General features: G+C 39.6%; 1 protein-coding gene and 1 non-coding gene across 4 annotated transcripts; one reads left to right on the forward strand and one right to left on the reverse strand.

Moving 5' to 3' along the window:
• The first annotated feature begins 98,157 nt into the window (after positions 1 to 98,157).
• Positions 98,158 to 98,289, forward strand: LOC125687438 (small nucleolar RNA SNORA13). The gene has a single exon (XR_007374068.1). It is a non-coding gene; the product is annotated as a small nucleolar RNA SNORA13 (small nucleolar RNA).
• Positions 98,290 to 103,770: 5,481 nt separating this feature from the next.
• Positions 103,771 to 238,737, reverse strand: EPB41L4A (erythrocyte membrane protein band 4.1 like 4A). 3 transcript variants are annotated; one of them, XM_048931382.1, is made up of 23 exons: positions 238,366 to 238,737; positions 192,716 to 192,820; positions 183,400 to 183,451; positions 182,209 to 182,287; positions 167,673 to 167,770; positions 166,445 to 166,565; positions 160,543 to 160,630; positions 159,102 to 159,190; positions 158,668 to 158,731; positions 149,318 to 149,409; positions 148,327 to 148,404; positions 143,952 to 144,064; positions 134,116 to 134,197; positions 130,215 to 130,298; positions 128,336 to 128,428; positions 126,632 to 126,679; positions 122,602 to 122,679; positions 117,219 to 117,338; positions 112,681 to 112,728; positions 111,984 to 112,052; positions 110,996 to 111,106; positions 110,128 to 110,209; positions 103,771 to 107,786 (listed from the first exon to the last, which is right to left on the reverse strand). In XM_048931382.1, the coding sequence occupies exons 1-23, from the start codon at positions 238,462 to 238,464 to the stop codon at positions 107,661 to 107,663; spliced, it is 2,019 nt and encodes a 672-aa protein (XP_048787339.1). In that variant the 5' UTR covers positions 238,465 to 238,737; the 3' UTR covers positions 103,771 to 107,660. The 3 variants fall into 3 exon arrangements, with proteins under 3 accessions (XP_048787339.1, XP_048787338.1, XP_048787340.1); XM_048931381.1 differs by having other exon boundaries at positions 128,336 to 128,449; positions 238,366 to 238,735; XM_048931383.1 differs by lacking the exons at positions 158,668 to 158,731; positions 159,102 to 159,190 and having other exon boundaries at positions 128,336 to 128,449; positions 238,366 to 238,736.
• Positions 238,738 to 288,358: the final 49,621 nt, after the last annotated feature.

The following is a 288,358-nucleotide window of genomic DNA, read 5'->3' on the forward strand; positions in this document are numbered from 1 at the left end:
ACAGCACTTAGCATTACTGTTGGAAGTACTTTGTGAAGCACAGTTTCCAGGCAGAGTTGTCTGCAGGACTAAACACCTGAATTTTAACCATTATCTATTTGCTAGGGTTTTTAAAAATATTTAACCCACTAACTGTATGCTTATAGTAAGATAAAGAGAGTAGCACACTACATACAAATCAGCCCAACATATGAATTTTTCATTGCAGCAACAATTAATGAGTATGTCCTCAGACAAAGAATGCTACCACTTCACTGGGAGAAAAATTGTGATGCATACTGGCAGACACCAGCCTTCCAGTCAGCTCTGTCTCAGGACAGCCCTGGGTTCTCATGCTGGAGAGGCAAACGAGGTACTGTTCGCTGGTGCAGAACAAAAGGTACTTATTCTAGGTGCTTGTCACCTTTTATACCCACACAACACAACAGTTTTCCCGTGCAACAAAGACTGGTTTCACTTAAGGGTTAGGCCCTTGTAGGTCTGTACATCTGGCTCAAGTTATTGTTGAGCTTTACCACTCACTAGCACTACAACGACCTTCTTTATCCCACAGGTTCTAGGTGATACAGAACTACAGGAGCATCCAAAATCAATTCAGGGCTGATGCCTGCTGACAAGCATGCTTATCACAGGAATGGCCAGAGATGGGTGCTGCAGCTACCTGCCATGCCAACCCACTGCTACTCTTCTGTGGGGATGACTGTACAAGAAGAGTCAAAAAACAAAGCATTTCTGAAGAGAAGGCACTCTTGGTAGACTGTTGGTAGGGATATGTATTCAGCACATTCCCAATCCCATCTCATATAGACAGACCTCTGCTCTATCCATGAGAAAAGACTCATGGTGGAAGCACTAACATGTAGCTCCAAACACTGAGCCCTCCTTATTTGATGTGCTGTCTGTAAAGGATGCAGTTTGCACCTTCTGGAACACATTGAGTAGGTTGAGAATGAAAAACGAAGGGGCCAATTTTTCATAAATATGGCAGTAGATGATAACATTTGGTTAAATGATCTGTTGCTTGGTACACAGCAACTTATCCATTTGCACCTTTTTACAGCTATCCCAAACTCATGCTCACAAGACTGCATCATGATGTTCATATGCTACATGCCAACAACACACTGGAACATTCACAGAATTATGTTATACTCTTTCATGTGTTTAGCTTAGCATTGTTTACATTGAAGAACATGATCATTCCATAGAGGAGAATTCTTGCAACACATTCGTTCATTCCATGAATGGTAAATGGTAAATAAAACATTTTATAGTTTGAAAATTTCTCTTCCTAAATATACTTTTTTGAAAAACAAGTACTGTCTACTCAAATTCATAACACCATGTACCATGTGTGTGATTTCTGCAGGTGTGTATAATTACATGGACTTTCACTTCCCAAACACTCTCCATTTGTTTTACATCACAAAAACAACATGGCAGCCTAGGTGTTGCTACCTGCTGGATGTAAACCATGAATCTGACTTCTGTCAGATAATCCTTTGTCATATTATCCTCATGAACCTAATGAACTGGAATTAGAACAAACTCTGATCTACTTAATGTTCTTCCAAACCTTCGAAATAACTGTGTATACATGGTAGAATTCACTCCACTGCTGGCAAGTTAATTACCTGTAGCTGTTTGGAAAAGCTTGAATGCTGAACCTTAGGATATAAGCAAACAATGCTACTTTGCTTTGAGGGTGCAATTAAATCAATGACAAGCTTAATAAGAGCAGTAGCATAAATTGGGGTATATTGCTAGGTGTCTGTAGGTAGGGTGCTATCAACTTAGTCCTACCAGTTACCACCGATACCTTCTCCTTAAACTTCCCAAGCTTCTTTGTTTAAACACTTTGGGGAGAACAAAATGACTTTTTGAGATGACAAGAGCCTAAGCTAAAGCATTAGCTATAAGAGCTTAATATTCTACTTAATTAAGCCAGACTGCTGATGAATGCCAGTAACTGGTGCAGTGTAGAAGGGACTGTAAACAAGTAGGGATTTAATCTCAGTGTTAATATTGTCTCTTGGAATATTAACATCTGTGTTTAATAAAAGATGCAGCTCACTCATGGAACACGATTATTATTTTTTTGTGATAAAATCTTGTGTTTACTCCCCAGCATTACCTTCATTCCTGAGGCAAAATGAACTTTCAGGATACTTTCAAATCCCACCAAGAATACAAAACCAAGAAGAATGATGTCTGTTATACATACAGATGCTCCAGAAAAATGTATTGTTGTCTACTCAGAAATAATGTTCAAATGTCTAGAGGTGACTTCTAACCTACTGTAAGCAATTTTTCTTTGCACTCCAGTAGACTCCAACATAAGAGCTGCCTGCATGTGATATTGCCTATGCTCTGACACTGATACTTCTATGCACTAGAAGTGATGGGAATGCACAGGATTTAAGCATTCCCTTTAAAATATCGGGAGCATGTAACGTTGAACTGGAATGATAAAGCAGCATTGGATAGTGTTTTCCATTCTATAGTAATAGGTTTTTAACTTCATAGAATATGAAATGTAAATTTAAATACATGCTGTTCTTCATGGATAGAACCACTACGGTACCATGCATTTTATTTCACACTAAGATAAATACAACAGCAATCACTGCATTCATTATTAAAAACACTATATTTACTGCAAAAAAGTACAAGTAGAAAATAATTCACAGAGTATAACAGGAGAAACAAATTCCTATCAGAAATTTCAACTTAGAAATCTCAGAAATCAGAAACAGTAAAAATTTCTATAGCAACAAATAGCATATTTTTTTCATTAGGTTAGCTGTTCTAATTGTCAAGGAACTCAATGTCCTCAAAACTTTACAGCTTACCTTGCAACATTAAAACAAATAAGCAAACAAGCACATAAGGACATACTTTAACTCTTCTGTCTAGAAAAAAAAGTGATTAATTTCTATTTTTGTACTATCATATTCCTCTCATGATTCTCCCTTGAGTGGACAAAGTTTTGTAACTGCAAAGACTTTTCAAAACAGCACCTTCACTAGTTCTGCAGCTCTTCTGGTGTAATGTTTTTATTCTTCATAGTACGCTCACTAGAGGTTGTGGATGCCCCATCCTTGGAGGCATTCAAGGCCAAGCTGGATGTGGCTCTGGGCAGCCTGGTCTGGTGGTTGGCAACCCTGCACATAGCAGGGGGGTTGAAATTAGATGATCATTACGGTCTTTTTCAACCCAGGCCATTCTATGATTCTATGATTATGATTCACTACGCTTTTGTCTTGCCAAAACCTGTCTAAAAAGAACTGCTAAAACAGCAGCTGGGCTAAGTGGCTGAACAGGAGGGAAAAGAGAGCTCTAAATGCCTTGAAAAATTATCTGGTAAGAAAAATTATCTGGTATACATTTCTATCAAGTAAATATTGACAAAATTGTCCTGACAGTAGGCACTAGCAACACAAAATTTTAGAAGACTCCTGGGAATTACCATCAGTGGGACATGGATTTGGTCCATCTGTATGTTTTTACTGAGGACTTTGAGCATACACACAAAAGTAGTTTTTAGAGGAAACACCTTACTCGTGTTAATTTTTTACAGGTTCCTTTCCATGCCTCCATTGTTCTTCACTTGGAAAAACAGTTCTCAGTTAGAAACTCAGTTAGAAGTTTCAGTTAGAAACCAAAGTGGTAAAACAGTACTTGGATAGATGCTCCTTGATTATGAAGAAGTAGTAACAGAAGATTCCAGATTATCTATTTTTGCTCTACACAGCTGCAGATCTTCCATAGTGCAGATCTCAAGGTCAGATTCCTGTTCCAGGTGCAGCTTGACAAATCCTGGAAAAGAAAGGAGGTGCTGTGCAAAAGTAATTGAAAGCAGAAACAAGTTTTTGCTCAGTATTTAGCTATAGCTGTCACTGTAATAGTTTATAGGTTTGCATGGTGAACTTTTTCTTACAGATACAAAACACAAGAGATGCCAAGGGCTGTGTCTAACATGCTTCCAGGCTGTGCTAAAATGCTACAGACTTATCATGCCAGAACTGGAATGAGTGCTGTTGTTACCTGTGAGCCAAATGCTGATTCAGCCCTAATTATATTAAATAAGATACATGAAACACACATACAGAATAAAATCTGTTCTGTTTAGACCAATTTAGAGATAAACCATCTGTAGTCTTGTACCTCCAAAGACTCCAGGAAAAGCCAATACGACATTTTGTATTGTCTTATGTTCTTCTGCTATCTTCTCTGGAGAAGAAGGTGATGAAGTTTAAAAACCCCTCCAGCAACAGAGCCTGCAGGCAGGACAGCCTCATGGTAACTTCTCATGGTCGACTGAGCACATGTGGTAGAATTTGTTTTTTATGCTTCTATTTTAGTTTCAGCAGCAAACATTAATTTAGGAGCTTGAGGTTACAGCTAAAATGTAGTATTTGCTCATTGCATACTGGAATTATTACAGGAAAATCTTATTTAAAAAAACAAAATCATACTTGAAATTTACTGTGATGGATGTCTTTGTAATTGTGCATGTTTGTCTCTGCAGCTTCAAACAGGAAAGAAGAGGAAAATGCCAAAAGAAAGAAGTCCTGACTTCTGAGTACAGATAGAGAAAAAAACCTGGAGTAATGGCTGCTGGATCTCACCTGTTTTCTAGATGGGAACTGTACACCTCGTTTCTGCTCTCTCAGCCCTGTTACAGGTAGCATTTTAGTTTCTATGCTCACTGAGAAACTGAAGACAACTCGTAAGAAAAATAAAGACTGAGGTCCTGAATCACTGAGCTCATTTTCCCATGGATAAAACTATATAGTCTTTAAAAAAAAAATGAAAGTATATTCCTGAAGAGTAGGATCTAATCAGCAGAGTTACTGCAGACCATCAACTAATTAACTCAAAACTGGCTTTATTTTTTGCATAGAAATATATAACTCATTAGCCTTTTTGGCTAGAGAGGTAGTGCCTTTGTTGAATTAGAACTGAGCTTCCTTAACCAATGACCATAGAACATTATATATCAAAATTCAGACAGATTTATCACTTTGAGAACACCCAAAACATGCCAATAGGAAGGAATTAAGATAATAGAGCCCTTCTTTCTCCACTATATTAACAGAACTTACCAGAAATTGAGACAGCAGGATCTCAGTGTTCTCAAAACGATTAACACCAAAAGAATGAAACAAGCGTCAGATTTACATGAAAAAAAGAAGTGCGAAGTAAGTAATTTACCCAAGGACAATGCAGACAGAATTCTAACAATTAAAATACACTTTTTAAAATTAAGCTTCCCGGAGGACACAGTAAATGCAGTTTACCCATTATCTTCACTCATGTGCTATTGTCACATTACTAAGAGAAATGCTGCTCTATAGCACACCACCACCCTGCACTGTTAATTACACTGCTCCATCAACATTCAGGTCTGACTGCATTTTTTTCTATAGCAGTGAAAGCCACTGATATGAAGGTTGTAATTAAACATACAGGAATGTGGGTGAAGGAGGTAAGGGGGGAGCTGAACATGTATGCATACAGACTGGGGGAGAACGGAAAAGCTTGGAAATGGAGTCATCTTCTGTAAGAGATTATTTTTCTACATCATTGTCTCAGAGCTTGCTGGGGACACAGATGAACAAGTCCAAGCAAGTCCTGGGCAAGGGTTGAAAAGTCCTTTGTCTGAGGGACACTGATGGACAAGGCCGGGGCAATGAGAGAGAGGTAAGCTGCAGCTTACTTACTTTCTCTTACTTACACGAAGCAGTCTTTTGTGCGGACTAATCTCAAGGAAGATGGCCATCTCAGAGGGTGCTGCACATGACTCTTACCCAAGCGTCCAGGGATGTCACATAGGCAGGAGAAAATGTAGGATAAAAGAAGAATCAAAAACCATGATGTTTAAGATTTTCTGGCAACAGATTCTTCATGAAGAAGAAGAGGTTTCTGCCATGAGAAGCCTCATGACCTGCTTCTCTCCCTCCTGTACTTGCTCTGCGTTCTACCACAATGCTGAAGAAAAACAAAGATGTCTGCCATCAGATTCCTCACACTATGGAATTCCTGCATGCTGACGGACTCTCCTGGTCCGGCTACCTGAGTCCTGCTGCTTCCACCCGGATTGGTTCTGCAACTTCTTCCTGCTACCTGCTTGCTGCCCAAGGCCGGCCATGCTGCTGCTGTCCTCCCCTGCTGCTTCTGCCTTGGACCTTTGAAATGTCATGCAACAGGACCGCTGCTGGATCCTGGTGGTGACCATCCCTGCTTTATGTGATTCTTGCTTCTTTCCTATCTTTTCTATCGCCCTCCTTCCCTTCCCCATCTCCCAGATTAGAATTTATAATAAACTGCTTGGACCAACATTTGGACTGTTGTTTCTTAATCTCATGCCAGGTATACAGATATTAAAAGAACCTCATCCCCTTCCTATAAATTGGAGCGAGACATGTTCATGCAAAAGAAACAACCAGACTCGCAACTCACTTTACACAAAGGTCAGGGAATTAAGTTTTGTAAGCAGGAAATTGTACTGGTTGCTGTGATGGGGGACCCTGCCTCTGCCTGGAAGCAGCACTCTGTCACCTCCCAGCAAAAACTACTAGTCCTGAAACTTCATGGACAAATTGCACAGCCTGAGGGAGCTATGCCTGGAGATGAGATTCTGTGGTCCTGCATGCCTTTTTCTGAAGAGCATTTGCAGTGCTTCCTGCGGCCAAATCTGTTATTGGAACGGTTTTGCTCGCATGAAACTTTAGCTCTGTGTTAATTCACTTGCTGGAAGACTGCCCTCTGAAGTCTAGTAGACAGGATCAAATTGCAGTGTCTGTCTCCCACTGACTTTTGGCAGAGTGGGGTGGCTGACAGGGAGTTAATAACTGCACCTTCAATCCCCTTCTCATCTGAGACCCACAGGAAACATTTCCAGCTGCTGTGTTATGAAATAAATCTCATTTTATCTGTCTGTTCCTTGCACTTACGGTTCAAGAGAGAAAAATCATAATGAATCTATAACATCTGGACCTGCTAGGCCTCTATCCAATACCGAAATTTGTCCAGGTAGTCAGCCCCCAACTTTACTGAAATTGTAGTAGGTCTGAGAAAACACAAAGAAAACTTTCATCCAACTGAAAGACATCTGGGCAATTTCTGGCATCCAAAACAATGAAACCAACTGCAAATTTTGGGCAGTGGGCTTTAACTATAAAATTACATTCTAATATTGATGGATGGCAGTAAGAAGGCTTTTCAAGTGACACAGAGAAAAATGCTTTTAATGTTGTTGGACATTGGCTAAGCCTAAATGCAAGACCTAAGCTACACCAGTCTCTTTGAATCTGCTGTTGTGTAGAGGTCATTTCTTTGAATGTGAGTCAAATATAAAACCTTTGCCACTGAATTTGCCTTATTGCAGATATAAACATTCCATTTACTATTCTGCACACTGCAATTGCTCTGCGGATTCTTCTTCTGGTGTTTTACCTAAGTACATTAGGAAGTTCTAGAGTTGTTTCTGCTCTTTCCCTTGTTTCATTACCATACGTGACTTCCCTGGATAAACAGATGGCAGGAGACCTAACTTACGAAGACCTGTTGAGAAGATGTAGTCAAATACCTACTCATGAAGCTTATTGTATGTGACACCATGAAGTCAGTCCAAGGAGTGCAACATGAATTATTTGCTTAAGCAGTTCCAGTGAGGTTGGCTGGATTTTTTTCGCAGTTATATCTCAGGAGAAAGGGAGCAGTGGTCTGTAAAATGTAATGCCAGTTTGTGCTCTTATCTGCAGTATGAACCTGGTACTTCCTGATCCAGTATTCAGTGGAAAACAATTTCTCTGCAAAGAGTTTTAGATTGCAGTGGGATTGCTGCCAGAGCAGAATGCAGCATAGGCAACAGAGCCTTGAATCCAGCATTCCTCTTGTTGGAGGAAGCTCCATTAGGCTGTGGATTTTGAAGTACTGCAGAACTGTCAACTCTTATATACCCTCAGTGAGAGTCAGTCATTCATTACTTTGTATGTTGCACTTCTTTGATAATGGGCCTCAGTAAAAAGTATACGAGCAATCACACACATCCGTAGGAAAGTCCCTCACATTCTGCTCTTGAAACTAGTTTTATAATGCTGTATAAAATAAACTGGAAAAGAGATGTTTCATAAAGCAGTGGATCATTTCATTATTACTGGGTATACAGTAGAAATAGTCAAGGGAAGAAGAGCCCATCTGGACTATATTTTTGCCAGTCTTCCATCATATGGTGGCATACGATTACTGATATCTACATTCATGTTTAAAATTCTGAAATTTCTTATTTTCTTTATCTACATTAAATTAAATTCCAAGGAAGAATCAATGTCTGAAATTCTGTGGAATGTTTGTGTTTAACATAAGCTTGTGATTGCACAAGAGCTGTTTTTTCCCCTTTTTCCCCTTAAAAGAGACAACGTAGCTTTCAGGAGCGCAAGACTAGTGAGAAATAGGGAAGGTAGGAATGCTTAACAATGGTCTTACTAAACAAAAACCATGTTTTCTCTTCCAGACTAGATCAGAAATGTAGATTGGGACCACAGCCTTTGGCTGTCCCCACAGAAGGAGCTGTGTACCTCTCATTTCCCAGACAGAACCACAGCAGCTTCCATATCAACACACTCCAATTCTGATTTAGCACAACCATTCCCAGGTGTTTGGTTTTCATTACATTACTCATGATATTGCCAAAAAGACTCCGTTGCCAAATCTTTGTTTAGTATCGAGACTGAATGGTCCAAAAGGAGACCACTGTTCCTAGGGAGAGCCTAGGTGTGACAGGATACAGCCCTAGTGAACAATTTTTGTTCAGCCATAGAAGGAGAATAGCTGAATTCAGGGAACTCAGATGCAGCTAGAAAGTCTTGTGTTGAGTCCTTCCCAAACACAGATGTCCAAGAATACAACAGCTGCAAATTATAAATGACAGTAATTTCCACAGATACCCGTGTGATTTTTTTTCCTCTCAGATTTGTTATGCAGAGCTCAGGATCAAAGTTGAGAAACTTACACAGAAAGTGAAGAACATGGAAAAAAAGCATGTTCTGAAGGTCCAGCAATTCAAAGGCCGTTATGCAAGACTGCACTATCATGTGAATCATTGCAGCTGCTTACTGGGAATAAAGAATTTGTATGCTATGCCTTTATGCTTTCATCTCTGAGATAATATCCCCATTCTCGAATTAATGTACGATGTGATCACTGTGCTCTATCTCACTGGTTCCCTACACATGCTTAAAAGATAGGAAGTGTCAGATAAAGATAAAATCTTAGCATAAAATTCATGGTTCCAGTAGGATCAAAGATAGACATTTCTCAAGGACTTAAAGCAAGAACTGTTAGGGTATAGCTTTAGAAATAACTCTGTCAGTACAGGAATCATATGCTTCAGAAAAAAAACAGTTTCTCCTGAGAGATCTAGAGAAGTGTATGAAAGGAAATTACAACAAACAGAGCTAACAGAACAGCACCTGGGTCTAGAATTTCTGTAACTTTTCACTGTAATGTTAATGCTCTGGGATACCAAGGAGCCCTGAAAATGTTTAGCTTCATTCAGTTTTTCACAGAATTATTACCTGTGGAACAAACAGTAATAACACTTAAACTTGCTCCCCTCTTATTCACAAGAGAAGACAGTGAAGGAAGAGTCTGAAAATTATTTTGCTGCATGGAAAACTAACTGCAACTCTGGAAATCATGCATTTTCCTGGGAGACAGCTCCAGGAAATGAGGGATCCCATAAGAGGATGAACTAGCATCTTGGGCCTCCTGTCTTCGTATGGATCTTATTCTGGTCGTAACTGTTAATATTCACAACAGAGGAATACAACTGAAACTCTCAGTTCACTTCTGCTTCTTTTTTAGCTTTTCAAAATTTATATTGTTATCTTTTATACAATATTAAATGCAACAAAAATGTGATTGCAGTAAAGCTTTTGTTGTTGTGGTACCTCATGCTACCGTCCATAAAATGAAAGATTCATCACAAAAAGTTTACATGCAATCCTAACTCTTCCATTATGTATATCTATTATAAGAAGCCAGGCTTTTCAGGAGAGATAGTACTTTTAGTTTGCTGATACAGTTAAGAAAGGCATGTAAGCTCACACTGTACCTTCATCAAGACAGACAGAAACAAGAAGTTCCATATCAAAGAGATGCTGGAAATTATGCTAAGGTGCATCAATTTTTCTATCCCAACACAGGCAGTAGTAAGTCTTGCACTGGATTTTAACTTGCTCCAAACAAAGAAACGTGGTATTTGTGCCACAGTAACTTGTTGGAATAAAGCAGCAGAGAAGTCAGCATTAAGCATTCTTTACTATCTTGCAATCTCCTTCCATGTGGGAAATGCACTAGTTGTTGGTTCATGGTTCATCATGTCAGTATACACATCAAAGAGAAGGAGTTATTTAACTGAAAAAATAATGGTATCTTCATGCTAACATGAATGATATATCCAATAGCCACAGAGGAAAATTCAGCACTTCACACTTCATTTTTTTTCTGGGAAGGAAGGAAAGACCCTTTCTCAAAATTGAATTGAAATTATATAAACACTTTTCTAAATAAAATTATCCTTAAATTCCATATTAGAAAAAAAAATCATGAGAACACTGAAAACTTCTACCTATTTTTTTAGGTGCTACCAAATTATGCAAGAGAAATGCTACACAGCCTATCATTTCTAAAACAGTTTTTCAGTACGGATCAGGTCTTCATGCACCTCAATCCCACTGATCGATTCATCAGGTGAAGTGCCTACACTCCCCCTCCATTCTTACTGAGGGTGCAGACAGAAAGGAAATATCGAAGGAGACATGAGAGAAAAGGGATGATGTTCTAACTATCATTACCTTGCATTCAGCATGCACTATCTCGTCTGATGGGGAAGAGGCTCTTGGAGAAGTTTTTCACCATTAACCACCTATAAACAGATGTTCTGTGCCTAAAGCAAGTGGTTGTTCCTCATCCTGTTGTAACTTGTGTGAACTCTCCTGCAGAGCTCATTAAGACACCTGGTTCAGGTGTTAAATTCAAAGAAACCTTTTATTGGATATCATGATTGTAAACCTGCAATTAAGCACTTGGAGGGATTATAGAAAATCATCCAGTTGCTTGAAAAACATATTAGTCCATTAGGAAGGGCTACAAAAATTGCTAATTCAAATAGATTTCCTCCATAACTCATGAACACTGCTTCATTCAATTCAAAACACTTCAACCAGACTTCTGAGCAAATGGAATTTTGCCCAAACTTGGACTAAATAATGTCTTCTGCAGTTAACCCCAGCAGTTTGGCACTTGGGGATTAGTTTTCATAAGAGTGCAACCTATTTCCATTGAAATCAACAAGATGGAAACCCACTGAGAATACACATTTTTGTAGTTTGTCCCGTGAGGATTTATTTTGCCTGGGAATTCACTGGCTGCTTAATTACAGGGCAGTTCACTGGTAAAGTTTGTGCTTGCCCTTTGCCCCTAATTAGAATTTGTGCATCATTATTTTCCATCACTTGTTTTCTAGGTAAGGATACAAATAAAATGTCTTTTTGGTAACTGTCAACATTTTTACATACAATGTTTTTTCCTAAATCCAGAACACTATTGACAATAACTGTGCTCTCTTTAAACTTCTTTTTATGGATCCCTTAGATGCGTCTTCTAAGAGTTTCTGGAGCAGGAAGCTGAAAACCCTTTTTATCTTAAATTGTTTGCTTTTAAGTGTTGATGCTGTTGACACATGCAGGCAACAGGGTAAGTCGCTTTTTAAAATTCAACAACCACAAGGAGGATTCTGATGTACTTGCTTGACCACTGACAGGGAGATTTCCTTTGGATCTACTCTTGCCATGAAGTTCTGAAGATACACAAGAGTATTATCATGCCTCGAATTACAAGTCTTCCTTACTAACACTATGTGTGCTATACAAATATCAACTGTATTGTCTTGGTGCAATACAAGACCTTAAAAGTGCCCTGACCTGTATTTTACTGCTACTGTCAATTCCCATCATTATGGGAAATGAACTACACAGATAGTGTTTATCCTCTGTCGGAGTTACCGCACTATGTGTTATTGTTATGTCTAATGCCACCATCTGCTAAGGGCAGAGCCAGACAAAAATAAAGAATTTGAATGAGATTAACCTAATACACTCCAGTTTCACAGGCCCATTGGAGAGATAGAAGTAGAAAATGATGAAACTATATCTAAGTGAGATGGATGAAGAAAATTCAGCTTAATGCTTTCAGAGAACACACCTCCTATTTCACTCATGTCTTGGTCAGATTCCAATTCAGATAATTGAATGAAGTCCAATTACTGCTTAGGACATGACCAAACAAATACTACTTAGATGACCTAATATCTTTGCAATGTGAATAATGCGAAATCCTCAGTGACCTCTCTGATACCTGAAATAATGTGTCTGAATTATGAGGGTGGGATCCATGAAGTTAGATTTCCTGTGCATTTTGAAGGAGTCAGGATAATTTCTGCATATATGCAGTGTTGTTGAAAACAGAAGAAGTGTGCTATGTGTCAGTTAAAACATAGTCACACCGTTTTCTTTCAGCAACACTTTAATTGAAGTGCAAATATTTCAAAATAGAGGGTCTAAAATTATTCTTAGCAACCCAAACAAGTGGCTTGATTTTCAAATGAGAAAGTTGAAAAGTTCTCTTTTAGCTGTTGCTATTAAGCATGCTAGAAAATCAAGCTGCTGATTTGCTTACAATTATGCATACAATACCTAGGCAAACATGTTTGTGTCATATCATCGTTATTCTTTTTCCTGTCTTCACTCATAAAAGAATTGTGTCAGAGAAGGTCCAAGGGAAAGTATGGCTTCAATGAAAGGTAGTATGAGAAGGATCATAGTGTATATTTCCACATAACACAGATAGAAGTCTGAATCCCTGGATATTCAGTACATTTTTAGTTTCATGGGCAATAAAGTACTAAGTGTATTCTGTTGCTCCTAAAAACTCCTATTTGCTCATTCCCATGGATCTTGCGCTTACTGCCTATTTCCTCTGTTTGCAATGAGTTTGAAAAATTCAGCTAGAAGTTGATTTTACTTTATGACTTTTCTAAACACACAGCTAACATCCAACCAATAAACAGAGTGGGATTCATATACCTAAATTTAAACTTCATCTATGCAGGTGCATACCTAGCTTGCCAGTAGGTGCCTGTCAATGAAGTCATACTCAACTTAGTCAGTAGACTGAAGCAAAACATCAGGCTGACCTCATACAGTTTCTTTGGTGTAAGACCAGTTCTTACTCTCTGTTGACTAAACAGATAAATGCAGCATAGGTGATCTAAAATGAAAGAAGAAGTATATCACTTGCAAAGTTTCCCTACTTGATTTCACTCTCATCCTCATTCAGTTGCCACAAATATTTGTGAAAGTCAGCCATGTTCTTCTAGAAATCTAATTTTTCCGTGACTTTTGGACTTATTCCTCTCCAGTTTCTCTTTGTGACTCTCTAACATGCTTGCATTTTAACTTTCTTGCCTGAACTTTCAGGTTTCTCACATTGCATTGTTCCATTGCCTTTTCCTTAGTTTGCTTTATTTCTTAGTAGTTTTGCTTGCCTAGGATTTATGTGGGGCTGCAGAAAAGTCATAATTTTGCCCTTTTACCCTAGAACTGTCTCATTCTATCTAAAGAGATAGTTGAGCAAATTTTCTGCAGTGAACTTCTTCAGTTCAAGCTGACTCCAGGTCACATTCATCATATATCCTGATAAATGTTGGGGATATTATTTGTAGAGCACAGAGTACAGCTGGACCTTAACAGCACTTCTCACTACATATGGTAAAGAGCAGTGAGAATTCAGTCTTGATCTCCATTTCTTAATCTAAAGGATAGGTCCATAGAGATAACCAAGAGCCAAATTTACTTACTATTTCCTTGCCAAGAAAGAACTTCTGTATGCAGAAGTGTTTTGTTTCAGAGTTATTACTGTTCCACAGAAGAATTACACAGGCTGCAAAATAATGCATACAAAAGTACTGCTGTGCAACGCACTTTTTCTTAAAAACTAGTTCTTGTATACAGAATTCACCCTCATTTTAATATGTGGTATGCTTCTGGTTTTCTTGTATCCACAATCCTTCAGAAGATATCATTTTTCACATTCTTTCTCGGGGGCTTTAGAAAGAATGAATTCATCCACAACAGATCTGAATATATTCTCCCTTGGAGCTCTCTCCTTCTTAAGTCCAGCATGTTTTCAAGGACGCTTTAGGACAAAGCCAGACTGCTTTGCAACTTTGGCTGAGGAAAAGGCTTCATTTGGAATGTCATGTGTCCTTAGCTCTTAATTCTATTTTCTCTTTAATATTCTCCTTCTAAAGCCTGTTCTCATCAATAATGTTGCTATTAGAATGGCTACAAGCCAAAAGGGAAAAAGTACATTTTTCTCTATCTCTTCTCCTTTCCTAACTGCCATTATAGTAATGTTCTTTGTATAAATACATAGGCCTAATTAATGGTGGATGGGAAGAGGAACAGTAGGGTATGTTGGGCACCATTAAACATATGAATCCTGCTGGAAGTACTCCTGCTAATACTGCAGCAGCAGGAGTAGCCGTGTTATAACAGTAGATATATTGTCAAAACTACATGATTTTTCTCCTGTGGTGTGATACAGTGCTCTAAATGTACTTTTTTTTTTTTTTTTTGTGAATCTTGCTGCAAGTCTCAAGTTGCTACACTCTTCTTTATAAAATGCCCCTCTGTATATTACTGCTCATCTGAAATGTTACTGGAATCCTGCTAACTTGATGATTCATGTGAGTTCTCCCAAATGTTCTCATTAATGCATCATGTTAATACACGCGACATGGGACATGTCACCCCCACATTCTGCAAGGCTTCCCTGTAGCCCCAGGAGGACTGTCTGTCTTTGTTGCCTAATGGTTGTCAGGCAGATCATTTTCTCTTAACAAAATTGAAAACCAAACCATTGACGGAATAATTGTCTAAGGAAAATAGCTGATATGAGTTTAAATTTTGATGTTTCTATACTAATGACATCTCATGTTTTCAGTATATTCTGAGTGCCCATTTTGCATACACAATGTCTTAATCTTTGTGTTAGTACTTTAGTTCATAGCTGTACAGCATTACTGTAAATTACTTATGTAGGAAAACTGCAAACATTTATTTTGCCTTATACCTATTTTCACTTAAGAAGTGTTAAATAAAAAAAAACTGAGTCATAGCGCTTACTTTAAATATCAAATGAGGTTAATAAGTGTAAAGTTTGGTTCTAGGGCTGTTTTTGTATAAATATATTAGTAAATATGAAGATGTGGGCAAAATTACTTCCTTATTTCAATATTTCTGAGGAAAAAACACACACTTAAGACAGACTCGAAAGCAGTGAAATTGTAGACATGGAAGAATGGGGCCTTCCACGATACTTAGTGATTGATTAACCAATGATATAATCAAACTGTGTCTTCACACCAGTCCTGACCACCAGGAAAGGATAATTGCTGGCAGCACTACCTAGCAACACAACCAGGCCACATCTGCTTATGCTCTTAAGATGGAGGACGATTGCTATGAGGTATCACATCTGCTGGGCCTTGATACAACATATAGTGCCATAACATCAGCACTTTTCCATACAGATCTGCAAGTAGTGCTCCTGCACGAGCTCTCTGTTCAGAAAGGCGTTGGATAGGCTATAACAGGATAGTGTCATGGTTTGCTCCTCCCTGCATCAGTCTGTGCCTTGCAAAGCCAAGCATCATTCTACAAAGTAAGCATGCAGCTGGACATCTCCCAGTTCTTAGCCAGACATGCTAGTGTGTATACCATGTGTAATGGGATCAATTGTATCCTATGTTGGGATTAACCTGTATTGCCTGCTTTTGGACAACTGAAAATATCATAGATTGACCTGCAAAGTAAGTGCCTATTGGCACCTTTTGGCCTCTCCATCCATGGCCTCTCCATCCTGTTACCAGCCCCTTCATATCAGTGTGAGACATAGGAGTGGCATGAAAGTACACAGAAAGGCAAGTGGCATGGAGATAAATCTGGAGAAAATATGTATGAAAGGGGAGTGGAAAATTAGCAGAAAGTAAACATTGATTTAATGCCTATATCAACATAGAGCTATCTTTTCTTTTCAAAATGCCATGGGACAGATAAGCATGTTTGAAACACATCTTCCCAGCAGTGTGGTTGAAGGTTCTGTCCTGGTGTCACTCAAACCCCATCATTATTAATCATCAGCAGAGATAAAAAGGCTAACAGAGGAGAAACAGAGCAACAGAGCTCAGCCCATAAACAGCATCTGTTTCCAAGAACCACCTAATGACTGCATCTTATAAATCAGGCAGAGGCTGTCCAAATCCATTAAGGCACTTAGCATACACATGTGTAACAGACCTGTCATATTGGGTGAGGGAGGAGAGAGAACAATAATTCTCAAACACAGGGAAAATACATAAAATTACAGTTTCATCTTTTCTAAACAGTTCATGCCGTCTCAGCTTCTCCATTTAACCCTCATTTTAAAGGTGTGATTGTTCAACAGATAAATTAGCTAATGGTTAAGTCTTAGCACATTAGTTAAGACTTTTTGGCCAAGCAAGTAATATTTATTTCATTATTCCTTTCTTTGAATTTTGAAACTATTATGAAACCATTTTAAATTTAAGAGGCTACCTGCTTCACAGTAATATCATACGGATTAACAAAATCAGAATGTGGGTAGCAATACAAAGATCTAGAGCTCTGAAGCTGTGTTAAATGCAAATAGCCATTTAGATGGACTCTGCAGCTTAACAGCCAAAATAAATTTTGTTATATTGACAGGGATAATAATGAAGACAATAAACAGGTGAGTGTAGATTAAAAATATCAGTTATAAACAAGGAAGAAGGGCTTGATTTATTTTTCCTGCATATTAACACACAAAGGCAATTGATTTTTAAGTGTAGCTTTTCAGAAAATGCCGGAGGTTTGTCAGGAGTTAATTCAGCCATTATGCTGCTAGTCTTGTTCAGATAAACTGTTGCGCATCTTGGTCTATCTTGGGTATTTGGGAAGGAGTGGAAACTTGGAAAGAGGTCACTGACTTTTGCCGTGGATCTCTGAAAAACTTCTAAGTATTCTTTTTTCAGATTGTTGAGCTGGGAATGGGGTATTTTACGTTGTGAATATAAACAAAAATGTGCAGTAACTCCTTTGCATGTTCTTCTGAAAATGTTCTCTTTAAGTTATCAAATTGCAATGGGTAATTTACCCTAGTACAGGTTTCACTCTCTCCCAGGTAAGCAGTGATGAAGTGTTGCTGATATGCAGTCACCATTTTGCAGCCAGTGTCATATGCAGGACCAAAAGGCAGACTAAAATGAAATAGCTGTGAAAATAAATTCCCCATGAAGAACGACGGGTATGGGTTACAGGAGCCCTGAATGACACAGAAACTACAAGTACTGGTTCCTGAACGCCTTATCCTGCAAATCCAGACTGTACCTCCAAGGCTTTCACCTTGCTTACTTCCAAAGATCCATTTTAAAGAATAGTTTAGGTTTGTGAGGATTATATTTGGACATGCACAAACACTCCAAGTTCTGCGTGGATCTCACTCAGGGCTGCAGGTGAATGCTGTTCCTGGTGTTGTTTCCACATGCAATATAAAACCACAGGTATCTCCAAAAGAACTTATGAAGAAGCAGTGGCAGATAAATAGTCCTTATATTCCTATCAACAATTTCTGGAAAACAGAAGTGAAACATATTATGTGGTACTTTTGCTGACATGCTCAACTTAAATGAAAAGCAACGGGACCTTTTATGTAATAACACAAAAAGCTCTTAGTTTAGGGAATGCATGCTCTTAAAGAAGGTTCTGTAAATATTTTCTTTACATAATGCCTGATATGAAAGACTCAGGTTTGGCACATTTTCATAGCAAAAAGTAAATGTTGTGCTTGAATATATACCATTAAAGCTGTTAGTAGAAAACCACAGCAACTAATCATTCCCTATGTTTTCCTTTTTAAGGGCTTGTTAGAGTTGCTATTAATTCAATGTTGTTCATTTCTCACTTTTCAAATGCTTTTCCATAAGTAACTCATGAGGGAGTCTCTCCTAGTGAATACCTCTCCCTTCTCTCTCTTGTTTCTCAGTCACAACAAAGTCTCTTGTTTAGGTAAATTGATTTTCTTAGATTTCTGTCAGAACCACTGGAAGTTTTTCCTTTATACGGAGAAAAGACTGGGCCATGTCTCGTGCACCTTGACAGTAGCTGCCCATTAGTTAATGGAATGTTAAGATATTCAGAGAATTTTTCATTCCTGAGTGATTTTCTTTGCATTCATTTGGAGCTTTTTGCTGTCCACAAAGTGGGTCTGGAGGGTGAGTGTGGCTACATCTGCTCAGGGCAGCAAGTATCTCCACAATAGATTCAGAGCTGTACTTTATCTGCATCTTGATGGACAAGGTCAAAGGAGCAGGCAGACAGCTCTGAATATCAACTTTCTTTTTTGTTTTAAGTTCTGCTAGAAATCCTATATAGAATAATTTCCCCAAAATTAAATTGCCAGTATTTTTGTTTGCTTATGGCTGTGCTCTGTGAACTCTGTAGAAGCAGAAAGCTCATTCTCACAGAGAAAAATTGTCATTATACACCATACCCTGGCACTGAGAAATGTCAACCAATGAAAGAACAGTTATGTGCTCCAGAAGGAACTCCACAAATGGTCTGTATTCTGCTGGTTTGAGTTGCCAAAAGAAAAGTAGTTTCTCAGCACTTCCTTCCCATCTGCGTCTTAGAGATCTCAAGCATTGCTTCTCTTTGTGCTTGTTTGTGATAGAAGAGTGACAAAAAGCGAAGTCACTCAGAATTTTTTCCTTTTTTTTTTCCTTTTTTTTTTTTTTTTTCCTGTGATGTATCATCCAGCAGTCATATCGTGAGAGAACCAAGCACACCAAATCAGAGGGCAGCTGAGGCATTCGTTATCTCTTTTCATCACAGAGTTGGCTAAAGTGACTCTTGAAATACAGCAACAACCAAAGTTTTGGACAGTAGAACTGTCCTTTTCCCTTAGATAAGAATAAGTCATATTTCTGCCTAAATTTGGCAGTGTTTCCATGCTGTTCTGGATGTTTGCACTGAAATATTTACAGCAGGTAACAATTCCAAGACAAAAGCTCATTATGGTATGACACATTCTGGCATATTATGATTTCACATGCAGGAAATCAAATTCTTTAAATCCATAAAATCACAACAATCACTCTTTTAACTGCTATCTTGGGTAAAATTGTACCACATTATTTTTTCCTGTCCTTTTTACTCAGTTCCTAGAACTCTACATATCTATCAGCCTCTTTGAGGGGACTTGGTACAAAATTCAGCAATTTCATATTTGTAGTGAAAAAAAGAGTGAAATCTCAGTTCTTGTACTGAAAAATAAATAAGTAAATAGATAGATAGATAGATAGATAGATAGATAGATAAATTCAGCCACATAGACTCTTTCTAATATGTATTTAGTCAAACAGAAGTACCTACTTTACTCTGGTAAGTTACATCAAAGCGTCATCCCCTGAGCATTTCCTAACATGGTGCTCCATACCAGGAATACAGTATTAGACCAAAATAACATCAGTAATATTAACAGTTTCTTTATAGCAGATCCATTCAGAGTTGTCATCTCAGTATTATACTGACTGCATGTGCACATCAAACAGATGCCTCGGGCTTTAGTTAAGCAGGCCAGAACTGATGCTGGCATGAAGAGTGAAAGTGTCCCTGAACTATCCAGGAAAATGAACTTTCCCTTTATCTAATGTATGTGCCAATTGGGAGCATGCATTTATAGGTTAACTACTGCGCATGAACACGTCAACAGCAACAGTGGAAGGAAATGCCTCCTTGCATCTTTAAGCCAAAAATCCTGCGTCATTTCCTCTTGGAACAGAGCCCTGGTGCTGTGATTTATGCTCTGCCCTATTTAGTTACTGCAGTCCCTCTGTATCTTGAGTTGTACAGATACAGAACAGAAGGCTAAAGTACAAAAAGTATTTACTAGGACTTTGACTGCAAGACAAGAGTGAGACTTACCCTGATATACCGAAACCATAATTTCAAGTAGATCTTGGCAACAGTCTAGTCAGTTTTTTTTTTTGGTGGACATTCTGGTAGAAGTATGGAAAAAGTCAGAAAACAGTCTTCTATTGTCATTCCACAGTGGATGAACATGTTTAATATTACCCTCATATTTATATCCACTGTCTAGATATTCCAGTGAGGAAAGTGTAGGCAGACAAAAGAGAGAAATCTGTTATCTCATGCAGTTTGCATTGCTTGTGCAGTCTCTATAGATTTTAAGATGCTTTTTTTTTTCTTTTTTCTTTTTTGCTCATAAACAACAAATTCAGTTAAGAAATAGCATTTTGGATTCTGCTCTCTTTGACTCATCTAGTAGATCTGAGTCCAGATGAGTCTCCCTCCAGCTGGAGAAATCTGAATTTTATGAGCTCTGTGAATCACTACAAGCTCTCCTCATTTGACTCTAGAGTCACCCAATTTCAATTCTCTGGACATGAACCAATTCAGCAACAGCATGAAGTAAGGGGTGGGGGCTTTCTCTGTTGCAGTGCCTGGATATTATTCATCTAGAGACTGACAAAAGACTTCACAAGAAAGCTGAAATTAAGAAATAAGATTGAGTGCTAGTTTTTTCTAATTATTCAAAGAAGAACACTGAACATACAACCAATACTTTCCTGAAACAGAATATTCTGAAAACAAGCAATGTTTTCCAGCCAAACTGATCTCATTTGCTATCATTTTCTTGCAGTATTATTGACATCCACATTTTGAATAAGATCAGATTGTGAACTGAGAAACATAAAGCATTCATTTTAGCATGAGTTTCTAGAATGACTGTTACCATGGTTCCTTTGGCACAGTGTGTGTTTTACCTCTAACATTTTTTTTAATCAGGATTCTCTGTCTTCAGTGATTGAGACCAGTCAATGATATACAGTCACTGGAGAAACACAAGCAAATCACACTGTTGAAGTGCATATGATTCTTCACTAACTGTATGGAAAATCAAGATAGAGAGCTCTTCTGTCTTAAACCCATCAGCTACATGAGATTGCACTAGATTCTATTTCTCAACTTGCTAATAAGCATGAAAATTTTTGTTTTCTTTAGTGCCACATCTTCTAGAAGAACTGAATTTTATAACAGGGTTTCTTGGACTCTCACCCAATGTCCCATTTTCAAAAAGCTGATCCTGAAACCAAGTTAAAGTCACTTGCTCTAGCACTGCAGAGCTCATAAATCATGCCTGGGGACCAAGGCAGTACTAACAAAGATACCCATAGCTTTTATATCATCCTTCATGAAGAAGATCAATCTTCTTTAAGCAGGGAAGCATTGAACTTCTTCTGTTTTGCTCTATTTCTTCTTCGTGTTCTTAGTAATATGGATGGGCTTGTTAGGGAAGTGAAGGTCAGGGGCAGCTTGGAATGTAGTGATCATGAGATGGTAGAGTTCGAAATCCAAAAAATAGGATTGTTACTCTGGACTTTAGGAGAGCCAACTTTGATCTCTTCCAGGACCTACTTGGAGCTAAGCTGTGGACTAGGGTGTTAGAGAGTAAGGGGGCCTGTGAGAGCTGGTCAGCATTTAAACAGCGCTTCCTCTAAGCTCAGAATCAGTGTATCCCAATGAGTAAAAAATCAGGGAAGGGTGGCAGAAGACCTGCACGGATGAGTAAGGAGCTTATGGATAAGATCAAAGGGAAGAAGGTCTATGAAATATGGAAAAAAACCTTTCCTCTTGGGAGGAGTATAGGAATGTTGTCAGGGCCTGCAGGAATGTGATGAGAAAAGCTAAAGCCAACCTGGAATTGAATCTGACAAAGGAGATAAAGGATAGTAAGAAAGATATTTTTAAAGAATGTCAACAGTGAAAGGAAGACTAGAAAAAATGTGGGTACCCTACTAAATGAGGGGAGTGTTCTTGTAATCGAGGATGCCGAGAAGGCAGAGATACTGAACAGTGCCTTTGCTTCTGCCTTTGCTGCAAAGAGTCCCCCTCAGGAATCTTAGACTGTGGAGGTAAATGAAGGAATCTGAGGAATGGAAGGCTCCCCTTTGATGAGGAAGGAGATGATTCAAGAGCATCTAGACAACATCAGTGTGCATTAATCCAGGAGCCCCAAGGAGATGCATCCATGTGTGCTGAGGGAGCTTGCAGAGGTGATTGCTGAACCGCTTTCTATTATCTTTGACAGGTCTTGGAGAAGAGGAGAGGTGTCCAAAGACTAAAATAGCCAGTGTCAACTCAAGTCTTCAAAAAGAGAAAGAAGGAGGATCCAGGAAACTACAGGCCAGAAAGTCTCACCTGCATCCCTGGAAAGGCAATGTTCAAGCTTGTTCTTGATGCCATCTCCAGGCAACTGGAAGAGAGGAAGGTTATAAGGAGTAGTTAGCATGGATTCATGAGGGGGAGGTCATGCTCAACCAACCTCAAAGCCTTTTAGATGTCATCACTGCCTAGGTGGATAGGGGGAGAGTAGTGAATGTAGTCTACCTCAGATTCAGTAAGGCTTTGTTATACTGTCTCCCACAGCATCCCTATAACAAAGCTGAGGAAGTGTGGGATGATGAGTGGACAGAAGTGGGCAGAGAACTGGCTGACTGGCTGAACTCAGAGGGTTGTGAGTGGCAGTGCAGAGTCCAGAGGCCTGTATGTAGCAGTGTTTCTCAGGGGTCAAGCTGAATCTGGTCTTGTTCAGCATCTCCATCAATGACATTGATGAGGGTATATAGTGTCCACCCTCAGGAAACTGGGAAGATGGCTGACACACCAAAACTGTGTGCTACCATTCAACAAGACCTGAACAGACTGGAGAGTTGGGCGGAAGGAACCAGATGAGGTTTAACAAAAGCAAGTGTAGAGTCTTGCACCTAGAGAGGAATAATTGCATGCACTGGTACAAGTTTGGGGATGACCTGCTGGAGAGAAGTTCTGGAGAGAGGGACCTGGGGGTCCTGGTGGATGGCAGGTCGGCCATGAGCCAGCAGTGTGTCCTGGTGGTCAAAAAGGCCAATGGCATCCTGGGGTGTATTAAAAGGAGCATGGCCAGCAGGTCAAGAGAGGTGATCCTCTCCTTCTACTCTGCCCTGGTCAAGCCTCACCTGGAGTACTGTGTCCACTTCTGAGCTCCCCTGTGAAAAAAAGACAGAGATCTCCTGGAGAGAGGCCAGCAGAGGGCCACAAATATAGTGAAGGGCCTGGAGCATCCCCCCTATGAGGAAAGGCTGAGTGACCTGGGTCTGTTCAGCCTTTTGAAAAGAAGACTGAGAGGAGATCTGATAAATATCTATAAATATCTAAGTTGCAGGAGGCAAAGAGATGAGGCCAGAATCTTTTCAGAGGTGCATGGAGATAGGACAAGGGGAAATGGCCAGAAACTGGAGCATAGGAAGTTCTGCACAAATGTGTGCAAGAATTCTTCATGGTGAGGGTGATGGAGCACTGGAACAGGCTTCCTATGGAAGTTGTGGAGTCTCCTTCTCTTGAGATATACAAGACATGCCTGAATATGTACCTGTGGAACCTGCTCTAGAAAGCCTGCTTTGGGAGGGGAATTAGACTAGCTGATCTTTAGAGGTCCCTTCCAGCCCCTACAATTCTGTGATTCTGTGAATCTGTGATTCTTGTCTTTTTCTCCACTAACCTGAATCCTGAATTTCATTGTACTTTTTTCCCTGTTCATACTGGAAATCAAATAGTGGGAACAGCATCTACAAAGAACAGAAGTAGTCAGGAAAGCCTATGGGAATGGAAAATCCTGTTGAAACCTCTCTGTTGCTATGGTGAATCTTTCATACTTGAAGATAAGTGCGTTCTAGGGACTAGGAACAAGCCAGGCAGTATGATTTTAAGATGACTATCCACACTATACACAGTAAGTAGTGTACTTCAGGCAATTGTTAGTACACAAGTTTATTTATTTGCTGTTTACTATACTGATACTGAGATGTCCTTCAGCCTGAGTAGCTTTTATGTCCATACTTTCCCTTATTTTGTCTCTCCAAGTTGCAAGGCAAGGAAACCCAAGTAGTTGTCCAGGCAGGAGCCTTTGAGGGTATTTTCTTCATCATTGTTCACCTTACCAAACAGCCACTTCCTAGATAGTCAGTTTTCATCTGTCTGAACGTTGTTTCAGAGCAGTCTTCATTGGTGTGTAACACTTTGACTGAAACATTTGGCATCCATCCTGTGCTGTTTCACCACTAGTCAATTCATCTACCAGCTCTGTTGAATAGGGCACAATATTGCTTTTCTGTCTGATGAAGGTCTAAATTTCTCCGTGCTGTAATAGGTTGGGAAGCAGAGAGCTCTCCTCATCTTTGATAGGAATTTATTTTATTGATGGTGAAAAAATTCTATAAATCTAAATATAAAATTAATATTTAGAGACACTCTTATGATTCAAGGAGAGGTAACCAGCTTTTAACAGACTGTAGAACTGTGTGCATTGTAGATCTTCCCAGAATGTGATCTCTAAAAAAGGAGGCATGCATGCAAATTTTCTGAAATTATTAAATCTTCTTTATTAGTGCTCTCATTCCAAAATTCAGAAAATTAGAATATATCTCTACTTGTATCTGCAAAGATATTTATAGTTCTTTCTCCTTTTTCCTCTCCTTTTCTCTTTGCTCAAAAGATCCTTAAAAGCAGAGCTAGTCAATAATATCCATGAAATGATTGTGGGAGAGGATTGAGAGAATAGTTGGTACAAATGTTTTAATTTTGTCAGCATTTTCTTTGAAATGCTTTGAATTCCAGCAAGACCATGGGAATTTGTTTTGCTCAAGTTTTGTCTTTTGAAAACTGGCTCTGTTTATTTTGGTGGGGTTTCTTTATTATTATTAATATTTTTAATTTAAAACACCAAAATTTCAGCAGAAATATTTTGAAAACAGAAAAAAAAAATAAAAATTCAAATATCATCTTAGCTTGCGAAAAGCCCATTTCTGAAAAAGAACAATGACACATTTTCCAGGCCACTCTTAGTGTTGATCTTTGCCTGCCAGTGTGGAACATGTTGTCAGTGAATTATTTCAAAGAACAAAATTACTCTTTTTGCTCACGCTAGTAGTCACTAGCCCAGCTTCTCTCAAAGAATATGATGGACACCAATTATTTTAGACTCAAACTGATTTAGTCCATAGCAAGGCTGATGAATATACTGTTGACAGTAGAAACAGTGAAACTGAGCTCCAAAAATAAAGTCTTACATGTGTGAAGGAAATTCCAGTCTACTACTGTTTGAAATGAAGCCTTTATTTGAAGTTCTGCAGTGTGCAGCATGGAAATGTTGGACATTCAAACCTGAGTAAGTTGAGTGAACAGAGCTATGTTTATCCATTAAAAAATTGAAGCTATGGTTTACAATGGAAAGGAATTACTGTTTGTTAAAACTCATTTTATCTTTTCATGTCTTGGCAAGGTCAGGTCACAGCTTTAGGTCTTTTCATTCAAATTAATATTTTGCCACAGTCCATTAGCAGTGTTATTGCTTCATTAATCACATGCACCTAGGTTCTAGCCAGCTGATACATGTAATTAAATAATTAGATATAATTGGACTATTTGCAAAAAAAAAAAAAACAAGAATTGCATTTAAAGTCCCGAATAAGTGCAGTCCAGATTAGGGGAGCTATACAGAAATGTGCATTGTATTCATACAACTTTTTTGACCCATGAGAGTGGTTGTGTACGGACAAAGAAAAGCCTTGGCTCTGTTTCCTCAGCCTACTGAGCAGTGCAGTTGAACAGGAACAGTTGGTGTTATTCTGCTGATTTTCAGAAAATTTAATCTTGCAAGATAGCAGAACAAAGGGATTCACACCAGCTTCATAATGATCATTGGGTGCTTTGGGGTGATAGACATATTAGAACATAGTTTATTTTGAACATACAAGATAGCTAAAGGAAGCACATGTATACCACAATGTATACCACTTCCTATGGACTAAAATAACAGCCTCCTCATATTATGCAACCATCTTGGGCTTTGAGTATTATCTGAGCATACGAGTTTCACTTAGAGATATATCTAACATGAATGAATGTGCCCAAGCTTGAAGTAAGACAAAGCATCTTCCCTGTCATAATCAGTTAATTCTTTTGTTATTCTAAGCTTTGTCTCTGGTGGCTCAGTGCAGAATAAAACTATGCATTTGAGGTCTATTTGTCCTCCAGTAACCTGCAGTTTAATTATATTGATCTGCTGTTAGCACTGTTAACACCCTTTAAAAAGATCTAAATTCATGAGAATAGGATAAGATGGAACTCGATGAAGGTACAGCTGTGAAGGTTCATAGTGTAGGAAGCCATGGAAAGTAAACATGTTTGTGTTTGACAGCAAAAATAGCCTAAGCCTTCCAGGAAAATATAGTAATTTAGGCTCAATACATAGCATTTATACTGAGAAAGAAAAAAAAAAAAAGAAAAATATTCAACAAAAACAGTCAGTGGCTTGACAAGGAGTCATTCAACATTTAAAGCATGTTCTGGAAAGAAAAGAAGTAGTAATCGCTAATGGACAGCAAGTGGATCATTGGCTGCCTGGCCCTATCTTAGAAAACAGCCATGACTACTTTTTTTCTGCAAACACAGCTGCTGTTTGATTTTCTGACCCACTTGGCTGGAACTACTTGCCAAGAAGACTGTCCCACAGGCCATCATCTGTATCCTGTGATTTAGCCAAATCACGGATTTTGCTGGAATCAAGACTCTTCAAAGCTGCAGTGGTGGACTGCACAGGAGTCTGGGATGGTGCTGAGATTAATTTGCAAGATAAGATGAGAACACCTATGGCCCGCCTGAAGCAGAACTAGTAACAACCCTACTTTCTCCTGCCCGCTATCCTAGGAGGCAAGTTGCTATAACACCGTAATTATTATACAAGTCTAGAACAAGAGTATTAGGCGGCATCTCAAGAGTACCAGAATGCTGAATCTAGCATACATCCACCTCACACTGCACTGCTTGCTGCCACCACACACATGGATGTGAGGAATGACAGAAGAGAATATGAACCCAAGTGAGTTCTGACCTCCTCACAGCAATGGAATAGTGGATTGAATTTTATTTACTACATATTTATATTTGCCCTAGGCAAATCTTACAAATCTGTAGATTTGTAAGTCCAATCTAAAAATAAAATCAGAATGTTGACTGAAATTACAAAGAACTGCACTGCTGAAAAAAGGGTGACAGAATGATCCATTTTTCCCACTGAGATTTTCACTCCATTCCTAACTCTGTCTATTTTTCCCTCTGAAATGCTTTAATTACTTAAGAAGTAGAGCACAATTTGAAGGAGAAACTGAAAAATTTCATGTGTTTCCTAAAATCTCAAATTGTACTTTCCGTATCTGGGTAGCGTCCTTAGTATCTGGCCATGGAATCAGCACAGCCTCAGGACAAAGATCCTTTACAGAATTAATACCTAGTTTTTGGTCTTGTTACGTTTGTTGTTTTTTTGTCTCATTTTCACAGAAGCTCTTTCTTATTCCAAAAATAATGTTGTAATTATACTATTTTCATTCAGTATTGCAGTATTTTCAATTAAAATACATATATATATATTAGGAAGCAAAGCACACTCTATCAGACTATCAAAACAAACAGACTTTAAAAAAGCAAAAAGGGTATGAAACTAAAAATTAATCAACGGTTTCTTGAGAGTTCCAAAGCAACTAAAAGATGTATTGTGTATAATTATTCTGGTGTACAGTTCAGAACTTCTACTGCATTTGAAGATGTGTCTTTACATGTCTACATCTATGGCAGTGTGCTAGAGTAGGTGGGGGGCTGTTAGAAAGTACTTGTTTTATTTATGAATTTGCTATGGTTTTATGATTTTTGTTATCTGTATTCTACATCATAACATCATGTAGAGCACTGGGAGTTAAAGAGTTAATGCTGCAGTTCTGTGGATTGTTGATAGTTTCAGGTGTACTTGTCTCAGAAGAGAAGAAGACCTACATACCCCAGAGGACTTTGTCTTTCTATTTTCTGTTCAGAGGGAAAAATAAAACTGTTCACAGGTCACAAAATGTCCCCTTTTTTCCTTTCTGCTCATCTCTGCAGTGTGTGTGCTCCCTAGCCGCATTGCCTTCAACATTAGAGTAAGGCCTTCTGGACAATCTCTCTCTCATTTTATTTGATTTATTAGCCTCAATTCCAATTGTATTGTATTATATTGTGTTATTTTGCATTCCAGCATCTTATTTAGTAAATTAGCTTTCGTCAGATTGTCACTGCTGTTTCATTTTTAGGCCCATCTCCCTACCCTTTCTCCTCTTCCCCTTTCCTCTTTTCCCAGGCATGGGTCCATGAGACCTCCCACCCCATTAGTCATGGATCTGGATTAAACTGGCCCATAAACCACTGACAGAATTAAACACCCGCTTGTTTTGATTTCTACTGAAACCTCTGTAAGCATGTATAAGTCAGTGGCTGCAATCATATGTCTTTGAGATGTTTTCTTTTTCTTGACTTTGCAGGACTGGACTACTTGAAATGAAAACTTTTCATTTGTTAAGAATTTGATGAATCTCGTTTAGTTTTTCCCTAAAAATAGACTCTCCAGAGCTGAGTCATGGAACATATCCTGATGTAAACAGGGAACAAGAAGCACAGGCCAGCACAGAGTATTGCAACAGAAGCAGATGTTTCAGCATTACGGCTTGGAAAAGATGTTCAGAACTTCCACAAGTAGCAAAACTTTCAGCATTTATCTCTTATCTGGCTTCCAACACAACAGTCATAATACTGGCATCCCCAGTCACTCCTTACAAGAGCCTGCATCAGCTTAGCACAATTATATGCTAACAACCCATGGGCTTTCCTGCAGTCTGAACAAATGAAAAATTTCGTTGTCATCAATGACCTGAGAATACCTCCAAAAATCAGTCTCAGCCAAGAAAATGTGGTGGCTGTTTTTTTTTTTTTTTGCTAATCCTCAACATGGGAAACTTGAAGATGAATGACTTACTGTTTTATATCTGTCACCCAAGTCATCTCAGTTTGGAATTCAAAGTCAGATGCATTAGTCACTGATTACATCAGTCAACCTTTTCTTCAAAAGGGCAACCTGTCAGCTTTGTCTGAACGTATGACTGTACTGCAGACGGGCCTCATCTGGACTCCCACACGGGCTGGCCACCAGCTGCCCATTCAAATGTAGGGGCTGCCGGCATGCTAGGCTGGCCATGATGTACCTTAAAGGCTGCTTCCTTGGTGCACTGTGCAGCCACATCCTCACTTCAGGATGACTGAATGAACGACAGGATGATGCATTAAGATAACTCATGTAACCAGTTCTTCGGAAGCAGACCGAAATATCATAACGTCTAAAGATCTGCATCTATGAACATCCAATGCCAAATTACACTCAAAAAATTCACCCTAGTCTTTCACTGCTAGGATGCTTAAGTGGAAGATAACAGTCCTTCAGACAATTTGTTATTGCTTTCCAGAGCTGGGCAACACTAAAGGGGTACACGTCCATGGCTCTTCACTTTGCTTTTGGAAATTCAGCTCTGAGTTTAAGTTGTGGTAGACATCAGGCCATCAGTTTTTGGTGGGGTTTACTCAATTATAGCTTGCATTAATAACATAGCTGAGATGAAAATTGGTTTTCTTAGCTGCTTTGAATCAGCAGATGTGCCTATATTCTCCCAGTCACAAGAAACATGTAAGCGACAAAGTTTTGCTGATCTCTGTTCCAGATTCACCATATGGAAGGTACCTCAAGAGGCAGAGATCTTCCATTCCTTTCTTTAGACATAGTTCTCATTTACTTCACATACCACAGGTATGACTGTGATATCTGTCCTCTCCTGTATACTAGAAAACCCCACGCACCTTCTCACAACACCCAAATTTGTACCAATAATAAAGATTACCCAGCAAGTGGCTGGTTGACTTAGAAGGTGGCATTTGGCAGAAGGCTAGACCACTCCTGTAGTATTAGTGCCTGTGTCCCCTAAGTGCAGTGTGACAAAAGCAGGGTGACACAGCTGCACATCTTCTGCAGGAGATGATGCAAAAATAGTTTGAAGAAATCTCTAGAAATGGTGGTATTTTATAGCTAATAAGAGAAAAACTGATGACAGTTTCTTTTTCTACTGTGCCTGTAAGTTGCCCTGGAAAGGCTGTTTCAAAAATATGCCACTTTCTGATTTTTCCATCATTCTGATTAATGCCTGAATTGACATGTAAGTCAAACCAAACAACGGTAGTTATAAAATAATCAAGATTATAAAAAATAGTTCTTGTATACCAGCTGCCTCTATTCAAGTAATCTTTACAATTGTAAAAAGAGCAAACACATGTCAAATTATACCGTGGGCCATAGGGCAAGTTTAAGAATCAGCTGAGGAAGTTTTGCAGTCAGAGCAGCAGAAGTTCCGAAGAGTGCATCCTCTTTCAGAGCAACTTTTGTCCTAGATCTACAACACGAGACTTAATAGCACTCTCACTGGGTCACTTGTTCCAATCCAGCAAGGTACGTAACAGCATTACACTTCTTTTATTCAGCGCTGTCACTAAGGAAATGCAAACACACTGGCTAATTAGCACATGTTGTGTTGATATGCTAGATTCTAAATGTAATCCAAATGAATCTAAATGTAATCTTCTCAAGCAATAGATTAAATGAAATGATTAAAATTTGGATAAGACTGGTTAACTAGTTATTTATTTGTGAACTGTTGTTCACAAAATTAGATTCTACATTTTGAAGGAGCTAAATATGGCTATAAATAAGAGGTATGCTTTTTCTCCCACTGTGAATTGCTTTTTGCAGAATTTACATCAAAGTTACTCATTACAGCATTGTATCCTAATATAGATGAATTTGGAAATCTGCAATGGCAAGTATACAATCAGATACAGAAAACACATTCACAGAGAGATATGCACAAGGTCTTTCTGAAGTTATGAGAAAAAAATATACTGAACGTTGCAACTGACTTCGTGTTATGAGCACTTAGTCATATATGCATGTATAGGCCTAATGACATGTGGCTATGAGTGCATAAGACAGCATTTGCATTGATATCACTAGTTAAGGAAATCAAGTCCACAATTAGGACAAAAATAGATTTTCATTACAAGTGAAGATTATATAAGTGAATATAATCAGAACCTTTTTAGCAAAAACCTGAATGCTTATTCATGAAACGGCAGAGAGCTACATCAACATCTGGTTCAATAAGAGAATAGAATATTCCTTCTACTTTTTAAGTACCTGATAACACAAAAAGGCAAGGGAAGTGAATCATATGTGAGTACACTGTAGACTTCATTTCTGAAAAGCATACCAGCACATCACTGACTGATGCATTAATGTTTTAAGTAAGGTTCTGACGAACACTGAGTAAAGCAGTAAGTGAATGAATTTAGTCTCTTGTCTCTAATATACTGCTGGTGATACTCTAGTAAGAAAAAAAATGTCATTTCTCTGAAAAACTGCAGACAGCACAAAGATGAAGACCACTTTTTTATAAACAACACACAAGGTGTCCTTTAGCCAAACTGTTCCCTTTTTTCTCTGTATTTGGTATCTTTAATAGCAAGGTATATTGGAATTCTTGTGCCTCTGCTTTTTAAGCCTCTGTTTGGGAATGTGCCAACTTTGTGGGGAAAAAAAGGGCCCTGTTACATGATCCAGCCCATAATTACTGTGATGGTTCAATTACAAGGCAAAATTCTAATTGTATGCAGTTCATGCAGGTAAATTCACATGATTTTTACTATGAAAGAAAGGAGCACATCTAATTAAAATAAAAAGTAACACTTTGGATGTGATATCTCCATTGCAGAGATATCAGTTGGTAATACTCCCCGAAGGATGATGCCTCAGAAGTACTTGATTAATATCTCATGAGAGGAACAAAGAAATTATAAAATGAAATAAAATTGCTACTTACATATCTTTCTATGGTAAAAATAATATAACATCTGTTTGGACTATGTGTGTGAATGAAAAATGGACGGGAGATCTAGGAAGTAAGGTCTAGGAAGGTAAATTGTCTTTGGAACTTAGTTTCATCACAAGAACTCCAGAGCAAGGGAGTTTTCCAGTTCCTCTATGTTTATGCTTTCTAATTATCTCCTCACATATAAATATTAAAATTTCACTCTGAAATAATTTAAAAGAAAAGCTGTGTCTCAGTTTTGACTTGCAAGTTGAAGACACCAATTCACTCAAAAAATCAGCATTCTGTCCACAGAATGACTGTTTTCAGACTGTAAGTAGATTACAGATAATTTGTAAATCTCATGTATATAGCTTTTTCAGGAACCTTCTGTATCTGAGTCCTTGAAAAAAATATTACACTGACCTCTACAATTTTTGCTGCAAAGAAAATATGAAGTATTGTAAGATTTGTGTTCAAACTGAGGAAGGAACACCCTCCTTCTGCAATATTACTGTTCTAAGCACTATTCTTTACCACAGTTCTACCTTGTTCCCTTTTTTGTTTCAGTCTCACTTCAATTAATTTCACTTACAAAGTCATCTGAGTGTTATGATGTAATATCTAAACAAACTTTCTGCCGGTTTTTATCTGTAATTCAAAGACTTCAGGTGTTCCTGTGGTTGATGCCATTTAAGTACAGCTAAAGATAATTCACAAGTTTCACAATTCATCAGTTTAACTCAGATAAGTTTAGGAGGGCATATAGATTCTCCCAAATCTCCAGTACTTCTACACACTGATTTTGTGATCAAAGAATCATAGAGTCACAGAGTCATAGAATCATGAAATGGTCTGTGTTGGAAGGGACATTTAATATTATCTAGTTCCAACCCCCCTGCTATAGGCAGGGACACCTCCCTCTAGACCAGATTGCTCAAAGCCCCATCCAGCCTGGCCTTGAATGCTTCCATAAAGGGAGCATCCACAGTCTCTCTGGTCAGCCTGGTCCCTGTGTCTCACCACACTCATAGTAATTAATTTCTCCCTAATATCTAGTCTAAATCTACTCTCTTCCAGTTTAAAGCCATTTCCCCCCATCTTGTCACTCCATGCCCTTATAAAAAGTCCCTTGCCAGCTTTCCTGTAGGCCCTCTGGAAGGCCCTCTGGAAAGCCTCTAGAAAGTCCTCAGAGCCTTCTCTTTTCCTCTTTGAAGAGCCCCATCTCCCTCAACCTCTCAGTCCTTGTTGGGGAAGTGCTCCAGCCCTCTGATCATCCTCGTGACCCTCCTCTGAATCCACTCTTTGTGTGATGGGGGCTTCAGAACTGTAGATAAATTAAGGCAAAACCATCTTAAGACTTCTCTGTGGTGTAGGTAAAACTGAATTTTGCAAACTCATTGTGCGATGTGAACTCACAGCTGCACTCCATACAGGGCCAAGATTATCTGTTGATGGGAATGGGGTGGGAGTGCCACACACTGTCCCATTGTTTTGACTTGCAAAGCCATGCTGGTAGTTGTTGCAAGGTCACCAGTCACCCGTGGACAGCCAGCTCTACCAAAGCTCTAACGCAGACATTGTAACAGGACCATGGGCCTTCTGTTTCCCCATGAATATGCTCTGTTTTTGCATATGCCTATAGGTGTCTCTGAAACAACATTTCCAATATAAATACAGCATACCCATAGTCACAGCAGCTTGTTGGATCAGCCAAAATAATTATATATCCAGAACCAATTCTAAGTCTCAGACAGAATTCACCCTATCATGGTCTTGTGTTTTTTTGGTTTTTGGTATTCCACATCATAACATCATGTGGTGCACTGGGAGTTTAAATGTTAACACTCCGATTCTGGGTAGCTAACCCTATACATTAAGGAAGTCACGCGATCTTCCTGGTTGGGCTTTCTCTTACTACCTGGCAGTGGGTGCTGGAGGGTGCTTTCCTAGCCGTTCCAAGCTTTTCAGGTTTGACTTGGCCTCAGGAACTCTCTCTCTCTCCTATTTGATTTGATTTATTAGTCTCAATTTCAATTAGGTTATATTACATTGTGTTACTTTGCATTCTGATATCATAGTTAGTAAAATAAGCTTTCCTCCATAGATCGTTGTCACTGGTTTCTTTTTCCTTCCTTGAGCCCTGTGTGCATATACCTAACAGCCCACCTTGCGACAACTGCATGATCAACTGCCGATTTCCCAGCAGGGAGGTATGTACTATGAACATGCTGTTGCCCCTAATGAACAAAACATAAATGCTCCTGACAACTAAGGCAAGCCCTTATGAATCGAACAGAAGTGCCCCAGGCGGCAGGAAATACTACCCTACACAACTGTTATTTTCAAAAGAAAGTGAATAGAAAAGACTGAACAGAAAATACAATGCCAGTATAAACTAATCACTGCTATCTGTGTTGCAAGGAAACAGGCTGGTGTATTTGCTTGCTGGAACTGTGTCAAAATCCAAAACTTTGTTACTTTGTACAGTGACTGACTGCCTTCTTCCTTACACCAGTTTTGCATCTAATGCCTTATGTTCACTGGAATATACTTCCAATTCATCATAGTCTGGAATGCAAGCCAGGGCAAATATGAAGCCATTACTAATGCCTTGGAAATAACTGTCTTGTGATCATAGGAGTTAGGTCTGCCATTGTGAGGGTGGAAGTAGGGTTTTGTTTTCATTTTTAATTATTTTCATTAAACAAATCAGAAAATATTATGACTAATAAAGCAGAAAGTTAATAGTGCCAGATGTTCAAAATGTTGTTCTGATGTTCCAGTCACCACTTTCCTAATTTTGCCTGAATCGAATGAAGAGTGTATTTTATCCTTGCTATAGCCATATTTTCTATTCCTATTTTCTATTTTCCATATTATTTTCTTACTTTGCCACAGCAGGTCTTCTATCAAATCTATAGTGGCTTCGATATCTGTGGTAGAGAAGACTGCATAAGTGAGGATTCAGCATTCAGAGTTGAAAGGAGATAGTGCATTTTACTATTTATTTTTGTCCCCACTTGAGTACACAGTCCTATGCTATGTTCCGTTGTCTGCTAGAAATAGGGAAAAAAATGAGAAACAGGACATATGAAGTATTAACACTTTTTTTTTTTTTTTTTTTTTTTTTTTACTACAAATAGAAAAGAAATCATCTAAAAGAGCAATTTCTTTGTCTTCTTCTGCTTTGAAATCTTGCTGCCAGGGATTCCAGAGGTAACCACTGAAGAAGCAGTGGCAGCCTGCTTTTCTTAGCTCTGTAGTAGTTTGCTTACAAAGGACAAAATGTCACTGCATCTCTTGCACTCATACTGTTCGTTACAGTATGAGTGCAAGAGATGCAATGACATTTCATGAGCAGGGAATTTCGAAGTCCTGCTGGGATGCTAAGCACTGTCTGCATAATGTGGAATGAAAAGCATTCAGTATCGACAAGTTCATCTGTTGCTATTCAGACTTTTGCTGTGTTGAGGCCTGCTTCTTGGAAGATGGTTGTTCTGCTGTTGAACTTAGAATTTGCTGATTGTGCCAGAGGTCAGCAGTGTTATTTTCACACTGAAAACAATCTCTTCCAGAGAGCTATGGAATACGTTTATGTCAGATCAATTTCTTATTTAGAGAGTTTGAAAAGAAGATGGAACAGCACTACTGAAGTTATAATCTCAGTTCAGTTCAAACTGCCTGCCTTAGCTCTATGGTAAAAGCCAAGTCAGATTAGACTTGTTTGCTAACAGTGCTCTTAACTGTTCTCAAAGATTTTTGTAACGATCTAGATGGTATGGTCATAATTTATTGTGATCACTTGTAACATCTCCACATCTTTATTTTTGAACAAGGTTTTACAAACCCACAAATGAATTCACATTTCTTATCAGGTAAGTAAGTGAACTTTGGCACCTTTTCAAGTCACTTAAATAAAGTTCCCTGGAAACATACAATCTTACAGCAAAACTTTTTTTTTTTTTTTTAATTTACAATGTTATTTCAGTAACAAACAAACAAAAAGAGTGTAGAACACTTCTGATTGCCCTCATAGCCAAAACGAAGATTCCTTTCCCCTAATGAATAAGCAGGAAACCCATGAGAATTTGTCTAAGGAAATTAGGAAAAGAAGCTGGAAACAAAATTGAGAGCCTGAATGTATCATAGCTGCTACATCACTGGCAGTGGTTCAGCATTATGATCAAGGAAAATTAGAACTCACCAGTACAAGTTTGTAGAATTATCTTAACAGTTCTGTAATGCATGAGCCAAAATAACAGCAGCAAGCCAGCTAAAGGGAGCTTAAGATGCAGCCTACTCTGAAAACATTAGAAGATACAGATTGAGTCAAAACTTAAGAAATTAATAATGGAATAGCTGGAACAGCTACAAAAGGGACTTCTCATCAATCACGAAGAAAGAACTGAGAAATTAAATATCTGTTTCAAAGGGATGAGTTGATTATCTTGAGCACAATTTGCAGGCCAGACCTCATCCCTCAAGGAAATTGTTTGGCAAAATCAAAAGAATTCTGGATGCATTTGTAAGATAACTAATCCTTGGAGAAATGAGGCCTGAGAAACAGGGACTAAAATAGAAGATTTAATGAAAATGCCACCATAGCAAAAGAACTCTTCCGGCAGTTATGAGACAGATACTCATGAAAGCTGTAATGAGTTTGATGAGTAACTTGCTTTTAATCATCCAGCTTTTGCATGATTACTTTTTAAAATATGCAATTTGGTAACAGCACGGGCAAAAAAAAAAAAATAGCAGCTGGAGAATATAGCAGGAAACCTGTAATGGAGACTTCAGAAATACTACTTGTTTGCATATTACTCAGTTATTAAATGTTTTTTTTCATACGTATCCTGATTAGACATTAACTGGTATGTTAAGTGCCAGATTTGCTCAGATCACCAAAGAAAGCTGATGAGCACCATTAATTTAGCATTTGCAATAAAATGTGTAAAAGTCTGCTAGGATCCAGTTTCCCCTGGGTCCAGTGCTATGAAACTCACAACACCACATGCCTTCTAATTCTGTTCCTGTTTTGCTACTAGAGACAGTGGCTTCAAAATGGACTTTCTAATGCAATCACTCCAACTTAAGGCATCTCCAAGAAATTTTTTTTATCAGTAAATGCAGTATCTCAGTCAAGAAGTGCCCATTTTTGACTATGTACAGAATGAATTTTCAAACGGCTGTAGTTAAAAACTACAACAGAACAGCTTTTGTGTATGTTATGGATGTTACTGGCTCCATTTAAGGCAATCAGGCTTGGACACTGTGCTATGAGGCATCCCTGAAGGATTAAGTGGATTGGGTCATCCAAAAATCCAAAACAGCTGCAGATACAAGCTGGACACCAAGTTCATCTGTACTGACAAATCCCATATTCCTACATACATATATAGAGGGAAACTGTTAGGCTCAAAGTAGCGGACTGCAATTGTTACAGCAGTTACAGACTAACAGAAGGGGGTCTACAGAACTACAGTTTTGGACTTGAGTGACTACATTTCCCTAGATGCATTACTATGACTTAATATTTTGCAGGATGTTTGGACTGAGGAACCATTAACGAAAAGCTTAGATTAACAAATCAACCAGATAGTCTTGCTATTGTCTCATGTGGCTTTCTAACAAAGAATATTTATAAAGTTGCTTTTCTGGTACAAAATGTTGAGACCCAAAAAGCTTTCAAGCCTTCTGAAAGACCAGATCTTGCCTGAACTCTCTCTCTTCCACTTCAGCTATTTTTCAGTAGCCTCCGGGAGTATTCTGCTTTCCTTTCTCTGCTCTTGATTTCTAGACTGGTTTTCCTATCCATCTAATTGGTGACATCTTAATGGGTCATCTTAAACTTAAAATCCAGACTTGAAAAATTATTATTTATATCACAAGCCAGTGTAAAGTTCTGTTGTCCTTCAATGGAAATCAGAGATTACTCAGGCTGAAAAGGCCTGAAGCTATCTCTTCTTAAGCACTGGATGGAAGAAATACCTTTGTTGATGGTTTCTCCTTCCTAAGGAGAAAAGCCACTAAGAAAGATGTAGTGACAAAAGGAGCATATTCTAGACATTCAGTATTTTAGAATTAACACATTGTCTACATCACAATTTATAATGGTGTATGCAAATCAGCACAGATGTGTATTAATCCCCCACAAGTTTATTAGCCAGATTGTATTTTCCTACACAACAAAATTTTGAGCAAGTCCTACCCCAGACTTTGTATTCTGCAATCTAATACAGTGATGTTGTCAGCAGTATATTCTTTTATTAAACTTCTTCACACAGAAACACTGATTTTTATAATCAGTGTTCCCTCTTTCACCTATCAGTAGTACCCCAATTCTTAGCTGCAACCCAGACCAAGACTAAGCCATATTGCAAGAGGTACAGAGGAGCAGGCTGTCTTTGGACAGAGATGCTTGCTTTGTACTTCAACCAGGTTGCAGGCAGGAAGAATTGAAAGGCAAGACATGAAATCTGTAAGTAAGATTGTGAAGTTGTAGAGACTCAGCCTATGTAATTAGTATTAGATGATGGCTTTCATGTTATTACTCTATATGAGGAGAAATGCACAGAAGGAGCACCAAGGAAAGTTTGCTTCAAAAAATCTGTAGTCTTTCATGGGAATCTTTGTGCCTGAGGAATGATTAATTCACTTATGCACTCTTCCTCAGGGCACAGTATTCAGCATCCCCCTCACAGAACTGACTAAACACGGGGCTAGGTCTCCCATGCTAAAGGTTACTGAGACACATGAGAAGAAAGGAATGATCAGTCTAAATTCTGGCTCCAAGGAGAATTCTCTCTTTTATTTATATATACATACATATATATATATATATGCACACACACATTCTCAAATATTCAGTTACTTCAGCAAAAGGAAGACTGCAATGTATGTTTGTGGAGTATGTGACAGATGAAAATAAACTGCAATACTTTTAAGTATTTGTAGTGGAAATGCTAAATCATGGCCTGTAACAGTGACTGAGAACCTACTAGGAAGGCAGGGCCAACTCAGGGGAGCTAGGTACAAGCAATGCACCTGAGTGACTGGAAGGGGTGCAGCCAGGATCCATCCCTTCCCAGACCTCATTTAAGGGTTAGCAATGGATGAAAGGGTAGCTCTTGCTGGAGATCCCTGCCTACATGAGGCTTTCAAAGGTAAACAACCCTTTTCCTTTCAGCTGCACTTGGGCTTGTTCTCAATTGCTGTAGCCAAACATTTTGCTACTCTGTTATTATCTTGGTACTTTCCATCCCATTATAGTATTACAGTAGTCAAGGGTGAATAGAGGTGAAAAGAATTTACCTGCTTTGAATTTCAGCAAGAACGGGTTTATCCAGTTCTCATACATACCAATATATATCTCAAATATTTTAAAAGATTCAAATTATTCCTTACATTTCAATTACTATGCACAACATTTTTGTATTTGTTAGACTCAGCTAGCTTAGTAGTAAGACATAATAAACCATGGTACATTGAATACTGAAACACAGCTAAATACAACTTTTTCCTGCAGAGGAGAGATCTTGTATTCATTTACCAACATGGTTCCAAATCCAGGAGTACATTCACAAAGCAAAAGTAAATCATATGTAAGAAAATATGATGTCTTGGATTTGGGGACATGGTAATCAATAGGTTGTGGTTTGTTTTTTTGTTTTTTTTTTTTGTTTGTTTGTTTTTTTCTTTCAGTGTTGTTGTAGCAATATGTATTCCTTGCTTTCAAAAGAATTGAAGAATACAAATATTTAAACAGAAATCAAACACAGTAAAATAAAATCATACACTTATGAGTTAGATGAAATACCATTGAGATATCCAAGAACAATAAGTGCAATTCCCTACATGCCATTTCTGCTGTGTGGCTCAACTACAGAAGATTTCTTTATGACATGACATACCAATCTCAGTTTTCAAGTCATGATCTTTGAAAGTGACTTTAATACTCACAGTAAGGAGACTAATAGATGTAACTTTATGACTGGCATTATAATTCTTGAGGCAGTGTAAGAAACTCCCATTCTGTATATCACAACTTTGGTATCTGGCAGCCTTTTTGCCTCTACTGAAGACAATCTTTGGATAAATGAACCTGTGTACACATTTTACAAATATGACACCACTACACACTATCAGATTTTTTTTTCAAAGAATAATAGTGCTGTTCGTTTTGCTTCATCTTGTCTAGGTAAAGAGTGCTTTTTTAATGCTTTTTGTTAAAACTTTGATTTTTATCAGTGTCAGAAGTAATGTCGTACAGTATGTCATATAGAAGAAGGCCATTAAAGAAAGAATTATTATATGGTAATTTCTGTTCAGAGAGTCTTTCATTTACATTAACAATTACTGAGAAAAGTAGTCATCCTCCTCTCATTATATATGAATTCATCATTTTGGGCCTTTCACAGTAATTCACAGTACATAATGGCAAAAAATACAGCCCTACATTTGATACTATTTGTTCATAGTATTTGAACATTTGTTGCTGTGGAAAGGAAGAGAAGTGCAAGCTGGGGTAGGGGTTCTATAAATAAACAGATTACAGTATCACAATGACTGGTGGAGACCTCTGAGTCCATCCAGCCCGGTTCCTACTCCAGTGGAGACACCCAAAGCAGGGTGCTCTGGGAGATCCCCAAGGAGGACATCCCACAACCTCTCTGGGCAGCCTGTGCCAGTGCTCCAACACCTGCACAACAAAGAGGTGCTTCCTGGTGCTCTAAGGGAACTTCCAGTGTTCCAGTTTGTGCCCACTGCCCCTTATCCTGACACAGGAAACCACTGGAAAGAGCCTCTCCAACCTCTTTGTACTCTTCCTTAAGATATACACATTGATGAGATCCCTTTTGAGCCTTCTATTCTCCAGGCTGAACAGTTCCTGCTTTCTCAGCCTTTCCTCACAGGAAGGAACTGCTGTTCCTCTGTCATCTTCTTGGTCCTTTGCTAGACTCAGTCTAATATGCCCTTTGCCTCTCTTCAACTATGAGGACCAGAACTGGAACCACTGCTCCAAGCGCAGCCTTGATAGTGCTCAGTAGAAAGGAACAGTCTCCTCTCTAGACCTGCTGGTGATAGTTTGCCTAATGCAGCCAAGAATAGCCTTCTTGGCAGCATGGGTGTATTATTGGCTCGTGTACAGCTTGGTGCCTACCAAGGTTCCTAGGTTTCAGATGCAGATGGGCAGCCAGTGGGAGATACCTTTGAGGAGTAAGATGTTTAGGAAAACATGAGACAGGAATGGAGATAACTAGGGGACAGTGACAAAGTTTAAAAGCTAGGTTTGTAGAACCAGGATTGGAAAATTATAGGAGTCCTTCTCCAGATGATACAAAAAATCATTTTGTTTTAATGGCTATCAAATGTCAGGTTCTTGAGGGGGCTGTATAGCGTGGAGTTAAAACTCCTTCCTATGCCCATCCACACTATTTTCCTTGTCTGTTCTTATCTCCTTTAATTTCCAGCTCAGACATCTTTCTGCTCATCTGTTTCACTTCTTCATCAGTGTATTTCTTCTCCCTTCTCTTGATCACCTTCCCCTGGCTTTTACTCGCCTTTCCCCCTTCATTCATTTCCTCATTTCCTCTCCTGCTATCCTAGTACCTTCTGTATGCCAGGGACATCCAGGTGCCCTGAGTCCTCCAGCAACATGGCTGCCTGCCTAAGGGTTCCTTGACACACTGCCTAGTTAGGCAGCTGCAGCAGCCTTGTTCTACTCACCTCACTTGGCCATGGCTGGGGCATAGCATCTTCCATGCTCAAAACAGCTGAGCTCTGACAAGTCTCCACTGCACTGATAAGACTTTTTTAGTTTTCCCATTTCTCTGAATTACTTTTTGTAGTGATGACACAAGGCACACTTTGGTTTTGAGCATGTATCCTCCCTGCCAAATTTTATGGCCTTGTTTGGGTGTGCAGATCTTCAAGAGAATGACTGTATTCCTCATATTTACATGGAGTAAGACACTCCTTTTTCCCCCACGTTTGCCCAAAATGCTTAAGCCTGAACCAAAAAAAAAAAAAAAATTAAATTATACTCTAATGAACAGGGTTATATGAGGCAACATGCCAAGAAAAACAAAGATAAGCTTCAAATACTTAATCAGTTTAAAACATTTTGATCTGATAGGGGGAAAGATAAAGAACTTAAATAAAAACTAGGAAGAAGTGTTCAGAAGAGACAAGCAAATGTAATGAAATAAAAGAAATGGAAAATCTATAACTAGAAAAAAAATCTTCCCAGAATTGAAATTTGATTAGCTGTAGAATATTGCTCCTTTGGGGATGGTGTAAGCCTGATGACTCATCACTTAGCCTATAAAAAAATATTAGAAACATATGTTCCTACCGAATAATATCCCTGTGCTCTCAGAATGATGAACCAGATGACTGCATGTGACTTTTCCATCTGTAATATCCATGAATCTAAGAGAATTTCTGCATTACTCTGCTATGGAATTTAAGACTCTGTCTGAATAAACCAAAGTCCTCACTGAAATATCTGGTTCTATCATGAATGTTCTTGACAGCTTCCACTTTGTTCCACAGCAGCTATCTCTCCCCTGAATTATCCTCAAAACTGCCTTGTAAGTGAAGAGGCTTTTGAAATAGAAGAAAATATTCGTGCAAATCTTCGTGTAGCTATGCAGAATGCATCTAAATTTCTTCTCTTAACAAACAGGTTAATTCTAGAAGAAGAAAGGAATGCTGCAGGACAGTAAGGAGCAAGAACACTGTCTGCTAGAATGGTCTGAAAATCATGGATATTCAAACAGTTTAGCACCTCAACCTGCAACACTGCAACTCTTCAAATAGCAGCACTACTGCCTCTGAGGCCTTACCATACTTCTTACACACTAGCAAATTTACACCCCCCTCTCCCAGCCCCCATCAATGAAGGAGGAAACTTTGGAAGCTGCTTTAACAATGGTTCAAGAAGCAGAACTAATTTGCAGTTTAAATGGTCACACGAAGTGCAGACCTCAGGAGCACTTCTAATTGGCATGAGAAAGGGAAGGAAGGAAGGAAGGAAGGAAGGAAGGAAGGAAGGAAGGAAGGAAGGAAGGAAGGAAGGAAGGAAGGAAGGAAGGAAGGAAGGAAGGAAGGAAGGAAGGAAGGAAGGAAGGAAGGAAGGAAGGAAGGAAGGAAGGAGGGAAGGAAGGAAGGAGGGAAGGAAGGAAGGAAGGAAGGAAGGAAGGAAGGAAGGAAGGAAGGAAGGAAGGAAGGAAGGAAGGAAGGAAGGAAGGAGGGAAGGAAGGAAGGAGGGAAGGAAGGAAGGAAGGAAGGAAGGAAGGAAGGAAGGAAGGAAGGAAGGAAGGAAGGAAGGAAGGAAGGAAGGAAGGAAGGAAGGAAGGAAGGAAGGAAGGAAGGAAGGAAGGAAGGAAGGAAGGAAGGAAGGAAGGAAGGAAGGAAGGAAGGAAGGAAGGAAGGAAGGAAGGAAGGAAGGAAGGAAGGAAGGAAGGAAGGAAGGAAGGAAGGAAGGAAGGAAGGAAGGAAGGAAGGAAGGAAGGAAGGAAGGAAGGAAGGAAGGAAGGAAGGAAGGAAGGAAGGAAGGAAGGAAGGAAGGAAGGAAGGAAGGAAGGAAGGAAGGAAGGAAGGAAGGAAGGAAGGGAGGGAGGGAGGGAGGGAGGGAGGGAGGGAGGGAGGGAGGGAGGGAGGGAGGGAGGGAGGGAGGGAGGGAGGGAGGGAGGGAGGGAGGGAGGGAGGGAGGGAGGGAGGGAGGGAGGGAGGGAGGGAGGGAGGGAGGGAGGGAGGGGTCAGATTAAAAGTTTCTACAAATTGCTCCTTGCAGCACTGGAAGCAGATTGCTAGCTCAAACAAAACAAAACAAACAAGTAAAATAACTTAAAATGGAGGATCATAAGAGTACTCCTGCTCAGTCATAGAAATGAAAACAATATATTTCCTATAAAACAGGCTATGTGTCTCACTGCAATAAATTCGAAATGAGAGAAATGTTCAAAGCAATAAATTCCCATTATGTTTCATAAAAGAAATGCAGAAGTTTGTATTAAAGGATAGACAGAATGCAGTATTACATGTTGTTTTTATTAAGAGCTTTAAGAATTAGCAGGTTCAGATGAATCATGCAGGAGAATTCCAATAAGAATTCCAATACATGATACAAAGAAAGAGATATTTCAGTTGCATTCTCAGAGTGACCTTTTTCTGATTATTTTGTTTAAAATTTAGAACCAGCATTACAGAGACTGACTCTAGCAATGATCATTTTGAGATTGTATTCAAACAACAGTGACTGTGAAACAGAACTTTGACTGTGACAGAACTTTGGTTTTCACTAAACCCAGTATAGATATATAAACTTGTAACAAGAGCATTCATCCCAGTGTTCCATTTTCAGAACTTCCATTTCTGTCTGGCCTGATATGCCACCTCTGTCATTTGGGCTCAGCAGGTCATAACAAGTGTCCTATGACTAGAAGCTATGTCTGGCTGTTTGATGCTGGGCATGGGCATCCATCTCTTACTTTGGCTCTTCTAAGACTAGTTAATTTAGGGGATATAGTTTACTGCATTTCATAGAATCACATTATAGTTTGGATTGGAAGGGACATTGAAACACATCCAATTCCAACTCCCCTGCTACGGGCAGCTCTGCAATTCAATGGATCAGGCTGCCCAGGGCTCCCTCCATCCTGGCCTTGAATGCATCCAGGATTGGGGCATTCACAGCTTCTCTGGACAGCCTGTGCTATGCCTCATCACCCCGTGGTAAAGGAATTTGACAGCATTCTTGTGTTCCTGATTCACTGCTGATAAAAATTGCTATTTCCCAAACATATCTTTCTAATTCTACTAGAAATATCATGAGCAGAGGTGAGTTTCCCTACAATGATCAGTACACTGATCAGTGTTTGCTAGCCAAGATTCCTCCTGAATCCAGACTTCCCTTTTCTGCCCCCATGGTATAACCTTGAATATTATACAAGTAACTGATATCTGTATACAATCCCATACATTTGCTTTAAATTTCACAAAAGTTTCCAACCAATTACATAGCTTGAGTCTCCATAATTAATTTTGCATTTAAAGCAGGAATTCAGTTAGTTTTGTCATGCATAAGGAAAGAAGTGCAGATTTTCTGATTATGATACTCATTCTCTAATTTATGAAATGTAGCCAGTAAAGTGAAGATCATGAAAGAAAGGTTGGGGGATTTGCTCATGTATTTCTTAGGGCCAGTGAAAAGGAAGCAGGTTGTAGTGATGAAACTCAGAAAGAGGAAAGTGTTGATGGTCACAGGGCTGCCAAGACAAAAACAAGGGGGTACAAAAGCAGTGAGATACCCACCATCCTTGCAGAGTCATCTGGTGCATACTGTTCCTGTGAATGGTATGACCCAACTAAAATTACAAACATCGAGAATCAAGACTTAAATGCTTCTGGAGAGAATAGGAGAGTTCAGTATTGATTTGTCATCACAAAGGAGTAGAAAACAGGTAAGTAACTCAGTACTGAAGGATATGTGCCAGAGAAAATGACTGGAAGAATACACTGATTTAGAAGATTTACCTCTGGAAGAATGTAGCCATAGAAGAGGAGAGGAAGAAAGCTACTAGAGGCATGAAGGAGGAGATTGACTGAACAAAGCAGAATTGGGTAGAAACAGAAAATGAGAAGTATGGAGCAGTTTGTCCTAAAAGAGAGAAGGAAAAATAAAAAGAATAGGCAAGGGATGAAACAGAAGGTGGTATAAAGTTGATATACAGAAAATCATGAAAAAGAGAGGGATTTTCATACAAATGGCATTCCTCAGGGATCAGTGTTGGGACTGGTGTTATTTAATATCTTTCTGGCGACAATTGGATGAAGTGCACCCTTAGCAAGTTTGCTGATGACACCAAACTGAGTAGTGCAGTTGACACAGTAGGGGGAAGGGATGCCATCCAGAGGGACCTGGACAGACTTGAGAGGTAGGCCCCTGCCAACCTTAAGAATCTCAACAAGGCCAGCAGGCTGGGTGGAGAATGGCTGGAGAACAGCCCTGAGGAGAAGGATTTAAGGATGTCAGTTGATGAAGGATTCATTATGAGCCAGCAATGTGCATTTGTGCAGCCCAGGTGGCCAACAATATCCTGGGTTGCATCAGGAGAAGAATAACAAGCAGGTCAAGGGAGGTGATTCTGCCGCTCTGCTTTCATAAGACTCAACCTGCAGTACTGCATCCAGTTCTGAAGACCCCAACACAAGAAGGACATGGAGCTGATGGAACAGGTCCAGAGGAGGTCCACAAAGATGATCAGAAGGCTGGAGCACCTCCTCTACAAGGACAGGCTGACAGAGATGGGGCTCTTCTATAAGGAGACCTCATAGTGGCCTTCCAGTATCTGAAGGGGACCTGTAGGAAAACTGGAGAGGGACTTTTTTAGGGCAGACAGTGACAGGATGAGAGGAAATGGCTTTAAACTGGAAGAGGGTAGATTTAGACTAGATATTAGGAAGAAATTCACTACTATGTGAGTGGTGAGACACAGAGACAGGCTGACCAAAGAGACTGTGGATGCTCCCTTCATGGAAGCATTCAAGGCCAGGATGGGACTGTGAGCAACCCAGTTTAGAGGGAGGTGTCTCTGCCTATAGCAGGGGGGTTGCAACTAGGTAATATTAAAGGTCCCTTCCAATCTATTATATGATTCTATGGTTAGCACTAAGGGCAAAAAGCAGGCTTACATGAAGCCTCAGGAAAAATTGATAAGCTTGTCCTCGGAGTACATTCAGAGAATAGAAGAGTGGGTTGTCTGCCAGGATCAAAAATGTGGGCAAGTGAGAGTGAATGAGAAACCACTGAGATGCATGACACTGAGTGACTCCCTCTGAAATGATTCAAGGACAGCTATACACAGCTGGAGAGGATGGAGTAAAAAATGGTAGGACTCCATCTTCAGTGGAGTTCTTCCAGTTTTAGAAGAGACAAAAAGTGGACATAAGATTTTAAAAAATGTACTAAAATATCTGCTGAGGAGGGAGAAAAATGCTGCTACTTCATGGAAGCTTTCTGGCTTCCTTCTGTTTCTGTATGTAGTTTTCCAAAGCTATACCTTCTGCTACTGGCAGTCCTTCTGATTCCACCCATCAGCAAAATATTTGGGTTGAGACAGTAACAACAAACTAATACTATCTATGGAGACTCCTCCAGAACAGCTTACTCCATATTAGTAGTTGCACTGATGAGAGCTGACATGAGTATAAGGAAAAAAAAAGGTTTTTCAGGACACTTTATGAAATTAGTTCTCCAAGCTGCAGTTTTAAGACAGTCATTCTTTGCATCCTGGAAGTTCTGGAAGGCTGGAGGACTGCATCAGACAAGAGGTGGCCCACACAGCAAGGGAGGTGATTACCCCCCCTAAGCTCTGCCTTCTCAAGACATTGTGTGGAGTATTGTGTCTAGGTCTGGAGCCCCCAGTGCAAGAATGTCATGGAGCTGTTGGAGTAGTGACCCACAGGAGGGCCACAAAGATGATCAGAGAGCTGGAGAACCTCTCCCATGAAGAAAGGTTGAGGGAGCTGGGCTTGTTCACCCTGGAGAAGAGAAGGCTCTAGGAAGACCTCTCTGCAGCCTTCCAGTAGTTAAAGAGACCTTACTAACAGGAGGGTAACCCACTTCTGCATGGTCTGACAGTGATAGAACAAGATGTAATTATTTTCAACTAAGAGAGAAGTGAATGCCCTGGAGGTTTTCAAGGCCAGGTTGGATGGGGCCCTGGGAAGCCTGATACACTGGTTGGCCACATTGCCTATGGTAGGGGTCTGGAACTGCATGGTCTTTAAAGTCCCTTCTCAAACCATTCTATGATTCCATGGTTTTGCTTAAGTATTTTAAATTCTTATGTTGTTTGAAGTAATACATCTATGATAATTTAAATATTTATTTTGCTAAAAGCAAGCAAGCAAACAAAAACAAATAAGACTCTGTGTGTGCTTTGGTGTTATGCTTCCAGGTTCTATTTCTATCTTTAGATAAAACAAGCTTTGTTCACAATTTTCAGAATAAATTGAAAAAATTAAGATCATGGGTCTGATTAATGTTCCTGATTAATTTCTACATTGGCAAGTGAGAAACTTCATCTTGTGATAAATTTGATCATACACCATTTTAATCACTCCTAAATGTCAGTACAAGGCAGCGGCATTAAAATATCCACTCAAAACTTGTCCTACCTGAGGGGCGGAGAAAGCTTGAGGGGAAACTCAATGCATTTGTGTCTGATCCTACACAAAATATGTTACATATGTCAGTGGAAGAAAAGGACTGCTTTTGGTGCTGATGATGAAGAAAGACAACTCATTTATAATACAAATGTATTGTGGGTCATTCAAATAGAAGACATCTTCTCAAATAATTTAATAATCAATACATTTTGAACTTTTGAAAGCTCTTTAAAAGAAAATATTCTTTCTGCAGTAGAACTAGAGCTGAAGCCGTTACAATATTAATGTATATAGCTTGCGGCATTCACTGCCAATGCTCCTGTTAGTCTACATAACATTTTGGAAAACCTAGGTTTTTACATAAAAAGGAAAAGCTTTAGATTTTCTATGTCCCCTTAATTTTAAAAAGTAATGTGTATGAACAACAAAATAAAAAGATAAAGAATGACTCTCCTGACAGTCAAACATATTCATAGCCCCTTATTATTCACTCCACTCAGGCACAAGATTATTTACACTGTCATTTTTACTAACTTTCACCTAAGTAAACCAGCAATTCACTGTAGGTGAAAACATTTCTCAGAATAATAAGTCTGTGTGTATTTTATATTATGCATGCATAGAGAGAAACACAGAGATTTAAATTCTGAAATGTTTAGAGATCCATAGATGGATGTCTGTTAGCATGATGTTTTAGCTCTTAGTAATTTAAAACAGAACAGTAACTTACATTTTCATGTAAAAATCACTTCAGACTTTCTCTTTTCAGCTGTTCCAGCCCATCTGCAGTTGCTGGTTACCAATATCCAAGGAGACAACTTGTCAAAGCACAGAACCACTGGGAAAGAATTATGATGTCTTATTAATCCAAGAATGTACTTCTCCTCAGAGACTTTATTTTGAAATCATATTATTTGCTGTTTATAAGTGTCAGTCAGGCTTTTAGACAACTTGAGTTCTCTGGAGTAAAGAATTAAGAATTTATAGAGAGGAATTCATATAGCGTAAGCCAAATCCAAATATTCACTTCAACTTTCAAACATTATCAGAATCACAAATACAATTAACAACATTTATAATTTCAGTGTGTTTCCCTTCAATTGCTTATGACCTCTGTGTACAGTAAAATGTCATCCTTTCTGAGCAGCATTTCTTGACTTTACTATTTTTTTTGAAATATTTCATTTACAAAGTAAAATGTAATTACATGAAAGCTTCCCTTGATATGCTCAGAATATGAAGCAAATCCTTTCCCATAGCAAGTACTGGCAAATCCAAGAATATTAGAAAAGTCTGCTATGTTCTGATATATTCTTCTCACCCCAGTAACAGTAGTATGTAGTGGAGATCTCTGGTGTCTGCTAGGAGTATGAGGAACTTGAAAACTCAAAAGAATTGAGTGTGTGGTTTACAGCCAATATTTTTCTCATCATCACTATTTACCTATCACTGCTGTAGGTTTCTGCAGGCTTGTTATATTCCTAACATCCCATGTGATTAAACAAGATGAAACTGTGCTATCTTTTGCTTTGTTTTCAGTAGAATCTAGAATCTACTGGGAAGACAGTGCCTTTGCTAATGGACTGTCAAGATCACTTTGTAGGAGTAGGATACTCAGTCCCTTTCTTTTCTCTCCTTTTCTTCCCTCCCCTTCTACCTTCCCCTCTCTGAGCAGTCTAAAATGACCTTCACAGTAGCATGAGACTTTGTCATAACCTCCCACAGTAAATACTGGATAAAGGAAATAAAAACACCAGGACACAGCGAAGAGTTGTGTGTTGAAAGATGAATGCAAAACTACATGAGGAAACCAGACTCCAATTTCTTTAAGTTCTAGAAATTGGAAACAGACAGTTTCTCCTTTCCAGCCTTACATTTTCCATAGGGAAACCATACAATATATTATGGAATATGAAGATTTTCAAATACTGTATTGGCTACCCACTCAATTTTGTAAGGAAACTTAAACAAAGAAGCTAATTCATAGGTTTGCACCCATTCGTTCCAAACTTTGTTGAGAGCCCCAACAATATGGAGAGAGAAACTGCAAAGAGCATAAAAGCACATAAAATAGGTGTTGAAGTAGTGACTTTTCTACAGTGCATTATCAGTTTCTTATATTATTCTTGTCACTTCAAATGTCTCACTAATGGAACAGTGAAATTGAATTTGCCTTAGAGAAATACTGAATAGATATATGTCACTGCAGTGACTTAAAATTAGGCTGTGTAAAATAGAGATAGCATGAGCTGTGTTCTTTTGAACTATGATTTTGTGATCCAGACAGTTGCAAAATCTGTAGAAAAACTGCAGCCAAGGTAAGCAAATATGTAGCTGGATCTGCATAATTGATAATTTGTATACTGGGATGAATTAAATGAGTTAGACCAGGGTAGCCAAGTTACCTCATAATAGATGGGATTATGAGGACAGAGTAATCTCAGATATGCAATGATGAGGTGAAAAGCAACCATCACAACATGCTGCAAAAGAATTTCAAACTGAGTGCAGGATGAAAATATGTAGGAGTGGTTGAACAGTAAGCACTGGCACATGTGCCTTAAGAAGATATGGAACCATCACCCCTGGAGAATTCCTGTCCTCAGCTTGGCCAGATCCTGAGCAACCTAGGTATGAATCTGTACTTGATTGTCACAAAAGGTCTTGTCCAAACTAAGTTTTTTCTATGAAACAAGCATTTTCTACACAAAGACACTCCAACCAGCTATAAGTTCACTTTTCTATGTTATTTAATTTTAATATACATCCTTACTAAAATTTTACCAAACAGTAAGCAAAACATGAAATTGTAGACAAGTTTGTTGGATCTAGGGCACACCATGCATTCTACAACTCCCAGCTTCTCCAAGGTATCAACAACAGTTATGTTTTTTTGGGGAGGTTGGGGTTTTTTTGTTTGTTTTTGTTTTATCAGATTAGACAAAATAAGTTTTGTTGCCTTTAGAATTTGCCAATTTAGAAACCATTATTTCTAAATTATTATTTTATTATTTTAATAGTTGGTTATGGTTATTTTAATAGTTTGCCCCATCCCATACATCTGGAATTCCCAAAGTTATTGGTGACACAAGCAATATGTAGGAGTCAGAATGTTATTGTAGTCTAGGAGGATTGTGGATGGGACTCATTTCCACTTCCCAAACTCCAGCAATACTGTAGGCTTGGAGTGTGGATTTAGATCATGTCAGAGGCAATGTTAGGCTTCCTTCTAGAAATGTGAGTTCAGAGCATGGGCAGCCATGCCTTATGGAGAGTAAGACAAGGATTTCTTCACACTGATCCAGTGTCCCCCATCCACATATTCTTGAGGTCTTCATGAAGTCTGCAGAAGAGCCATAAGCAGTCTAGTGCTGGAACGCACACATGAGGTATGGGCTGATATATACACTTGTAGAAGTGAAGATCCAGACTAGCAAGGTGAGGCTGTAAGGAATGGTGTTATGGTGTTTTCTAGTACTCCTGTGCAGAGAGCACTGACTATGAAGCCTATTGCAGGTACTTGCTATTTACATGTGGCAAGCAGGACACATCCTGGTTTTTGGACCTTGCAGAGCTCAGCACAGGAGTACTAGAATTGTAGAGCTGATTTTTTCACCCTCATCCTTGTCAAACTGGCATATATATGTGTTTAGCCCAAAACTTGTTCTGCCAGTGACAAATCACAGTTGCTCAGCAACTTACTGGCTTGTGCCACCAGTACATCTATTCAGACTCTCATTTACTGAACAAAAAGTGCTAACTCAAAATGCCACTTAGACCTACTTTGCCCAACTCTGCTGGCATAGCCATGCCAATTTTGTGTGCCATATGTCTGAGACAATCAGCAGCAGTGAATATAAGAAGTTTCCTCAAATGAAGTACTATGATTACTCCTCAGGATACAAAACTTTATTAACAATCACAGCTCTTAAAGTAAAAGAAGAAAAATAATTTTGCTTCTTTCTGTCCTAATTTAGTACTGATTATACCTATACTACTAAGTTGCGGCAGAGTTCTTCCTGCGACTTTGCTCTTCCCATCCCTTTTGAAAAAAAATATTCTCAGGCATACTGTGTGCTTGGAACAATTCCTGGACTATTTCTGAACTGCACTCAGAAATGGCCAAGGAAAGCCAGCATTTACCAAAAAGATTTCAAAAGCTGGCTTGCCTTGGATAAATCATTCATCAGAGTTTTGGTTATGTCATGCTCTGCAGAAATCTCTGCCTCTACTTCTACCAGCCTCCACTTCTACCAGCATACTTCAGAGGTTTGCCAAAGAGCTTGTTTTCAACTCCCAAGTAGATTTCTCCTTCCCTGTACCATTCACGGTGTAGAGTGGCACATAGGTAACATCACTTGAACCCCGTGGCTTAGTGAATGCTAGGGTCCATACTATCAGAAAATTGTTTAGCAATCAATTTGACAGCAAACAAATGAGCAATCGCATTGTATATATTAAATACTGCAGGCACCTCCTCTAGAAAATCTGGAATTAACTCAGTGAAGTTGTTAAGAAAATGAATTGGCTTGAATATAACACATCAGAAGGCAATTTGAGCCAAACAGTCATATCCAAAGATCAAGTCCTTTATTTGCTGGGAAACTAGGAGAAAGCACAATCCAAGGAGATATGACACTAGCAAATGGCCTCCAGATGCAGATATTAGATGTAAAACGCAGTATTCACATAGGTTTTCACTACAAGGAATTTTTTCAGGGAAAGTACAAAGGTCTAAGCCCCTCCCAACACAGTTATACTGAGAAAATATCTAACAAGAAGAACAACTTTTTTTTTTTTTTCCTGCAAAACAGGATTTTTCGCCTGTAGACTCGTGAGTGGGAAGCCACAGTGTCTTTGGTATATGCATAAAGAGCTATATTGCCTTTATAGCTCTAGTGCTAGTACACAACAGATATGTTTTTTCATTCCAGTAAAGATCTCCTTATTGCAGACACACAGGCTAAAGGTTAACATGCTCTTGTAAAATTCTCCAGTCTTCCATATCTTGAAAAGTAGCTTTCAGATAAAATCAAACAGTCTGTGTGCTTCTCCAAGGCTGCCTACAAACCAAATTCTTCTGCTATGGCAAGACGTGACCTATAGGAAAAAATATTGTAGAATAAGCATGTCTGTTTCATTCTCCTTCATGTGAGGGTATGATGTATATTATTTACTGCATAAGAAAATCTAATACATAAGCCACCTAAGCATGTGTCTTGTTCAGATTTGTAAGGTTTGGAATAAAAACTGATAAATTAAGATTGTAAGAAACCAATTGGCTGAGTTCTCTGATAGTTAACAGAACTGAGTTAGATTTCTTGGAAGAATCTGACAGTTGCCATATATCTGCATACAAAAATAGCCCTGCTCTTGGCAGTGTCTAACTGCTGGCTCAGCATTGTCTTCCTCTGGTACGCATTCTAGCCTATCTATACAAGCCTGCCACTTCAGCTAAGACAAATTACACCCTGGGTTCTTCTTCAGGGCATTTGACCATGCTTTTAAAGATGCAAGAATCATTTTTTTGCTGAAGCATCACATACATTCTATATAAAAGATTACATTTAACTAGAATAAAATTTACACTGACCAAGTTTTTTGGATTGGCATCATACAGAAGGCTGGGTAGCTATTGCCTTGTTTACTGAGAGGTGACCAAGTTTAGATTGCAGTTGCCTCCAATCTGCCAGACATGAAGCCAGGTAGAAATGTTTTCACTGTCTTGAAAAAAAAACACAACCCAGAGAGTAAAGGGTTGAATGAGACCTGCAATGAGGAAGCGATTAGGCAAAACTACAAGGCTATGCATTTCAGCCAGGCATATGTTCTTTTATTTACCTGTGTTCGTAGGTGAAGACTACGAGAGGATCCAAATTATAAAGAGCAAACTGTACATCTTTAGTACTTAAGTTCTACAAATATGTAATTCTGGATGTACTAGAAACACTGATCCCAGGCCAAGATGAGACAGTTAAGAAAGCTATAACGAAAAAGGAGAAGATCAGAAAGGAAATATAAATAGTTTATTTCCCAACTACAAGAATGCTATAGATCACCTCAAGCAACTGTGACTACATGGGCTTTTCATCCTAGGTTCCAATTTCTTCCACTACACTACTCACAGAACGGAAAAATACCTGCAGGATTTTAAATATCCTTCACAGAGAATATGATAGCTTTCAGTGAAATCCTACCTATCTATACATTTAAATAAAATACAACTGTGCAAAAAGCAGATCTTTCCTTATCTGTGGCAGAAGCCCTTCCCTTGCATCAACATGCACAAAGGCTACAGCTGTCTTGTTTGTGTAAAACGTGCAAGTTCACGACAAAATGCGTAATTGTATGGAACTGCTGAATCACAGACTGAAACCTCTGATTGATCACCTGAGGTGTGCAATGAGTCAGCCACAGGAGCACAATTGAAGGCAAACCTCTCCTAGACCCATTTAAGAGCACCAGTGGGGAAGGATCGCTTCTGGAGATCCACTTTGCTGGAGTTTTATAAGTGAGCCCAGGATATGGGTAAGCGCCCTATCTTTTCTGCTTTGGTGTAATAACTGTGTAGCCAAGCTCTCTGATACCTCTCATACCTATAACATCTGTACATTCATTGATTGTACAGTAGCTAATACAGAGAGAAATTACTACTCTAGGTGAAGCCAGAACACTTGATGAAGTATAGCATATGCCCAGGCACTTCCAAGTATACAACAGACCTGCCTGCGGACTGCTTGTACAAAGTCTGTGCAGCACTCATGGGAAGAGTTGTCAATCCTAGTGGGTTCTAGTCACAGTCTTATCTGAAGTCACTCACAAAGAATGACATAGAATAAGGTATAGCTTTCAAGAAACAAGTACTGCTGTTCCACTAAGTAAGATATTGAAGAGTAAGATGTAAAGTTTCATCACAAAACCAATTGTGAACAATGAACCAAGGAAGTAGATCTTCCAAATGTATACAGAAAGAAGCAATAGCTATAAGGATGAAAAGCCATTAGCTAGTGTTTATAGGAATGAAAATAAACACATGCGACACAGACATACGAGTCAGTGGGTGAAGAAATCCCTTTCTTTCTAACCACCTGAAAAGAGCCCTGTGAACTGTCTTCTACATGCTGAGAAACACTTCGATAAGGAGTTTTTCCTTTCCTTCCTGTGTCACATGATTTTTCTAAAATAAGGCAGATGTTCGAGCCTTAGCTGCAGCCCACTGGTTATGACCAAATCCTCCGGCAGTTCAAAGCAGTAGATGTTCTATGAACTTTAGGTGTATCTTCCAACGTATTTGCTTAATTAAGTTCTGCAGTATGATTTTTCCCATTAGCACTTGTTCAGAGACAGGATAAATAATATAACTTGGCTATTCGGTTTTCTTATCTGAAAAAAAGGTGTTAAGCAGCATAGGTTCCTATTCCTGATTCCTCACTAAGACCAGTGACTCATGAATGCCATGTTTCCATTTATGTAAACTTGTCAATAAATGCCGCCTCCTAAACAACAACAAAATAAAAGAACATCAGAATACAGTGTGAATCAGAAATCTCTGACTAATTTCTCTTGATTCCTTGTCTTAAATGTACAAAATTATTGCCTTTTGTTTAATTATTTCACTCATGGCATTTACTTCATCCTCAGATTCACTAGAAATAGACACCATCTATCCTTGTTTAACATGGGAGAGATGTTGATTTTAACTCACATTAGAAATTGAGTAATGCCAACTCTTGATATCTCTGTCCTTGTCAATTCCCATTCCCAGCTGGTGAAATTAATCTTTATGTGGAAAGAAAAGATAGTAGAGGATCAGCCCCAGACCTATGCATCATTTTGTCCCCTGGAATATTTTCTAACAGAACCTAGCATAATACTGTTGTTTTACCTTTCCAGTAAGAGGCTGACAATATACCTGCTAGTCTAATGCCATGACCCTGATAATGGCTGTCACCACAGTCACTCATTTCTATAAAAGACTCAGCAGTCTCCTGACAGCCTTTGTGTTACAGATCCAAGCCTATGACTCAAATGCTTTAGATCTCTGAAATGAGATATAAGCAGGACTTAAGTCAAAGCATAAAAGGCTCATGATCTGTATCTAAACCTACTGCAAAGTAAACCTTAGAGAAAACTAGGATTTGAGACAATGAGTTTACAGGATGTTTCTGGTTTAGCTCAGCATCTGTGTAGACATGACTTAGAACTGTCAGTGCTGTTTATACTCACTGCCTGGCTCCCTCCAGTGGTCCATCGGGGCCCGTGGTTGCTCCCTGCTTTGATCTCAAGATGCTGAGTTTAGCAAGCACACTGAAATGCTCTCGATGTGCTCCAGCATCATAAAACTCCACATCAAACACAAAAGCAATGACTGTGACTATGACTGTGTACAAGACCACAGTCAGCCAAGAGAAAGCTGGTGATTGCATGTTTATCTAACAGTGGTATACTGACTAAGTATCTACTGGCATTCTTTGTTGCCAGTTACCAGAAAGGGACACATAGCTCTTAAAGTCAATAATTCATAGTACTCCTTGGCAATATACTAAATTATTTCAGGTGATGTCAGAAGAGGCAAAGATATGCACAAATGTTTTCAGGACCAGACAATTTTGTCCTTCAATATTGAATTCTGAAAAGAAACACAAATTCAGTCTTCCAAATATTTAACTGGAGTTCTGAGTCAGGCAACTTACTTTCATATTAGAATAATAACAATAGATTGTATGGTAATATATATGGCATATATACTATATAGTTTACTATATACTATATACTAGAGAGAGAGAGTACATAAAGGATAGTGTGCATACACTATATATAGTAAATAGTACAGTATATGTGTATATATACTATATATATACACGTAGTATATATACTATATATATACACATATGTATAGTATGGTATTTATATAGTGTACATATAGTATATAGGGCATATATATAAGTAGTATATGCTATATACAGAGAGAAAGACTTGTGACTGGTCACCAGCCTGATATAACCCCATTTATTATAGATACACTATACTATATATACTGCCCTATATACACTATACGTATCCTACACTTTGAGCCCGACACATCAGGCAGTTGCTCACCCATCACATTATGTTTTTGCCTAATTGCATGTTGGACATTTTATCCAGAATGATATGTTGAGAAACAATATCAAAAGCCTTCCCAAAATCCAAAAAGATTGTATCAACTCGGGGGGGTATATCTGTCATAAAAGAAAATTTTATTTATTGAACATAATTTTTCCCCCATGAACATGTGCTAGCTGTGACAAATGACTGTGTTGCCTTCCAGGTGTTTGTCAGTGACTTCTAAATAATCTTCTCCATAGTTTTTCCTGGAACCGAAGTGAAACTGACAGGCCTACAATTACTTGAGTCTTCTTCTTCATACTTCTTGAAAACTGGGACAACATTTGCCGACTTCCAGTCAATTGAGAGCTCTCCAGACTACCAAAAAATTGAAAAATAATTGAGAAAGGTCTCCTGATTATATTAGACAGTACTTTGAATACCATACCCTGGGATGAATCCCATTGGGGCCATAGACTTATGTGCATCTAGCTGGAGCAGCAAATCCTGCAGAAATTCAGATTTGGATGAGACTTTATCATTACTGCAGTTAGAGTCCTTCAACTCAGGTCTCTGGGGATCCTGGAACCCATCATCAGTGTTGAAAGCAGATGCAAAGAAGGCCCCCAACGTCTCTACTTGGTCTACATCTGTATGTGTGTGTCACGGATTTGACCAGATCAATCTATGTCCGTGACAGGGGCGACAGGCCTCTGCCCTCCCCCCCCCACCCCAGTCCCACAAAAAATGGGAAGGAAGGAAGGGAGGAAAAGAACAGCGGCAACAATCTATGGAGGAAAACTTATTTTACTATAATATTGGAATACAAGGTAACACAATAGATACAATTTAATTGCAATTGAGATTAATAAATCAGATTAATAAATCAGACAAGATGAGAGAGAGAGTTCCCGGGACCGATTCAAACCTGAAAAGCTTGGAACGGCTAGGAAAGCACCCTCCAGCACCCACTGCCAGGCAGCAAGAGAGCGCCCCCCCCACCCGGAAGAGCCAGATCCCGTGACTTCTGTAATGTACAGGGATAGGTAGCTGGGATTGGGGCAGTGACACTTTAATGCCCCGTACACTACATGATGTTTTGATGTGGAATACTGAAACCCAAAAACAAAACAAAAACAAAACATGGAACCATGACATTCCACCCCTTATTCTACATCGTTACATCATGCTTAAAATATACATACATATATACAAACAAACAAAAAATGATTAAAATGCACACATGGCTATATACATATACATAGAATTAGTAACTGCACTCCCCCGGCATCAAGTTTCCTTGTGGTACACACTGGACATCCCCATTCTTCTGCATTACCCACCAAGTGGATCCTGGTCCCTGGGCAAAAACTGTACCACGGAGAGGTTGTTTGCCCTTTCCAGAAGCTGGAAGAACCCAAACTGCCTTTCCTAACATGTTCTTTACGTGTACAACAGGGACTTTATCTCCCTCTACGGTATGTAGGGAACTGGATTGATTAGGACCATCACGATTGATAGATCCTCTGGTATTGACTAACCAGGTGGCTTCTGCCAAATGCTTCTCCCAGTGCTTAAATGTTCCTCCACCCAGTGCTTTTAGCATCGTTTTTAACAATCCATTGTATCGTTCAATTTTACCAGAGGCAGGAGCATGATAGGGAATATGGTAAATCCACTCGATGCCATGATCTTTGGCCCAAGTATTTACAAGAGAATTTTTGAAATGAGTCCCATTATCTGACTCAATCCTTTCTGGGGTACCGTGTCGCCACAGGACTTGTTTCTCGAGACCCAGTATGGTGTTTCGGGCGGTAGCATGGGGTACTGCATATGTTTCAAGCCACCCAGTGGTTGCCTCCACCATAGTAAGCACATAATGCTTACCATTGCGAGATCGTGGCAAGGTGATATAATCAACCTGCCATGCCTCCCCATATTTGTACTTTTGCCATCGCCCTTCTTCCCACAGAGGTTTCATCCTCTTGGCTTGTTTGATGATGGCACATGTTTCACAGTTATGAATAACCTGTGCAATGGCATCCATAGTTAAGTCCACCCCTCGGTCTCTAGCCCATTTGTATGTTGCATCTCTCCCTTGATGACCTGAGGTCTCATGGGCCCACCGAGCCAGAAATAATTCACCCTTGTTCTGCCAGTCCAAGTCTATTTGAGCCACCTCAATTCTGGCAGCTCGGTCTACCTGATGGTTATTTTGCTGTTCTTCAGTAGCCCGACTCTTGGGCACATGAGCATCTACATGGCGCACCTTTACAACTATAGTCTTTGTTCGGGCAGCAATGTCTTTCCACAGTTCAGCAGCCCAAATGGGTTTACCCCTTCTTTGCCAGTTATTTTGCTCCCACTGCTGTAACCACCCCCATAAGGCATTTGCTACCATCCATGAGTCAGTGTAAAGATAGAGCATTGGCCACCTCTCCCGTTCAGCAACATCTAAGGCCAGTTGGACAGCCTTTACCTCTGCAAATTGGCTTGATTCGCCTTTCCCTTCAGTGGCCTCTGCAACTTGTCGTGTGGGGCTCCACACAGCAGATTTCCATCTGCGATGCTTTCCCACAATACGACACGATCCATCTGTGAACAGGGCATATTTCTTTTCATTCTCTGGTAGTTCATTGTATGGTGGGGCTTCTTTAGCGCGTGATACTTCTTCTGCTGGTGGTGTTCCAAACTTTTTACCTTCAGGCCAGTCCATGATGACTTCTAGGATTCCTGGACGGCTGAGGTTCCCCATCCGTGCTCGTTGTGTAATCAGTGCAATCCACTTACTCCAAGTGGCATCAGTAGCATGATGGGTGGAGGGAACCTTTCCTTTAAACATCCAGTTCAGCACTGGCAATCGAGGTGCCAGAAGGAGCTGTGTTTCAGTACCGACTACTTCGGAAGCAGCCCGAACCCCTTCATAAGCGGCTAAGATCTCCTTCTCAGTTGGAGTGTAGTGCTCTTCAGACCCTCTGTATGCTCGACTCCAGAATCCCAGGGGTCGGCCTCGGGTCTCTCCCGAGGCTCTTTGCCACAAACTCCAAGTGGGACCGTTCTCTCCAGCAGCAGTGTAGAGGATGTTCTTTATACCCTGTCCCGTCCGTACTGGCCCTAGGGCCACGGCACGGGCTATCTCCTGTTTAATCTGTTCAAAAGCCTGCTGCTGCTCAGGGCCCCATGTAAACTCATTTCTCATTCGCGTCACATAATAAAGGGGGCTTACAATGAGGCTGTAGTTTGGAACATGCATTCTCCAAAAGCCCACTGCACCCAGAAAAGATTGTGTCTCTCTTTTGGAAGTGGGTGGAGACATAGCAGTGATTTTGTCGATCACGTCTGTTGGGATGTGACGACGGCCATCTTGCCACTTTATACCTAGGAACTGAATCTCCTGGGCAGGTCCTTTCACTTTGCTTCGCTTAATAGCAAAACCAGCACTCAGAAGAATTTCGATCATTCTCTCTCCTTTTGTGAAGACTTCTTCTGCTGTATCGCCCCACACAATGATGTCATCAATGTACTGCAGGTGCTCAGGAGCACTGCCCTGTTCCAATACAGTTTGAATCAACCCATGGCAGATGGTCGGGCTGTGTTTCCACCCCTGGGGCAAACGGTTCCAGGTATACTGAATGCCCCTCCATGTGAAAGCAAACTGTGGCTTACATTCTTTGGCCAAAGGGATGGAAAAGAAGGCATTAGCAATGTCAATGGTGGCATACCATTTGGCCGCTTTTGACTCCAGTTCGTATTGAAGTTCTAACATGTCCGGCACAGCAGCACTCAGTGGGGGTGTGACTTCATTCAGGCCACGGTAGTCCACCGTCAGCCTCCATTCTCCACTGGCTTTACGCACTGGCCATATGGGGCTGTTAAAAGGCGAGTGAGTTTTGCTGATCACTCCCTGGCTCTCTAGTTGACGAATTAACTTATGAATGGGGAGCAAAGAATCCCTGTTGGTGCGGTACTGACGCCTGTGCACCATTTTTGTAGCAATCGGTACGTGTTGCTCTTTTACTCGCAGCAGCCCCACAACAGATGGATCTTCTGACAGGCCAGGCAAAACAGACAGCTGCTTAATGTTGTCTGTGTCCACAGCAGCTATTCCAAAGGCCCATCGATACCCCTTAGGATCCTTGAAATGCCCCCTTCTGAGATAATCAATACCTAGTATACATGGAGCCCCTGGGCCCGTCACAATAGGATGTTTTTGCCAGTCCTTACCAGTGAGGCTTATCTCGGCCTCCAACACAGTCAATTCTTGAGAGCCCCCGATCACTCCAGAAATATGGATTGATTCTGTCCCTTCATGACTCGAGGGCATCAGAGTGCACTGTGCACCAGTGTCCACCAGGGCCTTATATTTCAGTGGTTCTGATGTGCCAGGCCATCGAATCCACACAGTCCAATATACTCTATTATCCCTTTCCCCCCCCTGACTGAGGGCAGGGCCCCTCTATTCATTACCTGTGGTAACTGGGGCAACTGCACTGGTGGTAGATCTGCCTTGTAATTCTTTCACCCGGGCTCGTAGTACAGGAGTAGGTTGACCGTGCCACTTCCCCATGTCTTCTCCATGGTCACGTAGGTAATACCATAAGGCAATTCGCGGTGTATTACCCCTTACTTGAGCCGGAGAGCGCTTGCTTCTAACAGCTGAGATCTTTGATGGTGCACGTGAGAAGGAAGGTTCATCGTCTTTAGTTAGGTGGGCTCGCATCATCGCCTTCATCTCCTTGATCTCCTTCATTAGACTCTTTTGATTATCCTGATCTTCATCCAGCGTCTCTGATACTGCTACAGGTTTGTCACGGTTAATTAGTTGAGACACTTGCTCCGTCATTTTTGATATTGCAGCAACGGCAGAATGAATTGGGGACAGCAATTGTTCGTAGTTTTGGAGCGTAACAATTAATTCATAAATTAAGGGTGTTCTCTGTTGTTCCTGGTATCTGTCACACGCTGACGTTAGTGTAGCGGCATATTTGTCCGGCGCTGTTGTCACGATTTTCTGCCATATCTCAGGCGTTGTCCTCACTCTTTCAGGGTCGCGGTTTTGTTGTGGGTGGTTAGGAACAAAGTCAGGGTCATACAACATTTCCACCACGCCTATTTCCCTCAAATACTGGATACCCTTTTCAACTGTATCCCATTTTTTCATTGCAATCTTCAAGCTATTTTTGAAGGGATACTTTTCCTTCACAGCTGTTAACACTCGTTCCCAGAGGGAGGCAGCCTCATCCGAACATCGACTAATTCCTCTATCAATAGCTGGATCTCTGGCAATGGCACCTAGTTGGCGAGCTTCATTACCATCCAGAGACAAGCTATGGGCCCCACTGTCCCAACAGCGAACCAACCAGGAAACAATACTTTCATTCAGGCGCCGTGTGAACTCCTTTCTTGAACCTTGGATTTCAGTCATCTTTAGAGGCCGGCGAGTAGTAATAGAGACTTCCTCTTCATCACTCTCTTCTGCATGTCTCTTAGTTTTTGCTTTTGCCTTTCGCGATGGTGGTGGTTCTGAGGAGGGCCCCTCGCCTGGATCTTCCTCCTCCTCCTCCTCTTCTCTTTTTCGTTCAAGACGCGAAGACACTCGTTTCCATTTCTTGCCCTCCACAGGAGCAACTGGTATTGTTACTGGTGTCTCCTGTGATTGATTAGATTTGACTTGGGGATTTTCTCCTTTGGCTTGAACCTCAGCTCGGAAACTCTCTCTCTCCAGAATGGTATTATATAGGGCACGGTAAGCACAAGCCAAACCCCAAATAAGTTGTACCTCCTTAGATTTATGTAAGCCGCATAGTCCCTGACTCAAATACTGGCTTAGTTTCTCAGGATCCCACAGGTGTTCAAGAGTAAAATCCCACGACACTGCGGGTCCCCATGCTTCTAAGACCTTTCCTAAACCTCTCCATATTCCCTGCCAATCATCATTCTCTAGTTTCGGAAGAGACTCCTTTCCCTTATTACGAATGCTTAGGAATACATTCAGGAGAATTGATGACACGAACAACAACATGAGTATTAATTCAAGATTCGAAAAACGTTTCACCAACCGAAAAGAAAACCCGGAGACTGGTCTGAATATTGTGTTGTTTGTAAAATTAGCTATTCCATTTGGGATGTAGCTGTTTGTGAAATTAGCCATTCCTGCTGGGATGTAGTTGTTTGAGAAATTAGCCATTCCTTCTGGGATGTAGATGTCAAAGTTCAAATCATACCACATTGCAAATAGGTAAAACATAGGTGTCTCCATCAGTGTCATTAGGTACCTATATATGGTTGCAATTCCACAACACATAATTATGAGCTGGATTATTGGCCAGTAGGTTGTGACTAGCACCATTGCTTTTAATCCTTTACCCAGCACCCCCACGATAACGAGTGGGTTCATCGCTGGTGCTTGCTAAAAAAGGGTTAATGAATTGAAGCTAACAAGAGGAGGAAAAAAAAAAGGAAAAAAGGCACTACACAGACTAAGTAGTGCTCAAAGTTTACAAATATCCCAGAACACTGGCAGTACGCCTAATCTTTCAAGGTCAGGTTTTCCAGCACAGAAACCTGAACTACTGATAATGCTCCCTAACGAAGCTCTCTAAGAGCAGAGAGAAAAAGAGATTCGTTCAAAAAGCTAAAAAGCAGTCGAGCCCCACGTTGGGCGCCAAAAATCTGTCACGGATTTGACCAGATCAATCTATGTCCGTGACAGGGGCGACAGGCCTCTGCCCTCCCCCCCCCACCCCAGTCCCACAAAAAATGGGAAGGAAGGAAGGGAGGAAAAGAACAGCGGCAACAATCTATGGAGGAAAACTTATTTTACTATAATATTGGAATACAAGGTAACACAATAGATACAATTTAATTGCAATTGAGATTAATAAATCAGATTAATAAATCAGACAAGATGAGAGAGAGAGTTCCCGGGACCGATTCAAACCTGAAAAGCTTGGAACGGCTAGGAAAGCACCCTCCAGCACCCACTGCCAGGCAGCAAGAGAGCGCCCCCCCCACCCGGAAGAGCCAGATCCCGTGACTTCTGTAATGTACAGGGATAGGTAGCTGGGATTGGGGCAGTGACACTTTAATGCCCCGTACACTACATGATGTTTTGATGTGGAATACTGAAACCCAAAAACAAAACAAAAACAAAACATGGAACCATGACAGTGTGAGGCGACCAATCTCATCAGATAGCAAATTGCTGGTATCACAGGTCCTCCATTTGCTGTCAACATATTTTAAAAAACCCTTTTTGTTGTCACCCACACTACTCATCAACTTCAACTCTAATTGACTTTGGGCACAAGAATATTCTTCCTACTTTTGTGAAGGACATCTTCTTCTGTTCCACCCACCCTTGCTTCTTTTTCTGCCTAAGATCTCTGCTCAGCCTTGTTGACTTTCTGCCCTAATTGCATAACTTCTGACATTTTGGGATCACCTGCTCTTTGATCTTGAAAGGGGTACGAAGAAAGCGGTCAGTACTAACAAACCCCAGTACCTTCAAAAGAAATTTTACAGGGAACTTTACGAACTGTTTGAGCAGTGTGAAGACTGCTCTCTGCATATCCAGGGCTGAAGTTTTGGTGGCAGTATTCCTCCAGTCACTAAAGATTTTAAACTGAACTACTTCATGGTCGCAATGGCCAAAATAGCCACCAGTTGCCATTTCACCCACAAGGCCCTCTTTGTTTAAAAGCAACGAATCTATTAAGGCACCTTTACTAGCTGGTTTCCTTAGGAGCAAGAAGTTTTTGTGAAGGAATTTTAGGATACTTCTTAACCTGTTTGTGCCAGCTATTTGATCTTCCCAATTAGAGTCTGGCAAGTCATTCATTACTGTAAGGATAGATGATCTAGGATAAAGAATAATGTATCATCATTGTCATCCAGGCTGGTGGTCTATAGAAGACTCCCTCAGTTGTTTTTTTTTATCTGTACACTGCTTCTTAACAACATTCTCGCTAGATGGATCACTGTTCCAGTCTTTCCAATCTTTACCAGCCATCACAGATTTTTATGGTAAAGGGATGTCTTCCTCCTGACCTCATACAGAAGTTATACATATAAATTACAGAAGGAGAGTATGAGATGAGGAGTATTTCTGGTGATAAATCAAGAGCAGATATACACAGACAACTATCTCAAAGACACTGGGATAAAGACAATCCAAAAAAAAAAAAAGAATCCTGTATATCTAATAGCACACTCGGTACCTGCTTCAAGGCTAGCAAGGAATGAGATGTTATAATGTAGAGATTTCTAAAAATATTTTGCAGGTGTTTTATTTACATTAATTACACTTTTTTTCTACCTGGGATGTTACTTGCACATGCTAATAATACTGCCTGAACTTACAAGTGAATTAAATGAAATTATTATTCAATATGTTCAAGATTGCCTCTCAGTTAAGTATATGACATACACAAAATAAATAATGACGGGGTGTATAATACTGGCTACACTGACATATACAGTTATGATGCAATTTTATTAACCAAGTATTGAGGTCATTTCAGACAAGTTTGCAAGTTAATACAACTTTGTGTTGTACAATGCAATATCATCTATCATCGTCCAGCTTGCAGATGAATCTATTCATGTTTCATAGGAACAATGAACAAAACAATCAGCATTTCAGATGTCACAGGAATTATCATTGTAAATTTTCACTAAAGAAGGACTAGTACCATTATTCCTAACTAGTGTTCTACAGTGCTAATGAAAAGCACATCTGTATTTTCCTCAAGATTAAAGAATGAATTCAGGCACCAAGCTTTCACTCATACTAAAAATAGGAATGTAAAATCAGAAATTACAGGTCAGTTTCGTTCTTCATCATATCATCTAATTTAAGGAATTAGATAATTAAAATCAGGAATTGCATAATCATTATTCATAATATAATTTTATCCAAAGAATCAATTTAATTTTTTTTTTTTAATTGTTGTCCAGTTCATTCCTACACCGACTAGAAGATTAAAAGCCACGAGGTCATTTAACCTGTTGCTGTTAGAGGAACTCTTATATCTTCACACACCAACCTGAGATCCTCCACTTAGTCACTGATTTCTAATACAAGATTTATCTTTTTGCAACAGGATTTCCTTTCTTAGCTTCAGAAGCATATTTTGTCACATTAAGAGTCCACATTGTGGACAGCAGTGACAGCTTGAAATGTTATATAATATAGATTGAAGTTAAGTGTTGAATCTGGACTGCATTAAAAAAGGGGTGGCCAGCAGGGAGAAGGAGGTGATTGTCCCCCTCTACTCGGCTCTTGTGAGGCCCCATCTGCAGCACTGCGTCCAGGCCTGGGGCCCCCAGTACAGGAAGGACGTGGAGCTCTTGGAACAGGTCCAGAGGAGGCACTGAGATGAGCAAAGGGCTGGAGCACCTCTCCTAAGGAAAGGCTGAGGGGAACTGGGATTGTTCAGCTTGGAGAAGAGAAAGCTCCAAGGAGACCTCATTGTGGCCTCCCAGTACTTGAAAGGAGCATATAAACAGGAAGGAGAACAGCTGTTTACAAAGGTGGATAGTGACAGGACAAGGGAGAATGGTTTTAAACAGAGGTGGGGGAGGTTTAGGTTGGATATTAGGAGGAAGTTTTTCACTCAGAGGGTGGTGATGCAGAGGAACAGGTTGCCAAGGAGGCTGTGGATGCCCCATCCCTGGAGGCATTCAATGCCAGGCTGGATGTGGCTCTGGGCAGCCTGGTCTGGTGGTTGGCGACCCTGCACATAGCAGGGGGTTGGAATGAGATGACCGTTGTGGTCTTTTTCAACCCAGGCCATTCTGTGATTCTATGATCTACATTTACATTAACAGTTGCACAAAACTCTGAGCAGATGTGGTATGCTTCATATAATTCAAAGTGCTAACAAGTTTTAAAACCAGTAATCAACATGGAATTCTCCATGCCACTGTCATCCAAATGAAGGAGAGAGAGTAAGCAGTAGGCTCTTCCGCATCTACAAATTATTATATGGATATTTCTGATGTAGAAGTGCAAAGATCTCCAAGAGTCTTTTCTAGGCTCAAGTCTGTTCAACAGCAATTCAAAAGAAGCGTTTTGGATACATTGCAGCCATACAGGATGAGAACAAGGCAGTATTCCTCATAATTATTTCAGCATTCAAAAGTCATTCTGTCTCTGAAAAGTGTGCTATGAACTGTCAGCAAACATTCTCAAAGTTCATGGCTCCACTGAAGATTTTTCTGTGTGAATGAGGCCAGACTGGGAGGATAGGGAAAGTCTTTTTCAGTATGTTATTTTATTTTAAGGAGTTCCATATCCCCTTTTAATTCCATGCTCAATTATGAGCCAATTTGAAGAATTTAAATAAGGGACAGATTTTCAAAACATCTGTTTCTATAAGCGAGGTCATATTTTAAGAACAAAAGCCACATGTATCAAACACAGAGTTCTTGGAAGTCTACCCGTGAGCATCACAACTGGGAACTGCTGAGCAATGAACACTGCTTAAAAATAAAACAATATGGTCCTAAATTGGTTACTGCAGTAGGAATTGAGTGCACTTAGTATTGTATACTTTCCCCTTTGTCCAGAGTATCTGGCACACAGTACTCAGGAGTCCACATTTTCTATTTTGAGGTTCATAATCCTTCAACTCAACATTCTTCAGGTTGAAATTCAAGAATGGTGTAGAAATGAACTTGAATGAAGTTTCTATATGCAAGATGATGTCTGAATCACTTTCCCAAATCTGTGGCACTCATGAGCTGGTTAGTGTGGAGGAAAAGTGTTTTTCCAATCAAGTCTTTTTAAATATTTGCTTGATGTCAATATTCCATTCATTCCATAGTTGTTCAACTTAAATTCACAGATGCAGTTACATTCTAAATTATTAGCTGGCTTAAAAACTGTTCTTTAAAAATGTTATTTTAAAACTGTTTTTCCTGCAAAACCTTCCTGTGGTCTCTGGGAACTGTTATATACAGCACTGGCAAGCACTGAGTTCACAGCTGCTGGGAATTATTTATTTATTTAAACACCCTCTTACTTGACAAAATAAGTCTGATTTTCTTAAAGGCACAGTGAATTAAAATAAATCAGAATTCTCAAATGAGTTATTTACTACCATCATCTGTTAATATTCATGACTGAAAGTCACTGCTCAGACCCAAAAAATCAAAAGCCAGAGAGCTGCTTAGCTATCCTCTCTCAAGTGCACGTGGCTGGAAGGGTAATTATTTAAGGAGAGAAGCATCTCAGCTTCTGGGCCTACGTGTAGCTGACCAGAAAATCCTCAGAAATTTTAACACACTGGGGATATTTGGATCAGGAAGCATTTTCAGAAAAAAAGATTAACTTAACTTTCAATCTCCTATTTATCATTGCCAAACTGGCAGTCAATTGAGTACTAAGGGTAGATGTTACAGTGTAAAAACATACCTCTCACAAAGGGGCTGAAACTCAGTTTTCTTTAGATTGCTGTGTAGCTGTTGGATTCTGAGGACTAAGGTAGCTTCTGATCTTAAGTGCATTCCAAGCCTTAATTTCAAGCAAGTGAAGTCACACCACATTGATGGGCAGAATTCTGATGAGACAGTTATGGTATCTTTCTATGGCCAACATCTGGCTGATGCTACTTGAAACCTTTGATGCTACTTTGGAACCCCAGCAGTGTTCACCTATCCATGGGCTGATGGAACACATTACACTATCTGTCTGTGCTTTGCACCAGTCAGCTGTATAATGTCTGTATAAGAAGAAAATAAAAGAAGGAATGACAGAAGTTTGCAGCCTATTCTGATTGTACACATTGTCTCAGATTCTGAAGACTCTTGAGAAAATTACCTGGCAGATAGGAAGGATGAATTATGGAATATTGTCTTTTTTATTACTTTTTGTTGTCATTAGCAGTCCATGCTGTACCGCATACTGACTGGAATTCTTACCAGCTGCAATGGGAGTTTCACATTAAATGGGAAGACTCCTGTAAAAACTGTCTTGCCTATGAAATGGAAGGCTGTGGTGTTAATAATTTAAGTACCTACTACCAGCACTGCAGTGTCCCATTGAATAATTCAGAAGCATATTAGGTTCGTGTTATGATATTTCAAAATTAATATTTGTGTTTTACTGCCACCTTTTCTAATCAAGTTTCTATAAACATCCTAATTAAGTTAAATGAATGACTAATTTGATGTTTTGTGCCACTTAGAAAGTAAAACTAGACTGCAATCTAAACTAAAATTGGTCTTATGTCTAAACAACCACTGCATCAGTCCAATTTTCATTGGAATCAGCTGTTCAATATAAGCTCATTTTGCACTATCACTGAAAGCTAAGACATCTTTGAGAACAGACATGTGGGATCTCTATCCAAGCAAAGTACTAAGAAAGCTGCTCTAAGCAAGAAGATAAAGCTGTTTGCAACCTAGAGAACTTCAGTTTTTTTACCCACTTTTCACTCTCCATTTCTAACAGAGAGGCTTGGCAAAGAAGAGCAAGAGAGCACAGCTAACACTGCTATCTTTTACTGATACAGAACAGCAGAGCTGTCTGAAAAGAGCACCTACTACCAACCTATTCATCTGACACACTGGGATTTGCCAACACCAGAGAATCAGTAACAGCTTAAAGGTTCTCCCTTCTTCCTTGATTTTCTCCACATCAGGCAAGCCAGAATTCTGATCCTATCTGGGTCCGCACATAACTCACTCCTAACTTCAAAATCTGATCAGTTTAGTCCATATCCTCAGAAGTATTTTTATGCTCTGCCAATGCTCTGAGGCAAACTCTGTCCTGTACATAGAAGCACTGATGAAAGTCTTGCTAATAACTACCTTCTAGACAGACTCCCAGAGATAGCTAGCTATACAGCACCTACACAGCAGCTATACAGCTGCACAACCACAGCCAAGATAGTCTGGCTGTTTCTTTGCTCTGCATTGCTGTCTAAGCTTGGGCTCTGCAGCTAAGTGACTCATGTAGGAGCTGCATGCCCAGACAGACTGTTTTACCACCTGTTTTCAATAATTAACCCTCTGTACTATTGATTATTTCCTGGGTGATTCAGTGCTTATTTAGCATTGCTTCTGCACTATCTTACCGCACTTGTGGCATCGCAGCTCCCCATTCTAGCTTCTAAAATCGTACACATTTTTCTTCTGTACTTTTCTTTCTTCCTTCCCTTCTTACTTCTTTTCCACTTCATTGTTTTCTTTTTCAAACTGCTGTGTCTCTAGAATCTCTCCTGCTCTTATCTCTTCAAAGCAAGATTTTTCCACTTCCTCCTTGCCAACCTTAGCACTGTTCCCTACCTTCATTATCAGCTCTACTACTCCATGTTTTCCCATTCAAACCTCACTTTTACCTTAATGCTTATTTCCCTCCTGCTCCACAAAACGTTTCACCCATTTTCATTAATCATCATTGCCATCTACAGCATCTAGGTACTTTGGCAGGCCATAGAGCTCTGCAATTAGTAGTACTATGTTATTTTATGTCAGCTTTTCCTTCTCACTGTGTCCATTCATACTCCTATGAAGAAGCAGCTGGAGCATCAGGTTTCTCTGTTCCCCTTCACATCACTTCCACCTGCCCCTGACCTGTATATAATTGCTTCATCAACTCTGGCTTTTCTAAGCAAAAATTTTTAGTGCTGTGAATCTCTGAAACAGTTATTAAAACATTTCTTCTATTATGAATTTTCCCCATTCCCTCCCTTATTTCTAATTCCAGTTGGGTACGCTGTGATTACGCTATGAGGACAGGCTGAGGGAGTTGGGCTTGTTCAGCCTGGAGAAGAGAAGGCTGCGGGGTGACCTCATTGCAGCCTATCAATACCTGAAGGGAACCTACACCCAGGAGGGGAGTAAACTCTTCAAAAGGGCTGACAACAGCAGGACTAGGGGAAATGGTTTTAAGTTGAAGGAGGGAAGATTTAGGTTGGATGTTAGGGGGAAGTTCCTTACTAGGAGAGTGGTTAGGCCCTGGAACAGGCTGCCCAGGGAGGTTGTGGATGCCCCGTCCTTGGACGTGTTTAAGGCCAGGTTGGACGGGGTCCTGAGCAACCTGATCTAAATGTGTATGTTTGGTGGCCCTGCTAGGCAGGGGGGTTGGAACTACATGATCCTTGGGGTCCCTTCCAACCCGGGTGATTCTGTGATTCTGTGATTCTGTGATTAGATTTAATTCTATTGTAAAATCCTGGAGTATGTTCCTCACATGCTCTTGTTTTATTTACTGTCTTGTATGCTTAGCTTTTATTACTGCTTGGGTCTTACATGGACTTCCAAATGACAAAGAGTAAATCAACTAATAAGACAGAGTTACGTTGCAATCTGTAAGTATATTGCTAGTTCACCCAGTGCTTATTAGAAATTAAAAGACAAAGTTAATTGTGGATAGTCCACTACTACTCATTCTTGTGTTATAAATACCTTTGCCAAAAGCAAATCAGAGAAATAACAAAAGGAGAGTGTGATAGGAAAAATAGAAAAGGATGAGAAAAAAGAAAGAATAGGAAATGTCACTTGGTGGCCACTGGCAACATCTGCCATGATCAAAGATTTATGCTTCTTGTGTTACTTAACAAGGGTCCGGGATGTTCCTGAAACTTGAAGCAAACCCCGAGCCCTTTACAGCAACTTAAAACTGAAGGGTTAGAATGTTAACTGACTTCTGAAAATTTGTCCTCACCATCCAGTGGACTACATTTGGTAGGTGAGAATCACTCAGAGACAATTAGACTACTAGAAGCTTCTTTTTTAGTTTAACTAGAAAAAAACATGTAAGATTAAGTGTACATTCCCTGCCCTTCTCATGAAGCCTTGAAAAGATGAAATGAAACCTAAGGAATGTTTCTGGTTAGATTTTATGAATTAATTTTATGAGTCTTAATTTTTTCCCATTATATATTAATTGATCTAGGACAAGAAGTATCTTCTCACCAAAAACATTTTATTTGGAAAGAAGGGAAACTATACATTTTAAAAGAAATTATATAAATAAAAAATCAATGAAGTACTCGGAATTTTACTTTGACAGGATTTGCTAAAAGGTTTTGCTTCCTTCCCAGAACAACAGAATGGCTGAGGTTGATGGGAAGCTCTCGGTCTACCCAGCCCAGCCCCTGATCCAGCAGTGAGCCCAGAGCAGGGGCCAAGGACCACATCCAGAAAGCTTTTGGAAATCCCCAAGGAGACCTCACAACCTCTCAGGGCAGTTCTGTGCCAGTGTTCCAACACCTGCATAGCACAAAATTACTTCCTGGTGCACTAAGGGTTCCTCCTGTGTATCTGTTTTTTATCCATTGCCCCTTCACCTGGCACAAGAAACAGCTGGAAAGAGCCTGATTCCATCCTCTATACCATCCCTTCAGGTGGTACATTTTGATGAGATCTCCCTGAGCTTTCTCTTCTCCAATTGAACAGCCCCAGCTCTATCATCCTGTCTTCTCAGGAGAAATGCTCCTGCTCTTCATTGTATTTGTGGCCCTTCAATGTTTTCTCTCCAGTGTGTTCATGTCTCTCTTATACTGGGTGACCCACAACTGGACACAGTACTTCAAGTATGACCTCCCAAGACTAAGAGAAGGATCACCTCCCTCAACTGTTTGCTATACTTCACCTAAGCAGCCCTGGATAACTTTGGCATTCTAAGCAAGGGCACATGGCTGACTCATTTTTGACTTAATGCCCGCTAGGATCCCCACATCTCTCTCTGCCAAGCTGCTTTTCAGCATGTCCTGTTGCTCCTCTCCAGGTGCAGAACTTGGCACTTCGTTCACCCACATGAGGTTCATGTCAGCCCATTTCTTCAGCATGTTGAGGTCCCTCTGAATAAAAATGTATCAGAAATTCCCTACTCCCGTAGTTTTGTTTCATCTGCAGACTTAATGACCATTGTCCTGCTTATTAATGAAAATATTAAATAGGTCTTGATCCAGTACTGATCTGTGGGTACACTAGTAATTACTGGCCTCCAAATAGAATTTGCTCTACTGGCCCAGCCATTCAACCAGTTTTTGGTTCACCTCAATGTCTCCTTATTCAGCTTACACATCAACTGCTTTTCTATGCTGATCTTACAGGAAATCTACTAGAGGCCTTCCTGAAGTCCAAGCAGACAATAGTCACTGTTTTTCCCTCATCCACTAGGCCAGTCATTTCATCATAGTATTTTATCAACCTGGTCAAGCATTACTTCACCTTGATGAATCCACATGGACTATTTATAAAGATTTTTTTTTGCTGTTCTTATGGCTAGAAATAGTTTCCAGGATTAGCTGCTTTATCATTTTCCCAGGAATCAAATAGTAGATAAGCAGCCTGTAGATCCCTGGGTCCTCCTTCTTGTACTTCTTGAATATAAGAGTGACATTTGTTTTCCTCCAGTCTTTGGACACTTCTTTACAGTCACCATGACTGATCATGGATTATTGAAAGAGGTCTCGCAGTGACATCCGCAAAATTCTTAGCCCTGTACAATAATAATACACATCCTACCTCTGTACTTTTTTTTCCTAATTTGCAGTTCACCTTTGTTCTGAGACTACAGTAGGAGGTGGTGTTATGGTATGTGCTGGTTGTTTTTGTATCATATTGTACAAGGCCAAACTATAGCTGTCTAAGGTGACCTTTCTTGGTGATCAGCACTAAGGTAATCAGAGAACAAAATTCACTCTGGAGTGAAAATCAATGCTGTGGAGAGAGCATAGGAAGACCACTCCTACTTCTTACCATTGCACCCAGTATAAAATCAGTGGCTTCTACCTTGCCATTTGTGGTTTTGCTGATGTAGCCTAGACTGTCACAGGCTATTGCTACAACAAAGCAGTATTCTGAATCTTTAATCTACACTTGCATTACTCATTTGTTCTCACTGGACTACAGAAGTTTATTTCATGCATGTTTAAAGATGTGTCCAAACGTGCCTCTCCGTTACCACTGTAATATTGATCAGAAGGCATTTTAAGTGTCACTCAGCATGTACTCTACAAAGCTGGCAGCAACAAGACGTGCGTAAAGGACATAGACTGATTTCAACAGTCCTACTCTTGGCAACAGCTTTCCTAGTGAAGAATAAACATCTGCAGGCCTATTTGTGTACCTGTACTACTGTAATCCTGGTCACAGACAGGATCTGTCACTGTCCTTCTTATAGGTGTAGCCAGCAGTGACTACTGTTCATATCAAAATTGGTGAGACTTGGAAACATTAATGTTCTTAATTAAATTCCAATTCTTCTTCAACACATGGCATAGGGCCAAGGGAATGAGCATATGCTGTGAGCTCATCTTGGGGGAAGGGGAGTGAGTGGAAGGAAGCTGACTGCATTGAACAATGAGTCCCAATTGGATGAGTTTTCTCAGTCAGTCAGTGACTCTCAGTGGGTTAAGACCTGCTGCTGACTCCAGTGATTTCAACAAAGAGGACTTCATCAAAATGTTTGCACCTACACTCTGCTACTAGCTTTTTTTCACTCTTTTTAAAAAATTTTCTGCATTTAACTCTTCTGCAATTACACAGTGCTTTAAACATCATCCTTTAAACTACTGCCTTGCTGTGGCTATGACTTTGAGTTCTTTACCAACTAGAATATCTTAAAGTACTTCTGGGACATTTAAGTCTTAGTCCCCCTAAGCTTTTCTCCTGACATTCTTATCAATGCCTTTTGATCTCAAAAAACTTGTACCACTGCACCTCAGCACTCACTCTTCTGAGACAAGTGAGTGATCTGCTTATCTGTATCAGTCAGCTGCTTCGGTTTTTCTGGGAGTTGAAATTGAAGAAGTCTTTTCCATATGAAAATTTTTCTCCTTTCTTATTCCATCTTATTCAACAAATTCACCACTGACTGTATAGATAATCTCTAACATAAGTAATGTTATTTCAGTTTAAAGTGAATCCACCTCCCTTTAAAGACTTCACCTCCTTTTTTGTAATGTTCTGCAGAACATTGCACCATTACTTTCTTGTCCCAAGGCAATGGATTCTGACGGATTTGTTGAGGCAATTGCAGTCACTTTAATCTGTAAAGTTTGGCTTCTAAGTCCAGGTGACTAGTTCCTACCAACTTCCTGGGAGTCTTCAGTAAACATATTAGAGTTGGGACTATGGAAAAAGTGATGTGGTATTTGTTCTTGAGCTGAAAATACTTGTACACTGTGCTATAGACAAATTCTCACATTGTTACTTCAAGTTTGTTCTTGCTGCAATTTTTTTTGCTTTAATTTGCTGTAATTTTAGGACAGGGAAAGTTCTTGGCTTTATAAAGTTGACAATGCTTTCAGCTGAATTTACATTTTATCTGGTAAAATCCTTTCACTGATTTAGCTGGCATGCTTGCTGTTGGATCCTCATGTGAGACAGCTGTATGTGTCATCCTCCTTCTTTCATACTTGCACAGAACTATAATAATATGTAGTGCCAGGGCCTTAATTTCCTGAGACAAAAGAATTGGACTCATTCTAGAATGCTGAAGATAAATACTTTCATTCTCAAATGGCTACTCTTCTCTCTGAATCCTTGGGTTTAATCATGCCCTGCATATCCAGGACCTGAATTAAAAGGATGCCACATATCTTTGGAGCCATTCTTATTCCTAGCCTGAGACTGATTAGCATTACCGTTGACCAAAAATTATACCCAATTTCAATGGCCATTGCACAGTTTTCCAAGCAGCAATGAATTGCTGGAGTGCTACAGCCATATGCTTTTCCCACAGTGCGTCTTCCATTTTGAAACAATCAGGAGACAGGTCTCAGAGAAAATGTGCAAGAAAAAACTGAGTCATCACAAAGAGAACAGGTAATTGAAATATAATTTTTACTGGATCATTTACAAAGATGTCACCTCACTTCCCATTTAGGAAGACTTTTGGGTTAGACACTGTTCTGCTCTGTTATTTTATTTTATGCACCATTACTTTCTCTGATATATATATATATTTCAACAAGAATCCCCATGAGAAGTAGTAAAGAGCAAGACAGTATCAAACTGTGCTAGTGCAGATCCTGTCAACCTTGCAATCAAATCCCGAGAAGTGTGACACCCGCCTGCAGTACAGCATAGAAATACTTTATTTTCATTATTACTGATTATGTTTGTTCAATTAAATTAAGGCACACAATAGTTCTGTCTAATCAGAGCTTTCAGAATTGTTTGCACAAAGGGAAACCTCAACCCTTTCAGTACAATCTAGAACTACCTATTCAAGCAGAATGCCACAAAAGCAACCATTCCCAAAACAGAAACAAGAATTTAAAAATCTTTAAGTTTCAGTGCAAACTGTTTTGTGGAACCATCGTCCCTGCAGAATCTTCTTCAACAGAGTCTAGGCAGTACCTTTGACAGGCTTATCTTTTATTTATTGAAGACAAGAGGAGAGTAGGAAAGAGAGAGATGATCTGGTTGTCGCAGATCTCATTGTAAACCCACTCTTTTTTTTTTGTTTGTTTCTGTTTTGCTGACATCCGTGTGTTTTGTCCTTTTGCATCTATATCCTTCACCTTATGTTCTCTGGTCACACACATGGTCCTCATGGAATTAAATAGACAAAAATTCCAAATATTAGATATTCAGATTTCTCACTGTACACACATTTATTAGGTGTGTTTCCATCAACAGGATGGATGCAGGTTCTCACATACATTTCAGACCTCCCTTTCACAAATCATGGGAATGTGGGCATTTGGGTTAGTCTGTCTGTTTGAGCTTTTGTTGTCAGTCCCGCACAATGTTTATGCAAGCAGTGTCCATCCTGCACAATTCAGAAGCTTTCCAGATTTCCAGAGCCTTCTAAGCCCTATTGCTGGGAGCAAGGAGAAAGGAGGAACACTTCTGTGCACTGCAAGTGACCCTCTTTGTTCTGCAATAGGAGCAAGCTAAGGCCAGTTTATCTTCCTGAACCTTCCTGTTCTCCCTCATTCCTCCACTAACTGAGGTCTCACTCACCCGTAGAGAAAACATGAACAGCAACAACAACAAAGATCCACAGTGAGCAAGAGAAACAAATCTTGGTAAAACATCAGCAGCCCAGTTGTCCCACTGCCTTCTTCCCCTGGCAACCTCACAGCTGCTCTTACCCCAGACAGGAATAAATGGAGGAAAGGCAGAGATATTCATTCTTCTCACACTGAGGGCGCACTTCCCATTTTAACAGGGGTCTTTGGTTGTCCCATGAGAACTATTTAAAGTCTCCATAGCTTAAATGAGACAGGGGCTGGAGGCATCATGTACCCAGAATCTTGTCATTGGTTTGATTCCTAGACTAAAAAAAACACACCTCTGCTGTCGGCCCTGAATTCTAGCAGAAAAGTTATATTTTTGAAGTTGAAAGCAAGGAGATTCCAAGGGAAAAACAGGATGCCTGATTGTGCACCTCAGGGAAGGTCTGAGTAATGCCTGGTGGCAGCAAACCTCCGCTCACTGCTGTGAGAGACAACTGTGGACACAGGTGTAGGGTGGGAAAATGACTAGAAACACCAGAGAGACAGGTGGTATATATTACTAATATTGGTATTCTTTCATTGTATTCTGCACTAGAAGTTATTTTCCAATTGCCACATTCTCAGACATCAGAGAATCAGGAAATTCAACCTTCTCTCCCCTTTAACATGTTACACTTTGGCAGCTCACAGCAGTTCATTTGGCAGGCGTGTGTACCAAATGTTCATTTCAGTCTTGTAACAGATGGGGTATATTACACACAGGACTGCAAGCCTCATGTATAATACCTAATACCCCAGCTAGGAAAGGACATCCAGCAGATCCCACTGACCACAAAACTGCTTCTATATCACTAAAAGGAGGAGGTCTATAAAAGTGTTAGAAGTAAATATATGTCTATATGATAAATAAGTGGAAATGCCTGACTCCAGCAGGCTTAGTTTTCAAGCAAGCTGTTTATTCTTTCCTTCATATTTTATTTTGTGTATGTCCCACCTGAAATCTAAACCTAAATAATTAGACAGCCTTTGAACTGTCTGTATTTATGGAATAATTCTTATTTGAAAAATGATTGCATGATCACTTTGCTAGTTGTTTGACTTCAGTGGCCTTCTTCTCATATTGTATACATCGCATATAAAATGTTAGCCACGCAAAACTGTCAGGGACCATTGTCTTTTGGTTGAACTTATGATTTAAATGCTTTTCTCCTTTTGCAGACCAAATCTCAAGTTACTAGCAGCAGCAAATACAATTTACAGGATATTTCTGGAAATGTTTCTTGGATACTGCCAAGTACACACAACAGCTTCATTGCTGGAGCTGAAGACAGCACCTTCAAAATATGGCAGTTGCCAGGTCCATGTCTGCTGCTAACAAGGAAGGGACAAGAAGAGAGCAGAATGAGAAAAACAACAGAAGGAAAAATATTTAAAAATAACAATGATTGGCTTATTATCTATATATTTAGAAAGTGAAGACGAGTTTTACACAGCTGTGACTCATTCAGCAAGATAAAAACAACCCATGAGTTTTTAATATGTATTACACAAGATGTATAAATTGTGTGCAAAACTCATGATTAACTTCTAAGTTGCTATGTGGTTTTAGATGAGTTATTCATGCCTTCTTCAGTTTCAGAATCTAGCAGATGTTACAGATGTACAGCGTTACAGATTTTATCACTGAATCGCAGATAATGCTGTGAGTACTACAACAGCTGAAATACTGATGTGAGCCACAAACAGAAAATCAGCTTATTCACTGCAGATCTGCACTTAAGAAACAGACTGTGGGTCCACTTTTTGTTCTGTGAACAATATTTCCTCACATAGAACAGGTAGGACTGTAGTGACAAGGAAATTTACTGTGCCATGCAGTGTTAGATACTGTTGCACATGTCTCATCCAAGACTAGCCTCCCCTACCATGACGTATCTGGAGGAGAGTTAACTCCACATTTTTCTATACATAAATATAGTGTTTCTGCTTATATATAACTTGATATGAAAAACTTCTAGTATATAGCAAAAGAAAATTTCATTTCAAACCATGAGACACTGCTTGACCTGCTTGTCTCAAATTGTGTGATAAATAAGTGCATATACAATTAGACAGAAAATGTACATAAATGAATAGGCTTCTAGTACAGAGTTTTGTAAAAAATAGTTTTTTTTCTCTCAATCTACAAGTAAAATTCTAGATGAAAATACTTTTCTTCAAAAAATTCACTTCTTGCTGCCATAGAAACAATCTTTCACTGAGAGAAACAGAGGTAAAAAATTTTCTCACATTCCAGCAAGTTATCTCAGCCATGGAGACAAGATATTAGGAAGGGTAACTCCTAATTCCTGGAAAGAGCGAAAGAATTTACAAAGAGCAATACTTCTGTGTTCAGCCAAGAATTATCTCTTTGCTCCATGTTCAGATGAATTTTATTGCAGGGAAAAAACACTGCCAATAAAGTAAATAACACATTTCTGTAAGATACATAAAACGTTTTTTATAACAACGTTAGTATGTAGATATATTATTTCCATATGAATATATTACAAAGCATTTCAGGCATGAACTCAATCCTGCTTGAGAAATCAGCTGTATCTATAAAACAAGTTAAAACAGCAGGCAAAAAATTAATAGTGAGAAGCACATCCACATGAATTTTTCTTTTCCTGCACACACAGTCACATGCAAATCTCCTCAGTTCTGTTGTGCTGATGATGCTTGACAAGGAGCATATTGTAACCCCAATGTACACTGGAGAATCTTCAGGACAGGGTCTGCTAACTATTAGGCATTGGTAAAGAGCTTTTACAGTGGGGTTGTTACAGTGATAATGGTGACAACATCATCAAAGGTGCTGATGAGAGTGAACCTCTGACAAACATACAGAGCTATGTCACCAACAAAAGGTCTGCAGCAGGTGAATTGTCAAGCCTGAGCTGTCTAAGCACTGTGCTTTCACTGGCACATGTACTTGCACAATTACGTGCATAGGCTCTTTATCCACTTTTCTTGATTGACTGTATGTGCAAGGCATCAGCTGGTCTAAGCATGCCATGCTGTGCTCTGAGAGCAGCTAAACATACTGATTTCCTTATGTATTAGATATAACTCTAGAAATGAAAAGATAAATATATGCAATAGATACAGAAAGTGTAGAGCATGTCTGGACAGTTCAGTGATGGTGGTCCAGAATTTTCTCTGTTCACAATGACTTGATAAACTGCAAGGCAGGTCTTCTGCAAGCTGTGCCTGTGACCTCCTGCATTCTCTGAATCATGGTTGTTGTGAAAGCTAGATGACATATGTCACAGATGAAGAAGCAATAGCTCTCAAGTCATCCATCACCTCACAAGCAGTAGTGGCAGGAAAGGCAGTGTGTCCAACTTCAGCAGAAACAGTTCACAACCAGACCATTAACGTGACCTCTCACAAACATGTGGAAGCTAGAGGTTGGGGAATAGCACTATCACTTATAATAGCACTGGAAAAAGATCGGTGGAAAACCCTGACTCTAGCTCAGCTAAGACCAAAAAGAAACCTGAATAAAAGCTCAGGTTGCTATGTTGTTTTTATTTGATCCACCACAGATAACTTTACTATCTGGTTTATAGGTATAAACCTATCCTGTGGATTTGCTGTGGGATTTTTACTTTACATAGACTGAGGAAAATCCGATTCCTCAAAACTGGTTGCATCTTAAAAAACACAACAACAAAACAGGAATGGTTTATGCCAGTTTTCACTCACTGTTACCAAAGTTGTTTAAGAAAAGTAACAAGACAGTTGTATTTAGATACAAATGCATGAACCATATAGATGAATGTAATGAAAAAGTCATTTATTTCCAGCTTTGGGGGAATTCACCAAAAACTGCCTCATGGCTATGCTAGTTTTAAAAGAAAACACAAATCATTTGAGTTTTCCATACCTTACACTCCTTGACAGGTTATGCCTTGGCAGCACCTACTTCAATGTTTCAAATATTTTGATAGAGTTTACATGGCTTTTTTTGAGAGCTCAGTTCAGTGTCACTGGGAGCCATTACTCTACCACAGCCATGCTTCATTCTCCTCTGTCTGCTCAGCCACATTTTCTGATATACGTATAGACTTAAAGACTAAAAGAGGATGCTTCAACAGGAATTTTGCTCTGATACCATTCTTTTCAGCCCAAGAATGAGTAGCTCTGGCATAATTTTATGATTTAATAAAAAACAATCAGTTATTCATCTACCAGAGCAATTTTGCACCCACCTCTAAAGTATTCAACAAAATGTACTGTAAAAATTGTTTACGACTTCTAAATACTGAAAAAAAGGAAACACTGATCCAATGATTCTTCCAGAATTCACAGTATTCTACTCATGATGGAAGCGTGTTTGACTGAATGGAACACCTTTGAAATCTTAAGGTAATGTAAAGTCAAATAAACTGTTTATTTGTTAATAAACTAGGGGGAAAAAAATCCATCATAAAATGCTGTTATAATACGATTAGGTAACAAATTAGTTCCTTTGTCTTCTGATAGTAAATATTATTACAAATGAGTGTACTGTATAACGTCCCTCAGAACAAATCCTGCTAAGTGAATATCCAAAAGTATTAACATAAAAAAAAAACATGAGTTTAAGAAAGGAAGTTTCTTAAGAGGAGAAAAACATACCTAATGCTCAAGGAAATGCAACTCCCCATATCATGACTGCTCTTTTTAATCAAAATTTATAGGCCTTTTCCGTGTCATATAGCAAATACATGTAAAGAGGTACTCAAAGTTATAGTAATAGAAATTGCTTAGCAACTTATTTCAAATAACAGACGTATTCTAGGAAATCTCAAATCCTTCATCATTAATTAAAAGAAATAAAGAAGATTCATTGAATAAAGGAGTTGAATCAAATTATTGTCTTGCATCTGCCAGTTCAAGTTTCCATGACAACTTCTTTTTGTTCATGAATAGCATGTTGTGAAATACTACAGAACTGTGATTCAGATGCATTCTACATTTGATTTGAGTTTATAAAACAGGGAACCTGGAAAGAAGAACAGAAAATATATGCTCATTATGTTCATTTTATGAGGTATGTAAGTGTGCATTACAAAAGACAGCATAACTATGTGACTAGCTCTTGCCATTTAAACTCCTGACTGCTGACTGTGATGATAATTAATGAAAACACACAACTTGGGGTTAATGAAAGTTCACTGTTTCAATTCAAACCTATGTCTGCAAAATATTTGATTGCTATAAAGGAACTTAGTCAAACTGATTTCTAATTTCAACAGTTTCTGTCTAAGACTGAGATATGTGGGGTGTATAATCTTGAAAATAGCAAAGGATCTAGAACTCCTGTTAACAAGAAAGCATCCCTATGTAAATGACCAGCAGCAGATGCTATTTCATTCTCATTATGTGAGCTGAGTGTTACATGAAAAGCAAAATGCTTATGGTAAAAAAAAAAAATGATCTTGTATTGATGGCAGAGTTATCAAATGAAAACTATTTTAAGTAAATCAAAAAATATCCAAGGTTTTGAGGATGACAAGGCTAAAAGGGATATATTTGATAGAATATGAGCAAAGTAGTTTACAATATAAATAATTGCACAGGACTTTTTCGAGATTTTTCAGCCTGCTACACAAAGAGGCTCTCTGCCTAAAATCATCGATTTGAAATTCTGGAGCTAAGAGAGCAGATTTAAAAGGAAGTATTTTTGCGTTTCATAAAAGAGGTGTTCAGCTTTCCCAGAAAATACACCTTTTTTTCTGTCTCCTGAAGTAGCTACAAAGACAGGTGCAGAGACAAATGAGCTTGCTAAGCACAGCCTATTAACTTAGGCTTGGAGCAATATTAATGAAGTTATAAGATCTGCAAGCCAACGCTGGAACACTTCCAGGCAGTTCTAAGCACGGTCAGAACAAACGTTAACTTTTTGCACCTGTCCATAAAAACACACTCAGAATAAACATTTCAGCTTTAGATATTCTTTCTGACAGTCTCATTTTTCAGAAGTTCAGCCTGAGTTTTAGAGATGTTAAACACTGTGCACATTTAGCTATGCACACCAGCTATGATAACTTTATTTCACTTTTAGTGAAACATCTGCCACTGGTCAGCAATTTTCAACCTGAAGATTCATGAGATCTATCTATGAAAACAAAGACTATTCTCAACAGGTTAAACTGAGAGTAAAAATCTCATTTACCACAACACTTCTAGAGAGTCTGCTGGGTGAGAAATGTTGTTAGTTACACTCAGGAACATACTCTTCACTCCTACAGAACACTGGCCCTATTCTTTCACTGACAGCGCTGAGATTCCTTGTTCTGCTAAGTTACAGAAAACACAAATCATGTGCACAGCTTTGTGCCCTCCATTTGTCAGTGATGTTCTTCTCTATGACTAAACTCTCTGAATGGCATTGTTACTTAGCTTTCTGTATCTGAACAGGGTATCTGCTTTCTGTCTTCTAGTGCTAATGAATATTTATGCAAAAGAAATTATCAACAACCACAACTTCAATCTATTGCAGGGAACTGCTGATTTCATGTGTTTCATAGTGTTTGCCTGGGGCACACACTTGACTAATGCCTTTCACTTATTTGTTAGGAATACTTTTTTAGGTATTTTTAATCATTTTCTGCCACCTTCCCTGGAGGTGTGAAGACATTAGAATGAATTTCTCTAAATACAAAGTAGATTTATCATATCGTAGCTGTATCACAAATTCTTTCACACTTGGTCTGTACAGTAATTCTCGGGTTGCAATTAGAATGACTGATTTACTAACCTGGGTAAGATAACTATGAGTAAGAGGTAGATAATACCCCAGCTCTAAACTCTGCTGCTTTATATCAATCCAACTGAACAGGACATAGTAAATATGCAGCATAGCTAAGTCTTATATAGCCAATTCCAGATTTCAAAAGTCTGAATAAATCCTCTAGGTGATAAATTAATAGGGACTGCATATTAATAGGACCAAAGTCACCAGATAAATTGAAGAGAGTTAGCTGATTTATCAGATGAATAATCCTGCACTCACATAAACTTTTAGGTAGACCAGATAAGTTTCTCTTTTGAAGATTTATCTGCACAGTACCCCAGTACTGCAACACCACACAAAATATGACAATTCCAAGATAAAGATATTCTCTTTTGCATAATGTAAAAGTTGGTTTATATCTTACTACATTACACGTCTTTCTGTATGCATATATATTTCTATTATGTATATATATTCATATGTATGTATATGTTAAAAAAATGAGGATGCCTGCAAATATTTGAAATCTAGATAATACTCCTAATGTGTGACAACCTGCATGTGCCATATTTTGAAACTAAACCTAGGTTCTTCTACTCATCTTTTCTATCGAGAAAACAAAAGGGATAAACACATGGTGACTATCTTCCTCTAAAGAAAGGCTTGATTTTGGTGTTCTAGATTATATGCACAGCACACAAACTTCAGTAGAAGGACACAAATGCCCAATTTTATGACAATAATTTGGTGAACCAAACTGAACTATAGCGAAAATATTTTCAGTTCTCTCTACAACGAACAACTTAATTTGGAAGTTAAGCCTCAGCATACGATGAGAAATATCACCAGCAATCTCTCAGCTCCTCTGCTCTGAACAAATCCAGTGATTTCAGCTGCTCTTCATAAGTTTTGCCTTCTAGACACATCAACAGCTCCTTAGCCCTTTTTTGACATTCAAGCATGTTAGTAAAGCTCAACTGAAATGACAATTTTATGTTTTCATGGCAGATATGTGAAACACGGTTCTGATTGCTAATATATCAAGGACCTTGCCTAAACATGTTGAACTACCACTCACTACAAGACCAAACATATCAGAAAGTCTTACTTCTGCCAGCAGAAGAAACCCATTTGTTCACATTTGCACCCTCTTCTAGACTCACATGGCCAAAATGAGGTCATGCAGGGTGCCTCCATAGCTGCAATGAATATCACATGATGCAGAGCTTTGTGCTACACAGTTGTAGAGTTTTTTGTGCTGTCTGAGCTACGTAAGTCACACGAACTATATTATCCACAGATTCTAATGTCTGTAAGATTTGTTGTCTAGAGCAGAAGAGGGCTCATTGTCTGTACATAGTTTCTTTGCAGAGCATGTTCTCTCATATAGCACCTCTCCCTGACTCGGAGGGAAGAAATGTTGAAGCTGTTCAGCAACCATTAACATCAAGTCTATGTTTAGAAGAATAAAGTGATTGGTTCTGCAGTAGTGGAACTACTGAAAACTTCTCATAACTGCAAAAAATAAAGCATTTAAACCTGTAAGGAACAGCTGACTGAATAAGACTGTAAAATTATAACCAACAAGCTTTGGCATCATAGAGTCATGGAATCATAGAATCACCAGGATTGGAAAAGATCTACAAGACCATCCACTCCAACTATCAAAGCACATTAACTTGGAATTTCTGCCTAACTATATCTTCAGCACAAGACTGATATAGTGATCTCTGGCTCTGCAAGTAGTTAATTTTGTTTTCTTCCACAGTAGGCACAACAGAAGGAAGGAAGGAAGGAAGGAAGGAAGGAAGGAAGGAAGGAAGGAAGGAAGGAAGGAAGGAAGGAAGGAAGGAAGGAAGGAAGGAAGGAAGGAAGGAAGGAAGGAAGGAAGGAAGGAAGGAAGGAAGGAAGGAAGGAAGGAAGGAAGGAAGGAAGGAAGGAAGGAAGGAAGGAAGGAAGGAAGGAAGGAAGGAAGGAAGGAAGGAAGGAAGGAAGGAAGGAAGGAAGGAAGGGGGGGGGGGAGGGAGGGAGGGAGGGAGGGAGGGAGGGAGGGAGGGAGGGAGGGAGGGAGGGAGGGAGGGAGGGAGGGAGGAAGGAAAGCCCTTTACAGGATACATTAAAAATATGTTTAAAAATCCATTCCAAGCTTTCAATGTTTTTCAAAGAGATTTTTAAAAAAGGAAGGGTAGAATCATAGTAACTACTAAAGATTTCACCACTTACAGAAGAAATTACCTGATATTCCTCCATTCTTATCTCAAACTAATATCTGGTTTTGTATTTCATATTTCTGTATTTCGGCACCCTCATCACCTGGTAACATATAGGACCAAGAAAGTTACTGTTCTGTATAATGAAATACCTTAATTAACTTCACCCTCCATATTCATGAAGTTGTGTCTTTTTCTTCTTAAAACAAATTTCTCTTGGTAAAACCATGCAATGCTTCGCGTATCATAACAAACTATGCTGGAATGAGTTTGCATAGAGGAGCATATGTAAGGACACAGAACCTTGTAATAAAAGAGAAAAAAAAAACACAGTTCAGTTTAGATTGGAAGATTAAAAAAAAATTCTTAACTTCTCCCAGGCATTTTCAAAGTAAACATAAAGGTACAGCCAAATTTACAATTTGCTTGTACTTAGACGCCTAAGTTCTCTCCACATTTTTCATAATATATATGAGGTTCTGTTTAGCATTATAGCACTGAAATCGAGATGATTTTCCTTTCTAATGTAGTATGTATCTGCCAAGAATGACTCATCTTAATCACATGGCTTTTTTAAGTGGCTAGTACTTGCTTTTTGAGTTGAATAAACTGAGCCTTCTGCATTCCAAAGCTGCTCCAGACTCTTTTTAACGTAACTGTTTATCTTTCCTTGATCAGATAAATAGACAAATGCCTAGTATCTGAGCTCACCAACATTGTGTAAATCTGCAGCTTTGCATCTGATCTCAGTGGAACAATTTCAATGGCAAAGTAACATAAATCTTTGAGTGGTATTTCTTGACTAGAAAAAGTACTTCCTCAGACACCATTTTTGAACCTAGGCCTAAATTGCTGGTATTTATCCCTCTAAAAATCTCTAAGTTTTTTCTTCCCTACAAATTCAGATACATGACTTATATGTTGCCCTACAATGGAGAAAGACGACAAACCACCAACAAGTTGATGTTTTGCTCCAATGTGTTTTCAGCAGTCAGAAAGCAGTCTGGGGACTGCATGGTGCATTAAGCAATCAGTCTGTAGCAGTGAAGTTCATTATACTAACCTCTGTGTTGCTTTTTTAGAAGCTAATACGCTCTACTTCAAATTTTAAAAAACACTTCAGCATTTTGTTTTTCTTTTCATCACTAACTTACCTTTTATGTAAACGCCACTCACACCTAACCTTAACTGGTACCTACTTTTTTTTTTTCCAATTTTTGAACACCTGTGTAATAGCAATGTGAAGATCGTAAATGGATTTGGGGAGGTTTTTAGATGATCTTTATGATTCAGATTTGATTATATCACACTTTGTATCACTTTTTTAGGCCCAAATCTGACACACATATACATTTAAACATACAACTAACAGAGGTATTCATTCTGCAAGCATGCAGGTAACCTAATGACACTTTTTTCATTAGATCTTCACTAAACAAGAAAATTATTTGATACTCATCTTCAAGGTTGCATGCACTGGGACAATGATACATCTGCTCAGCACTCAGAGGTTTTCCTGCAGATGATCTAAGTAATCTTAGTAATTGTAATTGCAGTAATGTGAGCTTTTGTAAAACTGTCCCCACAAATACATATTTGGGCAGCTTCCTTCTGTAGGGCTGCACAGCACTCATTCTATGTTATTTTGAACACCTGAATGGCCCAACTAAGAAGTATACTGCAGTTGTTTGTGTAAGTGAAAGTCATACATTCACCTACATGCATAGGAAAAGAACAAAGTCAAAGGACGGACCTAACCTCCAATCCCCTTCCAATGGCAAAGGATGTTTCTGTTTGTTTTTACCGAATATTATTATTCTTTTTTAATATTTCCTAAGGTTTCTCATGGCCATTTGGTCAGCCCAATACTTCATCTCACCCAAAGAAAGGCCTTTCTTAATTTTTTTGCACTGAGTCAATTTCTGTTTTGAAAACACTGATGTTATCATCATCATCTAAAAATAGAAGCATTAGGGTGTTCTGTAGGTAGCAGTACTAACAAAGAGGGTTTTCTACAGATTTACGTCCTTAGTTCTGTCCACCCTCCCAATGCAACAACACTCCCGCAGAGAAAGAAATATGACAAATCTGCAGCTGTAAGTGTTGTTGATGACGGGCTAATGGGCTACCAAACAGAGTATCTAACAACTGAGTGCTGTCGTTTTTTTCTCAGTGAAGGCTTTTACTTCTACAAAGGCACTAATTTTCATTAGATGTATTCATTCCAAGATATTTTTCTTCCCCTTATATCAGTTAAAAATGTCCAGAAGGGCTGAATAACTGTGGGAAGGCCTGGCAGTCAAGCAGTCTGATCACAAAGACTTAGTAGCCTAACAAAAAAATAATTTGATTTGCAGTAAAAGAAATTTACAAAATATTCTTCCTTTTGCTGAGCCTTTTTGGACAGAACTCTGGAGAAGCAGCCACTTTACTTCAGACCAGGTATACACTGTGGGCTTTTTTATACTCCTCTCTTAGTGAGTGAAATTGTTGTGAACATCTGAAAAAGGGAAAAACTCTAATAAAATTATTTAAATACAAAATCTCTAACACCATGTTTAACTAAAACGTATCTTTATATACATTTGTATCAGCTTCTGTCTTATGCCTATGTTCCAGCTTCTTGATTGCTCCAGCACCAGCTGTCTGTTGCCTGCTTCTATGCTGTAAACCCTCCGTGGGGTATGGGGTTATCAACTTTTACCAAATACTACCACTGCATAGGTCTTCCAAGCTTTGTTCGCTCTTGGAAGCATTACTTGTGTTAGATATTAAGCAAAGGTGGAAAAAAAAAATGGTGCTGACAGGGTAAATGTCATTCTTTTAAGTTGTCAGCTGCAGTTCAGGCATTGTAATGAACCCTTCTTTAGCCTGTAAGGGCAGTCTTCCCTTGAAACACATACATAAAAATAAAGAGGTTTTGGTAACTCTAGGCACTCTCCCTCTTATTTGTTGAAGCTGAAATCCCAACAATTTTAATGTACACAACTTTTGATACTACTTTTGTGGGTTTGGGTTTCTTTGTTTTTTGGTTGTTTTTGTTTTGTTTTGTTTTGTTTTTTGAAGTAACTAAGAATGAATATTCTATCTCCCCTATAGCCATATGCCAAGGAAGTTCCTTATGAAGGACTACAGTGGCAGCCCTTTCTGGGAACTGGATCATCACATCACACATTTGAGACACACACAGAATTATTCTTTTGGCTACTTATGTTCCTGCCCATCTGCTGGAGTGGCAAGGTGCCTGCTTGCAGGCTGACGTGTCAGTTTCAATAAAACAAAAATAACAAAGAAAGAAAAAAAGAAAGAAAAAGCCTCCCACTTACGTAATACTTCCAGCATTTGTACTTCCATGAGGAATCCCTCCTCAGCCACAGTGATGCCATATGTTTCTTTCACACAGCACCTAGTGACATTTGTGCCGTACTTCAGTGGTGAGAAAAGAAGACGATGAGTTTGCAGCTGCCAGGATGACAGACTGTATAGCAGAGGAAACCTGAGAAGTGAACTAAGACAACATGTGGTGCCCAAACGTACTACAAAGGAGCATAACTGGTATCTGTAACTCGTAAGAGCATTCATCTCTGAAGTGTAATTGATTGTAACAGATACTCCAACTTGTCTAAAAAGAAAGGGAGGGTGGGAGGGAGGGAGGAAGAAAGAGGGAGAGAAGAGAGAGAGATAGAGAGAAAGAGAGAGAGAAAGCAATGAAAGGAAGGAAAGGAAGGAAAGGAAGGAAGGAAGGGAGGAAGGGAAGGAAGGGAAGGAAGGGAAGGAAGGGAAGGAAGGGAAGGAAGGGAAGGAAGGGAAGGAAGGGAAGGAAGGGAAGGAAGGGAAGGAAGGAAGGAAGGAAGGAAGGAAGGAAGGAAGGAAGGAAGGAAGGAAGGAAGGAAGGAAGGAAGGAAGGAAGGAAGGAAGGAAGGAAGGAAGGAAGGAAGGAAGGAAGGAAGGAAGGAAGGAAGGAAGGAAGGAAGGAAGGAAGGAAGGAAGGAAGGAAGGAAGGAAGGAAGGAAGGAGGGAAGGAAGGAAGGAAGGAAGGAGGGAAGGAGGGAAGGAGGGAAGGAGGGAAGGAGGGAAGGAGGGAAGGAGGGAAGGAGGGAAGGAGGGAAGGAAGGAAGGAAGGAAGGAAGGAAGGAAGGAAGGAAGGAAGGAAGGAAGGAAGGAAGGAAGGAAGGAAGGAAGGAAGGAAGGAAGGAAGGAAGGAAGGAAGGAAGGAAGGAAGGAAGGAAGGAAGGAAGGAAGGAAGGAAGGAAGGAAGGAAGGAAGGAAGGAAGGAAGGAAGGAAGGAAGGGGGGAAGAGGAGAGGAGAGGAGAGGAGAGGAGAGGAGAGGAGAGGAGAGGAGAGGAGAGGAGAGGAGAGGAGAGGAGAGGAGAGGAGGGGAGGTGAAGAGGGGAGGGGAGGGGGAGGGGAGGGGAGGGGAGGGGAGGGGAGGGGAGGGGAGGGGGAGGGGAGGGGAGGGGAGGGGAGGGGAGGGGAGGGGAGGGGAGAGGAGGGGAGAGGAGAGGAGAGGAGAGGAGAGGAGAGGAGAGGAGGGGAGAGGAGGGGAGAGGAGAGGAGAGGAGAGGAGAGGAGAGGAGAGGAGAGGAGAGGAGAGGAGAGGAGAGGAGAGGAGAGGAGAGGAGAGGAGAGGAGAGGAGAGGAGAGGAGAGGAGAGGAGAGGAGAGGAGAGGAGAGGAGAGGAGAGGAGAGGAGAGGAGAGGAGAGGAGAGGAGAGGAGAGGAGAGGAGAGGAGAGCTTATGTCTCTTACACAAGTGTTTTGGGCATCCTTTATTAATATTCTCTGAAACCTTCATATCTGTATATTGACATAAAAATGAAGTTTATATCTGACAAGCTCAAGTTTTGAATGGGATTTGAAAGGCAAGGTGAAATAACTTGTGTTTGCATATGATCATGATAACAGCATATTGTATTTGCCCTTGTGCATAAACAGTGAAATCCATTGTTTTCAAAAGACTTACATGCACATGTTGTCATTCAGTAAGAAAGTCCACAGAGAATGTCCAAAGAAGAATTTTAAAAATTAAAAATTAAAAAAGGATAAGGAATTCTATCAATTTTAGAGGAGCTGATTCTAACATTAACATGAGGAAAAACTGGTTGATCTTATCCTCACTGAATTTAAGCCAGGAGCTAGGACTCCATGCAATGCTGAGACACAAAAGGTTTTCTTGCAGTCTACTTTATAGGACAGAGCTAAGTTATTAAGTTTGAAGTAAATGTAATTTTGGGCAAAATTCTACCTCAAAATGCCACTATCTGATTGCCAATTTAGAGACAAGTGTTCAAATCAGTTGCATTTACATTCTAGCTTTTAACCTGTCAAAATGGTTAATACAAAAAAGTCATGTAATTATACGTCAAGTTTGAAAAGCTGCTTCTTTTATTTCAGTCATTTAGATGATGAATTTATACCTGACCAGGCAACAGCAGTGTCCTCCACTGAAAAGTAAACACAGAGAGCATGCAAAGCCAGCACTAGTGATGAAGAGGCCAACAAAGACAGTGAAATAGTGACATCTATGTTTCAAAACTGTTTTCATGTGATTTACTCTTGAAGAGTTTCCACAAACTTCATGCCTCTAATGAATAACATGCATAGGTCTGAGGGCATTCCAATGGAGAATCAGGACTTGGCTGAGCAGGGCACAGATGCAGAGAGAAATATAAGCTCCCCTATGCAAAATGGAACTGCAGTGATACCATGTAGCCTTTGGATTTGGTGTCCCTGTACTGTGCAAATGGAGAGTGGAATATTTTAGAACGGGTATCAAAAATAAAGCCCAGTATTTTGAGCAAGTATGACATACTCTGTTCACCAAAAAACAGAAGTCTTACTACTCCCTCTTCCGGAATTTTGGCACTGTATTTACTCCAAGGAAACGACATCCTTGCAAGGAGGTGTGATTGTTTGACTCAGCTCAGCAGTCAATGTACATGCCTGCATTGCAGCTGGCTATGTCCTTGAACACAAACAGCTTCTATAGAATGGGCATTTGTGGTTGTTCTGTATTAAGCTAAAGCCAATAGATCTTGAAGTCAAGTGAAAATTTCTATCCCATTTTCCTGGTTAATAATTCTCTGGATATTTCCGTATAGACAGCACAAGAACTATAAATCTATTTGTGTTTCAGTACAGATGAACACCACGCTGTACAATTTATCATTAATTATTTACAATTCATATGAATTTATAATTCATAACTCATAATTGCTCTTAGTCAATGGGACAAATATTGTAAATGAATATACACATTTTCTTATTGCTGAAAGGATCTTCTTGTCTCCAATTTCCTAATTAAACAGGATGTGCAATCACGGGATGAAAGAAAAGCTCTGATTATCTTAGACCATGTCAAGCCAAACCATTTTTCCAGTGAAACTACAATGGTGAGTGTTAGGGAACACAAATGGTGTAAAATGGTGTTAATTCTATGTTCTTTCTCTACCAGACAACATTATTTCTCAATTACCACATAGTCTCACAACTGAATATTTCATTCTCTGAATCATACGCTGCTACTATTTGAAAAGGAAAATCAGGCACTTCACATCCCATTTAGAATTAATATATTAAAATAGATGAAACATGCACCAGATCAAATGTTCATCAGAGTATTGTATGGGTATACAATAGGAAGGAGACAGTAAAAGGAATGAAGAAAAATAAATTAATCAAACTGACGTGCAGTTCTGCAAGTTCTTTGTAGCATGTCATGGCAAGTTGTCTGGAATATAGTTTTCTTCCAGCGGCTCTCTTTCCCAAGGGCTCAGTGGGTGTAGGTCACAATATGCACAGAATGCTTCAAAAAGAGGCAGCTCACACTTCATCTAACTGCCTCCTTTTGAAGCACCCCTCCAGAATTGTCTGTGATTTATTCCATATTTCCAGGAATCTACCACATAGGCAGAGAACTGTGTTACATACATGACTGCTTTTTCTGGTCAGCAGCTGGAAAGTTGACCTCACTCTTACAACTGGAAAAAACAACACTGTCCAGTGACAAGAAAAACTATTTTTTCACCTCTGTCATCTCTGTCTCAGGCAAACATAGTCAAAACTTTCTGAATTGGAAAAGGCACATTTTTTTTCCGTAATTTATCAAAATTAGGCAACTCCTAACCACATCGGTACTAGGACCTACTAGCAGGAATACATCTGGATAGACAAGAAAATGTCACATTTCCCTTCACAAGAGGGGAAAGACAGAATAAAAGTGCTGGTTTTTAAATTTTTTCTTTGAGGAGATCCTCTCATTCTCATGCTTCCCAATCCCCTGAGTCCCCATGACCCAGAGGCACACCACCTTACAAGGTAAATCTTTTGGGTACACACAGCAGTTTTTACAGTAATGAGATGCCAGCACACCATTCAGGGCAAGAGATGATGGCAGTGCAGCAACAGTAGAGGGAACTGTGATGTCTTAAATGTGTACAGAACCAGGAAGCAGACTGCTGATGCATGCACACATTGCTCTGCATAGGCTTCCTTCAGGCAAAGCCAAAGGAGCAGTAATTATAGAACCACATTTGCCAACAAAACATACTGTATTTTTTAGTATCCAGAAGCATTCTTCTGATTATCTGGACAAGAATAAACAAGCTGTTGATGAACCTGGGATATCTTCCACTCCTTATTCTTTACCAGCATGGAAGGCAATAATGGCAAGAAACAAACAGGAAGACCTGGACCTGTCCAAGGGATTCTGCTAACAGAACACATCCTGAAAGAAACTGAAGAAATTGTGATTTTTCTCACAATTGTCCTGTCCATTTTTGCAGGCTAAAAAGAAGAACCTTATTCCAAAAGAAGCAGAAGAACAGAATCAAACAAAACCTATAAGCCATACTTTGAGTGTGTCCTGTACCAAATGGACTGAACACCCTACTCATGAATATTATGAACTCTTAACACTTTGGAGAGGCCATAATATAACAGATCTTCTGTGACAAGAATACAATTAATTTTGGAAGACACCCTGGAAAGATACTCTCACTACACTACTACCCAGTGTAGAAAAACAAAGAGCTGCTCTACCTATACATTACACACCTGAGCTTCTCAAAAACAGTTCAAAGCCATAACAGTGCTGGCAAAGACGAGTGGGTTGGTGTTTTTGTTAGCCAACACTTGGAAAATAAAAACTATTTCTAGAATATGCAAATGTATCAGTAGCTAAAGTACTTCAAAACAAGGATACTGTATCAACTACATACAGAGAAAAGTGAGTGCCAGGGTATACACAAAAGATATTGCTCTGAAATGCAGTCCTCCTACAAAAAAACTATTAATTTTTGCAGGCTTTGGCTTCACAAAGCCCACACTCCTGCAAATCAAAGCTGGGGCAGGTTTGTCTGCATTGCAGCTGAGCAGCTCTCACCAGCTGCTAGGCAGAACAGCAGACACTGCCAACCCATGGTAGTGTGCTAGCCTAAGCAATTCTGGTGGAATGCCAGTAATTTGGCACAGGGTCCCAGATTCATGTATTAGTATATGAGTCCTGCTTTGGAGATGCTCAAAGTATCTGAAAATCTGAGTTAATAAGTAATTTGCATAAACCTGCATTAAGTACTTCTTGTACTAGTTTCTGCATAATTTTCAAGCCTAGAAGTACCACAAAAGTGGACTTATATCACAAGGGAAAATAATATTTGGTCAAAAAACAGTTCTTCCTCCAGCATAGCCTAGTCAGCTCCCTTGTTCATAGTAAAAGAAATCACAGAACAGGAAGTAAAAACCTTCATCCTGGGGAAAAAAAGCTCCAAATACAATCCTCTAGATGAAAAAGAGTGGCAATGGAAATACCTGACAGAAAAAAAGTCACACATTCAGCAGAATTTTTAAAGCATCAGTATTTTACTGGGTTTTTTAAAACTGAACACAGTTATTCAGACTACAATTAGAAGCTGAGCAGAACTTCAGAAGAGCCTGTGCAACTTAGCTGAATGGACAATACCATGGCAAATGCATCAGTAACATCAGATAAAAAGTAAGGTACATATACATGGTTTGGAGCTAAAATATTTCCAGTTAATAGTACCAGTTCTGAAGGAATCTGGTATTTCACTGCAACCCAGAGAAGACTTCTTTTCAATCAACGAGTACCAGAAGCAGGAGAAGGAAAGGAATGAGATGTTGAAGTCCATTAACAAATTGGAAGAGGGACAATACAAAAAAATACTGAAGTGATTTCGTAGAACTCAGTAGTGCAGACTCAGATTGAATTTTTTTCCTGCCCTTATCAAATATTCTAACTCAAACAGGCGAAATTATTTCCTAATAAAGTTATTTCATAAAAAGAACAACATAGAGAATCTGAAAGGATTCTGAGAGAAGTACCTCTCCTCTGTGGAAAAATGTTAGAATTGGTAATAACATGAAAATGATGAAGGCACAAATCCTGGGAACTTGAGCTGCCTCATGAGGCAAGATCATTCAACTGAAATAACAGGTGAGAAATTGAGTATCAAGCAAAATATTTTCCTAACTTGTGACTTGTGGTAGTACAAGGAGCCGCTGTGACAAGAACTTAGCAAGATTTGGCCCTTTCTCCAGCTCTCACAAATATTTGGAATGTGAAAATAATCTGATGATTGGTGATAACACCTTTCCAAAGATACAGTAACTGTCACATTTATGGGTTTAAACAATCTCTAGCAGTCTTACTATCTGAGGTAGCTTCACACTGACCTACTGCCAGCTCCATAACTTTCCCCTAATACATTTGGTATCGACAAAAGATAGGATATACTAGCTGCTAGCTCACTGCTATAATCCTAGCAGCTGGTAGAACCTTGGTAATTCCCTCCCTTCTCTACTGCTCGTCATTCTCGGCGCTTTACTGACCTCTGGTGGATGCCAGGAAAAGAAATTGTAAACGGAGTCGCTCAAAAACTAAGGAAACCACACCCTCGAACTTTGACAGGAACTCAGAGAAGGTACACAGAAAGCCTGCTTCTGGGAGTGTTCCCGATCACTCAAGACAACAGGATAGGAAAATATTTTACTGATGACTCACTGCTCACTAAGCATTTTACAGATATTTCAGCTCACAATGCTCCCTTGAGATACATACTCTCCTTATCAGCATGTTAGGATTTCCTGTAACAACAATCACTAAAATATTTTGTACGCAGCAGCTCCATATTCTATATGAGGAAAAGCAAGAACAGGTCAGTCTGTAATCTTTTACTACAGTAAACAACGCAGAATAAAGCACATAAATTAAACTGCAACTGTTCTTGGACCTACGAACATAATATTTAGTTGTTTTATTTTATTCTACTGCACATTTTAATCGTTTCCAAACCCGTATCACTTGTTTTTAGAAGCTCTTTTCAGCGAGATGTTTTGTGGCATGGTGCCACAAAATGGAACTGGCAAAACTTACAGAGCAACAGACTGGGTTGGGAACAGGAACAAAAGGCTGCAAGCCAGGAAGGACAGGAACTGCTAAACAGGATTCCTGCTAAAGAAAATATAACAGGGACTTTTACCCTTACAGGTTAGTGCTGGAATTCACTCAGGAAAACTAAGGGCGCACCCAGAAAGTGTGAAGTAAAACAAGACATTACAGATTCAGATTTTGACTGCTTTTTAGTGTCCCAAGTAATCAATGACTATTGAAAGGACTGAGGAACCAGAGATGGTCCTACAGCACAGTAACACTTGGAGAGTCTTACTGTTGAATTGTGTCAAATGATTAACACCATTCTCCTTTGCAAGCAAAGGCAAATTTATAATACATTCATGTAATTTGACATAATGTGATCTCTTTAGGGTAGAAAGAAAGTCCTCATGTGAGGAACTCAGTTGACAGCTGTTGAATTGTACTTTGAAAATAAAGAAGTGTTCAATAACACCCAACAGAGAAGGAAAACATCAGGTTAGGCAGCTGATGAGACTTGGGCCTGAGCCACTAAGGGGAGCTGAGGGACACAACTCCTATCCACACAGAGATGCATATTCCTTGCCTCTGGAAGACCTCAGCGCTGCTCACAATCTGGCTTTCAAAGAAAACTGTAGAAAAGTATGCATCAGTGAGACATTACTTCCATTCCCTCCCAGGACGACAGGTGTTGGCATGCAACACTCACCAGTTCTTTTGGCTCTACACAGACTTTGGTTTTTCACAAAATCTTTAGGAGCTTTATATTTCTCTATCCTTTTGCCAAATCCAGCTAAAAAAATACCACCAGCTGACACACAAAAATAATTTCAATGATTAAATCATCAACCAGATAGTAAGGAAACCAAGCAGAAGCTAATGTCTCATCATTAATTTAACATCAAAATGGAGCCACAATATTCTACTCTTCCATTCTTTTACTGAAGATCCTTATGAAATTTCTGAAGGAGTGAAAAAGACCGAGTTTCTGAAGTGCTTCACTAAATAGCTTATGAGTTTCGTCAGAAATCTTCAAGGTAAAGGTGATATGACGAGAGAGAGTGGCCCCAAGGTGAGCCAGGGGAGGTTCAGGTTGGATATTAGGAAAAATTCCTTCTCTCAAAGAGCAGCGAGGTACTGGTCAGGCTGCCCAGGGAAACAGTGGTGTTAGTGTCCCTGCAGGTGCTCAAGAACCATCTGGCACTGAGGGATGTGATCTGTGGGCTTCAGGAGGAAGGGAGGCTGAGTGCTGTCTGACCTGTGAAGCTGGACAATTATTTGCCATTTTGTCTTCAGACTCCTCACATTGTACTGCTTGGGTATCTCTGTCTTTAAAGTGAAAATGTGGTTTTTCCTTTCTTCCAAGTGAAAGAAGTGGAAGTTGGCCAGTGGCCGAAGCAAGCAACAGTGCAATCACATGACATACAGGAGTACGGTGTGCTTGTAACTCCCTTACTAAACAACGCTTGCTGTATAAAAACATTATTTACTTATGAATTTCGAAAAAATTTTATGTTGGGGAATTGATATTTTTCAATTTTGCAGACAAAAACGGTCACTTTTAATACTTCCATTTTTGCCTTTGTGTTGCCCATTCATTGCCTTCTGAAGTGAATGTGGTGTCAAAAAAGGCAAACAAGAATTCTTGCTCAGTCTTTGTAAGGGGCTGGCTATTTGCCTTTCTCCTCCCTGTTTTTGCAAGAACAGAAAAAACCTGTAGAAACTGTAAGGTCGAGCAATTGTGTAGCAGATTTTATGCCTCAGACTTTTTAAAAGAAGAATTTGATATTTTAAAAAGGGGAAAAACTGGACTGTTGATGGCCACTCTTAATACTGTTCAGCAGTCCTGTCTACCAGGATAATGTGAACAGCTGTGAGTATGCTGTACGTAACTTTCAGACTCCTGCAGAGGCCTCTAGTTTTTTTTAGTGCAAATAGGTATCTACAGCTTCACAATACTCAGCAAAAGAGAATATTTTTGCCTTTATGCATTGGCTTTTTGTTATTAGTGGCTGTGGGAGCAGAACAGCATAATGCAAATCCCTTTGCAAGATTGCTCCATATGGGTCATCAATGTCTTCTACTGTTGAGCTAAAAAAGTATTATGCCTTTCTGAAAGTGCAGTGTATACTGTATTCCTAGCAGATGTGGCTCTTACCTTGGTAATTAGCAGGGTTTATTCTTATCAGAGAGCTTAACTCTCTTCTTACAGAGTGTGTTTGTGCAGTAGCCATGGGTCATCTTCCTGGCAGTTCGCAAGATCACAGGGATAGGCATGTGGTGAAAGCCTCCATGCATGAAAAGAAGGTGACAAAGTACTGACACCCCAGCTCTCCTGCAGTTTTATGAGGTAAGTGATAGTAATCTTCTGTCGCTGTGTCCTGCAGCTTTGTCCTATAATGAGGCAGACTTTCTATTTTAAGTTCAGCAGAATGACTTCAGAGCAGAAATCTGAATTCAGACAGTGAGGTTGAACTCAGCCTGATGGTTAGGTTCCCATCAACTACAAAAGCAAAGTGGGAAGGCAGGTCAAAATTTTGGAAGCCAAGAATGTTTGGGACAATACTGGAAGTGTGATGGTGGATGATTCACTACTGACAAGTCTTTAGGAACTTACCTGCATTTCAGGGGACACAGAATCAGAGTGGTTTGGGTTGGAAGGAACATTTAAGATAATCTTGTTCCAACCCCCCTGTTCTAGGCAGGGACACCTCCCTCTAGACCTGGTTGATCAAAGCTCCATCCAGCCTGGCCTTGAATGCTTGCAGAAAGGGGCGTTCACAACCTCAGTGGGAAACCTGTCCGAGCGTCTCATCTCCTCACAGTAATGAGTTTCTTCCTAATACTTCTCCAGTTTAAAGCCATTTCACTTCATCTTGTTGCTACCTGCACATACAAAAAGACCCTCCCCAGCTTTAGAGTGCTGCTATAAGAGAAGAGAAGGCCTCCTCAGTCTTCTCTTTTCCAGTCTGAAGACCCTCAGCTTTCTCAGCCTACGCTCATAGAGGAGGTGCTCCAGCCCTCTGATCACCTTTGTGACCCTCTGGAGCTGCTTCATCAGCTCCATTTCCTTCTTGCGTTGGGGGCTCCAGAACTGGATACAGTACTGCAGGTGGGGTCTAACAAGAGCAAAGTAGAGGGGCAGAATCACTTCCCTTGACCTACTAGTCATGCTTCTCTTACTGCAACCCAGGATATGGTTTGCCTCACGGTTTGCAAGCGCACACTGCAAGCTCATGTTTAATCTTTCATCAACCGACTCTCCCAAATCCTCCTCCTCAGAGCTTCTCTCAAGCCATTTTCAAGATGTTAAATAACACCAGTCCCAACAACGATCCCTGAGGAATGCCACACGTCACCAGTGTCCTCTTGGACACTGAGCCATTGACAGCAACTCCCTGAGTGCAGCCACCCAGCCAATTCCTTATCCAGTGAGTGGTTCATCCTTCAAACCCGTTTTTCTCCAATTTGGCAACCAGGATGTTATGCGGGACAATGAACCACACTGAGTGAATTATTTGACAGCGTACACTATAAACTATCATTGGAAAGGAAATTCGAGGTATAAACAAGTTTCAGCTCAAACTGAAGAAATAACTGACAGTCTTGTAGATCAGAAATGGTAATGATATTACATCACATGCTTGTTGTTCCTCTTGAATACTTTATAAAGACTACAAAGAAAAAAATGCTAAGCGTTTGTTTTGTTTTTTTTTTAGCAACTGTAACAGACCAGTGTTACTGCACCATGGGAAGGGACAGTACTGTTGAAGTGTAGATTGTCTGGAGTAGAAACCCCAGTAAAATATGTGCTTGTTTCACATCTTGTGCAGTGTGTGTCGATTAAACCTCATTATGCAGAAAATATATTCCAGAACATTGAACAAAAAGCATCTTTAGCACATGTGTCTGGATTCTTGTTCTTGATGTTTCACTAAGGCATCCAGCATTTCTAAGTGATGTAGTGGAAAGAAGGGTGCTGAATTGAAGTGCAGTGATAACTCCAGAAAATAAGTATGGATGCAAGAAAACTTGAAATGGAGAGTGTAGAAATTGGAGAAGCTTAAGGAAGAATCAGAATGGTATTTGTCATTAACGACTTTGTTAGCACTTTTTTTTTCCCCCCACTGTGCCAGAGCAAAATACAACACAAGAGAAATTGAGATTTTATTATGGAGTGGTATTTGTAGTAGTAACTATCAAAATGTAATTGCAACCTTTGGAGAGGAGACTAATTATTTTGCAGCTGATTACTGCCAAGAAGCAGAAGCAAGTGAACTGAACTGAGTTTTGAAGGAGCTTTGTGATCCAACAGTTGTCCATGGTGAAGCCAGATATTCTTACAGTGATCTCTCAGCAGCTACCAAATTGGCTTACAAAATCTACATAGTTTTAATGAAGAACTAGTCCAATGATTTTTTTTTTTAAATAAACACAAGGTTCAGTATTTTTACTTTGCACATGTGTTCATACAAACGTATGATCTTGAGTAGTGAAAGATTCCTACATTCCTCTTTGTTTTTTTGGAGTTGAAAATAGTAACAGAACAGAAAATTTCATTGGCAGCACCCAATGTTTTACCAGTGCCAGGGTGACAATGAAGTGGTGAAATCCATTCAACCCTTCTAACACTGTAATCACTTAAGAGTGTTTTGCAAGCAGAGGCAGTTGTTTATACAAGCCTGTCAGACACTGGGAAGAAAAACGTACATATAAATGGTAATCCAGTATGAGTAACTATCTAATAACATGACTGTTCCTTGTTTTCCAACATGAAATAACTAAATATGATCTTCTATTGGCTTACTGTTCTTTCAAACTGTCATTGCGTAATGCACAGATGTAATGTGCCTGGGTTCCTACTAGAAAATTTTCTATAGGTACCCACCACATAGAAAGCATTTGAGCTGTCACAAAATTATAGTTGATTATGATCTGAAATTTTGCTTCAATATGCAAAAAGCACATCTTTAAAAATCAGATTTGTGGATATTAGCTTCTACTTATTCCGGGGGGGGGGGGGGGGGGGGGGTGAGGGAGAGCTGATCCTTGTAACTTCATACTGGTCTCAGGGATCTGGCAATTTAGAGGATGTTACTGAACACATGTATATGCTGCATGTGCCCAATCTCTCAGTTTGCCTTTTTTTCTGGGAGGAATTGTTAGAACCAGTCTGAAACAAGTGGCAGTGCAAGACTACTCCGTAAGAAAGAAAAAGCAGTTACAGACTTTGGAACGTTAAGCATTAAAATGCTTATAGTAACACAAGTTCTTTCTAACTGTCTTAGAACTGTGTTTATGTAGACGTAATAAATAAATAAATAAATAAATAAAGATTTATGTTTCTGTTATTAGAACTCTTCTCTTTTCCAAGCTGTACTGCCAAAAAGAAGCAACTGCCAAGACTTGTTCTTTGCCATTTCTGCATTATCGGTTCACTACTTAGGATTAAAATACAGGAGTTAATTAATGTGTAGAACATTACCAATGAAACACGTCCTTCTGTAGCACTCAGGGTGGCTTAGCTGAGTTATATATTGTGGTGAGCAAAAGCAGAAATTTTAATTTAGCAAACCTATGTTTAAAAATCACAGGAAAGGTGCTTTTCCAACATGAAGAACTGCAAGCTAGTTCTGTAACTAGTTACATAGATCAGCTACATGTTGTGGAACTTCAAGTAAACTTTGAGTGAAATGCACTTCAAGAATAGCAAATTAATTTCCTGTTGGTTTTTGTTTGTTTGATTGTTTTTTGGGAGGGTTTTGTTGCTTTTTTGGAGGAAAGTTCATTAATTATTTGTATCAAAAGAGCAAATGCTAAATTTCTGTATTTCAAATTGTCTTTCTGTGTATTAATGTAAGCAAACTATTAATGCAATATCTAAGCAGAAGTGGGAGTTGATTTCTGGTTTCTCACAAGGGAAGGCAGTTTAGACAAGTGATTAATTTTTAGTGATTCAGAATGTAATTACTGGATGCTCTTGAAAGCTTGAGGTTGTGCTAGGGACTATATTTCCTGAAGATACCATCTGTCCAAGAGTTCTGCACCTGGGTCTTTGTTTTTGAACTGTGGGACAAGCAAGGGTAATATTTAAGACTTCAGAAAAGAAGAAAAAGAAAAAAGAAAAAGCTGCCAACATTTTGTTGATGGTGAAAATGTTAACCTCCTTTGAACAAGAAAAATAATGGGTAATCTTAGGCATCAGAATGTATTAACTGTTCCACAGTGTGATGGAATTAAGAACAAAAAAGGAAAAAAGGTAGAGAGAGGAATTTGTAAGGGGCACTGATTACTAAAACAGTAATGGTAAACAGAATTGTGGTAAAAATAAGTAAATATGAATGACTTAGGACTCCCTTTCTTGTTTTTTTGTGAGCAGCTAACTTGACTTCAATTGTGGGGAAAAAAAAAGCGGGGAATCTCAGGTTTTTCTCCATTATTATTTTACACTGACAGACTGTTCACTTATTAAAATGAGTTGAAAGGATAAGAGATTCCCAGGTGGCTTAGGGGAGGAAGAGAGCAAAGATATTTGTGCTAGATCAGCGTTGCACCAATCCTCAATTCTGCTAGCTACTCCAGTGCTCTGTAGAAGAAAGTATGAAAGCTGAGAAACAGAACTCTTGAAAGGTGTGCACAGAAAGTGTCATGTTCCAGATTCTTCTTTAACCTAGCATACTGCATCCAGCTTCACTAGGGCAGATTTTGTTGAAGGAGATATTGAAGAAAATTGTAATAAACTTAACAGAAGAATATGAAGAAAGTCAAGTACACGTTTTACTGAGGAAGTAATGCACAAAAGTAGCTGTTTTTTGAAAATCTAATGTTACAGCAAAGTAGGTGTCACATAAACTAACCAGCTGGGAGAGTAGCGGGTTTCTTAACTCTTACTGAGAAGAGAGAAAATGGGCATCCACCATATTGGTATCTGTATGTTTGGTAGTCAAGTCTATTGATGCATTCTGGTGATTTTTTAGGTAAGGAAAGAATCTGTACCATGTATATGTACTGAAAGTATGAAATATAAGGCTGTCAACTTTTTGCTACCAGGAAAAATACTTGATCTGGAGAGGCTGTATACTCAAGTGCATATTAATTGGTAGTACACCTGTTTTTACCAGATGGTGCTGTCAAATGAATGCATGTTTATAAGGTTTTCCTCCTTTGTGTAAAGTAAATAAGACACACAGGCAACCATGGAATGCCCTAAAAATTCAAGTTTTACTTGACTTTTTTAAATAACCTGGACACAATTATCGACACAGCCATCTATCAAATTCAGTTTAAAATAAAGCACATTGTTGCTTCATGAATACTTAATGTACACAGAGCATATGAATCACATGACTGATATATTTTAGTATGTTGTTTTAAAACATCTTTCTAGAGAGCTTTGAATTAAACAGGCTTTCCCAAAAGAAAATTTGCTATATATTCAGTCCACTATTCACCTTCATAAAGATGACTGATTTGGCAACTTGTAATGATTTTTTTAACCAACATCTTCAATACAATAAGCTTTCTTAGAATATGAGTTGTAATCTGAGAGTCATTGATAAGAAGTGCAGTACAGAAAACCGCAGGTCAAGGCTAGCTCCCAACGAAATAAATCAGCCAGCAAGCAGGGGGACTAATCAAAGCTGTGCCAAAATTTTTGTAAGTTTTGTGGTACAGATAGTAAACCCTCTTTATCATATAAAATGTGTTTTACAAGGAAATATGTCTACAGTGTTGGTGTAGTTATGAAGTTCTGCAGATTGCTTATTTGCCTTTACAGAAGTCTCAGGCAAATACAGAGGCACAACATTAAAATTGTTCATCAGAGGTCACTTCAGCAGACTAGAAGCACAGTTAAGCTAAGAACTTTCCATATTTTTATCAGTTACTTGTCCATTTTATGACAAGTCTGTATGACATCCAGCCTCTGTGTAAACTTTGCTTGATTCTAGTCTTGTGCAAATACTTCCAAACTCCCGTTCTGAGAACACAACTGCCTCTAGGCAGTGCAGGCCCAGGAAGCTAGGAAAGGTAGTTAGCAACTGTGGACAGTATAGTGTAGCTCACAGCTGTAAGTGAGAGATGCATCCTTGTTTTAGGGCTAAAGAACCGCAGGGCTACTGTAACTGTGCTGAAAAAAGTGTTTTTCGTGACCGATTTCCTGTACGTTTCTCACACAGATCTTATAATCTCACAAGAAAATGTGCCTCTCCTAAAATGACTAAAGAAAAGAAACCAGGAGGGAAAGGAAGTGCATGTTTATGGAATATCTTTTTTTTTCTGTTTCATTAGCCGACAGTCACATCCATGTTTTGGTTTGTCTCACCACCAATACTATCATGTAACACATGTGCTTAATTTGGACTCCCTTGTGCTGAGAAAAAAACACAGTAGTTCTCCAGACTCATAGTCAGACATGCTAAAATCCTGCTTTCTAAATGATCTCATACGGAATACAGCTAACTCAAATCCAAGACGTTGCAAGTTTTTCATTTAAATGCAAACAATTTGGCTTGGCTAGAAAACAACTGTGAACTGAGAATTAAAATCTACCAACAGCAGACTAGGTACAAGCCTATTTTCTCATGTAGTGGGTAAATAATATGCCACAAATCTGGCTGATGGTATCAACCAACAATACACAAAAGCTCCCAGGCAGATGACAGCAAACAGAAAACATTAGGTAGGATGTAAACCTTAGAGCAGTTTTCTTCCTGATCCATAATATTTGAAGATTGGCAAGATACAGCCATTATGTACAGATAATGCACAATAATAACACAAATACTCCCAAAGAAGCAAATGTGTTCTACTTGCCTGTACCTGAGTAAGGAATCCAGAACAATAGCTGTGATTTAGAAAGCAACAAACTACAAAGTGTGCAGTCCTCCAGCTCGGAACATTTTCTTGAACACGTGAGTGGCTTTGATTACAAGAGACTGTAACTAGTTCTTGTGTGGTTTGTTGGATTTCAGTAGTCTCGCAGTCTTGCAAAAGATTGTGATGACCTCACCAGAATCTTTGCACAGTGCTAGGTTTTCCTTTTTTTATTTTTATTTTTTGTTTGTTTGTTTGTTTGGGGTGGTTTTTTTCTGTTTGTTTTTGTTGTTTGTTTTTTTTCTTCTGCTTTTTTAACAGCACTTGTAAGAATGCTTATCAAAGTCATTAAAGGGTCACTTTAAATTGGAACAGCGATTGATAAAAACCACTTGACAGTTCAGGGCATTTTTTAGCAGTCTTACCGTTAAAAGAAATTGCTTTAGCTAAAAGCTTTAAAGCAATTGCTTTAGCTAAAAGCTAAAGCAATCTGAGCAAGTACTTAAGCGAAGCTCAACAGTCTCCTAGAATGTCATCTCCATGAAATTCAGAAAAGCATCCATGAAAACAGCATTTGCACCACAGCTGGGTTCTAATTGTTTTCCTTCTCTTAAAACTGTTTACTGAACATGCAGCACTGTCCCAAGTACTTGTTGAGAGAAAAGATATTACCAGGTGAATCTGCCTTGCCTGCAACAATGTAGTATCTCTCAGCCTGCAGACAAATCTGTTGTAATGGGAGTTTACAACATATTATGTCTACCATCCCAGCTAGCAGCATCCATTTGACCACCTCAGTTCATAAAAGAATTTAGGAAAACTGTGAAAAATAAAATACATTATGCAAGATTTTACTTCTCACTTTTGTTAGGGAAAATGCTGTGCCTTTTGTAAAGCATAAATTTGGTGCCATATATATACTCCAGTTCACAAATAGTATTGCTTTTCTGAAAGGGCTGTAGTCCCCTGGTATGATGCTGCTGGGGGCAGAAGACAGGATCACTATGAATCACTAAAGTTAACACGCTGACCCTATGGAGGACAAATGTAAAAAAATGTTTTGCTAAGTTTCATAATTAGCAAATCCAGGCTGCCCCAACTGTGGACAAATGGGTGGCAGAAGAATGGCTTCTGCATTTTGTACAAAGTGACAGGACATGAGAAGACCCAGGCATCGATTCAGATCTGCAGTGTAAGATAACATGCTCAGTCTGCAGCATAATTAACAATTATTCTGCCTACCCTGAAAAGAGGAAAAAAGTTACAACAATCATACTTGAAATACTGCCTTTGTCATTTTATCATCATAGAAATGGCTCAGAGAGGAGTAACAGAAGGTATCAGCATTGATTATTTTATATTAAGAGAGATTAAGGCAGGCTTTGCTAGTCTAGTCATTTAAAAAAAAATAAAAATCAAAAGAGCTATTTCCTAGCTCTCTTAAATCCTACTCTACCAGTTTTGTTTAATCATTACTTAAGTGCATCGCTAAACAATACAATAGATAAGTACATATCCCCTATTTTTTCCAGTATGGTTTACCATAAAATGACAGACATATTTTTATGGTATGGAATGTTCAGTTAAATTAGCCCTCTACACAGAAGGACATAAGGACATTCATCATCCAGAACACTGAAAATTGCTGAGTGAGTGTTAAGTCTGTACAATTTGTGGAACTCTTTGCTACAAGGCTTTACTGCATCACTTATTTCTGAGCTAAAAAAATGGATTCTGTTGACAACAGTATTAAAAACACCAGCATCTCTTGTTGTGCTATAAACTGTGTAAGAGTTAGCAGTCCTTATGTATCAGGGCACAAGTTGATCACCAGATGGAACTGTGAAGATGATTCTTTTTCCAAATCATACTGTATTGCACAACTGGCCAAAAATATGACTTATTTTGCTTCTCTTGAAGCATCTGGTCCCGATCAAGTTAGTTAATAGTCATTTTTTGGAAAGAGGCTATTCAGTTACAGAGGAGACCATAAAGCATGTTTTTTCTGCAGCTATTTTTTTCTGTAAATGTAACTGCTGATCATTCTTTTTTGTGAGGATTTTCTGGTTGTCTCACTAGTCAGCTTCTCCTCAGTCGTGCCCCTACAATGGTCCAGGTGGTAAAGGCACTGCTTGGCCTTCCCAGCAAGCAGGCTGTGTTTCTGAATGTCCTGTAGAAACTGCCATCACTTCAACTTCAGTTCCTTCCCTTGCACGCACAAACACACACACACATATTTCCCAAAGAACATCCTCCAGTGAAGCAGTCAAGTCTCTGCCTTCAAGCGTGACACCTGTACAGTTTTTATCGTTTTAGTGGTGGTTTTAATATCGATGTTAGTAGATAGCTGAGACTTTTCTTCTAAAAGGCTGTCTTTAGATCCATTCCGTCTCTGAAGGGAACAAATAAAAATATCTTGTTGAAAGAGCACAGCAGAATTTAAATACCATATTTTGATAACTGAAGCTATGACTGCTGTAGGTGAAGGATATGGCAGTTTACAGATACATACGCTAGGGATATGAAAGTCTTTACGCTAGATCAAACAGAACCTTTTCCTCTCTCTTGCCTCCTCCTTCCCCTCCCAGCTGCTGCTCTTCTGTGCTATTTGAATTCATATTCCTTGCTCAGGAAATTCCACAACTAATTATTTGGTATTTAGCCAAATACAGCAAGCAGTATTCGGTGGGAATTAATGGCCACTGTTGTAAGGAGGTCTGGGGCAGAGTGAAATGAGAGGTGGTTATGGATGTTGAACACTGTAATATTAATTTCTTCCAGGGCCATTTAAGCCACACAGTACTGGATAATGGAAATAATCCGATTTTGATTTTGAACAGGAATCAACCACACAAATTACTTATTGAAATAAAGAACATAAATTTGCTTTGTCTTAAGTATGCCAGCTTCTCCCTTCCTCCTGAAGCAAATTCTTACAGAATTCTTCCATCATAAGCATGAATGCTACTATCCTTGAAGTTAGCTAGTCTTGAAGTGAAAAAAATCTGATTGCTGTTCTAAAGTTCTTTGAACTTAAAGTGATTCTAACTGTTTATACGACAAACTAGGGCAAGCATTGCCAATTAAATTCTGTGCAGTTTGCACACTATATGGAGTATGAGCACACACCTCTTGTATATCAGTATGCCAGATTAATAGACATGAGGACAGCTGTGGGAAGGAGATATTTTTTATGTTTCCTGTTATTTTTATTTCATATTTGAAATTATATTGCTTAGATTTCTAAATGACAATTTTGTGTTATTTTGCTGACAATCATGCAGAGCATTCAGAGTAGTTCTCCGTGCAGTGCAGCCTCACCTCAAGCACTGGGTGTTTTATTGTGGCACACAAAGCTGCAAGGACATACACCTATCAGAGAGCTAGGAAGGAGGCCTACAGGGGAGAGCTAGGAAGGAGGGCTACAAAGGCGGGGAAGGGCATAAGAGGCAAGATGTGTGAGGAGCAGCTGAGGTCCCTGGGTGTGTTCAGCCCGGAGCACAGGAGCTGAGGGGAGGCCTGACAGCGGCTGCAGCTCTGCACAGGGAGCGGAGGGGCAGCGCTGAGCTCTGCTCTGTAAAGGGTCTGCAGCACAGGACGGTGGGCATGGGCTGGGCTGCACAGGGAGGTGGGCACGGCCTCCGTGCCGGAGTTCTGCGGGTGCCTGGACAATGGTATGAGTGTCTCTCAAAAGGTATGAATTCTGGCTGGTCTGGCTGGAGCCAGGAGCTAGGCTTAATCTTTGTGGCTCCCTTCCCATTGAGAGTGTTCCATGATTCCATGAATTATGAATCACACTCATTTTTTTATAGAACATGCCATGTCATACATATAACATCTCATTTCCAGCAGTGATAGCAAAAAAATCAAACAAATACTAATAACAATAATAAACAGTCTAGGAGAAAGGAAGATTTCTGCAGCCTGCCAATACAACTTTACCCGGGTATATAAAACATAGTATTTAAGTAAAAAAGCTTCTTGTAACTACACAGCTTGGCTGGAAAAACTTCCTCCAGGTAGAACAGCAAGTAATTCTTAGAGAAATAGCAGATACCCTTCAAATACCAGGAAATTAGTTGGAAATATGTCTGGAATTTTTCCTTGTATGTTTCCTTTAGATTACTAGTATAACAGAACTGCAAGTGCTTTCTGAATATTAATTTCCTCCTCAATTTTTAACTTTTATATAGCTATCCAATCTAAGGAATGCTACCATAGCTTCTGATAAAAGCTAGTGATTACACTTATGGCAAGTTGTCTCCTTTTGAGATTTCACTCAGTTAAAAACTATTCAGCATTTGAAAAAAAAAAAAGAAAAAAAAATACTTCAGGCCCAAGCAGTAAGAGGAGGAGAAAAAAAATGACAGTGGACTTCACTTTCAACCAAAGCCTGAACAAACCTGTACATTTTAATGAATTTTGAGAGCTGATTATCTTCCTTTAGAGAACTTATGTTCTTACGAATGCATCAAACTTAAACTGAGAAAATATCTTTAACAGCAGACACACGTGTCCACTGCAGGCATGTGCTACAGAATTCCATGTATTTGGAAACAAACAAAACAGACTGCAAAATGTAAAATTTCCTGCTTTGGGGAAAAAAAAAGTGCCAGCTTTAACTATCATTGAATAACAAAGAACTTATTTAAATAAAGCACTAGATTCCCTTCTGTATCAAATAAATAAACAGATGAAAAATGGAAAATTTTAAAGGATGTATAATTACTAACCTGTTGAGTAAATTGGATGCTGGGACCTTTAACATCTGAGGATCGTGTAACAGGCAGCGGAGGCACCAGATCATTTTTCGCACTGGAATTAGGATATTACAAAGTAGATACTGCTGTAATGAAGTAAACTATAAAGTGTACACAAAAATAATACTGAAACTGACCCAGGAAGTTACCTAAGCAAAGTGTGGAAGACCCACACGTGAGTTTAGCCATCCAGAAGCTATCATGCTGACTATCAATAGTCAGTGGGTGGAGGAATCTCCACGGCACCTTTCATCCCATCTTCATTCCAGTGCCTCTTACCTCCTGGTCTAGAGGGACAGTTCATTTTCACATGAGATGAGCCCACCTGGAATCATGCGTATGCCACATGTCTCCCAGGATCCCACCTAACTGAACCTAGCCTCTCAAGCCTCTTGCTGCAGAGTACAAACATTTTCTCTACAAATCAGTCTTTTTGGAAAGACTGACCTACTCACTGTTGAGTACACTGTATTTCCTGTGAAGCATCTTAATATAAATGACATTTTGATTCTAATTACAGATGTATGTATTTGGAAAGCAGATCATGAATTCTCTCTTTAGAAATTTCAAGATTTACCTCCAAGGAACAACAAAGGTTTATTTTTCACATTTTCCCTTTTCTAAGTGGACCAAGAAAGCCTCTGTGGCCAAAAGAGACCAGAAATGCTTTTGTACTTCTTTGAGTCACATAGGTCTGAAGAGGTACTATTTACAGGTTAAACTGCATCCTACAGCAGCAAACAATCACATGTATGCCCTTTCTAATCTAACTGCAAGTGGGCTCTGAACAATTTCTGAGCTAGAATAAAACAGTACTTTGCTCATAATCCCAGTCACGTACTTCACTTCAGACAGAACAGATCTTTCACCATCAGAGCACTGGGAGCGCCGATACTGACGGTAACTTCGAGGTGAATGTGAATGCCTAATGCGTATTGGGTCGCCTTGAGTCCTAGGAGAGACACAAAATTCACAACAGCAGGTCAGTATATCAGACCTTCGGAATAGAAACAAAATGCAGCTGCCAGCTGAGAGACCCTCCCTTTTATTTATTATTTTTTATAGTATAAGAGGCAGCTTTTTACACTGGCTGAATTTAAATAGCTGATGCTGCCCTTTTGAGTCTGTACCTGGAATTCAATGCTTTACTAAGTGCCTTGGTCACAGACAAGCACATCAGTTTTTGGAAGTATTCAATACAGAATGACTTAATATATGCAGCTTTAATATCACCCTTTTCTGTTCAGTGGTTCTGAGGAAGCAGATTATAATGCAAAGTGTGATTCCATTTCTGTCACAGGCAGCTGCCTGCACTAAGACATGGCATCCCAAATGGGCAATTATCGCAGCAAAATAGATGCCTGTTCTTAAGGAAAAGGGCTATGCCACGGCAGCTGCCTGTGATAAGCAAGGGGGCTGAACAAGTCAAACAGTGCTTTAAATGGCCAGAATAAACATGTAAGAAGAAAGCTTAAGTTCAAGAAATTGGTTATTTGCATTCAATTCTCCCTGATTCTATAACGCACAGCACATAGAACAGACTTGTGTACACAGTGATGTACATACAGAACATACAGACATACAGCAGGTTCATAAGTGTGTGGCACACAGCAAGAGATTAAGATTTTTTTTCATATTTGGTAAAGAAAATACTAGGCTTTAAAAAGATGAAGTGTTCTCATCCAACCCATGCTAGCTATACATTTGGGGTAGATAAAATTTTAGGGATTAAGTATAAACCCAATCCTAGTTCAGTATAACAAAGTTCACATTAAAAAAAGAAAAGTAAGCTTTTATATTCACAATGAAAAATCCTGATAGAAACTCACTCTATTTTTGTGTACGGTATTTCTTTCAATTGCTCCTCAGACAGTCCAGATGGATCCACAAGTTCCTTCCTAGAATGCATTAGGCAAAGTAAAAAGTCTAACAGTAGCTCCCAACTTCAAACCCATTATTTTTGTTATTACTATTTATGTTAGACTGGAAAGATTTATTGAAACAAGCTGTTGTCAGCCCTGAGACTATCTCGACAACAAATAGAAACCTATTAAGAAATGTCTCTAATATCACCTTTGTTGCTCCATCTGCATGTCACATCCTGTTTCACTCTCAGCTTCTCACAGTCTGATCTTTCAGTTTCACAGTATCAAATGCTGTGTATACTGAAGATCAGATATGCTTTGGAATGGTTAATCTTTCCAAAGATTAATCTTTGGAAGGTTAATCTTTAGGCATAATATAATAGGTGGCCTCATCCCAAAAGTATCACCATTACAGATAGACAGACATTTTGCAAGCCCCTGCTCTAAAACCTGTATTTTTCTTTATAGTTCACCTACATACAATAGACATCTGTATTTACTGCATTCGGTATTCTACAGAATCTTCTACAAGTCATTTACACCTGCATAATTTATCATGGCACTTAACCAAATCCAGAAGTGGTGACCCACAGCCACAGAGAAAGGGATGTGATTAACCATTTGAGGGACAGTGCAGCAGTCATTCAGATGCTATACTTACTGAATATGTTTCCACAGTTCTTCTTTAGCTTGTACATCTGGGCTTCTCCTACAAACACCAACAAAGACAGTAAACTGTGAAAACCATCATCTGACACACTGTTGTTCAATAATCAATGTTAAGAACACAGCCTGAACGGAAATCATTGAAAGCATAGTCCACCTGTGACTTGTACATGTAACATTTGTTAACTCAGAAAATACATTAAATTTCATTGCTTTAATGTAATTGAAAAGTTATTTCCTCTAAACTACAAGTCCTGTTTCACTAGTGAAAAATATACTTAAAATATCGATGACGGAAGGCTCCTCTTTGCAAGCCAGCCACTGCTACCCAGTTACCCAGCTGATGACAACCTGTTTTGGAATAACTTTTGTAAAGGAGAAACCTTGTGGCCCAAGGAGCTCTCTGTGAACAGGGAGAGAGGACAGACTATGCCAGTCTGACACAGCAGTCATCCCAGTGCTCACTAGTACAGGATCCACTGCTCTGCTGAGGTATCATAGCACAGTTTTTGCTTTCTGGTCACTTCCAATTGAGGTTTCTCTCAGTTTACTTAGCACTTCATGTCTGGGACAAACCAAAAAAAACCCACCGCCACCCCCTAAAAGCCAGTAACTTTCCCTCACACAACCACACATCCCACACCAGCTCTGTATGTTAGCATGTATTTAATTCAGAGCAATTACTTAGCTAAAATCGTAATTTCTGCAACACGCATACAGAAATACAGTAAGGCAAGACTGAGTAGCAAGCCTTATATTTTCCAGTGAAATACAGAAAATACTGCATCCACACTGGGTCTCCTTTCTTTTCTTTTGCTTATTCTACATCACTGCGGGGGTAATGTGAAATCCTCACTGCTGCTGAATCTCAAATTGTATAATAGATTAAATAAGCACTCTACACATTGGCAGGGATGGCATTTGCATCAGATAACCCTTTCATTGGGACTATACTAACTCTGTGTAGTTAGAACAGCTAGACTGTTCTACATCATCTTATGTGAGATGTAAGGGATGCCACTTCTAGAGGGATTCTGTATGCATAAATGCTCCTACAGTTTCTCACTGATTCTTACATCATCTCATGATAAAGCTTTTTTCTTTTTTTTTTCTTCAAACAAAAGAGGCTGTCATAGTCCAAGATGCTTTTGGAGTGAAATAATCCAGATACTAATGAAGATATCTGAGAGCAGGACGGACATGAGCCTTTTAGCATCTGCTAGACTGGCTTTCCACTGCCCCATGACAGAGCTATGTTGGCATCACTTCCAAAACCGTTTTCAGTCCCTGTTCCACTACTTCTTCCTTTGATGTGCTCAGATCAACCCCAGACTTCAGTCTGGGAATAATCTCATTTCAGAAACATGTGTATTTTAGTTCATGTTATACAGCTGGTATGAAAGCAGATTGTGTAGGGATGTTAATTTTACTTTTTAGATTTTACAGGTGTAGAGGTGCTGGAAAATACCAGTTTAATGCTTTGCAAAACCAGAGGGAGACAGAAGAGAATCCTGTTAGTCCCTCACAGGATAACATGAACTGATCCATAATGTTCTTGCGCTGCAAGGGGCAGCTGTTCCCAGGCAGCCTCCCTGTCTGCCCTTACTTCTCAGCTTCTCCTGATGGTAATTAACAGCCACAGCCACAGGTAAAGCCACTACAAGTAGCTTGCAGTATGATTTTTATTAGTGTTCAGAGGTTTTTGTTTCTCTGTGTACTTGTGTTTATTGTAATGTATTTCATTTTCTTATGTTTTCATTTCTCCCATCTCACCTCACTTCTTGCATTTACTTTGACTTTTCTCTTTAGACCAGTCCATGTTTTTTTTTAACTGTCTGATGTAGAAGCTTGTTACTGGCTTTTAACCTTTCATAGCCTTTTCCACCCCTCAATTCTGAATTGGTTTCTCCTTCTCTGCAATCCCTTGCTCACAGAGCAGCAGCTGCTGTATTCACCCGGGGGCTAGCAAGACAGGCATCCTCCTCATACTGAATAATCTGGCAGTGGGGAATGCAAAGGCTCCGTGAAAAATGCCAGCTTCTCCAGGGAGGCTTTGTAATGCTTACAAGCCCTAGTTTGCCTGAGGAAGCACAGCCTCAGGGTCACCCCCACAGTCCAGACTCCCACAAAGCAGTGCACTGTGCATACCACTAACCCATCAGATCAGCTCATTGCTCTTAGGCAGTTATGTAAATACAGTTGTTCAAGATGTGGCTGTAAGTCTCACAGTCTCACCAATCACCAGGAGGCCTCAGCTGCAGTAAGAAAGGCTAAATTCTGAGGCAGTATGGGAAGAGAACTTAAAAGTACGTTAAATAAGAAGTCATCTGCACTTCCCCATCTTTTAGGAATTTTGTCTTCTGCCTCCCTGCTAGCTCTGGCTGACCTCCACCATCTCTCACTCCTCCTCTTCCTTCCACCCCATACCTCCACTAATAAGGAAGCCACTGTTGCAAAATTCCTGTACAGTCAAACATGGTATGCCATGAGGGAAAAGAATATCACAAAGGGAAGTGGCTGAAAACAATAATTCCTCAAGGAAATATTTTCAGGAATTCTCATCTTAACATTATTTATTTTCCACCTGCTTAAGAAGTGTTACATTACTGGAATTACCTTGCAGCATTTGTTCAGCTTAGCTCCCAACAAAAGAATATTCAGAAATATGATACACATGGAGTACCTGAATAAAAGCATTTTTCTATGAAAGCTCTGTTCCTGTCTCCTTGTAAGGCAGTAGGAACACTATCACTCTGAAATGAAGAAAAGTCTGAAGAAGGAAATGTCCTGTTAGAGTATAATGCAGGTATTGTAAGTCCTGCATTAAAAAGTTGTGTTTGTACAGCTCTGAACAGCCTATGACATTATATTTTCAAAGTCAAACCACAGTACCTCTCTTTCACTTTGTTTACAACTTTTTATTGTGAATTGTTATACAAATCATTGTTTGGACGTATGCTCAGATTGTCTTACTGCAATATGTGAATTGAGTTTTGAATGGACAACAGTTTACAAACAATTTGTTCACTAATCAGATTCACTAATGTGCAAGAAATCCAATGGGAATTCTCTAAGTGGTGAGTCTCCAGAGTTCTTTGTTTCTGTTTGGTTTTTACTGGCTCAAACAGCCCTACATTTTAATACGGCCTACAATATGTTTTGTGTCTGGATCTGCAGGCTTATTAATATTGCAATGTGATTCACAAATAGTAAATTTAAATAGCCATGGAATTTTAATGGCTTTCTTAATTAAAAAAGCCCTCTGGCTACACAGATGTTTCACACAAATTCTTGAAAATAAACCCCGTAGAACTAGAATTGGGAGCTCTCTATATCTCTGATTCCTTTAAAAGACAGAAGGTCAAATTCTTGTTAAGTATTTTTATTCCTGAGACTGAGGAGACACCAAACCCTGCCACCAACAATGATTAATACCACTCATTATCAAACAAATGAAACACAGTGTGCCAGACACCATAAAAATGTTTCAGCCATTACTTTGCACTTTCAGAATGACCCTTAACTTGTGCAGACTGAAATAATGAACTTTATGTGAAAGGCTCAACTGTATTATTAAAATGATGGTTTTCTATCCGATGTTAAATGTGCAGATTGAGATAACCATATGGCCAGATCTAAAAATGAAAATAACCATACCTTACACTCTAGGGAATTATTTCTGACCTGCATTCAATCCTGGAAGCAAACAGCTGGGCCAAACTAAATCAAATTAATGTTCTTATACCCTAATGTAGTTGGGTAACAATCAAATAAAGGCCTTTTACTAAACTTTTTGAAAAACACTTTTGAAGGAATTCACAATTTACTTTTTCCATTCACGCTTTCATACATTACATATCTACACCATACATCGTAGTTTAAGCTGGTTTTCCTTTTTTTTTTTCTGTTTTAACTGAAGAAAGAGACAAAGGGAGGAATATAATAATTGCTAACACAACAAGGAGAAGAAAGGAGGAGTCACCCAAAACCTTTAGGATTCCTCCTTTCTTTGCATCATCTGCAATCTTTTCTTCTTTTGTATAACATCACTCTTTGCTAGTAGTAATTTAGGGACATACGCAGCAGAATGTTGCCGCGCTGGAAATAAAACCCATATCTTACTCTCAGTTGGCCACAAGAGGGAGCCCGTAATGCCCTTGCAAAGAAATCTACTTGGCATATGGAAAAAAAACGACTTTGCTATAAATTTAATCTAAGCCAGTATAATGTTTTTTAAAAAAAGTTAATCAAAATTGATCAACTGCATTTTGTGGCATCCATACAATTAAGCATTAATATCTCTTATTTTTAGTAATTTATCATTGTGTAATTACACCTAGTAAAGTTTGACTTTTGTGCAGCTGAAAGTGAACAAGACTGCACAAATCCAGTTAAGTAGAAATTCCAACATTTGAAAATGTAACACTAAATACTATGTCTCATTAAAAAAAAAAGAAACAAACTTTAAGCTATGAAAATGGAGACAAAAATTAGTCTCAGCACCAAGTATCAGGGTGGTCAAGGGGTACATACGATCGAGATCTGTGCCTGGATCGCCGGTAGTTTGGATCTGCCTGGCTTTTCTCTTTTTGTCGCCGTAGCACAGCTTCCCACTGAGGAGCTGAGTCAACCATGTCATTTTCTTGCCGTAATCTGCAGAAAAAGTATCGGAACTTAGTCTGATGTTTCCAACACAGAGTGCTCAAAAGCATCAAGAGCGTATTTATCTCCTCAAAAATTCATCTCCTGCAAAGCAATACTTTTACATTTTATCTTGCCAAATTTTGATTCATGTTCCCAAAATACATAAAATGCAAGAGCCTATATAAAAAATAGACTCACTAATTTGTTATCTAGAAATAGCTTAAGCTGAAATGAATCAGTCCAGACATTAAAAACAGACCTACAACTCAAATTCAACCTGTCCTCCCCCCCCCCGCCCCCCCCAAGTCAAACATCTGGAACGTTTCTGCTATCCCACTTAGGTGCTGAAGACCTCCTCATCTACAGCAAGCATAAGGCCGATACTGTGATACAAGACTCCAGTATTATTACAACTTACTCATCTCCTCTGTCACCCAAGGCCTTAGCAACACTTCCCATTGAGCACCTCCAGTCTCTGGAACAGGCATAAAGCCCAAAGTGAAAGGGAATATCCCATCACAAAGGAGACAAAGATAATCTCCTGATTTTATTTGACAGAGGCAAAAAACCGGGGAAGGAGGAAAGCTTTAAACTCCAGCTCTACTCATTGTGGATGGTTGTGAAGCATGAGATGAGTCCTGCTCAGAGGTGCAGATAAACTCATTACTCAAACAATGGTGGAACAAGATAGAAAGGAACATGAAATCTTAAATTCTGTGAATTATTTCATACACTGAAGTATCCAAATTCTTTGGATCTAAGATATTACAGTATGAATCGATTTTCACATGTGATTCTTTTTCTTCCAAAGTCATGAATCCCATTACTGCAATTTATTAAAGATTAAAACAAATGTCAATATTCTGTAGGATGAACATGTTTGATAGCAAGTTGACATAATTCTATCATGGAAAAGCTAGTCAGGACAAATGGCGCAACAATGGTTGGCCATTAAAAGCTCTGCAGAAGCTTCAGAGCTTTGGGTTGCAAATACTGCTGCGATGATAAAATGCTAAGCTGGGATAAGTCGATGTGTTTAGTTACGGCTGTGAATTTAAAATTCAACAGTGATTTATATATAAATAACCCTGGAAAATATCACTCCAAAAGAACAAAAGTATGACCAGCATACTGAAGAAACTAGGGAAGCTTAACAGAAAAAAAAATAAATGGGAAGTTCACAACAAGCAAAGAAACTATCAGAGGTAAGTGTTTTACTTGGTGGAGACAAGACTGCATGAAAAATGTACAGCATGCTGTTGTTGTTGCTCTTCAGTAAATATGTACCTTTCTAGTTAAATTTACTCTATCCACAGCAGGGGGCTGGAGCTCAATGATGTTTAAGGGCCCTTCCAACCTACGCAATTCTGTGATTCTACATATTTAATTGTATTGGGCTGAACTGACAAAGCAGGTTGCTGCTTTTGCTTCCATAAAATCTTCACCCACATGCATAATGAGTTTTGAGCTAGGTCCCTAAGTACTGTAAACAATCGTAACTCTAACAAATGGCACTAAGCATCTGGAACAGACCACAATATCAGGTATTGATTTCTGAGCAGTTTTTTTAAACCTCTAATCTGGTGGTAGGGATTAACATAAGCATCTATCTAAAGCTTTTGTAGAAGAACTCACACAGTACAAGTAATGAACTGTGATTTTCATCCTGAATAATCCACTTTGTGGAGACAGCAATAATCCCACATGGCACAAACAGTATGAACTGCCTCCTACATATGGCCATCACTTAAACCTGAACAAAAAGAAGACATGAGGCTGTCAGACCAGTGCTGCCACACTGGGGGCTGGATCTGCCTGCTTACCATCTACTCTAAATATACCCTCTTTTAATTTTAAACCATTCCCTCTTATCTTATCTATATATGCCCTGAAAAAGAGTTTCTCTCCATCTTTCCTGTAGTCCTGTAAGGTCACAGCCAAGTGTCCCCAGAGCCTTCTCCAAGCTAAACAAGCCCACCTCTCTCACCCTTTCCTCATAGGAGAGGTGATCAAGCACTCTGATAATCTTTGTGGCCCTCCAAATCTCCTTGTCTTTCTTAGCTAGAGGGCCCCAGTCTTGGATGCAGTACTCCAGGCAGGACCTCACAAGTGCAGAACAGAGGGGGACAATCACCATCCTGTGCTAACTCCCCAAGTTAGCTATGCCTTTTTTTTTTAATGTAGCCCAGACTTTCTTGGTTGGCTTTCTGGGCTGCAAGCAGGCACTTACGAGAAAGCCAGCGCTCAGGTCCTTCTCCTCACGGCTGCTTTCAATCCATTCTCCACCAACCATATGTTTGTACTTGGTACTACCCCAATCCACACGCAGCACCTTGCACTTAGCTCTGTTGATCTTAATGAGGTTTGCACAGACCCACTTCTCGAGCTTGTTCCTTGGGATGGCATCTCTTCCCTCCAGTGTGTCAATCACACCACACAGCTTGGTGTTGTTCGCAAAGTTGATAAAACTGCACTCAATCTCAATGTCCATGTCACTTCACTAGCAAAGATGATAGTGCTGGTCCCAATACTAATCCCCACTTGTCACTAGTCTCTACCAGGACATCAAGCCATTGACTGGAACTCTTGGAACGTGACCAGCTTACATTCTTGGTTAGTGGAATGAAGTCTAGTTGGAGACTAGTATCTCACACTGTTAATGCTGGTATTCTGTTTGATATCTTCATTGTTGACATGGATGATGTACCCTCAGCAAGTTTGCAGACAATATAAAATTCAGTGAATTGGCTAATATGTCAGTGTCATGCTGCCATCCCAACAGACCTTGACAGACTGGTGAAATGAACTCACAGGAGTCACATGAAGTTCAGCAAAGAGAACTTCATAGCTGAGAAGGAACAATCCCAGGCATCAGGACATGCTAGGGGCCAGTAGCTGGAAAGCAGCTCTGTAAAAAAGGCCCAGAGGGGCCAAATACGTACAAAACTGAATATGCATTAGCAGTGCGCCCTCGCCACAAATAAGGCCTACGGTGTCTAGGGCACAGAATTAGTGGAATGACTATCACCAGCAGCTGAAGAGAGGTGATCCTTCCCTTCTGCTCAGCCCTCCTGAGGCCACACCTGGAAGAATAGATCCAGTTCTGGTATCCTCGGAACAAGAAAAACGTGGATATTGCAGAGAGTGTCCAGCAAACAGCCATGAAGATGATGAAGAGACCGGCTGTGAGAAGAGCTGGAACTGCTCAGCCTGGAAAATCCTGAAGAAAGCTCAATATATTTTTATCCATCTGATAAAGGCTTACTACAGAAAGAAAAAAGCAGACATTTCTTCTGTAACTGAAGCATGAGCACTGCTCTGAAAGTAATGCCTCCTACTTTATTATGTCAGCCCACAACATCAGAGCTGGATTACGGTGGTATGGCAGTAGATTGAACCTTCCCACTGACATTCCGTTACACTATATCGCTGTGCAAAAGATGGCAGCAGAGGGGCAGTCTGATAGAATGGCATCTGAACGAAAGTGCATATGAAGCAAAGGTGTGGAATTGAAATGCAGAAAAAGCTGCACTCATCTACATTCACCGACGTCTGCTGAATGCTTCTGGAGACCAAACAGTGGATGGGAAGGTCTTTATAGAGAGAGTGCTGAGGTGCTGGAACAGACTGCCCCAAGAGGTTGTGGATCCTCTGTCCCTGGAGGTGTTCAAGGCCCGGTTTGATGAGGTTTGACAAGGAACAAGTATCTGACCTTCCATAAATAATGCTTGTTTACTTTAGCACTGAAAATCACTTTTGATCTTGTCTGATTTCAAGTGACCACCTACAAGCAATAGATTTTGCAACTTCAACATTTTTAGTGTATCTTAGATTTCTGAGAATGTCAAAAGAACATAAAAATTCTTGTCCTTTCATACAAATTGATTATACTCTTTTTAATTGTAAGCACTTTTCTACTAAGGTTGGTAAAGACCCATTCACTTTTTTTTAGAAAAGGATAAGCACTACTTAAGTCTTCTCACACTTCAATCTTTATATTGCAGAAATCTTTTAAAAACATTCCTGGGGCCAGTCTCTAATTTTCTTGACTTGCCTGTGAAACTCCCAGAACTAGATGTTTCACAGGAGAAAAAGGCAGGCAAAATTATACTAAGACAATGAAATACAGAATGCACCCACTTATCATTGAAAATATACCAGTACTTCACTCAAGCTTCAGATCTCACCCAGAAAACAAAACCTCCATGCACAGCACTTCACTGTTAGCTGAGTATCTCAGAAGACTGCTCTAATTTAAACAATTGCCAAACAAATCTCATGGTTCATCTAAGCTTTATACGAGGCCATTTTAAGGATTTTATAGAATCTATTCAACTCTTGAAAGTTATTATGCTTAAAATGCACATTTCTCACCACTGTTTTAACATACCAAACAAATCCCTATCTTTAAGAGCTTCAAAATATCTGAAAATAATTTATCACTAATAATTCTGCAGCTGAAAGAACAAGGAATGTGACAAGTTGTGGAGACTGACTTGAAAAACTTATTTTAATCAATCTCTCTTTTGTCCAGTGACTCTTTTCTTATGCTCTATTTATGCAAAACGAAGTTTTATGTGCTTTGCTAAAATACATTTTATAAATAAACTCTCATGCTGCTACCACAAGTGCAATATAAAAATGCTACAATGTTAGTTGTTATGCCAACTTCTTATCATCAAGAAAAACAGAACATAAGATCCAAAACATACTAGCATCACTTGATGTTAATTGCTGTTTTCCTATTAAAAGCTATCATTGTACATATTCTGTGCTTAGGCCTACAATTCACATTTTGGAAAATAAAAATACTGGCATAACTAAATGCAAGCATCTAAAGACAACATCAAATTTCAGGTCCATTCAAAACTATTTCTTCTACTTGCCACAACAGCATATTTTTTGCTAAAAATAGATGTTTGAAAATTTTGAAGTGTTAAAGTATATGCTGTGAATATCAAATCCACCATTATCCACTTTATTTGTATCAACACTGAAAGTCTCTTATAAACACATCTGGTATTTGATTTTGCAGTTCATTAGTGAGACCTTTCCAAGCATTAGGTGAGAGTACATATTTGTTGCATTCACTGAAGGCATATATGTGATACGGCAATTCTCTCTTTTTATTTAAGCAAGAACTCGATGCTGCTTCGGGGGGACTGCATATGTGAAAAAAACATTAGTTCTTATTCTCAGGACTGCCTGAAGATGATCCATTCTCTGTTTGTGTTTCATATAAATTAAAAGGTCCAAACAATAAAAAGGTCACCTGTTTCTCTTCTTTCGATGCTCTCTGTTGGAATTTTCGGATTCGCTGCCACTGCTGGTGTTACAACGAGAACGTGATCTGGAGAAAAGAAAAGCAATATCTCAGGATCTCCTTAACCACTGACATCTTGTAAGAAATGCTGATGTTCTCAACAAGGAATAAACAGTGCTGAAAAGACAGTATTAGGAAAATTAGAGTTACAAGAGTCTGGAAGGCTTGTCCACACCTGAGAGTCATACTATCTTTTGCTTATTATATGACTGGAAATTTCTGCTTCAAAGGAAGCAGAGTCAAGTGACTGCTATTTTCCTTTTGAATCACTGCACTGCATTTTTGTGCTTAATTATTTTAGCTCTCGGCATTCTTTGTGAGTATGTCACAGTGAAGTACTTCTTTGAGGTGTAAAAAGTTCTGCCTTTAAATTACATGCATTCTAGCTCCTTTCTTACCCCCTACTGTGGGACACCCAAAAAAAACTTTACATGGTTATTCTGATTTTGCTGGCAAATCAGAACACTCACTAGATCTGTCTTCTTCTGTTCATCTGTAACTTTTAAGTTGAGCTACTAATAAGCTCAAATCATTTTCTGCGTGTTGAGCTGTATGGATAAAGCATCACTAACACTGTGCTTCTGCTGATCTTTATAGGCAAAGAGTGGCATGTGTGCTTATCAGCACAGCTTTGAGATAACCCCAAGCACAACTACAAAGATGGTGTGAGGAAAAAAAAAAAGGAAGCAGCACCTTTTTTACCATCTCCAACTGCAGTACTTCAAATGGTAGAATGACACCTATGGCTCTGATTATTTATTACTGAAAAAGACTAGTGAACCAGGCTGATAGAAAGTCGACAGGTAACACTGAATATTGAACTTCAAGAAGAAAATGAAGATCTGACTACCTACAGGCAAGCTCTTCGCAGTACTTCTTCACAGAGAAGTACCTGGCCTCTACCATCAGAAACTTTTAAATCCCTGATTGCCACAGATCATCCTTTTGGAGCAGACAGAACAACTGTCAGAGCCTTCTCGTCATAGAAATAAAGGCTCTTTTACCATACTGCTGGACTAAGTCCTAAAATACAGCATTAAAATCTGGTTTGGACAACTGTTCAGTGAAATCATGAAATTGCACAAAAGAAATGCCACAGACGATCAGAAAAAGTTTACCAAAATTAACATGGGATGGTCCAGAAGAATTTTGGACATCAGGATTTAAGACTGGTGATGTTTTTGCTGCAGTAGAACACAAAAGTTTTCTTCATAAGTCTCTGAGCATAAAATTAGGAGAGCTAAGCAGGTGACTGCTGATGCTGCTGCCATTCTTGCCTCTCCTGGCTCTTCATTCTTCTCTGACCCACTTTGTTAAAAGAGTAGACTTGTTACATTCGCCCTCAAATAAGATGGAAGGTGAAGACAGCTGATCTGGTGTAACAGGTAAGAGGAGGCATTTCATGATGAGGTTGAAAGCTACGGACATGGACCTGCTCATCTTATGTTCTAACAGCTTAGAGAGAAGAGCCCAAACAGAATGGGACAAGATGAAAGATATTTCCTATTGAGAACAGCATTCACCTCCATCAGGAAATCTAACTGCTCAGTGACACACCGCCAGGCACTGAATAAGAAACCAGGGCACTGCTGTGGATGTCCTTCCATCACATGGAAGTCCCAAAAATATGCCCATGATTCTGGTGAATTATAATTGGTTTCATCAGATTGGTGCATCACTGAATGAATCAGAGTCTATGGAAATGAATACGGGCTGATCTCCCCTCTCTCCTAAGCATTAACCTGAATAACTTTTATTAAAGTAACTGAATAACTTCCAGAAATATTTCAGAATAACTGCATACCATACACCAAAGACTAGGAAAATCAGTTCAGCCCAGCTTGTCTGCAGGGAATAGTCTCAGGAAAGTGAAATACTTTCCAGAGGAGAACCAAATACTCTCATGCCTCCAAATTTTATGGTTCATAATTTAAATCCATTAAGATGTTCAAGACAGACAGTTTCCCAGGTTAAAAAAAAATGCATTTTTGGGTGAAGCTGGAGGTCAGAATATGAGAAATGTATATTTCTGCAGAAAAAGTGTTGCTTCAAAGGAAGAAAAGATGAAAAGACAACATCCAAAAGGTACTGGCTCAAGCAAGCTCAGAGAGTTCAAAGAGCAAAACATGCCCTACAACTGCAGCAACCTTACTCTCGCTGAAGTACACCTCTCTCTTCCCCTTTCCCATACCTTGTAACCACTGACACTCCTAAAATTACTAGGTCACCAGCACCAGAGCAACTTTTTTTTTTTTAATTTCCCGGTCATCACAGCAACACTGTTATTTCACAGTTCAAGTATTTCCTTGCTCTCATTTAAACAATTTATCCTATAAATTACCAAGGCAGCAAAACTGCAAGATAAAACATGCCATTTGCTCCAATTCAAGATAAGCCTATTTGCTCAAATTCAAGATAAGCTTTTTTCTAGCTTTTCAGGAATGAAAATCTGATCTACCTTTTGAGCAGTGCATATCAAATTACCTTGTTTTCACTGTCAGAAGAGCACTTGCAGAGAGACAGCAAGGCTGCTGAGCTGCTAGATGAGTGGCAGCTTACTCGTGCTAGCTGTCAGAATGTTATCTTTTACTGCATATTAAACATCAGTTTTTACTGAACTGAATAAGGTATCAAAAGCAAATTAGAAAAACAAAGGTGGTTTCCTAAGCCAGGTGCAGAAACACAAAAGCTAACCCCAACCTCAAGCAATTACAAAGCAGCTTTTATCATTTACCTCACATTTTCTTGCTCAAGCAAGTATCACGTCCAATATGGTCTGACACATGGAGCACGAAACAGTCTGTTAGGCAAAAGAGGCAGAACATAGCAGCCTTGCAGGGACTCTGGGATAGGATTTGGTATTTCAGAGAAACATCTGACAGAGGAGGCTCATATAGTACATACTGATACAGTCCTTTTTTGATTACAATTTAAGTAGTGTCATCAAACTGAAGAAGTGGAGAAAGTCTACTGCTACGTACAGTAATAAATCTGTACATTGGCAACGTACAGCCTTCAGGCACAGATCCCGTCTAAGCACTTGCACTTCCTACCTGAAATACCTAACTACATCATCTGTTTTCTGTTCTTGACGTTCACTATGGGTGTATCACTGGCAGACTGAAATGGTTACATCTTTAAAAAAATGTTATCTTAGGTGCAAAGTACATGAGCTCTTTCTCTGACTTCCTCTGATTGTTCCTGAGATGTTTGTGTCTCTGCCAGAGCTCTTTTCCCATGTTGGTGCACTGAATCAGATCCTGGGAGTGCCTTCCCTCCTTCACAAGCTTCAAGAAGTCAGACATCAAAATATACTCCACTAGGCCCTTTTACGAACAGCCAGCACAGGAACGAGGAGAAGCACAGCACAGTGTCACAGCAAAGAACTCCATATGCAAAAATATGTTTAAAAAATATGTAAAAAGTTGAAGTCATGAAAGCACACGCCTGGATTTATACCAGCATTTTATTTGAAAGTGTGACATCCAGACAAGAATGCACAACAAAAAGAAGCGAAGCTTAACAAGAAAGTAAAAATGTATAAGACACTCTGAGATGAAGTTTAAGCAGAACAGATATGTTCCTGCATATATGTGACAATACACTTGATGTCTAAACAGAGAAATTAAAGTGGATCGGGAGGCTGGACAAGTCAAAACACAATATGTAGATGTAAAATTCAATAACTCAGACTTCTGGAATTGACTTTGAAGCTGCAGACAAGCCTTTAGTAAACTTCCACAAACTATTTATAATATAGTTAAAGGAAATAACATGCAGGGCAGGTTGTAGGAATCGCTGATGTGGTAAGGTTATATTAGAGAGCATTGGAAAGAGAAACTTAAATGGATGAAACACACTAAGCCTTTTAAACATTCATGAGAATGGGGGAGATGAAGGAAAGGAGAAGATACAAAAAACTAAAATATCGTCAGTACCTTCACTGTCACTTCATGACTGCTATGGTGTATATATTTACCTTCTCCTGTGCTTTAAATCTGAATCTTCACCACTGTTTTGGGTTTTCCTGTGATATTAAGAGAGTGTTAGTGAAATGTAATTGAGCACATAACACAAATACACAAAAGTTTCCATCTTTACTATTTAGGATGGAGAAAAAAAGGCATGTGCTTGTTTTAAACTTTTCAGGGCAACTCCAGTAAGTTGCGAAGGCATGATCACATTCAAGCACTCACTGCAAAACCCAGACTTGCAAGGCTGAGCACAGTAAACCGGCCGTTAGTGCTTCCTAATGTTTTCAGAATAGCTGATCCTGATATTTTCCTCTCAATTCCACTTAAGTCGGTATACACAGTGTAGCTATTGTTGTTAAACAATTGAAAAAGGAAAGCATTTGAATTCAACTAAGACTCAGGAAGACTTAATTAGGTTAGAATCTACTCTCATCTGTCAGCCTTTACAGTCTTACATTCGAGATAAGACTTTATAAAATCATTCTGGTGGTGCTGTGGCCCAAGACAAAACATGTTATTGGCATGACCACTTGTCTAGCTAGCAAATGAGTCAAATGTAAACCCCAGATGACAACCTCTTTGCATCTCAAAACAATCTCCTACTGCACAGTGCATTAACATTATTCTTTTCTTGCTGCAAGATTTTTTGCACTGCTTTTGCATTGCTTTGTTTTAACAGAGCTCAATAATATCTTCTGACAACAAAGTTATAAATGAATAAGAAAATCCACATCAATAAAGACACTGCTATCTATACCTACAAGGGCCATATTCAACAGAAAATCAACATAATTCTGTCAACTTGAGACAAACGACACTGATTTACTTTATTTAACTTCTGCATGAGCTCACTAAACATACACAATGGTTGAGTTTCTTCACTGCTTTTCTAGACAGCAGTGGGCAGGTAAGAAGGTTGGAGCAGCTCAGGAACCTGACAAATATAAAACCTCCTCATCTATTGAGATTTCCTCATAGATAAGGCTGTGTCTTCAAAGATCTCTTTGTAAACTTTGGCTTTGAAAGCCCAACAGAGAATTGCATCAGAGATGTCAGAAGCTTCGGGGCGTGGGCTCGTAAAGTAGTCCTGGAAGACTGTGAATACAGCACAGTAGCTATATGCATCTACATTTCACAGCAGACCACAGCACCAGTGCATCTGAGCTAGCTTAGGTGATGAAAACAGCCTGTCAGCAGGACAAATCACCCCAGGTAACATGCAGACTGTAAGAACTATCATTTCTTAATGTGAGCTGTCACTGATTCACACATCGGACAAACTCCAGGTCACAAAGCAAAGTGTTTTGTTTTCTATCCATTTGATTTCAGTTTTCTAAGTTACTTAATTCAAACTAAGTTACTGGTTTGTAGTAGAAGTTCATTGCCAACCAAGCAAGAGCTATCAGAAGAAAGGAAAAATAAATGCTGATCTATATGAAAGGATCTTTCAAGTGCAAATAATAAAATTTTTTGTATTTTCAAAATTATTTTCCTCATACACAAGACAAACAAGCAAGCAAAAACCCTGATGAAAATTTACTTTGCAAAATCAGATTCCATGTTCCAAGTTTACTTTCATTTTGCACTAACAACTGACACTCCCAGAACTCAGCACTGTAGGGTCAAAAGACCCTACTGAACATAGAGCATTCAGGACTGTACGCTTCCTGCTGTAAGAAGCTAACTGTGACAGGCCTCAGGGCTCTTACCTCCTCCGGACTGGCTGCCCACACTCATTCTCACTGCCACCTGATGGGTTCCGTCGCCGAGAATAAGGAAACTTCGGTGATTTATTGCGGTCACTGGGGGAATTATACAGCCCACTGGGGTTAAAAAGGAAAAGCAAACAACTGACTTCTCAACTTTCACAATAGTTAAGTCAGATAACCCAGATTAAATCTACAAAAACAGTGAGAAGGTTCACACATTCAAACATTTGCATGTTCCGTTATATACACATTCAAGAGTGTGCAAGCATGTGCATTCACACATGCTATCTGTGAATATACCAACAGTATTGCTTTCCAAGAGCAAATATTTTACGCTGAACATGTAAAATACAGGACAGAGACCACCAAGCACTGGAGAGATGACAGTTCTAAGCTTACAAAATGTAGAACCAAGTATATACATGTTGCTGTAGAATATCTGTGCTTAAGGAAGATTTACACAACTCACAATGAGGTATTGACATGCATTTGTACTTTTCAGGTTTTCCATGGACTTAAATACAAAAACAGTGTCCATACCCCAACATAATCTTCAGCACACCTAAAAATCTGGATCGTTACATAATTTTAACTCTAGATTTTTGCTGTTAATCTACACAATCCTCTGAAAATGACGTGGAGGTACTGCAAGCTTCATATACTTAAGCTAGGGTAGGACTTAAGGCTGTTACAGCGTTGAAAGTAGACTGCATTATCTGTTCTCAAATGCCTGTATGGATGGTACTGTTGTGCCTTCCCACAGAAATGTAACTCTTCCAATAGCGTAATACAGCCTGCAATGAATACACACTACTCTAAAGGTGGTCCACTGATGCTGTAACAGGTCCACACTTTCCCGAACCAACTAGGTTAAACACAAAATCACATTTCTGTCTGATGATACTCAGCCCTTTTCACAACAGCTATCTGTTAAATGTCTCAACAAATTTTTCTTCCTTTCCTAAAATCCTCCTTCTCCAGACTGCTGATTACAGTGATGCTCTGCACAGCTAAAAATCTGCCACTGTTCTTCTGATTGATTTCAAAGTGGAAAATTATTACTAGAAGTTGTGAAAAGCTTTTTGTGACATATGGTCTGTTTTTGTACCTATCACTCCATAGTTCTTTAGAATAGATGTCCTTTCAAAAACTCAATCCCACACTCTTTGGCTCCTAGGAGTAAAGCTCCTTCCATACTGAGAACAGCTTTAACCATAAAGCTACACTGTGACTATCTGACACAGGTTCTTTTTTAAACATCACAGACAAAAGTCTACCCTAGCAAATGAACATCTGCACACTGCCTTGTCCTTACACTGAAAACTCTATGTTTACGCAGAATCACATAGTAAACATGCCTCAAATACCACTATGTATAAATATGAATCATGACGTAATAATAGGACTTTACTGCATTACAGTAAGATGCCATCTAGTTCACTGACCTTTTTACAGAAGTGGCCATAAACAACCACTTCAGAAAAAAGAAGTAATAAGTTTAATACATATGACAGTTCCCTGGTGCTCACTACTCCCTGCTCAGGGGGACTGAGTGAGCCATGTGTTACATCTCTGTCTTCAGAAACCCTGAGCTGATTTCACTTCCATGCACTAGCCCAGTTTCCCCAGAATCCATTAACTCTTGGCAACCCTTGGAAAGGTGTACCACAGGTCTCCTCACAGAGGGTCACTCCTTTCTTCCTTACTTATACTGTCAGAGTTCTAACTTATCTATACCAGGATCAACCTTTTTATTTGCAATACAGAATTACAGTGACTATGTTAGTATATTAACATGTTATACCAAAATCCCTCATTCTATTGCCACGGCACAATATTTAGCATAGCATAATACTTAAGATATCATGTCCTGCCTTACCTCTGCTGGCCATTTTCCTCCCATGGTGCACTTGTTTTACTTCTTTGGGTTTCTGGACTGTTCTCATTTTTCATATTTTTAAAGCTAAATAAAAGTAAAGATACACCTTTTAAATGCACAGAGCATAGGTCACATTTTTTTCATCTCTTAGAAATTAATCTTTGAGGAATATAGCCACTGCAGAGAGCTGGCACACAGCTATTTGCCTGCCATGTAAAAGAAGGCCAACATCTGATGCATTAGAGAATCTCTCCTAGAAGGATAAACCGAAATAAAAAAAGGGAAGACCTGAAAGACAGCTCCACAAACACATAATTATGGTTGCACAGAATCAGAAAAAAAGTTAATCTTGTCTCAAAACAAATGAGAACAGACACTCAGTCAAGAAGTCTAGCAGTAGAGCAGAGATACAGTATGCACTTCCAGTCTTTTACCATCTGCAGTTTGCAGATTACTGAAACAGAATTTTTATCTGCTCTTTTTTCATATAGCTCTTGATGGAAGCTTCTTCCATGAATTTATTTAAACACTTCTTGCCCATTTTTTGTCTTTTGGGTTCAAACTGTTCCCGACAGCAGTGCACAAAAAAACTGCACACACAAAAAATTGACTTTCTTTCACATCTTCCACCCATTTCAAAACTTCTTTCTACGCTGTGCTCTTCTTCTCAGTTCTTTGTTTACAGAGGGAAAAAAAGAAAGGGGAGAGGAAGGAAAAGCTCTGTGAATAATCATTCCTTAATTACAAACTCCACGTCATTATTTTTTCATCCCTCCAACACCTGGCTCATCTTGTTTCCAAGTGAAAGAATCATAGTCTATTTAATCTCTCACAGTAGAGACATCACCACATACTTCAGATTATCCTTATCATGCTTCTGTAGGTCATTTTTGAAGGTCAACAGTACTTTAAGATCAGAACAACAAAGGCTGGGTTGGTAACTATTCAAAACATGACTGACTACAGGTTTAGGGAGTAACATACTTTCCCTCAACAACTGCTTATTGCTGCCCTTTTGCTAGACACTAAACAGAGAACTGACAAAATGAAATGCCGTTTTCACAGACTGCCACTACGTGAAGCACCAGCACAGTCAAGGCACCGACCCAGCGTATAACATAGGCTTCAATGTCTGCAACCAGCACCTTCGAATGTTAAGGAGAGAATTAGCAAGATGCTCTAGCTCCTTCTTTCTTCCTTACTTGCTCATGCCGTCAGGTTCTACCAATATCAGCTCCTCACCGACTATGGATAGCCTGGTCACTGCCACTCCAAGCGTTGTAAGGCGGCTTCCTGGTGGAGCATGCTCTTACGAGTATCTTCTCTCCCATGCTCTCTTACGTTATTATACCTATAGTTCAATTTCAGCCTGAACAAGCAGGTCACCTGATATAAAACTAACCCATATTAGTTTCCATTAAGCTCTTCAAGAAATATTACTGACAGCAACCTACTACAAGCATTAAGACCACAGATCTTTCTGAAGTGCAACCTGATCAGCAAAAAAGGCTTTACAGGTGCTTACGCAGGGGGACATAAGCCAGAGCTCTCTGCACTAAGCAGGTGGTGACAGACACCACTGTATGAAAGAATTGTGGCTACTTAACTCAGTAATCCACTCTTAACCTCAGACTTTGGTTACTACAGGTCACTGAGTTAATCATTTAATTCTCACATAGCGAACAAAATGCAAAGCTACAGTAAATCAGCAGGAAAGAAACTGAATTACACTTCATCAGGTAAATCATTTTCTTAGTAATGCATCATTAATCACTGATTCTAATTTGCACAAGCTGAAAAACAAGAGCTTGCATCAGAGTAAGCTAGTAATTTGGGTAAACAAGTTTCTGTAGTGTATTACAGAGAGCAATTTTTTTTTGCACAGCATAAGTTGCCAAGCAATTCTCAGAATGAAGTTAGTTTTCAAGACATTTGAGTTGTATTTTCAAATCTTAAAAGGAGAGAGAAATAGAAATAATGCTGAGAGGTGAGCTCATTGCATTAGATTGCTAACTCATTACACATTCAGAGCAGATGCAGACACTTCACAGCTAGAGCTAAAGCACAGCATCTCCGCAGATAGTGATACTTTGTCCAGGAATCAGCTACAAAAGGGACTGAGTTCACTCTAAGTTTTAGGAAAGACCAGGATCTGATTTTCATGGGAGATTATTGTTGTTGTTATTTTTTTTATTATTTTTATGACTAACCTTGAATTTACATCATTTATACAGTAGGGATGACTAACTCAGCAGTAAATAAAACACTGAACTATGAGAACTCAGCTCATAAAAGCTGTTGAAAGATGCTGTGTAAGCATGACTGAGAAGTAATGCAAGAATTACACAGGATGGAGTAAACTACCAAACTGTAAATGTTTCACAGAGAATGTGTGCTGCCTGCCAGGTACACTGAGCTCTATAGACATAAAAGGTCCATACTCATGCAGGCACAGACACACAGAAAAACACACCTATTTCTAAACAGAAAGCATGCAAGAAAAGCCACTCTCAACTTTTTGTTTTGATGTTCAGAAGTGACTAATACTATTTAAAATCATGAGTCAGGTAGAGTCTGCCTGAGAACTGTTTTTGAACTACGAAGTTAAGAAACTAAACCCAGAACTTCTGAAGCCTCCACACTGAAAATCCCCATTGTACAGCCTGCTTTTCTAGGAAAAACAAAAAACAAAAAACAAACCCAGTTCATTGACTAAAATGTATACACAGCACTAGGAACATAGGCTGTAGTTAAGGGCCCCTCCTACCCTATACTTTTATCTCTGCAAAACTATGTCCTCCTTTGGACCAGTCTCTCTCCTACCAAATCCTGTACTGTTTCCTGCTCAATGGTCTTAGCTTCAGCTGGATGGAGAGGAAAAATCGTAAGTATTAACCTGTGATCAGTATTATTTTCTAAGGGCAAGAATATTGGATTCCAATTCCCTTAAACTAAGGAGGCAATTAAATCCATCTCTGTTGGAAGAACAATTTAAAATATTAGGCAACAGGAAACCCTATCCATCAAGTATTTACAGTAGATCTTTTGTACATTCCTTCAGAGGTCAGTGCAGATAGCCAGCATGTGAAGACTCCAGACTCAATAGAGAGGGTAAGGTCAGAGTTCCTCAGCCCAAAAAAAAAGGCTGTTGGGGTTACTGGGCATGCAGAGAGAGAGATCTAGGCAACTAAGCAAGAAGAGCCAGGCGCTGAGTTTTTGACTTATTGTTTTGTCAGATCATCCGTTTTTGATTTGTGCACCTAAATTTCACCTAAAATTAAGGGTGAGGACATAAATCCCCTTCCGAATCTGAACCTCACATCTTTCTTTCAAATATGTCTTGTCTATGAACAGATGTGCACTTCAGCACAGACACAGAAGACCATACAAGCCCAGAGAAGAGCTGGCAGTTCACTACTGCAAACAAACATGAGATCTGTGCCCTTGGATTTACCAGTGTAATGGGTGATGGAGAACAGCATTTATAGCACTGATGGAAGAAAGGCCGTGCCCAGCTATTCCCTGTCCATGAACCCCAAGCAGTGCTTTTTCTGCCTGTGGAAGGAGGGAACTGGAGAGAGACAGGCAGGTCTTCATACCTGTCCTGATCAGTGCCCCTTGCATCACAGTTTAGTTTATTAGGTTTTAAACAGAGACTATCTACCCATTAACATGCCCCAACTTGTAGGTTTCCAAACTATGCATCACCAGAGCAAGCTTCTGCTCTGGCTCAGAACATCAGGGTTTGCTGAAGTAAATGGGCAGCACTCTGTTACTCTGTCAGCAAGTATCAGGAAGTCCTAAATTTCAGGGCAGGAAAAGCTATGATTGATGATTACTGAATGTCTTATTTTATCCATTGCAATACACAAAGCTGGAAGGGAATTGCTGGTCTACCCACCTTTTCACTGGGGAAGGTGCAACAATTTTCGTAGTTCCTTCATTATCCCCATTTGTTGTAATCTGGTTCATGCCACTAGATCCTGAAAAAGAAAATAAAAACACAGGACACCTTCTCAGCAGATACATAAATATCTGTTGAATTTAATTGCCTATTAAACCCAGCAGAGTATGTGAGATAAAATAATACACAAGACATCTGGCAAATGTTGTACATGTAAGGGGGTATAAGAATTACACTTCTGTGTCTTATTCTCATTTCTAACTATAGCACATCAATATAGCAGTTCAATATGGTGAACATTCATTACTCTTCCACGTGAGGCAAAGGAATTAGCAGCTGTTGTTCCCGCAGGGGCACTATGCTATTGCAACCAGGAGAAAATTTCCTGCTCCACTCGCCAGTGAGAAGAGAGGTGTGTGGAGAATATAAGCAAACTCTGCATGGTCTGCACTGTGAGCTTGGCAATCTGCTGTGTAGCTACAGTAGACTCTAAAATAATCACTAGATTAGATAGTAAAGCAACATAAAAACATTCATTCCAAGGAACCCTTTCAAACTGACACAGAAGCGCTGTGCACAACAGTGATACTTCCGAAGCCATGAGCGCGAACATAAAAACTGCAAACAAGCAGCTCTGAAAACTAATAATGTATATACAAAAGAGAATGAAAAATAATTTATTCTTATATAGTAATAATCACAGAATCACAGAATCACAGAATCACCCGGGTTGGAAGGGACCCCAAGGATCATGTAGTTCCAACCCCCCTGCCTAGCAAGGCCACCAAACATACACATTCAGATCAGGTTGCCCAGGACCCCGTCCAACCTGGCCTTAAACACGTCCAAGGACGGGGCATCCACAACCTCCCTGGGCAGCCCGTTCCAGGGCCTAACCACTCTCCTAGTAAAGAACTTCCCCCTAACATCTAACCTAAATCTTCCCTCCTTCAACTTAAAACCATTTCCCCTAGTCCTGCTGTTGTCAGCCCTTTTGAAGAGTTTACTCCCCTCCTGGGTGTAGGTTCCCTTCAGGTATTGATAGGCTGCAATGAGGTCACCCCGCAGCCTTCTCTTCTCCAGGCTGAACAAGCCCAACTCCCTCAGCCTGTCCTCATAGGGGAGCTGCTCCAGCCCCCTGATCATCTTAGTCGCCCTCCTCTGGACCCTTTCCAAAATCTCAATGTCCTTCTTGTACTGAGGGCTCCACACCTGGACACAGTACTCCAGGTGGGGCCTCACAAGAGCCGAGTAGAGAGGGACAATCACCTCCCTGTCCCTGCTGGCCACCCCTCTCCTGATGGAGCCCAGGATCCCATTTGCCTTTCGAGCTGCCAGAGCACACTGCTGGCTCATATTCAGTCTCTCGTCCATCAGGACCCCCAAGTCCTTCTCTGCCGAGCTGCTCTCAAGGACCGCTCCTCCCAGCCTGTACAGGTGCCTGGGGTTCTTCCGGCCCAAATGCAAAACCTTGCACTTTGCCGTGTTGAACCTCATCAGGTTCACCCGAGCCCAGCCCTCCAGCCTGTCGAGGTCCCTCTGAATGGCATCCCTTCCTTCCACCGTATCAACCGCACCACTCAGCTTGGTGTCGTCAGCAAACTTGCTGAGGGTGCACTCAATTCCCTCATCGATGTCATTAATAAAGATGTTAAAGAGCACCGGTCCCAAGACAGACCCTTGGGGGACACCACTTGTTACCGGCCTCCACCTGGACATAGAGCCATTGACCACCACCCTCTGTCTGCGGCCTTTCAACCAATTGCTTAATATAATACTAATAATATAATAATACATCATATACATGACGTTATACAACTGATATATTATATATGTAATGCAGTAATAGTGACAGCTAAGTCTCACTTTGAATGAGTAAGAAATAACTGGCCAACAACTGAAGGTTAACCTGCTTAGTTTCTAGTTTTGTATGCAATGCACAACACAGAACCAAAGAATCACATCATGATCCCACTTTTTCCACACTGTTGGCACAAGAGAAGCCAACAGAGCTCTAAAGAATTGGGATGAAGGTACACTTTCCCTAGTTTCTGAGCATCTATGTAACATGCTTCAAAGAAACAGACTGGGGCATTCGTAATTCAGAAGCACTGAGAGCCAAGGGAATCTGGATATTTTACACTGGGTTAAAGCCAAAGTGACACCATACAGCGCTCTATAGATGTATACACTTCAGAACTGTTCTGTTTAGCTTGGTATGTAAGCAAAGGTACATCACACAACTCTGTTAGAGAAATAACAAACAAAAAATATACTAACCACCAATAAAAGTTTATTTCTGTTAGCACTATAATCTTAGTTTCCATGCTGTGGCATTAATATTAATCTGTAAGTTTTCTTTACTTCAGGTGCTCCCCTTCTGACTGGCAATTTCAGTCATTTCTCTCAAAACTGAAGCAGATGTTAAGAGAAACAGTAAAGCAACATCATTAATGACATATATCAGCTCTGTACAGGACAATAGGGATGTTGGAGACACAGAAACAGGCTGACTCAGGCCTGTAACAGCTAACAAGGAAGCACTGCATTTTTCCTCCACATGCAACAGCATCAATACTGCTGTCAATACAGCGATGCAAATTCAAGCTTTTTCATTTGGCTAAAACTAAAACCTGTCACAAATTAAGTAGTGGCTGCCTTTTGCATTACTCACTTTTTCCACAGTACATCCCAATTTCATATGCCACCCCTTTTAACACAGAAAGTCCGTGCACTCCCCTCTACTTCAGCACAGAGAATTTAAGTATATCCTGCAGTATAACCAGCAGCAGCTCAGTACTACATAGCCATATGCTCACTATTCTTCTCCCGCTGGGATGGGGAGGAGAATGGGAAAACAAGGTAGAACTCATGGGTTGAGATAAAAACTACTACGAAAAAAAAAAAAAGAGAGAAATAATAGTAATTATTAATATTATATATAAAATCTTTACTATTATATATAATCATTACTGTTGTATATAATATGCAACAAGTATATATTATATGTATTTATATAATGATTATATATTATCATAATAACATATAATATATAATCATTACTATTATTTCTTTTATATATATATATTTGCATATGTGCATTTACAAAACAAGTTGTGCACAATGCAATTGCTCACCATCTGCTGACCAATGCGTAGCAGCTGCCCTCCCAGATAGTTTTATAGCTTTTCTACCTGCCACATCATACAGTATAGGACATCCCCTTGGCAGTTTAGATCAGCTGTCCTGGTTCTGCCCCCTCCCAGCTCTCTGCGCCCTCCTGTACTGGGAAGAGAGTACAAGAAGCTGAAACATCCTTGGTTCCGCAGCACGGCACAGCAGCAACAACTAAACCAATGGTGTTACCAACACTGTTTTTCTCCTAACACCATAGTATTATGCTGCATAATACTAGACACTATGAAGAAAATCAACTCTGTCCCAGCTGAATCCAGGACACTAAAGCATCTTATCAGGCCACCAGGTGCCTCACCAGGAATGTGGGTCTCCTACATGTTAGATCTGCTGGTCTTCTGGAGATGTCTCGCATGCTGCAGAGGGCCTCAAGTAACATTAGTCACCTTTGCTTAAGCAGTGTAGTTAAGCTTCCTTCTGTCTGACCTTATTGCTTGCTATGAGTTAGTTTACTCAGTTCTCTACTTAGCATTTCAGAGTAACGCCTGGCAGGGAAGGGAAGCAGCCTGGCTCTCGTACATCATTTGCTTCTCCTAGACAGTTTTTTGAGGGTTTTGTTTTGGTTTGTTTTTTTGAGTATGTAAGGACTAGGAGGAATTTGAAATATTATATGAAGGAAATGCAGAATGGGCAGACATTCACACTGAGAACTGAAAGTAAAGTTTTGTTCAGGACAAGCTAGCCAGATTGTCTGAAGCACTGTACATTTGCCCTTACAACTATTTTCTTTTCAATAATGATGCAATGACTACTGCCATTGTGATCTGCTTGGTAAAAAGGCTGAATTTACTGAATTAAAAATCAATGGATTAAGAAAACCAATACTTTCATAAAGGAATGGGGATGAAAAAATGATCAGGGAAAAGAAGTCTCCAAACTACACTGAGGGCATAAAAGCCTGCTGCAAAAATTCTTCTTGAGACCTCCAAAAATGCTTTCAGTCAAAATCACACATAAAGATGACAGAACATGAGGAAGGAAAGCAAAAACTTGCCACTTTAGGGAGGATGCTGGTAATGAAATGAAAACCAAGTAGTTTGAAGTTTCTATCCACCAAGTGTATCTCAGTGGGTTTTTTTCTTTATTAGTAGAGATATATATATAGCTTGCCTTTTCTATGCCATCAAATACATGAAATAAAAAGCCCTGCTGTAGTAACTTCACCCACAGAAATCAACAAAGCTACTGTTTTGTTCCAAACAGCAGACGTGATTTTGAGCTATAAAGGAAGTAGCTTCCCATTAAGCCCCTTTGAGTGCTTATAACCTGATGGAGTGACAAGAACTCAACTCCCAAATCATGTCAAAGCCACAAAGCCACTCACAGAATTAAAGCCATGGCCCAATTGCTCCAGAACAGACCTTTTGCCATGTCTGGCAATAACAATGCACACAGGCACCTGTGGTGTCCGAAGGTGGGGATTTACGCAACACAGTCAGCCCATCCTACAGCAGAAACTCTGCTGGGTCCGCAGCAACCTGGGCTCCTTGTGTCCACACTGTTCCCACAGAGCCTACCTCAGCACATCAGCTTTTGGATCAGAGTGCTAGCTAATCTTCAGCAGCAGCTTTTCACTGCTGATTATCCTGGCTACCACTGTACTTTTAACAAGTACTTAGTTGAGTGAAAAACAGAAAAGACAACATACCAATCAGTACAATCACACAGAGCCAGAACCTAGACAGAAATACAGATCAATTCCCTCCTACTGAGAGAAGTTCTCATACAAGCAGCATCTGATTGATTCCGCCCATATTTAGAAGCTTTTTTTTTCTTTTTTGGGGGGGAGGGCGTGAGAAAAGCAAAAACAACAACAACAAGAAAACTGCAATTTTTGCTGTTGCACATTGTATAAATAACCATCTTAAGTGAGAGGAAAGGCTTCTGTTCACAAAGAAAAATAACTGTCCTTAAGTATGTTCCACCTCATGTATCTTCTGTGACCTTACACAGCACTACTGTTCTACCAACATACATCTCTGTATGTTAGTTTGTCTAATATAAAAGAAAAACCTCGAGAAAAATTGTCCAAATGCTAGCCCTATTACAGCACCTTTTCTGTATTAGTTTCTTACACTTTTTCTCCTGAGAATTCTCAAAAATACTTTAGGTAACCAGAAATCTTCAGCTTGTAGGTTTTCTTGGTTGTTTTCCTTTTACTAGGTAAGCATTCACAGAACTGAAATTTCCCAGAAACATGAATGAACACTTTGATTTACATTACAACAGTGCTGATGCTCATTTCGGCATTCAAACTTAAACAGATTTTAAAAATACTAAAGTCCAAAATCTCAAGAGCTGGCAAGCTAATTAAGTCTTGCCTCATTAGCTGAAGCAATTTCACTAACATTATCTGGAAGCAGTCTTTGTACTTAAATCTATGAATGAGGGCTGAAGATAATGTGATCCAAAGCAAAACATGCAGTAAGAGTCCATGCTTTGCACTGCACATTACTAAGACCTAATAAAAATGGACTTAAAAAGTCTACACTCCTATAGCTTACTCCATGATAATGTTTTACAAGCTAATTTACAAACCTTATTTGTGCTGACATTGCCATCTGCTGCATAAAATACAGCAGTAGTCACATTCATCCTTTTACAAAGCCTGTGATTTAAATAACCTTTAAAATTTAAAACTCAAAATAAACAAGTAAATAAATAGATACAACTGACCCAACATTCATTTTCTAAGATTCAGCTTTCAAACTCAATCCCACAGTTTTCTGGGAAAAGACTTACTACACGTTTGGTGCTCCAGTTCAACATTCCTATCAACTATGAGTGAGGTAATGATAGGTTAGGTAGGTTAGCCAGGGCACGGATTGTGATCCCAGGGAATTAAACAATACAAGGACTGGGGACTGCAGCTTAAGGACTATTAGAATTCAAATAAAACTGCAATTTTAATACTTATTCGAATGACTCTCCATCTGGCTTTTAAATCAGAATGCCAAGGTTTACTTTACACTGGTTTATACAACTATACAGTTTGCAAGGCACTGTCAAGTCAAGCCTCCAGCTAGCAAAGAACATTATAGGTCCTGAGCAATGCGTGTGCCACCAGCGAATAAACCAGGACCCATGGCAACAGGTCTGTCCACACCAGTGTTTGTCCAGAGAGAATGTTCCTGGGGAACTTCTCAAGTGCTGTACTTACTCAGAAGAATAAAGGACACTTTCATTGAGCAGCTTGTACCAGTTATTGCGAAAGCTGAATATTATCAGTCCTACGTAAGAGTAAAGCAGAACAATGACTGATCCTGTTCCACTGTTTGAGTTTATGATTTGTGACCAGAACAAACTGTTACTCTCTCTCACCTGAAACTGGGAGAATAAGAGAACTAAGTAAGCTAAGCATACACCAGGCTTAAGGTTTAACAAAACAAAACAAAGCAAAAAATGTTCTCCAACCGAACACAAACTTGAACAAAAACTTAAACATACACAGAGGGAAAAAAAGCACTAACATAAAAGCATTGATTGTCCAGTCAGTGAAATTTCCCTCTCTGGCTTTTCCAGACACTTATGCTAATGAGATTTGCAATATGCTAAGCGAATGATAAAATGGAAGTTACTGCACTTTAAGCAACTGTAGTCTGGATTCTAGGAAAACAATCTGCCATGCTAAAGCCCAAATGCCTGTTGAGGCACTTGTTCAGGCATTCTACCAAGGGAATCAGACAACTCAGCACTGCAAACAGTTAACCTATGCATTAAAGTAACTGGAAAAAAAAGAAAAGAGGGGAGGGGAGGGGGAACAATGCATACTATGCAACTGCTAGTAACCCCAAAACATGTATACAAAAAACATTTTAATGAGATGTCTGAAATTAGAGACTTCAGTACTTCACACATTACCTGCAACCTGTACATCAGTAGCAATGCAGACTGCACATGCTACAGCCATGCATTTGTAGTTACTGGTTCACCTGATTGTCCAAAAACACAGTTGTGGCTGGGCTCATTCCTGGCACTAATAGGTTTAAAAGAAAACAAAACAGCTAATTGACAGACTGTAGACAGAAAAGCATTCGTTTCATGCACTTAATGTTGCAATGTTAAGAAAAGGAAGAAAAACTGAAGAAAAAGGTGAGGAAAGATGCTGAACATTGGGAAGACAAGAAGTAAGTTGCTAGGTTTAAAGTTTGTGGGAGAAAATAAGTGAAACTCTGCTGTTCCTTACAAAAAGATAAATTAAAAGCTACATTCAGTTGGATGCCAATTTAAGCAGCATTTGCAGAAAACACCTGATCTAATCTAACAGATGTAAACTAAAATAACCTTGTTTAAAATGTTGAACAAGGCATATTTAATCTTGTTACACCATACTAGAAACATAAAGTTAAGGAAAAAGGACAAGTCATCAATGGCAACCACTGCTATATCTCATTATGCAAAAGGAATATTTATTTTAAGAAGTAACATCATATTATTCTCTAAGAGATTTAAGTAATGTGGCATTTTAGTTCATAAGAATGTTTAGATTGCATTTTAATGATAAAAATTATACTGTAAAATATATGTTAGGTCAGCTGGCTTTGTTTTTTACCAAACACTGCTTAAAACATATCAAATGGACCCAATTCATTGAATGAAATGAACTGAATATTGCTGCATCCAATAGCCAGATTAGAGGAAAAAGAATGGATATAATCCAATGATATGCAGCAGACTGTCACATGGAGAAGTCACATTAACCACCCATCAGTGTCTGCAAATTCATTTAAATGGACAAGAACTAGCAGTTTGATTATCAGTGTGAACACTGAAATATAAAATGAAAAATAAAAAAAAAAGAATGAAAAATGAAAAAAAAGACTCAAAAATATGTTAATTTATGGAGAAGAATGCATTCTGTAATTACAAAGTTATTTTTCCTTAGACCATATAGTAGATTGGAAATTCATCAAATTCAATGATGAACATTGATTCAACATGATGAACAATGATTCAACACGTGGCTTATCAGTTAAGCTAAATTAAAAGCAAGGCAACCAGAATGATGACTAGAAATTACACAGACACATACAAATAAGACAGGACAGAAAAAAAAGAAAAAAAAAGAAGAAAAAACCCACCTTTCTATTTTATCTTTAAAGTAAGACAAAGCATTAAAATCCCCCATAACAACAAACAAGCATTGACTGGCCAGGGAATTCTGCGTCATTTTACACAAGCGGAACAGATCACAGGAAGGTTTCTCTTTGTCTCACAGTTCCAGCCAAAAAAACTGGAACAATCACAACGTGCTCATGAGCAGACTGACATTCACTGCCTGCAAACATTGGTTTCAACTAAGGACTGAGTTTCAACTGACAAATTTACCTCTGAATAACCACACAATTTTCTGCATAACTGAACAGGGGGACTAATGAGATGGGAAATGCCATTCATCTTGAAACACCACTCAAAGAACAGGACAGTCCAGCTGAACCTAAGTCTAAGTCAACAGGTTCAAGGGTAAACAGCAAGACGAGCCACAGACAAACTGCAGAATATCCTGAGTTGGAAGGGATCCAGAAAAGACCATTAAGTCCAACTCTCACACTGAACTACCTAAAAGATAAAACCATATATCTAGAAACTCGCTGACAAGAGGACGTACGATCTGAAAGCAAAGCAGTTGTATTTTTGCACTTAAAAAACAAACAAACCAACCCTAATCACAGTACTGCATACTGGATTTATATTTCATATGTTCCAAGAGCAAGAGCTGTAATTATGCAACACTTCAAGACACAGTGCAGCTAAAAGGCAAAACACACTGGCTTTGTTTCCGAGCCAAAGGCATCCACATTAAACAAAGGGCATCACCAGATGCATGTACATGCACTTTTTAAAATCTGTCACTCTCAAAAGTTCACAATGCTGTACTAATCCATGATAAAGCTTACTTATATTTTAAGGCTCAGGCAAGTTCTTCTTAAATCTCTAACACGTGCTCACTTCTGTATTTAACTTGAGACACAAGTTCCACAGAAATTTGTGCTAAATGCAGTTATAACAAAGCTAAGTATACCTCAAAATATAAAGGATTTTTCCCCGTTATTAGATTTCAGGTCACGTTAATTGTTTTGTGCGTGACTTCTGTGATTAGCAGCTCTCTTATATGCTTCTCCTAGTGCCTGCAAAAATTTCCATTTTCCTCTTGTGTTTTCAACACGTAGTTATGAATTTCCAGCCCACAAATCTGAATCACGTTAAAACTTGATAGAGGATAGCATTAACTTCTGTTCCACTTAACATCAAAATACAGGGATATCACTCTAGCTTTACCAAATTGGGAAAAGAATGTAAAAGAAAGGCCTTGATCAAGCGGTGTAACAATGGGATCCCAACTAGAGAGACAGATAGCGTTCCTGTAAAACATCTTTTCACACTGCTTGTGTTCAAACTTCCCTCTGAATTAGATGTATAAATATGTGTTTCAATTGTCTGATCCATCTTTTTTATTTTTATGCATAACAATTTTAATAACTTATAGTTAGATACACATGCTGCCTTAAAAGAAAGCAGAATTCATCTCTGAGAAATCCTCAAGGACATTGAATCAATTTTGAGTTATCTCTTGAGAGCGAAATGAGCCATACACCAGGGATGAAATCTTTCCACAAGTAAAGCATACAAAAACTTACCTGTCTGTTGCATCCTTTTTGGATATGTCTTACTACGACTTCTTTCAATGCACTGGTCAGGCCGTGGGAGCTGAATTGAAGGGTCTCTGGTCATTTGAAAAGACATTCTGCCACTTGAAAACACAACAAAATCATTCGGATAAGCAGTTGGGGAAGCTATCTAAGAAACAAAGGATCTAAATTGAAAAATGCATAGGGTTCAGACAGCATATTTTTAGAGCTATTCCTTTCTCATTCTCAGCTGTATAGTCCTGCAGAGAAAAGTAAGTAATCAAATAATTAGTAATTTGATTAGATCCTGAGTTCTCCCTTTCAGTTTTTATCTCTGGAAAACACACAGTTAACTTTGTTCAGTTTCAGTCACTAAGAAGCTACTGGCTCTGCCATAGTGGAAAGATGATAAAAAGGGCTAGGAGAGCCCAGTGCAAAGCAAAGCACAACAAAGCACTCTCACTAGCATAGACTGACAACTTGCAAGCCAAGTACAAGACTTGATTCCCACTTAACAGCAACTCTTCCATGACACACCATTTTAAAAGTAAATACATTATTCTACATTCTAATGCCTCTCTCTCCACATGAGTACAAAGGATAAGGTGTTCATAACAAAAATGTAAAACAGGCTCTATACTCCTCCCCAGAACTCCATGCTTGCTTCTGGAAACTTACAATACAAAGGAAGTAACAGCATTAACTCCCAGTTGCTGTAACACCTGCAGTACTGAGATTCAGAAGTCATCAAGTATCGCAGTAGCAAGCACCAAGGGATTATACTGATGCTCATCACAGACTTTCTGAGCTACGTGAATACACTCCACTAGGATTGCTGAATTTTCACCCAGAGCCAGGGGTAGTAAGCATTGGAGAACTATGATTATCTCAAGATTTGTAAAAAGACTGAGGACAAGAAAAATTTCTAATGTTACACCAAAATAATGTCATTTTTCGATATCCAATTTCAATTTTTTCCTCCCAAGTTAGCCATAAAATAATTCCTTTCAGCTTTCCAGTTCTGGTACCACACCAGTCTCACAAATTCTAAAAATGGTTTTAACAAAGTATCTCTAGATAAGATCTTCCACTCACACTAACACCTCCACATACTCACCAAAACATCTGATATTAAGAAAACTGGTTTTTTTTGAAAGCCAGGACTGAAAATAATAATACAGTCTCGATTCTTGCTGTCACAGAGTTATCTGCCCGTGACAGGGGGCTCAGGCCCAAAGAGAAAAAAAAAAAAGCGGAGGGAAAAAAAAATAAGGTGTTAACCATTTACACTGGTCTGGCTTGACCCAGTGACTAATGAGTGACTTGAGGGCCTGTGCCTTGGGAGGGTGGGGAAGGTTGGGGGGGGAAGGGTAGAGAAATAGTAGATGGGTCTAAAAAAGAACACAGCAATGATCTGAGGAGGAACATTAATTTACTAAAGCCAACAAAATCAAACAAACTCAAACAAAATGACAGAGTGTGTCCAAAGCTCAGGCCTTACTCTGTAGACTGAAGGGAACCATGTGCTTTCCTCCACAGTGAACCAAGCAAGAGAGAGGGAGAGCGACTCAAGTCCTGCCAGGAGGTGCACCTTTCTTCCTCTGGGCTTCAAGTCCTCTGGGAATGCCACTGCTCCTCCCCTCCGAGAACCCAAAATGCCCAAAAAAGGCAGCTCACGGAACCAGAGCATTAAATCTTTAACTCCCACTGCTTTACGTGATGTTATGATGTGGAATACCGACAACGAAAATCACAAAACCACCACACATGCAGGCATAAAACACTGTCAGTGCTTTTGGGACTAAAACATAAAAAGCAAAGAACGGAAACAATCAAAGCAAATAGAACATTCTCATAGCAGATAAAAACGGCAATGCTGCCATTGTGAATTCCAAGAGGAGAGCTAATGTGTCAATCACTAATTGATTATCACTTCAGGTTTTTTTAAAAGAGAAAGAAGAAAGACCCACGGAACTATAAGACAGTCAGTCCCATTTTCGTGCCCAGCAAAATCATGGAGCAGAGACTATAGGTGACAGCCAGTACAGCTTCACCAAAGGCAAATTGCGCCTGAAAAATCTGATGGCTTTCTGTGACAGAGTAACAGCACTGTCTGATAAGCAACTAATGTAATCTACCTGGATACTGTTCTGCATGACTCACTTGCCTCTAAAGTGGAGATTCATGGATGAACAACTCTGCGGATAAGGAACTGGATGGAAGGCAGCATACAAAGAATTGCAGTCAGTAGTTCAATTCCCAGGTGGAGACCACTAACACATGGTGTCCCTCAGGGGTACTGGGACTATTATATAACATCTGTGACATGGACAGTGGGACTGAGTGCATCCTCAATAAGTTTGCAAAAAGATGTGGAGCTGTTGGAGTGGATCCAGAGACGTGCCACAAAGATGATCAGAGGGCTGGAGCACATCTCCTTCAAAGAAAGGCTGAGAATCTCAGCTTGTTCAGCTTGGAAAACAGAAGGCTCTAGGGAGATTTCATGACAGCCACTGCACTGCTTCCCAGGCTCCAATATGCTGAAACAGTCCAACAGGAGAAACTCCTCCTAAGTACACTGGTAGGAATTAAGGGGATTCCTATCCAGTTTCACAGGTCAGATTTTGCAAGTCAGGATCAAATCAGAAAACTCAAAGGCACAACAATCATTCCTCTATAACCTAAAGAAAGGAGAAGCTGGATCATGCCTGATAATATGATGACCCAGCTAATTTAGATTATGAGAAAATATGTTGGACAGGATAGAACAGAAGCACAACAGTGATCCTGGATGGAGACAGTCCAGACTCAGTCACGTGAACTCACACTCAGCATCGGCGTAGTCATTTTCCCCATCAGTAACATCTTCTCTACATGCAAGATACCTATTCCAGGGTTTACAGCAAGCTGACAATGAGTTCTGCCTTAAGGAGGAAAAGTATAATAGAGCTACTACTGCACTCTGCTACTAGCAGCTACCAAAGCTGCTGACTCCAGTGAAGGAGCTGCCACAGACATGGTGGGTGGTTTTCTTGTTTTTAGAAAAATATCCCCATTAGGAAGATCCAAGTATTTCTTAAGTGATGGTGGAAATAGAGTATGAAAGACAGACAAGAGTAGCCAAAAATGAACTTACAACCTGGTGTATTTGCAGGCCACAGAAAATGCCTGCAGACTTTGCCATACAGTAAAAATGCCTTTCCAGACAGCAATTTCAAAATAACTACGAAATATGAAAAACTATCTTTATTTCTACGTGAGTCACAAGAAAAATATTAATGAAAAATGAAAGGCCAACTTTCAGATATGACTTTGATTTTCTGCTCTCAACTCTCACATTTACTGAATATGCAACTTTGGTTCAAAATTGTTCTGCCAACGTGACGGAACTGGATTTAGCCCGAAGGTGAGCCACAGAAGTTCAGGTTGGATATTCGGAAAAATTAATTCTCTGAAAGAGTGAACAGACACTGGGATGGGCTGCCCAAGGCGGCAGTTGAGTCACCATTCCTGGAGATGTTGAAAAATATTGACATCCCGACATGCTGCAATTTATTCTATATTCTGCTACCCTTTGTGACTCATCGTGAAGTACTGTGAGCATCATAAACCAACGTTCCTGGCGATATCTTCCACATATATAGTGTATCATAATTATTAACTTCCCTTTATATCACACTTGCTGCTTGGTTAACTCTGGCTGAAACTGAGAGTAAGTGCTCCCTATACATCCTTAGTCTGAAGTTCACTGTTTATTTCAAGGTTCATTGTCTTGAAAGCTTATTCAATTTTTCCCAGCCCCTCCAATTAGAAAAGATAGGTCCTCCTCCTTTCAGATCTGCCCTCACTTATATTCTAAAATTAACAACACTACATCAACACTACTGCTGCAACATTAAATATCACCATCCTGATCAAGATCATTTGCAGGAGCCCAGTTGCAGGAGCTTTTAAGAAATATCTCACAGCTACACATTTTCTATGCTTCTCTGTACCCTCTTTTGGTTAATTCCTAGAACAAAGGCAGCAGCCAATGTGCTTCTCCGTTGTGGTATTTCTCAGATGTCAGATTAAAACCTTCAGGGCATGAACATAATTTCAGAATTTACAATGATACTCTGATTTAAAGCACTGACAGAGTTTCTCCCACTTTCACTGAGGACACCAGCAGGCCCTAGCCAGCTCTAGTAATCTGGGTAATACAAAGAAACTTTCACATTTGTCCCCGGACTGTTGCAAACTGTCTGGTAAGGCAGTGCTGATTCTCGCTTTGAGAACAGAACTGCCCCAACACCTTACCTGGGTGGAACTTTTCTTTCATTGGAAGAACAAAAGGAATAAAGGAATTAAATTAACAGAAATTTAAACAACAAAATAAATTCACCTGTGTCGATGTTTATAACCTATGGATCCAAACTTGCTGAATTTTCTTGACAGAGAGCTTGATTCATTCTCTGGCATTCTATATGGTTCAAAAAATAAAACAGAGTGAGATAAACAGGTAGGTCTCAACTCTCCTTCCCAAGAAAGGAAAATACAAATTTCAGGCTCCAGAAAAGTAATTTTCTGTCAGTTGTTCTTCATCCGCACCTCCTGACAGATTCTTGTGGGGTTGAAAGCTCCACAACACCAGATATTTATGCTCTCCTCTTTTGATTAGCTCCTTATTTCAAGGCCAACTGCAAACTGCTGGCACTGGTATCCTTTTGCTTAACATTTCACAGGAGGGGGCAAAAACATCATAACACGGTAATGAGACTGCAGAAGGAATTCTGAGCTTACTCATTCGTGGCATTGCTAAAACCAGCCCCAACCACCTCATCATTTGATTCCTACCCATAGGCCCCTGCACTTTTCTGTCAGTACTTTGCAATGGTAAAATAAAGTGTTTTAAGACCTACAGTATCAGAAAAAGTTCATACACTTCAATAAATGAGCAGAACATTGTAGAACAGCAGTTAGTCTATTAAAAAAATGAAAGAAACTCCATGCTCCCTAAAGAAATCATTCATTCAGAAATCATAGATACAGTAATGCATGAAAGCAGAAAGCCTCAAAGTCAATGACGCTGAAGAGAATTTGATGGTTAAATACGTAAACGTATATTGCAGCTTAAACCATGTCATATATATGCATGGATACTTCAGTTAAAATTTACATAATGGAACTTGAGGTACTGCTTCGAAAAATATTCTATGACAAAATAAACCACTGAATTTCTCAAAGATTTTTAAACATTTTTTAAATATCATTTTAAGAAAAGGGAAGGGAAGACATCAGCTTTTAAAATGTCTTCCCAGGAAGCAAGCCTGATACGTTCTTCTTCAATACTGTCTTTCTTCTTTTGGGAAGAAAAACACGTCAACATCACTTACCTAAAAAATGTATGATGTTCTACACAGCATTTCCAGAGATGTTTGCATGTGATCTTGTCACGTGCCTCAAAAAAGAAGGAAGTTTCATTGCACTGAAGGCAAAACAAAAGAAATCAACATTGTTATGAGAGATTCTGCCAGTGAAACAAATCTTCATTTACTGAACGCTGGAACTATCTCATATCAATCAAGGTCTGTAATTCTTCGCAATTGTTCTTTTAAATTAGATAATTCATTTCTGTTCCTCATCAGTTGAAAATAATTACTTTAAAAATGCATTCCTTAGATACAGAAAAACAGAACATCAAGATGATTATCACACTTCTATTCCTTGATTCAGGTTCACAGACATCACCTCTTCTCCCACCTAAAAAGCGAAAATGCTTTTCGTACAGTTTGTTTCTGATTCTTTCTGAAACTTCACCTCATATCTGTGACAAATATAATCTTCACAAGGCCCTGTTTAGCAATATAGAAAAGGACAGGAAGAAACTTAAGAGAGAAACTCATATTTGTCATATATACTATCAAGTAACAGCAATTGGAGAAAATGCACAAGACATGCAAGTAGAAAAGACATGCAAACAGAGAAGAACATAAAGCTAGATATCAAAAAGATGGGGAGAAGGAAAGATAAGCAGAACAAAAATGCTAAACTCAGAGTAATTAAAAATACTTGGAAAAAGGTCAAAGGTTAAAATCTTTGAATTCACCCGCAGAGCCAACAGTGAAGAAAGACAATAAACAAGGATTTTCAAAGCTTAAAATCTATTCCCTAGTAATTTGGCAGTCAGTGCAGTAGACATGAGGAAACCATAAACCACAGGGAGAGATGAAAGAGAAGGCAGACGCATACAAACTATAAAACAATTCCAGTAGACAAGAAGAAGCAACAGACATGTCACAGAGCTTGTTTCCAACAAGTTAAACATTCACCAACCCTCCCGTAAAATACATTTCCATATATCTGTTGCTCAGTAAAATCCAGTTCTCCATTTTCTTCCTGTTATTTGCGAAATGAATGAGTACACCAACTGACTAAAGCATGAATCCTCAGCACGAGCTGATAACATAGCCAAGTCCTAAAACCTTTCCCTCACAAACAGGCTATGAGTCATACCACACTGGGCAGCTGGTTTTAGGAAACGGACACCTCAGTGCCAGTTATACTTCCGCAGTGCCATGCATATGCAGGTAAAGAGTTCTGGCAGGTTTCTCATATACCTCTTTTAATTAGGTATTGTGACCTGCAAGGAACTTGCAATCTGTGAACTAACTCAGTATGCTTTCTAGATTTCAACATTCCATCCCTAGCCAAAATCAGTTAAAAACACAAAATCACAAATGACCTGCTCAGGCAGCCTTTTCCCCACCCTGAAACAAGTAACAGTAAAAATGACAGATCTCTGCACCTGCTGTTAGAATAATTGAAATTTTATTCCCTGAGTAAAGTAGAACTTGGAGACATATATATAACCTTATTTCCTTCCATGGATAATTTTAGATATATTATTCCACTGTAAAAGTTTAATGGCTGCCTGGGACAGTTCCATGAAATATCCAAGGAATGAAAATCACATTCTAATCTTCCATCAAAAACACATTTTCTTCTCTGGTGCATCACAGCAAAAAAAGACATGCTGCCACTGAGAATACTGAAAACTAGGATTTATCTGATATTGCTGTGCACAGCATAAAATGATTAAGTATTCAATTATTCCCATAAATGTATTCACACAGTTGTTTAAAAAACAATTTCATGCTTGACAGGGATCTTAATTTCTCTGAAGGACTCACAAGGGCTTTAAGATGGAGAAAAATAGGTTTATAATTTATGAAAAGTAAAACTAAAGACCTAAATTTCTGAAGTTTCTAACTAGTTAATTAATTAATTAATTAATCTAAGTAACTGCATTTAAAAAAAAGAAAAAAACACTTCCTGAATAAGACTGTCGAAGAGAACATTCTATTTATCCTATAATTTCCATGAATAAATACACTGCTCATGCCTCTCTGGCAACCAGAAACTCTGGTTTATTCACTAAAAGATCATGCTGCTTTTTTATACGCAGTGACATTAGAGTGGATTATTTAATGAAGGCATGTCAAAGGATACTTTTCATTCACATATTTGACATACAGCAGAAACATAGTATTATTTAATTTAGATTATAGTTTCTGGATCAGACTATCATCTAACATGATTTCATATAAACCCACACAACTGTAGCAGCCAGACACTTATAAAGAACAATATCAGATCAGGTCTCTGGTATTACAAGTCCTTTGCAATATAACGATTCATTTCACTTTTGTTAGGGAATAACTCAATTACTCACCCTAAATATGTAGCATCTTATTCTCTTTTCATTCACTCCTAATTTTCACTTTAGGCAAAGAATCCTCTGCTACACTTGAATTTATTTAATTATACAGTCTCAAAGGAGAGAATTTATGGATTTTGGAAAGATAGAGGTAAAGAGAAATCAGAGTTCTTTTGTTTTTTAAAGTGACTTTTAAAAATATAGTATTTATGCAATACTTTACTATTCGCCTGAATGCTGCTGAGGGAAATATTTCTATCAAGGAAAAAGTTCTATTTTTCTATGTTTTCTTCTAAGTTACAGTTTAATGATTTTCCCATACGTAGGATAAATGAGAAGGTATAGCTACACTGTCATACAATTGTAAGATCTGACCAGAAAACATTAATAATTCTATTCTTTAAAGGTCTTATTTTACAAGAAGAGAACTCATCTCAGCCGGTAAGTCAAAAATCTAGATAACGAACTACATGCTGAAACAGCTATTACTCAGCACACAGTAGCCAAGGGCTAAAGAATCAAAGGCCTAGCCCCAGAGACTGTCAATAAGTTAAGTCTGAAATTCAGATTTGGGAAAACTGGCTAAAAAAATAAGGAAGAGACCAACAAGCTTTCTGATAACACACTGAAGTTTGAAGGAAAAACACACATCTGAAAACTAAACACTGCCTCATAATGGATCCATGTAATAAGCTAAACAGCACAGTTCTTTTATACTAAATATAAAGAACTTTTATCCCAAGGTTTTTCACCTACACAGGGAAGGCAATTCATGGCTCTTAATTATATTTCACTTTGTCTTAGTTGCAGTTCTTCTAATTCCAATATAACACTGCAACAGCATATCAATGATTAGGACTTTCTTTACTTACTATTTGAGACAGTTTGAACTACTGCAAGAGCACTGTGATTTCTGTCACAATTTTTAAGTCCACATACAAAAATAAAACCGTACTAAAGGCAGTAATAGCTTCCAGGGTTACTCTTTCTCTCCTGTAGGTGGAGCACGAACCACCATACCTGCTGACACCATGAACTTTTGTTTCTACCAAATGGAAACCTTTCTATCAACTTCACTTACCATTTCTTAATGGGCTAAATGGTACAGATGACCAAGACATGGGCCCACTTCAGGGCTTTTCTACCTTCTGGGAAAGATGCTTGTGTTCACTGGGCAAGCAGAAAAGCACTTATTTTTGTACTTTGTATTTTTGTGATTTCTGGCCATGCCTGTGATTTGCAGCAGCAAGGGAGGGGGCAGGATTCAAAAGCACATCCCTTGCTACTCTGTGTGGCTGCTGAGTTCCTTGGCCATCTTCTCCTGGTCCCTAGAAAGGTTCTAAAACTCCATGAGGACAAAGATCAGGCACTTTTAAAATGCTCTCATCCTTCAGCTTCAAACTGTGTCAGAGCTCATGCTGCCATAGTCTCACCACCTCTTCTAACCATGGGAGGAGGGACAGCCAGAAAAGCACACAGCTTGACTTATGCAGGCCTATTAATAGATGGGTACTTCTCAACATGTATCCACAGCCCCGTATCGCTAATGGCCAGGATGGATCTGGAGGGCATCTGAGGTCTCCGTGAGTCCCCTGGCAGTTGGTGTGCCACCCAACCATCACCCATCTCCCCGCACATTGAATGCATAAGGCACTACTGGACCTTTGATAGCTTGCCACAAGACATTCCAGGGATCAAAAACAGGCTGAAAACACATGCACTTAACTGCAGTGACTTCTGACAGGACAAACACTGGCCACCACCATTTGAAGCTCAGAAAAAAGGCAGCCCTGAAAAGGAACTCTTATCAGCACACAGCGCATCCTCAGTGGCACTGAGTAGCAGTGCAGCTTAAGGAGAGATCTTGTTCCCCTACCAAACACATCATCCACTCCTCAACATGTACTGCAAGTGCATCTACATGTAACAGAAATATTAAAGGTAGCTCTGAAGCTACTGCTTCAAAACATTATTTATCACCAACTTATCAATTGTTAACTAATTGTTTCTTTATGGGAAATATTCTGTCTTTTATGTATTTATGCATAGTGCATACCAGTCATAGCTTATGGACAATGTATTAGCAGTTACACAAGGTCAATCTTTAAGAGCACTATACAAGTCAGTAATCAAAATTAGTGATATGCCAGTTTGCATGAAGCATATCAAGTTCAAAACAAAGGCATCTTGTTATCGATTATTTTATATATATATATATAATTTAAAAAATATTAAAGATGAACTTATCAAAACAGTGCTTACACTAACGTCTTAGTGGCAATGAATTTAGGCTTTCGGAATTCGGGGATTTTAATGGTATTTCTCCTTCAAAAATGTTCATTACTGAAGATTTTACTACTAAGATGAGCCTTTCTCACAATTTTTGTGATGGCTTAATAAGAACTTAATAAAGGGAAATTTAAAACAAAACAAAACAAAACAAAACAAAACAAAACAAGAAAAAAAAACCTAAAACAACAATCAACCAACCAAAGAATAGCAGCTCTATGTTGACCTAACTGCTTGTTCACCTCTGTCCTCCATAACAACTCTGGCTTGAGTGAAAAAAATGTAAACAATAAAAAAAGCCATGTGTAATTCTTAAAACATAACAAAGACCAAAATTCAGTTTTTGTCTTTAGTAGAAATTTTAGCTAAGCTGGATATCAGAACAGGAAGAACACCTCTTCAGCCCCTGCTAAATCTTCTCAAGAAACAGAAAGAGGAATAAATCAAATGAAACACTCTTGCCTAGATCATCTTGTAACTCAAGGCGGAATATAGTGTGTGACAGGTGAGGACCACCTTACAACTGTTTTTCAGATTTTAACAATATAAAAGGAGGTTAAATATGTATATTTAGATATATATCCAAAGTCTTCCACAACAATTAAGAAAACACCTTGTATTTAGACAAGTTTCAGCCACCAGACTGGGGAACTACCCGTAAGTTCATCAAGAATGCATCAGTGATTGGTACTGCTCCTTAAAAGTGTCTTTACTTACTGAATGAACCTTATGAATTCTGCTCAGACTTTTCACCTGACTAAGAAAGACTGCAGAAGAAGATACATCTTGCAAATGTGTGAGTAATTTTAATGACACTGTTGAGGGGACTATTCTGGCCTGAAATAAACCAAATTTGAAAACAACTCTAAACAAAAATTTAAAATTAAAAAAAAAAATTAAATTTAAATTAAATTTAAAAAAATTAAATATTTTAGACTGTCATTAGGCCCTACTTGTCAAACAGGAAGCAATGAAAGCAAGTATTTCACGCATTGAACAATTTCATTCAACAATTTCTGGTTCAGTGAAAGGGGGATACAAAAAATAGCAAGTATAGAAACTTTGCATATATTCTGGAGTGAATTCATTCACTTACACATTCAGACACAATTAAACCAAAGGAAGAGGTGCAGTTAACAGCATGGGGCTCCATGGGACAGTATAGAAGGGCTTGCTTGGTATCTGTGGGCAAAAAAGAGCTCTGCCTCTCGAACTTCTGATTATTATTACATCTGTGCTCCCAGACCACAAAATCTGTCAACCCACTTTCTTCTCTGTTTCATTCACTTCCTCAGATGAGAGAAAACTGGGAAGAAAGTGGTGTTCTTCACATGGAGAAAGCAGAGAAAATGACCCAGGTACCCATTCAATAGTGGCCTCTGCAGAGCGCATCCCCTGTGACCAGGCCTTGTTTGGTGCAGGAGGGCCTTCCGCAGCCACCTACAATGCTGAAATCTCTTCTAGCAAGGTTGCTCAACACATATCTATGCCACCAGAAATTGTGCACGGGTATCAGATGTGTCTCTCTGTTTTCTTAAAGCAATGTGCAGGAAAATACTCCTTCATGATCTTCAAAAATTCTCTCCAGCTGTATGCTGTTTAGGGAGCCCTGCTGTGCAACTTACACAGGGGAGACATTCCCAATTTCATTCTGATACTTCAGGACTTCACAAAAATTCACATATCAGAATTCATAGCATAGGTCTTGTCAGGAGACAACAAAATAATGATACAGTGATTAATACTACTGAAAAATGGCTTCTGTGATTTGGCCCAGGTTTCACATTTCACATGTCAGAACAAGCCACTGACGGGCAAATACCAAGAGCAGTATTTTGTTTGTGTAGGGATAACAGCAATACCCCTTGGCAGAAAAAAAATGTAATGTAAGCAAAGCAGTGAAGCAATGAAAGATAAAACCAAAATCCCAGCAATCATGCTTTCACACAATAGCAACAGGTAAGCAGGAAAAAATACACAGAATAAACAAGTTAAACACACAGGAAATGTCCCTGTGGAAGAGAGAATAACTGCAAGAGCATATGCTACAAAATAAAGGAAAAATATTTATTATAATATAAAACAAATATCTTGAGATTATTAAATAATCAAGTTTATGAAAAGTTAAATAATGTAAACAATAAACTTGGCAGCTGCAGCCATAAACATTTATCCCAACAAAGGCACCCTAAAGTGCATGTTTTAAGTAGCCTACAGACACAGATCTGTACATCTTAACTCTCATTTCTAAAACTGTCAAGGAGATTAGGTGTCCACTTCCACCCATTTGTCGGGAAGTATACATTCCAAGTCTTCTGGCAGGTTTGAAAAAATCTCATACAAATTTATTTGAAGGAAGGTATCAAAGAAGCTCCTTTAAGTAATGCCATCCAGAGGAAAAGAAACCTTTACAGGCTCTAAAAGCACAGACTGCTTCCACTTGATGAATGCAAGTACCATTGAAAGGTGCCTGCCAGTGTGAGCAGAAGTAGCCAGTGTGTGGAAACACAAAAGGCAAGCCAGCCTGCGCAGAGTTTTCACTACAGTATGGAAAATGTGATTCAAGAAAGCACTCAAGCTGAGAAATAATCCATTCTTCTTATTACGCGATATTAACTCCTTTGCTGAATGCCATAAACCTCCATATAAGACATGGGAAATTCTCCATTATTTCATCTCTGGTGTACTTTCCAACAAATTTTAGCAGATGGCATGCTTCCACCTATTTCCTATGGAGAGTGCTCCTCGTAACTGCCACTGCCTATGCAGTTTTTCACTGATGTTAGGGCCATGCTACTTTTTCTTGTAATTGTGTTGTCCCATACTAGAGAATAATTTAACCCTCTAAACATTCCTCCCTTGAAATTGTCTAAGACGCATATCCATTTTCAGACTGCACTTGAAAGAGTTCATGTATCCAAAAAGGTTATGTACATCCACGTAACTGAACTGCTTGGAAATGAGTTGCACATTCCAGACTTGGTACACCACATCCGTTACAAGGGAAATACTAATTCCCTGTGATATCCCAGGATACAGGATAGAGCAAAAATGGCATGTTTAGTCTCCTATAATATTGTATCAATGGCTTTAATCCAGAGACTAAGGCTACCAATCCTAATTAATAACTTTTTCAAAATACCATCACAAAAAAGTTTACAGAGAGGAGGAAGGTTCTTCTGCACCATAAGGTATAAGGTATGAAGAACTGAAGAAACTTCAAATGAGCACTAGCTGCAATGATGGGACACACCCTTGTACTTACTGTTCTCTCAAACAATTTCCTAAAAGTACCTGTTGAGACTTGAAATTACCAAATGCTGTCAAAGAGTTTGGCTTAAAATTACAATAGCAAGTGCTTGCCAGCCATCAACATCCTGTAAACATCAATCTAAACTTAAGCACATTTCCCAAATCTCCCAGGTTTTTTTTGTTCATCATGTTAAACCTTTGCAATTCCACACATTTCAAAACAAAAATTTAAAAACCTATACATCTGTACCACTGAACAGAAACCACAACATCATTTCATTGCAATCCAAAGTCAACGCCTGTTTGTACATGAATAGGTATTCATACTTCAAGAGAAACACTGAGAAAGCTTTTCCCAACCTTCTTCCAGTCTTTAAACAACTCTGATTTCAATAAATGCATCAGCAGAAATAGACTACCCATGGCTCATCACACCAAATAATAAGAAGCCGCTTCTGAGGAACAAAAGCAAAACTTGCCAGTACATCTGCAGAAGCACAAGAAATGCTATCTGTAATAGAACCAGCACAACCAGTCAGCAGTATGCTCACATTTCCCATTTGTACTGAAGGCATCAAATGGGCTCACAGAAAAAATCACAGATGAGTCTAACAGCCATTACATAAATAAGTACATATGTTCATATGTAGGTAATGCGTAACGTGGAATAGTGCCAACAGGCAAATACTTCTTATAAAACAACTGATCTGTGTATAAATTTTCAGTCCTGATATTCCAAGGAAGCCTGCAATTAAAAAAAAAAAAAAAAAAAAACAAGAAAACCACAACCTCATCCCTACATCACTAACATTCTCTCCTGCCTACTTCCCCACTTTCCGTGCTGTACAGATGATAAATATTCTCCTTTTTCCACTGAGTCAATCTAAAAATCTCTATCACCTTGCCATCCTAGCTCCACTGGAAACAGTGATTTTTTTCTCTCAAATAGTCTAATGGAACAATCATGTTAAATTCTGACAAATGCATTTCAGGCTATATTACATGGCTGCTTCTCTTTCCAAGCTACAAAATTGGTTTGGCTAAAAGCTTCCTGTGTTTTCCTTGCTTCAGCTTCCAATTGATACTACCTCTCCCTGCTGATTTTGCCTTGTTTAAAAGCACTACATATCAATGTAAACAAGGCACTGCAGAAGCAGTTTACATCCTGATCAGAGCAGAAAATCTCACAGGTCTGTATTAATTCCTGCTCTGCTGAAGTTCTCTCCCTTGGCGCGCAATACTTGGGCAGAAAATATTTTCTCTGTTCTTTAATAAAACTGCAAGCATCATCGGGAACATACTATACTTAAGGATAGTTATCTGGCAGTGAATACCAAGAAAATTAACTAAGTACCCAGCTTCTTGAAGAAAATTCAAATAAAATTAAATAAACTCTGATGAATAGAAAAAGAACTGTGAATTACTTGGACATGAGTTTGCTCTTGATTTTTTTTTTTTTTCTTACAGTTTTAAATAAAAACTTACATCTTTTCCCAGGACTCTAAGTTCAAACTGTGTTTCCTTGAAGTGAACTTTTGTAATTCTAGGCCTATAATATTGGGAAAAAAAAGATAGAATGTAATGAGACTTCAATTTTACAAATAATAAAATATAAAGCTGTATCTATTTATATGTATGTTTATATAAAAACAGATTCATAGGTTGTATTATTTTTTCATATCTGCACCAGATACTAAAAGAAAATTAGCAGTACCTATCAGTAACTATGTTAATGTGAAAAATACTTTTCAATATTTGTATTATTAAATAACGAAAAATGTGTGTAATACAAACAAGGATACAATACTTTTTTTAAAAAACAGTAATACAATTAACCTTTCAAACAAATGCCTCAAAACTATACATTTCTGTACATCATTGGTTTTGTTGGACACAGATTGCAGTTAAAATACACCTACCAGAAATATTTTCCTACTTGTTTTTTATTCTTGTAGACTACAACTCCTATGGGTGTCAATCCTAAAAAATATTCAGATTTGTTTTCACCCTATAAAATAAAAACATACGTCACTCAGTTATTTACATTTGCACTTGGTATGACTGTAGCAGTGAGGTCCAGGAGGAAGCCAGCATGACTGTCTGACTTGAGCATGCTGCAAATGGGAACATAGCACTTCATCTACTGATGGAAATTCCAGTATGAAAACTTTTACATGCAGATACAGAGAAGCAAGAAAGAATGGTAGCAATGGAAAGAACAGAAGTTTCCACATCCTATGATGAAAAGCAAAAGCATTTTTTTCTATGGAACTATTTTTGGCTGTTTGGAAAACCTTATTGCATGAGGTTAGAAGAAAGCCAACTCCAAAAAGTTGCTTGCTTGAGAGAACAAGAAAAAGTCCTAAAAGCTCTTAGCTAGAGAGCATGAATCACAAAAAACACCAACTGCGAAACTGAGAAACTGCAGAAAGTGGCCAACACCACTAATTTAACAAGGTTTTGTTGGATCTTGTCAAAGCCTCTTTCAATTACTCCCCCAGCTTTCTGTGGGTGGGAGGGGCACAGAGCTGGATACAAACATGATTAAGCCATGGGATGCATTAAAAATACTTAACATTGTGAGGTACACAATTTTCAGCAGGAAATACACACCTAATCTTCTGGTATTATCTTGATTTTTTAATTTTCTTTCAAATAATTTTACAGCATTCTGATATCTGACTCAGTGAACTATCTACTTTGCAGCCTCCCATCCAGAGCTCTGATTTTCTTTTATTCAAGAAAGCCTGCAAGCACAATTATCCAAACAAAACAGGATGACGTTTCTGCCAGGAGCACATAGCCTCCAAAGGCACTTAGCAGAGGCACTTGCTAAGACAGTACAGGCAATGTGCAATGCTGCATGGTACAGTGGAGGAAAGGTTGAAAACACGTTCCATGCCTTTAGCAAGACCTTCATAATTAACATCAGAACAGGACAGACGCTGCTGATGCCCCACACTAGTTCTTGCAATAGTAATGAAAAGTTACCTGTATTCGCTTACACAAACGTAACGTGCAAATTCTTGTGTCAAAGACAAAAGTTGTAACGCTCACTCAACTCTTCTGATGCTTTCCCTGATACGTGTTACTTCTATGAGTTCCTTTTTTCTAGGGTAGAGATTATTGTCTTTTGTAGGTGCAATCACATATACGCAGTACAATCATTGTAGGCTTTTGTACGTATTAATGACTTAATCTATTCAGTCTGTAAGTGAGTCTTCCTTTCCATTCCTTTGGTGCATTATTATCTTTTATGTTACCCTGTGGTGACTAAGCCGTATAAATGCACTCCCCCACAGTACAATAATAGATTTTCTTGCATTGCCAGCAAGATTAAAATAGTTAAACAGTACTTACGTAAACAGGATGGAGATCCACTCCATACATTTCCAGGGATTTGGCCACCTCTAAGTAGTTTGCTTCTGCTTCAGAAGGAACTTGACCCCTGTAAACAAAATTGTATGTAACAGCATTGCATTTCCAGTCACCATATTAAAATAAATCATATTAATAAACACAATTTGCTGGACAGACACACAACTCTTCCTACCATTTGTCTGCACTGTCTCTATCCTTGTAGTACTTTCCTTTCACTGCCCTCAAGTAGGACTGGACAACATGCACAAACTTGTACTAAATTCTCTGCTGTAAGAGCCTACCACATATACATACTATCACATGTAAAACATATACTTACTCAGCATCTGATCTTTCCCTGCTGTCGCAAATTCTTTAAACATTCAATTCTTTTGAATATGCAAAATAACTTCTTTTTTAATAACTACCTGGATGGTAATAAAGCAGGAATGGAGTGACTAATTAGAGGACTAATGCAGTGCTGAAGCTACAAAGAAGTACTGAAAGCAAGGTTCATAACTTCAGGTAAAATATTATTCTCTTCATAAAAGAACTTGCCTATAGGAAGTCACACCAACTGGCAATACACAGTTTGGAGACTACCACAAGAGATCAGCAGTTTCAAAGATCCAGCTCACCCTTCCACTGTATATACCAATTCATCATTGAAAAACTATCGTCAGCTGAATGCAGCAAGAAACAGTAGGGGAAAACTTGAGGGAAAAAAAGTCTGGACTACTACCAGGTACACATTAGATACAAACTGGAGAAGATTTATTTTTAAAAAGTACAAGACCAAATACATTTTAGGCCTTAAAAGCAGGCATATAACTCATACTGAGAATACATCAACTCAAAAAGATGCACCACTTGCTTCACGTCCTGATTGTTCTCTTGAGCAACTATTCCACTGCCTTTGCAATGTTTCAAACTCAGGGTGAGAAGATCTCACACTTTTGATACAAGACCTGGAAAAATCCTGCCATATACATGTTCATATCTCTTATGTCCTTATTCTCTTCACCTAACAGATATTTTTAAGGCTTCTCCAACTTTATTTTATGCCTCACAATGTAAAAACAAAACAAACAACAGCAAAATAAAGTGAAATACCTGAAACGGCAGTGCTAACTTAAGTGTAACAGAAATAATGATGGGTTTTGGACTTTTCATGAAAAGATGCTGACATCACATCAGTGTTTGAGTTGTTGCTAAGCAGTGTTGCACTGAGCCGAGGACATTTCAGCTTTTCATACAGCCCTACCAGCGAAGGAGTCTGGGGCACAGGCAGAGATAAGAGGGGACAGAACCAGAACAGATGACCTAAAGTGGCCAAGGATGTTCCATACTGTATAGTATATAGCATCATGCAAAGGCATGAAACTGGGAGCAACTGGGCAGGGGGCAGCCTCTGCTCAGGGGCTGGGCATCAGTAAGCAGGTGGTGAGCAAGTGTATTGTGCATAACTTGATTTGTGGAGCTGTTTTACTTTTGTTTGTTTGTTTACTTGTTTTGGTCCTTTCTCATTAAACTGTCTTTATCTCAACCCATAACTTTTCTAACTTTTGCTCTTCAAATCCAGCTGGGGGTGGAAGGGACAGTGAGCAAGAGGCTGTGTAATGCATAGCTGCCAACACTGGTTAAACTACAACAACATGAGGCTGGTAGCAGAAATCCCTTTCTTCCAGAGCTGGACCTCTCAGTAGAGCTATGGCTCATTTCTGAAATTCAGACAACACAAAACTCTGTCTACTCAGCACAGTCATGTTTTGGTCACATTTTTTATCCACTTCTTCTTCAAAAATGTGCTTGCTTTTTTATATCTTTTTTGTAGCTTTCAAAATGGAAGTAAAACATTCCGTGAAGAACTACTGTCCTGCTGAGTTCCCTGGCAGGTTATCAGCACCGAGTGATGTGAATTAACCTAGTGATGAATTAATTCTAGAATCTAACAGCAATTTAAATACTGCTGCTAGTATTTCCTTACTGATCACAGCAAAAAAAAAAAAATGCTGATGTACTTTTCCCACTATTCTCATCTGTCTTTAAAAGTACCAAAAGGCTCAAATGTCAAGTGCACTGTGTGCACATTTATAATTATTTTCAATTATACATAATTTATTAGAAAGTGCATCTGCAAAAAAAAATTAAAGGAAGTGAAGGCATGAGCTTAAGTCTCTAAAGAAAAGAATGGATATATCCTCCCAAATGGAGATGGAAAAGACAGAATGTAAAGGGGTCTGCGACTCAAATAATTCCCATCACAGCAGAGGGGAACTGTTTAATTTTTGCCACACAGGAAAACACAATCACTCCTCAGCACCACAGATCTTGCCAATAAACCTCAAAAGTTAAACACAATTTGCACTTCATGATGGAGAAGGCAACCTAACAATATTGCAGGTGATGTGAACCACTCCTTCCAGTGGACAGAGCACCTGAGCACCACCCACAGCCCAAAACAATACTGAAAGCTAACTCTCAAAACTATCATAGGCACTTTAGCCATCCTTTTGCTTCACTGACAGTATTCATTCAGAATACACGGAAGGCTCACCGGCTAACCGTCAGTTAATCCCAGGCCTGCTGCGGTCTGGAGCAAGCAATGTGGAGCAAGCAGTGTGGAAGGGCAAATACCATTCTGCAATGGGCGATCATTATCCTTCCCTTCTGCACCATGAGTACCTGCTTCCTCATGTGCACACCTCAAAGACCCTGTTTGCTCTTCAACATGTGCATGACAATATAAGCTCATCTTACTCCACTCTGTCACTTTGGGACTGTCATACATATGGAACAACCACTGTAAGCAGACTGCAGAGTCTTCATGCAGTCAGGAAAAAAAAATACTGCAAAACACATCTCAGAGTTCCTTCATCCTTCTTGATTTAGAAACTTGTTCCAGACTCTTCCTCCTGAATAAATCCCTGAAATTCGTAGTGCTGTGTAGAATACAAGCAATAACAAACATCCACAAAAGCTTCTCTGAACATGACTAACTGGAGCAAGGTGAGAGCAGTGCCACAACTGTTTTGCAAAAGCAACACTTCAGGGCTCCAGAAAGGATAGTAAAGCTCTTTCTAGACCACCTCCTCAACCCATCCCTATGTTGTCTCTGACAGGCAAGACAAGTGGGGATATGCTCTCAGCCCATTCAATTAACCAAAGAGCTCTCATCAGCACACAAAAGTCAACACTAGCAGTGCTGCTGACAACAGCCAGGCTGAACCAGCAACATCTGAGCATCTCAGCTTCACTCTGTTTTCTGACACTTCTATATCCTTGACACCTAATTGCAGCCACACGGCAAAAAAATATCAGAAGTGTGGATCAGAAAGCAAGTAAAATATTTTTAAGGCAGAGGTCATTCTGATACAACCAGAGTTTCCCTGGATTCTGAAGTTTTTTTCAAGGTTACAAACTTTTGAGGCAAATAAGTCTTACTCTGTTTTATTATGCTAAAGAGTAGAGAAACTTAAGGGCAAAGAATGAATTGCAGCAGGGGCTTGACGATCCTTGAGGTCCCTTGCAACCCAAGCCACCCTGTGATTCTATGAATGAAGTGATCTGGTGGGTACCAATTCATCTCAACTTTCAATTCTCAAATTCAACCTTTGTGATGTTGAACCAAACTCTCTGTGCCTCACTTTCTATTCTCTAGATCAGAAAAAAAAAAAAACAACACTTTTTTTTTACTTCATAGGAAGATCTGTATTAAAGTTCTCTATAATGCATCAATTACTAAAAAGCAGACAGGCAACCATACAGAAATAAATAGTGAACAATTGTTAAAGAAAAACTCAGGTCAATGTGGCAACTGGTGCAGACTCCAATTACATGAAGATCTTTCAAAGAGAAAAGCTGTGTCTCTGTGTTAATAGCTACTATCATCAAACAATGCACAAGTAATACTAACATATAAAATTAAAGGCAAGAAATTAATTAACTTTTATCCAGATCGTGGCTTATTATTATTTCTTGTAAGAAAATCAAGAAATCTAGATCTACATACAAGATGGCTAGTTCTGATTATCTTTATATGACTTTGACAAAGGGTATGATCACAAAATGTTTTTTACTGTTCTCATGTTAATAAATGGTTATATCACAATTGCTCCTATCTTGGACTTGTTAGAACAAGCTTCTTTAGAACTACCAGGAAAATGAATTTGGAGATAAGCAAGTAAATGTTTGTTTTGGCTTTATGTACAGTTGAACTTCTTTATTTTATTTTCAAAACCAGTTCTACATTTTGAATTTTGATGGCATTGTGGTCTAATACTGGCAGGTTGGGAAGCCAAAGCACTGACTTACAGTGCTTTCACATAGTAACTGCTGGCTCTGGCTCTGTCACTCTACACCAACAGTACTACAGCCTAAAACTAAACTTACTGAAAGCAATTTCATACATAAGGGGCTATTTCTGAAAATGAGTAAGCAGGACAGAAAGTGACTCTGAATTCCTTTTTACTGAAGTTTTAAAAATATTTTTAATCCTTTTTGTACATTTAGTGATAGCGTAGAGTTAAACTTTCTCCTTAAGAACACTGGCCACAATGGCATCAAGTATTTAAACTATATTTGCACAGGGTAGTGTTCTTAAATTTTTGTGTTCAAGGTGATTATCATTCTAATACCTGGTTGACAGAGAAATTAAGCTTTGCAGTCTCTATTATTTAAATGAATTTCTCCTTTCCAATATTTTCCAAGCATAATTTGGGTCTTGAGTCTGCTGATAGACGTGTTTCAGATTTCTTTGGTTCTCCTTTTTCCTGTACAGTAATTACAATATTCTACTCCTGCAATCTCTTCAATAATTGTTCTTGCCAAGTATCACAACTCCAGCGTATTTCTGCCTTTCAGCTCCTCTATATATGAAAGAAATGTTTTCAGGTACATTTCTGATATCTGCAAACTTCTGTAGTGGATGTCTCAGTCTTTGAGGCCCACCAGATGACCTCTGATTACAATGCATTAAGGTTTCCTGTAGAGTTTTTAATTTGTTTGCTTTTTGTCATGAAAACAGCATTTCAAGTGACCTAAGTAATTCAGTGCTGCCTGGTGGCTGTTTCTATGTGCCGTTGTTTTTTTTTTCTTTTGAATCATAACTGTCTTTCTTACTGTGGCATTCATTACAGTGACAAGTACCAATGCATTTTATATAAGATATCTTAGTTAATAATAAAATGAAAAGACTCTACACTTGTAAAAAAAAAAAACCCAACTTTTTAATTCATGCAAATGTTGCAGTTGAGTTTATCATTTAAACCATGGGCATACAAGCTGCTTCACTGGTACCTCCTCCCATGTGAGCTGCTGCCACAAAGATTCATGCAGGTTGCTACAAGCACTCCTTCATTACCCTACCTAAGGATCTGGCAAGAAAATAGAGGCTTCATTGTACTAAGTACTTTATATTACTGCATTAGTTGTGGTTTTTTTTTTTCCTAACAGTTCATTATTTGAATACACAGGGCCATACTAAGAAAAGAAATGTTGTTATACCCATCTTACAAACAGCAGACTGAGGCATGTGCAGTGAACAACTTGCCCAAAACTGCACAGGAAAACTGCACTGAACAGAGAACCAAACTCAAAGATGTCAAAAGATTTTTATTTCATTCCCAAAAAGAGGAAATTGAAGTACTATTGCAAGTCCTCATTTAGAAAAACCATCACCAAGGCTGGACTGATTTCCAATCAGTTTTTCATTTGGTTTCTAAAAGAAAACTCCATCTACAGAAAACTTTCTCTGTCCCTGAGGGTTGTAACTAGATGGCCTGTGCTCTCTTCGAGAGCTGTAGACTTCCACTCTGCATTAGAGGGTACTTCCAATTCCACTTATTGAGCATTTCTGAATTCAGTTCCACCCACAAAGCTCCCACAAATATTAAATTCTTACATCAGAGTTTTGTGTATTCGTTCTATGGCATCTTCCAGCTCTTCCTTCTGGTCTGGAACAAAGCGGTACTCTGAGACGTAACCTGCCGTGTGCTTATATGGGTCATAGTCCCCCAGCTCAGCTGCAGTACAAAAGATGAGAAAAAAAGTTAGACAAATTCAGTGTTTTACGTTAACAAAAAAAAAAAAAAAGAAAAGAAAAAAAAACCAAACATCACTTAATCCATCTATTTGTGCCAATACGGCTCTTTCCAAGTGACAGTGAGTCGACTATGCCAACAGTTAAAAACTCCAAACCCTACATTTTTTAGAAGAAAAGCAGATGATAATATTCAACTTACATATACAACTGTCCATAGTAGACCACTATACTAGTATGTATAACAGATGGAGAAGTACAGTTTTTTAAGTATTTATCCCCTCTGGATTTGCTGTAATGTTACAAACAGAAGAGATCTATACTACTTCTAAGACTCAGAATTGTCAGTGTGGGAATGGGTATGGAGATTTCTGGAAGCAGGCTCTTCCAAGGACAATTTCTCGTAAAGGAACACCAGACTTCAGTCTTCAATAAAATATCAACGTATTCCTTGAACATGAGGTACATTTTTAAAATCAAAATAATTTTCTAACTTTCCTAAATGAAAAAATACGGATGAGCAATGATTTTTTTTTAAACACCTTTAAATTCACATATATTGCTCAGATTAATTTATGCATCATCATGTAATTATAAAATAAATATGCTGATCTTAACTACTCTCTGTGAAACTCTGTTAAAGTTACTATTTCTTAAAAGCAGCACGAACTGGGTTAATCTATGAAAACATTCCCTTTTGGTTTCTATCCAATCACCACTGAAGTAAAAAAGGTGGCTACAAGAGCTCCAAAGAAAAAGACATCTCATAACTCATGTTTCTTTCTATCTTCTAATAGTTTTTAGATCAAGAAAGTTATATACTCAGTAGGAATGTTAAGCGTTTCTCAAAATATCTCCTTAAAGCAATACAGAACAATAGGCTGACTACAAGAGTAAAAGCTTCAGCATCATAAATAGGAAAACAATCAGAATAAAAACCATATCTTGCATATCCTGTAAGTTCTGCCAGAGGTGCCACTTTCTGCACTTGAACAGTAAGCAATCTTTGACTATGAAAGAACGAAAATGATCTATGTGCAAAAGACAAGATATGACATACAGCAGCTTGTAGTTGCCCAGCAGAACTTACACTGAATTACATACGCTCCCAGCTGTGCAGCAGTGTTGGCTGGACAAGGCAAGCGGCCCTGTAAGATATCTTGCTTGACTTGCAAGAAAAACTGATACCTAAAACAAAGAAAGAAGACAAAACTATTATTTCAATATTGGATATGATGTACCAAGTAGTGCTTCATTATATTCCCATTTACTGACAACGCAACACATAACTACACGTATTTCTGTTTGAATCACTTTTCTTCTTTTGACTTTTAAACCACAACTAAGATTAATCAATTGAAAGAACCTAGGTAGGGAAGAATCATAGAATCATAGAATCACTAAGGTTGGAAAAGACCTAAAAGATCACCCAGTCCAACCGTTCACCTATTCCCAATAGCTCCTACTAAACCATGTCCCTCAACGCAACATCCAGCCTTTCCTTGAACACCCCCAGGCTCGGTGATTCCACCACCTCCCTGGGCAGTCCATTCCAGTGCCTGACCACCCTTTCTGAAAAGTAATACTTCCTCATGTCCAGCCTGAATTTCCCCTGGCGTAGCTTGAAACCATTCCCCCTGGTCCTATCCCTAATGACACGAGAGAAGAGGCCGACCCCCAGCTCACTACAACCTCCCTTCAGGAAGTTATAGAGAGCAATAAGGTCTCCCCTGAGCCTCCTCTTCTCCAGGCTGAACATTCCCAGCTCCTTCAGCCTCTCCTCATATGGCCTGTGTTCCAGACCCCTCACCAGCTTCGTTGCCCTTCTTTGAACACGTTCCAGGGCCTCAATATCTTTCTTGCAGTGAGGGGCCCAAAACTGGACACAGTACTCGAGGTGCGGCCTCACGAGTGCTGAATATAGGGGAACAATCACCTCTCTGCTCCTGCTTGCAACACTGTTTCTGATGCAAGCCAGGATGTCATTGGCCTTCTTGGCCACCTGGGCACACTGTCGGCTCATGTTCAGCCGAGCATCAATCAATACCCCCAGGTCCATTTCCTCTACGCAGTCCTCCAGCCACACCGCCCCAAGCCTGTAGCGTCGCCTGGGGTTGTTGTGGCCGAAGTGCAGGACCCGGCATTTGGCCTTGTTGAAACTCATTCCATTGGCTCCAGCCCAGCTCTCCAGCCTGTCCAGATCCCTCTGTAGGGCCTCGCTACCCCCAGGCAGATCCACACTTCCAGCCAATTTGGTGTCATCTGCGAATTTACTGAGGGTACACTCAATGCCCTCATCGAGGTCATCAATAAAGATATTGAAGAGGACAGGCCCCAGCACCGACCCCTGCGGAACTAAGAAACTAAGGAACTAGGAACTAACACAACTAAGATTAATCAATTGAAAGAACCTAGGTAGGGAAGAAGTCTTCCTGACTTTATTAGAAAAGTTAGGAAGTGGGGAAGAGGGCTAAGAACTAGAAAAAATGTACAGGACAGACCTGATTAGCAGATCACCATAAGGAAGAAATGCTGACCCAATGGTTTCATCTCCAACTACCAGAGAATCAAATCTAGACCAGGAAGCAGATCTCATAAAGTCCATTCCCCCGTGAAAAAAATGTGAGGGTACACTATTAGTACCTCATTGTATTTGTTACCACAGAGGACTGCAATGGTTTTCTGATTTTTGGTTATCGGTATTCCACATCATAACATCATGTAGTGCACTGGGAGTTACACACTTAATGCTCCAGTTCCGGGCACCTGTCTGGAAAAGAAGAACTACTACATTTCCCAGATGGCTGTTCGCTGTTCTGTTCTCATTTCTGCTCAGAGGGAACAGATTGGTAGGCCTTGGTAGGTCATCTGACATCCCTCTTTTTGTGTGTGGAGGGGCTTGGGAGAGACTTTAGAGAGATGGACATCCTTGGTGTCATGGAATTTTACTCCAGAACACGTGAAAGACCCTGAGAGCTTGAACAGATATTTGAGACAGGGATGTTGTGGCTCAGGCAGATCTGAGGAGGCACAAATGATTTGGAGCCTAATGCTTATTGGGCCTTATTTCATACTATCCCAGAGAGGGAGAAGGTTTCTGAAATTGAGATAGTCTCTGTGATGAAAGTGTCTCAGAGCTGAAAGGAAGAGACTCAGGGAGACAGTTCAAAATGGGCGAGACAGTCTCCAAGCCAAAAAGGAGAGCCAAGAGGGAGAATCTCCAGCAAGCAAGCCGGAGAGTCTCCTAGTGAAGAGAAAAGATCTCCCATCTGAGTGAGACACCCTCCGGTCTGAAAGCAACACCCTCCAATCCAAGCGGGACTCCCTCCAATCTGAGAGAGATGCCCTCCGAACCGAGAGAGACTCCCTTCAATCCAAACTCGACAGTCTCCAATCTCAACAGGACACCCTCCAGTCCAAATGGGAAGCCACCCAATTTGAGAGAGACTTCCTGAGAGCCGAGAGAGACTCCCTTCAATTCAAACTTGACAACCCTCAATTTCAAGACACCCTCCGGTTCGAACGAGACGCCCTCCAGTCCGAGAGGGACATCCTCAAGTCCAAACAGGACGTACTCTGAACTGAGCAAGATACCTTCCAGCATGCAAAATTCAGTCTCCAAATTGAACTAAACAGAATTCAGGCTCATCGAGTCATGCTCAAATCTGAACTAAATACCCACTTAATCAAACTAGACAGACTCTGAGCCAAACTGGAGAGTGAGAGCATCGAAACTGACCAACCTGATCAACCACAGGAGGCACCAGAATCGATGTCAGTTGCCCCTGTATGAGGATGGAAAAGAAACAAATCTTGACTCACTTAGAACAGAAGAAAGAGGAGGAGGAGAAAGTAGAGGAAGCAGAGACTCTAAGAGAAGAGGAGCAAAGAGGTCCAGAAGAGTGGCTCCAAAAACCAGGATGAAGCACTCCTGAGTCCGGGGGAGCAGCCCTGACGATCACAGTCACCAACACCCAGGAGGGCAACAACAAGTCCTGAAAGAGTAGGAGGTGAGCAAGACATCGTTACCATTACTGATTGATCTCTGAGAATGATTGAAATTTGAAGTCTGAGAACAGACTTCAAATGAGCTTATCTTCACCTGATTACTCGTGTTGGAAAATGGGGCCAAAAGTGTGTGGCTAGGTAGTAGAGAAGCTCACCAACTGGATGGCATTGCTAGGGACTCAATCACTGACAGAGATATTAGTACATGCCAGAACCAGGCCTTCATCTCTGGAAGCAGATGCTATTTACTGTAAAAGAAAAATACCCATTCAAAGACAATCTGATGCCTGAGAAAAAGAAATGGACTGACATGGAAAAAGGCATCCATTATTTGAGAGAATATGCTGTAGTGGAAATGTTACATAGCCCCACCTTTGCTCCTGATGATCCAGACCAACCTGCACTTCAAGTACAGGTAAAAGAATTACAGGATAGATCAACTATCAAGGTGAACTTCTCCAAAAAGGTGATTGCTCTAGTTGCTGAAAAGCTGTAAGAACAACAGAGATAACATATAGAGGGGCCCTGCCCTCACCCAGGGTGGGGAAAGGGATAATGGAGTTTATTGGACTGTGTGGATTAGACAGCATGGCACATCAGAACCACAGAAATATGAGGCACTGGTGGACACTGGTGCACAGTGCACTCTAATGCCCTCGAGCCACCAAGGGACAGAATCAATTCATATTCATGGGATGACTGGGGGTTCCCAAGAGTTGACTATGTTGGAGGCCGAAATAAGTCTCACTGGTAAGGACTGGTGAAAGCACCCTATTGTGACTGCCCCAGGGGCTCCATGAATGTTTGGTATTGATTACCTCAGAAGGGGATACTTTAAGGATCCCAAAGGGTATCAATGGGCCTCTGGAATAGCTGCTGTAAACATAAAAGGTGTTAAGCAGTTGTTCTGTTTTGCCTGATCTGTCAGAAGATCCATCTGTTGTGGGGTTGCTACAAGTGAAAAAAAAGCAAGTACTGATTGCTACAAGAACAGTGCACAGACAGCAGTACTGCACCAACAGGGATTCCTTGCTCCCCGTTCATAAATTGATTCATCAACTAGAGAGTCAAGGAGTGATAAGCAAAACACACTCACCTTTTAACAGCCCCAATTGGCCAGTGCGTAAAGCCAGTGGAAAACGGAGGCTGACGGTGGACTACCGCGGCCTGAATGAAGTCACACCTCCATTGAGTGCTGCTGTGCCAGACATGTTAGAATTCCAATATGAACTGGAGTCAAAAGCAGCTAAGCAGTATGCCACCATTGACATTGCTGATGCCTTTCCATTCCTTTGGCCACAGAACACAGGCCACAGTTTGGTTTCACCTGGAAGGGCATTCAGTATACTTGGAACTGTTTGCCCCAGGGTGGAAACACAGCCCAACCATTTGCCATGGATTGATCCAAGCTGCACTGGAACAGGGTAGTGCTCCTGAGCACCTGCAGTACATTGATGATACCACTGTACTGCACCCCCCACATTGTACATTGATAACGTACAATGTGGGGGGTGATAGAGCAGAAGTTTTCAAGAAAGGAGAATGAATAATCCAAATTCTTCTGCATGCTGCTTTTGCTATTAAGCAAAGAAAAGTGAAAGGATATGCCCACAAAATGCATTTCCTAAGTATAAAGTGGCAAGATGGATGCCATCACATCCCAACGGATGTTATCAACAAAATCGCTGCCATGTCTCTGCCCACTTTTCTGGGTGTAGTGGGCTTTTGAAGAATGCATGTTCCAAACTATAGCCTCATTGTAAGCTCCCTCATTCAGGTGACATGGAAGAATAATAATTTTGCGTGGGACCATGAGCAGGCTTTTGAACAGATTAAACAGGAGATAGCCCGTGCCGTGGTCCTGGGGCCAGTACAGATGGGAGAGGATATAAAGAATATTCTCTACACTGCTGCTGGAGAGAAAGGTGCCACTTGGAGTCTGTGGCAAAGAGCCTCAGGAGAGACTCAAGGCCAACCCTTGGGATTCTGGAGTCGAGAATACAGGGAGTCGGAAGAGGGCTGAACTCCAAATGAAAAGGAGATCTTAGCCACGTATGAGGGGGTTCAGGCTGCTTCCAAAGTAACTGGTACTGATACACAGCTCCTTCTGGCATCTCAACAGCCAGTGCGAAACTGGATATTCAAGGGAAAAGGTTCCCTCCACCCATCATGCTACTGATGCCACCTGGAATAAGTGGATTGCACTGATTACACAATGATGGGGAATCTCAGTCGTCCAGGAATCTTAGAGTTGATCATGGACTGGCCTGAAGGTAAGAAGTTTGGACATCACCAGCAGAAAAGGTATCACATGCTAAAGAGGCCCCACTATACAATGAACTACCAGAAAATGAAAAGAAATATGCCCTGTTCGCAGATGGATCGTGCTGTACTGTGGGGAAGCATTGCAAATTTGCTGTGTGAAGCCATGCGTGACAAACTTGAGAGGCCACTGAAGGGAAAGGAGAATTGAGTCAGTTTGCAGAAGTAAAGGCTGTCCAGCTGGCTTTAGATGTTGCTGAACAGGAGAGGTGGCCAATGCTTTATCTTTACACTCATTCATGGACAGTGGCAAATGCCTTAGGGGGTGGTTAACAGTAGCAGGAACAAAACAACTGGCAATGGAAGGGTAAACCTATTTGGGCTGTTGAACTGTGGAAAAACACTGCTGCCCAAATAAAGGATATGGTTGTAAAGGTGTGCCATGTAGATGCTCATGTGCCCAAAAGTTGGGCTACTAAAAAACAACAAAATAACCATCAGGTAGATGGAGCTGCCAAAATTAAGGTGACTCAGATAGACTTGGACTGGCAACACAAGAGTGAATTATTTCTAGCTTGGTGGGTCCATGAGACCTTGGGCCATCAAGGAAGAGATGCAACATATAAGTGGGCTAGAGACCGAGGGGTGGACTTAACTATGGATGCCATTGCACAGGTTATTCATGACTGTGACACATGCACTACAATTAAACAAGCCAAGAGGATGACACCTCTCTGGAGGGAAGGGTGATGGCAAAAGTATAAATAGGGGGAGGCATGGCAGGTTGATTATATCACCTTGCCACGATCTTGCGTGGTGTGCTTACCATGGTGGAGGCAACAGTGGGTGGCTTGAAACATATGCAGTACCCCTTGTTAATGCCCAAAACAACATATTGGGTCTCGAGAAACAAGTCCTGTTTTGACCTGGCACTCCAGAAAGAATTGAGTCAGATAATGGGACTCATTTCAGAAATTCTCTTGTAAATACTTGGATCAAAGATCATGGCATTGGATGGATTTATCATATTCCTACCATGCACCAGTCTCTGGTAAAAGTGATAATAATTAAATAACAATTAATAACAATTATAATAATAATTAAATAATAATAATATAATAATAATTAATAATTAAAAACAGCAACAATGACCTGAGGAGAAACAAACTAATTTACTAAATATGGAATCAGGATCCAAAATAACACTACAATACAATATAGAGTATAATTAGAATTTGAGCTAATAAGTCAAATAAAATGAGAGAGTGTCTGAGAACTGAAGGCCTTCCCATAACACTGAGGTGAGATGTGCAATTGGGGTGAGCAGAAGCAAGGAGAGACTAATGATCAAAAAGAAGGATGTCAGATGACCTACCAAGGCCTACCAATCTGTTCCCTCTGAGCAGAAATGAGAACAGAACAGCGAACAGCCATCTGGGAAATGTAGTAGTTCTTCTTTTCCAGACAGGTGCCCGGAACTGGAGCATTAACTGTGTAACTCCCAGTGCACTGCATGATGTTATGATGTGGAATACCGATAACCAAAAATCATAAAACCCCAACAGGGACTCCTTGCCTTGCAATGGGGATTGCAGGGCTAAAATGTGATTTTCAATATTATGATCTGCTTCTACACTTGAGGAAGCACATACTCTGCCCTCAAAGTAAAGCCACACCAAATTCCAAATCAACAGCAGGACTGAGAAGTGAATGCCATACCAAAGCTTTTTAAGAATATTTTAAACTGTTGACATTTAAGTAGATAATTTTAATTTCTGCAATTACTTCAAATGCAAATCAAACACCTTGCACACTGCTTCTTCAGCCTTGTATGCGTATGTGTATTTTGCACACATCAACTTAGTCATCAAAGAATCATAGAACTGCTCAGGCTAGAAAAGATCTTAAAGATCACTGAGTCCAAACACAACCTAACCATTCTACCCTAACTTTAACAACCCTCCGCTAAATCATGTCCCTGAGCATCACATCCAAACAGTTTTTAAACACATCCAGGGATGGTGACTCAACCTCCCTGGGGAGCCTATTCCAGTGCTTCACAACCCTTTCTATAAAGTTTTATCCAACCTAAACCTCCCCTGGCACAACTTGAGGCCATTTCCGCTCATCCTGTTGCCCTTCACCAGTGAGAAGAGCCCAGCCCTGCTCTCGCTGCAAGCACCTTTCAGATCTTGGAAGAAAGTAATAAGGTCTCCCCTCAGCCTCCTTTTCCCCAGACTATCTTAAGTCATCTTAACACTAGTATCTGCGTTTGCTAAATGCAAATGCTGCTTTACATTCTTCTGTTTTTCAAATGCTGGATTTACAGGGAAACCATTAAAAAAAAAAAAAAAAAAAAAAAAAGGAAAAGCACTGAAGAAGAAAACATGCCGACATACAAAGGATCTGCTTGGTTTTGGAACTCCCTATATTCATTATAGGATATTCTTTTAAACACCATTAGTGTTTTGTCTGCTTTTACCTCAATAGCTTTACAGAGAGTGTGACATCATCTTAAATCACAGAATCAGAGAATCACAGAATTGTAGGGGTTGGAAGGGACCTCCAGAGATCATCGAGACCAATCCTCCATGAGTATCTTGCAGAAAATTCATACAAAATCAATGCTGAAAAGCTAACTTCTTAAGTAAAAAACAGTCATCCCTACGTGCACCTGGCTTTCTCACTGTTCACTAATTCAGCTTTATCTAGGTTTAGCTAAAGTGCAACAACTTTACTTTGTATTAGCACAGGTTACTTACGAAAGCCCTTAGGAATCCTCTGAAGTTCAAAGAGCAGCTATCCTCATTTCAGGGAAGCTTGCAATCTGGAGATCATGTGATAGCTGATTCACAAATCATTTAAGATCCAATCAAAATTACTGGACTCCATCAGCCCAGTTGAATTTCCACATAGGGATACTAGTTTCTTTCTGGCTAATTATCCCCCACAGCTTGTGCTGAGCCATGCACTACAGTAGGAATGTTCATTACTGAAAAGAACAGTGAATATTCACCACCTATAAGGGCCCGAGTTCTGCACAGTTTTTGGAAATATCAGTAGGCAACAAAAAGTACATACACTCAGTGATTCCTTTGTCTAAGTAATACCTCAGCACTTCCTACAGCTGATGTTCGGCAGTCCCATCTAGACAAATTATCACCCCATGATTGACAGTGATGGCTATGGGGCGACGATGACTGGGAGCACATAACGTCCTTTTAACATTAAATGTATTTCTCATGTACGCTCATGTTTCTGTTAGCACTTCTGCAGCTCTACAGTACAAATCAGATGCTACTGATGTCTTTTATGTGAGTATCCTGTCCTGCGTTTTCACTATGAGAAAGAATTAAAGAAGAAAAAAATAAAGAAAAAAAGATAAAGTAATCAGAGTCAAGAACTGTTAATGCTTGTCTGATTTAGACAAAGTGAATTCCCACTCAATTCCTAGTGAAGCTACTAAGCTCCTCACAGAACCAAGCCTTCTGTCCAAACTTGTTGCTAAACTTGACTCTAGTTTGTCATATATGCATAATCGTGCCTAAGCACTAATTCTTGCCAGCAAACTGATCCAGTAAATGTTAATAGGAATCACCTCTGCATTAGCTTTTGCCTACAAATCAGAATACACTTTGCTGGAAAGTAATTACAAATTTGACAGTTTTTTATTATTTGCAAATAGTAATCACATAATGCCACAGATCATTAGCATCTAGTAACTACAGACTCCATTCTCATATCCATTAAAATAACAAACGTGCACTCCAAAGAAACACGGTTAGCACATCACTGGAATTGCACACTGAGGCAGAAAATTACTATCACCAAAAAAAAAAAAAAAAGCGCCTTTAATGCCTCCTATGTAAACAGTGTGTTTTTATTCTATTTTTTTCCTGAACAAGGCATACATTCTTTCCAATATTTAGAAGTCTAAGAGGATAAATACTCTGAAATTTTGATTGTTTTTCAGTATATTTTGTTGAAGAGTACAAACACAAATGTCCTACTTCCTTATATCCTCTCTCTGTGCCTTCTCAGCTGCAATTTTCATGATCAAACACTGTGCAGACACGAATGGAAGCTTGTCAGTTACACCAAAACATTTCTTGACTGGATTTGCACATCCAATTAGCAATACAAATCACTGACTAATATTATGACAAGAAAAACAAAAGCATTTTGAAAATTTATCCTGACAGTTTACAATCAGAAATTCAGACACACTTCGAGTAGCGATTGCAACAAATTCTGTGTCTCCAGGGCCATCTTTCTTCCCCTGCAAGCAGGGTTGAGAGTGGGAAAAAGTGCAGAAAAATGACACCAAGCTTTCAAATTAGGGGAGAATCACACTGCAGCCATCTCTTCCTGTTTAAGTTGTGAAGTATCTGTTTTTACCAAACTGGTATCAGTCCTGTTGTATGGGAGAACTCTGTTCCTATAGTGGCATTTTGGAAAAAAAAAATGCTCATCCTGATATAAGAAAATTATTTAGCCCACGCAGCAACAACTGCCACCTATGATTAAGAAAAAATAAAACCCATGTATTCTAATGAGTTCTCCTGTGTCATATGATGCAACTAGCTAAATGACTTACTCAGCCTTGTGGCTGACCTAAAGGAGGAAGCGGAGAAACTAAGGAGAATAAAGGAATGTGAGAGGGAGATTGATTGGTGGTACCAGTTCCTATCAGCCCTGAGATCTTGGCAGCCAGCTGAGGCTACACATGGAGCACATCACCCCCTGCTGCCTTGCAAACAGGTAACAGAAAGGAACCAGCAGGCAGACGGTGTTCCTGTTACAGTGAAGCCCCTGTCTTCTCCTCCCCCCTAACAACGACAGTGAAGAATTAGGGGACATGGGGCAGTGGCAAAAGGCCCCTGCTCGGCAATGCAGGTGCGCCCTCCCAAAGATTCCCCTGCCTCCCCAGCTGCCCCTACAGAACAGGTTCAGTGCTCTGCAGGGACAGCTGGACAATGGTGGTGATGATGGTTCTCCCCAGTTGGTGGTGTTACTGAAGTCTAACCAGACCTCACTAAGCAATAAAACATCATCATCAAAGAAAAAACAACAGATTATCATTATTGGTGACTCTCTGCTGAAAAGAACAGAAGGACCAATATGTAGACTAGATCGTCTATACAGGGAGGTCTGTTGCCTCCCGGGAGCCCAGGTTAAAGACTAAGGAAGAAACTTCCTTCCCTAATTTGGCCCTCAGATTACTATTCCCTATTGTTGTTTCAGGTAGGCAGCAACGATATAGGAAGAAATTTGTTAAAGGCCATGAAAAAGGACTTCAGAGCCTTGGGGAAATAGATCAAGAGCTCATAATTGAATCTGAGTTGAGAATACAAATTGTGTTCTCCTCTGTCCTTCCTATTATAGGGAATGATGAAGGACTACATATGGTGGGCCAATGGATTAATACCTGGCTCTGAGCCTGGTGTGCCCAGCAGGGGTTTGAGTTTTTTGACCTGCGCTCTGTTTGCACAAGATCAGGCCTGCTGCCAACTGATAGGAGTAGCTTCTCCTACCAGTGGAAAGGGGTCTTAAGATGGGAGTTGGGAAGATTCATTGATAGAGCTTTAAACTAGGCACGAAGGGAGGTGGGGGTGTAAATGGGGTCACTAGAACAGAGCCTGTATGTAACATCCTGGTGCTTGCAGGAGAAGGATGTGCTAGTAAGATCCCACAGTCTTGTGTCTCAGTGAAGGAGGAGAACGACTCACCCTTTTGTAGGAAGAACATGAGGGTTGGTGTGAGGTTGGTGGCTATGGAAACTTGAGTATGGTCATGAGGGTACTAGGACTACTGCCACTCAAAAGGAGGCCCAGCTCAGGTGCTTTTACACTAATGCACACAGCATCGGTAATAAACAGGAGGAGCTGCAGGCCATTGTGTGGTCAGAAAGCTACAATACAGTCACCATCATGGAAACATGGTGGAATGACTCAGCTGGAGTGCTGTGATGGATGGCTACCGACTTTTCAAAAGAGATAGGCAAGGCAGAAAGGTGGTGGTGTAGCCCTCTATGTAAAGGGAGAATGTGAATGTATGGAAATTAATGATGGTGATGACAGAGTTGACAGCTTATGGGTCAGAATAAAAGCAAAGGCCAATAAGACTGATATTATCATGAGAATCTGCTCCAGGCCACCCAACCAGGATGAAGAGGTGGACAAGACACTTTACCGAGAGTTGGGTGAGGTCTCAAGGTCTCTCCCCCTTGTTCTTGTGGCGAACTTCAACTTCCCAGGCATCTGCTGGATTTATAATACAGCAGACAGGGAACAGTCCCAGAGGTTCTTAGAGTGTGTGGGAGATAACTTCCTGACACAGCTGATGAAGGAGCCAACAAAGAGAAGCAAAATCTGCTTGTTAACAGAGGTCTTGTTGAGATGTAAAGGTTGGAGGCCATCTGGGGCACAGTGATCATGAGATGCTAGATCTCTCAATCCTTGTTGAACCATGGAGGGGAGTCAGCAGAAATGACACCTTGGATTTCCGGAGGGCAGACATTAACCTTTTTAGGACCAGGGTTGAGAGGGGCCCTTGGGAGGTAGTTTTGGAGAGCATGGGAGCACAGGAAAGCTGCAAATAAGGAAGTAAGGAAGTAATTTTGAAGGTGTAGGAACTGACCATGTCCAAGTCATGGAAGACAAGCCGACAGATAAGGAGACCGGACTGGCTGAACAGAGACCTTTGGCTGGAACTCAACAGCAAAAGGAAAGTTTATGGTTTTTGGAAGAGTGGGCAAGCTACTTATGATGATTACAGGTACATAATGAAGCTGCGCAGGGAAAAAAATAGAAAAGTCAAAGCCCAGCTAGAACTGAACTTGGTCACTAAGGTAAAGGACAACAATAAATGTTTCTATTATGAGCAGCAAGAGGAGGGTTAGGGAGAATCTCCATCCCCTGTTGGATGCCGAGTGCAACTTGTTGACCAGGATCAGGATAAGGCTGAGGTACTTAATACTTCTTTGCCTTGGTCTTTAATAGTAAGACTTGTTACTCCCTGGGCACACAGCCCCCTGCACTGGTAGATAGGGATAGGGAACAGAATAAGCCCTGCATGATCAACAACGAAATAGTTTTGGACCTGCTCCAAAACCTGGATGCTAACGAGTCCATGGGGCCAGATGGGTTGCACCCTAGAGTGCTGAGGGAGGTGGCGGATGTGCTTACCAAGCCACTCTCCGTCATTCTTCGTCAGTCCTGGCTAACTGGGGATGTCCCGATGGACTGGAGACTGGCAGATGTGACATCCATCTTCAAAAAGGCCTGGAAAGATGATCCTGGTAACTACAGAGCTATCAGTCTCACCTCGGTGCCGGGGAAGGTTATGGAATGGATAATCTTGGGAGCCATCATAGATCAATTAAAGGTCAACCAGGGAATCAGGCCCAGTCAGCATGGCATTACAAATGTTAGATCCTGTTTGACAAACCTGACTTCATTCTATGACAAGGTGACCCGCTTAGTGGATGAAGGCAAGGCTGTTATGCGGTCTACCTGGACTTCAGTTCTTTTTGACACTGAAGCTTTTGACACTGTCCCCCACAGCATCCTCATGGACAAGCTGGCTGCCCGCAGTTTGAATGGGCGTACACTCCGCTGGGTGAAACACTGGCTGGATGGCTGGGCCCAAAGAGTTGTGTTTAAATCAGTTTGCAGCCAGTCATGAGAGGTGCCCCCCAGGGCTCCATACTGGGGCCACTTCTATTTAACATCTTTATTAACGATCTTGATGTGGAGATTGAGTGCACCCTCAGTAAGTTTGCAGACGACACCAAGCTGGGAGGGAGTGTGGATCTGCCTGAGGACAGAAAGGCACTACAGAAGGACCTGGATAGAATGGATTGATGGGCCAAGGTAAACTGTATGAGTTTCAGTAGGGCTAAGTGTCAGGTCCTGCATTTTGATCACAACAACACCAGGCAACCCTATGGGCTTGGAGAGGAGTAGATGGAAAGCCGCCTGATGGAAAGGGACCTTGGTGTACTGATGGACAGGCAGCTGAATATAAGCCAGCAGCGTGCCCAGGTGGCCAAGAAGGCCAATGGCATCATGATGTGTAAGGAATGACGTGGTAAGCAGGACTAGGGAAGTCATCCTGCATCTGTGCTCAGCACTGGTGAGGTCTCACCTTGAGTACTGTGTTCAGTTTGGGGCACCTCAATAGAGAAAGGACATTGAGGTGCTCAAGCAGGTCCAAAGAAGGGCAGTAAGGCTTGTGAAGGACTTGGAGAATATGGCCTATGAGGAGAGACTGAAGGAACTGAGGCTGCTTAGTCTGGGGAAAAGGAGGATGAGAGGAGACCTTACTGCTCTCATCAAATACCTGAAAGGTGATTGCAGCGATAGCAGGGCTGGTCTCTTCTCACAAGTGACAGATGACAGGACAAGGGGAAATGGCCTCAAGTTGCATCAGGGGAGGTTTAGGTTGGTTATCAGGAAAAAATTCTTTACTTGAAGGGTTTTTAAGCACTGGAATAGGCTCCTCAAGGAGATGGTTGAGTCACCATTCCTGTATGTGTTTAAAAACTGTTTGGATGTGGTGCTCAGGGACACGATTTAGCGGAGGATTGTTAGTTAGGGCAGTATGGTTAGGCTGTGGTTGGACTCAATGATCTTTAAGGTCTTTTCCAACCTGAGCAGTTCTATGATTCTATACACCTAGGTCATTAAAAGAAATATTAATCCAAGTCAGCACACTAATTTTGTCCACTTAACTAAATCACTTTTGAACCTGAGACTAGTTTTCTAAGATCTTTCACAGAAAAGACAAACAGAAAATCCTGCATGAGAATTCAGGCAAATGTATATCTACATGTGTGCATTACTGCATCATATTTTGTAGAGGCTAAACTTAGCTAAAAGAATCAAAAGCATGCATGTCTTCAGTTTCCTTCACTTATTTTTATAAAGACTGAGCGAGATCCCCTTGAAAAGTAGTTCTGGAACTTAAACTATAAGAATACATAAGAATATTCCCTGTATTTGTGACCCATTTTTGTGTGTGGATATTCAGATATCCAACTAAACTCTAAACTTCACTACTGCACAATGCACGTACATATTTGTCAATACATTACTTTTTTTTTTTTTAAAAAAAAAGCACACTAGGCCCCTCTGTTTTTTGATGTACCAAAGAGCACATTTTCATCCTCATCTTTCAAGCAGCTGTCCATACTGACCACAGTGAGGCTAGTCATAACCCTCATTCTGTACACGTTCAAGGAAAGATATCCTAATGTTTATGCAAAACACAAGCCTGTCAGACTACAGTATGCATCTGAACACATTGCTACCCTGAAAAAACAACAAAACCGTATTTTCATCTGAATACTCTACCTTGTTATTTCTTCTTTAAGTTTACATGGGTCCTCTGCATAGAATTTAATGCCAAAATACAGAGTGTATGGTGGTCCAGCTGCAGGAAAAAGAAATGGGTGTAAAAATCGATTGTTATGAATTTACAGTTATTGTGAATTGTTCGTAGTTGATGACAAAATGGCTATTAATCAGTTTATCTTCGTATTTCACAAAACTTAAAGCCACCAAAAAACACTTAGCTACCTTCAGAAAATTACACCCATTACCCACGAGGAGGAAAAAAAAAAAAAAAAGTTTAAGTATTCTTATTATTATTTTTCCAGTCTACTGTTTATTTATTCTCATACTGTCTGCCTACTTGGAGCTTGTCATAATTTGAAAATTTAAGTTTAGATTTATTTGCTAACTCACTATTTCTCCAAGATTTTTTTTACTGCTCAAATTTGATATTTAGACACTTTTTTGTACATGAAAACAGTTTGAAAAATGTTAATTCTGCATGAAATATGATTTCCTGACATAACTAATATTAGTACATTCTATACTTTCAAATATCATATGGAGGCACCTAAATTATGTGCTTTAGTTGACATACATTTGGAAAAGATTTTCTAATTCACGTTTTGAAAATGTTATTCTTCAGAAAGACAGTTAGCACTGAGACTCATACAGCCAAATTTATTCTATGCATGCTCCACTTCTACATTTTTTTTTAAATAGAAGTCCTCCAATTTCTTGTTAAAATAAAAGTCTTATATTAATTAATTACAATAAAATTGATGGACCTTTAATATGGGTTTACTGAATAGTGGCAGCAGGGGTAGACATTATATTATGAGCAAGAGGCAGTATTTTCATTTTCAGAAAAAAAAAATCGGGGTTTTTTAAGGTATGGTGTGGTAGAGGCATGGAGCTTCTACAGAATTAACTACGCAAATGACAAATGGCACCATTTATTATATTCTAAAGTAAAATTTAATCACAATGAAATCTTTGGACATTAGTTATACTAATTCTTGTTAAATGACAGCATGTACAATCTATGTGTGGAATTTTGATGTAACTACAAACTGTAGTAATAAAATGTCTCAAGAACTACCAATCTGTTTAGTCTGGAATACAATTTTTGTACAGACTATCTATTGCCTAGAACATTGCTTCTGTTACTTCACTTCAGATAGCTTCTTTAAGTTCAGATTAAATACATACTGTTTATCAATTCTTTATGCTCAGCAAGGGTCTTTGCAGGATCCAACCAGTACTGTAAGACAGATAATTATGAAAATTAGTCACTTAGCACATAAAATTAATACAGAATTATTGCAATTCTACATTTATTCATATATTGATATTTTTTCCTAGGAAAGCAGCACAAGATGATTTATCTTCTCATCAGGATTTAGAAACTCAGCCAAGATTACAAGAATATGAAAATTTACAGAAGCTTACGGAATGCCTGTATGACACGCTTCAGCCTTTTAATGACAACTTTGTACCAGTAGAGTCATTTCTGATAAAACAAACACATCTGTCTGTACAAGTCTAATGCTATGCATCTTCTCAGGGGGTAGCAGTCTCTCTGAAAGGAAATCTTACATTAAAAAGCACCACATCTCAGGCTCCTGACCAAGCTGGCTCTATGAAAATATCACACAGCATAATTTTTTTGTGTACCTTATCTACTGCAGCTCTTATGCTTACTCACAACCTTGCCATTTTCTTTGTAGGGGATAAACCTAAGCAGAATCATTCTGAAATAACAGCAACAGCAACGCATGTAAGATAAAACCTACACGGAAAGAAAGGAAGTGCTGTGTTTGATTTCTGAAAAACTACGGATTGTAGCAGAAATGACAGGCATGACAGCATTCCTGCAACTACTAAGAAATTACTGTAACAATGCAGTAATCAATTCAAGTCCATAGGATGTGAAGATATAGGCTTGACTAAAAGCAAAATCAGTATTCATGTTTAGAAAAGGCTTCCAGTAGCAGGTGAAGGGTATCACCGGAATGCTTACAGCAGCTGCATTTGAGATTATCAAGGTACGTTAAGCACGCCACAGAGGGATGAGCTGTTACAAGGATTCCCACACCATTTGAGCAACAGAAATGTAATTTCTCAGTGATTTTTCTGACTCAACTTTATCAAACCTGTACTAAAATCTTCACTGTCACAGTATGGCAGAGTATCTGCAGACTTCTTGTAGCTTTACATGGCGCCAGCATGATGAACATTCTGCTCTTGTAATGACCTATTTATTTTTTAGCTTGGCATTTCTATGATTCAGTTAATGGAAGAAAGCGCAGAAGCCAAGACTATTCTTGCCATCACTTTTTTCTTTCCTCTTCTGTCACACAAATTTTGTGGATCAGCAAGGACTGGCATACTCTCTCAAATACCAGAAATAGAAAGGCTGCAGAATACAGCTGTTAGAAAAGCAAATTACAGGAGATTTTATTTATTTTTTTTATAAGAAATTCCTTACCTGTCCCCTGACCTAACTAGAGAATAAGAATTAAGTGGTTAAACAAAAAAAAAATCTTCTTTTTCTATATAGAGAACTCTTTGGACTATAGAGTTTATTTGTCAAAAGGAGTAACATAAGGAGGACAAGGAAAAATGTTACAAAGGATTTGAGCAGAAAATTTTAAGCAACTAATTGCACAAACTACTTCCACTAGCTGCTCATCTATCTGTTACAAAAACAGCTGTATGCTTTGTTCTTGGTCTAATGGAAAAAATGTCGCCATTGCAAATCCAGGAACGTTTCTAAACAACCACCATAAACCAAAACCATGAAAACCATCATCCACTCATTATTCGAGCTGAATTTCAAAATAAAGTCATTAGGGTGGTACTTCACAAATGAGGGAGATCCTGCGTTCAATTCTAATCCCTACATATTTGCTCAGCAGTCAAGAGTGACAGTTTCACAAAGATGTGGTTTGAGAAGCAAACACTTCAAATGTTCAAAACTTTGAAGGGAAAAATACTCAATGCATGTGTTGACTACATCCACTAACTATTCCAACAGAATCCTTCTTAATCTCAGAAGAATGTAGGATGGAAAGAAAACTTGTCACGCTCAAATATTGTACTGAAAATTCTTATCAGAAATTATCTGAGCTAGCACAGTAGGCTGATAAAGAGATTTCAAAGTCAACAGATAGAAAAAAATACAAAAGAGGTCTGCAGTGCACATTCTAACCACAGAACAATCCTCTTCCCAAAACTGTCATCACAGTGTGAAAAACACATCGTAAAGACAGCCTGCTTATCACTGACAACCTCACATTACGTTGTAAGACTAAAACCATACTGTTTCAAAATCAGATAAAAATATGACAGAGTAACTCCTTCATTAAAAATATTCCATAAGTGAACCAAAATCAGCTTCAAGATGCACTGTCTTATAGGTGTCTTTGTAGTTTAGGTTTACTTGCATAGATAGGTCATTTGTGAAAAAACCTGCATTTACAGATCATCTCTCATCTTGTGCCATCTTATACCACATTGGCTGTGGTAAGACAGAATTCAGCTACACAACTGATGTTTGTATGGACTGTATGGACACGAGCAGGAAATATTGCCAATTCAAAGCTGCATCTTAATTAGATATCTTAATTCTCACCATGCTGCATTTGACCTGCAACATGAATTATATTCTTTGTTATGGAATTTAGAGGGAATCCTCAAAATTTAGACGCAGAGGGAATCTGAAGAGCAGAGAGGAAACAAATCTGGTAGCTCATTTTGTCAATCACATTCTTTCCTTCCTCCAGACTAACTCAGCAGGAGGATTGCATCTTGAGCCCTCATCATGACAAGATAGGTTGCTGCTACCCACCCTAGGGAAGCACAGAATCAGCTGGCATAAGGAAAAAAGCTCTTGTGAGGAAGCTATGGCCCTCTAGATCCATGTGTTGCATAGGTGAGGTTAAGCAGCTCAACTCAAATAAGTTTACTGCTACAACAGAAAGCAGTGAGGAAAAGGCAAGAATCGAATCTGTCTTCTTGTATCTTTGGAAATGCCAGAAAGCCATACTAAGAATCGCTATGAAGCTACTCATTATTTTAAAGGCTGCCAACATTTTCCTGAATGGTGGTGGGAAGATGTGGCTTTCTAACTTCATTTGTAAGCCAAAAATTAATGGAATTTCAGGGGTAATGAAAAGGCATTTTCCAAGCCCATATTAGACAAGGATGAGAACATTTAAAAAACCCCAAACCCCTACAACAGAGTATTCTACATATGCATGCATACATAATAACGTGTACTAGATTCACATTAAAGGTTTGCATATACACACAGAAAGTGCTGGGCACAGTTTAAAGCTCATGTTTTGAAGTGCAAAGAGAAATGGATTAAATAAAACCAACACACCTGCACAACAGGAGTTGACAACAAGCTCCACATTTGTGAATGCCAAACTAGCTACAACCTGAAGCCTTATTTTTTTTTGTCTTTTTGAAAGACAGATTACACTTCACAGCAATTTGCCACCTGTACCTCTCCTGCCCAGCAGGTTATCTGACTTACAAGCAGCCCCCCAAGTACTGCAAATAGGTGGAGGCTCCAGCATTTACCCATCCAGTTGCAGGCAATGCATTCTGTGCACCTGAAAGGAGAATTCAATATTTGCAGGAAAAAAAAAAAAAAAAAGGGAAAAAAGTAATATTTTAAAATATTACATTTCAAACCAATGAAACCACCATTTACTAAATTGATGGCTACAAATTCACTAATTGTTATTTACAAAAACCACCTACTATCAGCTAACACAAGAAATTATTATTTATTAAGATTGATGATAAATATACAATGATATCAAAGAAAAATATTCTGAATTTTACAGTAGAAGTGTTGGAAAAAAAAAAAAAGATGTATTTAAAAAAGCACAGTATATCTAAGAATACACAGTCTACATTGCCATTTGTACTTTTTACAGATCTGGCCTCCAAACAAAAATTCCAAATTGAGAAAAGATCTAAAGAGTACTGTGTCCATGCACAATGCAGTATTTCATAATTAGCCCTCTTTAAATGGGTGCAAACATTTTTTCATGAATCCAGAGTCTTTATTTCTTGAATTTGCAGAGGGTTAAAGCCAGGTCAAATTCCACCAACATGCTTGAAACAAAATATTAACTAGGCTGAAATGTTTGCTGTGGTATCAATCAATGAAATGTCTGGTGGAGATAAATTTGTCTACTTCAGACTAAATCCTGCACTGTCTTCATTAGATTCTTACCAAGCTGTACTTATGTCACATACTTATGTCACACATGACAGTCATTTCTGTTCACATTTTAAACAAAAAACAAATCACAAAAAAAAGAGATCTTTTTCATTATAATCTGAAATTATCAAGATTGTTCCATAATTTAAGGCAACACTAACAATCAGAATTGTTCCATCAGTTTTTTCTGCGAATGTTCTGTGCATGTAGCCACAAGTTGGTAAACTGAAGACATCTGGGTAACCTCACTAGTAAGTCTGAAAACTGAAAGTGCTCCCGTATGTAATACAAAATTTGTAACTCGTTAGGCTTTTCCTACATACAAAACACAAAGTATGGAACACTTTCTTATTAGAAACTGAAATTATACTGACTATGCTGACTATGTCTTGGATCAATACAAGTGCAAGTTCCACACTGATCCTGCTGCACTGGAAAAACTCTTTTAGCTCAACTGCCTTCAGCTCAGCTAACCACCAGCTTTGCCTAGATTGTTTCAACCCACCACGTATCTTCTATAATTGTTACTTTCTAATCAGCATTGTCAGTTTCCATTTTCTTTTAACTGCTATTTACAAGCCCTGGTCTCTTCCTTTCTGTATAATTTAGCGTATCAGCTTTGTGGGCATATGTCAAATCCACACAAAACCACAATGAGCAAGTCACAGTACACCTGTTCTTCTAGGCTTAAAATATAGACCACATGATGTGACAGTAATGTCCTACAAAGCATGCATTTTCAATTGTAAAACAATTTTATTAAAGTTTAAAGTTTTACTAAAATTGTGTGCTTTCTTTCTATCGTTAAGTTAGATATAGTCTGTTCACTGTTACCCCTTCCAATCTGGAATAACAGCTAGGCAGCCAAAGCATACTGCAATTAATTTATTTATTTATAATTATTTTATTAATCATGCAGGATGGATCTGAAAACCCTTCAGTTTGTGAGGTGGCACAGCAGGGACAAGTTTATGGCTGTTTGCTGTGCTCAGTTTCCTCTCAGCTGGTCTGACTGCAGCACGCAGCTCACAGTAGAAAGGTCAGTTTCAGAGCTACAAATAAAATACATCTACAGTAGACACCTACAACACTGGTACAAACATACAGCACTGCTATCTCATGCTGGAGCAGAACATGCAGGTTAGCATAACACTGCACTCAAACAATTGGGGCAAGGGAAATCAGCTTGGATATGATACTGAATTAACACAGTGTTACTGCTTTCTGTATTTGTATTTCTCCGCTTGAAGCCCTAGGAGAATGTTAATATCCTGTACACCATGAATGTAACAGCTCAGATAAGAGTTACACTGGAGAAGACAATAAAGGTATTCGCATTGCAGCTCTGGGTTAAGAGGGTTCAGTGCGAGAGTTCAGCTAGGGCTAGATGGAGACAGTCTGATGAATGTCAGACTGTAAACTGCAGCCAGGCAACAAAATACTGTCAACATTTAAAATGTTTGTGGATTCCTATTTTTCTGCATTAAGGTAAATACAAAATCGTTTTTTCTGTGAAAGAAGCTCTAGAAGCATGACTTTTCCACATCCTTTTGTGATTTGACAAGGAAATGGTTTGGGAATTCAAACGTACCCTTTACCTCATCAAACACTGCTCAGCCTTTCCTGAGATATGTGTAAAAATTGCCATTTCCATTCTCTTGTAAGTGCCTCAAGAAAATACTGGCCTCCTGCCAAAGCAGTGATTAGCCCAACTACCTGCCCTGAGGCGCATTGGGAAATGCCACAATGGCAGCAAGCAGAAGAGGTTAGGAAACGCTACCAACAACCCACAGCATTAGCTCAACCCATCTGCTCATTCTGACACAGTTTTACACGACTTAAAATAAATTATTGAATACTACATATTAACTAATTGTTACTTCTTTCTTATTCAGAGCACAAGTAGACACAGATAAAGTGTTCTGGCAATTCCAAACATTCATGCATTTATTTTGCAAATTATACCATCCTCTTAACCTTGAAAGTTTAGGGGAGCCTAGAATGTCAATAAAGAGAAATATGTATACCATAGCAACAGTGTCATCCAACTTATGCTTTACTCACTGCTCATGACCCTTCTACAGTCACCCAGTTCCATCAATCAGTTTTTTTGCCATCACCTATTTTCTCACTTGCAAATTAGTTTGTTAACTCTTCAGGGATACTCATTTTTGTGTCATGCATTCTTACATTACACAGCATAGCAAAACCTTGTTCCCTCATTAGAGCCCCTGGTACTAGTAAAATAATTATGATACCACCCACCTAAGAAGTAGCTCACAAACACAGCACTTAAAAGACCACCTGGAAGTGCAGAAGTGTGCTAAAATAATGGGGAAAATGACCAAATAAGTATTTTCAAACACTTAATAAAACACTTAAATACATGTTTTGTAACTGGATTATGTTCTTTAAAATTCATTGCTTTATTCACTCTAATTCATCCATCATTCAGTTAAATATTTAGTATCACAAAAAAAAAAAAAAAAAAAAAAAAACCACAACTGAGAGGGTAAATAAAAAAATATTCCCACAATGAGCAATGAATTAATAGGTGGCCAAAACTCCAAACGCATTTTTCAGCCTGAGACTAATTCAGAGGAGTAGTTTTGAAACTAATTAACAAGCTAATCTTTTCCCTTTTCCTCCAGGAAATCTGCTCTGGCCAAACCAGAACATACCCACTCTAAAATTCATACTGGGTTTCTCGCCAGTCACTAGAGTGCTAATCCCAACAAAGCAAAATGTTTTAGAGATACCCAGTATACAACCAAATACATATTTATGGCTGAAGTCCAACGTGGCATTTATTTCATGGAATCTTTCCTTTTTACTGGTCATTCTTAAGACACTACAAGACTTCACAAAAAATAACAAGCTAGCAACAACCATCATAAGATGTGTAAAACTGAATACATTTGCTCATTTATGGACTTTCCACACAAAAAACTGCAATTTTTAATTACCCCAGAAGAAAAACAAGAGCAGTAGGTGCTCTCATAGTGCCTTAACACAGCCCAGTTGCAAAGCCTGCAGCACAACCTCAGCTAGTCACTAAGACAGCACCTATGTGGTAGGCAGATGCATTCCCTGCCAAGAACCACAGCTCTCCTCTCCAATTGTGCATCCTGAAAGCTTCCTAGCTTTGCGTCAGAACAAAGCTGATGTGATCACCACTCTCCCACATATCTAGGACTCTCCTGCAAAGAAAACCTGTGGGCAGAGGAGCAAACAGCTCTCAAATGTTGGTTCTGCTTTGGGCCCCTTGCTACTAGGATATTGAGTTGCTCAAGCATGCTCAGAGAATAGCAATGAAGCTGGTGTCAAGACTAGAAAAATAAAAAACATAAGGAGTTACAGAGGGAGCTGGGGTTGTTTCTCCTGTTTCTACTTTTCTCTCTCCTGGAGAAGAATAGGCTGAAGGGAGATCTCCTCACTGTCTACCTGAACTACCTGAAAGGATCCTGCAGCAAAGAGGGTGCTGGATTCTCTCCTCAGGTGACAAATGACAGGACAAGAAGAAATGGTCTCAAGATGCACCGTGGATGGGCTGGATTGGATATTAAGACTTTCTTCATCAAAACTATGGTCAAGCACTGCAATGGGCTCCCCAGGGATGTGGTGAAGTACTCATCACTTGGAGGTATATGAGAGACATACTAATGTGTTAGTGAAGAATGATGGTACTTAGTAGGTCAGGTTGATGGTTGAACTTGAAGATCTTGGAAGGTCTTTTCTAACCTAGATGATTCTAGGATTCCATAATCCCTGGGGAAACCAAGAAGCATGGCAGCTTCCTGATGGGGAGCTGGCCAGAAAATCATGACAAAGCTAACGTTAGGTTTACCCTGTTACAGAATGATGTAAGAGAAAATGGCAAAAAGGCTGTATTTTCATTTAAAGAAGCTGAGTTAAAGGGTTATGCCACACAGCTCATGCACATTATCATAATACAAAATGCAATGATGTCACACAATCAAATTAGCTGTTCTATTAGCTAGATGCATCCTAAAATGTACATTTGTGCATTAAATCTTTCACATAAGAGATGTAACCTTCACTGATTTTCATAATACTCTGAACACCGTTAAATATACAGTATACATGCCTCTGAAAATGATCCCAGTAATTGCCATTTCTATTTTATTTGTCTTTGCAGGAAAAAAAATAAAGCACTTCAGAGAGCAAAAAAACCACCCTTTTTTAAAAAAAAAACAACCTATCTGCTCTATAAACATACCTTAATTTCCTCAGGAAATCAAAAACACCTTTAGGTTCACAGCTCAGTCTGACTTTTTCCCATTGAATGAAATGTAGCTAGAAGCTTATCAAGGAACTGAATTTACAAACATCTAGGCTGTGGCACAGAAATGAAGATTAAGATTTATCAAGTACAGCTGCATTCAGTATTACTTTCCTAATAGTGTACTGCCTTCGGTTTCTACATTTCTACTTCAACTAAAGTGAAGAAAATGGCAAATAATTTAGTCAGTTCAACAGCTCTGCTGAAATGCTTTGCAGGCCATTTTTGGAGGTGATACCAGGTGACACTGCCCCATGTCACAGCCTGCTTTGGCCAAAACACCCCACATTAGTTTCAATTTTCTTGCCTATTAAGAAACATAATCTCCCTGAAAAAAGTTCTCCATGCCTTTTGGGTCCTTCTCAAGAGGATCTCCTTCCTCAGAGTCTGGGCTTGAGGACACAGCCAACCCAAGGAGAGTCCTGAGGTCACGATCAATTTCTTAACATCTTTGGGCTCCACTGGCAAACACGAAGGACATGTTTGGATATAATACATCCATGGCAAAAGACTACACTCCAAAACAGCTGCTCAGCAATAAGCCCAAGTGAATCAATCCATGATGTACTTGGAGATCCTCCCTCCTAGGCACAACAGCCATAGCCAAAGCAAGAGCAAGCTGCTGACAATCTATCTCACACAGAACTCAGAACCAGGGAAGCATCACCTACTAAGCATTTGCTTCAGTGCAAAGCATTAAAAGAAGCAAGATATAATAATCCTACTTTCATACCGCAATTTATACTATTTATGTTTTCTCCCTTTTGTTTCCAATGTTCTCCTGCAGAATTTAGCGTATGATTCTATTCTGATTAATGGCCATTCCAGTGCAAACAAATAAAAAGAAACTACTACTGGAAAACTAACCCAGGAAACAAGTGAAAGTCAGTGAAAATACAATCTAATGGTCTGTAGGCACATATCACAAGCAGGGTAAATTTTACAAACAGGAAATCCCATTTGGCTTGTCTTTTACTCACCGTTTGATGATTTCGGTCACAGTACCGCAGTCCAAAGTAATCTATCTCCACTAGGTTTAAGTGACGAAATACGTAGCCCAGGACAACCGACCCTTTCGTTGACTTCTGTGGGAAAGAATTTACACAGCCTTTTCACAAAGATGCTCTGCTGTTGTCGGCTATGTGCAGTGGCATTCATGCATTGTCAGCTTTTTCTAAAAACAGGAGGCAGTTCCCTGAGCCTCTCATCAAAATTTCAGGTAGGCGGATCTATTTTGCTCTGTTACACATTTAAGTGAGTATTCTGTAAATATCTTCAGGTAGTGGCAGGTGCACAGATAGAAAATATACAGTAAACAGCAACAAAAAAAACACTCCAGGGTACTTGCATCATATGATGTTCTTTTTTTCTTGCAAATTTCTGTACTCTGATCAAAATTCTAATTCTCATGACATATGTCAGTTCTAAAATCATACACTTCCTTCAAATATGGGCCTGTCACACATAATCTGACAGTGAAGATCAGAAAGCTAAATTGTCCTTAAGACTTACAGCCATGCTACTCTGTTACTGCTGTTTGTAAAGGAGATTACACTGCATGTGTTCTCATTTACATTGTTTTTGATAGAAGTAGGAGCAATCCTATACCCTGAATTGAAATAACACCACTGTTTTCTTGGATAGTAATTAACATGAAGATCTATTCCACCATTAGCAAACAGTGCTGGGGACAGTACTACATGCAGCATTCTACTGTTGATAATGAAATATAGTGAGTTCACCTCCACCTGAAAGCCTCTTACTTGTTGCTTTGCCTGGCAGCCAATACAACTAAAAGGCGAGGAAGATAAGAATAATTACAGACTGACCACTCTTCAGAATCAGTTCGAGCCTTTCACTGCTATAGTCATAAATTCCACATGAAAATATGGAAATAAATCATAACTAGGTTTTGTTTAGCTGCTTGACAAATATAATTGAAAGGTAATGCCAATAGCCAATTCACAGCAGATTTCATAAACCGATTTGCATCCTCTTTAATCCTCTAGATTGTAATAAAAACACCAGAGAGATGAAGCAGGAAGTGGAGACTGTGAAATACTGTTTGTATCGTTTTTTTTTTTTTTTTTTGCCTAGAAATAAATAATTTCAAAAATAAAACGGCAAATTTTAACTATAAGGACAAAAATATGACCACACTGACAAGCTCTGCCAGCGAACTTTCAGTCACAAAATGACAAGGAAGACACGCCCATGCCTTCTCAGCAGGTGAATCTGGTGAGTATCTGTGCCTGGTCACACTCACAAGGTCAACACAAATTCTCAGAAGACTGACCACAATCTAAGACAGCAATGGTGTAAACTTCTGTTGCAGTCTATCCTTCCAAGCAACTAGAATCAGATGCAACTTCAGCATGTACTGTGAGACTTAATTATCCACAAAAGAGAAAATTATTTAGGGAAAGACATAACAAAGATAAACGGATAATCTCTGAACACTTTTAACATGTTGAAGAAAGCACAGCAACATAATGGTTTTATTAACAGATTCCTTAACAACAAACTTGGTTTTAGGAACAACATAAGGCAAGAATCATCCTTCATCAAGAATCAAACCACTTCAACAATTCATTTTATGAGCAGGCCTAAAAGACAGTAATCCAGAGGCAAAACTGGAGCAGTCAATTTTCCAGTCAGACATGTTACAATAACAACACACTCTCCTGGAATCAAAGACACTAAAATAGCACAGAACTTGAGGGATTGGACTAGATGATCTTTCAGGGTCCCTTCCAATCCCTGATATTCTGTGATTCTGCAATTATGCTAGTCAAAGGTATTCAATTCTCCACAATTACACAATTCAGGATTCAGCCAGCCTTCTTGGCAGGCAGTTTTTCAGTCAGCTTAGGTACGTCGTGGACTCTGCTAGAGTCTCCAGAGAGTTTTGCTCCTGTGGTAGCTAAGTAATAGCTGTTTTCCCTGAAAAGCACAGGTTTCACACCTGATTTAGCTGAAATTAAAGACTCCCTTATTTCTATTCAGAGATTAATGTGTAAAAGCCTTTTATTTTCATGCATTTTACTTTAATTTCTTGGCTGAGAAAGAATATAAATGCTTGTTCATTTATTCTTTCCACACAGCTCAGTTATCACTCCCACGGCTGTAATTCCTGCAGAAACAGGCAACCCAGTTGAGGCAAAATGCTGAGCAGAACCATCCCATTTGCAGCAGCAGGCAGTTCCCCACATCTATGGCAAGAAGATGTTGATTGTCTTCAGCCAGCCATGCTGGGTGCCACTACCTCCATAGCCCTCCCCAGCAATGTCTTTCATATCCTGTCACGTGCTGTGCAGGCAGTCCTGAGCCACAGAACTGCAGAGGGAAGTGTCATCCCCTGCCCTTCATCCTATCCTCACCTGCCTTAATCTCATATTTTCTCAGCACGGAGGATTTCATTCAGAGCATATAGCACTGCAAAAACTACACAATCCAACTTGTATTAAGCTCAGACTTGCAACAGACTTGCATTCTGAGGGGGTAAACCCAAGCATGTTTGAAAATTTCATCACCAGTGCTTGCAAGAGAGAACAAAGAATTGTTCAAATGAGTCATAACACCTTGCTCTACATGTTAGCACTGTGGCTTCATTAAACCAGAAAGGCAGGTTTCTACTGGCTAAAGAAAATGACAGGCACAATATAAAGGAGACATCTGATTTAGTTGTATTATTTCCATCAAAAAGAAACAGTCCTTTAAAAATATTATAGTGCAGTACTTGAACATGTTCACATTATATGCATGTAGTCAGCAGGAATCATTCTTTTCCACACTGCTCCCTGTTCTAAATCCCCCATGAGTTTTTTCTGCTTTACATTTGTTGTTTGTTTGTTGTTGGTTTTCTTTTTATTTTTTCCTCTGTATTGCACCGTCCTTTGTATTGTAGCAATGCAAGCCAAATCAGATTCATACTCAACATTAGATGAATTTAAAGAGAAAGCAAGATGTACATCAGTGTCTGTCCCAGAGGCACTGTAGTTCCTCTCCCATGAGGAAAGGAATGTAGGCACTGAAGCCTTTATTTACTAAAAACAAAATAAAGCACAACATTGTAACATCATCTTTATTAGTTCAAGCACCCACTGTAAACCTTTCTCCTGAAAGCAATTCAACCCACAGAGCTCTTACCCTCAAACCCACAGCTCTTACCCTCATAAATGCTGGGGAAGATGCAGATGAGCTCAAGTCCCTACAAGAAAGCTTAAAATTTCAGTTTTACACAGCTGTCGTCTTCTGATATGTCTGCCTTTCCCCCGCCACCATTATGTCTGCTGGAAAGCCACAGCTGATGCCAAATTAATTACTCTGCTTATATACTGGCACAAGATAAGAATAGAGAAGAAGAGCAGAAGGTTTCTCATGTGGAACAAGGAAGTTTATGAGTGCACTGAAAAACAGGGAAATAGCTATGAAGCACAATGCTCAATTGCACTGGGAGATTCAAAAACACCTGTGAACCATCCCCAGACCTCCCCACTGGTATGGCCACAGGGGTCACACTGCCAATGAGACTTTTGTTCAAGAAGTGCATGTGAGCTGCGCCATGTGCTAGGCAGCAGCTGCTGCCCATGCAGTACACCCTGCGCTTGCAAGCACTGGGGACAAATAAAGCACTGGAGACAAATAAAGACAAACGGGGAGGCACTGGGACACACAGAATAAACTGTAGTATTTTGCTCTAATTGAAGGTTTCTAAGGAGAACTTAAAATATTCTATAAAAGCAGCCTATGATCATGCAACTTAGCAGGAGTAAGTTCCTACTGTTCCAGGTAAGCACATCAAAGAAATGAGTGTCTCCAAGCATTGCGTGTAGAGTACTATTCTTATTCATTCAGACATACTTTCCGCTGTACCTCAAGCTAAGAAAAGACCAAATAACACCGGTTTGCCATCACCTTCTATCTATAAAAGCAGCAAGGCATGGGACTCTAGAATCCAAGTCACCAGCACTGAATAAATAACCCATCTGCCCAGGGCAGTCAACCTGCCAGGCCTCAATTTGTACAATGCATGTTCAAGCAGAGAAGGTATTTAAATTAACAATTTTTAATATTTACAATTGTTGAACTAGATGAAACAGTTTGACCTCAATTTACAGTATGCAAGTTCACACGAAGATAGTTTTACATTAGTGCTATTTTATATGTGCAATCATTCTCTCCCAAAAACACTGCATAAGAAAACACTGCAGAAGCTGAGGATGTAACACACACAAGTGCACTAGCACCGTCAGTCCTAAGTACACATCATGCAAATGCACCACATGAACTATAAAAGTCCATTTCCACCTTCCCTTGTCTTTTACTGACATTACACAAATGAACTTGTAATCAGCTTTTTATTTCCTGAGAACATCCCACAAGTTTATAGATGTATAGACAGATTTCCCCATCTACACTTCTAGGAACTTGATACAGCGCCCGCACCAGTTCTGAAATGTCAACAATTCGTTGTTTCCACTAATGGTGAACTAATTAATTCTACTTACGACATGCCATTCTAGAAAAATGTCCAAAGCTACATCTTACTCACCTTTTTTGTAACAGTTTCACATATCCCAAATTTATAGATATCTTTCAAAATCTACTTTAGTGGCAGTGGTGAAAATTCCAAGTGGTAGAATCTCAAACCGGTTAAACCTCTCCCCTTTAACTATTGCCTACAGAGCACTCAGATGCCTAGTTACAGATAAGTAAGTATAAACTGACTTACTTCACTACGAAAAAATACCCACAAAAAGTTGAAATAAATATCTACCAAAATATTTGGGTTATAGGAAACTACTTCAGCTCAGTTGACTTCCTTACAGGAGATAGGTAAGAATTTCAGCAAGCAATAAAACTTAGAGTAGCCCGAGACTGTAACTCTACCCCAAGTACCACCAAAATTACTTAAAATTGTGTAGTGCCATCTCAGTTTAGTTTATACCACAGTAGCATTTGTAATCCAGGGTAGTCAGCTTCAAATCATGCAGACAAACACTGAGCCACACCACCAGATAAACATAAGCAACAATATTTCCACAGTTGTGCAATGTGTACACACACATGCATTGTGAGGAGAAGTGCTCCAAGCTCAGTGAAGTCAGCAAAGGGGTGTTAGAGCAAGCAAAAGTAACAGAAAGACAGATAACTTTTAGAAATGCAATTCAATACTTGATAATGCTTTACAATTTATCTCGTCAAGTATGAAAGATATTTTGTAAAACTGTAGCAACAAATTCCGTAAGAAAAGTTTCAGGCCACATTATTTTTGTTTAAAAAACTGTTCACTAATCTATCTGCTAACAATAAAACTATCCACTTCATCAATACCTAGTTTACTATTTGACAGATGAGTTACATGACCAATAATAAGATGTTTCTACTTCACATGTATTTTAGAGGACTCCCCTGCACTGACAGATCCTACCCACAAAAGCAGGGCTGTGTGGCAATCTGCGCAGTGGGAATGAGGACTGCAAGGAGATGCTTCTGCTCCAGACAAAGATTTGAACTTCCAAGTAATTTCTTCCTATCTCTGATTCCTAAATATCGAGTGGGGGGAAGAAGTATATAGAAAAAATTGAGAATTTGACAAGTGGCATCCCTCAGTTATTGGTGCTCTTTAATAACTTCATTAATGACACGGACAGTGGGGTCAAGTGCACCCTCAGCAAGCTAGCTAATGACACCAAGCTGTGGGGTGCAGTTGAAACGCCAGAGGAACAGGATGCCATCCACAGGGACCTAGACAGGCTTGAGCAGTGTGCCCATGTGAGCCTCATGAGGTCTTGCGCCTGGGTTGCAGCAACCCCCATTACCAACAGAAACTGGGGGATGAAAGCACTGAGAGCCCTTTCAGCCACGTGTTCTCACAGCCCAGAAAGCCAATCAAATCCTGGGCTGCATCAAAAGAAGCGCAGCCAGCAGGGCAAGGGAGGTGAACCTACCTCTCTACTCTGCACTGGTGAGACCTCACCTGGAGTACTGCATTAAGACGGGCATCCTCAGTGCAGCAGAGACACAGACCTGTTGGAGCACATCCAGAACAGAGCCACAAAAATGATCCAAGGGACAGAATACCTCTCTTACAAGGACAGGCTGAGAGAGCTTAGGCTCTTTAGCGTGGAGAAGAAAAGGTTCTGAGATGACGTGATAGTGGTCTTTCAGCATCTGAGGGAGAGCTATAGGAAAGGAGACAGACTCTTTAGCAGGTCTGTGGCAACAGAACAAGGAGAAATGGTTTCAATCTCAAAGAGGATAGATTTAGATTAAATATAAGGAAAAAATATTTACAGTGAGAGTGGTGAGGCACTGGAACAGGTCACCCAGTGATGCAGTTGATGCCCCATGCGTGGATACTTTCAAAGTGAGGCTGGATAAGGCCCTGGGCAACCTGATCTAGCTGTTTGTCCCTGCTCTTTGCAGGGGAATTGGACTAGATGGCCCTAAGAGGTTCTTTCCAGCTCTAAGGACTCTGTAATTCTATAATTTATTTGGTAATTGCCGTCATTCAGTTCCTGAACTCGTGATCTGAGCTTAGAAAAGACTTAGACAAAGAGAGTGAATGATGCAGGTAAACACATAAAAATCAGCGTGAAATAACAAAAGTACAAGCCAGAGAGTAGCAGAAGTAATTATTCCAAGGGACAGAGAAAGAGGTAATTTACACTTACAAGTCACTGTGCAAAAAGACAATCAAGAGATCAACACTGATAGCAGGGTTGATGAAGGCGAGGATTCCAAGTTTGGACTTTGCTTGGGGTAAGAAAGAGCAAGAGAGTGCCTTGCTTTTTGGTCAGCCTTGTAGTGCTTTGTACAAACAAGCTCCCACAGGTATGCTATGCTCTGACAGTACAGCTATTCATTCCAAATGAAAGAATTGCCAAAACAGAAGATTAACAAGATGTATGCTGATCTTTTCTCCCTCCCATTCTTCGGGTTTCTTAGAAAAAGACGACAGAACAGCAACAACAAAGCAATTCAAACAATTTGAGCCAACTTGTGCTTATAACTAGAACAAACTGCAGGACTGCTCTGTTGAAATTTTGAAAGAATGAGCATCTCCTCTCAAGTTTTTAACACTTTTTCTCCTGAAAGCTTTTCAGTATTTAGATCCACGAGCATTCCCTCTTGACAAGCAGTTAGTCAAAGTAAGTGACATGCCTAAATTGTTCATTCTTGTACTTTAAAACTGCAATGTGTAAAAAGCTTAATGCTCTCTATACAACACCTAATTTAACAGAAGTGTTTACACTGATGTCCACATGAAAAAGTGAGCAATGTTAGACAGGAGGCTTTGGTACCTGAGATGGTCTTACCTTGGGCCCCAAGGCAAAAATCACAAAAACTTTCAGATGTGGAATAGAACCATAAATACCAGGAACAGCAAATTTAACTATAAGATTTGTATTAAATCCTTAAGTTCTATTTTCTGTGTATACTGACAAAGCCAGCCTGAGCTCAGGTAAAAAACAAAAAGAAACAACCCAAACGAGAAAAGAAGAAAAAGCACCAAATTGAAAATAAAAGTGCTTCAAAATACATTAATTGCAATGCAAGACAAAATAAGCAACAAAGATATCAAAAATTGCATTTAAAATAGTTTCAATGAATAGAAAAACATTTTGTAGATATCACAACAAGACAATTGACAAGAAACCAGTTTGAAATTTGAAACAAATCTGCCAAAAAATGAATCCAAGATATTTTCTGTGTCAGGAGAAAACTCTGCCAAGGCTGCCCCAGCCTTGTGAAAGGTGAGCTGCGTGCTGTAACCCTGCTGGGCAGAACAGCCAGGCTCAGGGCTTTTTGCATCACTCTCTGGAAAGATGGTCAGTGCCTTCCTACTCCACAGCTCTGGAGCAGGATCATCTCTCCACAGTCCTTTATGGCATTCCCAGTGTGCAAACAGCCACAGGGCCCTGCTGGTTCAGGATCTATCACTGCAGAGGAATCCTTTAAAAATAAATCCCGGGCAGCCTGTGAGAAATGTCTGCATCATGAATTCACAGAATCACAAAACTGTAGTGGTTGGAAGCGACCTTTAGAGACTGAGTCCAGCCCCCTGATAAAGCAGGTTCCCTACAGTAAGTCACACAGGAAAGCATTTGGACAGGTCTTGAAAATCTCCAGAGAAGGAGACTTCACAGCCTCTCTAGGCAGCCTATGCCAGTGCTCCATCACTTGTACAATAAAGAAGTCCTTCCATACGTTAGTATGGAACTTCCTGTGTTCCAGTTTCTGCCCATTACCCCTTGTTCTATTGGTGCATGCCACCAGAGAGTCCACCCTCACTGACTTGGCTCCTGTACTTTAGATATTTATAGGCAGTTATAGGATCCCTGCTCAGCCTTCTCCAGACTGAAGTATCTCAGGTTTCTCAGCCTTTCCTCATATGGGAGATTCTGCAGGCCCTTTATCATCTTTGTTGCTTTCAACTCTTTCAAGGAGATTCTTGTCTTATTTAAACCAAGAAACCCAGAACTGAACACAGCACTGCAGATGTGGCCTCACCAGGGCAGAGTGGAGGGGAGGATCACCTCTCTCAACCTGCTGGCCATGCACTTTCTAATGCACCTAAGGATATCACTGGCCTTCCTGGCCATAAAGGTACACCGCTGGCTCATGGCCATCTTGCTGTCCACCAGAACACCCAGGTCCTACTCTGCAGAGCTCTTTTCCAGCTGCTCAGCCTCTAACCTCTACTGATGCATACAGTTATTCACTTGCTCTTGTTGAACTTCGCCAGGTTCCTCTCTACCCAGCTCTCCAGTTTGTCCAGGTCTCGCTGAATGGCAGCACAGCCTTACGGTGTGTCAGCCACTCCTCCCGGCTTTGCATCATCAGCAAACTTGCTAAAGGTGGAATCTATCCCTTCATTCAAGTCACAGATGAAGATGACAACTGACCCCCTGAGGAACACCGCTGGTTACAGGCCTCCATTTGGAGACTCTGACACTGATCACAAGCCTCTGAGCACCGCCAGTCAGCCAGTTCTCAATCTCACTGTCCACCCATCCACCCCATACTTCCTAAGCTTCATTGTAACAATGTTGTGTGAGACAGTGTCAAATGCCTTTCTGAAATCAAAGTATACAACATCCACTGCTCTCTCTCCATTTGCCCAGCATGCGAATAGAAGACTATTCAGTTGGTCAAGCACGATTACTTCTCTTGTTGAAATCCATGTTCGCTATTCTCAGTAATTTTCTCTTCCATTTGTTAGGAGATGACACCAGAATGAGCTCTTCAATCACTTTTCCAGGAATGGAGGTAAGGCTGACAGGCCTGTTGCCATGATCATCCTTCTTGCCCTTTTTGAATTTGCGTGTGCTCATCTCCTACCTCACAAGGTGCTTGCAGACCACTTCTTTAGCATTTCTAATTAGGTTACGAGAGCATCTGCCTGATATTTTCATTTGCTGCTCTCCCACAGTTTAAGCAAGGTTTTTTTTTTTCCACATGTCAATTGCAAACTGATGGTTCTGTACTGAATTCTGTGGAGTCAACACTACAGCCAACTGACTACTCTTAAGTGCATTTAACATGTAATTTGTACACAGAAATGTTTATTTTCAGCATGTGTTTGAACAAGTGCCATTTGTGTTTGAATATACTTTCATTAAAATCCACACTTTTTTTTTAAGCTTTGCTTAAAGATGATTTTGCTACATTCTCCAAAAAGATGTTTTAGGACTACGGTAGTTTTCATTATTTAAAAGTTTTATTTCCAACTTGATACAGATAACTTCTCATTTTGATACATGCTAGAAGTCTACTTACTACTGCAGTATTAATTGGAGGCTAACGGTTTTTTACTTTTTTACTTTTGTTATCCTAAAAAAGTACATAACTTTTCTGTAAAGATTTTGTAATTCAACTGCTACAATACTTCCTGTTAAATTGATCTGACTCTTAGACTTAACTTTTACTGAAATTTGTCATGAAATGGAAATTTGTTTGAAAAAATAAAGACTGACATTTAAGAAAACTTTTTTCTAAAATCACTATTCTTCTGAATACAGTGAAAGAATTTTTGCCCTAGAAGTGGTTTTCTAGATATGTTCAGAAGCAAGTCCAGACCACAGAACAGATAAACATAAATAAATAAATAACAACCATGTTTGCACCGAGACAAGAATAATTTATTCATTAGCAGAGTGTAATGGCTGCTAATGGAGTAACTCTACACTCCTTCATTCTCTCTTGCCCCTTCTCAAATTGCCGGTTGTCCTGAACAGTTGCTATCCACTGACACATGCTGCACAAGGTCATATTACCATTTCAGCAGTACTGGGCCGCATTCAGCTTTAACAACCTTGACTGAAACAAAGCAAAACAAAACAAAACCCCTCCATGGGAAAGGAAGGACTCTGTCAGTCTTGCGAATGCAGCAGAATTAAAATGCCACACCTGGCAGCACAGCCTCTCACTGCTCTTTACCACTGGACGAGCCTCCTTGTCCCCTCACAGTAAGGGTGCCTCATTCAAATGTCATTCAATTCCTGAATCACTGCAGATTTCAGCTCTGAATACTCAGATGCACAATAATTCAAGCCCAGTTTTCTGAAGAATGACATCCCTGCACACTAAAACAAAACAAAACAACACACAGTGCAAGTACCAAAGTCAAATGATGACGTATACATTAAAAAAAAAAAAAAAAAAAAAAAAAGAAAAGAAAAAAAAGAAAGAAAAGAAAAGAAAAGAAAAAAAAGGCAGAAAAAAACAACCTGCACACTATCCATTCAGGCTCTTGCAGGCACACTGGTGCTACTACCAGTTTTTCCCTTTACCACTGTAATCATTCTGCACTGCACTACTTCACTCCCTCCTGCCAGTCTGGCATTTGCCCCCACAAGGATCAGGCTAGCACATTTTTCCACAGTGCTGTCCATGGGACAAGTAGCAGAGGCAAGTTGCTTTGACGGCCAAACAATTTTTTCACTGCTTCTCTCTTGGAAATTGTTTTGAATGAAGCTTTGTAAAATGACAGAATTCAGAACTTGGTGACTGGTATTCCTACAAATAGATCAAGCAATGTCAGTTGTGGTTGCAAACTTCTCTGTAATAACTTTCATTCAGAAAGATCCCACAAGATTTTCAGACTGAATTTACAGATATTTCACAGGTTTCATGAAGAAGTCAGGATTGTATTGGATGAGTTTTTGAGCGTGGAGCTCGAGCAATAACCCAGCTTTCATACACAATACTTTACCTCTTAAAAAGCTGCAGAACAATATGTTCTGCCCACTCTGAAGGGAAGCTACTGAACATTTCAGGCAGCCTTGTTCCCCCTGTGTCATCCATTCCTTTTCCCTTTTAGGAATTAAACTTTTCAAATAATAAAGTGATCATAATCCCAGTCATGCAGACATGGAAACTGCTTTCTCAATGCCTAGTCTTCATCCGTTCCCTAAAACTGCTAACGTATTTTGAAGCGGCTTTACATGCTTCCAGAATATTGTATATACATAAGAACACAATTCTGTACATGCTAATGTACAAGAAAGGGTCAATGTTCAACCTGTCAGGGTAGCTTGGCTATTAATACCAAATCCATGTTGGAAATTTACAGCATACAACACCACAGACTGCCTTCTGAAATATCTTTGTATTAATTTATCAAGTGAAATTTTCAGATATACCGGTTTTGATTATACAGAAAAGATTTCATATACACTGTATATCTTCAGCAGTCATCCGGAACTATTTCTCTAACAATGAATGTATGTAATCTATCAATAATAACCAGTAAATTTAGCAATAAAATTACCAAAATCTTAACTTACATTTAATGTTGGGGAACTGTGTTTTTAATGATGGAAATACAAACTAAAGATCTGTCGTACCTTGGCTTTGAAATCTATTCCTAGGTAACATTTTTGGTTTTGATTTGAAATCTAAAAATTGAATATCTTAGATATACGTGGTAGCTGTCTAGTTGTGTCAGCATAAATATTCCACATATTGGAGAAAAAAAGTAAATCAAACCCACACTTAAGCAGCACTAATGCAATACATCTCCATGAAGGAGAAGACAAACATCGTGTATATCTCATATCTCCAAAATCAGATGAATTTCTATCCTATTCATCAGATTGACACATTGTCAATAACACGAGTATATTAATAACACAGAGAATAATAGCATGGCAAATAGAATTTGCAGAACCAAATCTTCTTTCTTTACACCTAGTATCACAATAGAGAATATGACTATTCATTAGCAAAATGTTCATGGAGATGTGAGCAGTTAACCCTCCAAAGCCTACAGTCTACATTTTGTAACTAAGGAAAAATGCATACGTCCAGCACCTTCATTACCAGACCCAAGAGGTTAACTAATAAAATGCCTCGGGCATGCTAATGGGAGTGGTTATTTGTACTACTCCACGAGTGCTTGTACATCTCACGTCAGAAAGGTTTTAGAACCAGCTTTTTGAATACACACATTAATTAAAACTACATATAAATTCTGAATTAGGAAAAAAACTGCTTGTTAAACCAGAAGAAAAAAGTATGCGTTTAGAATTTACCAATTATGCAAAAATAACTCAATTAGCTTTTTCATCTGTAGGAATTTTTTTTAAGAATTAGCATGAAAACCTTATCCTGCTTAAATCACTATGAATTTTACCACTGATTTCAGGGAAGATAACGTCAATGTTATAGATACGATTTCTACTACTTATACTACAACACTTTGGACAGAAGAAATCTTCAACCTAAAATCTGCCTAAGGCCATTAATTGCTAACAATGGAGCTGACTGACTCACGAGCTCATGAATTTGAACAAAACTTCCAACTTCCTTCCAATAATTTAACAACGCAACAACTGAAGTTAAATTAAAGCAAAATAAATTACTAAACCAAAGACTGATGGAAAAACCTTTTCAATTTAATCCAAAAGCTTGCAGGCAGGCCACTAGTGTACAGTCAGGACTCTGCATCAGCGTATCTCTAGTGCTGCTGCAGTTGCACACTGCCAGAGAGCAGTAGGCACACCTCAGATGATTGTGCTTTACAGTAAGCTACTCTGAAGTACTGGAAATGCCCTGTGTAATTCTTTCACTGCAGGCAAATTACACCATGTTCTGGGGACAATATTTTTAAATTTCAACAAGAAAATCACTGCTTTTGTTTTCAGTTTGCTTGAAGTGTACTAGGTTCTCTCTCTTTTTTGAAGCCAACACGATTATTCACTCAGCTGTGATACAAGCTGAATACAAGGCATTTGACAGCCTTTCTTCTGTTTACATTAAATACAGCTTACTGTGTGATTCTTACTTGGTCCTATTCATATTGAAATGCGAAGGCAAAAAAGTAAACTAAATCTGCTTTCCAGCAGGATGCAGCAAGCCACACCAATACCCACCTACATCACAGTAAGGATTTATCCCAGCACCATTTCTGGTGGGCTCAGTTCCCAAGCCACCAGAATGTACCACAGTGTCTCAGCCCCAGAAAACAATCATACAATATGAAATATCCACAAAACGAATGTGCTCAAATGTAAGTCTTACTGAACACGGCAATTTTAACAAATCTAACTAGTTCTCAAACAGTGACATCCATATGGTTCATACAATATGAAATCATACATCCAACGAATACCACCATCTGGGGACCAAAGGAGTGGTTTCTCATCACTGTATACTAAAGAAAATTCTTCTAACATATCCCCTCTGTATCACTCTGCTTTGGACTACCATTACAGGATTAAATATTGGTTTAATAAAAGACAACTGGCAAAAACAAAAATACTGCATGTTCTTACTGAAGCTACAAGGACTACACTGAAAGTAATGCCTGCTAATTTTACCATAATGGCCCACAGTGTCAGAGGCAGATGTTGGTGGTAAGGCAGTGGAGACTGAACATTCCCAGCAATATTCCACTCCATTTAATTGCTGTGTGACAGCTGGCCGCAGAGGAGCAGCCTGACAAAATGGCGTCTGACACGGAAGCACATATGAAGCAAAGGTGTGTCACTGAATTCCTCCATGCAAAAGAAGTGGCACCCGCTGACATCCATCCATGCTTGGTGAGTATTTATGGAGACCAAACAGTCGATGTGAGCACAGTGAGATGATGGGTGGTGACACTGGGTCACGCCAGCTAGTGCAGACTTTTACGAGTGCAGCACACAGGCTCTTGTTCACCACTGGAGAAAATGCAGAGCTAAGGGTGATGAATATGTTAAAAAACAGTGGTTCTGTAGCTGATGATTTGCTCCACGGAAATAAATAGGAGGCCCTACTTTTGGCACACAAGACATTACCATTATGCAGCTGCTTAACTTGAGTTAGAAGAAAAAATTATACTTCTGGACATGAAACCTAATTTCATATTCATTGCCTAAGGAACACGAGTGCATGGTCACAGATTAACTGAACACCGACAGGAAAAAACAAACACGATGTTCTTTCTGCTTTACTAAGACAACACCTTTCTTTGCTGAGAGGTGATCTCCCAGAACAGGAGAAACTACATGGCACAAGTCTGAGCTTCAGCAGAATATCTGGTTTAGTATTATATAAGAAATTATTTATTAAATTGGATGAAGTATGAAAGGAGCTCTACAACAGCTATGAAGCTAACTAAACAAACAAATGACAATAATTTTTTCATTTTTTCTTCCTGAAGGTGGAACAAATGTCACTTTACAGTTTTTAATTGTGGAAATGCAAAAACAAGTATCAGTATAAAACTGTAAGGTAAAGAAAGCAGACAGACACACTTTACAGGAAGAAAACTACATGGAGGACAGCGTCCATAGAAACAAAGTATAAATGGGTAAGGACACCCCTGTCCCTGGTTTTGACAGATCTTGTAAAACTTATACCACATGCAGAAAATACCCTAGAAACATACGTACCCAATACCAATACATACACTGGAAAAAGGAGGAAAAAATAAACAGTGGAAAGGGGTCTGCAAAATTCTCAGCTCATAATAGAGCCTGTACAGACAGGCCATAGGAGCCAATAGGCAGTGTTGGTACTTCTTTTTTTTTTTTAATTAAAAAGATTTATAGAAGTAAACTTACAATTCCAATACATTAAAATATTAAGCACCCCCCCCCAAAAAAAAAACAAACTTGCATTTTCACTGAAGTGTGATAACATGGTTAAAAGTTGTACATTCATGAAAACAATACCCACAGAAGGACTTTATACTTATTTCTATGCTGCATATATCTTTAATTTTATAAAAAAGGAAAGCAGGAGTTCAAGAAAGTTAATCAAAGCAAATTAAGTTATATCTAAACTTCAGTAATATTCTAATGTTAACCAGCGAGAGCAAACACCTCAAAAGATAGGTTATACTTAGAGTTGATTACAGCATTAATCTCTGTTCACCTTTAGCACTATTTCCATAGATGTTACCTCTGAGGAGTTATTGAATAGATAAAAAAGTCTGGGCCAGTAATCCTTGTCATGGGTCCCTTTTAAATAATTATTAACAGAAGTTTCTTAGTTCAAGCAACCCACTTTCAGTAAATTACTATGCCTTCAACAGATATGCTTTGAAACAATGTCACCAGAATCACAACGACCCACACTGAAGCCTTTTTAAGCACAATACAATCTGATAGCTTAGCATTAATTATATCACAGATGACTGACTCTATCATTCTTACATTTACTTCTGTGTTTCATGTTTTTATTCAACCAATTTAGCTATACATACAACCATGAACTATTACTGTTCAAAAGAGAAAACTGTTTGGATAGAATAAATAGGCCTAGCTATAATCACTCCTATTGTAAAAGAACAAAGCTTTGACTTTCCTTTTGGATAGGCAATGCCCTGCTGAATTTGCTTACATTTCCTAACTCATTGAGGAAAGCAAACCAGTCCCAACAGAAAACAGAAATCACTATTTCAGTCTTCACAATAATTGCTCAAGGACTGGCAAAATAATAGCAATTAAAAAAAAAAAATAAAATTAAAAAAAAAATAAAAAAACTATGTTATTATATGCAGGAAGTATGTTAGGATTTAGTACTGATCAGCTGTTGTTAATCGTGTAATTTATGGTACCTATGATAGATCCAGATTTGCTATGTTTTGGAATCTGTGGATGATCATGCTATGGATGATGAAACATACCTACCTTAGGTATAAGTTTTATTGAAAAACAGACTTATCATAGCTTTATAGCTCACACATTTCACAGCCAAATCTGAGGATGCATCAACTGTCCTTGAAGCTAAGATACTTCTTCATATCTCACTTATAAATGGAAATAAGAAAGGGAGCATTTGAAAAACACTAAGTTGAACAGCAATACTAAGGCAGACAATAAATACAGCATCATCACAGCGTGATGTATCACACACCAGCAGTGTGTTCCTGCAGCTCAGAAAGCAAATGGTACCCTGAGCTCGATCAGAAGAGGGGTGGCCAGCAGGGACAGGCGGGTGACTGTCCCGCTCTACTCTGCTCTTGTGAGGCCTCATCTGGAGCACTGCGTCCAGGTCTGGGGCTCAAATACAAGAAATACAGGGAGCTGTTGGAGAGGGTCCAGAGTAGAGCCACAAAGATGATCAGGGGACTGGAGCACCTCCACTATGAAGACAGGCTGAGGGAGCTGGGCTTGTTCAGTCTGGAGAAGGGAAGGTTGCAGGGTGACCTCACTGCAGCCTTTAAGTACCTAAAGGGAGGGGATCAACTCCTTGGAAGGGTAGATAACAGCAGGACAGAGGGAAATGGTTTTAAATTGAAGAAGGAAGATTTAAGTTGGATGTCAGGGAGAGTTCTTTAAAGTGAAAGCAGTAAGGTACTGGAACAGGCTGCCCAGAGAGGCTGTGGATGTCCCATCCCTGGAGGTGTTCAAGGCCAGGTTCCATGGGGCTTGGGCAGCCTGGTCTAGTATCAAATGTGGAGGCTGGCGGCCCTGCAAGACAGTTGGATCACTGAGGTCCCTTACAACCCAAGCCGTTCACTTAATAAGTGATCTGCAAAACACCACTTAGAAGTAATTTAATTATTTTATTCTTTCAAGAACTTTTTTATTTTTATTATTTTTTTTTTTTTTAGAGCTGGTTGGTCCAAGGGAAGGGTGTTTCTCTGAGTTCTAACAAACAAGACAATTTTAGAGGCCTGGCTCAGTGAATAATATGCTAGACAGCAACACAATTGTTTAAATTTAGCATTTAAAAGAAAAGTTTCTTTCGAGGTAGAGTGACTCCTGATATTTAATTATACAGCTTTATGTTTAAATATTTTTCAGGAAACATTTCTAATACTTCTTAATTTAACATCTAAAATTTATGAAAATAATTCTTCCAAGCTTCTATAATTTCATCACCCAAACATCATGCTAATCTCTGAGTGTGAAATATTATTGCTTTTATAACCTCTGCTCTACAGGGTAGTGAGCTAACTGATGTCTTCAGTTACACCTGTATATTGGCTCAAACAGGTGCAATTAGCATTTGAGACACTGATGTTAATAAGGCACAAAAAAAAGATATTTATTTTATTGGTCCTTCATTCTCTTGTCTCTATAAAGTTGTTCATAGGAAAATGAACTAAGCCAAAATTTCTCCCAAATCTGTGGTAGCACAACTCCAGGCACTGCTTTGGAAAGGAACAGAGATAATTGGGACCCCACACGTATGCACAGCAAATCTTGATTTAAAGCTGTTGCATTAGGCTCTGGTCCAATCTCTTTATAAAACCAGATAACTGGTTCAGGTCCCAATTGACAAATTACACTGTGGATGCTAAGACTATGTGTTAGATGAAATCATACAATCTTCCACAGATAGGTCCCACAAAAGGAACACATTTTAAATGTGAGAACTTGTTTCCCAATGTTTCAAATGACCCAGTTTAAGAATAGAGAAAACTACCATAAACAGCGACCATTAACGCTGCTGGCTCACTCACCTGTACAATAACATGCTTAACTATTCCAGTGCCATTGTCTCATTCAGATCTCCCAAAGACCTGGAAACCCAGCTAAGAAGGTCTGTGAGACAGGCACCTTGCCAGAAATACCTCAAGATGCGTGAGCGCTCGACATCTTCCGCTCAGACTCCATGATACTGGCAGGTCTTAGAACTAATCCAAGGCTGAGGAATACACACAAAACCTGGTGTGTGCATGAGGAGCCAGTTGCCTTTGGCAAGGGAAACTGAAGCTGGTAAAAGTGGGGATACGAGCAGCCCAGTGGAAGATTCCACTGCAAGCAGGGAAGCAGCAAATCTCAGAATTAACATGCAACATTTAGAAGTTTGACTTAAGGCAGTGCTTGCATCGCCCATCCAGAAGGATCCAGAAGGTTAAGAGAACAAATCCCAGGCCATTTTTAAATGCTTTAAGCAGAAACAAAATCTTGCCTTAGTAAGGAGCCAAACACGAGTTAGGCCTTATTCAGCTAATCCCTGGAGTTCATTTCAAAATACAACCTCCACTCTGAGATGTGACATAGTATTATTATGGAAATGGATCTGGAAAGAATATTGCTCTGTTAAACATGAAAGAAATGAGTTTCACAAATGCCCTCATCACAATCCTGATGGAAATCGAGATGTTTCAATGCCTACTATTGTCTATCCATAGTGTTGTAACAAAATCAGTCTTTTCACTGAGAGCTCTGTAACACACTTTACTTTTAAATTTGCTGAAAATTTACTGTGTCCTAGGAAGAAGCTTCAACTGTGGGCAGCAGTAAGTACAAAGCTTCCATAGTCCCGCAGCTACTATGGCATTAAATAATAGGAGGGAGAAAAAAATAAAAATAAAAATAAAAATAAAAATAAAAATAAAAATAAAAATAAAAATAAAAATAAAAATAAATCTCTATGGACAGACCAGTGTTAACAGTTATGGGAGACCCTATGATATGTCAGTGCTTGTTACTTTAATCCGGTAAGAACCATCATAATGAAGAACTACGACTATCAACTACATGAAACTGGAGAATAAAGCAAAAATTCAATAACCAGTAGAGCAGATAAATCAATACTTTTACAGAAGTATAATACATATTTACAAGGAATTGAAAATGTCTCCATACATTAACTAATGATCCTACACACTAGAATTTTAAAACTTTTTTAGTAAGTCATATTTCAAAATAAACTATCAATAATTCACTATCACCATTAATTTCTCATACTCTTTTTCTGAATTCCACTGACTGAAGTTTGCAGTAAGAAAAAAATGATAAAGATCTTCTATAAATAATAAATGTTGGCACTTTTTTTCCTCTTCTCATCTATTTTATTAGGAACACTGTTATACTTTATCAATACCTGGGAAAATAAAAGAGTCATTTTACACCACCTATAGTGCCATATGAAAGCCTAAAAAAAAAAAAGTATGATCAAAACAGTCAAAACAGCTATTTCTTCTGTAGCTAGAATAAGGTGATTTGTATTTGAAAATGCAGTAGAAACAAAAAAAAATAGTTAATTCATTTTTTAATACATTTCAAAGCATTTTTGAACTACAAACAGTAGAAGAAAACAAAATGCTACAACTAGGACAGTTTCGGAAGGAGAGTAGTAGTACACCATGTCTATAGTCAAGTACTTCCACAAAAGTACCATTTTAATTCCCATTTACTGCTATTTAGGGATATGAGCACTTCACAATAATACATTATCTTACCAATTCAAGGCAACAAGAGATTTTTTTTTATGAAAAACCTTTATCTTTTTTTGTGAGCAGAGCTTGTCTGGCTGCTAGCCAGGTGCCCACCCAACCGCTCTCTCACTCCCCCTTCTCAACAAGATGGGAGGAGGAAATAAGATTGTGGGTCAGGTAAGGATAGGGAGATCAGTCATCAACTGCTGTCATGGGTAAAACTTACTGCCAATTAAAAGTAGAGTAGTATGCTGAGAAATAAAAACAAACCTAAAGCCTGTTTCCTCAAACCTCCACCCTTTCACCCCAGGCTCAACTTCACACTTTCATCACTCCTCCACCTCCTCCTCACAGGCAGTGCAGGTAGGAGGGAATGGGGGCACAACTCTGTTGCTCCTCCTCTGCTCCGGTCCACTGTGGGCATCTCCTGAGCTGCAGAGAGCTTCTGCTCTGTGTCTGGGCACCTCCTGCCCTCCTCCTCCACCGACCTTGGTACCTGCATGGCTGCATCTCTCTTCCCTGCCCCACCACCACTGCCTTTCAATTGCCAGACAGCACTTCTGCCCTTTCTTAAACCCATCTCCCTGAAGCACCCAGCCCTGGCAGCTGAGCTCAGCCATGCCCTGTGCTGAGGCCCTTGCAGTGACTGACACAGGGTAGCCCATGGTCTCTTCCCACAGAGCCCACCATGGCAGCTCCTGGCTGACAGCACCTTGCCATGTAAACAAAGCACAGTTTTACAAACAGACAACAGAATATGGCACTGGGAGCATGACAGTACAGTCGAACAAAGATGTAATTGTGGGGAAAAGCTGCGTTTGGAGGCGTGATAACATTCAGCTCTAGTACCAGAAATTTCTTATGTATCATTTCCTTCCCCAGTATAATTAACTACAGTCATTGAAAACAAACAAATAAATAAATAATCAGCTATTTCCTTTGTATAAAATAAATGGGCATTATAATTGGTCTGTTTTTTTTCCCACACATACTCAAAATTAGGAGATTGTTACAGTAGCAACACTGTGCTGGAGACCTCTAGCAGTCATAACAAGGGCACCTACCTTATAGTAACACTATTATTAAAAAAACAATACCAGTAATTAAGTGGAATAAAAAATGGGATTAATTACACATCCCAGACCAGTTTTTAGCAGAGAACTGTCTTCCAGGGAGACAGTTGCAGGTAGGGTTTTGCAACAGTTTATCTACACCTGTAAAAAAATATAAAACAACACTAGTAAAACGTGTAGACCTCACAAATCAAGGGACAAATATTGAGGCATAACATATCTGCAAACAATCCAAGCAACTTGGTAAGATAGGCACTACTGAAAAGCACACAAAAAGGGCAGACCATCTGTAACAAGAAAATGATGTGAATTTTAAAAAAGTAAGGTTTGTGTCCTGGAAAGCTGCAGCTCTGAATGGGATTGGGCATCACCATTAATAAGTAATTGAATATAAGATCACAGTGATGAATTCATTAAGAGACGATTAAAATAGACAAACAAACAGAAAAGTATCCAGATAGGATGTTGGTAATACTTTAGTATTGCTGAAGAAACATATCTAGCTCTTGCAATCATAATTCAAGAGGTAGTAAAAAATAGAAATCTTGTCATTTGGAAGCGACAAAAAAAAGAGTGAAATATTCACTGTGTTGAAAAGTGACTAAAGTAGTCATTTATTTAACAGCTCCAAGTATTAACACAAGGAATACATCTGACAGATGACTATTTAGCAACAAAAGACAGAGCGAGATCAAATAAGCGAAAGAGATCAGTGCAAATTTACATTAAACAAAATTTTTCATTAAACAACAAAATTAACAGTGAAGATATCAAAAAAAAAAAAGGAAGTGATGTGATGTTCTTTAATTTGAAGTCTTAAATTCTCATCAGTGCCATCTTAAAAACTGAGCAGAAATTACTGGAGAGGTATTACTCTTTCTATTTCAATTACCACTGACTATGGAAGACAACAGTGCCAACAGCATGTTGTCCTAAAATGAAGCCCTTCCTGCACTTCCAGCAGAGCATAACTGGCTGGCTATGAATACATTACAGGTATATACATTCCCAAGACTGGATATTAACACGTCTTTCCACTGCCATCCGCATTTCTCTGCCTAACAAATTTGCTGGCAGCAGCAAGAGGAAATCTCACAAACTCTTGTCCTGCTCACAGACATCAAAACTACACCAAACTGAACAACTTACTTCCTTTGAGAGCATTTTTGGGTATGTCATCCAGCCATGGATTTTATGCTCCATGCATACCAAGATAGATGACTTTCACCATCCACCATTTCACCCATTTCTCATCACTTCTCTTGCATATAAGGTCCACCTCCTTCACAGTCAGTCACATTCCCGCGCTCCTCTCCTACTTTTTCTCACACTCTTTCCTCAGTCTGCACAGCATAGCAGAATCCACCATATGCCATTCTCCCACTCACTGCCTCTCACCAATCCATGCTCACTTCCCCCCTGCTGTGCTCAAAGTCTGAACATTCACTTCATGTTGTATTTGCTCACGGAAGCAGAAGCCATGCTAGGAAAAATCTGAGTAGAGTTGGCAGAGGAAAGGGGAAAAATACATACAACATGCTCTGATAAACATATCGTTAGCCAAAGCAGAACTCAGCTATTCTGTTTCTCCTGGAGTAAGCCCCATTTCACACACACGACCATGGACATCCTGTATCACTACTCACTTCTAGTTCCCTGCCTGCTTCCTAGAAGAAGGGAGGTTTGTTTTTTTTAAATTGTTTTGTTGTGCTGTTGCTTTTTTTTCCAGATTGACAAAGTCTGTCAGGAAAGAGACAAGCAAGGAAACAAGCAAGGAAACAAGCAAGGAAACAAGCAAGGAAACAAGCGAGGAAACAAGCGAGGAAACAAGCGAGGAAACAAGCGAGGAAACAAGCGAGGAAACAAGCGAGGAAACAAGCGAGGAAACAAGCGAGGAAACAAGCGAGGAAACAAGCGAGGAAACAAGCGAGGAAACAAGCGAGGAAACAAGCGAGGAAACAAGCGAGGAAACAAGCGAGGAAACAAGCGAGGAAACAAGCAAGGATTTTCTTCCTATGGCTATTGCCAGAAGAACTACTAAATTCCTCATATGAAATAAAAAGAAGTAATCTTGGAACCGATCTCTGATTTTATCCCATCAGGCTTCTTTAGTTGTAGTTCCCTTACATTTCTGCATCCACATGCTACCAAAACCTGCGAATTGAATGTTCACTGATATCTTCATAACTGGGCATAACTATTCTGAGTTTTTGAAGTGTCCCACTTTGACTTACATACATAAAGGTGTCAACTTGTCATGACTGGTCTGAGCTGCACCAAAAATGGATAATGGACACCTAAAAGGCACCCCTCAATTCATCTCTCACAAGGACAAGAAAGATCAAGTTTGAACAGATAAGGATCCAAGGGGGAAGGAGAATTATGGAAAAAAATAAAATATCTGGTCTTTCAGGACAGATGGACGGGATTTGAAGGAATGTTTTCTGCAGTTACCAGAGCAGAGATGAAAGGCAGCCCTGGGGACGGTGGGGCTCCAGGCTGGGTGTGCTTAGTGCTGGCACTGTTACTACAAGAGATTTCTCAAACCCAGCTTGTCAAATGTGTATCAGCACAGGCAAGGAGCATCTTGTGCTGAGCCATGAGCAGAGGCACTATTTCTTCTCTAAAACAAACTGAACCATTACGAAGAAAATAGATTTTGTTTCAAAAATCAATTAGAATAAATTGTACAAATGTTGACTGGATATGAGAAAAGGGGGGAGCTCTTTTAATTGCTGTCAGCTCTAAGCTTCTTCCAAACAGCTCTGACCACTGCTATGCAACAAACTCTTCATCTTTCACCCCACAGATATGAGAAGGACACACAGCTCACACAAATGCAGCATGCAGCTGAGCAGCCCTGGAAACTGCAGCCATGCTCCCAGCATCAGCTGTTTTTAACCAACCTCACATATGGGTGACTACTTAAAGGCAGTATTTGGTAACAGTACTCCAATTCTGGAAAGACTAACACGAGGACTCCCTTTTTGTGCAATCTCTGTGGCAAAGTGAATGGGAAATTGACCTTGCAAAATTTCAATTTTCTCTTGCTCAAATGTCAGACAGCAGAGACCAAAAGATCTGGAGGTGTATATAAAACAGTCACACACCAGGTCCTGCATACTGATAAGCAGTGTAACACACAGCAGCTGAGGGGCACTTTTAACATAGTTGAAGAACAAATGGAAGATTCGGAAGATTTCAATCTTTGAGAATTTTTTCTTTCAATCTTTTTTTTATTCAAATATGAGAGAACAGAGATGTTAACTTGAAGGGTGGATGTTCCCGGAGCTACATCAGGAGGAAAAATACCACAGATGCACTACAGAGTAAGAGCAGAGAAAGAGATAGATGGAATGGTCCTCCTTTCTGCTCACCACAGACACTACCCATACAAACAAGCAGGCACCTTCGGGGTTCTGCTTCCTCCTGCCTACCAGGAGTCATGGGGCAGCCCTAGTGCCTACCTTCTGGAAGCAGCACACAGCTTTGCACTTTTGCTGGAAGCTGTGAACACACCCACAGTGCCTCATCCCCTACCGTCCTGTACAATGCTGTGAGATCTCTGCTGTGCAGTTGTTTGTTCCGTAGAATGATCTGCTCATTCACAACTTTTGAGAAACGCTCCATGCAACAAGAGCTTGCAAGCTATCAAGGCAAGGATACAAAAAGGCAAAACACATACAGACACAACACCAAATAAAAATAGAAGAAAAATACAGAAGGTAAGAAGAGAGTGGGAATCAAACAGGAACAAAGCAGCAACCAACATGCCTTGCACAAGAGAAAGAGCCTGTCAGGCACCCATTTATTGTGCCACTTATTCATAGCTGGCTTTAAAAGCTTAGATTTTACTTCCCCTTAGGAACAGCATGTAAGTCTAATTACAGAACACTCCCATTCAGGTAAAGTACACAACACATCCTGGACTGGCTTTATATTCCCACCACACTAATTGCAGGGAGGTTGGAGATGCGTGATCCTTGAGGCCTCTTCCAACCCGGGCCACTCTGTGATTATGTGATAATTCAGAGTCTGCAAGGCAAGAATCCTGTGCCATCTCACAAATCTGTTTTCTCCACTGTTTGCTGCTGTTACACAGGCAGAAAGATTAGCTAGTTTAACATTTCACACACAGAATACAGAACAAAGTAATTTTTCAGAAGTGACCAGAATGAGAGGCTTTTCTGGCCGCTCCTGTTTGCCAAAGTAAAAGATGTCAGGAAAAAAAAAAATCCCTGCTAGAGGGTTACTAACGTATTGGTAACCAGCAGCATAACAAAGCCCTATGAAACAGATTCAGACTGCACTTTTAACACTGGCCAAGGCCACGTTCATTTGTGACACCGACAGAAGCATACCTAACTTTACCAAGCTAAGACCGGCTCCCTGCAGTCACGTCAAGACAGATTACTTCCATGGTGATGCTCCACAAAACTTATCGCAAGCCTGGAACTGTAACAGCAATATTTTCTTCACAAGCTCCAAAACTATGTGAAATCTAGATAATATCTATACACCCACTGATGAATACTACACTAATGTAAATCTTGGGAATATTCAGATTCCATCAAAAACTTCCCAGTCTGAGCTCAATTTTACTCACAGCATGCTCCCACACATAAATGAAGCATAAAAACACACCTGGGCTACTGAAACATCCACTGTAAACACTGTTCATAAAACTAAAAAAAAATGAGCTCTCTGATGTCAGGGAGATTTCATACTCCCTGCTATTAGGAGGGTTTTGTCACTGAGGTTAGCAGTTTTATCTCCACTGACCTGATTTCCCTGATAACTTTTTTTTCCTTGTTGTAGGCAGACGTACATGGAAATGAATCATAAGTTCAATACTACAAAGCTGGAGTTATCTGTAATATCCAATGCCAGAAAAGAGCCTGAATAATTGCATTTTAAAACAGCCAGTAGAAAAGACGGAATCTAAAGAGTAATCACTGGAGAAAAACCAATGAAGAAAAAAAATCTATAAAAACCAGATACAAAGTATAAACAAACAACATAAGCCATACAGAAGTTCTATTCTGGGCCATTTATAAATTCCATAGCTTGTGTTTACCAACTGTATCACTAACAACAGAAGAGCATTGCTGCAAATCCTTTCATTATATTTTCTGAAAAAGACACAGGAAAATGTTCAACAACGTATTAAAGATTTCAATGGCTGAAAATGCAACTTCATGCAGTTACACAATATTGTATTAAAATTTGCTTTTCAATTCAAATACTGTTGGTATATGTCCAATTAGTCTGCTTACAAAGATGATTACTACATTAAGTAATCTTTATGGTATGTGTCTGTACACAATTGTGGCTAGATAAATCAAAAGGTCCCAGAGAATATTTTGAAGCTTTTTCAACCTATTCTAATTCATCTGGGATTATGAGAACAGAGCTTTCAAAATTTCTACCCCAACACCATGCCCCTTTTCTTCAACACCTTTGTGGAGGTTATCAAAGGTCATCCTCAACAAAGGAGGAACTGGAAACAGCCTTTTGAAATAGGTGGAAAAACATTCATTGACAAAAATTGAGCATCTACCTAGATCACTGAATATACATGGGAAAAAAAGGCTAAGAGCTCTCATGCATACAACAGAGAAACAGGTAATAAAGCCAGAAGGAACAGAAGGGATTTTGTGGTAATTTCCTTGGTTGCCACAGTGCTGAGTGCCACGCTTAACTAAAGCACATATAAAAATACTATTCAAGAAAACAGGGCCAGGCTCTTTTTGGCAGTGCCCAGCAACAGGACAAGGATCAATGAGCACGAACTGGAGCAGAGGAAGTTCCATACAAACACAAGGAAAACATACTTCACTGTGAGTGTGACAGCACTGGCACAGGTTGCCCAGAGAGGCTGTGCAGTCTCCTTTTGAGACATTCAAGACCCACCCGGACACTTTCCTATGTAAACTGCTGTAGGGAACCTGCTTTAGCAACGGGTGGGGCTATATCATCTCCAATGATGACTTCCAATCTCTATGATTCTGTGACTCCAGTACTTCACATTTACAACATCTTTTGTAAGAAAAGATCCATGCTATTGCATATTAGGAGGACATTACATTTGTAAATTTCACTCCACTGTCGATTAACTCGTGAAAATACTAAGGGCAGCCTCAGCTCCTTTACAAGGGATTCAAAAACTTTCTTTTGGACTTTCAAGCAAGATTACATGACCCACAGTAGTCCAGCAGATTTTCACCACACTGCACACCTCAGCCACGCATCTCTCAAGAAACAGCTCTGGCCTTTAAATTACTCACATGTATGTACGCACATTGCACATTTATGTACAGCATATGCACACACACAAATGCACACGCATCTGTTTATTTGTGCTCCACTATCTGTTTGTACTCCACTATTTACCCATCAATCTTAACACCTCTGCCTTGGGAGTATTGTTATTGTTATCAATAACTAGCATTGGACTTGTGGGACTGTAATTCCTCTAGATATAAAATGAGGGGGAAAAAATTAACTAATATAACTAAACTGACACCAGTAAGCCTAACCTTAACTAAAAAATGCCAGCATGCTACTGGTACTACAGTGTAAACTGTAAGATAAACAATTTTAAACTGCTCACCATGCAAGCTTCTGAACTTGTCAGATCAAAGGAAGCAACATTAAAGAGACAGAGACACGCAATTCAATAATTTTATGCATGACTGCAGAATATCTGTTTCGTATGAAAGCTCAGAGCATTCACAAACTGAAGAAATATGCATTTTATATTTTGTTCCTCCTACACAATCAAGTATACAGATTCAATATATTACCATTTAACACAATTATTTTACTACGCCAAAAAAACACACTGGCATAGTTTCCCCATTTTGGCATTATATTCTAATCCATACCAAGCTTACAGTTGAAAAGTAAGGTTTTTGGGAAATAATGTAAAACAACTTTGTAAGCAAGCTGAATCAAATAGAAATGCTGTCAAAACTGTCATGTAGTGGGTTTGGCTTATGACTAATTGACTTTTTCAGATTGTGCATTCATTTTTTTTTTGTGTTACATCACCACTGCATCTCCATCACGGAAAGGAAATGCTTGTGCAAGGAATTTAACAGCATCTTACTTCTGTTCAATTTCAGGGTAATACTTAAAATGACTACCCAGTAAAACCAAACCAGTTACAAAACTCCACAGGTACTTTGCACAGATCTCATTCAGATGTTCAAAAACTTGAGAACTTATTTCTACAATCAATACTTATATCATTTCGGATTTTCTGCTACATGCCTTAGAATATCATAGTACAATATAATCTTAAACGAGCCCTAATTCTATGAACCAGACAGCTGATGACTTTTTCACCACTAGTTAATCTTCTGAACTGTAAAGTGAATTTTTTTCATTGCTAGCAACTGCCTTCTGCAACACAAAACTGGATTAAAAGAAAAGGTTAAGATGGGAAAAAAGAAGAAAACATACTTTGTTCTGCATTGGAATTAACATTCAGTAAAATAGTATTACATATTTTAATATGAATCTTGTACACTGATGAGTCCACTGATGGACTCTGATCACACTGATGGAAAGGCTGCAGAGAGCAATTCCCCATGCACCAACACCTATCTTAGTACTAGTACAATGCATTGGAATAAGTTTATTTTTCTAAACTCTTACAATGGCACCTCAATTCCTACTATAATTTAAATATGACTGCATTAGTTGTACCATCAATAAAGCATCTCATCACAAGCATTCGTACCACAGACCCCCATAACACAGTCATTTTGAAGGGCAGGTAGGAAGAAAAGTAGATTCTACAGCATTTTTTGAAGCACTTCTAATGCAGAGTAGAGAAAAAATAACAAAATCACATCAGTTGTAAAGTTGAACAAAGTATGACCTGAAAAAACTATTATATAATATATTCTGTAATTACTTACTGAATTTACTATTAATAATCATTCAGTTAAGTGAAACAGCATGACAAAAAAATCTTTTCAGCAACATGAACAATAAACTCAGTCTTTATAAGTTAACCAAGGCAAAAAAAACATCTTTGGAATATGGTTCTTTTGCCTGCGTAACTAACATTTTTGCAAAGAATCCAGTCACAAAATATTTGCATTGCTGACTTACAAACTGAAGTGTTTCAACAGTTGTTTTTAAGTAGAATAGGTACTTAAGAAAACACACAAGCTTCTGTGTGAAATCATAATGGCCGTCCTTAAAATTGTAAGGCTTCAAATAGTAGCACTCAGAGCCTTCATCATGAGGACGTGAAGGTGTTTAAAGGAAGTCAGCAGAAGTTCTGTTTTTCTCTGCATCCCAATTAGCTTGAAGTGGAAGCTTGCAGCAAGTTCCCTGCTAGGGGCTCCCCATGTTGGTGGACCCCAGCAAGCTGCTTCTCAAGACATCCAGCTCCCACACATTCCTTCCCACAGATCCTTCTGAGGGTGGGGAGAGGGTGTGCCTTGGATAAGCCTGGTTCCAACCACAAGCAGGTGGCACATGGCTCCCTGTGAATCACAGCCAACTGGAGCACTTTAAAGCAGTCCTCAGGCTACCCTAGATAGGGCTGGGCCAAATCAGAAGTGAAGAAACATGCAGATATAATTAGGATAGAGATCAAAAAACACATTCATTCTTAATCAAAAACATTTCCCCTCTTAATTCAGTTAAGTATTAATAATTTTAAAACGTCTTTGTTGTATACCTCTTCTCCTTTCCATCTATCCTGCTACAGATACAAATACTAGCAAGTTCAGGCAAGATGAGGCATGAACGGAAGGGAATATCATCTCTATCATGTCATTCATATTTCTACTGCACTCAGGATTTTTGGATCTCAAGAGGAGACAGATCAGAAGAGCCCGATTGCAATGCGCTAAGAAACATACTCTTTCCTTGGGGTACTCATCAGATAGGTAACACGAAGCAGGCTGTCCCTGAATACAAGCATCTCAGCAAGCCAGTGTCTGTTTGGAGACAAAGACCAACATTTATTCTTCATTTCTATGGAAATTCAATTTAATTGAATCCAAACTGGAACAACAGTGAAAAATATTGATTCAACATCCTTTTCTGCTTTCTGTAACTCTGGATACCAATTGATAAAAAAGGTGGCTAACACTACCGTTACGCTGCTAGAAGAAAAACAACTACTTGAAACCACAAAACTGGAGAATGCTGCAAATGCGAAAAAAGAGAACCACCTAACGAGAAGCTGTTACAAATGGAGTTTTTTCAAAGCCTGAGCCCAAACTACACACAGCTTCACCTGCACATGACACAAGTTCATTGACACAAACTTCCTGAACATAGAGGGCTCCTCCAGCAACCATGCATTTTCTAAAATCTTTCTAAAGTTCTTTGGAAGGTGCATTCATAGCAACTTTTAGAAACGAGAATGGGCACTCAATGCAACAGTATCAGGGAGATGTTAAAAAAGCAGTACACAAAATCAAACTTAAAAACTAAGCCTGCAGAGAGAAATTGATCTCTGACTGAAGGCATTTACTTCATTTTTTACAAGGCAGAGGGTCAGGAAGTTGACAGAGCTAGTGATGAGGCTGATTTGTCCATTTTTCACTGTGCTTCCTTGTTCTCTTTTTCAGTCATCTTTGAGATCTTTGAGGTTAAATAAAACCACAGATTTTTGCTTGAAAACATGTTAAGTCTTCAAAGTCCTCTTAGAACTTCTAAAAAGAACTGTACAGTAGTAGGACTCACACCTGGTGTCATGGTTTCATGATTTTTTCTATTGGTATTCCACATCACAACATCGTGTAAAGCACTGGGAGTTAAAAGAGTCAATGCCCCACTTCCATGGACCACCTATTTTCTGAACACCTGGCTCTCAGAAGAGAATAACTACATATCCCAGAGGACTCTGTGCTCAAGGGGAAGACAAAGCTGGCAAGTCACGGGACTCGCACTCTCTGTCACTGCCTGGCAGTGTGTGGCTGTGCTCCACAGCCATTTCTCCTTCAGCTTAGAGTAAGGCCTTTGGTTTTGGGCACTCTCTTATTTGATTTACTAGCCTCAATTCCAATTACATTGTATTTACTATATACATTATATTATGTTGTATTGTATTTTGTTATCTTGCATTCCAATATCATACTTAGTAAAATTAACTTTTCTCCTCAGATTGTTGCCACTGTTCTGTGCTTGGGCACAGCTCCCATCTCCCCACTCTCCCCTTTTTCCCTTTCCCTTTCTGGGCTGGTGGGCTTGCAGGACTGCTGCCCCTGTCGTGGACACAGACTGATCTAGATAATTCAGTGACACCTTGGAAGATCAATTTTAATTAAAATATAAAGTACCACAGTACTTACTTGCCTTCAAATCACTTGCCTTGTCTGCTCTTCTATCATCGTCCTTAGTTACAGGGAAGAGGCCTGAGGAGACTTCCATAACACTGAAGTTCCCTATGCTGGGGTTTGTAAAGAATACATCTAATAGTCCTTAGCTTCTCAAACTTAACTGTCAAAATAACGAGGAAAAAAAGCCCACATACAAGAAATAAATAGCTTCCCTTTCTGCAGTGCCAGGACAGAATACAGACACTAGGACTAACTGCTAGGAGGAAGAACTGCACACCTCTCAGTCACCAGCCATCTCAACACTTCAGCCAGTAGACCAATCTTAACAGTTTTTAGTCTCCCCATTATCTGACTAAGGATGCTATTTCACATCACATATTTTAGACTTCTCCTGGATCCCAGCCCTGCTCACTCTAAAGCTGCCTTGGAACGCAGGATGGAATGCAGGATGTTTGCAAACAGCTCCAGGGATTTCCAACATAAGGCACAATGACAACACTACACATCTGAAAAGAGTGTTGTGGTTTGGAGGGAGAAGTTGCCAAAGCTTTTATAGAGTCGCCAGATTAAATCTTCTCTGCCTGGGGACTCTCAGAAAAACAGGGCAGAACAATAACCCATAGAGGCAGCTGTTTAACAACACTGCTACTCTACCTCTCAAATAAGTGTACCCATACAGGGATATGCATATTTTGCATTACATTAGTATGACTATGGCAATGAAGAAGATCTAAATACAACTTAATACTCCACATAAGCACATCCTCCATCATCTTGGGTGGCAGGCAACTGTCAAGAGTACCAGCCCCAACCCAGGATCAAATCTGTCCAGCATTTTCTTGCTTCAGATCACCCAACATACTATAAAATAGCATGTTAGGTAAAGGATGAAATGTACTCTACGCACAGGCTTGCAGGAGCTAGGAAGAAATGAAAGTAGCTTAACTGAAAACAAAGTGACCCTGGCTAGATGTTAGGGAATGCTTTCTAACTGGAAGAATAACAAAGGACTGCAGCTGAGCTCTTGGAAGGATGCAGAAAGCTGCTCTTGGAAGGTTGGTAGAGGTTTTCAAGAACAGATCAGATGAGAAAAAAATACCGTAAAGAACAAACCACATATCTGTAACGTCTTCATCTAATGCAATTTATAAAAAATTGATCACACATCCTTTTCATCCAATTCCCTTCTACTCCTATTACTCAACAGAAGCAATCCTAGCCACTGAGAAATGATGATTTCAGCTTCAAGGAAAAAAATATCTTGAAATCATAACGCTTGTTTTACTTTCATGCTTCCTCATACAAATATGCAGGCTTACTGGTTTTAAGAGTCAGCAGGGTTTGTGCTATTAAGTGCCTCACTGCAACCATGACAACAGAAAGTTTTAATTATTTCAAATGAGAGCAGGAAAGACATTCCAAGACTTTGTACTGAAGAAAACACCAAAGGGAAATTCAGTATAAGAATCCAACTGCAACACTGCAGATTTGAATGTTTCCAAACAACTCAAACATCTTTAAAAAGATACCCATGTGAGCAGAACTACATTTATTACAAACTACACAGGCATGTGAAAAGTAATGAAACCAAATTTACTTAGAAAACATTTGCAATTCCTGAATGTTGATAGGTACCACAGCTGACACTGGTAATCTTGATCATTCGGCCAGACTTTTAGGTAGAAACTTCTAAGAATGAGCAGAACTCAGAACTACTACACCTCAGAGGTTTAGATACTATATTCTCACTGAAGTACTTGATTTCAGACAGAGTAACACCTGAATCAGACAATTTTCAGCTGCATATCACTACATAAATGACTCTGCAATAGTCAAACCTCCCTTCTGAAACACAGTTTTAATATGTTCATATGTGAAAAATTACAGTATTGCTTAGAGGCAACCATTTCTTTGTGTCAGTTCCTTAAAACTGTTAAATCCACATTTAATTATGTGGAATTGGGCTTTGTTCTTTTTTTTTGGTGGTGACGGTGTGGTTTTGGCTTGTTTTTTGGGTTGTTCTTTTTTTGGGGGGGAGGGGAGGCTGAAGGTTTGTTGGTTTTATAATATTAACTTAACAGCATAAAACCTGGTAACTTCTGTTTCTAGCACTGAATTAGAAAATGCCAACTCATTATGCTAAGACACTGCTTTCCAGTTTTAGCTCATGAATCTAACAGTCGTAAAACCAGGCACGGTAAAGAAATCTTTATGTAAGTGATACTGTATCAATAGTTATTTTGTAACTGTTAATTCAGGTCTTAGGACAGATTTCCAGAATTATCTTAGTGCCAAACATAATCTTTAGAAATACCAGCTTTGGAAAGACTTACACATTTGTCTAAACGCTTTTGAAAATAAATATCATGCCTCTCCTGCCTATGATTACATGATACAATAGACTTCAACAGGATCTTCCTTACTATGGCCAAATCCTTGCAATTTCTTCTTTTTTTTAAATGTATCATTTTTGTTGTCTTGCCTTTTTTTTTTTTATTCCTTTGAATCCCTTGAAAGGAATGTCTGATTGGCTGAAGCCAGTGGGATGAGGTTCAACAAGACCAAATGCCAGGTCCTGCACTTTGGCCACAACAACCCCAGGCAAAGCTACAGGCTTGGGGTGGAGTGGCTGGAGGACTGCGTAGAGGAAATGGATGTGGGGGTATTGACTGATGCTCGGCTGAACATGAGCCAGCTGTGTGCACAGGTGGCCAAGAAGGCCAATGGCATCCTGGCTTGCATCAGGAACAGTGCTGCCAGCAGGAACAGGGCAGTGATTGTCCGCTGTATTCAGCTCTGGTGAGGCTGCATCTCAAGTGCTGTGTCCAGTTTTGGGCCCCTCACTGCAAGAAAGACATTGAGACCCTGGAACGTGTCCAGAGAAGGGCAGTGAAACTGGTGAGGGGTCTGGAGCACAAATCTTATGAGGAGCGGCTGAAGGAGCTGGGATTGTTCAGTCTGGAGAAGAGGAGGCTCAGGGGAGACTTCATTGCTCTCTGTAACTACCTGAAGGGAGGTTGTAGGGTCAGCTCTTCACTTGTGTAACTGGTGATAGGGCTAGAGGAATGGCTTCAAGCTGCGCCAGTGGAGATCAGGCTGGATGTTAGGAAATGCTTCTTCTCCAAAAGAGTGGTCAGGCACTGGAATGGGCTGTCCAGGGAGGTGGTGGAGTCACTGACCCTGAAGGTGTTCAAGAAACGTTTGGACATTGTGATGAGGGACATGGTTTAGTGAGAACTATTGCTGCTACAAGCTACCTTTGCAGCTTTGCGCAGAAGATGCTTAAAACCTTCAGGCTCACCTGCAAACCTTCAAGCTGCTCTTGTAGTCACAGTGTATCTCCCTGCCAGCCCACTCCAGGGAGTCTGTCAAACTGGTATTTCTAACCTATTATCCTTCCCACTTAAGGAAAGCAAAAAATAGTTTGCTTCTGTACAGATTCTTTTCACAGCTTTTTACCTTCATAAATGTTCTGTAGTAAAAACAGAACATCCTTACCTAGAACTATGACATTCCTGCAGCAAGTAAATACAGGTCAGTTCTTCGCAATCCATCCATCCCACATGCTTATTATTTGGAGTGAATGCCTAGTGCTGTTTACCCACAAAATTTATGCTGTCGAAAGAACAACCCAAATCTAATCAGACGTCCTACAGCATAGAGATAATATTCCTTGAACTGACAGCATGCCCTCTTTTCTCCTTCATTTTAATCTGCAAACATGCTGTCATGACCAAAAATCATTCTAAAAAGAAAAAAAAAACTCAGGTGCCAATGTGTACAGGAGGAAACAGCTGTATACTTGAACAACTACCTTCATGTATCAGGAATACTAAAGCATAAACTAATAGTCAATGTATTGTTTAATTAAATGTTTGGTCCCTTCTTCAAGACAGAAAATGGCTAGCTCTTGACAGAACACAAGACTTCCTTTGTGTATGCTTTAAACAATCTCTACTGCAACTTCCTGTAAACAGTTTGTCTGGTTCCCTGCTCCAGTTTCAGACTTAGAAGAGCTAAGAAGAATCGTGCTTTTCCCTGCATCATGACCTTTTTTCCTCTTTGCAAGGCTGTGCTGTTTTGAAAGTGCCTATCAGCCAGATCAGGTTTCCTGCTCCTTGTAACTCTGCCCAGTAATGGTCTAAACTGACTTCAAATTGCAAGCACATCTGCATGCATGGTGAACCCACAGCAAACACCTGCTTCTTACAAGCAATGTACTCCTTGCTAGCTACCGTACATGACAGCATGCTTCCAGTTTGGCATGCTCTGATGAGAAGGTCAAGAACATTATCTTGATTTTTGTTCCCTCAGAAATCAATGTTTAAAATTCAACTGCTACAGTTCCAAGTTAACTTTCTTATCCCACATTCTTTCAGTATGCACAAAATAAAACACAAATCAGAACAAACCTGAGAAACCACGCAGTAAGCAGCAACCCATAAAGTACCTTTCTTTTCAGTAATGACACTGTGTCATTGCGGAAATTTATGTCAAGTGTAATAAGATGAAGAACTAAATTCACCCTTAGCAAAAGCAAAAGAAACTCGCACCAAGTTCCACAGAATGAGATTAGCCAAATGGTGGATTTTATACAAACACACACAAAGAATAACCTCTGTTAAAGCAAGGAGGAGGACACCGCACACACTGATAGAACTTCAGAAGATAGTTGAGTACAGTAATGAATACTGGCTTGTACTTTTGTGACTTCTCAAGTGCATGCTTAAACATGCTCAAACAGTAGAGCAGGCATATTAAAAAAAATACGTGTTTTGAATCATCAAGAGAAGGCACTTGGTAGGATAAAATAAAACTGAAGAAAATTCCACTTACCCTTTTGATTTAGGAGTTTCTCTAAGTGCATTATTTGCTTATGAAAAGTTCTGAATTAATTATTTTGTAGGGAGGTTTACCTATGTTGTTCTACTGCAAAGCCTCAACCCTGACCTACATAATTCTCACGAGCAATAAATAAAGATACAGAATATCTAAGAGGGCAAAAAAAAGACATCTAAAATGAAAAACTAGTTTCTGTTCATTTTCAATGAACTCATCTGGTTTAATTTCCCCTAGTCAGGTCTTCCTCTAAGCAAAGTATGCCCAATCAGAAGCATGCCTTCCTGTGGGACTTATGCCTTCTTACAGAGCTTCTGCAAGCTACAGGGGGGAAGAAATGAGGTTATTACAATTCAAATTAATGCAAAGAAAAACAACAAAAGAAAAGAACATTTGCGATACTTCTCTCCTTTTGACATTATAGATTCCAGCTCCTAAACATCCTCCTTTCACAAAGACCCCCTCTCTAATTTCTATACAGACATACACACAATGTCAGAAAGATATTTTTTTCTGATCCACCATGCTGACTTCTATTCACTTGTATTTGTTCAACAAAGCAGAGTTTGTAAACTAACATGACTTGCACTTCAGACCATCTTCAAGAAAAGTCTTCAGAAATCAGCTCACAAAAATTGCTTTCCTTGCAGAAAGCAGGAAAAGACAAAAAGCAGCTCCACAATCATGGAATAAAGATTCAGTCTTGAGAACAATAAGCACAGCTTTCATGCTTTCAACAGTCGGACCTAAAACCTGAATGCCAAAGAAAGGACAAGGATGACTAAAAAAAAAATTAACCTTTAATGAAAAGGCAGAAAGTTTGTATGTCTCTTTTATGTGAATAATAATCTAACATCTTTGAACAAGATCTAACATGTTTTATTTTCAAGAGTCATAATTTATTGAGTCTGCCCGTAGAAAAATTGGGTCCAATTTGGCTCCGCTTGAAGTCAGTGCTGAAGCATGCTAAAACATCTTTTGCTTTCACTGTATTGAAACCAAATTCTCAATTTATTCTCAAATCAGAGAAAAGCTCTAGTAAGCTCACTATTGCTTTCACAAGATAAAGAAATGCTATTACCAAATCACTGCCCAAGGAAGAGTACTACCTTTTGCCAGAATACCCCACAGATGATGAATTACTGAAGGAATCAGAGGGCTGAGAGCATTTTCTTTGTAATAAATCTTCTCCACATCTATTTGGAGCACTGGGAGAGGTGAAAATACAAACCTTGCTTTTGAAGGGGAAAAGGGCTTGTAAAGGTGATTTTAAGGAGTCTAGAGTTGTCAAGTGTTAACTCTGAAAACCAGAAGACTATTCATAGTAATACAGAATAATGCTGTATCTTTGAAAGATATCAGAAGCTTTTGTTTCTAAATATGATCCTACACACTCAAAGCACACACTGAAAAGTAAACTGAAGCATTCACGCAACTCAGATGTTGCACACAAAATGAAAAGGTCATGCTGAGACATTTATATATAGAAAAAAAAGAATGGGAGGAAGAATATGACTGAAGAATCACTTAAAGCAGAAGCAAAACATTTGGTCTTTTGAATGCTAGAGCTTTATTCAATCCTTGAAAAAAATACTAAAAAACACCTTCAAGTCAACCCTGCCCAAAGCAGTTGATGCAAATGAAACCTAAAAAGCTGAGGGCAAGTCAGGACATCCAAGCACTTCTTCAAAAGGTTTCATAACGAGCTTTTGTAGATTTCTCTCCTTCTTTCTCAGAGGAAACATCAATCTGGAAAAAGTGTTTTGCCAGTATAACCACACCATCAATTTGCATCTCCCCCTCATTTGCCCCAGGCCTTTGTCTCCTGACCACCACTACTGAACTAAGGCTACCTTTCCTCTCTCGTGATCCATGCTAAAGCACCTTAATTTCCTGTAAACAAAGGTCTATGCATAGCTGTCAGGACTATTTGCTGTATGGTCATCAATATAAACAGCCTAGTTGCAGTTCTTCCAGGCAGTCTTCCACATTACCTACCTTCACAGCACCTGATACATACCACTTATTCCTCACTCTCATTGAAAATCAGAACTACGATGGCCAGAGACTCGGCTCTTTCTTTTATTCTGACATATAAAATGAATAAATCATCTATGCAAATGAAAGGTTGTCTCCCAGCATTACACAAACTTCAAATAAAACTCCAAGGGGAAGGTCTGAGCTACGTGCAACATGGTACAGATATGTCCATTGAGGACCATTGAGCCCACAATGCCTGCGGCTCCTTGTACTCCATCCATAATGTTCTCATCTCAGATAGAAGAAGCATGGCCTCAGAAAACTTGAGAATGTAAAGGTTTCTCAACATGTATTAAAACTGAAAAAGCAGTTGTTGTCATATAAGTGTTTTTCCTCCTTCTGGAATTCTGAGTAGTTACCTTCACCAACGCCTTGTAATCACACATCTTACACTAAAACACACTCACCCTTGCAGGTTCTCAGCATCATAGCCCCTTATAAGGACGGCTCTGTCATAAATGAAAAGTTATCCTGAGAAATACAGTTACGTGCTAAACAAGAACCAGGTCCAGTGCACTGCAGTGCAGTGCAGATTAACCTGCCTTAGTCTGCAAGACAGTCAAATGCCTTTTGTTCTGCAAAGCACTAAAATGTGTGCTTACTCACATAAGTAATCATGCCACATTTTACCACCAATTACATGTCATTTTCAGTATTCAATATATTTTTATGCACTTAGAAATAAAAGATGCTCCTTTTCCCTTGCTAAAAGGTGTCCTGTCTCATATGGTGCACTGAAGGATGAATTCTTTGGCCTAGTTCACATTTTCCTGAGAACACAGTAAAGATACCGAACTGCAGAGCCACTTACTACATCACATTCAACCACGTACAGATGTTACCCACCCATCTGAAACTTTGTTAACTAGACCTAGACAAATAAAAAGCATTTTCTTGTCTGCAGTACAAAGAACTATTTGTGGCCCTAACAAGTGTAAGGACTAAATGCGGACAAAAAGCAAACAAACAAAAAAACACAAACTACACAAAATATAGCCCACTTTCTCCTCCACATTAGTAATTATCCATGACTATAAAATAGTGAATTTATTCCATATTTTTAATATGTAAGTAGGAGTAGAGGTTAGTTTTCACAGACTATAATGGATCCCCCTCATTAAATAACACTAACAACAGTAGACTGCTGAGATGGCCTGCCACATCTATGCATCTCCATCACATTGCACCAAGACAAGAACAACAAAACAATCACCAGAGGCAAAGAGAAAGAAGGAACTGTTTAAGAGCAATCCTTTCAAAACTCTATGAGACTTTTAAGAAACAAACTTCAAAACAGCACGCTTTTTCTGTATATTGACAAGGCATTCCAGTCCCTAAAGATTTCTGTGAAGAATGACCCCTATTTTACATTTTACTGTTCTTTTCAGTAACGGCAGCTTATACTGTCAATTCAGAGACATCACTGAGGTTTCTCATTTCCTGCTTTGGAAAGGATCTATTAGAATTATTAGATTGAAAAGTTTCTTCCCTTGTCATCACATTTCTTTTCCTCTCTCACTAATACTCCCAATTGTACTCAACTCCTAATTCTGTCCTTTCCATAGCCAGTGCTGTCCTTTCAGTCAAATAAACAATGCAATTCCGCTCGCTAGTGTGATGACATCTGCCTGTGGTCTATATCCACTTTAGACTGGTCTTCCCTGGCCCTTTTTCTTACAGGTGAGCACCTGCCTCCCCAGGACTCACTGAGCATGGTCAATGCATAACTAGCAGCACAGCAGACAAAACAAGGTGTGGCTGCCTTACAGTGACATAAATCTCTAAATATGACTATTTAAATTTTAGCTTTTAAAAAAATTAATAACCTCACAGTACTTATGGATGCAAACCAAAGAATACAACCTTCTCACAGGGACTAAAGGGCATGCTCCCACTTGGAAGAATAGACAGGCTCCCCTCTGAAAAGCGCAACACAACCAAAAGAGCCCAGCTCTCATTCTGCAATGTTTCTGTTGTCTTTCTACTTCTAAGTAATAGCATGTGGCAACCCCAGGCATGCCCCTTTGACCCCTGTGCCTGCAGGGTTCAACCACCACTAAGAGAGAATACAAAGGAAGAAGCGGGAACAAAAGCACGATCAACACAGAAATTACAATCTTGATTTTAAGTTACGAAACTGAATTGATACACAGTAAGTACAAGATCTGAAATGTACTAAAATGCAGTCTACAAAAGTCTACTCAGATTTTCAAACATTACTTGACTGTAAAGATCTCACTTGTGATGAAAATACAGCAAATAAACCTGTAAGATCACTACCAAAAAAGGCAATTATCTTGAGGAAAATACTATTCGAAGAAAAACAAAAACAAAAAAACAACGGAGGACAAGAAACAAGAAAGGAGACTAAAGCAGTAACCTGACATCTTTCTACCAAAAATATTAGTATCATTAATGGGGCAACATGATCAATATGTAACCTCTCACTTTTTCACACATTTTTAATAGCACCTTGGTAACATATATTATACAGCATGAAATAACAACAACAACAACAAACCCAGCAAATTATTAGTTAAATTATCTTTCTGAAGCATGATCCCAATTATTTAGTCTCTCTAAGAATTTCTTTGATATCAAGCGGTTCCAGCTCCCAGCAATTTTCTTTCCTGAGTGCAAGAGAAAGGGTAGCAATTCTGCAAGTAAATTCAGTTTGGGAACTAAACATAAAACATAATATCAACAGATGGCATTTAACTACACTAAGTAGTCCAATACAAGAAATGCTAATTCCAGTTTACCAAAATCCAAAAGGAAGCTTAATAAGACCACCGCCTCACAAACTTTACATTTGCTCTGATTATATTATTTATATTAAAGAAATTATTACTCATTGAAACCAGTGAACAGACTCCTCTGACAATATTACTGCTCGAATCTCAGGGCGACTAAGAGGTAACTTCATTTAAAAGTCAATGGATTTCCTTCATGCTGTCATGCTGGTTTCATTAATTTAGTTAAATGCACCTAGGGAAAACAGTATCTCAGCGTTCATTTATTTTCTGGTTGCTCCCCAGAGTATTGTGCTGGTCCCATCTGCAAAGACCTCAGTAAAATTAGTAATCTACTTCATATATGTGACAGTGATTTTTGAGAAGTGCTTAATAGCAAGGTATATGAATCCTCTTGTTCCTTTCATTTCTTTTCAATTGGAGCACTGGAACACCACACAATTCCACATGTGCCACCTTGCACACAGTGCACAATCACATTTCCTCATCCTTTTACATATCCATAATAAAAAGATAAAAATTTAGAATCCTCCTCATGTGATGTGCTATGGAATACAAATAATTCACACTTTTCTTAGAAATATTTTTGTAGCTTTTATTAGAAAACATCTTTAGTGATACCACATCTCTGAAGAAAATCATGTATTTATACACACTTAGATTTTGTTTAGACTATTTGTTTAGCTTCCCCGCTGACAAGCAAAATATGCACAACTGACAGAATCCTGCGGTTTTTATAAAGAAAAGAAATGATACGGTTTCAAACAAGACTTGGAAACAGTTTTTCTAAATATTGTTTCAGTTTAAAAAGAACAAGATTTCAAAATTCTGTTCTTTAAATACCATGATAACAAAGGTTTAACTTTTGTTAACTATCCTTTTCACAAGAATTCTGAACATTCCTCTACAACACACTGAACATCTAGAAGAGTCTGGATTGAAAACATCTCTCAATCCATTCGAACCAAGGCAAAGGAAAGAACAGCCACATGTAATGTGCTTGAGTTTTCATACTGCACTTTAACAGCACAGACCAAAATTTCTATAGGTCAAAAGCAGCTGCAATCTACCATTAAAAAGATTTTTAGGCTTTCTGAAACAGTGTACCTACATAAGGAAAAAAATTAATAACAGAAACATGCTTTTTGAAAGACACAGAAACATAACAGAAATTATTATCACTAAGAACATGTCCTGTATTCACATAGCAAATGACTGCCAATATGATTTTCAGCACTGACTCTCAAGTTGAATCACTAGCAAACGATGAGATCTTCCTAGTTGCAGGTATCTATGTTCTGCTGGCAAGTGTATTCACTAAGTGTTTATATCAGGAGAAATACGTATTTACTGGCGTCCCCTAGAACTAAATTAGTTTATGCCAAAGGTACACCCACATTTTTTTGTGTGTTATAGTTTGCAAGCATGAACTCTGGAACAATTTTAAGTGCTCAGATTTAAAAAGAAAGAGAGATCTCCAAGGGGGAGTGAAAAAAGCCAGCTAATCTTTCTGCAAAAGGTTATCGCAAGCATGAGTCACAGCAGAATTTTCAAGGCAGTACAGTTTCCTCAACACCCATTAATGCAAATGGTTCAATAAAGCACAGCTTCAGTGACAATTACTCTTAATAGAGCCAATGTGTGTGACATACAAAATCCATCCATAGTCAGACATCGTATCAGAATACTACTGACACGCCCTGTAACTCCACCGAATATAAAGTGCCTACCAGATGCAGCTTTGCATAAAGCTGCCTAACTTACTGTTCGATCTGTATGATGACAGGTTAAAATAACAGTCCTGGAAAAGCAAAAAAAAAAAATTGTTTCAATTACCAAGTAATTCTTATTAGTAATGAGTTTTATTAAAATCTCTTAACTGGTGTCATAAACACCACTGTTAGGGCTCCATACACGAGCCTGAACAGATGCCTCAATTTGCACCATATGCCTCCATCAGGCACACAGTACCAGAACACAGCAAATAGACTCTTTCAAATCCCAAACTGTCTGGACTAAAAAATGCCATTGCCTTTTTGTCTCAAAATACTTGCTCTCCCAAATACCTCCCTCAGACAATGGGCTACAGGGAAACAAAAACTGCTATGTAATATTTGATTTCCTGATTTTGTAGCTGTTATCAGCCTACTGTAAGCCTGACAGATGGAGAACCAATTTGCACCTTTCCACAGTTACTCTCACCTGACACCGCAAAGATATAAAGAGAGAACAGCAAGACAGCGTGGCCAGCAGTGAAAAAACATGGAAAACCATGAGGAGCAAAAGCCATTCAGAGCTGCAACATGGAAGAGATCACCTGAGCACTGCCAGGGGTGAGGCCCAGGCCTCAGGCTCCAGTGACCTTGTGCAAGGCTAGATGCTGGCCCACCTGCTGCAAGACCCTGGAGAGTTGCTTGATCTCCTTGCACCTCATCTTGCCCTGCCTGCGTGCAGGAAAAGCAGACTTCTTTCCCTGAGGAGCCCTCAGAAATCCATAGAGGATGGCCAGCTCTGAGAGCCTTGTTCTCCCACCAGCCCTGTGCAGTGTTTCAATCAAGTTCACACATAATTGTTCTGTATCGAGAGTACATTAATAGAGTTCATAACTCAAAAAATGTCATATTTTGTTACATATAGTTGCTGTCAAATACATCGAAACAGATTTAAGTGTCATGCAAATCAAGTAAAACATTTTTCAAACTTCCAAGTTAAGTATCTGCTTCAAGCCTTTATTTCAGATTGACAAAAACAGCAATGTTGCTGAGAGCTCCTGGAGACAGACTTAGCCTGTCACCCTTCACAGCAAACACCATTAAATCCACTGCAACCAGGTATATATACAGACAGTACATTGCAAATACTTAGGGTAGAAGGATGGAATAGTGTCACTTTTATAACCACCTAAAAATCTCTTTTGTAATTGACAACAATTTGCAAAATTTTACAAAAGCCGTAAGCTTCCTGGGTGATTATAAACCCAATTAAACATGTGAAAACAGAAGAAAGGAAATCTTAGTTTTAGAATAAAATACATAAAAACACTCATAATCCATGCCTTGTGCCAAAGCTGAAATACTGTAAAAACAGATTCACTAAGAATGCGTTTTTAGAGGTTTGTATGCCAACAAACAAAACATTCAGCGAAGTTATATAACTGGTTTATCTCTTGCTTAAAACATCAAATTTGTCAGAATTTGTCAAACTGCAAGATCTTTTTTTCTATAAAATAATCATGCAACTTCAGTGGAAAATCACAGAAAAAAAGCAATTTAAAGTAGCATAAACCCTCTGGTTTCTGGTTCTACCCTCTGTTCTAAAGAGGACCAGAATCCAACTGAGGACTAACGTAGAAAAAGTGATGGCTGCTCTTCAGCTAGACATGCACTACTCTTCACACACAGCTGTACAAACACAACAGAGAAATAACACAAAGGTAGAAACCACTGACGAGGTCAGAGAGCTGCACAGCTCCCTTCTGCTCATGGAACTGGAGCACCAGGGCTTGGTTTCACATTATACAAATTAAATCTGGAAAAAAAAAAAAGAAAAAAAAAAAAAAAAAAAAAGATTCTTCTTTCCCTGAAGTTCCCAAAGTTGCAATCCCTTGTGCTGACTGTGCAATATTAGCCAACTATTACTTTTCTGTCAAATCCACAAACTGTTTCAGTTCACTCCACAACCGCTCAATGGGAAAGGGAATTCAACAATTCAGTGAATGGGAATTCAACACTGGGAAGGCGCAGGTGGAAGGGATCAAATCTTCAGCATCACACCACAGCCAGGTCGCAGCAACAATGGCAGGAAACCACACCCTGATCTGAAACAAGACCATTCCCAGCACTTCAAGTCTCAGATTCTTAAAGCAGAGTTGTGCCTTTTTTAGACCCTTTCCTACACTTGGGACGATTTTGTCAGACACTGCACAGAACCCCCACCTTTCAGGTCTTGGATTTGTGAAGCTAACTACAAGACTATTTCTGGACTTTTTCTGCAGATTATTCCTCAAATATTCTTCCGTGACTGCACAGACAAGTTTTTCAGATGTGTCAAAGCTCACATCTGAAAGACTTTAGGTAGGTACTGAATTCCAGTATCATTGCAATTTGCTTACTCCTCTGCACTAAGCTTAGCTTAGATTTTTGAGGTATCTGCAGGTTGTGGGTTCTGCAAAGCATGAAAGTTTTCTGTACACACAGAGCTGGTAATGCCAAAGAGTATGGTTATATTTATACTGTTAATTACAGGCTCTCTGTTCCTCCTTTCCTTTCTTTTCAACCAGTTTACTGGTTGCTCCAGTAAACTTCAGTCACTGGAGCTGACACATACAGGCTACCCAAGCAAAAACTGTGTATTCTTTGAATTGTCTCATCCGTTTTCCAGAATCAAATTAGAAGAACTGTTATTTTCTGTCATTTGTTTGATTTCCTGATTCAAGCTATTTTGCTAATATTTCCAAGACCTCGTGTTGTGCTTAAAGTGTCCAAGACGCACCATTTTGCTGTTTCCGGGCTTACCTAAACCCGACCAAGTCAAAGGCCTTCAGCAAAACCTCGGCTTCCACTCATTCTGCCGGGGCTCGGCAGCGCGAGGCGGAGAGCCGCAGCGCAAAGCCGCTTCGATGGAGCCCCGCAGGACCGGCCCGGCGCCGGGCTGGGGAGCCATCAGCCACCGCCAAAGGGGGCTGCTGCTACCGGGGGCCGGGGAGGCACCGCCGGGAGCGGCGGCTCAGGGGGGCTGCGCAGCGCACTCTTCTATTTCTTCTTCTCTGCGGCACATACAGGAAAACACTCGCGTGGAGAATCCGGAGTGCTCCGCGCTGTCCGGCACCTGCTGACTGAAATCCTACAGCTTTCCAAGGCGCGCGTCTTCCCGGGCCACCTGTCCCTCACCAGACCACAACCAAAGCCACCCCATAATTTTTTTCGCCTCCCGCGGGATCCCTAGGACCCCTCCCGGCCGCACGACCAGACGCGAGGCAGCGCCGCCGCCCGCCCTCACCTTGATGCCCTGCTGATGCGTGGTGAGGGTCAGCTTGGACTCGTCCAGGAACAAAACTTCGCAGTAGAATTCCTCCGGGACGGCGCAGAAGCAGCCCATGCCTGCTAGGCTCCGGGGGCCGATTAGGGCTGAGCCGCAGCCGGGCAGGGCCGCCTCGAGCTCCGCGCCCCGCCGCGTCTGCTGCAGGCCGGGGCCGCTATAGTTCAGCGCCCGGCCCCGCGGGACCGCCCTCCGCCGCGGCCATCCCCGCGGGAGCGCTCGGACGGGGCTGCGGGCAGCTCTCCGCCGAGAGGCAGACGCGGAGCTGCGGAGGAAGGAGTCGGGCACGGCCCTCGCTGTCACGGCGCTCCGCCGCCGCCCCGGGGAGGTGCCGAGCCGCCCACCCGCCCGTCCCCCTCCCCGTGCGCGCACGTTCCCTCGCTGCCTCTTTGTGCGGTGGAGCGGCCACCGAGGCAGCGCCGCGGCTTTTGCGCCCGCCGACCTCGCTCTAACGGAGCCGCGGGCGGCCGGGCCCGGTGCGGAGGCCGCAGACGGCACCTGTCCGCCGAGCGCTGCCCCGCCGCTTGGCGCTACCGGCGGAGCGTCCCCCCCCAGCTCTAGCCCAGACCCAGAGCCGCCCTGCCCGCCGCCGCCCCGCCCGGCCGCGCCCCGCGCCGCGGCAGCAGTGACCCCTGCTGGGCCCGGGCAGGCCGGGCTCCTCGCGGGCGTCGTGTCGAGGAGGATTGGTGGGTTTTTCCCGCGTGTGGTGGCGGAGTGCTGGAGAAAACGGCGGCGGGGTCCGGGAAAGGATGGCTTTAAAGCCCCGGCCAGAAGTGCCTTCTCGTGTAAATAGTGAACTTGCTGCAAATGCGTTTAAGAACTATCGGTCCTGTGAAAAAAACAGGATGTAAAAGAAGTTGCAAGTGCTTCTGTATAATTCCTGGACCACTCAGTTGTCCACCTGTGTTTTATTGCTACCAGTGCTACCCATACTGTATGTTTTCTCCCCTTCAATCAGAGGTTAAGCCCCGCTCCCACAGGTGCCATGCATTTATCTCACTCTGCATGCATGAGTTGTCCAGCTGCAGATCAGACACATTTGCATGTGTACATTTAAGAATACATGTTAAGTGTTTTTCTTACGGTTGGCTTGCTCATATTGTGCAAGAGGAAGGCAGAAGGAGATTTTCCCCCTGGCAGAGCCTCATAGCCATTTGGTGTGTGGTGTAGAGAACACTTCTGCGTTTAAATGCTGCCCTAAATAGAAGCCTGTTTTCCCTTTCCCTTTTTCAGTGCAGGCTGTGTGCAAACCTGAACAGCAAGGTCTTGGAATCTCTTTATCCATCCTGTAAATGGACAAACCAGCCAATGAATGTTTCCCATGGGCAGTGTGAACATCAAGGCAAAAGGCAAATTTGTCAGAGTTGCATAATTGGCATCATATACGTTCGTAAAAACAGACTGCAAAGTATTGCAAAAGCTTAAAAATTTGAATTCCTAATCATGTTTGTTGGATTGTGTATGCCCAGTAAGCATATCATCTAGATATTACAAGAAATTCATATAAATTTATTCCTGCTTTTCCTGCCACATTTTTCAAGCAGTTCTTGAATCCTTCTGACAACAGTTTCCTAGGGAGCAGATGGTTCCTTTCCCCCCCCATTTAGTCTATTTAGATCTATATATCATGCATGTCATGACATAAATTACCCTCTCAGTCAGTTAAAGTCATTATATATGTATAAATCACTGATAATCAAGTGAGGGGGAGGGCTTGTTGAACTCAGAATCTGTTTTAAAACCTTTAACTGTAATTTAAAAATGGATCATATTGCTCAGTCACAGTCCTGCACCTGAGCAGTTTAAATCAAGGTTATAGGCAATCAAAGTGAATGACTCAGTGTCCTCTGTTTTGAAGATTCTTTTCAAGCTACTACTCATCAGATGATTGCTCCACTGGGACTATATCAAATATGCACTCACATTCAGCTGATGCCAGTGTTTGTAGCACTGAGCTATTAATGTAAAATCGCCTCCTACACAGCTACTGCCCCAGAGCATAGCTGGCAGCTGTTTTGTCAGCACTATCAGAACCTTGCATCTGGAGTAGGGACCTTGAAGGGAGTCCCAGACTAAAGAAGTGAGAAAATCTCTAGGATAGTAGAAGAGAGGGTGGAATCTCTGCAAGGGATCAATGTGACTCATGGAGATCAAGAAAGCAAAACAACTGATTAAGAGGGGCAAAAATACAGGACCAAGGTTTGCTCAGAGTTTTATACTACATTAACACCAGCCCTGCCTATTTATTTCTAGCATCAGGCCGGCTCATGAATTGTGAGAAACACGAGACAGTCATCCGTTTTCCAAATCCATTAAGAAACTGAGCTTGTTTTAATTCTCCCAGCAAGAAGAAACACAGGTCAAGCACTCCTAAGGAAAACATGCTGACATAAAGTCTCATCACACAAACACTTATGGACACATTTAACTCAGGCATGTGAGTACAGGACCAGGTCATAAAGGCATGTTTCATCCATCGTCTTCTGAATGAGGAACCCAGTGCAATATGCTGCAGTTGCTATTATCCAGTATGTCTTCAGAATTGTGATTAGTTTTGCTGTAACCAACTATTTTTAATGTGGTCATATTAACAAGATGCTGAGAGCCACAATGACTTCTATATACGAAGTGACCTATATCCATATTCTAGCAGTAACAGTAATACTAACAGCCCGAAGGAGGGTTCAACTTGTCTGTTTTCTCACTAGTGAGCATTTAGCAAGAGATATGCTGAGCTTTTCTCAGCCACTGACACGGTCATTCTTATTTATCAGTCTGTAGAAAAGTAATTTCTGTGTCTCATCCATGTGCCTTCTGGAAGACTGGTGGAAAATAAATACCAGCTACAAAGTACCATCTCCACCTTCTTCCTTGCATGAAGACCAAGCCTCCTGGATTCAGCTCGCTGCTCACACAAAGAATAGAGAAAAGTATTGAGGTTTAATGAAACAAGTTCAAAATGAAAACAGCATATGCTCTAAATATACAACCCCAAATGCGTCTTCCATTAAAGAAGAAATTCATAACAGGAGTACTGTTCAACAAGCATTTTTAGGGACTAGGTTTGTCACAGGAGCCTTAAACCAATCTTTCAGCTGCACTGCACCGCTCTGGCTCTGTGTATGTCCACCTGCCCATATATCGTTGCCTCATAACTGTCCCAGTCATTTTCAGTCCCTCAGAAGAGCTTCTCCAGATGTTTGACATGCTACTGCAAGCTGTATTATTTTCTGGCCCTTCCACCCAAATGCACATAAATGCACATTTCTCACACCAAACTATGCATTACTACACATCGTAAGTATGCATCCGCTGGACAGTATCAGCCCATAATGAATTGGGATTTGACATTATTTTCTATTTAATAAACTTACAGAGCCCTTAGAGATAGACATATCACTTATGATAAATAAATATAATAGTAGTTGAATTAAGGATAATATGTAGATCTGTAAGCCAGCAATAACCAGGAGGGGGGGGAAAAAAACTTTAAATGTCTCTAATTACTCTTGAATAGCTGGCTGTATTTATAGGACTTGTATAAAAATGAACACCTTGGGGTTCTGATATGCCAAACTGATATGCCACCAGTAAAAATTCATTTTTTTCTCTTTAATTGTTTGCTTAGCAAAACCCCAGGAGATTGCAGCACTGTAAAATCTAATACTAAATACTAATACTAAATGATTAAGCAAATTGTAAAAATATCTCATTTTCTGATTTTTGAATGAAAAGAGCATATTTTAAAAGTAATTTCTCCAATGAAAAATACAAAGATTTAAGAATATTTATTTTAAACTATAGAATTAAAATTAGAAGCTGTATGTTTTCATCACAGCAAAAAAATAAAATAAAATAAAAATCCTGTCTTAAAAAAGAAAAGGAATTAGCTACTGTTTATTCAACCTAATTTTGCTGTGATGTGATTTTACAGAGTCTCTGTTAAGACTTTGACAAGTTACCCTTATGCAAAGAAGAACCAGATGATCCTGTTTTACTTTGCTTATGCTGAACTTCCTTGGCAAAACTTGAATGCATTTTAATAGTAACAATAGTTGAGAGGCAAAACATAATCATCTAATTCACCTGAAGAAAAAAAAATGCATTCTCCCCTAGATCTGAATTAATGTCTGATGCTTTCAGTTGTTACGTTGTGGCATCGATCACAGAAAAGAAGAAGCTACAAAGATCTATGTACACCTAGAAGGTGGAGGAAATAGTTTTTTCAGACCATACTATCTAAAGGATAAACTGCTACCTTTCTTAGTCAGACAGGACTGAGCATATCCATGCAGAAGAACAGAAAATATTATTGTCTCCAGTCTGTGAAGTCTGTCCTACCACATTAGAGGAGCTCCAGAAGTATAGCTGTAGTAAGTCAGTGTGGAATGATGTACCACAGCCTTAATGCTCAGGAAGCTAGAAGTATGTAGACCAAAGTAGTAGATGATCCTCGATGTTTGTCTAAAAGGCTTCCAAATATTATTCTAAAGCACCTTATATCCAATGGTAGGCTGTCCATGCTGGTTTTAGATTACAGGGGACTCACGTAATCAGTCAGTCTGTTGTTCAAACTCTTTGTCTGTAACAGTCATCTCTTATTTTCCCCTCCTAAACACAGCAAATGTAGGAGTTTTGGGGCATTATTGCCTCAAACAGATCCTCTGGTTCTGTTTCCCAGAGGGTTATATGACTACATTAGACTTCTACAGATGCTGGAAATGGAATTAGGCACACAATAAACTAAGCAATTACTTAGGCAAGCAGGACACAGGCTGAGGAGATTCTTGAAGCAAGAACTCTAATGCAACTCTAAGGCAACAAGTATGGAGACAGTTAAACTGATGCAGATGTAGTATTTGTCTGGAGAATGTCCCCTGTGGTGAGTGATGGTGATGGGATGCTGTAGTAATCAGAAGATATTTTTATTCAGTGACTACGTATCTATGGTGATTCGTAAGCAATGGGATATCAGCAGCTTCCTTCAGCAGATCAAAGAAATAAGCAGTTCATCTTGCAGCCTCAGACACTTGGCCAGATCACGCCACACAACCTGCTGTGACTTCAGGTTTCCTTTCGGTACACAGAGGATGCGCTTAAGCTCCTAAACCAGTCACTGCATCTCATTTCAGAGATGTCTCCCGTTCAAAGAGCAGAGCCAGTGAGCAATCAAATTGATTTCGCATTTACCACCTTCCCTTGTACATGGCATCATTTCTTGCTGTGGAGCCCAGGAATTCAGAAACTTCTGTAAATAAGAAGTCAAGCTGAACAACAGGAAGATCCAGACAGTCTACCTCTTTTCTGGGAGCTTATTCGTAAGGGTGGTTACACCTGACTGACATGTTTGTGTGCACAACATTTGTTAGCCTTTGATTCTTTCTTTACAACATAAAAAAATGTAAATGAGAACCTCACGGACAGAAAATCCCTTAATAAACCAAAGAAATTAAATAACTTATCCCTTATCCTGCCTTCAAAAACATTTTCTTAGCCCTATGATTATTTAAGAAACTAAATAACATTAAAAAAAAAATCATATTTTTCAAGTTCTGGTACTTCAATACTTCATATTGTCATGGTGTAAATTTCACCACACTTCAAGGCTATGGCAATGCTTACTGATCCTCATTATTCTGTACAGCTAACAGAATTTCTTGCCATTTCACCTTTGCTCTCAAGTTACTTGGTCACACTAACCTTCATAAAGCTGAAAAAACCTACTTATTTCCATCATGGGAGAGGAGAAAGGAAAATACAAGTAAAGGGTAAGTGAAAGTAAGGAGGAATAAGCGACATCTGTTTGTTGCTGGGATGACAGAAACTGCAAAGTAAGCATATGGGAGAAATGTGTAAACAAGGAAATCAAGCAGTGAAAGGTGCACCGAAGAAGAAGGAAAAAAAATGAAGAAAAGTGGGGGGAAAAATTCATATAAACTGAAAAACAGGACAAGCATGACAGTCTGCTAAAAGGACTTCAAGCAGAAGATGTTTTTAAAGGAGCTGAGTCTGATAACCAGAGACAGAAAGACAGGATCAGGCTAGGTCATGTAAATGTAAACAGCTCTGATGGAATGCAAATACTCCCGGCACAGCAACTACCCTAAAATGAAGCATCTTGCCTTGAAGGCAACTGGAGTGTGATCTACTGCTTGAGTGTTCCTCTGCATTATCTGCTTCCACAGCTCCCCTCTGCTTCTCACAGCACCAAACTGCCTTTCTCTCACAGCATTTTACTTCATGGAGTTTTTATACATAGACTTCTGGTATTTCAGCCACCAGATCTAGCAGCATGCCTCATTGTAACTCTTCCTACCAAATGGGATAAACAGCTACGCATGTACTAGCTGGTTATATAGAAGGTGTTTTTGCGTTTTCAAGGCTTTGTTTTCTAGGCTAAATACACAAAATGAAGCAACTGTTGATAAAACATGTTTCTATTCCCTGAAAGCAAAAATCAATTTCATCAGTCTCGGAGAAAAAAGGCATCCTATGCTGAACACTGATAGTAGACCCTGAAAGTCTCAATGTTAAAGTGTTAACCTCCACATATAGGACACTATATATATCATATACAAAGTGGTTACATTAGGGATATTTTTATATTTTCTAGGACACGAGTATAATTGTTTCTCAGCTAACACAACTTGTAAGTTATATTGTTATCCTAATATATGAATATTTTCAAATTCATCATATTACAGAATGGCATAGATTGCCAAGAACTGATACAGAAATCCTCTAAAGTTGTAAGAGGATTTGGCACAGTACTGGCAATGAGAGGGTTCATGAGGTTAAATCATTCCTTACTTACTAATACTTTCACAGAAAACCTTATTCTTTACTACCTGAAATTTTCCATATTTTTAATATCAAGTTCATTCATAACACTTCCACTGCTGCTATCACAAGATCAGAATGAACTCCTGATTTCCTTGCACATGCATTTTATATCATTTTATGCTGCTATTATAGGTACTAAATTCCTGGCATCTTACTTCTTTGCCAGAACAGCATACCTGAAATACCATTTTGAATTGTTTTTTTTTATTCATACCTTTAAGACTGTTAACCCAACCAGTGCTTGTAGCCTCACTACCAGGAACCTCATTCCTTGCTTATTTATTGAGATGTGCTTGCACAGACTCTAGTGTTACATAGTTTATCAATTAAAATTTAAGACTAATTAAGTTGTACATCTGTCTGCTTCTGTTTGTACTATCCAAAATCTATTAATAAATCACTAAAAGCTCAGTAAGAGTCTTTTATTTATACAGTTTTCTGCATGGAGGTGTTAAAAAAAGGAATACTGATTGCGTAGCAGGCATTGGTAGAGTTTCATTTATCTGTAAAAAGCGTGAGGAGTGGCAATGTGCTAGGTGAAGCAATTTTTACATTTTCAGATTGTTTAGTCTTTTAAACTGATAATTTCATGTAGAACTTTCAAGGTTTGAAAGAAAGAATGACATTACTCCTTTTGGTATCAGGTTGAAGCTTCCAGGCTCAGGAACAAACTTACGAAGTTGACTTAGTTTTTGTTCTTTCCTGTGTGGGCTTAGAGCAGCCAGGCTTAGTAGACCACTGAGCAGAAGTTGTACTGAAGGTGGGTGACCTGGTGCTTGTCAGCAGTTATCAGCCTTCTCTACGAGGCAAGGCAAGGGCTGCCCCATGCTAGTCACAGCTGACTCCACTTGATTCCAGTGGTCTCTCTGCAGGGTACAAGGGGACCCTGAAGCCACGCTGCACTGCCTCAAGGAAACATGTTTACTTGCACCTGGGTGGGAGCAATCCCAAGAACAAATACAGGCTGTGAAGAGAATGGCTTCAGAGCAGCAGCCCTGTGGAGAAGGATTTGGGAGTATCCATTACTGAGAAATTCAACATGAGCTGTCAATATGTGCTTGCAGCCCAGAAGGCCAATCATATCTTGGGCTAGCTCAAGAGAAGTGTGGCCAGCAGGTCAAGGAAGGGGATCCTACCTCTCAACTCTGCTCTCATGAGACCCCCACATGGAGTACTGCATCCAATTCCAGAGCCCCCAAAACAAGAAGGACTTCTTTGATCTGTTGGAGCAGGTCTAGAGAGCTATGAAGGTAATCAGAGGGGCTGAAGCACCTGCCTTATGAGGACAGGCTGAGAGAGATGGGACTCTTCAGCCTGCAGAAGAAAAGGGTGCAGAGGCATCTTGTAGAGGCCTTCCAATACCTGAAGGAAGGTATTTACCCACAGGAAAGCTAGGGAGGTACTTTTTAAAAACATGTAACACTAGGATGAGGGATAATGGCTGTAAACTGGAAGAGGGTAGATTCAGACTGGATATTAGGAAGAAATTCTTTACTGCAACGGTGGTGGAGCAACAGAGACGGGTTGCCCAGAGTGTCTGTGGATCCCCCCCTCCCTGGAAGCATTCAAGGCTAGGCTGGATGGGGCTTTCAGCAACATGGCCCAGTGGGAGGTGTCCTTGTCCATCACAGGGGGCGTAGGAACTAGATGATCTTAAAGGTTCCATCCTATGATTCTATGATTGTATGTTTAAGAAAGGGTAAAAAATGCAGTGCAGCAGTTTTGAGAAAATGGGAGGGAAGCTGCCTTGCAGGCACCAAGGTCAGTGCAAGAGGAGGGCAGGAGGTGCTTCAGGGGAAGAGCAGAAGCTCTCTGCAACCCAGGAGAGGCTTTTGGAGGATTAGGATGTCTCTCTCCAGGCTCAGAGCAGATCTCACCCCACAGCCATGGAGGAGCCCAGGGTGCAGCAGATCCACAGCAGAGCCAGAGCAGGCACTGCAGCCTGTGGAGAGGAGCCTATGCAGGTGAAGGTTATCTGGTGGGAAGTGGGGAATCATACTGGAGCAGCCTGTTTCGAAGGACTTGATAGAGAGAACTTGAGCTGAAGGAGCTGATGAGGGACTTGAGTCCATAGAAGGGGTATGCACTGCAGCAGATGAACATTGTGAGAAGGGAGCAGCACTGCAGCACTGTAACCCCAATTCCCCACCTCCTCTTTGTGATTCAGTGTGGATGGGAAGGAGGCAGTGGACTGGACAATGAAGGAGTGAAATTGAGCCTAGGAAGAAGGGGTAAATGTGTCCTAGATTTTATCACTGTTTCTCACTATTTTATTCTATTTTCTAACAGGCAATAAATTAAATCAGTTTTTTCCATGTTGAATCTGTTTTGCCTATGATGCTAAATGGTGAGCTATCTCCCTGTGCTTATCTTGATTGATTTGCTTTTCATCTGTGTTTTTTTGCTCCTGAATTCTGTCAAAGAACAAGGTGTGAAAGAACATCTGCATGGGGGTCTGACAGTCAGTCAAAGTTGACCTAGCATCAAGCTGATGATATTTCATCAAATGTTGAAGTGAAACCCTACAGTCATGGTATCACAAGGTTACTAGAAAGTGGTCTTAGGCAGTGTTTAATTCAAGCTTCTGCTAAAAGCAGGATCAACCAGGAGGCCAGACAAGGCTGCCTCAGGCCTTTGTTCAGTCTGGTTTTGAAAACATCCAAGAATGGCGACTACACAGCTTTATACTCCCACACAAGTAGATGAGAGCCATCAGGCAGAACACTGTTTGCATCTGTACGAACATACTCAAGAGAGCCAGCAAATCAGACAGCATGTTATTCTGCCTGAATGTTTGAACATGACAGGGCACTCTGTCCTCTTCCAGAGGCAGAGGTACGACTGACACCTTTTAGACAAATCTTACATAAGATTAATAATTTAGCCATAATCACAAGGAAAACTTATCAATAGTTTCAGCTTTCATTTTATCTTCTAAGGAAACTTGAGCTTTCAGTTCATGGAGGAAATCTGAGCAGTTAAACTGTTGCTGTGTTTTGAGATTATTCGAACACCCACAGAGTTAGCCACAATCTGTGGTACTGCCCCGTACCACATTTGTGGTGTTATCCCATACATCTCTTCATGGACAGAGACATATCTGGTACAAGAATCCTTACAAGATATTCAGCTATAATTAAATTACTAGTCTTGTTAAAAGTTCTGAGTTTAAGTTGAGTTTAAGTTGAGTTTAAGTTGAGTTTAAGTTGAGTTTAAGTTGAGTTTAAGTTGAGTTTAAGTTGTTAAAAGTTGAGTTCTGGTTAGTCAGGCTCTCTAACTTGGAAACAACACTTAGAAAAATTCCTCCTGCAAATTTGTTTGTTTTTGTTTTTGTTTTTTTTCCATGATGTCTCCAAACAATATCAGGTTGCTCAGAATAGCTTGCTTTAAAGAAGAGTCATTTTGGTTTTGCTTTTTGTCAAGAGCTGGACACACGGGTAGGATGACTACCATCTGGAGGAGAGCTAGCCAGAAGTCATGATCCTCAGGGCCAGCCTAAAACCACAATCTATCCCATGAAAGCTGAATTTAAATAAATCAGTAGCTGCTCATCAAATCCAAGTATAATGAGTTCAGGATTTAAACTCACGGCCAGAAAAGCAGGTGATCCTTTAGTTGAAAAAGGACATTTTTGGTTAGCAATTTCTGAAGTCATTTTAGGTGCCTGGAGCTAATTTTGCATGAACTCTTGTTTTATACCAACTGATATTTCATTACTTGGTTTTCTAAAGGGCTGTGTGTGTGTGTGTGTGTGTGTGTTCAAACTTAACATCAGTCAAGACAACAGTTTATTACTTACCAGAGAGTATGATAAGACATAATGTCAGTTATGGAACAGTAAATTAGGAACAATCATTTCTATTCCCACACTTCTTCCTCCTTGTAAAATACACTTGGTGTAAGGGTGTTGTGTGTAAGGGTGTTGTGTGTAGCTAACTGTTCTCCCTAAGGTAGACTTAGTACTTCAAGTCATCCTCCTGTATTTTTCCTTGGATTAACTGAACATAAAAACTACTTCCAAACTAACATGATTTCCAAATTCTTTCTCAGCTATCTCCTGGGGCTATTTATTCAGCAGCAGCCTAAGAGAATCACGAGGTTTGGTTCTTCAAATGCCATTTGGAAAACAGACTCAGCTTTCTTCTGTGTCATTAATCAGCTGACAGAAAAGAACATAATAGCAGCAAGGTTCCTATACTTCTTTATTCTCCAATAACTTGTGTGACTAGTCAAAATAGAGATCAACTGATTGATATGCCCTGCATAGTCCTTGAGCCGTGACCCATAAAACAGTTGTCTTCTTCACAGACTGAGCTTCCCATAGGAGCATTTTCTTCTGTTAGTGCTGGATACAGAACCAGCACCAGCTGAGCACTCATTTGTCTTCACGCTTTTTTTCCTTGAATATCCATTATTTCCAATATAATATTAACTGAAAAAAAAAAAGATTATAATCTGATCCCCTATGATGGAAAACTCTAATGTCTACTTGTAACAAAAACAAACATTTAAAAAAAAAAAACAATCATTGAGGAAAAAAAACCCATGAACTTCAATGGGAACTTCAATATTTTAGAACACTGTGCAAGCATCAAAATTGATCCTCATGAGGAAGAGCAGATGAGATGGGCAGGCATCACTAAGCTTTTTCTACTGCCAAATAAACTGAGGCACAGACAAGTTAAGTAATTTCACCAGGGAATTATGCTAAATCATGGAAGGGTGGGATTTTATTCCAAATCCTTTTACCTTTTATGTAAGTGAATTGTTTATTGTCCATTGAAAGACTCTTCTCGTTTTCTTCATCGGAAATCTCTGTGATTAAAATGCTAAAATCCTCATGATTTTTGAGGAGTGGAATTGTACTGACAAGTCCAGAGGATTAGGATAGGTACCTTAAACTGCTTTTAAAAAAGCAGATTTGAAATTTCTTGTCAAAACCAGAAATTATAAAAACTCAGTATTTACTTGACAGTGAAGTGTATTAGAAATTCTGGAAACAGATTTCATGAAAACAGTTTTCTAACAGCATTTCCGGTATGTCTAACGAAGCCTTCTGACACTTCACATCTTGCTTTTTTTTTCCTACTCAACTATATCACTGTAATCAAAATATAAAGCTTGTCACCACACTTTATGCTATTACAAATAGGGGGAAAAGATAAAAGAAAAAGAAAAAAAACAACCCTGGGACTTACATATTGTCCTCTTTTTCCATGAAAACTGGAATAAGTCTTCAAATGAATACACAAGTCGATATTTAATGCCTAGATCTTTTGGACAGATGGTGAGAGTGGGTCACCTATTGAAGTGTGAGACCAAATAAGTTTTTCATGCACACTCATCTCAATTGTATTCCTTGCTTGCTGAAAATCCTCGAAGGCAAAACTGGTCAGACAAGCGATAGCTCCACCTACCTGTGCTATTTATTTTGTGATAGACAAAGAGGTATTATTCTGAAGTTGATGAACATTGCTTATTGCAGCCAAACCTCAGCATGAAGTCAAGATGATTTGTCACTGCTGAGTTTCTTGCCAAAAGGGAGCCTATCTTTCCCCCAGCCCTCCCAGCTAAAGGAACATTAGCAAGATAAAAATCTGATTTGGAAAGTTATTTTTCCTTTGCTTGTCATGTTAACACCACATTGTGTCACTGAAAATATGGCATTTTCTCGTTTGAATTTTCTTGTCATTTGTTCTGTTTCAGTATGCAGCCCTAAACTCACTTGCTAAAGCATATTTATGAGTTTCATAGCATTTCATTCTTTCTTTTCTGCTACTACAAAATAAGTCTGTTGTCTTCACATCTCAGTACTAAAGAATAATAATTGTTTGGGAAAGTAACAGCTTTGCAAAATTAAGTCAAATATTTCAAAATCACAGAACCGTAGAATGTTTGAAGTTGGCAGGCCTATCTGGAGACCACCTAATCCAACCTGTCCAGGACTGCACTCAGGCTGTAGTTTTCCAAAGATGAATACTCCACAAGCTTCTAAGCAATCTGTTCCGGATCCACACAGTACAGAAGTGTTTCTTTATATTCAGAGGGACACTGTGTTCTAGTTTGCCTCATGTACTAACACTATGAGTATATATTGAGTTAATGTTGTGCATTTTAATTTGTATGCCATATTTGAACTGAGATTGTTTAGTCTATAGAAGCGGTTGAGGGGAGACCTTATCACTCTCTACAACCACCTGAAAGGAGGTTGTGGCAAAGTGGGGATCAGGCTTTGCTCCCAGGCAGCTAGTGATACGATGAGAGGTAGTGGCCTCAAGTTGTCTCAGGCAAGGTTCAGGTTGGGTATTAGGGAAAACTTCTTAGAAGGACTGGCCACTGGCACCGGCTGCCCAGGAAGGTGGCAGAACAGCTACCCCTGGAGATGTTCAAGAAACATGTGGTGTGCTACTGACAGACATAGTTAGTGGGCATAGTGATGGGGGTTGCCAGTTGGACTAGATGATCTTAGACGTTTCTTCCAATCTTAATGATTCTGTGATTTTATGATTCTATGAAATAAGGTAGCCTTTTCCAGCAAGTAATAATCTTGTAATATTTTTTATTTTTATTTTTATTCTTATGCAGTTTCTTATTGTTGACTAGTAAGATTTTGGTAAATGGATCACAAATAGGAAAAATGTTTAATTTTAGGGAATAAGTCATACTAATAGAACAATGCACTTTTTTTTTTTTTTTTTTTTTTTTTTTTAATCTGTGGTTAAAAATTGTCTCTCCGGAAGATAAATATAACACAGAATTCCAAATCAACTATAAGACTCTGTAAAATACCTCATATATATATGTAGTAAGCATCCAGTATAGAAGGCAATGAAATGATGTAACTTGTCACACTCTATTCTTTCTCTGCGGCTGTAAAGCCTGCTTGCATTACTGCAGTAGTGAATAAGCCAATAAGCATAGACAAGAAATGTGTTCAGACCAGGCTGAGGTCAGTAACAGTTTAAATCCTGAGCAGATTAGTCAGTAATGGTAAGAGAAACAATGGAGACAAAAAGCAGGATCAAGAACTCAGAAGTGAAGACAGAATCGAGATAAGGAGATGGATACAGAGGAGAGCTGCAAGCAAGAGGCTCAAAGTCTGAAGATTCCGTCCTGCCTTCTAATTAAAAAGTTATGTGTGATGTAAGTTTCGCTCACTTACATGAGCAAAGGATCAAGGTGGCAAAAACCAGCAATCCCAAAGTTACCACGTTCTGGTTTGTCTTCCTAGTCCAACATGAAAATAACAGCGCAAAAGATGAAGGAGAGAGCAAAGAGCAAACTGTTATTTGCAGCTAAGCAAACCGCTTGTACTGTTTCGCCCATGGTAAATAAAACCATGTAGTGCTGGTGATTTGCTTTTTTTTTTTTTTTTTTTTTTTTTTTTTTTTTTTTTTTTTTTTTTTTTCTCCCTGACCTATTGCATTTTGCAGATACAATAAGAAAAATGGATAAGGTTCGTGCACTGGAAATGTAGAAGAGAAAACGCTTACAATTTGTTACAAATGATTGTAACAAATGTAATAGTCCCTGATACTCTTGCAGTATCTTGAATGCATGTAAGAACACTACGGGTTATTTGCTCTTCACTGACGTCTTCACTTACTGCTATGGACCGCGTGAGAAATGCCGACTTTCCCATTAGAACTGCTGAAGCGATACAAATCTCACACCACTAGATGGCAGTCAAAGCGCAACCCGTAAATGCCGTTACAGGACTGCTCCTTATGAGGAACTTCGACAGATGTTGATTGGGATGATACCAACAGGTCCGGGAGACTCCTAAAATACCTCCATATTAGCTTCTTGGTATTGGTATTGAGGGAACCAATTGGGAGAAATGCCCTCCCAAAACTATAGCTCGAACAGAGAGGGTCTCGTGAGTGCCATCTTGGCAATAGTGACCATGAAGTACTTGAGTTTAAAATATCGGGAATACTACCAACAATATTTCAAGCCTGGATATTGGATGAGCAGATTTCAGGTTGTTCAAGCTAGTAGCTAGTAAAGTCTTCAGGGACCTTGTGAAGGCCTTGGGGTCCAATAGTTACTGGTTACTTTTTAAGTACCACCTCTTAAGAGCTCAAGAATAGGCAATTTCAAAATGCCTGAATTTTTCAGGCATTTCAAAAAAGTCATGTAGATGAGGTAGAAGATTTTCTTGGCTAAGTAATCATCTACTTCTAGAGTTTAGTTTAAAAAAAAAAGGAGAAAAAAAAAAAGAGTTTATGACCACAGAAAGTGAGGATGGGTAGTGTGGAAGAACTACAAAGATGCCATTCATTATTGTATGGAAAGGTTAGTGCACCAAAGCTCAGTTGGAGTTGATGCTGCCCAGTACTATGGGGAACAACAAAAAAAAAAGATTTTAAAAATTGTTAACAACTAAAGGGAGATCACAGATAGCAGAGGTCTGTTACTTAATGAGGATGGTCACCACAAATATGAATGCAGGCAAGGCAGATACATTTAATGCTTTCTTTGCATCTGTGGTCAACAGCAATTACAGGCTCTGGGACCCCTAGAGCCCTGAGTTGGACCACTATGACTGCAGTAATAATAAACTGCCAGCCAGTTCCAAATATGTATGGGATTTGCTGCTTCAGCTAAAAGTATATAAGCCTATTGGACCCACTGAGATTCATCCCAGAGTACTCAAAAGGTTAAATGATTTAATTGTAAGACCTCTCTCAACCATTTTTTCAATCACCTTGTGAATCTGGAGAGGTATCAATTGACTGGAAGCTGGCAGATGTCCCAGTTTTCAAGAAAAGCAAGGAAGAAGACCCTGGTAATTATGGGCCTGCCAATCTCACTTTGGCATATGGCAAAATTTTGGAAATTATTTTTGAGAGTTATTGAAAGACATTTGAAAGATAATGCAGGCACTGGTCAAAGCCAACACATGGTCACAAAGGGAGAGTCCTACGGAACAAAATTAATCTCCTTTTATTAAAAGATTACCCACCTATTGACAAAGAAGGCCAGTAGATTTTATTTATTTATTTATTTATGTATGTATTTTAATTTCAGCAGAGCTTTGATATTGTTTCTCGTAGTGTCCTGGAGGGAATATTCATTATACAACTAGAAAGAAACATAATGTGATGGGTGAGCAACTGGTTAATGTGTTGGGTTCAAAGGGCTGGTAGTAATGTGGTTAAATCAGACTGGCAGCCAGTCATTTCTGGGCTTCTGCAGGGCTCAATTTTAGGACCACTTCTATTTAATATTTTAACTTGAAGATTACTATCTAAGTTTGCAGACAGCTCTACATTGTGAGGGGCTATTGATTTCCCAGAGAGACCTCGCAGAGAATTTGACAAATCGGAAGAAATCAGCAAACATATTAATTTTAATAAAGGAAGTACTGGATTCTGCACCTGTGACGGGGCAATCCCAACTATATGTACACACTGTAGGATGATGGGTGGGAGAGCAACCCTACAGAAAGGGATCTGTGTGCTCTGGATAACAGCAAGTTGAACATGAGCCAGCAGCGTGCCCTGGCTGCCCAAAGAACCAACCGTACCCTGGGGTGCACCAGGCCCAGCACTGCCACCGGGAGAGGGAGGGGTTGTCAGCTGTGCTGTGCTGTGCGGCCTCACCTCCAGCACTGGGTGCAGGCTGGGTGTCACAATGTAAGAAGGACATAAAACTATTAAAGAGGCCATAGGAGTCCAATGGAGATGGTGAAGTGTCCAGAGGGGAATCTGTGTGAGGAGCAGCTGAGGTCCCTGGGTGCGTTCAGCCCAGAGCAGAGGAGCTGAGGGGAGGCCTGATGGCAGCTGCAGCTCCACACAAGGAGCAGAGGAGCAGCGCTGAGCTCCACTCTGTTTGACAGCGACAGGGCCGAGGGAACGGCATGGAGCCAAGGGAGGGGCAGCTGGGGGTGCTAGGGAATGGGTTCTGCACCACAGGGTGGGGGGCATGGGATGGGCTGCACAGGGAGGTGGGCATGGCCTCAAATGCTGGAGCTCTGGGGGCATTTGGACAGTGCTCTCAGACATAGGGTTTGAATTTTGAGAGGTGCTGTGTGGAGCCAGGAGTTGGACTCAATAATCCTCGTGGGCCCCTTTGTACTCTGAGCATTCAGTTGCTCTGTGATAAGCACGTGTTTCTGAAGAAGAAGGTTTTTACGTTGTTCAAAGCAGTCTTAATTGATCACTTAGAGGTAAAGATCATTGGAGTTGAAAAGTATGGAGCTATGTTTTGCTAGGACTTGTAGGGAAATCAAACATGGACAAAGTTTCAGTCAGAAAGGAAGCAGGAATTTGCCTTTTTGCTTAGAATTTTCTGCCACATGAAAGACAGAAGTCATTAACAAACTTTTCAATTACAATGATTTCTCCTTCATGTCAAATCTGACTTCACTGTAGCACCTCTGCCACAGAAATCAATATACACAATTTATATTTTATGACATATTTGAAAGATTGTGAGAAGTTTGCTTCACTTTAATAAGGGGTGGACAAAATATCCATAACACTACGACATTTCATTTGCAGATACTTTTCTAAGCGGAGTATTCTAAAAAAAAAAAAGAAAAATGTTATGCTACTAACTTATAAATGCGAGAGGCATTTATGTGAATTCCATTTTGAAATCTTTGGCTATTCCTGAACACAGAAACATTCAGGCAGCTTTTGAAATACAGAAAAAATTGAAAAAGTATAAATGAAAAATTCAATACAAGAGAATATAACACAGTGGTTTTTCTAATACACCATTTTTCTTGCTTTTCTTCGTTAGCTACAGAGCCATATACAACTATATTTGAATACTGTTTTGGTTTTTTTATTTACTTTTATGAAAAGAACACAAGTAGTAAATTATGATGTCTTTTCACTTCAGATGGGTTAGCTGGAATGGAACTCACATAGCAAACAAAAACTCATTAAGATACTTGAGGAAGAGCATCATACAATGATACAATGCACAGAAACCCAATCTTAGTTCTTTTTTTTCTTTTTTTTTTTTTTAATCTAAATTGAAAAGGTTTACTATTTCCTTAAAGGTGTATTTCAAGTGCTAGTCTAGATTAACTATCTGTAATAGCTCTCATAAGACCTGCCTAGCTTATTGAGTCATGAGGAATCTTACCGCAGATTGAATATTGAACCGAATAAAGGAAGTTTATGATCGCTTAATCAAGATTCATTTAAATTATGAGATCATTCCATAAGGGCAATTCAAGGCTGAGGGCTCAGAAACAGCCTTCGTACCATGGCAGAAAATTATAGCTTGAAAACACATCATCCTTACTACCTCTTGCTTTGTATACTCCCAGGTGTTTCAGATATAAATCACAGAAGAGGTTCTGAGGGCCACTGTGCACTCTATCCCAGTTGCTGAAAAGTTACTGTTCAAGTTGTATGAAATAAGGAAATCCTGAGTTGTTCTTACTGGCCTACAGGACTCAATTTATCTGTTACCTAATTCAGAGGAGGCTACCAAATGTGTCTATTTCTTAGATGATTCTTTACTGTATTATTTTACACTAGCTATGTTACTCAGAACGGATAGAAATCCCCTATTCCCTTGCCCTCTTACAAGTTTAACCTCTCTTCTTTTAGCCTTATTTGCTTGCTATGTGAGTTCCCCCTGCTGTATAGTCCCTTCTTTTTCTCTACAATACTGTCCTCCCACATTCCACATGCCCTGGCTCTTAAGCAAGATTTTCACTGGGGGTCAAATAAGCCTGAACATGCAAATCTTCTGATTAATTGTTTTGGGGGGAAGGAGGGAGGCTGAGCAAGCAGATGTACTGATAACCCCTGGCAGTCGCAGGTGGTTGTACTATGCTTCGCAGCTGGGATGCAGAAGAAGGTTTGTTTTCTTCAGCCTTTGCATTTCAAGCATGACGATGCTCAGACATTTGCACATGTCTGGGCTTTGGCTATTTGTAAGCAGTGGAAAAGATTAGGTGGTGCTGCATATAATGGCTGACATACTGCGTCCCTCCACTTGCCCACTTGTGTAGGCAAAACGGAGAGGGTGAAAGGGTGTGGGAAGCAGGAGGGAGGCAGGGACCATGCAGCCAGGCCTGCTGCTCTCCTGCCAGCAAGAAAATGGGCCAAGATGGTGGTTGCTGCTGTAACTGGAGCAGCCGGTTTTGAGCTGGGGGAGGTGCTGCTGCATGCTGTGGCTTCCTCAGCAGCAGCAATAAATAGGCTGCTTCATTTTCTTGATATGTGGCACAGACAGAAAAGGCATGGCAATTTTATTTCTCCTGGTGATCTTGCTTGATGACTCTTTTATTAAGCCTTCTGTGTATATTATTGAGGCAGCAAATTTTTGAATGTCAGAAGATGCTGGAATTAAGATTGCTATGTCTGCTCTGTTGCAGTCTGACACAGCCTTTAATTTAATCTGCCCAGCTCATTTCTTCTGTGGAACCTATGCCTGAGTCACTGAACAAATTAGGCAGCATTCGATAAATTACCAGTTATTCGCCTCAGTCATCAGCTTAGGTTAGGACCTTAGGGTGTTTTTCTACAAACAATAGAAGCCTGTCCTTCAAGGGATCATTACGGGCTTTGGTATGACACTCCTCTCAACATTATCCAACCACTTCACAAATGCTAATAATCAGATAGAGGCACTCAAATATGAGTGGCACCCTGTTGATAACCCCCAGAACTCAGTAGCACTTCTGGAAATGTCCATTACACAAACCTCTGCTACTGGAGCTGATACAGTAATAACTGACTCAATACTAGGATGACATCCTTTCTGCAGAAACTAATGAAATGCATGATCAATTCAAGAATGAAAGAAATGCTTTGCTTCTGAGTTTTACATGCCATAGCTGTTTGTAGAGGGATAAGGAAATTTGGGGAGGTTACACGCTGTCCACCTGATACAGAGACAGAGACAAGTTACAGGAGAAACTGCAATGAAACAGGTTTTATCAGCCCAGGAGCATCACTGCATAAAGGTGGCTGCTGTTCATCTAGAACCCAAGCTAGCACTGTTACCAGAGGAGCATGACCTATCATATTGTCAGTCAGAAAAAGTTCACAAGTCACAGACAGAACTGCACAGTCTGAGCTATACAAGGGCCATCAACATGGGACCCATGCGGATTCTTGTGCTTGCAATTCCTCAGGCTTAACTTCACACAGAATCACAGAACCACAGAATGGCCAGGGTTGGAAGGGACCTCAAGGATCATGAATCTCCAACCCCCTGCCACACACAGGGCCACCAACCTCCACATTCAATGCTAGGCCAGGCTGCCCAGGGCCCCCTCCTGGCCTTGAATACCTCCAGGGATGGGGCATCCACAACCTCTCTGGGCAGCTGTTCCAGCACCTCACCACTCATAGTAAAGAACTTCCCCCGACATCCAGCCTAAATCTTCCCTCCTTCAACTTAAAACCATTTTCCCCTTGTCCAGCAGGTATCTACCCTTTCAAAGAGTTGATTCCCCTCCTGTTTATAGGCTCCCTTTAGGTACTGAAAGGCTGCTATGAGGTGACCCCACAGCCTTCTTTTCTCCATGCTGAACAAGCCCAGCTCCCTCAGCCTGTCTTCATAGGGGAGGTGCTCCAGTCCCCTAAAAGCTTCTCCTGCTTTGTGTCTTCTATTATGTTCAGTTGTGTTCCTAAACCAGTTTTCTCCTTGTACTCCTTCCACTGTTGCAAAAAGTGTCCCTGGCATGATATGGAAAGGAATACATCAGCTGACTTGGGATGAAGAAACAGCTGAGGCAATTACAGGCAATAACAAATGCAAGTTAGAAACTGGAAAATTATAAAGTAACAGAAAAAAAAAACAAAAACAAACAAACAAACAAACAAACAAAAAACTGTAAACACATTACAAAGTTATTAATCAAACCAAGATGGATCTCCGCTGTATGCCCTCTCCAGATTCCCAGGACACTGTGCTCTGTGGCCCACAACTGAGTCCACACATTTGAGTCTGTATCCATAATACTTGGGTGCTAGATGACGGACTCTGTCTCAATTGCCAGTTGATCAAATGAACATATTTATCACCCATTCCAATTCTCATGCATTTATCTTTAAGTGGTGTTTCTCTTTCTAGCAAGAACAAGATTCCTTTTTGAAGGAGTGCTGTCTCATCATCTTTCTTCATTTCTTACCAGTGATAATGTATATCTACCTTTCACATGTTACTTCCAAATGCTACCCTAATTTATCTATTTGCCAAAATTACTTCTAAGTAACTAAGGACTCATTGTCCTTTCCATTTTCATGTCATTGCAAATAAAATCAGCTTGTATTCCTACTACGTAGCTTATTAGTGTTTTTTTAACTTCAGATACACTTCAAAACTGTGTGAAAGACCAAATTTGTCAGTTGTTTGTTTGGGCCTTTTTTTGCTTCTGCTAGCAACTAAGATTGAGAAAGACAGTCTTTGAGCAACAAGACAGTAAGTTTTGCCCAACCTCTTTTTTATTATATATCAAAATTTAAAATATACTTTGAATCCAGATGGCTATATGTTTTTAGTTATATTAGATGATTATCATCCTTTCAGAACTTCTTAGTCACCTGCTGTTCAAAAATCTGTAGTAATCTCAAATTTCTTGTAAAGTACCAACTTCCAAAGCTTATTTGATTTACAAAAATATCAATGATACTATCTGCTATAAAACATATTTTAAATATGAAATGCAGTTCTGCTATTTAAAGTTGATGTTCTCAAAAGTACTAAAAATATTTATCTGCAACTGTTGTGCTTTCACTGTACTTCCATGTTCAGTGAATTCCACAGTGAATGGCCACATCAAACAAACATTTCCCCAAAACACATGCACTTAGTAGCAACACAGAGTAACACAGAGCTTTCAAGGGAAGTGATATTACCAAAAATCTAGAGCTCAACCAGTGGTAGCACTGGCATTGATTTTCATTCTAAATGCTTTTGGTAAACACTTTAAGAAATGAAGAACTAGCAGAGCTCTCTCAAACTATCTCTCATTTTAAAGCCAAACTGAATTACATGTATCTGCAAGCAGTTAGTTACTAATGCTTTCATAGAGTCATAAAATCGTAGACTATCTCGGGTTGGAAGAGTCCCTGAAGGTCATCTAGTTCCCTCTAAGTAAAGAATTTCATCTTAACAACATCATTTAAATTTCCCCTCTTTTAGTTTAAATTATTACTCCTCTTACTTATCGCTATAGGACCACATAAAAAGTCTGTGTACCTCCTGTTAAGTACTGGAAGGCTGCAATGAGGTCTTCCCAGAGCTTTTTCTTCTCCAGATTGAACAAGCCCAGTCCCTCTACCTGCCTTCATAGGAGTGGTGCTTTAGCCCTCTGATGATCTTTTTGGCCATCTCTTGACCCACTCCATCATGTCTTTCTTGTCCTGAAGGCAAGGCCCCAGCCTGGACGCAGTAGTCCAGATGGGGCCTCAAGAGAGCAGAGCAGAGAAGACCAATCATCACCTCCCTCTCCATGCTGTCTACTCCTCTTTTGACGCAGCCCAGGATACTTGGCCTTCCAGGCTGCAAGCACATTCTCTAGCTTTTTGGCCACCAGAACCTGAAGTCTTTCCCCATGGGTTTGCTCTTAAAAGAGTTCATCTCCCAGACTGGGAGTACACGCCTGGGATTGCCCCAACCACAGTGCAGCAAGCACTTTGCACTTGCTCTTGTTGAATCTCATTTGGTTTGCATAAGCTGACTTCTCAAGCCTGTCCAAGTCCCTTTAAATTGCTTCCTTTCCTTCTACCATGTTAACTGCACCACACAGTTTGGTGTCATCTGCAAATGTGCTGAGGACGTACTCAATCCCACCATCTGTGTTGCTGATAATGCTCAGTCCCACTGTCTATAGTGTTGATTAAGATGTTAAAGAGCTCTAGTCCCCTGATGGACCATTGGTGGACAGCACTAATCACCAGCCTCTGGCTGGATATAAAGCCATTGAAGACAAACCTCTGGCTGCAACTGTGCAACCAGTTCCTTAGCCACTGAATAGTCAGGTCTTCAAATCTCTCTCCAATTTAGAAAGAAGAATATAATGTGATACCTTGTCTAGGACTTCGCAGAAGTCCATGTGAACAACATCTGTCACTCTTTCTATGGTCCACTGATGCTGTCATTCCATCCTAGGAGGTCAAGAGATTTGTAAGGCACAATCTGCCCTTGAGGAAGTCTTGAGAGTGATGTTTTCCTTTTCCCAGTCACCAGGGACTACGCCTGACAGCCACGATTTTTCAAATATGATGGAGAGTGACACAGCAACCATATCAGCCAGTTCCTTCAGGACCTCAGGATGCATGTCATTTGGCCCCATCAACTTACACACATTTACTCTCTTCAGGTGGTCTCAAATGTTCTCTTTTACAAGGAGAGATTTTGTTCCTGCAACCTCTGCCTAGAGGTTCAGGAACACTGAAGACCTGGAAATCCAGCTGCCAGTAAAGACTGAGGCAAATAACTTGTTGACTATCTTAGCCTTCTCTATGTTTGTTGTTGGCATTTCTCCTTTCTTATTTATCAGAGGCAGTACATTCTCCTCAGCCTTTACCTTCTAACAAATGTATCTAAAGAACCTCTTCCTGTTATTTTTCACAGCCCTTACCAAGTTCAGTTTTGTCTGCACCTTGGTTTTCCTGATCCCATTCCCACACATCTGGACAGCATCCCTGCATCCTTCCAAAGGCAACCATCCCTGCTTTAATTGCCTTTTTCCTCAGTCTGGCCAGCGGGCCCCTCCTCATATGTACTTGTATTCTACTTCCCCTGCCTGATTTCTTATGCTGGGGGATGGAAGGCTCTTGTGCTCTCAGAAGAGTGTTCCTAAAGAGCTGCCAGCTCTGCTCTGTTGCTTGGTCCCTAAGGACAGCTTTCCAATGGATCTCACTCAATGCCCTAATGACTATCTTCTGTTAGATTTGAGTCTATTCTATCTTTATCTAGTTTATCAAACATAGAGAAAATATTGTCGTTTAATTTTTTTTGTGTGGCATTCCCAGTGGACAGAGTCTCAAGTTGCATTCCATGTGTGAGCTACTGTCAGGTGAACAGAAAAATGAGTATTTAAAAAGAATATAAGTGAAATCTTCATAACTACTTGAATTATACAGATGTCTTCATTTTAGGAGTGTAGGTCTCTAATTTTGACTGCAGTGAGATTTAGTTCAGAACTCTTTACTAAGAAGTTCATGTCCTAGATCATGCAGTTATGTTTGGAAATTTTTTTACTAAAAAACAAATCCTGAGATGTAAAGAACAGGAAGAGGAGACCAGCAGTAAGATCTACCTCAAAATTTTTGGACTTACAGTATCGGTGAGATTTGTTGAAATCTGCCAATTCCTTGCTGTTACCTCCTGACCCAGTCTTTTGTACTTTGGATGAATCAACCAGAGCAACAGTTGATAGAAAAAAGAAGGACAGTTCTCAGAGAGCATTTCACAGGTAATGCAAAAGTAGCATTTATTAGATAATCAGTTACTTCAAATTTAGATAACCAATTACTTAAAATGTATTTTCACATGTGTTTTCAATGAATGTTATTTCTCTGCAGAAAACACTTGTCTACCAACATCCCAAAATGTACTCACAATTGTAAAATGAAAAAGTCAAAAGTAAAATGAACAGAACAAAGTACTGCGTTTATCTTAAAACAAAACATTCTGGTTTCTTTTGTGTAGGTTTGTTCATATGTTTGTGTGTTTGCCTCTTTTGAAGGAATTGTATATTAGGTCTTAATAAAAAAAAATAAAAGGCTGGACTTCAATCAGTTGAGATGAAAATGAATTTTCAAACAGTGAAATTCCCACAGAACAAATGCTGTAGTTTAAACATTAAAAAGGCCTTTGACAAACCTGTTTATCTGAGCGTGGAGTGTCACAACTACCTTTAAATCGTAGCAACAGAGGAGGTTTTTTCATTAGATAAAAATACACTTCAGAGTCATTCTTCCAGCCACCTCTGGTCTTCATACTTTCTCATGTAGTATCTCTTGCCATTTATTTTCCACAGATCTAAGGAATCAGGTTGATTATTAGCATCGTGAATGGTCAGCATTCTCCTTTTGAGGTACTCTACTCATCTACTGAGGTTTCCTGATAGTTTAACCTCAAATCAGGGTTGCAAGAAAACTTGCTGGTAGAATAACTATTTCAGTATGACCTAGATCTTGCACAGCTAATAATTATCTAATACAATGTTTCATTGAAAAGCCTTTTTAATGCTATTATTGTTGGATAGCTTGTGGGTGGTTGTTTTTTTTTTCCATGCCATACTCATTTCTGGGGTAAAATAAATTCAGGTGTCTTCTCTTTGAGAGAAATGTTTCTTTCTTCACTCAAACTAATAAAAGAAGTTCAGATTTATCTCCTCTCTTGTAAGAATCATTTCTCTCCTTTGTTGACACAAATTCTTTATAAGATGAATTACTCCACTGCTGTCATTATCCATATTGATGCACATTATAGGATAGTCTTGAAAAATATCCTTTAATTGAACTTCTAATCTCAGGATGGTCTTATGTGCAGCCTCAAAACAAAGTGTATTCCCCTTCATCTATTGTGCAATTGGATTCCAACTGCACAGGAAGCCAAAGAGCCACTGCATTCTGTGCTAAACAGAAGTAACTTTTTATTAGCAGAGAATCTTGACAGCTTGAAAGCCTCAAACTACTCCTAAAATGGCTCCCACCAGTCATTATCAGTACTACAGTAACGCACTGTTTCTCAATCAGTATCTGTTCAAAGGAAAAATATGTATTTTTAATTGATGGCAGCTTTTCTTAGAGGCGTCAAGTCAAGGCAGTAATTCATAAACAAGCAGTTCATACACCTTGTCTCCCACTGGTTTGCACTGGTTTGTGGTAATTATATACACAATATTAAGGAATCTGCATATTACTAGCTTTTGACTGAACTTCTTTTATTATTTCGGACTAGTGGTATGTGTGTTTTTTTCATAGGAGAATGTATTCAGTGACACAGCAGGAATTCACAGATTTGCATAATACTATAGAATGCAACCAAGTCTTGCAGAGCAAGACGCCTATCTCAGTATAGGCAGGGCAGCAGCTGAAAATTTATGGATGGGCTGAAAATCCAATATTTCACTTCACTTCAGAAAATGGCCAATAGCATGAACTATGAGAATAAGAAGATATGAAGGATAGTGTAAAAACCAACTGCATGAAATATTCTAAATTCCATACAGTTAGAAAATGTGATACAGAATTTTGCTTTCTGCTTTTACAGACTGCTGCCAAGCTTGCCTTGCTCAAACATACTTGAGCATGGGTCTGAGCACATTCCATGGAGGTCATTAGACCACAGTGAAAAAGTATTTTACACAAGTTAAGAAAAAAGAGCTCAAAAATGAAGTCCTGTGTTCATGTGCAATGTCTACTGTAAATAAAGTGAAATCTGTAGACTACAGTTATGGTCTCTGTCTTTAGTTCTCAGTTCTCCTTTTAATTTTCTTTTTTATTTCCTTTATTTCCGTTTGCTAAAAGCTAATTGCAGAGCACACCTCATTTAACAACTAGGAGGTGCAAGAAATCTAAGGCTTCTGTTTTTGCAGCAATTATTATTTAAAACTACACGTGTTTATTTTAAAATGCAGTAGTGGAAAAATTGTATTTGCATGCAGAGTAAGTCACGAAAGTGAGCTTTTCAGTAACACTCCAAATTACATACAGGTGAAATAAAATCATATGTGTAAAGTAGGCAATTACAGATATATCCTCTGTTGAGGATTGTTGAGGAGTCGCAGCAAAAGTCCTCCTTTATGCAGGTTTTAGCAGCAAGATAAACAGATAGCGGAGTATCTCATCAAAAAGACCATTTGCTAATCACAAGCTGGAGGGTACTACACTGTTACCTAGCAACAAGTTAGAGTAGTTTTTTCATGATACATTAACCCCTTTTTGAGTGTCAAATGTGTAACTGCTCCAAGGGATTTGCAGCTACATGAATGGCTGAGTAGGAATGTTTCCAAATGCATCAGAACAAAAGCCTTTATTTTTCCTTTTTTTCCATTTCAAATGGCCCTCACTTGGCTTCTGAACACACAAAATTATTACACATCTCCCCTTACAGCCAACATTTCCCATAAAAAACGAATCTGCCACACTGCATTGTGTCACGTTGCAAAGAGTTTCGGTCTGAACAAAACTCTTCATGACTGTCTTTACGCAGTTCAGCATTGGTTCAGGAGATTGGCGTTCTCACGCAAGAAAGCCACTGTATGTCATTTACTCTTCTGTTTGCATCCACCAGTAAAAATTTTGGATATGGTGACAAAGTAATGTTGCCATGGGATACCCTCAACATTTTAAGTACATGACATACCTTGAAATTGTTATCAAAAGCACAGTTTGAAGTTTTTGCTTGGCAGCTGCGATGTCAAGGAAAAAAAAAACACATATGTACATTTCTGAAAATAAAAGGCAAATATTTGGGAAGCCATGAGTGAATCATCAGATAGGCACTAGACACTAAAGAGATTACGACAATTTATCTGTTATGCTTGAAATTAATGCTCAGATTGCAACTAATGCCTAAAAGCCAGGAGACAGTAATAAGTTAACAGTAAGCACAATTTATTAAATCTGTTCCCTAGAACTGAGTTTACAGCAGGGGGAATTGCTAGGATCAGTCTTGATGACAGACATCAAAATTTATTAATCTCTTACTGGAACAAGTCCACATAAATTAACCGGTCTGAGGTATGTGACATCAGAGTAAGCTCCCAGAGGTCACAAGCAATTGAGGAAGGACAGGAAACACCACCATTTTCATGGGCTGTACCTAACGGGTTTTTAGTGCATAAACACAGAAGCACCACTGTCTACGGAGAAACAAAACTTTTGCCGTCCTGACCTCTGCAATTTTCCTTGTGAGACCATAAATTCTTACAGACAAACTTAATGGATTTTGCAGATCTGCTCTAACAGAACTAAATACATGGGATCATAGAATCACCAAGGTTGGAAAAGACCTCCAAGATCATCAAGTCCAATTGTCCTCCTATCACTTATATTTTCCTCTAAATCATGTCTCTTAGTACAACATCCAAATGTTTTTTGAACACCTCTAGGGATGGTGACTCCACCATATCCCCGGGCAGCCTGTTCCAGTGCCTGACCTCTCTCAGAGAAGATTTACTTCGTAACATCCAACCTGAATCTCCCCTGGTGCAAGTGGAGGCCATTCCCTCCGATTGCTAGTCACACGGGAAAAGAGGCCAACTCCCACCTCACCATAACTATAAGCAGTAGTAGAGTGCAGTGAGGTCTCCCCCGAGCCTCCTCTTCTCCAGACTGAACAATCCCAGTTCCCTCAGCCGTTCCTCATAAGGCCTGTGCTCCAGACCCATTACCAGTTTCACTGCCCTTCTCTGAACATGGCCCAGGATCAACTCAGCAGAATCAGATGCAGGGCATAAAGGGCACTCAGAGAACAGCATAAGCAGCTTCTCACAAGGCTGTCAGGCAGATGTAGACAGTTGTATAAAGGTAAGTAATGCTGCAACTTTTCAAAAATTCAAATCTGTTCCAATATACACAGCGAAAGACCAGACCCCAGGTGATTCCTTCTTTTTACAGTCTCTTTCTACACAAGAAAATATCTGAAGTACAACAAAACTTCTCTTTATGCCACAGTCCTAATCCATTATGGAGCTCCTAAAACATGTGAGGAAAGATCTTGAGTATGTGACATAACTCTGCCTGTCGGGCAGATTTTATTTGCTGCCTTTGTGGTCCTTCACAAAGTCCTTCAGACAAGTGAGTCTGGTTCTGCAGGATAAGCATCGAACTGGTTGCAGTATTAAGAGCAGATACCTCAGCAGGAAAGGCTGGGACGGCCCCAGAGAAGGGGAAATATCTTATAAAATGGTAAAAAGATGCTGGTAAGAGATACTGTATTAAATTTGAATGATAACTCAACAACAACAATAAAAAAACAGTAGAGAATTTGTTGGATAAATCAGAAGAGAGCTATGTGTTAAAAATTCTAACCTTTAGCATTTCGCAGAAAAATATTTTGAACTGCATAGTGACTCATGAAAAAAAGACATCAGAGAAATTATGCTTGTGTTAAGTGGAGAAGAAAATAACCACTGGTGAAGTGTTCATCTTTCTCATTTAGCTGTGGTTTAATATTTCTAAATCTTTACGTATTCATACCTATTGATTTTATCTTATGATGTCTTTTTAGACAACAGTTGGCTCCGTTGCTTAAAAACTTTGGCAAACAACTGTTTCATGGTTTGACAGCTTAACTTTTACTTATATAATCTCTGACCTTGCCTTACTCAGCCATTCTCTGTCTGTACTTATTAACCTCATTTTAATCTGCTTCAAATGTGCCAGCACAGCACAGTTTCTGTTTACAGCTCCTTTGCTGTAACCAGGACTTACACCCGAGTCCTCTTAATGTCATGAAGAAAATGTAATGCACCTATCTCTACAGCTCAAGTCGTCAAACTTTAGGATAACATAGCAACCTGTGAAGTTCAGACATTCCTACAGGCAGAGATAAAGAAAAATGTGATATGTAATTAAGCTTCATGATTTATTTGTCTGTTTCTTCTAGATCCTACTTGCTTCAGAAGTACAAATATTTGATTAATGTGGTCTTCCTTTTGATATCTCAGCTGAAAATGCAGTGTTCTGGGTGAACAGATGGTGAATTAAATTGAATGATAAGAAGGAAGAAGTTAAAGCACTTTGAACACAAAACAGGCAGGCACAGAATGGAAATCATATTTTCAGTCTTTGTAGAGGAAATTTACAATATCTTGCTGACAAGGGAGGATCCTCTTATATATTCCATTTCTTCCTCTGTAGTTGTCTATGTATTTAATTTTTAATAGATTAGCACAGTGGGTAATTAACACTGAAACCTCTAATTCTTTCTCAGAGAATCACCCTCAAAATAGTGTTAAAAAACAGCACACCTCTGTGGTCTGCTCAGCCTTGTGCTGCCAGATGTGGGCACATCTACACAGCAGCCCCGCAGACCACATTTGCTATCTTGACCACGGACTGCAGGTGGAAACCTCTATAGAAGAAGAGGCAGGTGGAGCAGTGGAGGACAGGACACCTTTGTCCTCAGAATAGAAGAGGTAACCCTTCTCTTGAAGATTTCCTTGGTAGCCTGATACAGTTTCTCTAGAGCAGGCATGTCCAACTCACAGGCTGCATGCAGTCCAGCCCGGCTTTCAATGCAGCCACCCACTGCCCCACACCATCAAGGCGCCACTTCTGCCACCAGGTGGCCTGGCCCAACCCTGGGCAGGAACCCATTGCACAGCAACCCAGCCAGGGTGTGCAATTGCCACTGTCTGGGCTGGAACCTGGATGCAGGGAACATGCAGGGCAGTGCCAACTCAGGTGATGGCAAATAATTGTATGTACTGTAATACATGGGATGAATACTGTCCTGGGAGCAGCAAAAAATACACAGCTGTGCTTTCCAATTTGGTAAAGAAATCTGGGAAAAGGTTTCAAGATTGCTGAAAAATTATGCTTGTTTGTTTGTTTGTTTGTTTGTTTGTTTTACATTTGCAGCTCCATTTTCGGTTGACATAAATAAAGTACCTGGGAATTTTCAAATCGAATGTATAGACTTGAAGTCATATACTCAACTCAAAAGTCTGACATCTTTCTACCAGACTTCTATATGAGAAAAAAATGCCCCATTTCACCATCACACCTCATTCATGTCACTGATTCCCACACTTGAGAGAAACTGTTTTCAAGGATGAAGCAGAGGAAGAGTAAAATTTCATCACAGACCTCTGACAAACACCCTGAAACCAGTACAAGAATACTGCCGAAAATACAAGGTAATTTAAAAAAAAAAAAAGTTCTGCTTATTCTGTCTTTCTGTTAGTTGTGTTGCTAACATCTTTTTTCTAAGCTGATTATTAGACTATCATATTTGTATTTTATGACATACTGGATCTATCGTGCGATGTGCTACATTTTACGGGTGCGCCAATAAGTCTAGCAGCAGACGTTTGTGTGTGTGTCATCTGTACTATTACAGCCAGGCAGAACTGCATTTCAGTTCACTGCGTTTCCTACTGCCAGTCCACTTGAGCAGATTTTGTTGTTTCCTTCCTGATGCTAAACTTGCTTATCCAACTGCCACTGCATAAAATAAAATCTTTCAAAGGGAAGCCTAGACAGTTTTACACACATAAAAAGCAACCAGATGTACAGAAAATTTTGAAATTCCTCCTTGTATCTTTCTGGGTTATTCCTAGAAGATTAAAGAAAACTATTAAGCATATACAGATGTGTTCATTCTATGTTTGCACATCTGCTTTTTCGAAGTGGAACTTCTGTGGGGAAGCTGCCAGGAATACTGTTCACATCAAATAAACCAGAAGTACCACAACACAAGTGGATTGTGAAAACTACAGAGAGAACTGCTCGACTCCAGAGGTTACCTGAGAAAAAAAACAGAAGGGTGGGGGTACTTTAATATGGAAATTGATATACCTACAGTAAGTGCTTAAAAGATCTAGTTTGATCCAGATATCCACCTCCACAACACTTAAAGCAAGAAATTATACAGCCATGATCAAAAGACTACTGTCATCATGTTGTTACTACCACCACTTGTGGGTCAAAATACTGCTCATGGTTTTCCACTTGTTGTTTTCCATTGGCACTTACTGACCAGCTTGCAAGGCAGCTGGCCACCGAGAAAGATCAAGTCCTGGCATACTGGTGGAATTGAGGCTGTCTGAATATAGCTCTCCTCACAAAACAAATGAGGCCTAGCTCCTCATCAAACTGATGCAGTTATGTGAAGCATCTGTGTGGCCCACTGTTGCTACAGCTCCACGCATGGCCTTAGGATAAATAAGTTAGGTAGCACGATCCGGGGTGCCTGCAACGAAAGACATCAGCAGTCAGATATCTCAACATGCACTGACTTTTAGAGCTTCTGTGCTTTAGAGCTAAAGCTGGTCATCATATACGTTTTATACTCTGAGTTGTGTACCTTATCACTATTCCCTACAAAGAGGTAAAGATGTGCATTCTTTGGTTTGCTGGATTGCACCGCCAGCCACAGAAAGAAGTGGAAATTCATTACTAATGCCAGCTAAAGCTACATCTTGTTCTGGTTTCTCCATTTATGACAAATAGAGGCAGCTTGTTCTGCAGATACATAAAGTAGCTGTGCCTCTCAAAAGCATGCCAAGCATGCATGTGTGCTCTAGTTGATCAGACACAGACAGAAGTGGAAACCATGTCACAATACACTTGAAGATTAAAGGGGAACAAAAATGCTTACAAAATGTGCAAAGATGAGTGAGCCTTCTGTACCAAATGGAAAAGATGTGAAGAGAGGTAGGCAACTAAAGAAACAATTACAAATATTTACTGTTCAGTTTCACTGGTGCTAGCCTCGGTCTACAATGCATGCAATTAAGCAGGCAGCTGCTTAAGCTATTTTAAAGTTGCTTCACGCTTGTGGGAGATAAAGTTCCATATTTTAAGGTTATGTTGCTGGCTGTTCTGTAATGTTATCACTCTAAGTACAGACCATACCAGATACCATGAAATTAAAATTGTTAAATATTATCTAATTCTATCTAAATCTAATTACTATCTTAGCATGTAACAAATATTTGTTTTACTATTCCTAAACAACCGAATATAGTGTGTAACACAGCAGTGTGTAAATATTGCAGTGCTCAGAAGTTTTTCTCTATTTTTGACTGACCATAGGATGAGAAAGGAGCTGAGATGCATAATTTAGATTTCATAAATTATTTATGATTAAATAGTGCTGCTTAATAATCTTGTTAACCGTGTAATGATGCACTTGGAAAAAAAAAAATTGCATGATGCCCCTGCAATCACAGAGAGATCATTCAGTGTATTTTATATGCTCCTTACGTTTATTTTATATATAAAAGTGCCTGCATGTCTTTAGAGTTCTCCTCATGCACAATTCTACAGGTATACTGCCTCACTTAGCCTGTTCCCTGACTGAGTCTGGGTCTCATCCCTAGGTAGGCTTCACCACAGCCAGGATCCTCCAGAGCCTGAGCTGGTCATGTGCCCAGACCACAGCATCATCTGGTGCAGGCCAGAGAAGAGATAGAGGATATAAACTTTCATACAATAGCCTGATTTTTAAAGCAGTTATCCAAAACCTGGAGGTTCAGCTATGTGGCCCTCCACAATGCGAAGGAAATGAAAATCATTCTCTCGATTTTTTGCGTGCTGTTTTGTAAAAGTTCTGATGCCACCTGCAGGTGAAATGTCCTCCAACATGCATCTCACTTGTTTTCCTGTCCCAAAACATGGCCTGTTTTATTTGCTCTGGACTTGCCAGATCCCTCACAGGGATGAACGTTCTGAGTGACATAGTAACACCAAGCAAACAAAAAAAACCCTTGCCTTTTCCTCTGGCAGTTTTTGCAGTATCAGTCAGTGCAATCAGATCATGGAGGTCCACTTCAGTGTCAAGCGCAGGTGTTACAGGCATAGGAGACAGGAGCTTGTTCTTTTTTTGTCAAAAAGATATCAAATTAGTTATACCCACATCACACAGGCGTATTTTACACAGGTTCTGATCATGAGGCTAAAGGCAGTGTAGTATTGTGTAGGGACTTGAGAAAGTCACCTTCCAACTGTCATTGCTGAAAGAATTTCATTCCATAGCTGGGAGTACAAGCCTGGGAAATCAGAATTTTGTGAACTCATGAGAGAAAGAATCAGCTCACTGATTAAGGCTGTTCAAAACAAGTATCTGCTGCTCATTGTAGGAAAAAGGAGAAACTGAATTGTTCTTCCTTAAAAATCACATTTCACATTTTTCTTTCCCTTATGACAGGTTTAATATCCATTTCACTTCTTCACACTGGAACCAGAGCAGTAACAAAAGCACAGTATCCTCCTAATGAGAAAAGAAGGTTCTTTATGGCAAGGCAGTGATATTTCTGACATTCCACCCTGTTTTTACTTTCAAGGCAAAAATGTTAATATAAGTGAATATCTGTGTAACTCAGGGGAGTGCTTTTCCCATGTACTTTACATTTAATCTGAATAACTTGTTAAATGATCCCTTTTTCTTAGAAGTCATCATCAGTTCTCACCTTCAAAACCAAAATCAATGTGCAAAATAAATGACTGTTTATTAACATAGACAGTGCTACTTCAAATATGACCAGTTTAATATGTATTCTAACAAATGTTTCCTGTGCATATTTCAATTTTACAATTAAACTAAAGGAAAGCATTCATGTCATACTGATATTGAACAGATGACAGGACCATACCCACTATATGTATGTTTAATTCATCCATTATTGCATTACTTAGTTAGGAAAAAGGAAATGAAGAAAAGTTTCTTTCTTCCTGGATGATCAATTAGTCTTCCCTATTCCTTTCTCCTTCCGCGCCTCACTTCTAAGATTAAAATGGAATTATGTGGTTACTTCATATTTCTCATCTGGAAGTAGGGAGCTGTGTTACAACAAATTGTTGAGCTAAAAAGGAAACCTAAGATTAAAAACGAAATCCATAGAATGATAACTATCTGGCTTAAAAAGCACATTTTAAGAGAAATATTTCTCTAAATTTATTTAAGTACTGATGAGCTGATAGCAAAACAGCAGAAGGACTGCAGATCATAGAGAAAAATCTCAGTTACGATTCCATTCTTCTTTTCTAATTATTCAACAGAATGGTTACCTGACCTCACATAAGTAGAAAGTTTATTCTGTTTGCTATACTTTGAACACAAATCTATGAAGATTAATGAATGAAAGAGCTGATTGTAAAGAAAGGCAATGATTAAAAAGTCTAATTGTTATCTAGTTCTTATCTAATTGGGAAAGGTATAATTACTCATTTTTAATAAACAGCTCAGAAAGAATTACGTGTCTACAGCACCATGCAGACACCAGCAACTAGCATTCACAGGAAAAAGTGACTTGAAGATAATGACAAGAAGTTGCCTGGCAACAGTTCTTTCCTTTTATTTTCAATAGCATCTTGGGGGCAAAGAACAAGGAAGAGAAGAGCTGTAGAGGAATGCAGACTTGAGGGGCCTGCTCTGATCTAATTTCCCACACTACTGTATTGCTGTGATCCTGCTTAGGATGCACACAGGAGCATGTCAAACTGCACATGACTCCACTTTCTCTTTGGATTGATGCAAGCCTATCCTGTACCAAGGGAAAAATAAGCCTATACCACTAAGGCACTAACTAGGCTGATTGCACTATATGGGACTCCTCAGATCATTGAGAATGACCAAGAAATGCATTTCACAGATGCAGCTGTGAAGAAGTGGGCCAAAGACAACAACATTGAATGGCAGTTTCACCTGACATATACTCAAATGGGAACAGACCTAATAGAAATCACGGAATCATAGAATCACAAGGTTGGAAATAACCTACAAAATCATCTAGTCAAACCACCCTCCCATTACCACTGCTACCACAAGCTACTAAACTATATCTCACAGCTCCTCATCCAGACGCCTCTTGAACACTGCCAGGGATGGCGACTCCACCACCTCCTTGGGCAGCCATTCCAGTGCCTGACCACTCTCCGAGACAAGAAGTTTCTCCTTACGTCTAATCTAAACCTCCTCTGGTGCAACTTGTGGCCATTTCCTCAGGTCCTGTTTATTTCCTGGGAGAAGAGGCCAGACCCTTTTGCACCACAACCTCCCTTCAGGAAGTTGTAGAGTGCAATGAGGTCTCCCCTGAGCCTCCTCTTCTCCAGACTGAACAATCCCAGCTCCCTCAGCTGCTCCTCATAAGACTTGAGCTCCAGACCCCTCACCAGTTTCTTCACTCTTCTCTGGACACGCTCCAGGGCCTCAATGTCTTTCTTGTAGTGAGGGGCCCAAAACTGAACACAATACTCGAGGTGCGGCCTCACCAGTGCTGAGTACAGGGGGATGGTCACCTTCCTGCTCCTGCTGGCCACACTATTTCTAATGCAGGCCAGGATGCCGTTGACCCTCTTGGCCACCTGGGCACACTGTCAGCTTGTGTTCAGCCAAGCATCAACCAACAACCCCAGGTTCCTTTCCTCTTCACAGTCATCCAGCCTATAGCGCTGCATGGGGTTACTGTGGACCCCACACTTGGCCTTGTTGAACCTCATCCCATTCACCTCAGCCCAGCAATCCAGTTTTTCTAGATCCCTCTGAAGGGCCTCCCTACCCTCAGGCACCACTTCCCAACTTGGTGTCATCTGCAAACTTACTGTTGGTACTCAATCTCCTCATCTAGGTCATTAATAAAGATATTAAACAAGATGGGCCCCAGTACTGACCCCTTGGGGACACGACTTGTAATGGGTTGCCAGCTGGACTTATCTCCATTAACAACTACCTGCTGGGCACAGCCCCCTAGCCAGTTCCTTACCCGAAGAAGGAAGGGGATCTGTATAATCAATCTGCCATCACTGTAATGGGTTGTATCCTCTAGCAAGATGCAACGCTGTTTCCAGCAGAGGTGTTGGTCTCATTCATATGCAAGTATCACATTCCTAACATGCTGTGACAATATCCAGTAACAGTATGGGCAGCCCCCATGCTTTGGCTTCTGCCCATGTAGTCTATTGTCTTGCATGTTCTAGTTTCTGATGTAGCCAGTGAATGATGTCTCCTGCTGATGTATTTTTCAGCCAGTGTGTCAGCTTTATCATTGCCTGGCAACTGCAAGGGTTGATGTCCGGAGATTTGGTATGCTTGTACAGACCTGTGCCTATGTTCCATATATTGACCCACATAGTTTTGCCCCAGATAGGCTGAGTGTGGATTTTCCAATCCTGAGTGGCCCAGAGAGTGAACCTACAGTAGAACACCCAATTATCTGTGCGGATGTTCAGTGCCCAACTCTTGAGTTATAACCATCCATGTGGCTTGTAGCTCAGCCCACTAGCTACATCATCTATATTATTTTGGTCAAGGGATGGTAGGTGACTGCTCACCACACACTTGGGTTCCCTCTGCTGGATCCATCTGTGTACCAGGCATCTTCTGGAACAGTATATTCCCCCTGCTGTATGGGACTCTTCTCCAGGTAAACGACCATTATTTCCTCAGGTGTCACACTGTGATATATTACTGGGCTAAGTATCCTTTGCAGTTCTTCCATTAATGGAAATGATGACAGATGGCTTCTCTGATTAAGATAGGTGACCCAGCATACCACTGCATGATTAGGCCACCTCTGTATTACAAATGTGGGTTCAATGTTTTACCCACCCCTGAACTGGCAAAGTTGTTTTAAGAATAACCTCTGCAGTCTGAGTTATTGGTTCTACCACCCGCAGTGCAGAATAAGTAGCCAATAAATGCTTATCGACCACACTGTATCTTTCTTCTGCTTCATGCCAAACCAGTGACCAGAGTCCTATTGGGGTTTTAACAGCACTCTGACGCTGTCACAGTCTGAATCCTTCTTGAGTTACATGCACATCTAGTTCAGCTGGAAGCTTTGGATTGAATACGTCCAGTGCCTGGGCTTATTTCATGGAGCTTTTTTTGCCTGTTGAAAAGGTTCTTTTTCTATTCTACCCCAATCCCATATCTGGCCTTTTTTTGTTAGTCAATATAGAGGTATAAGCAGTTGCATTAAGCAGGCATAAAGGATCACCAGTTTCCTAATATACCCTAAAACTCCTGCAACTTCAGTGTCTTGGGAGCTGGGAACGCTTGGACCTTATCTATAATCATGCTGGGTGAGACGCAGGTGGTCTTAACTAACCAGACAACACCTAGGAATTTAACTGATAACCCTGGTCCTTGTACTTCCCACAGATTTATATCCCACTGTTTTTCCTGTAGATATGCAATTAGTGAAGTTATTGCCTTCTCTAATGCCTCCATTGAACCTGATGGTAACATTAGATAGATGATGTAAAGGTACATCTTGATGGTAGACACTTTGTTCCAATTTGCCAAGTTGTGCACCACCAAATTATGACAAAAGGTAGGTGAATGTACCAAGCCCTCAGACAGGACTTGAGAAGTCCTCTGCCTGCTCTCCCCTGTGGATATACGCTTGTCTTGGGATTCCTTAGCAATTGGAATGCTGAAAAATGCATTTGCCAGATCCAGGACACAATGATATGTTTCTATTCCTCTACTTAATGTACCCATGAGAGAATCAATACTGGGTACGGGCACATGAATCGCCAGTGTGACTTTGCTTAGTCCTCCCCCCTCCTCCCTCCACCAGTTCATATAGCATCTTGCATTCAAGTTTTTTGATTTGGTCACATAGTAATTGATTCCCATTTTCCAGAGTGTTATTTGATATACCTGATTGATTCAAGGCCATTAAGAGCAGACATTCCACAGCGGATGCAGGCAGCTGTTGTTCTTTTTTAATCAGTATATCTTTACTGAAGTCATGAAGACAGTCTGCCATGCAGACCAGGGTTTGAAAAATATTGTCTCCATCCCACAAGGGGCCCCATTTTTCAATCACTGCAGCAATTCCATAATATGGAGATACTAGAAACCTTGGGACATATCCCTGGTAAGGCTTTTTCTAGAGGAGTAGTAGTCTTTCTCAATCATGTTCTTTAGGAATGCCACTTTTAGTATGCTCCTTCAGGAGGATTAAAATGAAATACTTTTACGAGTATTTCTCCTGCCTGGTTCTCTAACAGCGTATGGCAAAAAAAGGCAATGACAGTGCCTTCTAATGGGATACAAGCACTACAAAGGAAAAGCATGTGAGAGTTAACTCACCCCTTCTGATAACCAGTGACAATACAAGAGGAGCACAGCCTCCATGTGGAAAAATGCTACTCCCTTGCCTACTAAGAGGCAGTGAGGAGGGGTGGATCCAGGCTCCACCTCTCCCAGTCACTCAGATGCACTTCTTGCACCTCAGCTCCCTGGGTTAGCCATGCCTTCCCACTTGCCACTCAACCATTGGTTCAGACCAAGATCGGGCAATTCCACTGCAACCGGTAACTTAATCTGGTACATACTTTTATGAATTTTCTTAAAAATTGTAAAATGCAGCATCAGTAAAACTTTTCATAAAAGCCATGGACACAGTAGCTGCTTCTTACTTTGTCTTTATAACAGTCTTACTTTGTATTATAACAGTCATCCTCTCAAGAATGAAATTTAATTTATTTTGTCTGATTTGTTCTTGATAAACCTATGTTGGCTGTGTCTTATTGTTATATTGTCCAAATACTTAGAAATGGTCACAATTTATTCTCGTATCTTCCCAAGAATCAAGTGAGACTGCCGTGTAATTCTTCATATTGTCCCTTTCCTTTGTCTTTTCTAGAGATAACTACAATAGTTACCTTTCCTCTACCCTTACTTTTCCTTTAAAAGTGTCTTGAAAATAATTGCTGAGGTTACAGAGTGCAGATTGGGATGCATGCAAATAATGCCTGTATTCATTCAAGATTCTTTCTTCCAGTCTCACAGCTGTTCTTTTAATCCCTAGTTAAAATTGTGTTTTGTTCAAGCAGGCATCATAAATAAGATGTAATTGCCTATCTGTTGAGAGAGAAGAAAAAGAGAAAGCTGAACACTTCAGTAGCCTTTGCTTCCTCCATTCTTTCATCTTCGTTGCATAGATCATATTTCCCTTTGTCACCCATTCATGCCAGTTCACATAACTTTTCACGTTTTTCATCCCCAACAAAAGGAAACCTACTTTCTGCCTTAGTCTTCTTAATTTACTGTTACATACTCATGTTATTCCTTCACATGCCAGTTTGTTTTTACCAGCTTAATACATTCTTAACTCCATAATTCAAGCACATTGTCTTTTTAGAAAGTCTGCTTCCATGTTGAAGCACAAGCCTGAGCAGTAGAAGCTTATGCATGCTGTCATAACAGTGTTCCCATATGTACCTGTGTAATTGGACTGGTTTTTTTTCAGAACTCACGTACTGCCTTGCCCCCAGCAATGTGTCATTTCTGTGTCTCAGCTCTACTTGCGGGATGCTTAAGAGATCTTTACCAGCTTAGTTCTCTGTGCCTCAGTCAGCTTAGGAAACACGCAAGAAGCTCACCTAGCAATTCTGATTGATGGAAACAGTAGACTAGGAGAAGCTGATAGGCTTCTTCTTCTTTACCAATGCAACTCTTGGCAGACAATCCAGGAGATTTCTAGAGTCTGCTGAGGATAAATTCGTGGTCCAAGTATTTGATGGACGAGCCTGAGGTGAAGCCTTACTGGATCTGGTGCTCACCAATGCAGAGGAGAGCATTAGAGAGGTCAAGATTGGAGGCAGCCTGGGTTGTAGTGATCATGCCCTGGTGAAGTCTGTTACCTTGAGGAATGCGAATCTGGCAAAAAGCAGTCAGGACCCTGAACTTCAGGAGAGCAAACTTCCAGCTGCTCAAGGAACTGCTGGATTGGATCCTCTGGGAAACTGTCCCTAAGGGCATAGGAGAAGAATAGAGCTGGCAGCTCTTTAAGGACATCCTTCTGAGAGCGCAAGAGCTCTCCATCAGAAGAAGTTGAGCTGAGGAGATGGGTGAGTGGCATGGCTGAGCAAGGACTGCAGCTTAAACTGAGGGAAAAGGGAGATTTGTACAGGAGATGGAAGCAGTCTTGTGTAGCTGGAAAGAATACAGGGATGTTGTCCACATGTGTAGAGATAGGATCAGGAAAGGCACAGATGGAGCTGAACTTGGTGAGCGATGTGAAAAATAATGAGAGGGGTTCTACAGGTACATTAGCAGGAGGAGGCAGATCAAGGAGAGTGTTCCCCCTCTGACAAATGAGGATGGAGAACTGGCTTCCTCAGACATGAAAAAAGATGAGGTACTCAGTGAGTGCTTTGCCTCAGTCTTCTCTAGTGGTCAGGCTCTCAGTGTCTGCCTGGACCCTGAACCTCTAGGGGAGGCTGAGAGGAGTGGATTCTATCCCACTGTAACAGTTGAATAAATCTGAGACTGCCTCGTGAAACTGAATGTATAAAAGTTCATGGGGCCAGATGATATCCATCCTGGGGTTCTGAGAGAGATGTGGCTGATGTGGTTGCCAAATTGCTCTCCATCATATTTGAAAAATCATGGCTGTCAGGTGACTGGAAAAAGGGAAACATTGCTTACACTTTTAAGAAAGGGAGAAAGGATGACCTGGGAAACTACAGGCCAGTGAGTCTCACCTCTATGCCTGGGAAGATCATGGAACAGATCCTCCAGGTTACCATGTCAAGGCATGTACAAGATGAATAGGTGATCCAAGACAGCCAGCATGGCTTTACCAAGGGCAGATCATGCCTGACCAATTTGGTGGCCTTCTATGATGGAGTGATGACTTTGGTGGACAGGAGAAGGACGATGGATGTCAACTACCTGGACTTCTGTAAAGTCTTTGACATGGTCCATCACCACATTCTTCTCTCTAAGTTGGTGAGGTAAGGATTTGAAGGACGGACTGTTCAATGGATTAAGAACTGGTTGGCTGGTCGCAGCCAGAGGGTTGCAATTATTGGTTCTATGTCTGAGGGGAGGCTGGCCACAAGTGATGTCCCCCAAGAGTCAGTCTTGGGACCAGTGCTCTTTATCTTCTTCATCAACAACATAGACAATGGCATCGAGTGCACCCTCAACAAGTTTGCAGATGACACCAAGCTGAGTGGTGGAGTCGATACCCTGGAAGGAAGGGAAGCCATCCAGATGGGCCTGGACAGGCTGGGAAGTGGGCTTATGTGAACCTGATGAGGTTCCACAGGGCCAAGTGCAAGGCGCTGCACTTGGGCTGCGGCAATCCCAGGTATTTATACAGATTAGGGGAAGAACTCCTTGAGAGCAGTTCAGCAGAGAAGGACCTGGAAGTCCTGCTGGATGAGAAGCTGGACATGAGCCAGCAGTGTGCTGGGATTGTTCAGTCTGGAGAAGAGGAGGCTCAGGGGAGACCTCATTGCATTCTCCAACTTCCTGTAGGGATGTTGTGATGAGGAGGAGTTTGGCCTCTTCTCCCAGGAAATAAACAGGACCTGGGGAAAAGGCCACAAGTTGTACCAGAGGAGGTTTAGGTTAGACATGAGGAAAATCTTTTTCTCTCAGAGAGTGGTCAGGCACTGGAATGGAGTCGCCATCCCTGGCAGTGTTCAAGAGGTGTCTGGATGAGGAGCTGCGAGATGTGGTTTAGTGCTTGTGGTATCAATGGTAATGGGAGGATGGTTTGACTAGATGATTTTGTAGGTCATTTCCAACCTTGTGATTCTATGAAACTAGATGATCTTTGAGGTTCCTTTCAATCCAAGCCCTTCTATTATTCTATGATATGATTCTATGAATTTAGAACTCAAGCCTTTACTCCATTAATAGAAATTTATATCCTTTGCTTTCACAGAAATAAATATATAAAAATAAATAAATAAATATAAGAAAATGGCATTGTAGACAAAACTACAGAGCATCTTCCAGCCAACATACATTTGGGAACACAGGCTTCACAGAGCATTTCATGCTGTGTTGCCTGGATCTGTTTGGAGACTGACATGCCTCTTTACATTTTTGTCTCTAGTCAAATACCTGACCAATCTTAACAGATAATCTTCAAAAATGGTAACATTTCTAATTATGTTTGCTACCATTATACTGAATGGCAAAATAAAAGTCCTTGAATATTTAAAGCATACAACTAGCATTTAAGAAATGGCAATTACAACATCACACTTTTATTTAACAGCAGAAACACTTAGGAACTAACATGTTTCCCACAAAGAAAATAATTATCCAGTCTAAAACAATACTTAATTTATCATCTAAGACTACCCTGCAAAAAGTAACTGTTTGATCTTCCTGTTTATTCATAGGATAAATTAAGAAAATAAGTGATCATTTTTACAAGCAAGTGAGTGATTGCTACTGTTTTTGTTGCTCTTGTTCATTATTTTTAGAACTCTGTTTAGTTTTCCTGAGAGCCCATATACAGCATATAAATACATAATACATAAAAACACATTTCTCTTTCCTCTTTTCAAGAGTTGAAATCTCCTGCAGTCACACCAATTGTGGTAGTTTCTGTTAACAGGATAAGAGATTATACCATTCCATTTCTGCTACTGAACAACTATTGTATAAAACTGTCACCTTGAACACTCATTTTTTTCCCCCACAATCCAACCAAAACTAAAACATCAACATTTCTTCCACCTAGAAATTATTTTGACAGAAAGTCGGGTGCCATCTCTAGAGGTGAAAAAAAGAGCTTATTATGATGAAAGGATCTCATGATACCACATTTCATACCGGCACTATTATGGAGCGCAGCAGCATTGCAGCTAGTAGAGCCTTGCTGAGCTACTGAACACTGCAGACAGAGTAAGTGATCAGGAGCTCTGTAGGACTGAAGCTCATGTGCAACTCTGCTGATTTGCTGAACACTGTAGAATCAGAGAAGCAGAATCAGCAGCCTGTGATTAAACTTGTCATCTCCTTATAATTCATAAAGGTAGCCCAGCAGGCCTTGAACTCATCAAAACTCAGTATTGTGCACTTGAAGCAGATCTTTTAAGATGGATCCTATTCTTTCTGAGTACTGTAAGCTTTCTAATCTTAAATACAGAAAGATGTTCCAGACATGCCAAATCTTTCCACAGTTGAACAATTCCCTTATAAGCTTGACTTTTTTATGCATGAAAGACTTTTGGATCAGATAGGCTTTACACGAAATGTTAAGGATTCATTTGCAGTGGAGAAAAAAGTACTATTTTTCCTTGACAAAGTGGAAAGCTCCGAAAAACACGAGTTCTGACACAGCAAGTTTATCTGCCTCTTCTTAATATCATAAAAATATATTGCCAAGCTCCTCTGCATACAAATTTAAACCCTCCTTGGACATATCTTCTCTCTTAGTGACTAACTAGTGTTCGGGCTTTTACTATTCTTACTTGGAAAGCTCTGCTTCTTCAGACATTTAACTGCATGCTGTTTTCTCAAGGATAAATAACCACCCTTAAAACTGGTCTTTTAGCCCAGACGGCTCTAAGTTTTAGGTGTGTGTACTGTATTGCACTCACCAATGTTTGTATAGACAACAAACAGAAATACAAATACAGTTAGTTATCAGAATTGTGGAATTACGTTCCTGACCTCCTTACAGTACTGTAGAACTGTAATTCCTTCTGCTTCTGCATGATAAATCACTTCCTTTTGGAAATAAATGTAATAGTTATCATAACGTAAATGAATTTTAAAATTCTGAGCTACACTCTTGGTTCTTCGTTCATACATTTAGAACCAAATGCACACTGCTGAAATTCCAGAATAGCTTGGAAGTCAAAGACTACTGAGAGTGGCACAAAGATGAAGATTTTAGTCCTCTGAAGAGGACTAATCTGAATGCAGATTTACAATTTAAAAATGGGAAAGCTTTCTGAAACCATACTGCAGTAAAAAAACATTAACTTTGAACAGCCATTCCTTTCAGAAGGTTACTTGTTTGTATTGAATATGGTATTATTTCAGTCTCCCTTGGAATAAGTCATCTTACATCAGTTTCACTGCATGATTGTCATCCCCACATATCTTGAAAAAGCCGAAGTGTGTTGTCAGTATGGGATTTCTAGACAGCAACATGTTGCAAAATTGTGACTGTACTTCCCTCATCTATCTCTAGACTGAAAATATTTCTCTAAATCATGAAATGCTGGCCAGAACTGGTATTAACGTTTCCAGTCTGTCTGGTTTTAGAATCTACTGACAATAATCTGCTCATGGTACTGGTACATTTTACCCTGTTTCTATTAGTGTTTTGCACTAGGAGTTGCTGCATGCTGCCCAAGAGCTGCTGTGCCGCCATTGCAGCTGTTGCAGGCCCACCCACTTTGGCTCTATGTTTTCCCATGTGAAACACATCCATTTAAAGTACATCAGCATCAACCAAACAGCAGAAAATTTCCTCACATTTTCCTTTCTCTGCTTTATGCTTATTGAGATAAATTAGTACTTCAACTGGTAGGAGACATTTGGAAAAGTCCTCTTCCCTTTCCCAATTCTCCTGAAAATTTATGCCTACCATAGCTGTATACAGAGCTGGCCAGGTGCCCTTTTTCTTTCTCCTTCACTATCCTTTGCCCAGAAAAGCATTTATCACAAAGACCTGCTGACTGTGCTGGATGTGTTGCACCAGGATGTGCTGATCAGCTATGGTACCAGTAAGAAAGGCATTCTTAGGCACTGTTTAAAGTGCTAGTGGTTAGAGCTAGCACTTTAAAGAAAAAAAAGCACAGTATAGTTTTACACCCCTATGGATGCTGGAACCCTGAGCTGTGCAGCATAGAACAGGCTACAAATCACATTCTATACTTCGGACGAGATGACCTCATTTCAATCATTTGAGCCAGTGTAAGTTTTCTTTAGAAGTCCACAACTCTATTCATCATTCTTACTGCCAGACAGGAGGAGTGTTTGCATGAACTTGGTGTTAGCTTTAAGACAGAGAGGGGCAGGCCACTAGAATCATTGCTGGTGTCAGGCAGAAGCTATCTGCGGGTTCTGTTGCTGTATACCAGCTGAGATTATCTCATGGCCAGGAATATGAACAGAATAGCACAGGGCTGAATGCCAGTGCAGCACAGCCTTGAGCATCACAGAATCACAGAATCGTAGGGGTTGGAAGGGACCTCCAGAGATCATCGAGTCCAACCCCCTGCCAAAGCAGGTTCCCTACAGCAGGTTGCACAAGTAGGTGTCCAGGTGGGTCTTGAACATCTCCAGAGAAGGAGACTCTGAACTTCAGAGAAGGGGGGCATGGTCATATTTATCCACATGTATATGCATCATGATGTACAGTGAATTTCAAGGTCAGGATCCCTGTATGTGGTTACTGTTTTTAAGCCATCATGACAAAGCAATGATCATATCTCGTTTCCCAGAGCAGGAAATGTTTAAATAGATGGTTCACTCTTTTAATATTATTTTTCTATTAGAAAATGAAAGATAAAGACCAACATATTTTGGTGATTCTTGTTGCTTATAGGAAAACAGTGAATACTGTATCTAATTTCTCCTGTATTAGTAACTTCTCTGCAAGCTTTTTCACTACCCTTGTACCTGTTTGGTAAATGAGGATACCGTCCAGCAGATGTTGATTAGATTTAAGAGTAGGTGGGTTTATAGCGAGGGAAAGAGATCCTCAGAGAATGAATAATGAAATATGAATACATTTATAAGCTGAAGGCATCAGTTCATTTTTTCTGTGAAGCTCGTAACACAGTCAGGACAGCTGTATTGTTTCCTCAGTAGAAGAGGTATTTGTGGGCTGCAATTTTCAGACGGTGTGACAGCTTGCACCTGAAATCTGGAGTTCCAAGTGCAGAAGCTCTAAAAACTGGGCCTACCTGCAGATTCTTTTGCTGGTGGTGTGACCTCCATAGGTCAATTATGGGAAAAGCAAAAAAATATTGATCTCTGTCTACACTCCTTCAGATTCTTACAGCAGTTCTTGTTACGTGTATGACTTCTAATCTCTGCAATTTTTGGCAGGTCATTTAGCATCTTTTCTTGATTCCTTGCTTCTATTTTACTAAATCTGTGATGTAACGAGAAACCAATAGCACAACAATATCCATTATTGGATCAGTAACTTCATTTGGAGATTGATGGCAGACAGTTCACTTAGAAAAGTGTTTCAAACTGCCACAAAACTATTGCAGAATGTATGTATACCTAGAATAAAACTGCAGAAAAACAAAACTGTATAAATTTCTCACATAATTGATGTTTCTGTTGTTAGACGGTAATATGCCATGGTACTGACAATTTTGAGAATTCACAAGCCAGGCCAAAAACCATAAAAATGGCCTTGATATACAATGTCTTGGGTTTTTTTTTTCCTATTTCTTTTTTTTTTTTTTTACTTTTCAGAGCACACTCAGAAAATAGACTTCAGCAAATTCAGAAGACTCATTTCTGTGAGAATAGAGATTAAAGAGGGGGAAATAGTTCTGAAATATATGATATATACAGGAAATATTGTTATTTTAATATGCTTAAAGTGATCTCAAATCTATTTTCTGGGTAGCCTACAGTATTGAAAAGTTTGAACAGTGCTTTAATAAATGCTATCTTGACAATTCTCTCAAATGATAGCTAAGCTAAAAAATATTTATCCTTTAACAATTTTGTGACTCTTTCCTTCTACAGAATCTTTTTTTAGTATTTTAAGCTGTGTTACCACTCAGAAAATGATAAGAATTCAAATTTCAAGCTATAACTATTAAAAATTCAGAGTTTTTTTTAACACAGACTGCTATGGATATCAAAAACAAAAGCTTAAGCGTGAGACAAACCCATGAAAGAAAAGCATTAAGGTACCTGAAAGGTTAAGAAGGATCTCTAGCTCACAGTTATGAAACTTTGAAACAGGATAATGGGGAAAATACTCCCGTCTATTTAATTCAGATTTAGAAATTATTAATTATATATTTGCAATATAATAATGCATCAAATTTTTGTATTCGTTTTGTTCTCCAGTTATAAGCAATCAAGTTAAATAAAGAGCATTCTTTTGTAATCTGACACAGGAAAGAAGCAGTCAGACATTACACATAATTAATTGCTTTTGAGTCTTCAAACTCTGAGTGTTTTAATACAGAGGTAGAATTTTCTTCTTTTTTTTTTTTTTTCTTTTTTTCTTTTTTCTTTTTTCTTTTTTTCTTTTTAGAGACATATATCGACAGTTGCAGTAAGCTCCCAAACACAGACACACCCACCCCCCCCACACACAGAAAACTACAACAAAAAAAAACAAGATAGATCTATTTAATCTATCTATTTTTGCTCAAATCACTTAGGTAGAACAAAGAATTATCTGGTAAAATAGCTACTTATATTAATGCCATGTATCTGACATATTTACAGCACAGCATATGGCTGTACAAAGAGAATGTGGTTATTAAAGCGCATTAAAGATTAGAGAGCTGTCAATCAGTAGCAGTCTGTGGGGGAAAATACTTCTATCTGAAAGAAGGAAACAAAAAACACAACATAACATGGAGTAGAATGCGTGATTAATAGACAAGAGTCCAAAATAAAGGGCTTTTAATACAGAAATTTAAAGCAAATGGAAAACAAAACCCAACAACAACAAAGACGAACAACAACAACAAAGCATGTGAAAATTAAAAGATCTGTTTTGAAGCATAGTTTTTTGTGCTGTGGGTTTTCTTTGCTTTGCTGTTTTTCAGTTAATCACACCTATGTAACAGCAAAATGAATGAATTCTGAAGCACTCAGCACATAATGTCAGGATGTTGTCCAGGATCCTGGATATCTCAGGGGAGCTGAGGTATTGTTCAGTTCTACATTCATCACATTATTTCCAGTCAACCCACTTCAGTCACCTAGATGTACTTTTACGTCCTTTAGCATTACCCTTACTATCTGCACTATGTGACTTCTTGGTCAAACAGAAGAAAGTGCTTCTGTTTGCACTAGATATCATGCAGATGTATTCTCCATAGCTCTATGGTTATTAGGCTTATTCTTATTCTCCCAACACTGTTTGTTTTATGATCACCCATTCATCATAAACCAGAAAATATCCCACAAAGGTTCATCCCTTCTGGCCAGTCAAACTATTAAATTGGACATCTAAAGCAAAACATGGAACATTTTTCTGATGGGAGTGTGCACACAAAGGACTGAATCTCTGACCAGTGCTCTGACAAAACTGCAAATAAACAACTTTGGGGTTCTTCAGTATAGGTTTGGTTTTTGCTGTGATCATTCCAGATGTTCATGAAGTATGGCTAGGTATATCCTTTTGGCTGTTGATAAATGCATTTAGGTTTTTTTTAGATTTTTTTTTAATAAAAAATATTTCAAATGCCATAAGCTACTAATAAACGAGCTTCATTCCTAATGATATTCTTCCTTTTAATAGTAATCTCCCCAAAAGATCAACCCAGATAAACACTGTGGCTAAAATGTTGCTATAAGCAAAAAGTGTATTAATTTCTTTAGGCTTGAAAATAAGCACAAATCTTCTTTATTATTATTCTTTATCACAGTAACTCAAAAAGAAGAATCTTGCTTTCTGAAGATTTCTTTAACTGTTTTGATTTGAAATCACAGAAACATCTGTGGTTGTTTTAAACAAGTGAAAACCAAGTATAGTTACAATAGATTACATGAAGCTCATTTTTGAAATGTATATAAAAGATGATGTTTCTAACAGTATTTATAAAGATGAATCTCAATATCCCATCACAAGAAATACGATCTGCAATTTCTAGACTAGATCAGAACTTAGCATTTCTCTTCTAGTCACTCTGAAACTGCCTCTATTGAAGAAAAAGCTCCCAGATGGATACAGCTCAAAAGGCATAAATTAAAGTGATGAAGCTCTTGCCATTCTTTCCCTTCATTCACTCACTGAATGAAATCATTTCCCTCATAAAGCATCTCTGTTAGGCTCCTACTTTACGTTCCTTTTCTCATGCAAAATTACTAAATTCACTTTTATATTTTTGGAAGCTGCAGAATATAAATGACACAGGGACGTACAGTGACTATGCCAATACAGGGACTGACAGAAGAATGCAAAATAATGAAATGCTCCCTTACTGCCTTTTTCATTCTGTTTGCTTGCTTGCTTTTTTTAGATACAGCCTTCATGACTTCTGTTTCTTTCTCTTTTTCCCTGTGTTTTCCCTTTCCTTAGTCCATGCTTCCCCCTTTTCATTTACCTAACCTCCCTCTTATTGTTTCTCTGTTTGAAAATAACATTCAAACCTCTGTTTTTCCTCATCAGTTCCAGTAAGAGGATATACCAAAAGAAATCCGACTTCCTCTGGGAAATGGTTAATCATAGGGGAGCAAAGAGCAGGAAAAACGGCTTTTTGTCCTAGCAGTACACTCATGCTGCTCAAACAACAAATGTGGCCCTGAAAGTGGTTCAGTCCCCACGTTGCCACACCACTTGCAAGTGTGCAAGCACACATGGAAGTATTCACTTGACAGAGTTGTTGTCGTTTTCCTTCAGCAGTCCTCTACAACAGTTCACAGAGGCAGATGGTTGCATAGGCAGCAACAAACTGAAAATCCCTTGGACAGCTCAAGTGCCTGTATACCATTGAGGGGAACATGGGGAACAAGCAGGAGGAGTTGCAAGTGTGTGCCTGCCTCCAGGGCTACGATGTCATTGGCA

This window comes from Lagopus muta, chromosome Z (genome assembly GCF_023343835.1).
Source record: "Lagopus muta isolate bLagMut1 chromosome Z, bLagMut1 primary, whole genome shotgun sequence".
NCBI classification, from domain to species: Eukaryota; Metazoa; Chordata; class Aves; order Galliformes; family Phasianidae; genus Lagopus; species Lagopus muta.

Bases quoted from the DNA above. Each gene is read 5' to 3' on its own strand.
- EPB41L4A (XM_048931381.1), bottom strand. From the start codon at position 238,464: ATGGGCTGCTTCTGCGCCGTCCCGGAGGAATTCTACTGCGAAGTTTTG. The intron at 182,288-183,399 runs GTATGTATTTAA...TTTTTCCTGCAG, and splicing joins GCATAAAGAATTGATAAACA to CTGGACCACCATACACTCTG. The intron at 134,198-143,951 runs GTAAGTTTTTGT...TTTCTTTTTCAG, and splicing joins AAAAAGGATGCAACAGACAG to GATCTAGTGGCATGAACCAG.